This window comes from Cnephaeus nilssonii, assembly GCF_951640355.1.
Source record: "Cnephaeus nilssonii genome assembly, chromosome: 7".
In the NCBI taxonomy this organism is placed as follows: domain Eukaryota; kingdom Metazoa; phylum Chordata; class Mammalia; order Chiroptera; family Vespertilionidae; genus Cnephaeus; species Cnephaeus nilssonii.
In genome coordinates this window covers 102,650,046-102,901,937 of record NC_137078.1, presented here as the reverse complement: position 1 = coordinate 102,901,937, position 251,892 = coordinate 102,650,046, and the positions used below count along the sequence as shown (strand labels likewise).

Genomic DNA, 251,892 nt, shown 5'->3' with positions numbered 1-251,892 from the left:
GGAGTTCGCGAGCCCCGCACTGCAGCCTGAAGGCTTCTTGGGGGTCCGGTTGTTCCCGAAGGGGTTTGCGGGCACCCGGAAGGCACTGGGTGAGGGCCCGGGCCGCGGGCGGTGCGACTCGGCGGGACACCTGCACCAGGGCACGCGCAGGGGTCCGCGGCTGCCTTTCCGCTGTGGGATGCGTCCCCCGAGCCTGGCGGGACCCTCGGAGGCCCCTGGGAGGTGTTTGAGGGTGTCAACATTTAGGTCAGACCGCGTGTGGGAGGGGCTCTCACACCCCCGTCGCCGGGAGGACCCCGCAGGGACAGTTCTGGAGTGAGGACCCAGCCCCACGGTGATGACGGACCCCTGCCCTTAACTTCCTCTTCCGCTCTCGACTGTACTGCACTCATTTTCCTCCGGACGGAAACCTCCACTAGGCTGGCTTTGACTACACATTTCGGATTGCAATCCCCCCCCCCCCCCCCCCCCCCCGCCACCAATAAATCCTTTTTGTTGAATGAACACTTGGCCGACTTTTCACTTACGTCCGACATATTTGAGGCTCATCCGGGATCCAGAGAAGACCCCTTGTCCCCATAGCTCCAGGTCTGGTGAGCAAACAGGTGCGATGCCCACAGAGCCAGCTAAGCTCCGTTTTCCTCCTCGGCTCGGGAGCTAAAGGGTAAGTTCTCCTGGATCTGAGCTTCTGCTTTTGTGTTCTGAAATTTTCTGGGTTTTGTTCTTAGAGGGCTCTCTTTTTCTGTTTGCCTGAATTAATACGTGGCGGCTGGCACTGTCATTACTCTCCAGTTCTCGGTGAATCCAGGGTTTGGGGTACAAATACTACTACCAGATCACCAGAGTTCTTGCCCTCAGAATGAAGCCAAAGACAAAACAGAACAGAATTGACTTCACCAGGAAGAGGGGTAGCTGGAAACATTGAATTCCATGTTTCTCCAAAGCCCATGGCACCCCCAAGGAAAGGCATGGGTTCCTGAAGGCATCGTGGGCAGGGGGCCAGGCTGGGATGTCCCAGGAGCTGTGGTCAAGGCCTTCGACTTCATCCTACCAACAGTGGAAGCTCTTGAGGTGCTGATATCTGTATGAACTGACTACTGACCCGCCACTTCCTGGTCGGTTGTATCAGATGCTCTCTGGGTTAGTGACTGCCAGCCTCTGGTGGTATTTAAGTCACCTGACAGCGTGCTGCTCTCGTAGCTGTACCAGAGGAACAGATGCAGTATCACTGATCTGTTGCTAGTTGTCCCAAACTCTCACCGAACTAATGGTGGGAAAGGAGTAATTTCTTGTATGGAACCTCCAGCCAACAGCTTGTGGCTCTATCCCATCAGAGCCAGGCCCTGGGAAGGGAAATGGGTCCAGTGTTGCTGCCAATCCGCCCCCCCCCCCCCCGCCCCTGCTTCGTTGATGGAGATAAAGGCAGCTCCTCCACAGCAGTGCTTTGTGCTCACACCACACCAAAGGGCTCCTTGTATTCTCCACCCTGTTGCCCAGGAGCCATTTACTGAAGAGCGTGTGCATTGAGCACCTTATGCACATAGTCCAGCCCTGCACAAGGTGCAACAAGAGGGAACGAGACTCATCCCCAAGCCTCGAAATGCTTCCAGTCTAGTGGCCATCACCGCACACGGTGACAAGGGCCAGGAGGCGCTTCTTAGGCCAGTGCAGTGACTGGAGCCAGAAGGGATGTTGGCCTGCAGTGAGGATGGAGAAAAGTGGGCAGGTCACCAGGCAATAGATGGGCATGACCTGATGACTCTGGATGGGGGTTGGAGGTGGGTGTTGGGTCTGAGGAAAGAACCCAGAAGGAACTCCAGGAGGCTGCTGGCAAAGGATGATGGTGTCACCACAGGACCCAGCGTGGGAGCAAGAGTGGAGGGAAGCCCTGGCTGGTTTGGCTCAATGGATAGAGCGTCGGCCTGAGGACTGAAGGGTGCCAAGTTCGATTCCGGTCAAGGGCATGTACCTTGGTTGCAGGCACATCCTCAGTAGGAGGTGTACAGGAGGCAGCTGATCAATGTTTCTCTGTCATCGATGTTTCTAACGCTCTATCCCTCTCCCTTCCTCTCTGTAAAAAAAAAAAAATCAATAAAATATAAAAAAAGAATCTCAAATTATATTTATATTTAAAAAAAATAAATGTAAAAAAAAAGTGGAGGGAAGACAGCCCTGGCCATTTTTGCTCAGTGGTTAGAGCATCGGGCCAAAGGGTCAAGAGTTTGATTCTCAGTTGCAGGTTCAATCCCTGCCTCTGTCGGGGCTAGAGCGAGGAGCCAATCAACCAATCGATGTTTTTTCTCTCTCCCCTCCACGCTCTAAAAATCAATGGAAAGTATGTCTTCACTTCTTGGGTGAGGATTTAAAAAAAAAAAAAAAAGTGGGGTAAGACAGGGAAAAAATACAGGAGTCACCAGCAAGCAGTGAATGCTGCTATGGGCCGGCAGCGCCTGGAGGAGAGTGAGGGGGAAGCATGGTCCTTTGGGGTCCAGGGCTGACAGTATCCATTGGGTTCCAGGGTTCCAGGAGATGGGTTCCAGGAGATGGCTGATGAGAGCCATTGGTCTGTATTGAGACCATTCCAGAAGTGGAATGGTCTCAATACAGAGGCTGAGCGTGGAACCAGCTCCCCAGAAGGCAAAGGCGAAGTCCTGGCCCTGAAGCACAACACCCAACCAGGTCAGCCGCTCCCAGCCGACGCTAACAGGCCAGAGGTGGAGACCAGAGTGGGGCTGAGGAAGAACATACTCCAGAAGTGGAATGGTCTCAATACAGAGGCTGAGCGTGGAACCAGCTCCCCAGAAGGCAAAGGCGAAGTCCTGGCCCTGAGCAGGAGGGAGCACAGCCTACATCTCCCTAGGGCTGGCACAGCTGCTATGAACTATTGGTGGGGCGAGCATGCTGAGAACTTATTCCTGGGCTTGCCTCTGGACTCAAGTGGAGTATTTGGGGGAGGGGTCTTCCCAGGCGATCACCCATCCTTGGGGGCTAAGGTGAGTGGGACCAGAAGAGCCCCCTTGCCTGCTGCCCCTCCTGGCCTGGGGGACAAGGGAGGCAGCAGGGAAACAGGCTGGCACAGGGTCCCTGCTGGAAAGGCAGGAAGGAAGGGCAGAGGGCGAAGTCAAGCATAGGTACAGTCAGAGCGGGGCTGGGGGCCTTGTGTGCTAGATGGGCACCCAGAGCGCCAAGGGGAGCCAGGGTCAGAGTTCAGAGTCCTGGTGCAAACACCTCACTTTCAGGAGAGGATCCAAGGTTCCAAGAGGAAGGCACAAGCTTAATTGACCCCTCACCCTGGCAGCCGCTCCCACCACATGGAGGCAGAGCAGAGGTGTCTGCTTGATGCAGAGGACACAAGTGGAAAGTGGAAACGCTGACCAGCACACAAGCTTTATTGACACAATCGACAAGCGGTCGCTGGTCTGTCCCGAGGATAGACAGGCCTTTTCTCTCACGGTTACTGAAATAAGTAACACAACTACGAACCAAACTTAACCCATTCTTGGCAAAGGATTCTTAGCCCGTTTCAATTACGATCCGGGGGAAACGCCTCTTCCTACGAAACCAGCTGCAGAGGGCCGGTGTGTCAGTGTCCCCTCAGTGGTACTGCACCACTCTGGAAAATATGCCTTCCGGCTCCTTCCCGTCCCCCAAGGCAGCGGCAAATCCTTCCTCTCGCCTCCTTTTGGCCAAAGCAGCCAAGGATTTAAAAGTCTTTGGTTCATAGATGGCCAGGTCAGCCAGCACTTTCCTGTTGAGCTCCACCTGGCACTGTGAAGAGAAGTAGAGCCTGTTTCAGCATCAGAAATGTGTTTCTCTGAAGCGGAAGAGAATGCGCCGAGCTCCTAGTCCCAGCGCATAAGCTGGATCAACTCCTAGGAGCATGTCCTGCACGGCTTCAGGGCAGGCTCTGCCCTCAAAAAGGAGAGGAAGAGGGAGAGGTGAATCCCATCCAAGCAGGACACTGGAGGGTGAATGTGGACAGGAAGGGAGGGCTTCCGTGCAGGAGGTGACGGAGGGGAGGCTGGCATCCAGTCCTGATGCCAGAAAACCAAGGATCCTGCTTAGGGTCAGTGATCATCACCCAGACAGACGACTGTGGGCCTGGGGTCAGTTCCGAAGAGGAAGTGACAACTCCCATTTGCAAACGATGAAGTGAGACCCGAGGAGAGGAAGCAGGGACCCAAACTGGGCTTTCCCAATTCCCACAGACGGCCGAACCAAGTCGTCGGTAAAGTAAATCTGCAGGGGACTTCGGAAAACGGAGGCCTGGCCTGTGCGGCTCAATTGGTGGGGCACTGTCCTGTGCTGTGCACCGAAAGGCTGCCAGTCTGAGTCCTCGGCCCATCACAGCCCTAAGTGGTGGGCTTGATCCCCGGCAGGGGGCAGGCAGAGGCTGCCAATCAATGTTCCACTTTCACGTTTACGTTTCTCTCCCTCTCTTCTCTCTCTTTCTCTCAAATCAATAAGCCGGGAAGAGGGGAAGGGGGGGAGGGAGGAGGCTCAGTTGGTTGAGTGTGGTTGAGTGTGGTCCCATGCACCAAAAGGTTGCCAGTTCGATTCCTGGTCAGGGCATGTGCCTGGGTGGTAGGCTCAATCCTCAGCAGGGGATGTGCAGAAGGCTGCCAATCAATGATTCTCATCATTGATGTTTCTATCTCTCTCTCCCTCTCCCTTCCTCTCTGAAATCAATAAAAATATTTTTTTTAAAAAATGGAAAAAATACCCTCAGGTGAGGATTAACCAAAGTAAAGTAATAAAAAGCTTTAAAAAAAAAATACCAAGGACAGAAACTGGTACAAGATAGAAGCACAACACCCAACCCCTCAGGAAATAGCATAAACACCAAACAGAACAATTACCAAGATTTTGTGACACACCTTTACCCCCTTCAAGACATTTTTCCTCCTTACTGATTGTACTAGAGGCCTGCGGGATCAGGCTGAAACCGGCTCTCCGACATCCCCCGAGGGGTCCTGAATTGCGAGAGGATGCAGGCCAGGCCAAGGTACCCCACCGGTATACGATTGGGGCCAGGGAGGGATACGGGAGGTTAGCCAGCGAGGGTCTGGCTCAGCAGCAAGTTAACCTACCAGTTGGAGCATCTGCCCCCTGGTGGTCAGTGCACGTCATAGCAAGCGGTTGAGCAGCCTTAGCACATCATTAACATATTACGCTTTGATTGGTTAAACGGACTGGACAACTGGACACTTAGCATATTAAGCTTTTATTATATGAGTTTCAACTCTCTCCGCTGCCTCATCAGAACAAAAAACTGTGAAATTAAACTTTAAAGTTAAAGCCAAGTTTTTCTGCCTTTTTCCCTTGATGGGGAAATTCGTATTTGTGTCTTGTCCATTTCCAATTCTACCACCAGCAGGACAAGCGCAAAGCTCATGTGGGGAGTCCCTGAACTGACAGAACTCCACCCGGATAACAAATCAGTGTTCAGGTGCCGTGGGGTCACGCTAGTTGGACCGGTTTCCGCAGACATTCAACATCTCAACAGGACCACATCCTCAACCATACCTTAATTAAACTGCCAAGGAATGCTGGGTAATGCAGGCCGTGTTCCTGGGAAGCAGCTGTAATTCGATTAATCCAGAGCTGAAATTAAGAAAATATTGAGAAACTTAAGAACGAATTGTAGCCTTAGTCGGTGTGGCTCAGTGGATAGAGCGTCAGCCTGTGGACTGAAGGGTCCCGGGTTTGATTCCAGTGAAGGGCACATACCTAGGTCGCAGACGTTTCTGTCTCCCTGCCCCCCCCCCCCTCTAAAAATCAATGGGAAAATATCCGAGGGTGAGGATTAACAACAACAAAATAACTAATTGTACGTTACGCCCACACCTCCCAGCAGAGGTTCTGAAGGAGCTGCTGCTGTAGCAGTGCATAGGAGTCCGTGTCCCTATTCAGGCAAACAGGCTTCCACACCAACAGAAGCAAGCCAAGGCTGGTGCTCGCCCAATGCCAGCTTCTCTCAGTACGCAGGGAAGTGGGTGCAGTGAGGCTGAATTCAAACCCCTTTTAGGCACCGAGAACACAGCTGAACGAGACAAGCAGACTCGGCTCAGAGTATGGGAAGGATCCACGCGTGGAGTCACGGCAGGCAGCCACTGAGGTGCAGGCTACCTCAGGGAGAGCAGGGGGAGGGCACAGCAGGGCTGCAGGGAAGGAGGACCTGGCTGGCAAGGAGCGGCAGGGTGTTCCAGGGCAGGTGCGTGGAGGCTAAGGGGGAGGGGCGAGCCAGTGATGCAAACGCTTCTGAATGGCTCTGTTCTATTAAACAAGGGAAGCTCTCTCAGGCCGCTCTCGACTCGGTGTTAAGGCTCGAGTCCTCTTTCTTCCCCTACGTCAGTGGTTCTCAAGTTTGGCTGCGCATCAGAATTACCCACAGGCTTGTTAAAAGGGATTGCTGGGCCCCACCTCCAGTGCTTCTGCTGCAGGTGCACGGGGAGCCCAAGACTCTACACGTCTACCAAGTTCCCACCAGGCGCTGCTGCTACACAGGGACCTGCCCTGGGAACCCCTGCTGCTCTGTGGCAGCAAACGCAAGGGTGCTACCAGGCACTGCTCTCAACTCTTCACAGCACATTCCAACAGGTGCACAGCTGGGTCTCTCCCGGGGGCGGGGGGCTGCACCCCCTCTATCCCATGCTGACAAGACCCAGAGGGGGAAACAACAGAACTGGGATGCAGAGACCACTCTGCAGACTCACAAGCATGGACAGGTCATTGTGCGGGGACCAAACCTGCGGTTCGTGAAGCGTATCTGACATTAAAAGGACAGGCCCGGCAGGCGTGGCTCAATGGTTGGAACCAGGAGGTCATGGTTGGATTGTCTGAGTTGCAGGAGGCAGCCCATCAATGGTTCTATCTCTCCCTCTCCCTTCCCTGAAATCAATAGAAATATATATACATATGTGTATGTATTTTAAAGGGTCAGAATTACACCCCACCCCTCTATTTATTCAGCCCATATTTACAGAGTGTTACTGATCTGGACCCTGGGTCACAGCGTTCAACAGCAGAAAGATCCCCTATGAAACCTACGTTCTAGTGGGGGCAGGGAGCGAGCAATAAACAACTAACCAAGTAAAACACATGGTGCGTTGGATGCTGAGTTCACGAGGGCGCTGAGCTGCGCTGGCCTGAGAAGGTGGCACTTCTCAGAAACCCAAGTGCAAACTGCTTGGGAGGGAGCAGGCGAGAGGGCGGTGGGGTGGGGGTGGTCGGGGACCAGACCAGTGACCACGTCGGCTGGGCTCGGCCTTTCCTAACGAGTGGGGTGGGACGGGAAGCCCCACGGGGCTTCAGATGGAGGGGAGCTGAGAAGCGGACACAGGGGGCTGGTAGGGCGGAGAAGGGACACTGGCCAGGCGGCTCCTCCGCTGCCGCAGGCGGGAGTTGGCGGTGCGGGCACGAGACCCTGGCCACCGGTCCTGCGGGATTTGGGGTGAGAGGTGTGAGAACGAGAAACAGGCCTGGAGAACGGTGCTGAGGCTTCCGCCTCAGCGGCAGGGGGACCGGGTCTGGCTGCAGCCTCCGCCGGTCCCGCGGGAGGGGAGGGCGGGGGCCAGGCCCCTCTGCCAGGGGTGGACGCCGGGCCCCCGGGGTCCAGGCTCACCGTCCTCAGGATCCTCCTCTTCTGTCTCCGGGCTTTCGTGCATTTCACAAACGCTCGGATCACAGCCCGGACGGCCAGCCGGTAGCAGCGGTTCTTCCTCCCCCGGAAGTGCTGGGTCAGAAAAAACGGGAGAGGAGGGTTGTCGGCGGGGTCCGCGGGCTCCCGGGGCGCGCGGGGGCGAGGGGCGGGCGCGGCCAACTCACCCGCGCGTGCTTCAGCACCTCCTGCACCCGCCAGTAGCGGTCGGTGACGCGGCTGCGCAGCCAGAGCTGCGTCGTGAGGAAGACCATGGTGCCCAGCTGGCGTCCCCCGCTGAAAGACGCCCGCGCCGCGCCGCACCGCCCGAGAGCTTCCGGGTCAGCGGCCCGCCGGGAACTTCCGGGGCACCGCGCATGCTCCCCGGCCCTACCGCCGCCTCGCTTTGGTGCGCATGCTCGGGTGCGGCGGGCCCCGGTGCGCGCGCAGCCTCCTGGGTCTCTCCGCCCCTCCCGCCCCCCCACGCCTGGCTGTGGGCGTGGACTCCAGCGGTAGGGGCGGTGCAGCAGCAAATGCCGCCCATCCGCCACGCGTGGGCCTTCCTTGTGCCCTGCGGAGGTTAAAGGGCCGGTGCAGGCCGCCGCTGCGGGAGCCCGGGACGCCGGCGGGAATCAGCAGGGCACCAAGCCCACGGGGACGGGGCGGGGCGTGGCTGCCCGGGGACAGGGTTTCCTTTCGCGGGATGACACGTTCTGCCACTGGGTAGTGGGGGCGGCTGCATAAGCTGTGAAAGTCCTAAACGCCACAGCATTGGACCCTTTAAAATGCTTAAACTGGTAAATTTTACGTTCTGCGTATTTTACCATGAAAAAATAGTGAGGGGGCAAAAAGTAAGTGCAATTTCTTGATAATGTTTTCTTTGGGTGTAATTCTTAAATTCTAGGAAAGTTGCAACACTAGTTGAAGGAATTCTGTAATATGTTCTCCCCAAATGCACCAACTGCTTACATTTTGCTCCATTTCTTTCTTTTTTTAAAAAATATTCTTTTATTGATTTCAGAGAGGAAGGGAGATGGAGAGAGAGAAAAACATCCATGATGAAAATCATTGATTAGCTGAGCCCACAACCTGGGCATGTGCCCTGATTGGGAATTGAACTGGCGACCTCTTGGTTCCTGGATTGACGCTCAACCGCTGAGCGACACTGGCCAGACAAAAAACTATACTTTTAAATTGAATAAAGGCAATGATTTTTTGAGGGCAGAGGGTGGGCAGTCAGAGACAACTGTCTGTTTCAAGGGTTTGGGGTGGGGGGCAGGGTTTCCCTTATGGAGATGGCTGAGTGGCAACAGGGAGAGATTTTTATTACATTTCCTGAGTGGAGGGGACATGCCAGGGCCCACAGTGCCAGAGAGAGACCAGTACCAGTGAGGAGGCAGGAGTGGGGAAGGGGGGGTTCAGGCAAGAGCCTTTACTGGGTTCCAACAGGAAAGGCAGTGCCGGGCAGGGAAACCTCTTGGGACTGGCTTGTTGGATCATCCCTGTGGGCCTTGCTGCATAGGGGCCACCTCCAGCTGTCTGGTACCTGCCCCGGTGATTTGGGTGGGGAATATTAGCTGGGTGTGTGGGCTCTGGATCGCAGGGGAGCTGTAAACAACGGTGGCCAGGGGTTCAGCCCTGACATGAATGGGTGCAAATCGACAAACGCCAACTCGAAGATAGCACAGTAAGAGCACCCCCAGAGACAGAGAGAGCGGCTGAGGGTGACACCCCCACGGTGGACAGACAAAGGGCTGACCATCAGGCTGTGGTCAAATCTATGGCCACGAGTCAGTCTCTACCAGAGAATGTGGAGAAGGCTGGGACTGCAGAGGCGATGTGCCCCTGGGAGTCAGTGTCGGCTTCTATTCCAGGAACTCTTGTCTGTGCTCCCCTCCACCCAGGCAGGTCTCCGCTCAGAAGCGGGGATCCTGGCACACTCCCAAGGCCGTGGGAGCCAGGAGCCTCCTGTCCTGCGCTGTGCGGCTCAGGGCACGCCCCCCCCCCCCCGCCCCGCCCCGGAGCTGTGTGCCCCTGGCAGTCATTCTTGTTTTTGTTTTTTTAATCTACTTTTATTTATTTCAGAGAGGAAAGGAGAGGGAGACGGATAGAAATATCAGTGATGAGAGAGAATCATTGATTGGCTGCCTCCTGCAGACCCCACACTGGGGATCAAGCCCCCAACCCGGGCATGTGCCCTGACCAGGAAATCGAACCGTGTCCTCCTGGTTCATAGGTCGATGTTGACCCAGTGAGCCACACCAGCCGGACCCTAGCAGTCATTCTGCTCTCTGCCAAGGGGAGGTTTTGCCCAGGACAGGCCCTCGTCGGCCACTTGGTCCTGCGTCACCTCACCCCACGGCGTTCTCAGGGCAGGGCTGGCCCCTCGGCTCAGCAAAAGCTCGGCGGTGGGGCTGTGGCCACGCTCCACCGCGAGGTGCAGGGGTGTGGAGTGGAGCCAGCCCGTCGCGTTGACCTGTGCGCCCCTGTCCAGGAGATGGCTGGCGACGTCCACGTGGCCGCTCCGAGCAGCGTGGTGCAGGGGGGTGAGGCCCAGTGCGTCCCGAGCATCCACCTCCGCTCCCCGGGCTGCCAGCAGCTGGGCGGCAGACAGGTGTCCACCAGCGGCAGCCCTATGGAGGGCAGAGCGTCCGTGCCTGTCCCTGAGGCTGGGGTCTGCCCCGTGGTCAAGCAGAGTCTCCATGTCCTGGAAGAGGAGGGGAGGACAACACAGGGGCCGCCCCGCCATTTGCCTGACCCCCACCTCACCGGGCCTGGGTCACCTAACGGCCTCTTTCTCGTCACTGCTTCCCAGCTGGTAAGGGTGCCAGCCCCTACGGTACCTGGAGGGCTCTGCTTAGAGACTAACACTTGTCCCCCTCGTTGTCCTTAGACACAATTCAACACTTGGCCCAGCGCCACGGGTCAGTGGTTGAACCTTGACCTGTGAACCCGGAGGTCACGGTTCAATGCCTGGGTTGTGGGCTCCGTCCCCAGTGTGGGGCCTGCAGGAGGCAGCCAATCAATGATTCTCTCATCATTGATGTTTCTATCTTCCTCCCTTCCTCTCTGAAATCAATTTATACATTTATTTATTTATTTATTTATTTTTTAAAATCCTCACCTGAGAATATTTTGCACCTGAGGATATTTTGCCATTAATTTTTAGAGAGAGTGGAAGAGAGAGGGAAAGACAGAAACATCGATGCATTGATTGGTTGCCTCCTGCACGAGCCATGACCAGGGACCAGGCCGGGGAGGAGCGTGCAACCCAGGTGCTTGCCCTTGACCGGAATCGAACCCAGGACCCTATGGTCCAAAGGCCTATGCGCTATCCACTGAGCCACACCGGCCAGGGCAATAAAAAAGTATTTAGAATAAATTTGGAGCACCCGGCCAGGGGTCCTGGCCAGGGGTCCTCCCCAAGCGTCCCTGAGATGGTCGCAAACCCGAAGCAAACTCCAGGCTGCACTCAGACCCCAGACCCTCCTGGCCCCTCCCGCCCTGAAGCCTCGGACCACTAGTGAGGTCCCTCCTCCTCCTCCTGCCCCAGGAGTCCACTCTGTCCGCGCCCTCCCCGCACCCGGGGTGGATGCCTGGGGCAAAGGCCGCTTCCCCACACCGCCCTGCCCTGTCCATTGGGGGCGAGGCCCCGACGTACCTGCCCGCGGCCCAAACCCGCAGCGATGCTCAGCGCGGTGGCCCCCGCGCCGTCCCGGGCGTCCACGTGCGCGCCCACCGCCAGGAGGAGGCGCAGCGCCTCCGCCCGCCCGGCCGCGGCCGCCACGAGCAGGGCGCCATCCAGGCCCGCGCCGCGCGAGGCCAGCAGCTCCAGCACCGGCAGCCGCCCGCCCGCCGCCGCCCAGTGCGCCGCCGTCCAGCCGCGCGCGTCCGCCGCCTCGGCGCCCGGGCCCGGCGCGCCCAGCAGGAGCCCGGCCAGCAGCGTGCGGCCCAGCGCGGCCGCCCCGTGCAGCGGCGTCAGGCCGGCCCCGGAGCGCGCCGCCGTCGGGGCCCCGCGCTGCAGCAGCAGCTCCGCCACCCGCGAGCGCCCGCGCCAGGCGGCCTCGTGCAGCGGCGTGCGCCCCGCAAGGTCGGCGGCCCCCACCTGCGCCCCGCGCTGCAGCAGGAGCCGCACCAGGGGCGCGTGGCCGCGCAGCACGGCCAGATGCAGCGGGGTCCTCCCCGCGCTGTCCCTGTGGGCGTGGGGGCTGCGTGAGCGAGGGTGGGGCGGCCGGGGAGTAAGACCCCGTCTTGCCCAGCCCGGTGAGGGGGCCCCCTGCCCTGCCACCCAGCTCAGCGCAGGGACCTGCTGCTTTACCCACGAGGGAACCCCCTACATCCGGTCAGGTGCTCGCACCCCTCCCTGCGCTGCCCTGGGGCTCACCTCTCCTCCACGCTGGCCCCCTGCCGCAGCAGCTGGGTTGCGAGGCCTAAGTGACCCGTCCACGCAGCCTGCAGCAGGCGCCCCTGGGCCTGTGGGACACCGGGCCCCTCTGCCCCTGTCCCCAGGGCCTCCTCCGAGCCCAGCTCTATCCATCTGAGTTCCTGCTCGGCTCCTGCGTCTGGGAGGTCCTGCTGCCCGGGCTCTGAGGGCCCAGGACTCACCTGGGAAGAAAAGGAATCCTGTATGGACGCTGGAGGCCCGAGCCAGGCCCAGCCTCCCCTGTCCCCAGGCCAGCATGAGCCCCCCTTATGTTCTCCCCCGGGAACCAGGCCACCAGCTAGGCTTGGCTCTCAGTTACCCCCGGAGGGAGCCTGCCCAGGGATTCGGGGGTCCTCTCCATGTGGGTCCTGGCCCAGCCACAGCCTGGTGAGTGGGCCCCTCAAGAAACTCCTCCTGAAGGTGTGAAGGTGGGGGTGTGGGCTCAGGAGGGCTGGAGGCTAGAGCTGCAGTTGCCCGTGTGTGTGGTGTGTGGTGTGGGTGTGTGGTGTGTGTGGTGTGTGGTGTGTGTCGGGGAGGGGTGCCTCCTGGGCCAGGTGAAGGGCCGCTCTCCACACTGGTTACCCAGAAACTTAAGGAGAGGCCCTGCCTGGCTGCCACAGCCCCCGCCCCAGCACCCTCCTCCCCTGCCAACTGCCGGTGCCCCCCCCCCAACCCAGACAAAGGCCAGGCAAGCAGGAGCACGCCCATGGACTGAGCTCCTCCAAGGAGCACAGCCTCTGATGTGCCAGGACTTGCCCTCCCTCAGGCCCTGCCCCTCACCCGCCTCCTGTGATGCTGCCTGAGACCACCCACCTCGGGGCTGGAGCTTTGCCTCCCGCCTGATTCCAGGAGGTGGACGGGATGAGGTGGGACCCTTCCCTCCCATGCCAGGCGACCTGGGTAAGGGTATCTGGGGTAGGAATCGCCTTGAGATGTCGGGTCCGTGGAGGCTGTGACGGCAGACTGCTGGGCAGGAGAGGGAGGGAGCCAGGCTACGGGAGCATTTTTAAAATATGTTTTTATTGCTTTCAGAGAGGGAGAAGGCGAGAGAGAAACATCAACGATGAGAGAGAATCATGGATCGTCTGCCTCCTGCACGCCCCACACTGGGGACTGAGCCCTGAACCTGGGCATGTGCCCTGACCAGGAATCGAACCGTGACCTCCTGGTTCAGAGACCGACACTCAACCGCTGAGCCACGCGGGCCGGGCCAGGGAGCATTTCTATGACAGGAGACTAGAAGCATCTGGAACTGGTGCTGCAGGAAGGGGCCTGTGTGAGGCCTGTAGGACAGGTCACTTTGATTCTAGGGTAGATGGGCCAGGTGGGAGCTGGCCCTGCCTAATCCCCGGGAAGGCCACCTGTCCAGGGTCCCGAAGGAGAAGGACGTGAGCCAGCTGCTCTGTGACTGTCCACCAGGAGGCAGCACAGCTTTGGGGCTGTTGCTCCCACCCCAGCCCCCACCCTCAGGCTCCCAAGGATGAGGTGTCATGTGGGCCCTGTCCTGCCCCCCCCCCACACCCCCAAGAGGAGCAACAGAGCCTTGCCCCTCCCCCACCTCCCTCGAGAGCAGCCCTTTGCAGGTACCGGGTCCCAAGGGTGGGTCTCCAGGCAAGAGGCTGAGGGGCCCAGTCTCAAGCCACAGGGACCCCACCCCATGATCCCCAGTCACTCGGCTCAGATATCACCACCCCAGAGGGGCCCTCCAGCCTGACCACCGATCTGACCCTGTTTTATTTTCTTCCTAGCACTTACCCCTCCATGAAAGAATCTGTTTGATTTTTAATATCTGCCTTCCTCTCCCAGGACGAAAGCCCCTTGCGGGCACGTCACCCAGGCTGGCAGGTTCAGGCCGTAACGCAGCCAGCACTCGGGGTGGGTTCAGACACTTCGCTGCGCGAGTCGCCAGAAAAAGCAAGGGCAGCAAAGGCGTCAGCTCTCTGCGTCCCTGTCCCACAGGGTCACACCGAAAAGAACGGGCCAGCCCGGCGTGGCTCAGTGGTTGAATGTCGACCTGTGAACCAGGAGGTCCCGGTTCAGTTCCCGGTCAGGGCACATGCCCGGGTTGCAGGCTCCATCCGCAGTGTGGGGCGTGCAGGAGGCAGCGGATCAATGATTCTCTCTCATCATTGACGTTTCTATCTCTCTCTCCCTCTCCCTTCCTCTCTGAAATCCATAAACAAAATGTATTTAAAAAAAAGAACGGGCCAGACCATGGGCCACACCAGGGGGAGGGGGCGGAGAGAGTGCACCCTGTTGTTGAGGATCCACTACTTGCTGCCTGGGGCCCAGTGGGCGGTCCCGTACCCGGTCAGAGCCAGGGGAGCCTGGGAATGCCTCCTGGCAGGCTTCCCACGTTCTGCCACGGCCTCTGTGGGTTCATGCAAGGGCGTCAGGGCACGCACACACCGCCATTCCCTCTGTCGGCCTCAATCACGGCTGAGTCCAGGGCCTAGAGCAGTGCCTGGCACCCTGTGTTTGTACATGACTAACCTGTGGAGCGGGTGGGGCCAGAAGGAGATGAGACAGGTACCCTCGCCGCCGTCTGTACTCTATCCAAACCATTTGCAGCATTTTTTAAAAAAAATCCTTGCCCGAGGATATTTTCCCATCTATTTGTAGAGAGCGTGGAAGCAAAAGGGAAAGACAGAGGAAAATGTTAATGTAAGAGAAACACGTGGATTGGTTGCCTTCTGCACGTGCCCCAGCGAGGGCCCGGGACCGGGGAGGAACCTGCAACCCAGGTACATGCCCTTGACCGGAATTGAACCTGGGACCCTTCGGTCTGCAGGCTGAGGGTCTGTCCACTGAGCAAAACCGGCCAGGGCCATTTGCAGCATTTTTAACCCCACATCACTGTCTGATGAAATGAATAGTTCCTATAAGATCCTGACTGTGTGAGCTGTGCTTGTGCCTGGGGACAGGGCGTGGCAGGAGCTTCTGGGGAGCTGCTGTTGTCCTGACGGGGCCTGTGGCAGGCAGGCCTGTGTTCCTTAACGGTGCCCCCCCCCCCCCCGCCACGTCACGGTCACCTCCCCACTCTAAGGCGTCTGAAGGGAGATGGTGGCCCGGGAGGCCTGGCACAGGGAAGGAGAAAAGTTGGCGGGGAGAGGTGGCTGCGGAGGCGGCAAAGGGGGATGTCGGTGCCCGATGCCGTGGCCTCCGGTTCAGCTGACAGACAACCTGCTCAGTGGCTCAGGTGGCTGCTCGATAAGCAAGGGAACCCTGGGGTTCCGGGAGGCGGTGGGAGTATGTTAGTGAGGTTTGGGGACATTCGTTGGGGTTTTTGGAAGGGCCGGGAATGCTTTTTCTCCCCTTCAAATGACGGAATCCAGCCCTAGCCAGTTTGGCTCCGTGGATAGGGCATCGGCCTGCGGACCGACGGGGCCCGGGTTCGATTCTGGTCAAGGGCAGGTGCCTCGGTTGCAGGCTCCTCCCCTGCCTGGGGCCCTGGTCGTCGGGGTGTGTGCAGGAGGCAAGCAATCAATGTGTTTCTCTCACATCCATGTTTCTCTCTGTCTTTCCCTCTCTCTTCCCCTCTCTCTAAAAGTCAATGGGAAAATATCCTCGGGTAAGGATTAAACAAATAAAGAAATGACGGAATCCGTGACCCCAGTTTCCTGGAGGGATTGGACTGCGGCACAAGGACACCTGCGTGGTGGCTGCTGTCACTGTGAGCCACTGTGTGCCGGGTCCCACGCGTCCTCTCCGAGGACTAGGGCGTAGGCACCCAGCCTCTCCCATGTTTACTGAGGCTGAGCGGGGCCAGGTTTGGAATGAAGGGACCAGCAGGAACCAGGGCCGGGAAGTGGGGTCCTTGGAGACCCCAGCTCCTGATGGGGCAGTTATCATAGCCAAGACCTATGAAATGACGTCATTGTCGGGGTGGGGGGAGCTGCGGGGGAGGGCGGGACCAGAAGGGAGGAGGGCCCCTGTGCCAGGCCATGTCTTGAGCAAAGCACAGCCCACAGGAGCTGGCCACAGAGGCTGGCCAGGGCCGGAGCTGCAGGCACCTGGCAGACAGAGGCCCTGCCTGGCCGTGGGGAAACTGAGGCAGTGGTGTGGCCCTGGGGACGGCTGGTCAGGGCTGGACCTTCCTGGCCCAGGGTCCTGCCCTCCAGTTGGGTCAGGTCTCTGGTTGCCGAGGTCTGAGAAGGGGTCGGACCCGAGGACCTCGAGTGACCCCAGGGGCCTCGGTCGCTGTCTGACCACTGCCGGGAGCCCACCGGGCCCTGCCTGTGAGAGCATGAGTGAGCAGGAGAGGGAGACGGAGGAGGATGAGGGCGGGGGCCCGTCCGACACGGCACCCATGCTGGCCCGAAGGCGCCGGGACCGCAGGGAGGGACCCTCAGCCCTGCTGCTGCCCGGCCGGGTGCTGGCCGCGCTCCTGCTGCACCTGCTGCTGCCCGGGACCGTGTTCCTGCTGGTGCTGATGCCGGCGGCCGCCATCATCTACCTGGGATTCCTGTGCCACTCCAGGGTGAGCTGGGCCCTCGGGGGTGGGTAGGGGGGCACAGGCTGGGAGTCCCGGGGCCTGGGGTCCCGTGGGAGCTCAGGGCACTGGGCCTGAGGTGAGTCTTCCCCCTTGTCCCCAGACACAGTGTGCCCCTCCCCCGAGAGCCCTTCTTCGGCCAGCCCCTCCCCCGTTGGCCACAGCAGAAGAAGAGCCTTTGTTCCCACTGTGGGGACAGCTCTCTCCCCTCCCCTGAGGCCCCAGCCTTGTACCAGGGGCCACCAGGGCCTGGGCAGCTGAGCAGGGTGGGAGGAGGAGAGGGCTCCAGGAAGAGAAGATGATGTCAGAGCCCCCTCCCCACCCCTGACCCCCACACACACAGCCCCTGGCAGAGCCCTCCTGCCCTGGGCTGGGTGTCCCCATGTGCAATGGGCTGTGGCTTGGTCCCGGGCAGGGAGGGTGTAGGCAGATGAGCCCCTGTGTCCCTTTCTATAGGCATAAGGCAAGGGAGGGCGACCGAACGTGGGGTCGCTAAAGGGAAGGTGGCACCAGCTGACACCCACAGGTTCGGGCTCCTGGTCAGATGCCGGCACAGAGAAGGGTCCTGGGGGAGCAGTGTGTGTGGGCTGGGGAAGCGGGGGTCGGGCAACAGCGGGGAGGGGTGGGAATTCTCTGAGCCTCCCCTCAAGAGATTCCTACTCTGGCCGTTTGCCGCGTGGACTCCGGTAAATGGGTTCCTGAGCTCCCTTCCTTGACGGAGAAATGACAGGCCCCCAGCAAGCCTCAGCACGGACCCCACTAGACCTCAGGCCCCGCCCCGTCCACCTGCTGCCTGGCCCCGCCCACCCACCTCCATCCAGACCCCGCCCCTCCATCCAGACCCCGCCCCTCCCCTGCTGCCTGGCCCCGCCCCGCCCCATCCAGGCCCCGCCCCTACTAACCACTGCTCCTGGTCCCGCCCCTCCATCCAGACCCGCCCCTCCCCTGCTGCATGACCCCGCCCCACCCATCTAAGCCCCGCCCCTCCTGACCTCCCGTCCCGCCCCCAGGTCCACCCGGCGCCCAGCCCCACGTGCCGCGCGCTGCTCACGGACCGCGCCTCCGCGACGCTCATCGTGCTGGGCTTTCTCTCGCTGCCGCTGCTGCTGGTGCTCGCCTCGGCCGCCCGCGCCCGCTTGGCCCGGTGCCTCCGCCCGCTGCTGCCGCCCCCCATTTGGACCCGTGGACCCGGCCGCCATCCAGGGTCCAGCGACGGGGAGCGGGAGGAACGCCACCCCGAAGGGGAGGAGCAGCTCTGCGCCTGGGTGTGACCCCAGAGGCCCTCCAAAGGACCCGAGACCTCCAAATCCCGGGAGGCCCCCGAACCTCCGAATCCTTGGTGACCCCCCATAAGTTGGCCCCAGGCCGGCGAGCTCGTGGTCTGCGCCCAGGTCCGGCGGGGAAATCGCGTGCGTGCCTCGGGCTCCTGCGCGCTGCTCCGAGCGGCCGCGAGATGGCACTCGACTCCCCGGGACGGGTCAGCCCTCCCCGCCCCCCGCCGCTGGCACCCTCTCCGGCACCCCTGCGGCAGGGCTGAGAAGCCCTCAGGGGGCGGGATGGCTCTCAGGGAGGGGCACGGGGCCGGGCTCCCAGAAAGGCGGCCTCCCTGGCTTCGGCCACTGCGGCCCCAGGTCTGGTCAGCCAGGGGCCTCCCGCGAGTTTGAGGTGAGACCTGCAAGCTCCACCAGGAGCTCAGCGATGGCCAAGCACCGCCCGGGCTGCAAGGCTCAGCCTGTGACCGGGTCAGAGTTCAAACTGAGACCAGGGTCAGGGCTCAGCCAGTGCCCAGGGTTAGCATTTATTATTATTATTAATTATTATTATTATTATTTTACACTTTCTCCTTCACTTGGAATGGTTTCTTTCATTTATGACCCTGACCCTTGGCCATGGCCCTTGATACAAACGAGGGTACACATTCTTTTTTTGAAAAACTGAAATATGAAAAGTGAGACAGCGATTATGATTCGTCAGAGCAGACTCACTGAAGTGGGAGTTTTCTGGCAATAAATGCGTCCTTGGAGTCCTTTCCTTTGATCCCTGGAGCCACCTTCATTTCTTCCTTTCCTGAAACTTTTCTGTTCAATTCCTTCTGACACACCTCGCGGCATAGCAGCACTCCGCCAGTACCTCCGGCGAGCGTTTAGACGGCACCGAGTGCGGGCAGTCTGTTCTCTGCATCACTGCAACGTCCTCTGGGTCTGCTGCATTCCGTTCTCTGCTTGGAGCTTGTTCCCAGGTACGGCGATGTTCTTGACGACCCACTCGGTGTACACGGTGTTTCCCATTCCTAGGGATCATATATTTCTTTTTTTTTAATATATTTTTATTGATTTCAGAGAGGGAGAGGGAGAGAGAGAGATAGAAACATCAATGATGAGAGAGAATCACTGATTGGCTGCCTCCTGCATGCTCCCCACTGGGGATCAAGCCCCAAACCTGGGCATGTGCCCTTGAGAGGAATTGAACCCGGGACCTTTCAATTTGCAGGCTGACGCTCTATCCATTGAGCCAAACCGGACAGGGCGGCATCATATGTTTCATAGTTCTGGGGAATTCTCAGCCAGTATCCCGTGAGCTCTGCCTCTCATTCATTGTACATGTTCTTCTTGGGGAAAGCGTCTCCTTTGACCTCTATGTCAATTCATCTCCCTTGTATTTTTTTTTAAATATATTTTATTGATTTTTTACAGAGAGGAAGAGAGAGGGATAGAGAGTTAGAAACATTGATGAGAGAGAAACATCGACCAGCTGCCTCCTGCACACCCCCTACTGGGGATGTGCCCGCAACCAATGTACATGCCCTTGACCGGAATCAAACCTGGGACCCCTCAGTCCGCAGACCGACGCTCCATCCACTGAGCTAAACCGGCCTCGGCTCCCTTGTATTTTTTAAAAAATATATTTTTATTGATTTCAGAGAGGAAGGGAGAGGGGGAGAGAGATAGAAACATCAATGATGAGACAGAATCATGGATTGGCTGCCTCCTGCACGCCCCACACTGGGGATCGAGCCTGCAACCCAGGCATGTGCCCTGACTGGGAATCCAACCGTGACCTCCTGGTCCATGGTTCATAGGTCGTCGCTCAACCACTGAGCCACGCCTCTTGTACTTTCCATCTCAGTGTGTCTCTGTTGCCTTCTGGGCAATTCCTCCCACGCCCTCTTCCAGCTCAGATGCACTGGCTGTGTCTAATCTGCCGATGCACTCATCCATTTCATTTAAATGACTATTCCTAAAAGTTATACTTGCTTCCTTTTCAGATCTGATCATTTTTAAATATATATATTTTATTGATTTTTTTACAGAGAGGAAGGGAGAGCCAGAAACATCGATGAGAAACATCAATCAGCTGCCTCCTGCACACCCCCCACTGGGGATGTGCCCGCAACCAAGGTACATGCCCTTGACCGGAATCGAACCTGGGACCCTGAGTCCGCAGGCCGACGCTCTGTCCACTGAGCCAAACCGGTTAGGGCAAATCTGGTCATTTTTGATGGTCCCTTGGCGGCATGCTTGGGGGAGTTGGCTGTCATTTTACAGCCTGCACCTAACAATGCCGTGTGTTGGTTGGCCTTTGGGGCTCTAACTTTGTTACGTGTTGTTTCTGCAGCTGCTTCCCTCCAGGGAGGACTCCCTCTGGGAGGCAGGCCAGCTGGGCCGGTCAGGGTCCCGGTGGGTGGCCCCTGCGCAGTGCGCACTGGCTCTCGGACTGCAGGGTGGCTCTCCGACCCTGTGTCCAGAGAATCCTCTGCTTCCCCATTTGCTTTCCGGCACTTTCCTGGGCCTCTGCTCCCTCTTCTCCTGTTTATCCTCTTGCAGTGTTTAATTCTGGAGGGACCTCGGGGCTATTTACTTCTTTGTAAGCCCAGCAGTGCATTAAAAATGTGCACTTGTTGTAATCCGTCCAGCGTCTGGTCGTAGCCGAAAGGCCTTTTAAAGGATGGAGCTCGCCACCCTGCCAGCTGGACTCCGCCTGTGACCGGCAGGGTCAGGTCTCAGAGGCTTCCAGAGAGCGGGGCTGGTGGTTCAGGCCCTGACCAGAGTCAGGGCTCATTCCGTGGCCTTGAACGGAGCCCGCGGAGGCTGGCCCGGAGCCAGCAGGAGCCCTCAGGGGAGGGTTCCAATTGTCTGTGCGCAGCTCTGATGCGGTTGCCAGTCAGACAGGAGCCTGGCCGGCCGCCCGGCTGCCAGGAGAACTTCCCGTGGTCCAAGGCCGCCTTCCTTCCCCTCCTGCCTGGGGCTGGGCTGGCTCTGGCCCGGCGTCTGGGAGGAGGACTCTCCTGAGGATAGGCCTGGCCCTGGAGTCATCAAACAACAGCTGGGCCTGGGGGGTGGGGAGCTCAGCTGCCTGAGCCCTCGGGTCCCTAAGGAGGGTCCCCGTGTCCCAGGCCAGCCCTGAGCCCCAGAGAAGTCCCGCCTCAGCCCCCGTTCTGCCCCACCCGCTCACCAAAGACACCTGTGAGGGGCTGTGAGAGGTTCACAGAGGGGTCAGGGGTCTGCTTTTTAAAATACATATACACTGAGTGGCCAGATGATGATGATCTCTGAATGCAGAGATATATATATTAGAGGCCTGGTGCATGAATTCATGCATGGGTGGGGTCCAGCCAGCCTGGCCAAGGGGAGGGGACATGGGCGGTTGGCCAGCCTGCCTGCTGGTCAAACTCCTGGTCGAGGGGACAATTTGCATATTAGCCTTTTATTATATAGGATATACACTGAGTGGCCAGATTATTATGCGTTCAGAGATCATAATAATCTGGCCACTCAGTGTATATTTCATTGCTTTTTTAGAGAGAGAGGAAGGGAGAGATATAGAAACTCGATGAGAGAGAAACATCATTGATCAGCTGCCTCCTGCATGCCCCCCCACAGGGGATCGAGTCCACAACCTGGGCATGTGCCCTGAGTGGGAATCGAACCGGGGCCTCTTGGTTCCTGGCTCGATGCTCAACCACTGAGCCACGCCGGCTGGGCTAGGGGTCTGCTTTTAGAGGGCCAGCTGTCAGGGACATTGGGACACTGGGTGCTGGGGGCCAAGGGCTGGCCCACCAGCCAGAGAGAACCAGAAACAGGCCCCGGGCCCGGGGAGGGCTGAGGAGGACCAAGATGCTCTTCTTTATCTGCCACATTTGGACAGGTTCCTGGTAAGGGGTTGGGGGGTGGGGGAGCTGGGCTAAGGGGAGGCAGGGTCCTGCCCTCTAGCACAAGGCTCCTCCTCCTCAAGGCCCATCATTGAGACAACCTATCCCTACCCTCCTATCCCTCTGCCCAGGCAGGACCAACCCCACTGGATCCCAGAGATCTCTGCCTCTAACCCTTTGCCCAGCACCATGCCCATGACGGACGCCCCTCTTTCAGGGCCTCAGCCCCCCAGGCTGAGCCCCCAGCCTCTGCTTCCCCCCCCGCCACCACCAAGAAAGCTACTTCAGCCCAGCTGGTGTGGCTCAGTGGTTGAGCATTGACCTATGAACCAGGAGGTCAGTTTGATTCCTGGTCAGGGCACATGTCCGGGTTGTGGGCTTGGTCCGGAGGAGGGGGCCTTGCAGAAAGCTGCCGATCAATGATTCTCTCTCATCGTTGATGTTTCTCTCTCCCTCCCCCTTCCTCTTTGAAATAAATAAAAACACATTAAGAAAGAAAGAAAGAAAAAAGCCCCCATCTCAGCCTGGAATGGCCCATTCACCCCCACCCAGTGCCCCTCAACCCACCCAGGGGCCCAAACTCCACGGGAAGCAAGTGCTCTGCTACCGGGTGGGTCAGGGGGAGGCCCCACTGGCAATGCCAGCTCTTCCCCACCCAGGTGCCCAGGCCCTGCCCTGGCTGTGGAGCTCCACACACCTGTGTGTGCGTGTGTACACGCATATGTGCATTGTGTGTGTGTGCGTGTATATGTGCATTGTGTGTGTGTGTGTATGTGCATTGTGTGCGTGTGTGCATGTTCTGGCTTGTGCCTGTGCAAATCTATCCCATCCGCCTCCCCTCACACCCTGGACTGGGGATGGGAGCCGTTGTCTCGACCCCACAGGCGTGGAGACTGTGCAAGGTTCCCTGACCTGCCCGAGGTCATGTATTCATGCACAAAGCATTTCCGGGGAGCTGAGGCGTTGGCAGGCACACCCTCAGACAGCCGAGGTGCGGCCAGGAGGGGTCCGGGGACCGGGCCAGTTCCGTCCCTCCAGCCTGTACCCAGGTATGAGCCCTGCCCTCACCCAGGCATGTGGGCCAGGCAAGGGGTGATGTGCAGGAAGTGAGCTGGGGGGGGGGGGGTGGCGGTGGGCTGGGTAGAGTGGGGAGGGACACACTGGCTTCTACCCCCAGGGTTCCACTGGCTGCTCGAGTAATGAAATAGACATGAGACAGGGGAGCAATAGGAAATACCCAAGTTCGAGACACACATGTGCATGAGAAGCCTGCATACATGCGAGTCAGACCCCACATGCACGAGAGGACCAGAGACAGAAACGAACGTGGGCATATAAGGCATCCTGAGCCCGGCCGGCGTGGCTCAGTGGTTGAGCGTCGACCTATGAACCAGGAGGTCAGGGCACATGCTCAGGTTTCGGGCTTGGTCCCCAGTGGGGGGCGTGCAGGAAGCAGCAGATCCATGATTCTCTCTCATCATTGATGTTTCTATCTCTCTCCCTCTCCCTTCCTCTCTGGAATCAATAAAAACATATTTTTTTAAAAAAACACACACATCCCGACGGGCCAGAGGCTGACCGTGTCTCACTCTGGGCGAGGCCCCTGAGTCAGTCCCCCCAGGCAGTGAGGGGCGGCGCCCAGGTTCCTCTTGAGCCTGAGGCTACCGGTTCCTTCAGCTCCAAACAACCTGCACTCCACGGAGGCACATCGGGGTGTGAGCTGGTCCGGACCCCTCAGTAGTAACAGGCAGAGTCTGGCGCTGGCTCTGCGGTCTAAGGCCCCTGCCCTCTGGGCCCCACTCCCACCTCTGGGGAGTCCCTCCCTGCTCTCTCCTTCCCCAGGCAAGCCTGTCCGGACCCTGCCTGGGGCAGGGGCAGGGGGCAGGGGTCACCTCCCTGTAACAGAAGGTTCCAGCAGAGGGAACCAAAGGGGGGGTTGGGGGGGGCACCTCGGGAGGACCCCACTGTCAGTTCCCTGCACAGGCTGAAAACCCAGGAGCCGTCTGGATGCCTGCCTTCCTCTCTGCCGCCCACCCCTGCCCAGTAAGCCCTACGTCTGGCAGCGGCTACCCAGGTGTCTCCTTGGAGGCCTCGCTTCAGCCCCACCCTCCCCCCGGACCCTGGCTGCCCATGAAGGCCCTGCACCCCTTGTCCTCTGTTTCTGCCCCCCAGCCCTCCTTACTGCTCTCACACACCTGCCTGCCGCAACCCCAGGGCCTTAGCACTTCCCGTAGCTCCTGCCTCCGGGTCTGACATGGCCACCCTCCCTAGTGGGAATTTTTGCTTCTGACCTGGAGGTGCTGGGAGGACAGGGACTGGGCCCAGGACTTGCGTGTCCCTGTTGTAGGCGATGGGAACGGCGCCAGGAGTTAGGCCCGTGGAGTCAGACCGGACCTGGCACTTGAGTTCTGGCTCGGAAACACTTCAGAACCAAGACTCAAACTGTGAGCGAACATTTACTTGGAAAATCAAAGAGGTAAAAGAAGTCATTTTTATAAAAAATGGGCTTAGGAAACAACTGACAGAGGTAAGGGAGACATGAGGGGGAAACGGTAATGCGCCCCCTCATAGGGGCTCCCAGCTGCGCCCCAGGGAAGGGCAGGAGGGGAGAGACAGGGAAAGGCCAGGGGGGTCCTCTGTCCTAGGACTTAGGGTGGGGATGTCAGGGGAGGTCCCGGTGGCCTCTGTGCCTGGCCCCACGTCCTGCTCCGATCCTGTCTGCAACTGCCGGCCTCATCCCCACCTGCCCATGGCCCGGCTCAGCATCGAGGATGGGTGAACGCTGATGGAGGTACCCACCCCATGCTCAGGCTGCCCACCCCACCAGGCAGGGGGACTGAGTAGGGGTCAGTCTAGGGCCACAGGGTGCAGGCCTGGGCTCCTGGGGAGTGAGAGGCTGGGACCTGCAGACCCCAGAGAGGCCCTCAGGCCCTGGCACGTCCCTGACCACGGCCAGGCCGGTTGAGACTAGAAGAATGTGTGGGTGGGGCAGCTGGGTGGGCTCGGGAGGGGCTTCTGGGCCCTGCTGCTCTCTGCTGCTGCTCCCGGGGTCCCATGGTCCCACTCACTGCTGAGGGGTGAGGTCAGGGGGCCTTGGCTTGCCCCACACCCCAGATCCAGGCCCAGGGCAGCCGCCCCCCTCTGCTGTTTCTGTTCCCACCTCCTATGTGTGGGTAGATACAGCAACCACGATAAACAGCTGAAGGCGGCACCCCTACAGGGCGGGGGCACCCCTACAGGGCGGGGGCAGAGCCCAGGCCCATCTGCCCAGCAGAGAGCCCTAGGCTGGGGTCAGGGGTGAGGTCAGAGGCCCCGGCAGCTGCCCTTTTCCTTGGGGTCAACATGACCACAGTGCGCTGGGCACAAAAGGCCCTTCTTCTCCGCAGAGGCCTGGACTGTGCGGAGGAGGGAGGCTCTCCGACCCACTGGGTGGGGGCAGGGCGGGCGGCGCCTGCGGGGCCGCGGCCCTGGGTTCCCGGAACCCTGTCCACCTGCCTGTGGGCAGACAGGGGTGGGCGAGCTCTGGGAAGTGATGCCTGGGGGCTCCCAGCTGGGCCCAGGTCATGACACCAGGACTGAGCAGGGCCGGGCTGGGGCAGGGAGAGGCCTAGGGGCCAGGGCCTGCTGGTCTTGGAGCCTCTGATCTCCCCTGCCCCTCCTGCCCCGGGGCCGCCCGCCTCAGAGAGGAGCCTTCCGGACCATTCTATTTGTGCTTCCTCTGGCGTCTGCCCTAACCCTGACCAGGACACCCCTGGCTGACCCCTCACTCCCTGGAGACTCTGTCTGGCCCTGTCTCCCCAGGGCGGGGGGGGGGGGGGGCTGCTGGACACAGCAGTGAGACGTGGGGCCGGGAGCGGGGCCGAGGAGGAGGCAGGGGAGTCTCCGGGGGTCAGGCGAGAACTCGATGTGAGCAGACGTGACCCCGGCCCAGCTGAGGAGGAGCTCCGGGCCGGGGCTGGGCAGCGGCTCTGGCTGAGGGCACCTGAGGCGGGGACTCCTATCCCTTCTTCCTCTGAGGCAGGGACTGGAGGGCGGAGGGCAGCTGCTTCCTCGAGGGCTTGAGCCGCAGCCAAGGAGACCCGCTCAGTTTTTCCAGGAGGGACGGAAACTTCCCCGTCAGCCCGCCCTGGCTGCGACGGCAGGTCCACCCGCGGGCAGGAGTGGGGGACCAGTGGGGAAGCCGCTGCCTTGCCACAGGGGGCCCCCACTACCGCCCAGCTCCCTGTCCCCAGCAGGTGGGTGGGTGCCCAGGGAAATGGAGGATGAACCAAGAAGTGCCTGTAGGTGTCTGCATGGGGTGCCATCCCCGGGGCCCCAGGCCTCCAGCGGGGGCTGCTGCCTGGCCCTGGCCTCCGCTCCGGTCCCGTCTCCACGGCCACCTGGGGAGCCTCCGGGGCTGGAGAGCTGGGGCCAAGCCAGGGCTCCTCTGGGCAGCGGCACAGCCTGGACTTTGGGGACCCTGGCCCATGGCTCCCCTCACGGGGCCCAGGCGGAAGCACCCGGCAGTCTCTGGTCCCCGCCGAGGCCTGAGGTCCGTGGAGCTGAGCCAGCACGGCCACTGCCAAGATTCCCGGGAGGGGTGGGCGGGGGCGGCGGGGACACAGCTCGCATTCTGCTCCTGCCCTGGCGGCTCCTCGGGCTCCGGCTCGGCTGAAGCGCTTCCTTTTTTAGGCAAAGTGGAGCTCGGCCGTCTGCCGCCTTCTCACCTGCCAGAGGGGAGGAAGGAAGCCACCGGGTCCCATCCGCCTTCCTCCTCTTCCTCGCAGAGCATCCCCGCGGGGGGGGGGGACATCCTGACAGAGTTGCCCTGGGGGACCTGTGCCCCTGCCCCGCGGAGAGGAGCGGCTGGGAGAGGGTACCCTCACAGGAAGGCATCTGAGGAGTGAGGGGTCCCCGCTCTCCCGCCCAGGGGCACTGCCCCACCCCAGCTAAGGAGAGGGGGCCACAGTGGATTGCTGGGGGTCTGTCCTTGGGCGTGGAGTCTGACCTCAGCCCAGGCCCTAGGCCCCCCATGGGGCAGGGGACAGCAATAGGCCACATGGTCACACTGGACAGGCCCTGAACAGCCACCCCCAGCTCCCATACCTCTTCCCCCAAGAAGCCGGGGGTGGGGGGGCTTTTGTGCCCCACAAGAAGCCCCAAGTGCTCTGTCCAACGCCCTGTGTCTTTTCTAAGTCCAGCCCTTCCAGTCCCTGTGGGTCGGTTCTTGGGGAACATGTCTCACCCCCAGACACCCCCCGCCCCCAGCCCTGTAACCCAGTGGGGGCCTTGTTGGGGGCACGTTGTTCTTGGTGTCACCCCCCCACACCCTCACTCCCCGTGGGTCCGCTTGGGCCTGGCTTCAGGGACTCCCAGCACTGCGAAGACATGGGCAGTGGGCCTGGGATGACCCAACTTGGGGGCCCCCCCCCCCGTCTGCGCCTGGCTGGGAGCAGGGGGCAGGGCGGCCCCCACGGTCGGTCTCTCAGCCCTAAAGGAAGGCGCAGTGTCTGTGTGCAAACGTGCCCACGAGTGCGCGGCCGGGTCCCTCCGTGCGCGCGCCGCCCCCGCTGAGTGCGCGCCTCGGGGCGGGGCCTTCGGGGGCGGGTCCCGGGCCGGCCAGTGCGGGGACGCGCGGTGCCGCCCAGGAGCGAGCCAGCGAGGGGCTCGCGGAGTCCGAGCGCCTGGTCGGTTGCGCGGGATGCTGCCCTGGACGGCGCTCGGCCTGGCCCTGAGCCTGGCGCTGGCGTGGGCGCGCAGCGGCGCGGAACGCGGTGAGTGCGGGGCGCGGGGCCGGGCTCGGGCGTCCCCTCCATCCCCCGCGGCCCCCACGCGGCCGGCGCTCTCCTCCCGCGGCTGCGGGGCGGGGGTGGCCGGGCAGGGCACCCCACCCACCTGCGGCGGACGGACCCAGGTGCCCCAGGCGACTCGACCGAGCGCGGGGACGTGGAGGCCGCACCGGATCGCGGGGCCTGGACAAGAGGGGGAGGTGTCTGCCGAGGAGGCTGCCCCTGCCTCAGTTTCCCTCTCCTTAGAATGACCCTTAGCAGAGGGATGACAAGCAGGTTGGAGTCGCCCCACGGGATTAGGAAAAACGGAGGCCCCAGGGCCTAAACCAGGACCAGGACACCCCAGTCCCCGTCTGCCCACGGCCCAGTGTGGAGGGGCCCATCTGCCCCCCACTCCAGGGCTGTGGGCAGGAAGGGGAGGCCCGGGAGGCGGTGGTGGGACCCTCAGGCTGCTGCAGCAGGTAGCTCGCTTCCTGGGTCCAGATGGAGCAGGGGCTGGGGGCCAGGGGAGGGGTGACATCATCTGTAAGTGGGGTTAGGACTCCAGCGCGGCCATCTGGGCTGTGGGCGGGCCTGCGATCAGTGCGTCTCCCCATCTCGCCACCTCCTCCCCAGCCTTCCTCTTCTGAGCTGCTTTGCACGCGCCCCCAACCCCCCCATGTCCCACCTGCCGCCTTACCTGGAGGCTGAGCTGTGTGGCTGAAGACACACCTGAGGGAGCAGCCCCTGACCACCCAGGCCTGTCCACTCGCCCCTCCTGAGCTGGGCCAGGACCATGGCTCCTGCCTGCTTACAGGCCCCGAGGAAAGGGAGGGTGGGGGGGCCTGGAGACGAGATAGGAGCCCAGAGAGTGCCCCAGGGACATGGCCAGGATGCAGAGTGGACCCCTCTGCCCCTGGGGATGCCACCCAGGACCTTTGGGGAGGGACTGAGCAGGCTTTCAGGGCCTCCGTGGGTGAAGGGAAGGCCCGCTGGGGGGAGCCGCCATGGGTGTGGGGCTGTCTGGAGTCCCCACCGGGGCTGAACCCTCCCCCTCTCCCCCAGGGCCCCAGGCAGCAGCCCCCCAGGGGGACCTGCTCTTTCTGTTGGACAGCTCAGCCAGCGTGACTCATTATGAGTTCTCCCGGGTCCGGGAGTTTCTGGGGCAGCTGGCGGCCCCCCTGCCCCTGGGGCCCGGGGCCGTGCGCGCCAGCCTGGTGCACGTCAGCAGCCGGCCCCACGCGGAGTTCCCCTTCGACCAGCACAGCTCAGGGGCCGCCGTCCAGGATGCCATCCTTGCCGCTGCCCAGCTCATGGGCAACACCAACACGGGCCTGGCCTTGGCGTACGCCAAGGAGCAGCTGTTTGCTGAAGCCGCGGGGGCCCGGCCGGGGGTGCCCAAGGTGCTGGTGTGGGTGACCGACGGCGGCTCCAGCGACCCCGTGGGGCCCCCCATGCAGGAGCTGAAGGACCGGGGCGTCACCGTCTTCATCGTCAGCACGGGCCGGGGCAACCGCCTGGAGCTGTCGGCCGCCGCCTCGGCCCCTGCGGAGAAGCACCTGCACTTCGTGGACGTGGACGACCTGCCCATCATCGCCCGGGAGCTGAGGGGCTCCATCCTCGGTAGGTGGGCGGGCAGAGGCGGGGCTGGGGGTGACCTGGCCAGAACCCAGCCAGAGAGCTGGGGCGGGGTTTTAAAATCTAAGTATTTTTATTGATTTCAGAGAGGAAGGGAGAGGGAGAGAGAGAGAGAGGGAGAGAGAAACATCAATGTGGAGAGAGAATCATTGACCCATTGATCAGCTGCCTCCTGCATGCCCCCCACTGGGAACTGAGCCTGCAACCTGGACATGTGTCCTGACCAGGAATCAAACCGTGACCTCCTGGTTCCTAGGTCAGCAGTCAACCACTGAGCCACGCCAGTTGGGCCGGGGGGTGGGGGGGGGGAGAGGAGATTTAAGAGGAATTTGTCTGCCTGGAGCAGGGGCCAGGGCTGCAGGACAGGTGTCCCCAGGGGTTCGTCAGGGAGGTGTCCCCTACCTGGGCCTGTGCGAACATCTCCAGGTGGGGCTCTCTGAGGGGCCCAGCACACTGGAGGAGGCCCCGTAGAGTGGGGGGCCTGGTGTGGACCAGGGGCTGCGTTGGGGGTGTGTGGCTGAGGGGAGAGGAAGGGAAAGGGACTGCCCAGCCTGAGGACTCACAGGGTGGCCGCAGGTACTCCTGTACCTGTGCGGGGGCCCACCATGTCTGGAGCTGGGAGCCGGGTCAGGAGGGGCCGGGACGCCTCCTTGGGGCTGTACTTGGCCCCAGTCCCCCCCACACTGGGGTGAGGACAGCTGGAGGGCTTTCAGCAGGTTCCCTAGCAGCTCCCCACAGACCTTCTCCTGGACCCCTGATCCAGCCAAACCGCAGAGGGGGCGGGGCTGGAAATGAAGGGCCTGGTCTCTGGCTCGGCTGCCCGCAGCCACTGAAAAATGCCACTAACCCCAGGGTTCTTCCCAAGTCTCCGCCTGTGGGTTAATCATCCACCCGAAACCAGAAGAGGTTGGCCTGTGGGCTGTCGGGGGGCCGGGGGGCCTCTGAGACTTTCCTCCGGGGACGCCTGGCCCCTGGTGGCCCCAGGTCCACCACTCCACTGGCTGAGCCTGGAGGGGGCAGCCCGCTGGAGGCTGTAGGGCAGCCAGGAGTGTGGGGTGTGGGGCGTGGGGGCTCCTGGGATGGGAGTGGGTCTCTGTGTGGGGGATGGGCAGGGGAGTGAGTGCCAGGCTGGCAGTCGGGGCCCCAGCATCAGAGGAGGAAGCAACAGGATCAGGACAGTGACAGGCTTCACCCTGCCCAGACACGAACACGCCACATCCGCCAGCTCTGTCCTGGATGGCTCAGGAGTAATGCAGGTCGGGGAGCCCACACTGGGGTGACATTCCTCCGGGGACCCGAGGCAGGCAGCATGCCCAACCCCGTCCAGCTGCTCTTGTTGTCACATCCTCAGCACCCCTCAGGGCGTCCCCTGGTGGCCCCCCACCTCCTGGCTGCACCATGGGCCCCTTTGCCTTGACTGACCCCAGGCCCTGGGTCTCTCTGGCTGGGGGGAGGGGGGGGAGGGGAGTAGCTCTCTATTCTGACACCACCTGGGGCCCTGTCACCTTTCAGGGGCCCTTGTCCAGGCCTAGATAGCTTCCGGACGTCTGGGGCTGGGGCTGGGGCTGGGTGGGGCTGAAGCAGGGAAGCTCCTGATGAGGCCAGAAGTGTGTGTGTGTGTGGGGGGGGCGGTGCATTCCTGTCTTCCCCCAGCCCTGTCCCGGTTTGCATATTCTTAGCGTCTGCTGGGCGTGGTGAGCCTGGCCTGGCTCCCCAGCACTCCTGTTCCCCGCATCTCCCTGGTGGGGGTCCCCACCCCTGCCTCTACCTCCTGGTCTTCCTGGAGTGGGTGGGGCCCGGGCGGGAGCAGGTGGCCTAGCTTCCCTGACCCCGCAACCACCCGCAGACGCCATGCAGCCTCCGCAGCAGCTCCACGCCTCTGAGGTCACGTCCAGCGGCTTCCGCCTGGCCTGGCCGCCCCTGCTGACCGCCGACTCAGGTTATTACGTGTTGGAACTGGCTCCCAGCGCGGAGCCGGCCGCCGCGCGCCGCCAGCAGCTGCCGGGCAACGCCACGGGCTGGGCCTGGGCCGGCCTGGACCCGGACACCGACTACCACGTGGCGCTGGTGCCCGAGTCCAACCTGCACCCCGTGAGGCCGCAGCACCTGCGCGTGCGCACGCTGCCGGGTGAGGCGGGGGCGCGGGGCCCGGGCGGGGGCGCGGGGGCGCGGGGCCGCGGAGTGGGAGGCGGGGGGCGGGGGGCGCGGCCCCCCCACTCACGCGCGCTTCCCCCGCAGAGGAGGCCGGGCCGGAGCGCATCGTCATCTCGCACGTGCGGCCGCACAGCCTGCGCGTGAGCTGGGCCCCGGCCGGCGCGCTCGGCTACCACGTGCAGGTCGGGCCGCTGCGGGGCGGCGCGGCGCAGCGCGTGGAGGTGCCCGCGGGCCGCAACAGCACCGCCCTGCTGGGCCTGGCGCCCGGCACCGCCTACCTGGTGACCGTGACGGCGGCCTTCCGCTCCGGCCGCGAGAGGGCGCTGTCCGCCAAGGCCTGCACCCCGGACAGCGAGCGCAGCCGCGCCCCGCGCCCCCCGCCGCCGCCGGGGCCCGGGGGCCGGGGGCCGTGACCCGGCCGCCCGCGCAGCCCAGGGCCCCTTCTCCCGACCCCGGTGGGGGAGGCGCCCACCGCCGAAACCAGGGTCTTGTCCCGGGGGCTTGGGGGTGCGGGCTCGGCCTTTGCGCGCGGCGACTCCGCGTGACCCCAAGTCCTCGTTCCGCGGCCGGAGCCCTCGGCGGCAGCTCTGGCGGTGGCGCTGGCCACAGCGACCCCTCCCTGCCCGCCCCGCGCTGGACACTCGGCGGTGCCCTTTGGGCTGGAGTCAGCGGGGAGATGGAGGGGGGTCTGGGCGCGGCCAGGACCGGAGGGCGGGGGGCCGGCCGGACCTCCCACTGTGTGAAGGACCAGTGGTCCAGCTGGCCACTCAGGTCCGGGGTGTTGCTAGCAGGTGGATGGGGGGCTGGGTCCGGCCAGGTCCCCACAAGGCTTCCAGGAGGAGACAGGACCCGCAAAGGGCGGGGAAGAGTGTTTGGAGGTGCGGTCAGAGGTCAGCAGCTGGCGGGCTGACAGGTGCCCTAACCAGGAGGTCACCTGGCTGCAGGGGCAGGGGCAGGGCCCAGCACAGGGAGGCCCGAGCTGGCATTCAGGACCCTGGAGGCAGCACTGGCAGGGAGCCCCCTCTCGCTTCTGATGGGGTCTTCCATGCTGGGGGGTCAGCTAGGTCCCTCCCGCCCCGGGGATGCACCCCAGCGCTGCTCTGCCTCTTCGGACAGCCCCCTCCTCAGTCATTACTCACTCTCAGGGGCCCCGGGCCCATCATCCTCTGCCTCTTCCCCACTAACGTCCCACACCTTCAAGTACAGATTAAACCGGATGTAAACCGAGTCCTGCAGTCTCTTTAGACACTTCCCTCTTCGCCCGACACCCAGCCCCTGGGAGGTCCTGTGGCCAGCTGGTGCTGACGAGGGGGCCTTCTGTGACCCCCCCTGCACCCCTGTTCAGAGAGCCTCACCTGATCCTGTGGGCGCAGATTGCGCAGTTGGGATGGGGCACCTGCTTGAATGTCAGGGACTGGCTCTCCGGGTGGCTCCCACCCGCCTCGACCTTCTGCTCTCTCCTGGGGCAGCCATGCCTTTCTGGCTTCTTGCCCCAACCAAGCTCTGCAGGGTTGAGAGGTGGTCTCCCAGTGTTCTCAGGTTGGTGGTGTGCGTGTGCGTGTGCGTGTGCGTGTGCGTGTGCGTGTGCGTGTGCATGTGTGAGCCTTCACTCTCCAAGCATCACATGCCCCTGCCCAGGCATGGAGACCCGCACCGCCCACTGGCTCCCTGCCAGTGCTGGGCATTGGTGATGGCCAGGGTTTCCCTATGTGACGATGGCAGGAGAGACAATGGCCCCCGCCCCCCCTCCAGCCCTGACTGCGAGCAGAGTGAGCAGCTTGGGAAGGGGGGCTGAGGTGGTGGGTCCAGGGCCCTGGGGACAGAGGGCAGTGCCTGGCCAGGCCAGACGGGGTCCAAGGCCCTGTGTCCGGTGGGTGCTGGGTTTCTCCTCCATGTTGCCCAGCCCCCTTAAATCTGGCCCGGGGAGCCCCAGTGGGACCGTGGCTGTGCGCACTGTGGTTTCTGCTTACACTCTGCCTAGTGGTCAGCAGGCAGCCGAGGATCAGGGGCTCCTGTGAGCTCCCCAGCTGCCTGTTCTGAGGCTGGAGGGTGTGAGCAGCAGGGGCCCAGGGCCCCAAGCAGCGAGGGGGACTTACCCACGCCGGGGCCTGCGCCTTAGGCCTGATCTGCCCTGAGGGTCAGAACTTCCCCCCTGCAAGTTCGAGTCCCCACGCGGATCCGCCCAGGCACTCATGGGTCCAAGACCACTGGCCACCGGAGAGTCCCCCTCCACACGGAGCTCCTGCCCGCCGACTGGTTCTTTGGGAAGGGCTTAAGTGACCCCCAGGAGACAAGCTGAGCGGGGAGCTCCTTCCCCCCAAACAAGCCTGCAACCCCGAGTGAGGGCAGAGGCTGAAGACACGGCCACACTCCCTGGAAGAGGCCCGGGTTCCCCTCGTCTCTGCTGGATGCTGAGGCCCAGGGTGGGAGGCCCACTCCCATCTCCCTGCCAAGGAAGGCCTCTCCTGGGCCCTTATCTCCGAAGCACCGCCCTTTCTGTGCATCGTCCCAGACACTTCTTAAAGGTCTCTGAGTCGGGGCCACAGCTGGGAGCAATCTGGAGGCAACAGCTTTGTCCCAGTTCCTCCCTTCCCCTGACACGCAGGCCGGGACCCCTCAGTCCCCTGGGGCCCACGGCTGCCAGGACTGACACCCTCCACACACGTAAGGCAGCTCTGAGCTTCCTCTGTGAAAACCAGAGCGGGCGGGTGGAGGAGGCGGTGGTGCACACAGCAGGCAGGCAGGCATCTGCAGGACAGGCGTGGGCCAGGCTGGGAGGGTCCTGCCACTGGGAGGGGACCCCGAGGGGAGGCTCCTTGGGTGCATGGGGCACCCGCCTGAGTGCTGTTTGCACAGCTGTGCCCGTTCTGCTGACGTCCCCAATTGGATGAGAGATCCGGGCGCTCGCAGAGGCTGCACGTCCGTTCATCCTCCGTGGGGTCTTCCCTGCTGCCCAGGGCTCGCCGTGTGGCCGGGGAATGGCTCTCCAGCTTGTGAGCTCTTTTTAAAAAAAATTTTTTAAATATATTTTATTGATTTTTTACAGAGAGGAAGGGAGAGGGATAGAGAGCTAGAAACATAGATGAGAGAGAAACATTGACCAGCTGCCTCCTGCACACCCCCTACCGGGGATGTGCCCGCAACCAAGGTACATGCCCTTGACCGGAATCGAACCTGGGACCTTTCAGTCCGCAGACCGACGCTCTATCCACTGAGCCAAACCGGTTTCGGCTTAAAAATTTTTAAAAAATAAATTAAAAAAAAAACAGAATAGAGTAGAAACATCAATGATGAGAGAGAATCATTGATCGGCTGCCTCCTGCACGCCCCCTACTGGGGATCAAGCCCACAAACCCGGGCATGTGCCCTTGACCAGAATTGAACCTGGGACCCTTCAGTTCGCAGGAGAGCGCTCTATCCACTGAGCCACACCGGCCAGGGCCAGCCCGTGAGCTCTTGGAAAAAAGCCGCCTGTGAGGACACCAGACAGCATTTGGGGTCTGGAGCCCCCGGCCTCGGCCAGTGAGGTGTCCCCCAGTGGGTGGTGCGGCCGCGCAGGACTCTCTCGAGCAGGAGCCATTTCCCAGGCCACAGCCCAGCCAGTTGCTAGTCCTCAGCCTCCCGCTGGGGAGAGGGGACAGTTTAGGGAAAGCAAAACTCAAGTGCAGCCCTAGCTGGTGTGGCTCAGTGGATAGAGTGTTGGCCTGCGGACTGAAGGGTCCCAGGTTCGATTCCGGCCAGGGGCACGTGCCCGGGCTCGATCCCCAGTAGGGGGTGTGCAGGAGGTAGCCAATCAGTGATTCTCTCTTATCATTGATGTTTCTCTCTCTCTCTCCCTCTCCCTTCCTCTCTGACATCAATAAAGAAATATATTTAAAAATAACAACAACAAAAAAAAAAACCCCAAGTGCACAGCTGTGTGCCCGCTGCTTTCTCTTCTGGGATGAACAAGCATCTCCCAACACCATGAGCACAGACCAAACGCCAGTGGAAGTCGTACCTGCTCCTAGAAGTGAGGATGCTGAGGTGGGGGCTCGGTCGGGGAGACCCTGCCCCGGGCTGGGGGTCTCCTGACCCCACTGCCATTCTCTGGAAGGGCTGAGATCTTCGGGGCAGGGGTAGGATTACGCGGGGCGACCCCATTCGCTGAGTTCTCATTAGAACACCTGCCACTTGCCCTCCCCCGTGTGGCTCGGTGGTTGGCATCGACCTATGAACCTATGAACCAGGAGGTCACAGATGAATTCCAGGTCAGGGCACGAGTGTGTGGGGCTTGCCGGAGGCAGCCGATCAAAGGTTCTCTCTCATCGTTGATGTTTCTATTCTCTCTCTCCCTCTCCCTTCCTCTCTGAAGTCAAGAAAAATATATTTAAAAAAACAAAAAAAACAAAAAAAACACAGGGACTCCTGGGAGTTCCTTCTAATGTTCCTGTAAATAGAAGCATAAATAGAATCAGGCAAGTTTTTGCCTTAATAACTGCTTTATGGCCTTACAGCTTTAACAAACCCAGTGAGGACTCCCTGTTCCAAATCCCATCCTTGATGTCGAGATAAAATCTATTTATTTTCTTTTTTAAAAATATTTTTATTGATTTCAGAGAAGAAGGGAGAGGGAAAGAGAGAGAGAAACATCAAAGATGAGAATCACGGATCAGTTGCCTCCTGCACGCCCCCTACTGGGGATCAAGCCCATAACCCAGGCATATGTCCAGAAAGGGAATCCAACTGTGATCTCCTGGCTCACAGGTCGGCGCCCAACCACTGAGCCACACCAGCCAGGCAAATCTATTCCTTTCCAAGGTAGAGTTTTACATGTCCATCCTCCCAAATCCATGTTTGAGGAATCATCTCTCAACTGATTTGGGGTTGTGGCCCTTCACCCGGAGCATGAAACTAGATTTGATGTTGGCGTTCCTCATCTAGTCAAACCCTGCACACTCTCTTCAGGCCGGTTAGATGTGGTCTCCTCAACATCTCTGTGTCAATGAAATAAGGTGTGGCCCTGGCTGGTGTGGCTCAGTTGGTTGAGCATTGTGTTGTGCACCAAAAGGTCACCAGTTACGTTCCAGGTCAGGGCACATGCCCGGGTTGGGGTTCGTTCCCCAGAACGGGAGGCAGCAGATTGATATCTCTCTCTCCTTCCCTCCCTCTCTTTCTAAAATCAATAAAAACACATTTTTAAAAATGTATATTTTTATTGATTTCAGAGAGAAAGGGAGAGATAGAAACATCCATGATGAGAGAGAATCGTTGACCGGCTGCTTCCTGCACACCCCATACTGGGGGATCGAACCCCACAACCCAGGAATGTGTCCTACGCCGGAATTGAACCCAGGACCTTTCGGTCCGCAGGCTGACACTCTATCCACTGGGCCAAACTGGCCAGGACAAAACATATTTTTTAAAAGGTGTGGAATTAGCAGATCAATGAAGACCTGTTTTCTCCTCATGCCCATTATGTGAGGGACTCCAAGTTTAAGGCAACAGACTTCTGCACAGGTGCTGCCCATGGGGGACACCAGGCAGGTGGGTGTCTGCAGCCCTGGTGCCGGGAAGTCCTGGGCTGGATTGCAGGGGCCTGGAGCTGGAGTGGAAGGCCGCAGATCTGGTGTGCTGTGCAGATCCCCGGAGGTCTGGCCAGGTTTTCAACACGGAAACCATGCCTGGGCTCCCAAGACAGCTGTGTCCCCCTCTCTGGGCCCGAGGCCAAGCTGTCCACCTGCATCTTTTTTAAAAAAATGTGTTTTTTATTATTTCAGAGAGGAAGGGAGGGGAGAGAGAGAGAAACATCAATGATGAGAATCATTGATTGGCTGCCTCCTGCAGGCAGGCCCCACACTAGGGATCCAGCCCACAACCCAAGCATGTGCCCCAACCGACTGGGAATCGAACCGTGACCTCCTAGTTCATAGGTCGACACTCAACTACTGAGCCAAGCCGGCTAGGCTGAAACTGACTTTTTAAATGTAGAGCTATAGTCTCAGTTATTCCTTATTATATAAAGTACACAAGCTTGCCAAATGCAGGCCTGCGAATGGAGCTGGAGAGGGGCCTGGGGCCAAGCCTTTTACCCACTTTCCTCCTGACCCCGCCAAGCCCTGCCAGGCAGCAGGGGAAGTATGTTTTGTGGCTGGTCCATGACAACCTTGATGATGGCCACTAGGGGGCATCTGGCTAGAAAACTCATTTGGGCTTTTTCTTCATTGGAGGGGGCGGATCATAGAATTGTCGTTGAATTACCCCCCACCACACACCTTTTTTTATTCAGGCTTACAGTTGTTTTCAGTCTAGTGGGGAAACTGACTTCACGTAATTCCAGGAACTCCACCAGTTCTATACGGAAAGGACGGAGGGGCAACTTGGACCTTGGCCCCAAGGCGAACTTTGCTAACTTTGGACACTGTGGGTCCTAGAGCAACGCTGGCCTGTGTCCACCCTTCTCTCCCTCTGTCCCAGGAGGGTCCTGCCTGCTCCTTTGTCCATAAAGCGGGCACGTGGCCTTTGGAAGTCCCCGAAGAGAAATCCCCGCCAGTCTGTGCCGGGAAGTCAGGATTCTAAGCTCTCCTCCAGCGAGGGTGACCTCTGTGGGCTGTTCTGCCTTTGCATGCTTATATGATGGGAGATCTCTGTCCCCTCCCTGGTGAGCCCTTCAGAGTGACGCAAAGGGTCGCACAGCCACGGGCCACTGCTTCCCTGAGACAGTGAGAGGATCGGAGGGCCTGTCTCCAGTCCGGCCCTTCATCCAGGGAGATGGGCCTGGGACCGTACATTGAGCATAGCTTCATGCTCCGGGGCCTGCCCGCCATTGCAGGCTCCATCCCCTCTGCCCCAGCTGGCGCTGTGCCAGGGCCAGGAGGCCACAGGCTGTGGGATCAGTGCCTGCTGCAGTGGGAGGGGCTGCTAGGCCCTCGGAGTTGTCAACGTAAGAAACGTTCAAACCTGTGAAGAATTTCTGTGAGTTTATTTGAGCCAAACTGTCGAGGGTCAGGAAGCAGAATCTCAAAGAATTAAGATAATGCTCCAGAGAATGGCGGTTTTTCACCTATTTTAAAACATTACAATACATTACGTAAGTGAGTTACAAGAAATCCATTGGTGATAGATTAGGGAGGCGGGAGAAAGCAAAGCTGGGAGAAAGGAAACCCCTGGGACTGGATAAAAAGTAAAATGATAGACACATGCTCCTTTTATACAGGTGGGTAAGGGATAGTTAACAGTCAACAATGAACGCGATAACAATAACAAGGAGGAAATTTGTCATCTCCACCCTGTTGCCATTTGTTGTGTCTTGAGGGATCGGAAAAGGGAAGTGACAAGTAACTGTGACATTCCATGGGTATGTCATCTTACATGCAAAAAGACAATAGGTTTAGTAAAGATAGAAGTTGATCTTTGTTAAGGAGGATACTGGCCTAGGACATGACTACCCACTATAAACTGCTTTTAGTTTAAAAGTTGTAGTTTCAGCCGAAACCGGTTTGGCTCAGTGGATAGAGCGTCGGCCTGCGGACTGAAGGGTCCCAGGTTCGATTCCGGCCAAGGGCATGTACCTTGGTTGCGGGCACATCCCCAGTGGGGAGTGTGCAGGAGGCAGCTTGATTGATGTTTCTCTCTCATCGATGTTTCTGGCTCTCTATCCCTCTCCCTTCCTCTCTGTAAAAAATCAATAAAATATATTTTTTTAAAAAGCTGTAATTTCAGACCATCAATTACAAAATATATTGTAATTTCAGACCATCCTTTATGGTTACTCTATGAGTTTGTAAGGCCTCTATGCAGGCCTTCCCTGAGCTAGTCAGGTTAGCAGTGGCCCCTTTTCCTCCAGTGTCAGGTTCCCTCTCCCCCACCCCCAACACCCTGGGTGGGGTTTCCCCCCACAGGTCAGCAGTCTCCCACAGGGTCTATATCTCTGCCTCTCTTTTTATTTTATTTTATTATTATTTTTTAAATATATTTTACTGATTTTTTTACAGAGAGGAAGGGAGAGGGATAGAGAATTAGAAACATTGATCAGCTGCTTCCTGCACACCCCCTACTGGGGATGTGCCTGCAACAAAGGTATATGCTCTTGGCCTGAATCAAACCCGGGACCCTTCAGTCCACAGGCCGACGCTCTATCCACTGAGACAAACCAGTTAGGGTTATTTTATTATTTAAAAAGAATTTTTTTTTTTTTTATTTCAGAGAGGAAGGGAGAGAGAGAGAGAGGAAAATCAATGATGAGAAAGAATCATCAATTGGCTGCCTCCTGCAGGGCCCACACTGGGGATTGCGCCCGAAAACCCGGCAAGTGCCCTGACCAGGAACTGAATCGTGACCTCCTGGTTCCTAGGTTGATGCTCAACCACTGAGCCACGTCAGCCGGGCTATCTCTCCCTCTTTTTAAGAATACGTTTTTACTGATTTTAGACAGAGGAAAGGAGAGGGATAGAGACAGAAACATCGACAGGAGAATGAAACACCCATGGGCTGCCTCCTGCTCGCCCCCCACTGTGGACAGAGCCCGCAACTGGGCATGTGCCCTACCTCCAGGCGCGCGTGGGGGATGCTTAACCAGAGAGCCAGCCCGCTGGGCTCCCACAGGCTTCCTCTCGCAGCCTCTCCGGTCCCGGCGCACATCAAGATCCACCGCCGCCCTAGCCGGTGTGGCTCAGTGGATAGAGCATCGGCCTGCGGACAGAAGGGGACGTGGGCTCGATTCCGGCGTGCAGGGGGCAGCCGATCAGTGATCTCTCTCATCATTGATGTTTCTCTCTCTCTCTCACCCTCTCCATTCCGCTCTGAAATAAATAAAAATATATATTTTTAAAAAAAGATCCACCACCGCTCCCTCCCCACCTGCCTCTGCGCCCGCCTCCTGGTCAGGAACTCTCCAGGCGCCCATAGCAACTGGACACGCCGTTGCTAACAGAACTGACGCCTTTTCACTCAGGTGCACACGTTTCCCAGCCCAGGAGTTATGTCCCCGGCCGGACCCCGTAACCAAGCACCGCCTCCCGTCCTCAGTCGGCCCGCCCCCAGAGCCAGCTCAGGCAATCGCGTTGCCAGTCCCGATGACGTCACGGCCGCCACGGCCAATCCGAGGGCCGCGCGGTACAGGTCCTCACGCGCTTCCGTCGCTTGGGGAGGAGTAGGCGTGCGTCGCGCCTGCGCAGTGGCTCTGACCGTCGGCTCCCAGCGCGTGGACGCTACTTCGAGCCGCGCGCGCGCGTCCGCTCGGTCCAGGTCCCGGCGGCTGCGGCGGCACGCGGCGCCCGCGGGCCATGTCCTGGCTCTTCGGCATCAAGGGCCCCAAGGGCGAAGGCGAGGGACCCCCGCTGTCCCTGCCGCCCGTGCAGCCTGGGGCCGAGGGAGGCGGGGACTGCGGCGCGGGAGACCGGCCGGCGCCCAAGGACAAATGGAGCAACTTCGACCCGACGGGCCTGGAGCGCGCGGCCAAGGCGGCGCGCGAGCTGGAGCACTCGCGTGAGTGCGGCGGGGGCGGGGGCGGGCGGGCCGGGCGGGGCTTCTCCACGGAGAGCCGGTCCACCGACTCCCGGGCAGCGGGCACTTGGGGGCCTCTGGCCCCTCCGTCGTCGGAGCAATAGGGATGCACGTGGCTGCCGGCGGCCCTGCTGGTCGGATAGGACGCTGGCCTCCAGGGGCGAATCTGCCCGAGCTCCCTCGCGGGCAGGGCGGTTCGGGCTCCTGTCGCCCTTGGCGCCGTCCCAGCTGCCACGTGCCCTTCAGGTGAGGAGACCAGCGCAGAGCGGACTCTCCGAGGTTACAGGGGCCAGGGGGCAGGGGGCAGGGGGCAGGTTCCGGCTGGGCCTGGAGTCCAGTCCCCGCCCTGGGCCGGCGCTCCTTCCCCATTTGCTGCCTCCACGTGGGACGGCCGAGGCGTGGTCAGATCGGGGGTCCTCCTGTGGTGGTTGCTAGCAGAGAAGCATGGCTGAGAGTCGTTGGTTTTATTTTATTTTATTTTTAAAATATTTTTGTTGATTTCAGAGGAGTGGCGAGAGGGAGAGAGAGATAGAAACATCACTGATGAGAGAGAATCATTGATCGGCTGCCTCCTGCCCGCCCCCTCCTGGGGATGGAGCCCACAACCAGGCATGTGCCCTGACCGGGAATCGAACTGTGACCTCCTGGTTCATAGGTCGATGCTCAATCTCTGAGCCACGCCGCGGGGCTAAGGAGAACATAGCAGGTTATTGGGATCCGTTAGCTTTCAGGGAGGCGAGTTGTAAAGCAGCAGGTCAGACAGCCCTGGCCCAGCCTGGTGACCTTCCTGACCAGGGCCCTCCAGGCACCAGAGGGCCGGGAACTTCACGGAGCCCCCATCTTCCCCCAACTTCCCTTTCTCCTGTGACTCGGACCATTTGTCGCAAGGTGTAGCGAGAGTGTTTAAGAGCCTGGAATGTAGAAGACGCTGAATAAACGTTGATTGAAAGAATGTAATGGCTCTCACACGTTTGTGTAAGCAGAGGTGCCCTTTTTCAGAGGAGAAGCCTGGTGAACAGGTAGAAGCGGGACCTCCCCGGGCACTTTGTGGCTCAGCCCTGCCCTTCCTCAGGGGCTACGCGCACACCCTGGGCGAAGAAGGCCTCTGGGCCTGCCTGGCTCTCCAATCTAGAGGCACATTCCAAACACCTAGGCTTTTGGGCTGCGGCCCAGGACAGCCTGCTATGCCTGGGACACGCCCACGGCAGGCTAGGGGTATTGTGCTTTCTAGGTAACTTCAGTCATCGGGTTGGGTTGAGAAACAATGGCTGGCCTCTGAACATCTGGGATGATTACAGACTTCTGTCAAGTGACCTGACTTCTTGTTAAAGGCTTCGCTGGGGGACACCTTTCTGCCCCACCTCCTGTGGGATTGCACCCACTTACCACGTCTAGAATGTCAACATTTTCCTGCTTTCAGAAGCTGAACCCTGACTGTTGGCTCCCCCACACCACGCAGGTACATGGACCATGTGAGAGGCCAGCTGCAGGGCCTCCCTCCTGCCTGCTCCTGCCTCTGAGTTGCTCTCACGTCTCCTGCCCCAGAACACTCTCCACCTGGGTCCCCAGGGCCCGTCTGCTCTCCCGCCGCCGACCCCCCTCCAGGCGGCATGTTCTGCAGAGTCCTCGGCCACCACCTGGCGCTGCGGTCCCCCATTAGTCTCCACATCCAGCGACTGTCCCAGATGTGGGATCTGCCCCCTTTTTGTTCCTGCCTCCCTTTCTGGCCTCCCCGCAGCCCAGTAGGAGAGGATTCACCCTGGCGGCCCGCCCCTTCCTGTCCCTAAGGTCTTCTTCCCTGTGCCTCACGCCCGTTTCCCAGGTCCCCTCTGCAGCCTGTCCTCCCAGACACCTGGTTCTCACTCAGGCCGCTGTGCCCGGCTTCAGCCTCTCTCAGCCACTGGAGCCGTCCTCAGTGCCCCTCGCAGCCGGGCCGCCCCTCTGTCCTGTCCTCAGTGCCCCTCGCAGCCGGGCCGCCCCTCTGTCCTGTCCTCAGTGCCCCTCGCAGCCGGGCCGCCCCTCTGTCCTGTCCTCAGTGCCCCTCGCAGCCGGGCCGCCCCTGTCCTTCAGGTCCCTGGTGCGCCCTTGTGTCCCCGGTCTCCGCCTCGGCGGCCAGAGCAGCACATTTAGCTTGAGGTGCCTGGGAGGCCAGCCCCCTGCCTGTGCCCTGCAGGAGGGTGGGTGCCTGGAGGAGCACCTGCCTGTGTGGCTGCTTCTCGACGCCCCGGAGTGCACGCCTCCTGGTGCAGAAAGATGTCACGGTGACCAACTGTTGCTGTTGGCACTGAAACCGCAGCCTGTGCTCAGCGGGGCGACTGGGGGCCAGGCCTGTGCGGAGCTGTTAACCGGCTTTCTCATTTCCTCCGAGGGGTGGGTGGGTGGGTGAGGGACTCTATGTGCTCCAGTGTCAGGTGAGGTGCTCAGAGCTTAACCTGGCTTGCCAAAGGTCACATGAGCAAGCCGGGTGGCTGGGGTTGGGTCCCGGCGTGGTGGGCCTGACACCCACGTTCTGTCTTGTGCTCTCGGCTCCCTCTCGGTCAGAGTCACTCGTTAAAGGGGCTCCTGTGGTCAGTTCAGCCTTTGGCTTTGTGGCTTCCCACGCTCACCAGTGCCACGGGCTGGGCCCTAGTGCCCTCATGCTGCCTCAGAGGGGTCCTGGCAGTGGTTCCAGGAGGCCCTTCCCCAGCTTTGACACTCAGTGCCAGACCGCGGGTCCCAGGGCCCATGCAGACGCCCAGGCTTCCGCCACGTCTGTCTAATGCGTGGGCTGTGCTCACAGTGGCAGTTGAACTCCGAAAAAAACCCAAACTGTAAACTGACGATATGCGCAGTCGGAGATCCCTGTACAACCTGAGTCGCCCTCCACGGGTGGTGGCTTCCCAACCGCTCAGATAGAAAGTTATGTCTCTGGCCCACGGTTGGCTGAATCCTCGGAGGAGAAACCCAGGGATACTGAGAACTGACTGTGTTTACCGAGAAAAGCCGCGTGTGTGTGAACCCATGAAGCTCAAACCCACGGAGTTCAGGGGCCGGCCAAGCCCAGAGGAGCAGGAGTTGGTTTCATTTCCAGAACCCTGACATAGACAGGTGTGACCTCCACCTTAGCAAGGAATCAGGTGGACGGAGTCCTGGCACCTGTGTTCCTAGTACCAGCTCTGTGAAGAGCCACCTCCCGGGGCTCATGGCTCATTTTTAATCTAATTCTCATCCACCTTCTTGCCTGCATGTGCTTGATAGCAGGTCCGTCACCTGTCAGAGGCTTAAAAGAAATGGGTGGCCCGTGAGAAACAAAGGACATTGGCTGCAAGCGTGTTGGCCTCAGGGGGCGAGGGTCCGCCTCTCTGATGGAACCCTCCGGAATGTGATGGCCCCTGGGGGACGAGCCCTCGCACGGGCAGTGGGGGTAGAGCAGACATAGGTGACAGTCACTGGCCAGGATGAGGTTGGGCGAGCTGTGGTCTCCCTGACAGCCTCTCGGCAGCATGGACTCTCCCCTGGCACCACGGGTCCTAAGGCCGGCTCCCGCACTCCTCCGCAGGGCACGCCAAGGAGGCGCTGAGCCTGGCCCAGATGCAGGAGCAGACGCTGCAGCTGGAGCAGCAGTCCAAGCTCAAAGTGAGTGGTGGGCTGGTGCTGCCGGCCCGGCCCGTGGCTGAGCGGGGAGGACATGCCCAGGAGAGGGATGCTTCCTTCCGCCACGGTTAGGAGGGACACGGAGAGATGGTCACAGGGTGAGCTCCTGCAGCAGAACCTGTGCCCAGACCTGTCCACTCCGAGCGCGCGGGGGTGCGGGAGGGGTTGTCGGGAGTGGGAGCCCGAGCTGCCAGCCTTGAGGAGGCCTTGGGGTCTGGGCCTCAGCACTGTGTGTCCGCAGGAGTACGAGGCCGCCGTGGAGCAGCTGAAGAGCGAGCAGATCCGCGTGCAGGCCGAGGAGCGCAGGAAGACGCTGAGCGAGGAGACGCGGCAGCACCAGGCCGTAAGGGCTGCAGGGCCCCTCGGGCACCAGAGGCTGGGGACCAGGAGGGGGCTGCGGGCGCCATGGTCCCACCTGCAGTCGGGGTCTCTCGTTGACCCTCGACCTGGGGTGGCCTTGCACACCCCTAAGGCCCGCGGTCCCTCTGTGCTGAGTGTCCGTGCGCGTGTCCTTGCTGACAGCACCTGTGGGGCTCATGGCTGCTTGGAGGCTCCGGTGCCCAGTCGGGTCTGGGGCCACGTGTTGGTTGCGGGTTGCCCACCAGCTCCTCCAGCTGCGCTGTGTTCACGCTGCTCTCTCCCTCCCTAGAGGGCCCAGTACCAGGACAAGCTGGCCCGGCAGCGCTATGACGACCAGCTGAGGCAGCAGGTGAGTCTGCGCACCTGCAGGCGGGAGAGCCTCGTCTGCAGCTGGAGGGCCAAGGCCAGGGCTGTGGACGCGAGGGTTGTGCTGGGTCCTGGGGGAGCTGTAGTTGGACTCCTGCACGTGTACACCCCTGCCCCAGGGCTCCTGCCACACTGCTCCACGGCCTCCACGTGTGCTCCGTGGCCTCCACGGCAGAGGCAGGCTCCAGCTGTTCTTAGGGTTCAACCAGGTGGCAGGTGACTGGGAACCTGGCTGATGTTTGTGCCTCTTGTGAGCATTGTAGCTTCAAATTTTTAAAATACATATATTTTTTATTGATTCCAGAGAGACAGACAGACAGACAGGCAACAATGAGAATCATTGATCGGCTGCCTCCGAGCCTGCAACCCACCGGGCATGTGCCCTGACCGGGAATCAAACCATGACCTCCTGGTTCCTAGGTTGATGCTCAACCACTGAGCCATGCCAGCTGGGCGATAGCTTTTAAATTTAACAAGCAAAAACCAGAGTGTTTTATGGACACCCGTGACCCCGTGGCCAAGCTGTGCCAGGGGTGGGGGCTCTGGACCTGGCCCCTGGGAGCGTGCGTGTCCCAGCCATGTTCAGGCCTGCCTGCCCGGGCTGTGGATTGGTGTGAGCAGGAGGGACCAGGCCTGTGCCCGTGGCCAGAGAGAGGGCAAGGGACCGACAGGCAGTCTCCTCGAGGTCAGCCCCTAGGGGCGTGCGTGTCCTAACATTGAAAGCTTTTCCTTTTCCTTGTGGCTTCTTCTCAGCAACTTCTCAACGAGGAGAATCTGCGGAAGCAGGAGGAGTCGGTGCAGAAGCAGGAGGCCATGAGGCGAGGTAGAGTGGTCAGCTCGCCGGGCGGTGGAGCCGTGTCCCCAGCGGCCTCGGAGGCTGTGGCCCGAGAAAGGCTCGTGGGCAAGCGGGTGGGTCGGCGCTGCTTTAGGCACTTGGAGCCCCAGCTAGGCTTCCTGAGATCGCGGTGGGTCCCTGCCTCTGAGCCGGCTTTAAAGCAGAAACCGGCGGCTGGGCGTCCAGAGTTTGGTCGTCTTCTGCCCCGGGCACCCAGGGTCTCACGGGAGTTACTCTCCCGTGAGAAGTGCCTGGGCCTCGGGTCTGAATTCCGGGCTCCTCTGTCGAGGACCCGCCTGCTGGAGGGGCAGGGACCCCGGGCCTGGGGCTGAGCGCGCTCCCTGCCTCCCGTGCAGCCACCGTGGAGCGGGAGATGGAGCTGCGGCACAAGAACGAGATGCTGCGGGTGGAGGCCGAGGCGCGGGCCCGGGCCAAGGCCGAGCGTGAGAACGCGGACATCATCCGGGAGCAGATCCGCCTGCGGGCCGCCGAGCGCCGCCAGACCATCCTGGAGTCCATCAGGTGAGGCCGCCTGGTCCCGGGGAGGCTGTGCTCACATGCTGACGAGGAGACTGCCTGTCGGGCCCTTGCCCTCTCTGGCCACGGGCACAGGCCTGGTCCCTCCTGCTCACACCAGTGCCTCCCCGACAGGACGGCGGGCACCCTGTTTGGCGAAGGGTTCCGGGGCTTTGTGACCGACTGGGACAAGGTGACAGCCACGGTAAGCACCACTGCCCCCACACAGCTGCTGGCACGGTGGCGAGGGGGTGAGGGCGTGGTGGCAATGGGGCGGGCCTCACTCGCCTCCTTCCTGTCCTGCTGCAGGTGGCCGGGCTGACGCTGCTGGCTGTCGGCATCTACTCCGCCAAGAACGCCACGCTGGTGGCCGGGCGGTACATCGAGGCGCGGCTGGGGAAGCCGTCCCTGGTGCGGGAGACCTCCCGCATCTCACTGCTGGAGGCGCTGCAGCACCCCCTGCAGGTAAGGGCCTGGCTGTCGGGGGACCAGTCCTCCTGGCGCTGTGTCCTGCCCACTCCTGGCGTGACAGCCGAACACCTGTGTCCTCCTCCCTCCGTTTCCCCACGTATCTCCCCCACCTGCACGTTGGATTTGCTCTGGGTTTGTCCTCCATGCGTCCCTGGAGGCCTGTCCGCGCCAGCACGGGGGGGAGGGGGGTCTTTGGGGTGGGGGGAGCCTCATCCAGTCTGCTCTATCGCCTGGAGTCGCCTCTGGGTGTTTACACACAGCTGGGGCTCCCCTGTGCCCTTTTCCTGTAAGAGAAGTTGCTGCAAGTCATGGTGTTGCTGCCTCCCACCCCCACCCCCACCCCTGAAGCGTGCTTCCCGCCCTGCGTGGATCCGAGGCCTGTTCTCCCCTGGGCTGGGATCTCTGTATCAGTCGCGATGTGGGTGACGGAGAAAAAGAGAGGTCAGCAGCGACCTGCCTGTCGCCCAGCAGCACAGACGCTGGTCAGCCGGCCTTCGGAAGCGCTGGCCCGTGTCCTGAGCCCGGGCCGGCAGGGCTGCTCCTGTGGCTCTAGCGTGGTGGCTGCACCCATGACCCTGACCCCGCTCCCCCGCAGGTCAGCAGGCGGCTGCTCAGCAAGCCTCAGGACGCGCTGGAGGGCGTGGTCCTCAGTGTGAGTGGCTGGGCCGGGCGGGCAGGGCCGGGCGGGCAGGGCAGAGGCGGGTGTGGGGCACTGCCTGGCAAGCTCAGCTGGGATACGCTGCCTCTTGTGCTGCCCGGGCGCCCGGGAGGGACAGACTGACTGGGCAGAGAGTGTCCCTCTAACCAGTTGCTTGTCCCCTGGTAGCCCAGCCTGGAGGCCCGAGTGCGGGACATCGCCATAGCGACGCGGAACACCAAGAAGAACCACAGTCTGTACAGGAACGTGCTGATGTACGGGCCGCCTGGGACGGGCAAGACGCTGTTTGCCAAGGTGAGAGGCGCCCATCCCCTAGTGGGCCTGCCTGGGGTGGGCCTTGTCTGCTTTACGTGAGGAAGAGCTGCTTGCCCAGCCCACCCCGTTAGCGCCGCCCGCCCCCTCCTCCCCCGCCCCTGCTTTCCCGCCTCCACACCCCACCCTCTGCCTCTACCGTCTCCCCAGAAATTGGCGCTGCACTCAGGCATGGACTACGCCATCATGACGGGCGGGGACGTGGCCCCCATGGGGCGGGACGGCGTGACAGCGGTGCACAAGGTCTTCGACTGGGCCAGCACCAGCCGGCGAGGGTGAGCGGCACCTCCTGGTGGCCCGTGCGCGCTCCCAGCCTGGTTCCCAGTGGCCCCTGGCTGTCGGGGAAGGAAGGGGTCAGGGACTTCCCACAGCCAGTCCTGGTGCCCCGGCAACACCGTGCAGGGGGACATTCACCACGTGCGACTCCCGGCGGCCGAGGCTCACAGGAGCCGCTTGGTGCCGGTGGGTGTTGAGTTCAGGCCGCTTCCTCCTGGCGGTGGCACTCGGCACACCCTGTCCTGGGTCGAGGTCTGGGTCCCAAAGCTGCTGAGGGCGCGTGGGGTGGGGGCTCCTGAGCACCTGCCGTCCCAGGGGCCGCGCCATGGGAGGCCCCTCCCTCAGGCAGCCCCTCCTCCCACAGCCTCCTCCTGTTCGTGGACGAAGCGGATGCCTTCCTCAGGAAGCGAGCCACCGTGAGTGTTCTGGAAGCTTCTGTCTGGCGGTGGCCTGGGTGGTGTGGTCAGTGGCTTAGGCCAGTCTAGGCCTCCGGCTACAGCTGTGCTTTCTGGGAGGGTCACGCCTGAGGGCGGCCAGGCCTGCTCCGCAGCTGAGCTTCTTTGCCAAATTTTGTTGGAGAATCAGAAGCACCCGGGGCATTTCTTGGAATCTTCTTGACCAAGTTTAGGCTCATAGGCGCCACCGGAGGAGCAGACACGCTGCCTTCCACGGGCGGCTCTGCCCCGCTGCTCGGCCCGCCCGGTGCCTGACCGGCTTCTCTCTGCAGGAGAAGATCAGCGAGGACCTCAGGGCGACCCTGAACGCCTTCCTGCACCGCACGGGCCAGCACAGCAGCAAGTGAGCCGCCCACAGCTCGGGCTCCGTGCAGAGCGCTTGCCGCGCCGCCCACTGGGGAGCCGGGCACTGCCTGTCCATGCTGCTGCGGGGCGGGTGGGGGTAGGGCACTGGGTCCCCTGGGGCACAGATGCCCCAAGAGCGGGCTGGGCCCTTCTCAGTCCCCTAGTCACGCTCTTCTGCATCGGCAAGGCCCTCCAGCTCCCCCACAACTGGTCACGGGCGCCCAGCCCTGCTGGTGGGCATGTCCCCCCAGCTCCCCCCACAACTGGTCACGGGCGCCCAGCCCTGCTGGTGGGCATGTCCCTTAGGCCTCAGCTGTGACCCAGAGAGGTGGCTATTCCTGTGAGCTGGCCTCGGCTCAGCTAAACCCTGGCCCTGAGCCCCAGCTTCCTGGTTGGAGGGCAGAGGTCTGTCTCAGACCTGGGGTCTCTCCCTCCTGCACAGCAAGGCTTATCCAGCCTCCCCATTGGGCCATCGGCCAGAGGTGCATGAGATGGGGCAGGGGCAGATCTGTTAGAGGGAGGGTGGACCACAGGGGCCAGTGCTGGGTCTTAACCCTTTGCACTCGCTTGCTTTTTTCTCGATTCCTTTATTCTACTCGGGATTTAATTTTTTAAATACCCCAGATTTTACAAAGCACGGCAATAGAATAAAAAACTGGAGTTTCTTTTCATACAAACTTATTTATTTGGATTTTTTTATATTTCAAATTATTGATACATTCAAAGAGTAATTTTAATCTCGACATCCGAGTGCAAAAGGTTAAAACGCCCAGCCCAGCCCTGCTAGGCAGGGGCAGGAGATGGACAGGATGGGCAGGTGGTTAGGGAGTAGTGGGTAGATAGAAGTGGAATCTGCTAGAAAACCACCTGGGAGGGTTGGCCTGCGCCCCAGCAGTGAGCACTCGGCTCTGGAGCCCTCAGCTCCTGCTTCTGTCCCTGCAGGTTCATGCTGGTCCTGGCCAGCAACCAGCCCGAGCAGTTCGACTGGGCCATCAACGACCGCATCGACGAGATGGTCAACTTCGAGCTGCCGCAGCGGGAGGAGCGGGAGCGCCTGGTGAGGATGTATTTTGACAAGTATGTTCTTAAACCAGCCACAGAGGGAAAGCAGTAAGTGTCCTGGAGCCGCCAGCGCTCCCTGCCCTCGCTGGGGTCCTCCCCGCAGGGCCTTGGCCCCCAGCTCCTGGTTCACACTGTACCCTGACCCCTAACGTGTGCCTTCATGAGGGGCTCAGGGCGGGTCATGTGTGCCTTCGTCCCTGGAGCCCCTGCCCCCTCCCGTCCACCTGCCCCCTCCCGTCCATCTGTTCCCTCCTGTCCACCTTACCCCTCCTGTCCACCTTCCCCATCCACCTTCCCCGTCCTATCCACCTGCCCCTTCCCATCCACCTGCTCCCTCCCGTCCACCTGCCCCCTCCCGTCTACCTGCTCCATCCCATCCACCTGCCGCCTCCCGTCCACCTGCTCCCTCCCATCCACCTGCTCCCTCCCATCTACCTGCCCCCTCCCGTCCACCTGCTCCCTCCCGTCCACCTGCCCCCTCCCGTCCATCTGTCACTCCTTGTCCACATGCTTGGCCCCTGGGTCCCTGTCCAGCTCTCCGCCGGGTCTTGGAGTTGACAGCCCATCCTTGTCCGTTACACAAAGTGCATTAAGGAGGCAGATCCAGGCCGCAGTCAGGCCTGGGCGGTGAGGGCCGTGGGGGGCTTCGCTCTGAGACCTCCATCCACTGCCACCCCGACTCCTAGGAGCCCGGGGCCCTTTGCCTGCATGCAGCAGGCCCCCCTCTGCAAAGCCCATGTGGGGGTGGCGCCCTCAACACTGTCCAGGCTGTGCTGTCACTCGCCGCGGTGCCTGCCGTGCTCCAGATAAGCAGAGCCCGGCTATTTTAACCGTCTCCAGGGGCCGGGTCTCGGCAGCTCTGACCCGAATCCCTCTGTGCTGGCAGCAGGGAGAGCGGCCTCTGTTCCAGACGGACTGTGCCCGCTGCCACCCTGCGTGCCTGCCCCCCAGCTCCCCTGGGCCTCCTCCCTTTGCCCCGGCCGCATGGTGGTGGGTTTCTGAGGCCTTTGCATGAGTGTCTGAGTGGTTCTCCTGGCCCTTCAGCCAGACCCACCTGGGGAGGCTCGGCGCACGTGAGATCGGCGTGAGCTTCACGCCGGTCGAGGCGTTGCTCCCTCCCTGTGATTTCCTGCTTCTCGCTGGTTCCCAGCTCCTCCCTGGTGCAGCTTCAGATGCTCTGCAGCCTGGGGCTGGGCAGGGCTGGCGGAGAAGGAAGGACATGGCCCCTGGCCCCAGTGCACGGTGGGGCCCCTCCTCTCGTTTCTCAGCACAGCCACTGCCCCTGCAGCAAGCATGCCCCAATGTCCTTACCCCCAGCCCCTGCCTGGACCTTCTCGGGCTCCAGGAGGAGAGGAAGTGCCACCAGGGCAGGAAGGCCAGCTGTGCCGGGCCTGGGGTTCCCTGTACAGCCTCCTGCCCCCGAGTCCCGCCCTCCCTCTGTGGGGGTTGGGGGCCCTCACAGGCCTCTGTTCCTGCTGGGAGGCCGGGGCCCCCGGGGTCATGTGGGAACCCTCCTCACAGGCGCCTGAAGCTGGCCCAGTTTGACTACGGGAAGAAGTGCTCCGAGATCGCACGCCTGACCGAGGGCATGTCGGGCCGGGAGATCTCCCAGCTGGCTGTGGCCTGGCAGGTGAGTGGGCATACGCTACCCTCTCTCCTCTGAGGCGTCCCAGCAGCCGCTCCTGGGTGCCCCATCCTGGAGGCATCTGCTCCTTGGCTGCCCAGCTCTTGCATCTGACAGCCTGACCACCAGCAATTCAGAAAGGCTGGTAAATGACTATTTTATTCACTAAGTACACATCCACTTCAATTTGAAGTGCGGCTCAGAGATGCAGGGGCTGCATTAGAATGAGCTGGGTTATGCTGCTGTAACACACAGCCCCAGATTGCAAACTAGTGTCCTGTGGGCCAGTGAGGGGCTCTGCTCTGGGCTGTGCTCAGCGGGACCCAGGCCTGTGGCAGTGGCTGAGGACAGATGTCTTAGCTCGGGATGCAGTGAGGGTGCTCATCACAGGAGTGGCAGGGCAGCCCAGGCCGGGCTCAGAGCCAGGTGAGCAAAATGCCTGTCCTCTTAGGTGATGGGACTCGCTCTCGATGCCCACACGGGCCAAGGCTGCTCGAGCAGGTGGGGAGATACAGCTGGACTGGCTCAGGCCTCTGCTTGGTGGACACCCATTGCTGTCCACTCAGCAGGCTCAGTCAGAGCAACAGGCCGGTGACAGGAAGCAGGTGGGGTCCTGCGTCATCTGGAGGGGGGGGCCCATGGTCACCTAAAGGTGACCTGCTTGGCAGCCGAAGAGTGGGCCACCCTGGGCCTGATTACCAAAATGTTGGTGACCCCACCCAGGTGCCTGCCCCAGTTTGGGCCTGGGAGCCCTGGGCACTGGGAGCAGAGCTGCCGGGCGGTGGCCTGGTCTCATGGTCCGTGTTTCTGGAAGGACTTTGTAGATGGTGGGGGTCCTGTGAGGGGCAGGCCCCGTGGACCAAGTTGCTCAGTGTTCAGGGGCTGTTGGGCCTGGCGGGGCCACTCACCCCATCAGAATTGCTGGGGCTCCTGCCGCCCCTCCGTGTCGAGTGCAATTGTCCCCCGAATGGCCTGTGGTGGTTCTGTGGTCTGTGCCCTGGCAGAGGGCAGCTCTGCTGTCAGAGCAAGGCCCTCAGTTCTGCAGGGGGCTGGGCTGCTTCCCAAACTCCCTGGGGCTTTCTAATTTTAGAAGGTCACTGAGGAGCTCATGGATGAGACCAGGCCAGGGGCCAGGGGGTGGTGCAGGGATGGCACCAAGTCTGGGCTGCAGATCACCTGTGAGCAGGCGTGAGTGGGCACACGTGTGTGCTGGAGGCAAGGTGTGTGCCATCAGCGGGTGGGAGTGTGTGTTCTGCCCAGGGAGGGTGTTGGCCAGCCACCCCCTGGCAAACTCGGCTCCCACCTGCCCCCACCTTGAAGGAGGACACCTCTGAGAAACAGGCTCATGGTTGGGGAAGCAGCATGGAGGGTGGGCTGGCCAAGCTGTCATTTGGGGCCTGGCCCTGCCTACAGGGTGAGTGGCCTGGTGCCTGCGGCTGGGACACCTTTCCCCACGCAGGCAGCTCTGGGCCCTGCCCTGCCTCAGTGCTCTCTTTCTCTGCCAGGCCATGGCGTATGCCTCCGAGGACGGGGTCCTCACCGAGGCCATGATGGACGCCAGGGTCCAGGACGCCATCCAGCAGCACCGGCAGAAGATGCAGTGGCTGAAGGCCGAGCGCGCCAGGCCCGAGGGCAGCCAGCCCCCGCTCCCGAGGGCACAGACGGAGTGAGCTGGCCTGGACCCTGGGGACCCCGGGGTGCACTGGCTGGGCAGCATCGAGAGGCAGCACGAGGTGCCGTTTCCTGGAGGTCGTGGGTGCTGCACAGCCGCCGCTGCCTCCCAGGGTTTCAGTCTTCCTCTGGTCAGGCCAGGGCAGCGTTCCAGGAGGACAGCTGCGGCTCCCGTGTCTGTGATGGGAGTCTGCCCCTCCACGTGTGGTTGTGGCTGGAGAGCATCAGGCTGGGGCCACGCCGAGGACACCCCTGGGAGAGGTGTCTCCAGCCAGGCCCAGGGCAGGGGGAAGGCACTGGTCTCTGGAGGCTGGCTGCTGCGGCTGTGACCTGCAGTGGGCGGAGCCTGACCTTGCCCGGCCCCACCCAGACCTGAACCCAGCGAGGGCTGAGCGGAACAGACCCCATGGTGCCCCGCCCGCCCGCCTCTGACTTGCACACAGCTTTCTGCCCTTGGGTACCTGGTGGGGCTGCACCTGAGACTGGAGACCCCCGACCCGCTGGGGTGCTGCCCCGGCCCAGATGGCCTGCAGCCCTACCTCTAATGGAGCTGGGTGTTTTTGTCCAGAATCTAATAAAAAAACTGACACCATACCTCAGGATCTCATGGCTGGTGAGGGGCAGGGCCTGAGGGGGTCACGGGGTCATGTGAAAGAAGAGGCAGAGGCTGGAGCTTTCTGGAGAATTTACTGACCAGCAGGGGCGGGGGTCACAGTGAGGCGCCGACCAGGGATGCCCTGGGCAGGGTGGCCGCACTCGCCACAGCGGGGCTCAGGGGCCTTATTGCTGCTGGGCTGGGGCCTCCCTCAGACCCGGCCCCCCACCCCCCACTGGGGCCCGCGGACGCACACGCCCCATGCACATGCTCCCGTGTGCAGACGTGGGTGCGGCCGGGGTCCGGCCCCCTTCCCAGCCCAGACCCTTTCCCGGCCTCCCCTCCGCCAGGACGGAGAGGACACAGCCGGCTCTGAGTAACAGACGTGGTCCCGGCCAGGCGCAGGGCGTGGGGCCCCGCCGCCCCAGGCGCCCGCACCCTGCCTGGCCCTGGAGACCGGGGTCCTGCCCCCAGACCGGCTCCACCCCGACCCCTTTATAAAAAGAGACAGCACCTTCCGCTGGACACACCCGGCGGCCGGGGCGCCCTGGCTCAGGCGGCCGTCCAGTCCGGTGTTCGTGGGCACGGTGGCCAGCGGCCCCCAGAGTCCTGCGCGCGGCCTAAAGGTGCCGCGGGCTCGGGTGGCCGTTGTGGTAGAGTTTCTGCTTCACGTGCACCATGTTCCCGGCCGCCTCCTCGAAGGGCCTGTGCGGCCGCCGGCCCAGCTCCCGCAGGTTGCACAGCTTGGGCAGCCAGGTCCACGAGCCATCTGCTGGGTGTGGTCAGCGTCCGGTCAGGGTGGGGGGCGTAACCAGGGAATTATTGTGGGTGGCGCTTGGCTTGAGCAAGGTCTGGGTGAGCATGGCTCGGGGCGTGGCTATGGTGGGCGTGGTCTGGCTGATTGGTGGGCGGGGCTTAGCCTGGGCTGCGACAGACCAAGCGTGGCTCGAGGGGCGTGGTCCGTGCGAACGGGGCGGAGCCAGGTTTGGGGGCGTGGTCTCCTGGGCGGGGCTCTGGTGTGGGTGGGGATGTGTTGGGGGCGGGGCGGGGCGTGGTCTGGGTGCACGGGAGGAGGCCAGGCGCTTTGGGGCGTGGTCTCCGGGGCGGGGCGTGGTCTCCGGGGCGGGGCGGGGCGGGGCGGGGCCGCGGGGCGGGCGGCACTCACCGTAGCGCCGGCCGGCCCTCCAGGCGCGCACCGCGCAGTGCAGGACGCCGTCCATCCACACCAGGAACCAGCTGATGCAGAAGCCGAGCAGCAGCCCCAGCATGAGGTCGATCTCCTGCTTGGTGACGTTGTCCGTCACGAAGTAGTTCTCGGAGGCGTCCACCACCGACTGGTCCCCGTCGTACGGGATCACGTAGTGGATGTGGTGCCTGGGGGCGGGGCAGCAGGGGGCTGGCACCTCTCCCGCGGGGCGCGCGTGGGGCTCCCTGCTGGGGTCTCTGAAGCAGCCCTTGTGGGGTCTGAGGTCCGGAGGGGCCAGCGGACTCGCCCAGGGCCCCGGTCCCCGGCTGCCCATAGGGTGGGGTGTACAAGACCAGAGGTCCGAGTGGAGTCCGGTCCGGGGCGTCTGCCCACACTTCACCCCCCGCCCCGCCCGGCCTGGGGCTGTCGCTGGCCCTGACGGGGTCACGGGCACTGCAGGAGGGCCAGCGGCTCCAGGCCGGAGACCCGGGGCAGGTGACCCCTCTGATGGCAGGTTCAGCGCCCCCCTGCCGGACAGGTGCCGCCCCTCTGGCCCCTCCCTCTAACGCCACACTCACTAGCCTTTCCTCAGCTTCCACCCAGGCACAGCCAAGAGTGCCATCCTGCTGGCTTCTGGGCTTCCTTCTCCTCTGTCCTTGATTCTCTGTCCAGAACCCATCCCTTCGTCCCCTCTGCCGGGTGCCCCTGGCCTACGCCCCGCGTGGATCTGTAAGTCCTTTGGTTCCTCTGCTGCTCCCAATGGAACTGTCTAGGGTTCTCAGCCCGTGGTCCCTCCTCTGCATCCCAGCACCCTCCAGGGCCTGTGCCATGGCGCTCAGCCTCCCCTGCCTCCCCTGGCCAGACTCAGGCTCCCGAACCCTCCAGGCCCTGGCTTGCCTCTGAGGCCACATTGAACGCTCCTCACAAGGTCTCATCAAGCCTCAGAGCTGCCCGGATACCTCCTCCTCCAGGGAGTCCTCCGGGCCCCGTGGCCCCAGGTAGAGTGGCCCTGCCCAGGACAGTGGACTCTGGGCTTGCCCCCACCCTCACCCCCTCACTGTTAAGAGAGCCTATGAGCCCTAACCAGTGTGGCTCAGTGGATAGAGCGTCGGCCTGTGGTCTTAAGGGTCCCAGGTTCGATTCCGGTCAAGGGCATGTACCTTGGTTGCGGGCACATCCCCAGTAGGGGGTGTGCAGGAGGCAGCTGATCGATGTTTCTCTCTCATCGATGTTTCTAGCACTCTCTCCCTCTCCCTTCCTCTCTGTAAAAAATCAATAAAATACATTTTTTTAAAAAAACAAGAGAGAGCGCCCAGGAGCCAAGACACAGTGGGTCCAGGCCCCCTTAGCCCCCGGTCGTCTTTGTCGCTGGCTACTCCAGACCCTCCTCTTGCCAGGCCCACCCTGGGGTCGTCCTGTCCAGGAGGCCACCCCTCCTGGCCCACCCCTCTCCGAGTCCCTTTTCTGGCTTCGCCAACTCTCCATCCCCACCCCCTACAGTCCCTGCCGCCCCATATGGCTGCTCTGAGCTCCAGCTGCCTGCCTGGCGTCTCCATGTGGGATCTACAGACACCTCAAACTCACACCTAAAAATAGCTCCTCCCTCCCCGAACCTGCTTCTCCCGTCGTCCCTCCAGTTAGATGCTGACACCTCCGCCTGGTCTGCCTATAGGTTCCTCCTTCCCCCACACTTTCCTATGCTCCCCGCCCCCCAAAGAGACCATCCCCCAGATGGAAACTCCACCGTTCTACCTGACCTCAGGCCCTGCTGCACCAGCACTGGCCACATAGGGTGCCTTCCTCTCCAGGGTCAGGGGAGTCCTGGAGCCCCAAACCCAGCCCAGGGGATGGCAGCAGACAGGCCTCTCTTCACACCCTCTCCTGCTCCTCCTGGGGACCCCTGTGCACAGCCCACAGAGCGGGGGCCCCCGCTCTAGGTCAGTCAGCAACAACTGGCTGACACCTGGTAGCCATTGCTCATCTGATCAGTTTGTCAATAGCATTATGAATCATCAATGGGGGATGGAGCCTTCGACAGCTTGGCTCAGTGGATGGAGCATCGGCCCTCGGACTGGAGTCTCAGGTTTGAGTCCGGTCAAGGGCACCTACCTCCGTTGCAGGCTCGATCCCCAGCCTCAGTTGGGGCATGTGCAGGAGGCAACGAATCGATGTGTCTCTTTCACATCGATGTTTCTCTCTGTCTCTCCCCCTCCCTTCCACTCTAAAAATCAATGGAAAAAATATCCTCAGGTGAGGATGAACAACAGCAACAAAAAGTGATGGAAAACGAATGATCATCACCTAGAACAGTGATGGCGAACCTATGACACGCGTGTCAGCACTGACCTAGATAGAATGTGCAACAGCTTCCAGGCCCCAGGAGAGGACGCCCTTCATGAGCCGTTAGCAGGCCCATCACCCAGGGCCCCCCAGGCCTCATGGTGCTGACACTGAACATCACCACCCTCTTCTGCCTCCCCAGACTCCTGGGCCTAGGACCTCTGGTGGGTCCTCTCGGGACAACGGCCTCTGACCCCTGGACACTGCTGGGCAGGGCAGGACACGTCAAAGGCTGGGCCACCACAGGAGCCAGACACGCCCCAGTGCTCCGCAAGGAGGAGGCCAGGCCCAACCACCCGGAGGCTCAGGACCCCCAGAGGCTGGAGGCACAGTCTGCCCCCATCGCTGTCCTGGCACCAGCAACTCTCCCCCTGTCCTTTGCCCACTCCTTTCTCCAATGCAGGCCCCTGGGGACGGGGCTCAGGTCTCCGAACATACATGGGTCCTACCTGGACCATGCATGCTGCATGTGTTTACCTGAGGTCCAATGCATGTTATGTATACACGCCGGCCACATGCACAGGACATGGCGTATATACTATGGACTTGGCCCAGGAGGTCCGCATGTGCGCATGTGTATGCTTGCCCAGGCACAAGCATGGTGCGTGTCACATGGAGATGCACATGCATGTGGCTCTGCACAGAGCCACCCTCTCTGTGGGCACCGGGGCACATGCATGGATGTGTGTGCACAGATACCACCTGCTGGCACGCACACTGTGGAGCATTAATGTACATACATGTCCTCTGCATAAAACTTTCCACATAGGCATGTAGAAGGCATACACGTATGTGCACACTTATTCTTGTATAGGGTGTGTACACACATGGGAAGAGTCCATTGTGGCAAATGCGTGTACATAGCGTATACACGAATACTCCATGTGCAAAACTATGCAGGCAGTCACTGGACCCACGTGGAGCACACTGGTTGCTGTATATTGTATCATATACATGTACTGGGCACACACATGTACATTGTCAATAAACAAGAATAGTTTGTACACCATATCATGTATGTAGTGATGTGTACAAAGCACAGACATGTGGACACAAACATGCAGAAACATTATGTTCATAGGTGGCTTTCCACAGACACGCTAACCTGTGCACACAAGCCCAGCTGTGCATACCCCAAGGACATCTGTTTACGTGAGCCCACGTGTACTCTGGACACGGCATATGACTCACACACGCACCCTGTGCAAACAGACTCTGAAAGCACATCCTGTCCGCCTCAGTGTGAGGTCACAATGCAGCAGCCCACACACATGTAAAATGTGTGTTACCAATGATTCCAGAACTCGGAGTCAGGGCCCGTGTTGTGCACACCACCAGTCCCGGGGGGGCTCCAGGTCACCCCAGTTCACACCACTCACAGCCCTGGCCGCCCCAGGCCGGAACTCAGGGGTCACTGGGAGAGCGTGGCCACCGGGAAACCGCGGGGAGGTTCCTGGCCAGCACAGGTGAGGGCTGCTTGCACTGCTGTCTCCACGAGCTCCAGTGCCCAGTTCTGCTCCCACACGGGGCGGCACCCACAGGCAGGGAGGCCTGAAGCCCGCTTGCCTCTCATCCCCACGCCCACCACGTGTGCACACGTCTGGAGCAGGCGTCCAGGTCAGGAGTGAAGAACAGGGGCTCTGGGGTCCCAGCCCCTATCTCTCGCTAGCTGTGTGGCCTTGGGCGAGTCTCTAGCCGCTCAAGCCTCTGTCCCGCTCTCTTACTGATTCCAGCCCGAGGGTGTCCTGTGGGGTGGGGGTGTGCATGCGGACATGCGCGTGTGCTGTGTACCCACATGTAGATGCACAGACGGTACACACACTCGCGTCTCATGAGATGTTTATTTCGTACATGGACGTACAAACATGCATGGCCCGGAGGACGCTGTCATTACATGTGCACAGGATGCGGGTCACAGTGGGTGGTGTGGCCTGGGCTCTCCAAGCTGAGTGACCTTGAGCAAGCTCCACCCCTTGCCTCAGTTCCTCCTCTGCACAGTGAGGGGGTGGGCCCGGCCCACCTTGAGCGGCAGCACCTCCCTGCACCCGGCTCCCAGGAAAGTTCTCGGACACCGTGCAGGGTCCCGGGCAGAGGCTGGTGTGCTCCGTGGGCACAGCCCTGGGCCGGATCCCTCCCGGACACCAGGCTGGGCTGCTGCTTCCTTGGCCTCCGGGCCCTGGACCAGGAGGCCTGGGCCTGTTCTGCCCATCGCCCTCTCTGTGAAGGCGTTTTGGGAGAGGGTTCTACCCGACCCGGCACGCACCCCCCTCCAGAACTCCACTGGCCAACCTCCAGGTGCCCGCAGGAGGCTGGACAGCCCTTCCCCCGCCGGACCCGGTGCCGGAGGATTCAGGGCCCCTTCGGCCTAGCGCGGCCCTTCGCAGGCCTGCTCGGGCTCCCGCACCCCAGTGGGCCCTGAGCCCCATGCATGTGAGATCACGCGTGAGCCCCGCCGGGCACAGACTCACCGGCCACAGTTGCAGTGGCAGACGCGGTCCTCGCCCCGCAGGTGCGGGAGGATGTAGTTGTGGAATCGGTCCAGCAGCGCGTTCATGTCCATCAAGCACGCGATGGCCTGGAAGAGCCCATGACCGGTCAGACCCAGGAGCGGCCGGCCGGTGTCCGGGTGGGGGTGGGGCGCTGGGGACGGGGGAGCGCAGGCGGAGGAGTGGGGAGCGCAGGCCGGGGATGGGGGAGCGCAGGCCGGGGATGGGGGTGCTCAGGGCAGCCCAGGATGGGGAGCAGGCTGGGCAGGGGGAGCGCAGGCCGGGGATGGGGGTGCTCAGGGCAGCCCAGGATGGGGAGCAAGCTGGGCAGGGGGAGCGCAGGCCGTGCGGCCGGTAAACAAGGCGCGGGAGGGGGAGGCGGCCGGCGGCGCGCGGGCGCGGGAGGCGGGCGCGGGTGGGGGAGCGAGCGCGCGGGAAGCCCCTCCGCTCACCATCACGATCGACGCCCCCAGAATCATGAAGATCATGGTGTTCGCGCTCATGGACATCGGGCGGGGCCGGGCCGGGCCGGAGCGCCGCCCCCCGGCCCCGGCGCCCCCCCGGCCCCGGCCCGATGCTGAGCCCCCGGCGCCTCCGCAGAGGTCAGCGCGCCGCGCACCCACCGCCGTGGGCCGGGTAAGAGGCGCGGGCCGGGAGCGCGGGGCAGGGGACTCGGTCGCTTCGGGGTCGTCCAGCCGCCGGGCCACCGCGCTCGCTGCGCTCCGCTCCGCCCTCGGCCCTGCCTCCCTCCCGTCCTCGCTCCGCGCGCTCCGGCCCCCTCTCCCTGCGCGCCCGCCTCCGGGAGGGACCACGCGGCCGCCCCGCCCCGCCCCCGCCCCCTCCCTGGGGCATCTGGTCAGTAGGGGGCCCTGGTCGCCTGCCCAGCAGCTCTGGAGCCCAACGTCCCGACCCCAGTGGTGATCCAGGGCCCCGGGCGCAGCTCCCTCCTCTCCCCATTTGTCAGTGAAGTTTCTGAGCAGCCCTGGGCCCCCAGTCCTTAACGGGGAGGCCGGCAGGGTCGCTGGGGAGCTGCCAGGAATGTCACTCCAAAGCCATGGCCACAGGGCCTAGGACAGCCCCCCACCCCCGCCGGCTGGGGCAGCACCAGCTTTGGCCTGGCGACCGGAGGGTCAGCCCGGGGCACCTGGTCTGGGCAGCCTGGGGGCCCCATGATGCTGGGGCCTGGGGAGCCTCCGAGTCCACCCTCCTCCACAGCCCGGGACGCGTGGCTGCACTGCCTGCACCCTCCCGCAGGGACCCAGCTTTTCCTCAGCTGCTTGAACCAGGAGGGTCACTGGGTACTTGGGGGGGGGGGGGCAGTCGATGGTGGGGGGCAGGTGCCCTAGGGAGGGCCCCATTCTGCCAGCAGCCCCAGTGGCCACAGAAACTCCTGGGTGCCGGGAAGCCGGGCCCCGTCTGTAGCCACAGCGCCCATCAGACAACCCTAAGTGGCCGCGGGAAGGCACCGGGCACCCAGCTCTGCCTCCTCCAGAGGGACCTGTGCGGGGCCAGAGGGACGGCCAAGCTCGGGCCAAAGCAGAGGCGGCAGCTCCTGTTCACTGGACACCTGAGGCTCTTTCTCAGGTGTTTGTACCCTCCAGCCAGGTCGGGGGAGGGAACACAGAATGGCGACAGACATTGCGGGGAGTAAACTACACCGTGTGTTTGCTTTGCTTAAAGAAAAACTTTAATTTCACACTAGTAACTGGGGTCGGACACCGAACTTGACAGTTGTGGGGCCAAACTATGTACAGCGCAGGGCGGCCGTCCTCGGGCAGCAGCCCTCGGGGCCAAACGGGCGGGAAGGAACAAGTATTCACAACAGGCAGCCAGAGGCCGGCGGCGGGGCTGCTGGCTCAGTAGAAGCAGACGGTGTGCAGGAAGGTGCGGCCGCTCTTCTCCTCGAACTCCTGCAGCAGCTCCTCGATCTCGTTCTCCATGTCCTCCGTGTGCTGGATCTGCGGGCAGACACGCGTCTGAGCGGGAGGAGGGGGGAGTGGGGTGCAGGTCCCAGGCCCGAGCAGCCCAGCTGGTGCTGACCAGAGCTTCCCACTCCTCATGCCGGGTGGCCCAGGCCCTCCCCTGGGGGAGCGCAAAGGGAAGGGGGTTGGGCTCTGAAACCAGGGCCTGCTATCCAATGTATCCAATGTTCCCTGGAGCCCGGCGGCTGGTTCAGCGGTTGAGCGTCGACCTATGAACCAGGAGGTTAAGGTTCAATTCCCAGTCAGGGCACATGTCCGGGTTGGGGGCTTGATCCCCAGTGTGGGGTGTGCAGGAGGCAGCCAATCAATGGTTCTCTCATCATTGATGTTTCTCTCTTTCCCTCTTCCTTCTTCTCTGAAACCAATAAAAAATGTATTAAAAAAATGGGAAAAAAATCACATGGATTGCAGCTACGGACCCTCACTCAATGACACCGGGCACAGAAGGGCAGTCCCTCTCCTCCCTGAGGGAGGGGGGCACACCGTCCTGTGCAGGCTGTACAGCAGCATCTGTGGCCTCTCCCCACCGGCTGCCACCAACGTCCCTCCCAGTTGTGAGACCTGCAAGTGTGCACACAGGGCCAGGCGCCCCTGGTGGACAACCACGGCCCTAAAAGGAGCAGGTGCTGCCAGGGGTCAGCCCTGGGTGGCCAGCTGACTGCAGCCAAGGCCACTGATGGCTCCAGTCCTGGCCTCTGAAGAGCGCCACCCCCCACCCCAATAACTCCGCTTTAGCCAGGGTGACCAGAGTCATACGTGTGACCTCTGGGACATGTCTTCCCCTGCAGCCTTTTCTCTTGCACGACGGCCGGCTCATGGGCACAAATGCTGGAGCTCCAGCAGCCACACGGGACCATGAGGCCCACTGGGATAGAAGCTGTGCTGGGCCCCTCAGAGCAAACCAGCAGGGCCCACCTCTCTCTAAACTTCTTGGTTAAGCTTTTTTAAAAAATTAAAACCCAAGGATGTTTTTTCCATTGATTTTTGTTTTTTTAAAAAAATATATTTTTATTTCATAGAAGGGAGAGGGGGAGAGAGATACATCAATGATAAGAGAGAACCATTGATCAGCTGCCTCCTGCACATCCCCCTACTGGGGATCGAGCCTGCAACCTGGGCACATGCCCTTGACCAGAATTGAACCTGGGACCCTTCAGTCTGCAGGCTGACGCTCTATCCACTGAGCCATGCTGGCCGGGCTCCAATGACTTATAGATACAGTGGAAGGGAGGGGAGGAGGGGGCGAGAGAGAGAGAGAGAGAGAGAGAGAGAGAGAGAGAGAGAACCACTGACGCGAGTGACCCTGGTGGGCCGCCTCCTGCAGCCGGAGATCAAACCTGTGACCCTGAGGCGGAGGCCAATGCTCCAACCATTTGTTTCTTCCTGTTTCTGTCACTCACGCCAGCTCACCGAGACCCAGGGACCAGGGGCAGAGCCAGGGCTGTGGGCGCCTCGGTGCTCGGTGCTTTTGTCACACGTAAGACACTTTGCTCTGAGCACAGCTGCGCTGGCTGCACAAGCCCTGGCTTTCCCACACCAGGGAGGTGCCCAGGGCCAAGGGGCCAGCCGCCGGGAATGGCGAGTGAAGGGACGCAGAGCCCCTCAGGCCCTCTGACCCGACACACGAAGCTTCACGGCAGCGAGACCCCAGCACCACTCCTGCCAGCTTCACACACCAGGCGAACTTGCCGGAGCCAGCTGCCGACTCTCACGCCGTGGGCACCCTCGGGCTGGGCACAGGCCGAGCAGGCGGGCGGGCGGGCGGGTACTCACGCACTGGCACAGCTCGCAGATGAGGAAGGCCCCCAGCGTGGCCTCCTCGTGGTTGTCCTGGATGTCCACGTTGATCACGTGCACGGGCTGGCAGGTCTCCTGCTCCCTGGAATTCAGATCTAAGGGGCCAGAAATGACAGGTCACCTGCCGTGGCCGAGCACCAAGCCTCCTCCTCAAGATGGCTGTGATCCAGTCAACGCCAGGCCCCACCTCACCCCCCGTCCTGGCGAAGCACTCAGTAGGCTCTGCCCTGAACACGATCGGCCCAAGCCCCTTGTCAGGCCCCCCCTGTGGCTGTGGGCCCCCTGGGCCGGGGGAGGGGGGTGAGGGACGAATGGCACACGCAGGGGCACAGGGCCGTGGGCTCACCTTCCACCACCTGGTCGTACACTCTCTCCTCGCAGGTGAGGATCAGGTCGAACAGGTCTTTGCAGTTCTGGAACCTCTCTGGCCGGGGCTTGATCCGCTTATTCCTGTCCAACATGTGCAAGATGCCGTTCTGTGTGTAGCTGGGCGCGGGTTAAGGAACTTTATTTATTGACTTTACTTTTTGGTTAATCCTCACCAGATGGTATTTTTCCATCGGTTTTTAGAGAGTGGAAAGGCAGGGGAGAGGCAGAGAGAGAAACGTCCATGTGAGAGACTGGGTCCTGGGATCGAGCCTGCAACAAACCTACGTGCCCTTGACCAGCATCAAACCCGGACCCCAATATTCTACCCACTGAGCCCCACAGCCAGGACTTTAGGGGAGCCGTCATGAAGTCAGCTGAGCCAGTGTCTGCACAGGCAGAGCCGCCACGCGCCACGGGCAGGAGCACCCAGGCCTTGCAGACGACAAGGCAAGCGGCGGCCCTGCCCTGATCGGCGTCAGGACCTGCCACCTTGGCCGGCCAGGCCACAGCTTCCGGAAGCAGAGACCTGAGGCCTGCCACCTCAGCCACCCGTGTCCCACCCGCCAGCTGCCTGACTGGCTCCGCAGCACCGTCAGCAAGGACGCGCTCCCCTTAACGCCACCCAGCCTGGCTCAGCAACAGCAACGCAATTCCAGAAACCCAGCAGCAAAAGGGAAGGTGTCGGGGTCACTAAGACCGTGGAAGGGGCCCCGGAGCTCAGAGCGGACACACAGGTCCCGCAGTGAGGTCCCCGCCAAGCAGGTGACCCCTGAGCTGGAGGCACCTCCTTGGGGCCCCAGGGAGAGGGTGTGGCCTGTCAGGGTCATTCTGGACCTTTAATTCCATTGGAGACACAGACTGGCTGATGCAGGAATTGAGAGTGCTACGTTCAGTGTCTCCCAATTTACTTAACTCAGATCACTCACAATGTATTTCCGAGCTTCCTTTCACAATGTATTCAAGTGGTTTATCTAACAGTTTTAACTTAAAACAATGCTAGACCGTTAGCTGAGGTGGTTTGGTTCTGGACACTTCCCAGCCAAGTTCGTAAAGCCGGTGCCCAGCCACGGCCGGCGCCCCGCGCTCTGCCACCCAGCAAAGCCCAGGAGAGGGCATGAGGCTGAGGCTCAGCCTGCGGTCAGCCCCTCACCTGCCACCCAACCAGCCCGGCTCTCGGGAGAGGACCACCGGGCGCTCGGGTCAGGGCTGACAGTCACACAACTCCCTCCTCCTGCACGTCGCCCTCCATCACTCAGGTGACGTCACGAGGAGGGTGAGGCTCACTGGCGGACCTTAAGCAAAAAGGCCTCGTTGGGGGACCAGACCCCAACCCTCAATCGCGTGACAGGGAAGTACAACAGTGGCCTTTCGGGTCTATTTTCTGGCAAATTCCAGGGATGTATGGCCTGCGCCAAGCCAAGCAGGACCAAGGGCCGGAGGTGCCGCGCGAGCCCTTGAGCAGGAAAACCACAACCCACCGCCATTTCCATTCCCAGAGACCCAGAGCCTCTTGAACCCGCACTTCAAACCACAAGGGACAGGAGGGGGATGCGGATGAGCCCGAGCCAGGACAGAGCCCCAATTGGAGCAAAGCCGGAGCCAGAGGGAGGGGCCGTGAGGGCGTACTGCTGGGAGGAGCAGACCCCAGGCCCTGGGTCAGTGACCTGCTTCCGCAGCCCGAGGAGGCCTCCTGGCTGCGCAGGGCCTGCAGCGCGTACCTCACGCAGCCCTGAGCCTGAGGACACACGCCTGGAGCAGCAGACACAGGGAGCCCGAAGCCCAGAGCTGCACTGGGACCGGGAGGACAGGGCTGCCCGCCCCTCCCCCAGCGAGCACTTAGGTGTCTAATCACACCCCCACCCCCTCAGCACAGGCGCTCCTGTGGCCGGGGCCTGGCTGAGCCTCCCCTGCAGACTCGTTAGTGAAACAGGAGCTGCTGGGCCCAGAGGAGCACAGCCTGGGTGACACGGGAGGTTCCTGCTACACCTCGGCCTCCCAGACCCCACGATGCTTCCCAAGCTACGGAGAGGATGGAGCAGTTAGACCACTGGCTCTGATGGACTCGACGGCCCCTCCTGGACACCTGCTTGGGGCACAGAGGGAGCAGCTGCTCCATGACCTGGGGGCTCGCACTTGCACCCATAGCCCTGAGGGGCCCCTCTCCTGCCTCCATGGCCGTCCCTGGAAGCTTGCTGGCGCCCACGGTGCAGGGACTCCTAGCTGTGGGTGGGAGCAGGAGGGTGTGGGCAGTGGGAGTTGGGGGCCAGGCCAGAGACCCCTGTGGGCACTCAGCTCAAAGCAGAGAGGTCCCACGGGGATAGGCGGGGGCTGAGGTTGGAGATAAGTGAGCATTTCCAGAGCAAGGGAAAGTGCCACAGGAACCCGAGAAAGGTCCAGGCCCTAGCAGCAGGGCTCCCCGCCCCCGCCCCCCCTTCACTGAGCCCCATGATGATGGGCAGGGGCCTGCCACTGCCCCCCTCCCCCGCTCCCCAAAGCCCCAGTCCTGGGTGGACAGAGCGCTTCCCAAGGGCAGGAAGGGAGTGCAGCGGGGAGCAAGACAAACCGGGCAGAAGACTCCCTCCACCCTCAGGAAGCGGGGAGGCCAGTGGCGGGAACAGCCCTGACCCCAAGCCAGGTGGCACCTGGTCACAAAGGGGCTTCGGGGCCAGCAGCCAGGCAGCACCCCGGACAGGGCAGTAGTGCAGCCCCCCATGCTCCCTCCTAACCACCAGGGGCCAGAACCTCCACCCCCCCATCCCCGCCCATGCACCTGTGGAGTCACCTGCTCAGGTCCTGGCTGGACAGGTCGTGTTCGGGCTCCGCCAACAGGAAGGCTGAGCCGCTTCGCAGATGCTCAACGAGCCCAGGACACCCCGGTCGACACCGACTTCTTTTGGTCCCCAGATGCTGCCAATGTCCCCACTTTGTGCCTCAGCCTCGGAGGTGACCCCAAATCCTCTGTGGTCGACACTCCCTAAGGGTGGGCCACGCCAGGGAGCCAGCTCTGCACTGGGATCCTGTCACCCAATTTAACTTCTAATCTTAAACTTGATCAGACAAATGTCAGGCACAGGCACAAACTCTCAAGTGGGGCCAAGTCCTCTGGGGAGGCAGGGGGTTCTCATTTCTGTGGTTCAGAAATGCCCACGGGAACACCTCCCCAGGGCTCAGGCAGGGCCCTGGGACCACCAGGGCGGTCACAGCAGGTCCCGCTGCACTGGGCGGGGCGGATACTGAAGGCAAGGCTGCGCCTGCCCAGCTCAGACACACACTCCCTGGGATGGGCCCAGACCCAGGCGCACCCCCTCCCCCCCGTTTTGAGGGCAGCAGGGCCCTGTGCCATGGGGAAGCCCAATTCCACAGCCACCAGAGCAGCAGCCCCAGCCAGGTGACTCCTGGCCAGTGACACCCCCCCCCCCTTCTCTGGTGTCTTCGCAGCCCCTCTGACTCCAGCCCACTGTGCCGGTCCAGGGACTCCTCCCCTGCAGGGAAGCTGCCCAGCCCATCTCAGGAACAGCTCGTTTAGTCATATTTTATGATGACGTAGCGGCAACCTCTCTGCCTTTACCTGTGAGCAGCCCCAACTGAACGGGGCGTGGCCCGACGAGCTCTAGGTTGAGGACCAGGTAGGCTGGCACCCCTGGTTGCTCAGCCTGGCATCTCTCAGGCCCCCTTTCTTTGAACTCAACCCCAGAAAGTTTTCCCTGCCATGGGAGGAGGGCCGCACCCCTGAAACCCCACACCCAGCCCTCCAACGCCGGTTAGACATCACAGGCCACGGCCACGACCACGGCCACCGCGACCTGGAGCTCAGATTCAGGAGAACAGGCCGAAGGGAACCACACGTGTGAATCATTGCAAAGCACACCCAGTGGGACCAGGGGAGCCCACCCAGACCCATGGTGAGGAGTGGCTGCCACCCTCTCCTTCCCAATTCTCCCATGACCGAGAGAAGCAGCCCACCCCTCTCCCGTCACGGTTACAGGTGACACCCCAGAGGGCCTGTCCCACCCTACACTGTCCTGGCAAAGCATGGAACTAGCACGGATACAAGATGTTTCCCACGGCTGCCAGCCAGGTAGGTGTATCCTGGAGCCCATCACCCACTGGAGGGCTGGCACCAGGGCAGGAGCCTGTGGGGAGCCCTTGGCACATGGGGAGAGCAAGAATGGCCAAGAGCAGCTTTAAGCTGGGGAACCTCCCAAAGGGCTGTGGGGCCAGCTGGGAGCTCAAACCACACTCAGAACTGCTCAACAAAAGCTTTTGAGCCAGCACTATTTATATTAGGAAATAAATTCAAGCTCGTTTCAGAAATCAAAGCAATTTTTGCAAAGCACGTAGGTTGCACAAGCGAGAATGTGGGAACCCCTGAGTCCGCTCACAGAGGTGCTGTCCCGCTGCCCTGAGACGAGGGGCAGCCAGCTCTGCTGGGTCTGCAATGGCCCCACACCACCCTGGCGTTAGGTCAAGCGACCCACTTTCCACACACCTGGTGTCGGGGCGCAGGTCCACCCCGTAGGCCTGGGCGAGTGTGCACAGCAGTGAGCATGGCCAGGGCACTGTGTATGTCTCCTCCTTCACCTCCTTCACCCCAGCCCTCGGCCCTGCTCAGCTTGTTAAAAAACAAACACCATTTTAAAAACCACTTAAACACCAGCTGCCGACCAGGGTGAAATGCGACGGGGTCCAACGCAGCGGAAGCAAGGAGAGCCCAATGCCCACGTGCAGGCCAGGCGGGCGACAGGGACGCCAGCACAGTGAGCCCGGCCTGGGGGGCGGACCAGGCAGCTGTTTGCACCCCCCCCAGCACAGCACCAGAAAGCGGGCCAGCTGGGAACACGGCTGATGAGACCCAAAGAAGTTTCTGGACATGGCCCCTCTCGAGCTGCTGTGTCCACTAACCGCACACCCAGCACAGAGGTCAGGAGGCTGTGGGGCATACAGTGTGAGAAGTCATTTTTATTTTTAGCCTTTTCCCCAAGACAAGAAAACGTACACAGTGAAGAAGTGGGTACACACACAAATTGAGCCAAGGCCTAAAAGACAACGAAACGGGAGATGGAGAATAGCGACTCATTATAGGAGACCCGGGAGACAGAAGCATGCTGGACACGGGCTCCTGTGCTCAGTCCATACACATGCAGACAGTCAGAATTCAGGCAAGGGTTACATTCGAATTTCAAATCCATGTTTAGGGACAACTGGTCACATGCTAAAACCCACTACCCACTAACATGCTTAGAGGCAGGCTTTTACTTGCTTTTTAAGGCAAATGGGTTTGTAATTTACAAAGCTGTTATCCACCAAAGGTTTCAAACAGCCCAGAGCCTCCTGACAGCCCAGCCCCTCCTTCCGGGCCCGCGAGTCCACGCAGCTACAGGCTGGTCCTCTTACACCGGAAGACAGTAACCATCTTTCACCAACGGCTCTCCAAGGACGCTCCAGGCTCAGCCGGACGCCTCGGCGGGAGCTGCGACTCCCTGGGAGGAAGCTCATGTGGAAAATGGAAACCCCCTTGGAGCTACACGAGTGCCCACAGGAAACACTAGGGGTAAGCCACTCTGTATTCACAGCCAATTCGTGGCAAAGGGAAGAAAATTTGTCAAGGGAAAAAATGTGCACTTAAAAACGAAGTTTGAAGCCAAAGATGTCATCAAGCAATATTTCAAATGCAAGAAACGGAACAAACTTGGCTTCTCAAAAAGAAAAAAAAAGACTGTTCGATGCACACACCATGGAAACCTCAGACCCTGCTGGTGTGAGCGGCCAGGAGACACACATCACGTCTCCAGCTACAGACCGCCCAGAGTGCACCCACTGAGAAGGTGGGCAGTGCCGGGGCTGGGAGAACCGGGACGGGAACAACGTTCTGGAAGCTGCTGAGACACATGGAAGCCACGGGCTGCCTCTGGATGGACTGATTGCACACAACAGAGTTCCCCTCGTGAATGGAACTCAGAAGAGATTTCGTCTGGAGGGTCAGGTGAACACAGGCTTCCTGGACTATCAGCAGACAATCCCCAATAGGAAGTGGTAATGAACTGTGACTAACCTCATTCCTGCTCCTGCTGGTGGAGAAAGCCACACCCGCTGTTTAATCAAGTCCTTGGCTCCTAATGGGACAAATGGCCAAACCTTACTGAGGCCAGTCCTTGGGAATACCATGAGGTCAGTGCACGCAGGGACCTGAGGCCCTGGCTGCTCGGGCAGATGCAGGCTGCCTCCAGAACCCTGTCTCTCCATGAAGTCATTTGCTGGCCCTGGCCAGTGTGTCTCAGTGGTTAAGAGCATCGGCCTGCACACTGAAGGGTCTTGGGTTCAATTCCCGGTCAAGGGCATGTACCTGGGCTACAGGTTCCATCCCCAGCTCCGGTCAGGGTGGGTGTGGGAGGCAACCAATCAATGTGTCTCTTTCTCTCCGCCCCCCTCTCTCTAAAAATCAATGGATGGAGCGTCAGCCTGTGGACTGAAGGGTCCCAGGTTTGATTCTGGTCAAGGGCATGTACCCTGGTTGCGGGCACATCCCCAGTGGGGAGTGTGCAGGAGGCAGCTGATCGATGTTTCTCTCTCATTAATGTTTCTAACTCTCTATCCCACTCCCTTCCTCTCTGTAAAAAATCAACAAAATATATTTTTATTTTTTTAATATATTTTATTGATTTTTTAGAGAGAGGAAGAGAGAGTTAGAAACATCGATCAGCTGCCTCTTGCACACCCCCTACTGGGGATGTGCCCGCAACCAGGGTACATGCCCTTGACCGGAATCAAACCTGGGACCCTTGAGTCCGCAGGCCGACGCTCCATCCACTGAGCCAAACCGGTTCGGCAATAAAATATATTTTTTAAAAAATCAATGGAAAAAATATCCTTAGGTGAGGATCAACAACAAAGAAAATTCATTTGCCCCATGTTACATCTTAAAATATGTTTCTAGCTTCCTACTGGTTATAACCGCCACTTCTGCAAACACCAGCCAGGCCCTGTCCCAGGCACGGACAGGGCTTTGCTCTCAGCTGCATGAATCAGGAGCAAATGAGGAAGCAAGCAAATCGCTAGGCCCCCCTGCAGCTAGATGCGTGTCCCATCGATAATCCAGTATCTCCTCTTGTATTGCCACGGCGACGCCCCTGATGCCACTCCCCTCCCTCACCCTGGGCATTTGCAGTGTTCAGTGACCTCTGGAGCAGATACCCTCCATGACTGGTCGAGCACCAAGCACAAGGTTGTTCTGCTTCCTCCCCCACACCCCAGGAGACGGAAATTCCACCCAAGTGAGGTCGATAAGGCAACAAAGGTGGCCTCCCCCACGCCCAGAGCTTTGTGGGGGCAATCAAGAGGAAAGGGGGCTTTCCTACACAGGGTCGCCTGGAGACAAGTACTGTTGGTGACAATGGGCACAGCCCCCTCCTCGCGCCCCCCCCCCCCCGGCTTCCTGACACAGCAGAGGCATGCACGGATGCACGGACGGACGGACACACACACACACACACACACACATGTGCAGTTTTCTTTGGAACAGATGCTTGGGGGGTCACTGAGTTCCGAGGAATGGGATCTGCCCCTGTTGAGCCGTCAGGGACACGCACATCACCCTCCTGCTCAGAGTCCCTCTGGATTTTGTCTTTTAAAGATGTGTCAGCTGCTTGCTGCTGTGAAAGGGCCTCTGTGAGCACTGGGAGTGTGCAAGCACACAACCCCGTCCTCGCTTCTCCCGTGGGTGTGAGCTTAAACTGAACGGAAAAGGGACCCTGGGTAACGCTGCTGCGAGGCGAAGGGCGCCTCCGCCCCAAGGACCCGGAGATCCCGAGGCTGCTTCTCGGCGAGCCTGCGCCCAGCCTCCCTTCTCGGCCACGAATGTGAGCAGAGCAGCTGCTCCAACGTGGAGACAGGACACAGGTGAGGACTCACCACCGGAAACACTCGGGAGCTTCCCCCAACGCAGGCCCTGCCAGGGGTTCTGAGAGAGGGCCCGAGAACATGCACCGCCCCCCCGCAAGGGCTCCCGCCCGCCCGGCACGCCACCCGGGGGACTGGCTCCAGGTGCCATCCAGATCAGTCACAGCCACCATGGCCACCCAGACCCCCAACTGCCCACTGCGGCACCCACAGGAGGTGCCTGTTTCTGCCCCAGTGCCCCACCCACATCTGCCTGGAGCCTGGCAGGAGAGCAGGGGTTTACACCGGCTACAAGACCTCCGGGCCACTCCGGCTAACGAATCTAGATGCACAGAGAACACCTGTGGCCTATTAACACCTGTGCCAACATGGAGGCCAAGCGTTCCATTTGGTGCTACATCCCTTTCACCCGAGTTCAGCTGGGCTCCACCCTGAGAACCACACGTCACGCAGTGACAGCAGAGGCCCAGGAGTCCACAGCAGCACAGGGTGGTAGGTGCCTGGTCAAAACCCCGGCAGCGATCACCTTAACCACACACAGCCGTGCCACATTCACAAAGACTGTTTAAAAAGTACCTTCTCCTCAAAAACCACGAGGACAGAGCGAGAAGATGGCCATCTGCAAGCTGAGGAGAGAGGCCTCAGGAGAGACCAACTCTGCCAGCACCTCGGTCCTGGATTTCTCCACTCAACTGTGAGAAAGTAAATGTGCTATTTAAGCTAAAAACAAGCAAAACACAAAACCTTTTCTTTCCCGAGTCTGAAGGAGCAGATCCAGCCTGTTGTCTGTGCCTGATGTGAATGATGTGAAGCCAAGTTCCCTCAAATCATCATTCCCTCTTTGCTCACAAACGAGGCCTTTTATGGACCTGACCTTCCAGAGCATCACCAGGGGTGGGGGTGGGTGCAGCGGCTGGTGTGCTGTCAGTGCACACCCACTGGCACACACCTGCCTGCAAGGAAAGCGGGCGGCCCTGCAGTTCCCCTCCCCCATCCAATGTGTAACATCGTGACCTTGTCACCATGGACTTCACGTGTCCGTCTGCCTGCCCTCCATGTCCACGGCCCCCAGGGTGCCACCCCTTGCACTGTCCAAGCAGCACCAGGAACGCAAACTTAGTTCTCTGAGATGAGAGGACTCAGCACAGCACGCGGCGGCGGCCACGATCCACCCGCCTCCCAGATCCCAACATGGGGTCAGCGCGATGCCTGTGCCACAGACCACCACCCTGGGGTCTTGAAAAGGGTGACCCGCTGGGATACAGCTCCTTGTCTTTCCTAAGGAGATCGTTGTACATCTGATCATAGGTCGTTTTGAAATCGTAAACATTGGGCTTGTCGGGCGCTGGCCCCGGAAGCTTCACGTGGGTCCCTGTTCCAAAGGACCGGACACTGAATCCCCGTTTGCTGAAAGACACAAAGGAGACAAAGATCACAGCTGGGTTAGGCCAGACACTGACCCTACAAGCAAGGGGCAAGATGGGAATAAACAAAATGAGTATCTTGTTGGTATTCGAGAACACGTTTTTAAATACTTAACTTTAAGCACTTTATTCAAATTTTAAAGAGTCATGTAACATGTTACATAAAAAATAGACAATGGGGGGTAAAGGGGGAAATAAGGACACATATGTAATACCTTAATCAATAAAGAAATTTAAACAAAACAAAGTAAAATAAAAAATAAACTGAGTATTGAAAAAGGAAAGAAAAAAAAAAAGACAAAACCGAAAATAACGGAGACGCAGGGCTGCCTGCACGCTGGTTCTCTCCCACTGCCTGCCCCGCACCCCCAGCAGCGCCCAGTGCGCAGCGGGCCATGAGAGATGGCTGCTGGGTGGCGAACGGGACACAAGCCGCTGGATAAGGTGCTGGCATCCGGGTGTCCAGATGTGAAAGCCGGTGTCATCTCCACCCAACCCCTCACTTCTGGGAGCCCCCCGCCCCCTGCATGCACCTGCAACCAGCCCCAGAACGGTCGGCAGTAGCACCCAACCACCCAAGACAGAACCTGCAGGTCCACCCCCACAGCAGGGCACTTTCTGCCACCGAGAAAGGGTGAGGGGCAGCACGCGCACTGAACCCCAGAACTGGTCGGAGAACACGGGCAAACAGATGAATGACCCACAAACCAAGGGCCAGGCACCTCAGCTGGGACGTCCCCGCTGGTTGCCACTGCCAGGCGTAAGGATGTCTGCAAGCGTGTGCTGTGACCAGAGGCAACAGGCCCGCCACCGAGCGGACGGGCCATCACCTCCTCAGTCCCGACCCTGCCCCTCGCCAACCCAGGTGACATACAAGAAAAGGAGTCTTTTGTCAAAGCACCAACAAGCCTGACCAAGGTCACCCCAACCATGGTGGTGGGAACCAGGCAGCAACACGAGCCCTCTACCTGCTCGACTCCACACAGGGGTCATGGTCACGCAAGGCTGGCCGGCACCTGCTTCTCTGGAGGTCACGTTCCCCTGAGCTGCCCTCACAGCTGACCACTGCCCCCAGGAACTGCCCCCACCAGCCACTTCCCCTGGAGTTCCCTAACGGCGCTGCCCACGCTCCAGCAACCTACTGGCTATTTAACGGGAAAAGGTCCATCTCAAGGAAAGAGTGAATTATTCCTCAGACCTACCCTCTCCGCAGCCCGTGAGACCATCAACCCTCACGGCTCCTCCCGAGGGCAGAGGGACTTATGGGAGAGCAGGGCGCCCAGAAGCCCATAGCCAACTCGCCCAACTCGTCACCGTTCGCCCCTCGGGCACCGGGTCAGGGCCAACAGGACCAGGAGCTGCCTCTCTAGCCATGGGGGAGACTCACAGCTCCCCAAGGACAGGCGTGGAGCTGAGGCCTGTGCCCAGCAGAAGGCAAGGTCGTCCCTGTGGAGGGAGCAGCCAGGCCCGGGCGTCCTACAGAGAGCCGAGAAGCACGTGGGCCGAAGGGATGCATTAACCAGGAGAGAACACTTGTGGCCAGGAAGCTGGTGGCCAGGAGTGACCCCAAGTGTGAAAGGAGCTGCTCAACACGTACCTGGACCACTCTGGGTCTGTCTCCAGAGCCCGCACGTCTTTCACGAGCCCTGCCTTCTGGCGGTAGCACTAAACAAGTCACGTGACACCAAATACAGAAACACCGCCCCACTCAGCATGCAGACACTGAAACTGAAGGCCTGTGGCAACCCTGTGTCGAGCAAGTCTACGGTGCCCTTTTCTTTTTAAATATATTTTTATTGCTTTCAGAGAGGAAGCGTCAGGGAGAGAGAGAAACATCAATGATAAGAGAATCACTGATCTGCTGCCTCCTGCACGCCCCCTACTGGGACCAAGCCCGCAACCCTGGCATGTGCCCCTGACCAGAATCGAACCTGGGACCTTTCAGTCCGCAGGCCGACGACGCTCTATCCACTGAGCCAAACCAGCCAGGGCTACGGTGCCATTTCCAGCAGGCTAAGATGATGATGAGCACTTTTTAGCAATAAAGTGTTTTTACTAAGGTATGGACATTGTTGGTTTAAACAATGCTATGCACACTTTAACAGACTACAGTGCAGCGTACATATACATGACTTACGTGCACGGGAAAACAAAACACGCAGTACCTGAGGGCGTCTGGAATGCACCCTGCAGTGTCTCAGCTGTGTCTGCAATGAGGAAACTGGAGGTTCGGGGGAGAGAATCTTTTGGGGTCGGAGTAAGAAATACAGTCGAGCCCAGCGGGCGTGGCTCTGTGTCACTGAGCGTCAACCTATGAACCAGGAGATCACGGTTTGATTCCTGATCGGGGCACATGCCTGGGTCGGGGTCTGGATCCCCAGTAGGGGTGTGCAGGAGGCAGCCAATCAATGACTCTCATCATTGATGTTTCTCTCTCTCTCCCTCCCCCCCCCCCTTCTTCTCTGAAATCAATTAAAAAACAATTTCTTAGGCCCTGGCCGGTTAGCTCATTTGGTTAGAACATTGTCCTGATTCACCAAAGTTCAGGTTCAATCCCCAGTCAGAGCAGGAACCAACCAATGAATGCATAAATAAGTGGAACAACAAATCAATGTTTCTTTCTCTAAAAGCGACAACAAAAAACAATTAAAGAATGTATTAAAATGAGCCTAAGCACAGCCACTCCTGAAATCGAAATCACTGATGAACTATCTATCCAGTGAGTGCATCCGAGCCACAGCAAAGGAGTCAGGAAGCCCCAATGGTGACATTTCAAACACGAGAAACCACCACTTCTGGCAGCAGGTTCACCTTCCATTTGATTCCACAGTATTTCCTGAAGCTCACCATTGCTGGGGACACGCAGCGGTCAAAACAGACCCAAATCTCTCTCCTCAGATCCTGGGGGGATGAGAAAATAAATAAAACATCCAGGACACAGGACAGTGAGTAGCACGCCCAGAGGCTTCTGGGAGACCCCCCACCCCCACCCATAGGGCCTTCCCCTCCACCTGCTGCAGCTGTCTGGGTCTGACCTGGGGGGGACCACCTGGCAGGCCTGTCTCCCGCACTCAGCACGTCGGGCTGGGTCTGAGGTTTCACTGGGTGTCCAGATGGAACACTCTCCTTATCCCTCAAAGTAACTCATCCCCCAGGTAACGGGGGCCCTACCTCCCCCCGCCGCCCAGACGAGGCTCCTGGCTGGCTTCTCTAGAGGAACTGCCTGCTGCCGTCCTCACCACCCTGCAGACTCTGATCTTCACCAAACACGTTTAAAAATAAGACGGATGCAGTTTGTTCCTCTCCCAGCAAAATGCTCACAAGTGGCAAAGGCTAATTAGCAGCGAAGCACTGTTTCTTCTAAGCTGGTGCAACGACCTAACAGCCCATCTTGCGTGTGACAGCCGAGCAGCGTGACAATTTGTTTCTTACATAAGGGAACTGCGGGCTAGAATAAAATTCCTGACAACAGGCTTTGTTTCAACGGCCAACTATTTTCTATGTTAATCTAACCTTCCAGACAAGTACCGTATTTATCCAACGCCTTCACGAGTATAAAAATCTTTCATAAGGAACCTATCTGCCCCGGCCGGTGTGGCGCAGATGGTTGGGGCACGTCCTGTACACCAGAAGGTGGCGGGTTTGATTCCCAGTCAGGACAAAAGGGGAAGGCAACTGATCGATGTTTCTCTCTCTCTCCCTCTCCCTCTGAGATAAACAAACCCTATCAGAGACCATGTTAAATGTGGGGATGTGAACGGTCTCCCTTGCTCCCCAATGACTAAGGGAATGCTAACGTTAAAGAGAACCCCAGAAGCATCGTGAGGTTAGTACTGCAGTGTGAGCCCTGACCTACTGGGAAGCACTGCTCTGGCTAAGACCGAGCCCAGCCCTCCAGCCTCCTGAGCGCACAGCCTGTGAGGACAGGGTCCCTCCGTGTCCCTCCACACAGGAAGGCACTGCTCCTCAGCCCCATCGCCAGCTACGTGGCCTCATGCCCACAGAACACAGCCAGCTGCTCCCAAGCTGTCTCACCGACATGCCTGCCTGCAATTTCACTGTGAGCCCGCCAGGACTGGGAAGACACACTTCTGAAATGTAAACATTCCAATAAAATGTATGTTCTCACTAGCAAACCGTGGGCCCTAAACACATTCCAATAAACATTTTCTATGATCTCATTTATTCTTATGATCCCACAAGGCCAAGAATGAAACCGAGCGGCTTCTAAGCAGATCTGTGCCTTGAACTGGTGACAAACGTGCCACTTAGACTGCCCGGTTGGTGCCCTGCTTGGACACCCCACCTGCCTCGTTCCTGGACCGCGTCTTCTCCCAGGCCACCTTGCTCTGCTGGCCACTGGGGGCTCCCCCTCCACACAGCACCAGTACCACAATCATCAATGTGCTCCCTTCCAGCACCAACAGAAGGCAGTCCCTGGCAGGGACGCACACCACCTGATGCACCTGCTCGGGCGCCTGTCCGCGTCGGGAAAGGCCGGAGAGGACCCGAATGCAGGGAAGAATGGTTCGGCCGTCGGGGCTGTTCCTGTGCCTAGTCTGCCGGGTTCTGTCTCAAGGTTCACCTTCAAATGGAACTCTCCACCCTGTCCTGCTTCTGAAGACAAAAACCATGCAGCCCCTCAGAGCCCATGAAGGTGGACGTGGTCCTCTGCCATTCCAGGACCCGACTTCAGACCCGGTCACCGACCCACATCATTTCCAGTCAGCTTCCTTTTTCCTTTAAGTTCTCAGAACCGAGACATCGAAGATGCAGCCACAGAGGCCGCAGGACCCAGCCGACCCACCCTATAAGAAGTTTCTGTAAATGTGCTCAGACCAGAGGTTTTTGGCACCTTGAGTGGGAGCACCCTATGTCTGAGATGTGCCAGGGCTGTGACCACACACCCTCCGGCAGCCTGAGACATGTCCCCTCTGGGAGGAGGTCCGAGCGCCTTCTCTCCCCGTGTGGCTTGGGGCCCACATGCTCTGGTCATGGTGTGAAGATGTGAGAGCACCACCCAGATCGCAGAACTGCAGGACCTCGGTTGACTGTGGCACCCCCCACCCCACCCCCCGGATCCCTCCTTCAACCCAGGTTTTCCCATCTTGAGTCTTGGTTGTCACATCTACAGTGACCGGAGCCCCTAGGGTCTCTCACAAGCTGGGGCTTCCTGCTCTGGGTGGCGTCTCTTCCCCTGTCAGTGTGGGCATCTAAGGGTGCCCAGATGCAGTCAGATGAGGCCGGGACAGCACCTGCTAGAGGAGCTCCAGAGATGGGCTCACCTGTTTCTCCCATGTTTGCAGCCCCTGCTCATCTTCCCAAAACCACACAGCCAGGGAGTTGTGACTGAGAACACGGAGAACTCAGTCCAGCAACTCACAGAAGTCTGTCTTTAAAATGTGTTTTGAATTGCTACATGTACAATTAGAAACGTAGCTTCCAAAAATCAACATGCCTCTTAACACGTAGGAGGTAGCTTGGAACAAAAAATTAATTGGCTCCAAAGGGAAATCTTAATCCACAAAGAACAGGAGTCTCTCTGGAAGCATACAAGTCCTCCAACACCTGAAAAACCTAATGCCCCCCGCCCGACTCGTATTTGAAAAATTTTAATCTGAAAAGATAAAAATGATCACCCCAGGGAACATTCTGACTAGCTCTAGAAAGTGCCAACACTCATTATTACTTGTATTCGACGTCAAAAATAAATGCAGTCCAAGCTGATTTTCAACAGGGCAAAAATAAAATAAAACAGGGTTTCACTGATAAACTACCTACAGAGTGTGTTCAGGTAACCATATTCTTTTTGATATTTCATTTGTTTTCCTATGCATACTCTTTTGTATTTGTAACCAGACTGCACACAATTTTCTTGCTTTTTTCCACCTACCACATTTTTCTTTGCTTTCCACAAACATCACCTTTAAGGCCTAAGTCTCTAAATCTGACTTTCATAAGCTCTAATTGTAACAGAAACCTTCAAATAAGTTTCTGAAGATGCTTTTAAACCCTGTAAAAAATCCAAATACATAAAGACGTAAGTAGTTTTTCAACAGTGAGAAATACATGAAAAACTGTTCAATATCAAAGCAATTTAAACATAAAGGAAGGTGAGATCCATACTTTTGCCCTGGTAGCATGAAAAGATGGTGAGGAAATGAGAATTTTAAAAATAGGTATTTTCTGGAAGGCAGTCTGGCAAAAACGTATGAAAATGTAAAACATGTCTACCTTTGACTCAGCAACTCCACCTCCAGGAATTTATGCCAAAGACATAACCAGAAAATGTGCAGATACTTATATGGCACAAGGATGTTGACATTGTATAACTGCAAAATAGAACAAGGACACCCAAATGTCTATTAATGGGAGACTGGCTACAAGTCACCCTGCCCAGGGTCCCTCTGGACTCCTGGACCGCAGGTTCCCAAACGCTGGCTGTCAAACTCAATGCACCCAAATGAAAGTGACCCTGGTCAAGTTGCTCAGTTGGTTAGAGTGTCGTCCAGATACACCAAGGACTTGATCCCTGGTGGGGGGTGGTCAGGGCACGCACAAGAAGCAACCAATGAATGCATAAATAAGCAGAACAACAAATCGGTGTTTCTCTCAAATAAAGAAATAATAAAAACACACAGAAATGAGTACTGCAATCAGACCATGTTCACAACATGATGTGGAGAGGTTACAGAGCTTCATTTTGATCTCCCTTTAAGTGTAGGTATTAGACACAGAAAAATGGTATTTTGAGTGATCTTCATCTTCCATATTTTCTTCAGTGAGAATTTTGCAAACAAAGATTATTTTTTTTAACAAAGGAAAACACCCCCCAAAATAGGCATTTTAGAAATTAAAGAGCCATGCCTAAAATAACCTACATTCACCATAGGAATAACATGTTACCCTAAACTTACCTCCTTTGTCCTCATTCTGCCCTCTTGATGAGTAAACTTGAAAGATAGTAAACTGGGTAAAAGCACAAAAAAGAATTCCTACTCTGGCTTTTTTTTGCCCCCCTTTCCACAGGAGACCCAATGCTGTACTGGCTCCCACCACTATGAGCTATTAAGAACTTGCTATCTTTTTTACTTTTTATTTATTGATATTAGAGAGAGGGTAAGGGGGGGGGTGTGTGTATCAATTTGTAGTTCCACTTATTTATGCACTCGTCGGTCACTTCTTGTATGGGCCCTGACCTGGGATCAAACCCACAACCTTGGTGTTATCTGGCTGATGCTCTAACCAACTGAGCTCCCAGGACCAGCCCAGGGCATCAGACAGGCATGACTTTGAAACTGATTTCACTAACAAAGTTGCTGCAGAGAATTTTTAAGACTTTTTCTTTTCTAAGATTTCATCCCAACTTTATTACACAAATACTTAATAGCAGAAGGACTTAAACAAAGGATCACCAGCCAGAACCAGCAGGATGAGGTGGTCTCCACAGCACCTGTTGTTATAATTAAAAACATTAAATATCAGTTTCCTTGAGTAATTTTCCAGGAGTGTGAATGCTGCATTCTGCTGCTTAAATTTACCCAACTTTTAATGATAAAAAACATAATGCAGTTTGGCGGTGTGACCCAGCACAATGTAATTCTAGCGTATTTCTGGTTTTAAAATATCTTTACAGTTTAAATATAACCTGCACATAGACTTCTTAGGTTCAAAGCATATCACACGCTACCCACAAATGACATTAAGTGAGTACTGTGGACAGTGTGGCCGATGTTGGTTGGGAAGAATCAAACTAATTAGCAGATCATGGCCACTGGACACTTCCAGCTTCAATAGGGAAACCAGAGAGTGTGTGTGTGGGGACTCTACTTTTCCCACGTTACTCAGGAGTCAAGCAGGACTGATAAAAGCAGCCAGGCACTGCTGTCCTTTAATATCCACATACAGGAACGTTGGGAGAAAAGGCAGATTCGACTTTTACTGTCAATACTGACGTATATACCAAACTTGAACAATAATGAGAGTGATCAAGGAAAAAAAACTCTGTCAAGCAGAAATAAACTTTTACTAAAGACATACAACACCAGGTCCCCGAAGAGGAGTTAGTACTGAAATATAAACGTGACGCTCCAACTCGACTGCCGTCCAGAAACCACCGCCTGGAGCCTTTCACGGGGGGTGGGGAGGGTTTTTTAAATGAGACTTGAACGTGTGGCTAGAAGCAAACACGCAAATTCCTGACGTTGACAAAACAGGCCATTTCCCTTTTTTTAAAAAAAGCCTCTTCCTGTCTTGAGATTATGTCCTGCAGGTTTCCCAACAGATTTGATAAATGACGATTCGCCCTGGGGACAGTCGCCAGACACTGCGGTCTCTAGACCCTAACCGGGCGTCTGAGCCCAGACAGGCGCACTATTTTCAGACGCACAGACGTGCGTGCAAAATGGGCGCACGGAGCACCAGCCTTCCGGGTTTCCTAGGAGCTCTGAGGTTCCGGAGACGCGGGAACGTTTTAACTTAGAACCTGAATTTTCCCGCGAAGTTAAGCACACGTGGGGGCACCGCGCGGCCGACCGAGCCCTGTCCACTCCTCGCAGCGCTCGGCCCCGGAGCCAGAGAGCCCGGGCCGGGCAGCCCCCCGGGCTTCCTTCAGGGACCGCCCGGCCCCGGACGGGCCGGGGAGAGCAGAGGCAGCCTTCGCCCAGCTCGGGCCGGAGGGACGGCGGATCGGCCGGGGGACGGGGCGCGCTGGGCCAGGGCGGAGGCCCGCCTACCTAAGGATGTTGTGCGCCTCCATGCTCCGGTTCTGGTTGCTCGAGCAGACCACCGCCACCCGCAGCGGCGACGACGGCATGGCGGTGGCCTCACCGTCCGCTCCCTCCCGCTCGGGACTCCCACCCAGGCGCGGCTCTTCCGCGCGAGCAAGATGGCGGCCGCGGCTCCCGGAAGTCATGACGCCAAGCGGCGGCGCCGACGACGTACCGCGTCGGGACGCGCGGCGCGGGAGGATACACGGCGCCCCGCAGGCCTCCCCGCGCGGTCTGAAACCGGGCAGCGGGCGGAGGGAGGCCCACCAACGGGCGCCGGGCTGGCGAGCTCGCCTCTGCTCCGAGGGGGCGCAGCCGAGGCCCGCGTTCCTCACAGGAACTGCCCACCGGCCGCGTCGGCGTGCTGACGTCACAAGGCCGCGCCGCCGTCGCCGAGAGTGACGTGAGGCGTCGCGAACGTCCCGCCGTTGTCGCCGGCAGTGACGCCACGCCGGCCCCCACAGGCGTGGGAGGTGGCTGGTCGCGACCTGGCGCAGGTCAGGGCGGCTCTACGCGCCCCAGAACCCCTTTGGGCCCCGGGTTCTCGCTCTTGCCGCCGGGGCGCTCGTGTTCGGCCAACCCCAGAGCCTCCCTGCCCTCCCTCCGCTGCCCGCGCCTCTCCGGGACCGGCGCCACTGCCTTCCATCGCCCTCCCGCGGAAACCCTGCAAAGTGTAACATTAAATAAAGGCATGAGCGTGTCTGGAGAGAGGAAGCCCAGATGATGTCCGGTGTCAGCACTTAGGACAGAGCCCCTAACCGAGGCAGAGCTGCGGGAAGGGCTCTCGCACCCCCGCTGTCGGGAGAACCCCGCAGGGACGGCTCTGGGGTCAGGACCCAGCTCCACGTGGTGGCTGGCCCTGTCCTTAACTTCCTCTTCCGCTCTCGAATGTACTTCCTCCATTTTCCTCCGGGCGGAAACCTGTACCGGGCTGGCCGTGGCTGCTCCTACAGCTTGTTTTGTTTGTTTGTTTTTGTTTTTACCCCTAAATAAATCCTTTTTGCTGAATGAACACCTGGCCGACTTTTTACTTACGTCCGGCATATTTGGGGCTCATCCGGGATCCAGAGAAGACCCCTGGTCCCCATAGCTCCCGGTCTGGTGAGCAAACAGGTGCGGCGCCCACAGAGCCAGCTCAGCTCCGTTTTCCTCCTCGGCTCGGGAGCTCAAGGGTAAGTTCTCCTGGATCCGACCATCTGCTTTTGTGTTCTGAAGCTCTCCAGGCATGATTCGGGAATCTGTTTAGAGTTTTCGGGGGTTTTGTCTCTTTTTTTTTTTCTGTTAGAAGGCCATGTTTGTTTGGGCTCTCATTTGGCACGTTGGCTTGATCCCCAGCGGGCCAGGCTGTGTCTCGGGACGGGTTCTCTGTGCCGGTCGTTGTCCGTCAGCTTCTATCTGGAACCAGACTGTCCCATGGAGACTGTCGTTCAGCCATTGGCCAGGTGGGGAGGAGAACGATAATTTTGTTCTGAAACAAGCCGGTACCATTCCCTGCCTCCCGCTGTGTGCGGGGTTCTGGGCTGTTACCTGCACCGGGAAGAGTCACGAACTAGCCCCGGGACTACTCCCGGTGCCCGGGATAGTTGTCCAGTGCCTGCTAAGTGGTGCCGGGATCCACGCAGCTCGCTGCCACCCAAGGCACGCAGTCCGCTATGTGGTTTCCCTTAATTAAACGTACCTGTGGCAGCCTCTGACCTCTGACCTCCGCCTTCCCCTTCCCCTGACCTCTGCCTACGGAGGTGGGTGCTCAGTCGCAGGCCCTTCCCCTGGGTCTGCGTGCACTGACAGCACTGACAGCAGGCTCTCTCCGGGGCAGGCCCTCGGCTTTCCTTCGGTGACCAGGCTGTTCTAAAGGGAGACTGTTCTCAGGGGGACTGGCCAGTCCTGAGCCTGCAGGTTGCTTGAGCTGATTTAGACTGGGCCCTTGTTCTAGAGAAAAGTCTATGGTCTCAGTTATCTGAATATTTTCAAGGTCTCCTGCCTACACAGACCCTGGCTGAATTTATGTTTAAAAACCACCGTCCCGCCCTGACCGGTTTGGCCCAGTGGATAGAGCGTCAGCCTGCGGACTGAAGGGTCCCAGGTTCGATTCCAGTCAAGAGCATGTAACTTGGTTGTGGGCACATCCCCAGTAGGAGGTGTGCAGGAGGCAGCTGATTGATGTTTCTAACTCTCTATCCTTCTCCCTCCTCTCTGTAAAAAATCAATAAAATATATTTTAAAAAATAATAATAAAAACCACCGCCCCTCCTCATGTGCATTTTTAACTAAATGGACAATGTGACCAAAAGTAATTTAGGTTCTCAGTAGTTACGGGAAACATTTGAGATTCCAAAACTTAACTTTTAAAAAATATATATTTTTATTGATTTCAGAGAGGAAGGGAGAGGGAGAGAGAGATAGAAACATCAGTGATGGCCCTAGCCAGTTTGGCTCTGTGGATAGAGTGTCGGCCTGCGGACTAAAGGGTCCCGGGTTCGATTCTGGTCAAGGACACACGCCTGGGTGGCAGGCTCAGTCTCCAGTGGGGGGCGTGCAGGAAGCAGCCAATCAGTGATTCTTATCATTGATGTTTCTATCTCTCCTTTTACCTTCCTCTCTGAAATCAATAAAAATATTAAAAAAGAGAGAAAGAAAGAAACATCAATGATGAGAGAAAATCATTGATTTGGCTGCATTCTGCACACCCCACACTGGGGATTGAGCCCCAAACCTGGGCATGTGCCCTGACTGGGAATCGAACTGTGACCTCCTGGTTCATAGGTCAACGCTCAACCATTGAGCCATGCTGGCCGAGCATCCAAACTTTTTAAAAAACTTAATTGGACAACCGCAGCTCTGAAATTGCCAAATGGGACACCTGTTTTGAGTGGCATTTTGAGGCTTCCAAACATTACCAGGAATCTGAAGTTGCCTCTTCACAAAATAGTTTTAGAATTCACTGAAGCCAACCAGCTTTTTTTTTTTTTTTTAAATATATTTTATTGATTTTTTACAGAAAGGAAGGGAGAGGGATAGAGAGTTAGAAACATCGATGAGAGAGAAACATCGATCAGCTGCCTCCTGCACACCTCCTACTGAGGATGTGCCTGCAACCAAGGTACATGCCCTTGACCAGAATCGAGCCTGGGACCCTTGAGTCCGCAGGCCGACGCTCTATCCACTGAGCCACACCGGCCAGGGCCGAACCAGCTTTTGAAGAAAGAAGACGGCTTCGGAAGCCTCCCGTTCCTTGCCGCTGGTGCCGGCCTGCCTTCCCCCCGGACCCCCATTTCTCAGGCTCCGCCGCTGGAGCCATCTGGCTTCCACTCCAGCCTCCTTGCCACGGGCTCCAGCTCCGCCCGAACCTCCTCTCACTCCCTCCTCTGAACCTATCAGTACGGGACCCTTTAAAGTTGAGCCCTCTGAGGGTCCTAATAAACCCCAAGCTTCCTATGCCCCCTGGACTCTAGTTGGGGACTTCCCTAAGGTGACTGAGGATCCTCACAGAGTTGCTGAAGGATTTGACCTGGTTACTCAAACCTACCAGCCCGGATTCTCTGCGTGATGTCGGCTGTGTTTGCTAGTCCATGAAGGCGGCACCCGCTCTGGAGGAGACCTGCTGGATCACACCGCCCTGAAAGGGATTTTTAGCAAAATGAAAACGCGGTGGGGCTCTCCACTGAGCAGTTACCGCAGCCTTCCCACAGCCTGTCCCTCAGAGCAGAATCCAGATGTGCTCCCCCAAGTCAGGTGAGTCTGTGCGTGTAATTAACTTGATTTTAAGGGAAAGTCTGGTCTTCCCTCAGACGTTGAATTCACTCAAGTAGCCTTTACCTCTGTGCTTATTAAAGGCTGAACTAGCCCAGCTGGCATGCTCAGTGGTTGAGCGTCGACCTATGAACCAGGAGGTCACGGTTTGATTCCTGGTCAGGGCACATGCCTGGGTTGGGGGCTTGGGTTGGGGGCTTGATGCCTGGGTTGCCTGCTGGGTCCCCAGAAGGGGGCCTGCAGGAGGCAGCCAATCAGTGATTCTTTCTCATCATTGATGTTTCTAACTCTCCCTCTACCTTCCTCTCTGAAATCCATCTATACTAATAAAAGAGAAAGATGCAAATTGACCATACCTTCACAATGCCCATCAGCCAATCAAGAGTGAGTATGCAAATTAACCCAACAAAGATGTTGAGTTAATTTGCATATGCAGGTGCCCAACGGCTGGAGGCGGGAAGCTTGTGTCATCACCATGGCGACGACACAGGCCTTCCGCACCACCCCAGCCACTCACGGCCTCTGGGCAGTGTGGGAAGGCAGAGGGGCGGCTCTGGCCAGAGCGAAGGCGGTGTCGGCAGCCAGGGGAAGGAAGGCCCATTCTTGCATGAATCTTTGTGCATCGGGCCTCTAGTAAGAACATATTAAAAAGAAAAAGAAAAAAAGCACACGGGTCAGAGGTTATCAAAAGTAAGGATTTCTTTTCAACAAAGGACACGGCCGTGTTAGCAGCACATGTACGCCATTTAAAGCAGTCAGAGGTGCGTGTCTAGGACTGTGTTTGGCACGGCCCCCACTGAGCACATGCAGCTACCTAAGTTAGTTAACATTCACGATGCGCCCTGGCTGGTTTAGCTCAGTGGGTAGAGTGTCAGCCTGTGGACTGAAGGGTCCCGGGTTCGGTTCCAGCCAAGGGCACATGCCCGGGTTGTGGGCTGGATCCCCAGTAGGGCGCATGCAGGAGGCAGCCGATCAATGATTCTCTCTCATTATTGATGTTTCTCTCTCTCCCTCTCCTTTCCTCTCTGAAATCAATAAAGAAATATATTTAAAAATAAAATAAAATTGCCCTAACCGGTTTGGCTCAGTGGATAGAGCGTCGGCCTGTAGACTCAATGGTCCCAGGTTCAATTCTGGTCAAGGGCATTTATCCTTGGTTTCGGGCACATACCCAGTAGGGAGTGTGCAGGAGGCAGCTGATTGATGTTTCTCTATCATGGATGTTTTTAACTCTCTATCCCTCTCCCTTCCTCCCTGTAAAAAAATCAATAAAATGTATTTAAAAATATAAAAATAAAAATCAATACAAAAATATTTAAAAAAATAAAAAGATGTGGTATCAAGGAAAAAATAGCAAGATCAGCAATACCATGTTCGAGGTAAGTGATAAAACATGAAGGTAAGGACGCATCAGTGGTTGCTGATGGGGAAGAAGGGAGCAGCAGGGGAGAATCTGTCAGACTAGAATCCAAGTGAGCAGGACAGACTCTGGGCCAAGGAAGGAGGAGACAGGTGGGGTGGGGAGGGGGTGGCGCATCCCATCCCAGACACGGAGGCCTTGTAGTAAGCTGGGAAGTTAGCTATTGCCGCCCACCCACCACACCCCACCTAGGAGCTCAGGCAAATGCTCTGTGTTGTATGAGACAGGACAGAGTAGCAATTGATCCCTCAGACTTAGTATCAGAAAAAAAGAGGATAAGAAGCATAGTAACATCTCTCTTTTTATTTTTTTTTAATATATTTTATTGATTTTTTACAGAGAGGAAGGGAGAGGGATAGAGAGCTAGAAACATCGATGAGAGAGAAACATCGACCAGCTGCCTCCTGCACACCCCCTACTGGGGATGTGCCCGCAACCAATGTACATGCCCTTGACCGGAATCGAACCTGGGACCTTTCAGTCCGCAGACCGACGCTCTATCCACTGAGCCAAACCAGTTTCAGCAACATCTCTCTTTTTAAAAAATATATATTTTTATTGATTTCAGAGAGGAAGGAATAGAGAGAAAAAAAAACACCTCAATGATAAGAGAATCATTGATCGGCTGCCTCCTGCACGCCACCCACTGGGAATCATGCCCACAACCAATTATGTGCCCCGACCAGGAATCAAACCGTGATCTCCTGGTTCATAGGTTGATGCTCAACCACTGAGCCACACTGGCTGGTTAACATCTCTACAGATAAGGTACACCAGAAAGACACTCAGAAAATCCAAGAATTTCAACCAGATATTTCATCGTAAGCTAAACGGAGTTAGAGAAATGTTAAAAATTATGAAAGAGCATCCTGCATTAGAAATGGGGAAGATTTTTTTTTTACTGAGATCATTGGAAAAGATGAAGATTTGAAAAGACAACTGGTAGCCTGGCTGGCGTGGCTCAATGATTGCGCGTTGACCTATGAACCAAGAGGTCATGGTTCGATTCCCGATGAGGGCACATGCCCAGGTTGTGGGCTTGACCCCCAGCATGGGGCGTATAGGAGGCAGCCGATGGGTGATTCTCTGATCGTTGATGTTTCTCTCTTCCTCTCCCTTCCCCTCTGAAATCAATAAAAATATGTTTTTCTTAAAAAGACCACTGGTACAACTTAGAAATGAAAGGACAGATTTCTAAAGGAGGATGAGACGCAGGAGTAACAGGAGGCGTCTGTCATGTGCTCACAGAATGATTGTGGGCCACCCTGTGGGTAAGTGAGGAGCCTGCCGTGGATCAGGTGTGGGGTGAGCAGGAGTCGGGCCACTGGAGTGGGGACTTCAAGGGCCCCACACGTCTGGATGTGGCTCTTACATCCTGTCCTCAGCAGGTGCAGCCTAGTGCCCTCTCTGGAGTGGGGCCACCACTCCCCCTCTTGGCCATCATCACTGAGGACACCCGCCCAGTCCCAGGAGATGTGGTGAGGGTGCGGGAGGCTCTCTAGACTCAGGCTGAAGTGGCCAAACCACTTGTCCGCCAGGCCAGGGTTTCCAGCAGCTCCCCAGCCATCCCTGACGACCAAATCCAACAGTACCGACCCCCTTCCTGAGGCCATCGGGAATCGCCAGCCCTGCCCGCCCTTGAGAAACTGTTCCTGTTTGTCCCTAATCCTGCCTGCGGTGCTGCGTGTCCCCCCAGCCCCTCCAGTTTAGCCCCTGGGACTGTGAGGTCCTCACACGTCCGGCGCTGATGAAACCGGCTTCTCCTTTGAGGCCTGAGAAGCCCCCCCCTCCCCCCATGTGCCCAGAGCCAGACCATCAGGGTGAACGAGGGGATCCAGCAGCTGCCGCGGGCTGTGGGGAGGAGCCGGCAGGTCTACATCCTGCCTCCTGGTGTATGAGGCAGCAGAATTGCAATCATCCCTCAGACTTAGTGTCAGAAAAAAGAGGATAAGAAGCACAGTAGCATCCCTACAGAGGAGGAAGGCACGCCAGAGAGACGCCCAGAAGACAGGCAATGACCACCGGTGGCCCAGCCGGCGTGGCTCCGTGGTTGAGCATTGACCTATGAACTAGGAGGTCATGGTTCGATTCCCAGTCAGGGCCCATGCCTGGGTTGTGGGCTTGTGTGCCCGGTCAGGGCCCATGCCCAGGTCAGGGCCAGCTGGGGTCCCAGAGCTGGCCACGTGGCCGTCACGTGTTCACAGAATCAGGTTGGGAGTGAGCAGGGAGTCATGGCCATGGTAGTGGGGATTTCAAGAAGGGCCCCACGCCTGGAGCTCCAGCCGGTGAGGCTGGGACACAGCCCTGGGCATTGGCCTGGAGGGCACTTCAGGTGGCCGCATGGACAGCAGTGATGATGGCCCCGGTGGCGGTCTCCCGTGGCGGTCTCCCGTAGGCCCGTGACCCGGGCCCCATTCCTGTCTCCACCTGACAGATGAGGAAACAGGGCTGAAAGGCGGCATGGCCCTTCAGGGTTCCGTGTCCGAGAATGAGCTTCAGTATCTTCAGGCACCAGCCAGGCAGGTGAAGCCTCCACAGCTGAGGCACCTGGACCCGCCTCCAGGGTACAGGAAGCCCGGGGGTTCACAGGGAGCAGCAGGTCCCCTCCAGCGCAGTCCCAAGTGGGAGTGGCCACAGAAGAGCAGAGGTAGTGATCAGAGGGAGGAGGGGGGCTGGAGGGGTCTGGACCAGGTGGACCAGAGGGGGTGGGGGTGAAGCCTGGGAGGGTGATGGACGTCTAGGGGAGGGGGCTGTGGTGAGTTTGGGAGCATGAGTGTTTGGCTGGCCACCGGGTGCAGGCCATCTCCCAGGCCCGGCTCGCCTGCTGACCGCACTGGGCAGGTGGTGCCTCCAGCCCTGCACTCCCACCTCTGGAAAAGGCTGCGGGTCAGGGTGACCAGCCTCTCCACGGGCGAGTGGACAGGTCTGTGGCTCTAGCCGGGTGGGCTCGAGCCCATAACCAGGGCCCAAATCAGGTGGAGGGCCAGGAGGGAAGGGGGGCAGACCGCAGGGAACCCTGTGGCCCCAGCACCTGGAACTAGAGGATGGATGCCAGGGAGCCTGACAGGGACTGAGGGGGCTCCCCCTGCCCCTAAGGAAGACACGAGTGCCCTTCACAGGTGGCCTGAGACAGGCTCGCCATGGCTGCTGGAAGTGGAACCCTGCCCCCCCACCCCAGACACACGGCTGCACCCCTCCTCCTCCCCCAGAGGATGAGTCACTCCACAGCCTGCCCCCCACCCCCCTCCGCTTTCTGGCTGGATTTTGCTCCTCAGGGTCACAGCAGCTCCAGGATCTCAAGGACGGCCGAGGTGGGGGAGGGCCCAGAGGGAGGGTGGGTGGTGAGCTAGTGCATGTCACACAGGAGCCCCAGGGTTGCCTTCTGTCCTCCCCGTCCCCCCTCCCCCCAGCTCTAGCACTGCATGGGGGGCAGGCAGGGAGGGGGCCCTTCCTAGAGCCGCCCGGAAGCTGCCTGTCCCAGCTCCAGTGTTCACCGAGCCTGGCTCCTCACTGCAGCAGGTGCTGCCCCCCTGACACCCACACCCCACGCTGCACGGCCAGGTGTTTTCCCGTTTGAGGGTGCACAGCGTGCCTGTCCCTGCTTCGAGGGCAGGGGCTGGACACCCAGCCTGGGGCTGGCCGGACCTGACCAGGCAAAGGCTCCAGGGCCAGCCATGGGCTGCAGGTGCCGTGCCAGGAGCTTGAAGGAGCTGGGAGGAAAGGGGCCCAGCTCCCCTCCCCCTCCCCCACCTCCCAATAAGCACACAAGGCAGCGGTTTGAGTCTAAGGATGATGGACGTTTAGACACTGGCACGAGGCTCACACCCGACCAGCAGCACACCAGGGGCGGGCAGAGCGAAGACCGCGGTAGGGAGCGGGCACTGCGGGGGCACCAGCCAGCGCCTGGGGTTGCTGGTAGCCGCTGGGGTGAGGGCAAGGGTGAGAAGGGTTAGCCACAGTGACTCCAGAAGTGCCAGATCCAGGCGGTCACAGTCGGGGGCTCCCACGGAGGGCAGGCACGCCGCACCCCTCCTGGCACCGGGCACTGCCAGGTGGTCAGCACAGGAAGAAGCCTCAGCGAGGGCGCTCGGGTCTGCCGGGAGAGGGGCACGGCCGGCCTTCCGGCCACAGTGGGTGTGTGGGCAGCCGCATCCCTGGCCAATCCTGGGCTCCCGGCCCCAGCGCCAAGAGGTGGGGCGTCCTGTCCGTCACGCTGTGGCTGAGGCTTGGGATCCAGACCACAGTGCAAGGTCCAGCTGGGCAGGGCTGGCATCTAGTCTGCCCTCCGGACCCAACGCTGCCCCTCCAGACCAGGCCCCCTCTTCCCAGCCATCTGCCCCCACTTACCACAGGAAGTCCTCCTCAGAGGCAGCACTGCAAAACGAAAAGGGGGGCTCCCAGCCTGGAGAACTGCCAGCTTCCCCCGCCCCCCCGCCCCCAAGGTCAGAGGAACTCGCCCCTGAGCAGCTGGAGTCCAGGCCCCACCTGCTGAACCGCATCCGGGCTCCCAGCTGGTCAGACACCCCAGCAGGGACACACCATGGAGCACTGTTTACCGAGGCTCCTGCACAGCTTGAAGGGGGACTCTGGCCCAAAGCGCACACAGCCCAAGCCGGCCAATCTGGGGACCACAGATCCCTCCGGACTGCACGGGAGGGGGTGGCTGGCTCCCGCCTTGGGCCGGGGAGACTAAGGCACAAAGCTAACCTAAGCCACGGGGTGGGGTGGAGAGCGGACAAGGTCCAGGGGGCCTGGAGCAGCAAAGCGCACAGGAACCAAGCAATGAAGACGGCCTGGGTTTTCCAACTTGGCACAGGCTGGAGGTGCAGGCGACGACCCGGGGTGCCTATGGCTCTTGCTAGAAGGCGCTCCATGTCCTCACCGTCCCTACAAAGGCCCCCGGAGAAGGGGAAGGGCCCTGGTGGCGGCCCGGACCCCTCCACACGCCCAAGGGCCAGTCTCGAACTGGATTCCGGGAAGCGGAGAGCTGGCTGGTGAAGTGGTGGGATGACTCCAAGGTGCTGGCGCAGGCCTGCGCCCTCTCCATCTCCAGCGGGCCCTGCGCGGACAGCCTAGGGAGGGGAGAGGAACGGAGGGCAGGGCGGGCTGAGGCCTCCCACGCACTGGTCGGGAGACAAGAGCCCCCGCGGCCGCCTCCGGCTCAGGGCTGCCTGCGCAGGCCCGGGCGCCCGAAGGCCGGGTGCATGAGGTTCTCCGTGATGTACGCCACGAGCAGGCAGATGACCACGAGCATGACGCAGATGGAGCCGCCCACCGCCGTCATGGCCACCACGATGTCCCGCATGCCGGCCGGCTCCGCGACGAACTCCACGCACTCGGCGGGCCCGATGGCCTCGGGGGCGCGCTCGCTGTGCAGCGGCAGCGGCTGCAGGCACAGGTGGTAGCGCACGCCCTCGTGCACGTCGGGCAGCAGGTAGTCCCGGCAGGAGGCGCCGAGCAGCACGCGCTCGCAGGGGAAGCGCGTGTAGGCGCCGCGCCACGAACAGTCCAGCACGAAGGAGCGCAAGCGGCGCGCCCGGGCCGGCGGCAGGCGCCACTGCACCAACACGCTGCGGTTGCGCAGGACGCTGGCGCGCAGCGAGTGGCCGGCCGAGGTGTGCACCGCGCAGCCGGGCTCCTGGCAGCGGAAGCCGCGCACGGGGCTGCGGAAGCACAGGCGCCCGCCGCCCGCCTCGGCGTCCTCGGGCAGCACCTTGTAGGGGCACCAGGGCGCGTCGGCCGCCGGCTCCCAGCTTGGGGGCGTCGGGGCGGCCGCGGCGCAGGGCGGCGGCCTGCAGGCGGCCAGCAGCAGCAGCAGCAGCAGCAGCAGCGGCGGCGGGGCGCGCATCCTGCGGCGGGGCCTGGCGCAGCGGGACTCGGGCTCGCGGGCGCACGGGCGCGGGCGGAGGGTCACGCGGGCCGCGCCGCCGCCGCTCGCCCCGCGCGCCGCGCCCTCCGCCGCCGCCCGCTCCGACCCGCTCCCTGCGCCCCGTGCGCGCTCGGACCCGGCGCGGCGGCGGAGGCGGGGCCGCCCCACGCCCCGCCCCCCTTAACCCTCGCTGGGCCGTGGCCTGCCGGCCCCTGAAGGGTGGATCTCCAGGGAGAGCGCGCGAGGGAGGTGGGCGTGCGCCCTGGGGGCGGCCGCTGCGGTCTCAAGACTCCCAGCCCCGGCCGCGCGGGTGTGGCAGGCTCCGCGCAAGTCCTCCGGTCCCTCCGCTTCTGGCCGTGAGAGCGCACCTCGGCCCCCGCCCCCGCCCGGCTCCCTGAGGCTTTCCCGCGGGCTGTGCTTTAGTGACTCGGAGGGGAGGCCGCAGCCCGGAGCGCGCAGGACCCCGGGTCACGCCGCCCCATCTCAGACTCGCGTGGGGACCCAAGGTAAGGGTCCCGGCCTGTCGTGAGGGAGGAGGCGCGGACGGAAGCGTTCCTTCGCCCCCAGGGCTGTTGCCCCTTTAGAGTTGGATGGCGCCGAGCGGGAAGGGCGCGAACGTTGAGGCTGCCTTTGGTGAAAACTTTTGTTCAGTCCACGCAGGAGAGCGACAGGCGGAGCACCGTCTATTCTGATTGACCCCTGGGGTGGCCCTCTCGGTGATCCCGGAAGGGGGTCAGGGCTGGACACAGGGGATCACCCCCACCCGCCAGCCCACCTTCTCCCACACTTGTCTTCAGGGTGGGCCCCGAGGCCCTTGCCGCCCCATCCCATCCCTGCCTCGACCTCCTGGTGCTCCAGACCGCCCTCCAGGGCCGCGTGCACAGGGCCTGGCCGGAGTGGACAAAGCGGCAGCACTCGGTTCAGGGAGCGGCTGGCGGCTGCTCTGTGTCCCGGGCAGGGAGGTGAGGACTGTGGACCCTGGGCCCCTGGGTGCTGCTCTCGCCTGGGAGAGGAGAGGGGGCACTCGGTGGCCGCAGCGCTGAGTTACTGGTTCCCAGCTCTGGACAGCCATGGAGCACCCACTCACCCATGGAGCACCCCACCCCACCCCCAGCCTCACTGGTTCCTGGTCATTTTCAAAAAGTCCAGGCCAGCACCAGATCTCAAGGCCTCAGAGCCTGAAGCCAAGGGTCAGACCCACCGCCCCTCCCCGCTCTGCCCAGCACACCTCCTTACCTAGCCTGGAGGGCCCTGACCCCCAAAACCAGGCCTCTGCAGCTTGTTGGGACCCTGAACAGGGCCTCCAGGCCTCAGCACCTAGCTTGGGGGTGAAGGCTTGGAGAGCGGTCCTCCCCGGCCCTGCCCCTGGCTCCTCCTTTCTCAAGCAGAGAGGGCCCTGGGCTTGGACCCCTGCCCCAGGGAAGCAGAAAGTGATGGTGATCTAGGGACCCCCATAACTCCACCCGGAACCCCGCGGAGCGTGGGTCAGCTTGCTCACATCGGCTGCAGTGGGAGCGCGAGACAACCGCAGGTGCTCTGCCTGCGGGGAGGGGCACCGTGGGCAGAGCAGGGCAGGCGACAGTGCGGGGGGGGGGGTGCGGGGGGCGACGGGGAGGGGAGCCCCATGCTCTCCGTGCCTTAGAGAGCACGTGGAAGTCATGCGGCAGCACCCTGTGGGCGGACGAACTTTCTTCCCGCGTTTTGAGATCGCGAACTTGGCGGCAAGCCCTGCCCAGAACGGAGGCTTTCCGCAGGCGCACAAAGGCGCCGGTCGGGGTCGCTGCGATCAGCATCCCGGGCGTTCAGGGCGCCTCCGGGCCGGGGACCCGGCGCGCAGCTGCGGGCGGGCGGCGACCGCCACCTGCCGGCCGCGTGGAGTACAGTTCCCCTCGGGTCCTCTTCCCTTTCAGCAAAGCCCTGGGGGTTCTTGCCTTTGACAAGAACTTTCCATTTTAAATCGTTTTCTGTCCTTTTCCTGCCCTTGGATCGTCTTCTCTCTCTCTCTTTTATATATATATATATATATATATATATATTTTATTGATTCTCCACAGAGAGGAAGGGAGAAGGAGAGAGAGAAACATCGATGAGAGAGAAACATCCATCAGCTGCCTCCTGCACACCCCCTACTGGGGATGTGCCTGCAACCAGGGTACATGCCCTTGACCGGAATCGAACCTGGGACCCTTCAGTCCGCAGGCCGACGCTCTATCCACCGAGCCAAACCGGTTAGGGCTCTTCTCTCTTTTTTATCCATCCGTGTTGCCTCAGCCTTTCGTAAGTTGCAGAGTTCGTTTCTGGCCTCTGGCTTTTGCCTGTAACCGGTTCAGCCGGACAAACATGCTTGACCTGGGGCTTTGTCCTTCCTGGATTTGAGGTTCAGGTATTTAGGATGTCTTCTCGGTCCTGAGGCCAAAGAGCAAATGTCCTTCGGGCCCCCAGTTCTTAAGTGGTTTGTTTTATTTATCTATTTATTCTGCACCTAAATTTTGGTCAACTCAGGTCCCAGAGACATACATGTTTCCGGGAAAGGCAGGTGAGACTTCAGCCTGCACAGAGGTCTGGCTGGCAGTCTGAACTCACCCCTCCCTTTGGCAATGCGGCCAGGGTCCAGGGCCTGGCCTTGGACCTTGGGGAGTGTGTTTGGGGGGGGTCCTTTCCCACACCGCTGCCCAGCCGCATGGCCCTGGGTGGGCACATGTCTCAGCCCGCCTTCTCGGGGTCCTTATCTGTGAGTCGCGATTGACAATACCGCCTGGCTGGCTGGGCTGAGTAAGGATTACCTGTGAAAACACACGTGCCCAGTACTTAGTGAGCACTGCAAAGTGATGCTGTTTATTTGAGAGAATTACAGGCGGAATAGACTGAAAAGAGGGGGTTCACTGGCAATCTGTGCTCCGTGGTTGGGGCAAGCAGGCTCCCTCCCAACTCTGCTTTCAGAAGGAAGCCTGGTGGACTGGCACCCTGGGAGGGGAAACGGAGGCCCAGAAGAAACATTCGCCAGTGGAGGAACCATCCCTGGACCATCTCTGCCTAAGAGGAGACCCATCCTCCGTCTTGGTTAAGACACTTTTATTGGAAGGTTTTCTGACACTGTCATGGGGCTTGGTCCTCCCCAACACAGTGTCTCGCTCTCAGATTTCAGCAGAGGAAGAAGGCTCGCCAGACGTTTGAGGAAAGCTGTCACTGGAAGTGGACAGACCAGAGCAAACGGAGAGAAGGATCCAGGTTGGAAGAGTCAACGCCGAGAGCGGGAGAAAGGCTTTGAAGAGTCTATAATTAAACTAAAATGAGAAAAATGCGCGCATGAAGAACATTGTGTGTGTGAGATAAGGAATCAGGGAAAGTGACCGTGAACTCAGGGAAGAAATGAGAGCCCGAGGTGTTTTCATACCATCCAGCAACTCTCCAACTCTCAGCGGACACTGGCCAGTGTCCTACAATTTAAAACACATTTGTAGGCCCTGGCGGGGTAGCTCAGTGGGTTAGAGCGTCATCCCAATACTCCAAGGTTGTGGGGTTCACCTCTGGTCAGGACACATGCTAGAATCAACCAATGAATGCATAACTAAATGTAACAACAAATTGATGTTTTTCTCTCACAAATCAATTAACATTTTTTTAGAAACAAAAATGAACTAAAGAGCCCAGTTGGCATGGCTCAGTGGTTGAGCGTCGACCTATGAACTAGGAGGTCATGGTTCAATTCCCGGTCAGGGCACATGTCTGGGTTGCGGGCTTGATCCTCAGTGGGGGACATGCAGGAGGCAGCCGATCAATGATTCTTTCTCACTATTGATGTTTCTATCCCTCTCCCTTCCTCTTTGAAATCAATAAAAATATATATTTTTAAAAAAGCTCCTAAGTAGATGGACATGAGCCTCTGGGATGAAAAAGACAACTGTGTGTATAGATCCATGGGTAGAAAGGTCCACATCGAGGTGTATCATTGTGACACTTGACAACACAGGATAAGGATAAGGTCCTAAACGCTTTCTCAGAGAACAGACATATCCCATAGAAATCGCCAGGAATCAGAATGGCTTTGGAGTTTTCAACTGCCGCCCTGGGAGCTGAAAGAAAAAACAAACAAAAAACCTATTCCTTCAAAATATCTTGAAGGAAAAGTATTTCCAACCTAGAATTCTATACCCGGCCAAACTATCAATCAGAGTGAGAGTAGAGTAAACACACTTCAAATATGGACTCTTCCCAGGAAGCTACTAGAGGGCTAACCAAGTAGGGGGTCAGCACAGGTTCCAGGTACCGGACTCCAGCACAGGGGAAAGGATGTGTCTGAGCCTTTGGAAAATGTTGTCAATAGGCATGTGGCAAAGATGTTAGAGCCTTGGGGGAAAATTAGGTATGAGTTAGTAAAATTCTAGGCATAAGAAAAATACTAAGGAAAAAAAGGAAGAAAAATACTACGTATCAACTCAAAAGAAAAAACTGTGAAAGAACGGAGGCAGTTTTATGCAATAACAGAGCATAGCAGCAAGCACCGGACAGGTGATGTAAGCCTAATGGGTAGGGAGGTCACGTGGCCATGGTGGGGGGGAGGTGGCGGGGTTGTTTGGAGATAAAGTGCTCACTGACCCTATCTGGAAGCCCACAGAAATGTCTAAACACATAAAAGACTAGCAGCCTCTGGTTTAGAAACATGGAGGTTCCTGTCACAGGAAAAGCTACCAGAGTTGAAAGTATTTGCCTCTGCGGAGCACACAAGAGACAGTGACTTTCACTATGTCCTCCATTCTGCGTGAATTAAAGCCCTGTGCTGGCGTTACTTTGGTTTTAAAACAAGAGTTGCCGTGACCACGCCTCATCTCAGCGTCCCCAAGGGCCCGGTTGTCAAAAATGCTGCAGACAGACGCCCAGGCATCCGCAGCCTCCGTCTCCCCGGCAACGGAACGCGTCTCCGAACCGTGGAGCGCCACGTAGGGTCGGGCGAGGGAGACCCGCCCATCCGTGACGCACTTCCGGTTCAGCCCCCGCCCCCGGGGCGGAAGAGCTTGACCCCTGGTTCGCGCGCTGCCCGGATTGGATACTCGGGTTTTGGCTCCCTGGTGCCCAGTTCGTCCCCGCGCGTGCTCGGCCCTCTGTGACCCCGACCCCTTCCCGTTCGGGCGCACGCCGCTCGGCCCCTGTCCCCGGCGAGGCGACAGTCTCCTGAGGCCACCGCAGTCCTCTGACGTGCGTCCCACGCTGTCCAACGCGAACGCGCCCAGCGTCCGCGGCGGTGCAGAGCCAAGCTCGAGCCCCAGCTCTTCCCGGGGAAGCAGGCCTCTTCCCATCGTTGCGGGACCTGGGGTCCCTCTATCACCCCCGCCCGCCGGCTCGCCTGCTCGACCGCAGATTCCCCTGCAGCCGCTGGCGTCAGCGCCGCCGCGGGGCCTCCTGGGAGTTGTGGTTCAGGCCCGCCCCCCTCCCGGCGCCCGCGGGCTGTGGACTACAACTCCCGACAGGCCCTGCGGCGGCCCCAGGAGCCCGAGCGCTGGGGGCTTCGGCAGCCTCGGCCGGTGGGCGCGGGCGCGGCGACGGGGTGGCCCGGCTGGCCGGTGCTGAGGGGCCGCGGGCCGGCCGGCGGCTGACAGACTCTGGCTCCTCAGGTCCCCGAGCTCCCGCCGCGGGACGCAAACTTCCGGCAAGTGGAGGGGTCGGCAGTGGTGGCACTGCGGCCGGGGCCGGGGTCAGTCAGCCGCCCGGGGCCTGGGCGACTTCCCGTGGAAGGAGATGGAATGACAGGGGGCGGGGCGGCCCCGGGAGGGCGAGGCGGGTCAGCTTCGGGGTGGGCGCCGGCCCTGTCCTGTCCAGCCGCCCGGCTCGGCGCCCCCGCTGCCCCCCGTGGGCGGACGCTGGCGGCCAGGGCGCAGCGCGGGGCCCTGACGTCTGCAGGGCCGGGGCGGCCAGCCCTCTGGCTCCGCTCCAGGCGGCCCCAGGCCCCAGGGAGCCCAGCAGGACAGGAGGCAGGCTCCTGGGGCAGCCCTGGGTGTCGTGGGCGCCGACCCGGGCAGGGCATGTAGACAGCGGGCCGCCCAGGAGCAGACAGGCCAGCCCCGCCCGTCCGGGTGCTCACCGTGCCCTCCCGCCGCCGCGGGTTGGGGCTGGCGCTGAGCTCAGTGCGGGCGCCCAGGTCTCCACGCGTCAGGGCTGCAGCCCGGCAGGCTCGCGGCGGGCAGCGGGGGCCTGGACGGCCGGCCGGGTGAGCTCCTGCCGGGCTTGCGGCGCGGCCCTTCAGGCTTGGCGCGCTCCTGTGGAGTCGTTCTGTCTGGGGCCATGACAGAAGGGTGATGCTTGCTTTTGAGTGTGTGTGTTGGGGAGGGGCCAGGGGAGGCGGTGCTGATCAATAATCCTGCCTCCCCCCTGAGTCCAGAGCCAATTGAAGAAACAAGCCAAGGTGCCAGACAGACCCCTGGCGGGCACCAGCGGGGCCGGGGATCAGGCCGCCTAAGCGTGTGGAAGCCCTGGCAAACCCGGGCCTTCCTGGCGGGCCCCCTCCGGCCATTCCTCTGTGGCCTGAGTACCAGCACCCCAACCGCCACCAGCCTGGGGCAGTGGCCGGGGCGTGACCCTCCCGTCTGCAGGCTTCCACCTGGGTGGTGACCACCCTGCCCTTCCTTTGGGCCAACCCTCGCGGGCCTCATGCCGGGTCAGGTCTGGGTTCCTCAGTTCTGTCTCAGGGCTCCCCCCTCGCCCCACCCCCCGCAGCATGTCCACAGCTCAGCCAGGGCTGCCACATGACAGGTGCCTGTTGATCCTCCACCCCGGGTGGGTGTTGATTCCAGATCAGCAGCAGCAGGCGCTAGGGGTGCAGGGAGGGGAGTGGCTGCCTCTGTCCGCCCAGCTCCTGGGCAGATGTGACAACCTCTTTAAAAAGCTGTGATTTAGTCTCGACAGCTTTTAAGTTTTTCCCAATAAAAGGTTCACAAATAGAGGAACACCTCCCTTGTACGCGGTCCCTGCGCCCCGTTTGTAAAGAGCTCTGCCCCCTACAGGCTGGCAGCTGACAGAGCAGACCCAGGCCACTTGTTTGGTTGCGATAAATGCTGCAAACGTGAAACCACCTTTTAAATATGTATATATATATATATTTAATCTATTTCAGAGAGGAAGGGAGAGGGAGACAGAGATAGAAACATCAATGATGAGAGAGAATCATGGATCAGCTGCCTCCTGCACGCCCCCCGCCAGGGATGGAGCCCACAACCCGGGCATGTGCCCTGACTGGGAATCGAACCATGATCTCCTGGTTCGTAGGTCAACGCTCAGCCACTGAGGCACGCCGGTGGGGCTGAAACCACCTTTTAATCCATTTTTCTCCAGACTTGCTGGCTGGCTGCCTGTTGGTCGGCTGAGGTCTGTGTTGGCGATCGCTCCCGGTTTCCAGTAGGACCTCTTGGTGGCTGAGCAAGTTTGTGACCCAGGAAATAGGAGCGAAATGTCCGGGATGCAGCTGCGAGGCTGGTGTGTGTTCTGAGGTGAGTTCCGATGTTGCTAAAGCACGTCCATCACCAAAATCCTGACGCCCTGGCAGCCTCCGAGTCCTCGCAGACATCCGCAGCCACAGCCTCGGGGTGGGTTCGGGTGCCAGCCGGGGCCCGGGGCAGCTGGCAGAGTACAGTGTTTCTGGTGAAGGAAGAAAAAGAAGTGGCTCTCTGGGTGAATTCCCCACTGGAATGGGGTTCCCTTTCTGGCCCCTACCTGCTCCTGACCCTGGTCCATTCCCCACTTGCCACCCCCTCCGCACACACCCTGGTGGGACCTCCCGAGGTGGGGGTGAACTTTGACCCCAGGACCTGGTGTCATGTGCTGGGCTCCAGGGAGGACGGTGATGGAGACGAGGCAGAGAAGTGGGTGGAGAGGCCTGGAAAGCCACTGGCTCGCCTCACAAGGGTCCTAGGATGCTGTGCTGAGGTGCTCCGGAGGCCGGGGGCCTGGGCGCCCCATCACGGTGGCAAATGTGGAGGAGGGGGCAGTGGGCAGGCGTTGCTGGAGGCCCTGCTCAGGCTCCAGGTGATGCCACGCTGAAGCAGATGGCAGACCCCAAGATCCCCGGGATGGGGCGTGGAGGGCGGTGGCAGGAAGGCTCTCAGACCGTGGGTGCCCCAGAACAGGACGGTCCTCTGTTCTCCACCATCCTCCCCAAGGGGGGTTGGTCTGGGCAAGAAATGTGAGGGGTGGGGGCTCGTGCTCCGACCTGGGGGTGTCTCATGTGGGCTGGTGGGCTCCCAAGAGGGTCAGCCCTGGGAGGTGGTGGTTTCCTGGCCGGGGCTGGAGAACGGACTGTCTGGCTGAGCTAAAAATACCAGGTGTGAAGACATCAGGTCCTGGCCGGAGGCGCCTGGTAACCCTACCCTGCGGCCCCCATGCAGCCATTCAGCAGCCGAGGGAGGCTTGGCCCTGACTTCACAGATCCTGCCAGGCACCCCACCCCACTCTCCATTCTGTGCCCATCCTGGAGGGCAGGGCCCTGCTCAGGGTGCCCCTGCCCCAGCCCCATGGCTTGTTGGAGATGGTCCTGCAGCACATGCCAGGGGCCCGGAGGCAGCAGACAGGCAGGTGTGGCGGCTGGCCCGCAGGCTCGGGCCGGGCCCACAGGGCATGCCACCCTGTCTGGCCACAGCACTGGCGGTTGGCTCTTGGGTCCTTTTCTGCCTGAGTTCTTTTTATTATTATTATTTTTTAAAATAAAATTTTATTGATTTTAGAGAGGAAGGGAGAGGGAGAGAGAGATAGAAACATCAATGATGAGAGAGAATCATGGGTCAGCTGCCTCCTACACGCCCCCTACTGGGGATCGAGCCCGCAACCTGGGCCTGTGCCCTGACCAGAATCAAACCTGGGACCCTTCAGTCCTCAGGCAGACGCTCCATCCACTGAGCCACACCGGCCAGGGCAATTGCCTGAGTGCTTTATCTCGGTGTGGGGCCAGTTTCTGGGCTCTGCAGTTGGGGGGCCCCTGCAAGCAGGGGTCATCAGTTGGGCCCACGTGTCCACACTTGTCTGTAGTGGTGGAAAGAGGCCGCTCTGGCCAACTGCAGCTCAGCAGATGCGTCTGGGCGGGGAGGGGTGTGTGAGGGCTGCAGCCTGGTGCGGGGGGACGGGGCCTGTGCCCTCAGGGACAGCGACATCGCTGCCCACAGGCCACCCCCAGGCTGGTGCTGCTCAGCCTGATTCAGACGCTCGTGGCAGCTGCTGACGGAGGCCCCTGAGGCCACACGTGGGTGGCCTGCCATGCCCGACTGCCAAGGTGGCAGCCCCAGGACCCTCCCCCTCGCCTGGGCTTGCTGGCACCAGTCGGAGCGTTCTCATGGGTCATTCTTGATGTGGGCCCTTTCGCACGGCAGGTCTGGGGGCCGAGCTCGTGGCTGGAGCCCACAGTGGCCTCGGGCCTGGGGGCTGAGCTCGTGGCTGGAGCCTGTGGTGGCCTCGGGCCTGGGGCTGAGCTCGTGGCTGGAGCCCGCAGTGGCCTTGGGCCTGGGGCTGAGCTCGTGGCTGGAGCCCGCGGCAGCCTCGGGCCTGGGGCTGAGCTCGTGGCTGGAGCCCGCGGTGGCCTCGGGCCTGGGGGCTCATCTTTGTGGAGACCGCAGAGGGGAGGGCAGGACAGGCAGCAGCAGGGGTTGTGGCCGGGCGAATCAGCAGTGAGTGGGGTTTCTGAGGAAAGGCTTCTGATCGTCGGTCCGAGAGGGTCGTCGTTTTCAAAACGTCCACCCGTCTGGGGAAGCCCCGGAGGTCCCGGCAGGGGAGGAAGGAGCCTCACAGGGACCCTGCCCATGAGGAAGGGGGATTGCAGACCACGCCGGCTGAGCGGCTCGTACCCCTGAGACTACGAGGGTCCTGCGCTTGGACCCTCAGGCTGGGCACGGACCAAGGGCCTGCCCACCCTGTGCTGGATGCCGCTCTCAGAGCGGGCGGGGTAGAGGATGAGCCTCAGGTGCCCTTGGGGTATGGGCCCCGGCTGCTGGCTGGAGCAGGAGTCGGGCAGGAAGCCTGGCCACTGCCTCTCCTCGCTGCCCGTCTTCGGTCTCAGCCGGGCACGTGTTCCCTGCGCTGGCCAGGCCTGGGGTGCCGAGTGTCGGGCTGGGGGTGACGCAGGGCCAGGACCGGGAGCGGGGCCTGGGTGGAGGGGGGATGTGGCCTTCCTCCCTGGACTGGCCTCAGTGCCCAGTGGCTGTGCAGTTGCCCGACTGCACCTCGGCTGCACCCAGCCCTGCCCCGGGGGTGCCCCACCACGCCTTCCCCCTGCAGAGTCCTGACCCTCCGTGAGGTCCTGCCCCCCCCCCAGGCACATCCCTGGAAACGGAGTGGTGACTGCCTTACCTCCCAGCAGTCCCTCAGCCTCTCCTTCAAGTCCCGGTGCTTCAAGTCTCTCTGACTGTCTTCCAGGCCTTCATGTTGCGCAGGAGACGTCATGCAGAGCATTTAGTGGGGCACCGGTCACAGTGAGCCCAGCTTTCCAGGTGAGCAGGCATGTATTTCCTCCCTGGTCCCGGGGCCCCAGGGCCACTTCTGCCTCTGCCCCCCCCACCCCCACTCCCCCCACACACACTCACACTCCAGCGCCTGGATTTGCTTTCCTGTTGGCGGCCTTTCTGTAAATGGGGCCATGGCGGGTACCACACTGGCGAGCAGTGGCCTGGTGACCGACCCGTGGGGTTTGGCGGGTGGTGGCCTGTTTTCTGTGGGGTGTCTGCTCTGTTCGCTGAGGTGGGTGCCCTTTCCATGGGGCAGGAACAAGCCCTTTGTGGGACGTGCTGATGGCACACAGGCCGGGTGGGGTCCGCGCCCTTTCGGTCTCTGGTGTCTCAGGAGCAGCCGTTCTGAGCGGTAGCTGTCCACCCGTCAGTCACTGCACCCTGTTTCCTGCCGTCAGCGTTGCTGTCTGACCGTTCACTGCTGCCTGGAGCCAAGTCCACTCATCCGTGAGCACCCAGCACTGGACCTCCTCGTGGGCACTTGCTGAGGGGACCTCTCCTGCCAGGTCTGTCCCCTGGTCCCAGGGACCCTCGTCCTCTCCTGGGGACATCCCCCACCCCTGGGTCACCACAGCTGGAGGGACCCTTCAAAGAGGTGCCCATGCCCCCCAGGATGTGCCACCCCCACCCTAAGGCTGCTCTCCCCGGCTGCCCCCACCCCTCCGTGGGCTACGGGCCTCCTGCGGTCCCCAGCCCGCATGTCCACCACGCTTCTCCCCCCGCACCCCTCCCTCTCGGTTGGGTGCCTATCCCGCCTTCCCTGGCAGCCTCACTGTGGCCTGAGGGTGCCCTCTGCCTGCAGGTCCCAGAGCAGTACCGCCCACCATGGACCCAGACCCCCAGGCGGGCGTGCAGGTGGGCATGCGCGTGGTGCGGGGCGTGGACTGGAAGTGGGGCCAGCAGGACGGCGGCGAGGGCGGCGTGGGCACGGTGGTGGAGCTCGGCCGCCACGGCAGCCCCTCGACCCCGGACCGCACTGTGGTCGTGCAGTGGGACCACGGCACCCGCACCAACTACCGCGCGGGCTACCAGGGCGCCCACGACCTGCTGCTCTACGACAACGCCCAGATCGGTGCGTGCGCGGGGCGGGCGGGGGGCGGGGCGCGCGCACCCCCCCTGACCCTGCCCCGCCCCCAGGCGTGCGGCACCCCAACATCATCTGTGACTGCTGCAAGAAGCACGGGCTGCGGGGCATGCGCTGGAAGTGCCGCGTCTGCGCGGACTACGACCTGTGCACGCAGTGCTACCTCAACAACAAGCACGACCTGGCCCACGCCTTCGAGCGCTATGAGACGGCCCACTCCCGCCCGTGAGTCTGCGCCCCTGCCGCCAGCGCCTCCGACACCGCAGCCCTCGGCCCTCTGCCTGCTTCCCCAGGGGCAGGGCTTCCCGGGCCATTTCCATGGTCGCTCCCTCCGTCTGCTGGGGAAGGCGACCATGTCCACTGAGCCGGTGGTGCCATGGTCCTGGTGGCTCCCCAGTGTAGCCATGGCGGGCACTGAGGTGGCCTGTGTGGCCCTGCAGCCAGCATCCTCCGTGGAGGTCCTGGGCTTGGCAGTGGGCAGCCCGCGCTGGGCCAGCCCCTGGGCACGTGGGGCGGGGGCTGTGGTTTGGCTGGGAGCCTCCTTGGCTGTGGTTGGGCGGGAGGTGGGGGGCGTGGCGAGATTAGGCTGGGACAAGGCTGCTGGGGTGGGGGGCACCCAGAGAAACCCTCCCTGTTCCCTGTGTCCTTGACAGTCACGCCCCACATGTGGCCAGAGGCAGAGCAGGGTCAGCTGTCGGGGTCCCTGTGGCCAAGCCTGTATTCTCTTCTTCCATTGTCCGTGCTGGCCCTCCCTGGACCAGGCCCTGCGCCAAGCTTAGGGGGCAGGCCATACTGTGAGGGGGGCCTGGGGTGCATCGGGGAGGCCCCTGGAGGAACATGGTCAGTAGGCTCCAGGCCGAGTGTGGAGGGCCCAGAACTGCTGGGCCAGCCGTCCTGGGCCCTGGGCGCCGGGAGAGGGCTGGGCTGGGCAGAGGCCGGTGCCTTCACACCGCCATCCCGCATGGCCCCGGACACACTCTCTTGCAGGGTCACACTGAGTCCCCGCCAGGGCCTCCCAAGGATCCCATTGAGGGGCATCTTCCAGGGGGCAAAGGTGGTGCGGGGCCCCGACTGGGAGTGGGGCTCACAGGACGGTGAGTGGGGGTCCAGGGTGGGAGGTGGGGCTGGGCTGGCCCTGGCTATGGCTGTGCCTCGTGGCACGGGCTTAGCTGCTGGTGGGGCACTGTCTCTCCAGGAGGGGAAGGGAAGCCAGGCCGCGTGGTGGACATCCGTGGCTGGGACGTGGAGACAGGCCGGAGCGTGGCCAGCGTAACGTGGGCCGATGGCACCACCAATGTGTACCGTGTGGGGCACAAGGGCAAGGTGGACCTCAAGTGTGTGGGCGAGGCGGCCGGCGGCTTCTACTACAAGGAGCACCTCCCGAGGCTGGGTAAGGGCTGCCCGGCCGCGTCCTGCCTGGCTGAACCTGCGTGGGGCTGGGCTGGGCTGGGCCGGGGTCTCTGTGGTGGGGAGGGCCCAGGGGTGTGGGGGGTGCTGCCTGAGCTGGGCCTGCGCCTGCCTCCAGGCAAGCCCGCAGAGCTGCAGCGCCGGGTGAGTGCTGACGGCCAGCCCTTCCAGCCCGGGGACAAGGTCACGTGTCTGCTGGACACAGACGTCCTGAGGGAGATGCAGGAAGGCCATGGCGGCTGGAACCCCAGGATGGCAGAGGTGAGCTGCCCCGCCCATCAGCCCTGTGCCCTCCCCTCCCCCCGTCCCTGGACCCCTAGCCACAGCCTCCACGACCCGCCACAGTTTATCGGACAGACGGGCACCGTGCACCGCATCACGGACCGTGGGGACGTGCGTGTGCAGTTCAGCCACGAGACCCGCTGGACCTTCCACCCGGGGGCTCTCACCAAGGTGCATGGGGGGCGGGGCGAGCCCTGTCCATTCCCTGTACACCCCTCCGTGGACCTGCTCATCCCTGAGGAGGAGGAGAGGGCCTGGGGGGTCCAGGTGTGAAGGGACCTTCCCGCTCCCATCACCATCCCACATGCTCCCCACAGCACCCAAGGGAGCACCTGAGAAAGGAAAGCAACCACATGGCCTCCTGCCCATAGCCCTGTGGTGGCTTCCTGGGCTCTGCCCAGCTGCCAACGCCGTTCCTTGCCCTCCTCCCTGGCCCTGCCCCTGGTCATGCGGGGCCACACCCCACGCCTTCTACTCTGGCCATGGCCGTGCTGCCTGCTCCCCACCTGTGCAGGCAGGCCTGTCCTGGGCATCCCACTGCCGAGAGCTGGTTTCTGTCTGGTCTCTTCAGCTGTCAGCCCCGGGCACAGGGGCTGAGCTACCCAGGGCTACCCTGGTGACCAGGGGCCTTGTCCAGCCAGACCCTTTGGTTGTGTTTCTGGTCGGGTTAGGGTCAAGTTCAGGCCGGCCTGTCCTGTGGAGCTTGATGGGGGTGCCTCCTGCTCCACGACCCTGGGAAGCCACAGGGTCGGGGCCCCTCATAGGCCTCTCTCTCACTCAGCACAACTCCTTCTGGGTGGGCGACGTGGTGCGGGTCATGGACGACCTGGACACGGTGAAGCGGCTGCAGGCCGGGCACGGCGAGTGGACCGATGACATGGCGCCTGTGAGACCCCCACCCCTCCCCTCCTTTGCCGCTCCTCCCTCACACCCGGGGAGACCGGCCTGTGATCCACCCTCTTCTCAGGCCCTGGGCCAAGTCGGGAAGGTGGTGAAGGTTTTCGGAGACGGGAACCTGCGTGTGGCCGTCGGTGGTCAGCTGTGGACCTTCAGCCCCTCTTGCCTGCTGGCCTATCGGCCTGAGGAGGACGCCAACCTGGACGTGGCTGAGCGCGCCCGGGAGAACAAAAGTGCGGGACCCAGCAGTGGCCGCCCGTGGGGGGGGGCTGCCCTGGCCCCTGCCTGACCTCCCCTGCCCCCCAGGCTCCCTGAGTGTGGTCCTGGATAAGCTTCGAGCCCAGAAGAGCGACCTGGAGCACCCAGGGCGGCTGGTGGTGGAGGCGGCCCTGGGCAACGTGGCCCGGGCTCTGGACCTGCTGCGGAGGCACCCCGAGCAGGCACGCTCCCGAGGCGCCCCCTCGTCCCAGGCTTGGCCCGCCCCGGGGGGAGGGGCCGGGACTGACCAGCAGTGCTCCCAGCAGGTGGACACCAAGAACCAGGGCAGGACGGCCCTGCAGGTGGCTGCCTACCTGGGCCAGGCGGAGCTGCTGCGTCTGCTGCTGCAGGCCCGGGCGGGCGCAGACCTGCCCGATGAGGAGGGCAACACGGCTCTGCACTACGCAGCCCTGGGGTGAGGCCTGGGGCTCGGTGGGGGCTGGGCCTGCAGTTCTGCCAGTGGGCACTGCACCCTGCCGCCTCCTCTCCCATCAGGAACCAGCCCGAGGCTGCCCGCTTGCTCCTGGCTGCGGGGTGCCAGGCCAATGCTCTGAACGGCACCCGGAGCACAGCGCTGCACGTGGCCGTGCAGAGGGGCTTCCTGGAGGTGGTGAGGGCCCTGTGTGAGCTGGGCTGTGACGTCAACCTGCCAGTGAGTGCGGGGCCCCTGTCCTACCCCTGGGGTCAGGGAGTCCTGCCGCCAGCTGACCACTGGCCCACCCCTGACAGGACGCCCAGGCCAACACGCCCCTGCACTACGCCATCTCCGCGGGCGCCGGCGCCAGTGGCATTGTGGAGGTCCTCACAGAGGTGCCGGGCATCGACGTCACCGCCACCAACAGCCAGGGCTTCACCTTGTTGCACCACGCGTCCCTTAAGGGCCACACGCTGTGAGTTCGGGGTGGGCACACAGCCTGAGCAGGCTCCCGCCGCGCTGCTGGGCCACCTGGGAGCCCCCTCCACCAGACACCTCCCTGCTCCACAGAGCGGTCAGGAGGATCCTGGCCTGGGCACGGCAGCTGGTGGACGCCAAGAAGGAGGATGGCTTCACGGCGGTGCACCTGGCCGCCCTCAACAACCACCGGGAGGTGGCCCAGATTCTCATCCAAGAGGTGAGGACAGAGCCCCCACTGCCTGGGGTGGGAGTCAGGGCCCACGGGCCCCAGGCTGAGCCTGTGCCCCGCCCCCCAGGGCCGCTGTGATGTGAATGTTCGAAACCGTAAGCTCCAGTCCCCGCTGCACCTGGCCGTGCAGCAGGCCCACGTGGGGCTGGTGCCGCTGCTGGTGGACGCTGGCTGCAGTGTCAACGCTGAGGACGAGGAGGGGGACACGGCTCTGCACGTGGCCCTGCGGCGGCACCAGCTGCAGCCCCTGGCGGCTGACGGGCCCCGGGGGGACCCGGGGACTCTGCAGCTGCTGTCCAGGGTGAGCAGGTGTGGGGCTGGGGCTGGAGAGGTGGGCCGTGCACCTGGCTGCAGGCCCTGAGTGACTGCCCACTCCCTCAGAGGGTGCTTCCTGGGAGCCAGGCCCTTGGGGGTGTGTAGCCCCCAGGTCAGCCGTTTGCAGGAGGTGTCTTCTGTCCCCGTCACCTAGTGTGGCCAGCATCCCTGCATTCTGTGCCCCTGAGCAGCCTGGGGAAGGGGGTGGGGTGTCTCAGCATTCACCCCTTCCCTCAGGGGCTTTTCCTGCCACCTCCCCTCTGCCCCGCATGGGGCAGCTGGTGCTCCCCTTGAGGTCTGCCAGCCTTTATGGCCTCTGCCCCCAGCTGCAGGCCTCGGGCCTCCCGGCCAGCGCAGAACTGACGGTGGGCGCCGCAATTGCCTGCTTCCTGGCGCTGGAGGGCGCGGACGTGAGCTACGCCAACCACCGCGGCCGCTCCCCGCTGGACTTGGCTGTGGAGGGCCGAGTTCTCAAGGCCTTACAGGGCTGTGCCCAGCGCTTCCGGTGAGCCGGTGCGGGACGTGGTGGGCGTGGTAGGGGCGGCACCCCAGCGGCCCTGTCAAGCCCCCCCCTCCTCCACCTGCAGGGAGCGGCAGGCGGGCGGGGGCGCGGCCCCAGACCCCAGGCTGGTGCTCAGCACCCCCAGCACCACGTCCAACCTGCACGTGGCCGTGCCTGCGGGGCCGGAGGCGGCCGAATGCCTGGTGTGCTCTGAGCTGGCGCTGCTGGTGCTGTTCTCGCCGTGCCAGCACCGCACGGTGTGCGAGGGTGAGTGCGGGGCGCGGGGGTGGGGTGGGGGCGAGGAGGAGGAGGGGGGCGGCGTGGCCCCGCCCAACGGCGCCCCCCCCCTCGCAGAATGCGCGCGCAGGATGAAGAAGTGCATCAGGTGCCAGGTGCTCATCAGCAAGAAGCTGCGGCCAGGTGGGTCGGCTCGGGCGGGAGGAGCTGCCTGGGGTTGCCCTCCTCCCCCGCCCACCCGGCTCTAACCCCCACGGCCCGCGCTAATCCCGCCGCAGACGGCACGGAGGTGGCCAGCACGGCCCTCGCGCCCGGCCCGCCGCGGCAGCTGGTGGAGGAGCTGCAGAGCCGCTACCGGCAGATGGAGGAGCGCATCACCTGCCCCATCTGCATCGACAGCCACATCCGCCTCGTGTTCCAGTGCGGCCACGGCGCCTGCGCGCCCTGCGGCGCCGCCCTCAGCGCCTGTCCCATCTGCCGCCAGCCCATCCGCGACCGCATCCAGATCTTCGTATAGCCGCGCCCCTCCCCCCTGCTCCGGCCCGTCCACCATCGCCCTCGAGAGCCCCCCGCCCCGTGTTTTATAAAAAGATTCACGAACTTTGCCGCCTGGTGCCTGTCTTTGGGGAGAGGGGCGCGGGCGGGTCTCGGTTCTTCCCGGACAGAAACACAAACGGTCCCGCCCCACGCCGCTTGGCCCCTCCGCCCCGAGCCCAGCTGTGGCCGGCGCTTCTGCCAGACGTCCCGCCCCGTGTCCGCCCGTCCCAAGGCCCCTGGGCCCAGAAGCCAGCCCCGGGCAGAGACATCTTCCGGGCCCAGGCCGCCTCCCGCGACCCCCGGCCCCTCCCTCCCTATCTCCTGGGCGGGTCCTGGAGACGGGCGTGGGCCTCGGCAGGACCCGCTTCTTGCTGAGTTCGGGCCCAGGATAAGCAGGGCGGGGGAGGGGCGCATGGTCTGTTTCAGGCCCGGGGCCGCAGGGTCCAGGAAGAGGAGGGCCGGGCAGGGCCGGCAGGACGGGAGGGCAGCTTTGTCGGGCAAATGTTTAGCCACGCGGAGGGGGCGCTGCTCCAGCTGGGCCCGGCGGCAGCGCTTTCCAAGAACCACCCGAGACGCTCCCCCGGAGCCTGGCGGCTGCTCCCAGGCCCTTGGCGCTGACCCCGCTGGCCCGGCGCACCCTGTCACTGGGCTCGAGGCCTGGATGGAGAACGGGGAGGGCCCGGACCCTCGGCCTCGTCTGGCCCGATCCTCCCACCCTTCTGCCAGCCGACAGCCCCGTCCAGCTCCCAGCCCTCTCCTCCCCCTCAGTCTACGCGCCCCCGCCCCCCCGTCCCCCCAGCGCAGGGGGGCCCTTGCCAACACCCTGCCTGGCTGGCCTCACCCCGGCTCACCCTGAAGGCCGCCCCGTCGAGTCTTCCGGTCTCGACAGTGTCTCCCACCTCCCACCCAGGACCACTCCGACCTGGGCCCTGCGCCTGGCTCTGTTGGGGGGATTCCTGGCTCCCCGCAGCCCCTGCCCTTGGGCGCCGCCCCCCGCGGCCCCCATGGGGTCCCCCCGCGGGCCTCTTCCAGCTCTCGGTGGGACCCCTGCACACCCCCCGCTCCTGGCGCCACCTCCAAGCCGCTACCCCGCCTCTCTCCCCCCTCAGCCGCCCGGACTCACTTGCCACGTCCCTCCCGCCGTATCCCCGCCCCTCTCGCGGGGACCCTGCCCGGCCAGCGCCGGCGGACGTGTCCTGGTCGGAGGTTCCACTCCGGGGTCTCATTCAGTGTCCAGGGGGGTGGGGGGTTCCATTGAGGAAAAAGCCTCCGGTCACTCAGCCCCAGCCCGTTTGGGGCCCCAACTGGCCGTCCCTGCCTTATGCTGAGCCCCTGGCGTCTGTCCCTTCCCGACAGCCGGGTACCTTCTCGCGTCTCCCCCACCCACACCCCCCGCCCAGCGTCCCCGCCCAGCGGGCCCTGCCCCGACCCCGGCCACCCACCCGCAGGCCGGGGTCCCGGCGCCAGCAGTGGGATGGCCAGCTGGTTTCCTTCAGGGGTGGCCGCCCCCGCCTCCCCACCCCCACCCCGGGGCTGTAATCCGAGCCGCCTCGGCGCCTCCCCCAGCTCCTCGCGCGCCTGCGGGCCCCGCAGCCCACGCGCCCGGAGCCCCCACAGCAAGTCCGCAGGCGCCATGGCCCGCGGGGCCTGTGTCCCCTGGGCGTCGTCGGGGGCCCGCGCTCAGGCCGGCTGGTGGGGGGCCGTGCTGGGCGCCCTGTGCCTGCTGCCCGCGCTCCTGCTGCTGGTCCGGCTGGGGGCCCCGCCGGCTGCCTGGCCCGCCGCAAGCGCAGCGCAGGTGAGTCCCTCCCGGCGCCAGGGACAGCGCACGCGTCCGAGTGTCCGCGCGTCCACGGTGCCCAGCGGGTGGGGGTGGGGGCAGCATCCCTCCAGCCCCGCCCACGCTGAGCCGCGGGTCTTCATACCCTTTTCCTTTCGGGCTGTAAAGGCGCTTGGGCTGCAAACAGGCAGCGCTCCCCCACCTCCTGCACCCCGTCTCTTCCTCCCGTTTTGGAGTCGGGCAGCCCTGGCTGCCTCCTCAGAGCACTCGCTTCCCTTGAAGGAAGACGCCGCGACCCACCCCGCCGGTGTCCTCAGCACCCCGGGGCCCGGCCCGCTGCCCGCCCAGGCGCCCCGCAGACGCCGCTACACGCTGACCCCCGCCAGGCTGCGCTGGGACCACTTCAACCTCACATACAGGTGCGACCCTGGCCTGGGGGGGGGGGGGGGCGCGGCAGCAGCCTCGCCGCCACCCCTGACCGTGACCCCCACCCCAGGATCCTCTCCTTCCCGCGGAATCTGCTGAGCCCCAGCGAGACCCGGCGGGGCCTGGCCGCCGCCTTCCGCATGTGGAGTGACGTGTCCCCCTTCAGCTTCCGCGAGGTGGCCCCCGAGCAGCCCAGCGACCTCCGAATAGGTGAGCGCCGCGCCCCCGCCCCCCGCCCCGCGCCCGCCCCGCCTCAGCCCTGTGCTCCGCAGGCTTCTACCCGGCCAACCACACGGACTGCCTGGTGTCCGCGCTGCACCACTGCTTCGACGGCCCCACGGGCGAGCTGGCCCACGCCTTCTTCCCCCCGCACGGCGGCATCCACTTCGACGACAGCGAGTACTGGGTCCTGGGCCCCACGCGCTACAGCTGGAAGAAAGGTGACGGCGGGCGGCCCCCTGGGGACCCTCGGGCCCTGGGGTCCCGGTGGAGGGCTAGGGGCAGGGCTGCGATTTGGGGTGAGGCAGGCCGGGAGGGGGCGGCTGAGGCCACAGGCCTGAGTTCCAGGAGCTCTGCGCCCCTCATCCCCACGCCGAGCGGAGCTGCATTCCTGGGGTGAGCTCACCGCCGCGCCGGCTGGGAACCTTCTTATCTGCCCAAGGCTGCGGCCCTGCAGGCGGGCGGCGCACGGGGGGGCCGGGACCCAGGCGCTGACCGGCGGGGCCTGCAGGCGTGTGGCTGACCGACCTGGTGCACGTGGCGGCCCACGAGATCGGCCACGCGCTGGGCCTGATGCACTCGCAGCATGGCCGCGCGCTCATGCACCTCAACGCCACGCTGCGCGGCTGGAAGGCGCTGTCGCAGGATGAGCTGTGGGGGCTGCACCGGCTCTACGGTGGGTGCCTGAGGCGGCGGTGGGGCGGGGGCGCGGGGCAGGCCCTGAGGCCAGGCCGCCCTCCGCTAGGCTGCCTGGACCGGCTGTTCGTGTGCGCGTCCTGGGCGCGGAGGGGTTTCTGCGACGCCCGCCGGAGGCTCATGAAGAGGCTGTGCCCCAGCAGCTGCGACTTCTGTTACGGTGCGGCCGGTCCCAGCCCGGGGCGGGGCGGGGGCGGGGGCGGGGCGCTGACCGGCCCCTCCCTCCCGCACAGAGTTCCCCTTCCCCACGGTGGCCGCCACCGTGCCGCCCCCCAGGACCAAAACCCGCCTGGTGTCGGAGGGCAGGAACGTGACCTTCCGCTGCGGCCAGAAGATCCTGCACAAGAAAGGCAAAGTGCAGTGAGTGACCCGCCCGGGGCGAGGGGGCGGCGGGCTGGGGTCTCCCCACTCAGCAGCCCCGCCCCCCGCAGCTGGTACAAGGACCAGGAGCCGCTGGAGTCCTCCTACCCCGGGTACCTGGCGCTGGGCGAGGCGCACCTGAGCATCATCGCCAACGCCATCAACGAGGGCACCTACACCTGCGTGGTGCGCCGGCGGCAGCGCGTGCTCAGCACCTACTCCTGGCGCGTGCGCGTGCGCCCCTGAGCCGCGCTGATAAAGGCTTTCTCTCTGACTTCTCCGCGCCTTTCTTGGGGGGCGGGGCCGTCTAGACCGAGCCCCGCTGGATGTGGGGAGCCTGGGGCCAGGACTCCCCGGCCCAGTCCAGTTAGAGCAGGAGCTGGAGGCAGGGAGGGGCCGGCCCACGTGGGGCCAGAGACCAACCACTTGGTCCCTGACTGTGGGGCGGGCTCAGGGCCAGCGCAGCGAGGCACGCCAGCCCTTCTCCATTTCACCCACTTTTTAAAATATATATATTTTTATTGATTTTTTACAGAGAGAAAGGGAGAGGGATAGAGAGTTAGAAACATCAATGAGAAACATGGATCAGCTGCCTCCTGCACACCTCCCACTGGGCATGTGGCCGCAACCAAGGTACATGCCCTTGATCGGAATTGAACCTGGGACCCTTGAGTCTGCAGGCCGACGCTCTATCCACTGAGCCACACCGGTCAGGGCCCATTTCACAGAATCTTAAAAGGTGTGACCACCTCCTACGAAACCCACTGAGGCTGCGTGCCCAGCTGTGGGCGCTGCCCACGCAGGAGCCTCAAGATTCAAGGCTGAAATCACAGCCAGGATCTGACAGCACATGTGCGCGCACACCCGTGTGTGTGTGTGTGTGTGTGTGTGTGTGTGTGTGTGTGCCCTCTGCACTGGCTCCCCCTCCTCGTGTGGCAAGTGTGAGAAATCTGAACAGAGAGTCTTTTCTTCCACAAGGAAATAAGATTTAATTCTACAAATTTACAAGCCAAGACGAAATGTGGAAAACGAGGCCAGCAGTTCGACTTGAGGCCACTTCACCGCGGCCAGTCATCTGGGCAGGACCCGGGTCTGACCCACAGGCTGCCTCCGCTCCTGCCCCTGGTCCCACTGTTGGTCTGGGGTCCACTCTGAACCTCAGAACTTGAGGCTGAAGCCAGGGCCTGCGGCCGAGGCCCCCTGGTTGGTGGTGGTGAGATGGAAGCCGGTCTCCTTCAGGTCATCGTCACCCTGGGGAGCAAGCGGCACCGTGGGGCCCTGGCCAGGCCAGCTAACCTCAGGGACACCCCCCACACCGTCCCTCCTGCCTACACGCCCCTCACCAGCTGGCTGTAGCCGAGGCCTCCCTCGGGGGGTCTCGGGCTGGTGCCACGCTTCACCCTTTGCTGTTCGCTCTTGGCGGGCCACGTGGGGAACATCGAGGGGTCAATGGGGAGGGGGGTCTCACGGAAATACTCATGCTTGAGGCCGTCCTCTGCGCTGACCCTCCGCCCAGGAAAGTAGGTCAGGAACCTGGGAGAACAAGGCACTTGGAGCCCAGGGAGGAGGCTGGGGAAGGCCCCGCCCCTGCCCCGCCCCCGCAGTGGCTCACTTGTTCATGAGGTCGAAGCCCTGGTCGGAGAGCAGCGCCCCGAAGCGCTTGCGCAGGTTGTTGTAGGGGTACTCGGTGAAGGTCATCTTCTTCACGGCCGGCAGCTCGTTGTAGCCGGGCCAGATCTTCTCACTAGGCGTCCCCAGGTCCTGAGAGAGGGATGTCTCAGAACAGCCATGCCCAGCAGCGCCCCCCGCCCCCTGCGCAGCGCCCTGACCCACCTTAAACACTTTGTTGATCTGATCAATCTCCGACTTCCCAGGGAACAGGGGCTTCTGCGTCAGCAGCTCCCCGAAGATGCAGCCCACGGACCACATGTCCACGGCCGTGGAGTACTCCTGGGGACAGGGACACGCTCAGGGGCCAGCGGGACCCAGCGCAGGGGGGCAGGCCCACCCAGCCCAGCACGTACCTTGGCCCCCAGCAGCAGCTCTGGGGCGCGGTACCACAAGGTGACGACGACAGGGGTGTAGGCCTTCAGAGGAGACCCATACTCGCGTGCCAGCCCGAAGTCCCCCACCTGCAAGGACAGTGGGGCTGGGAGCGGGCGCCAGGGGCTGCGCTCACCCGGGGCTGCAGCTCGCCGGGGGCTGCGCTCACCTTGAGGATGCCGGCGTGGCTCAGCAGCAGGTTGGAGGTCTTGAGGTCACGGTGCAGGATCCAGTTGTCATGCAGGTGCTTCACGCCGCACAGCAGCTGGATCATCAGCGTCTTCACCTCCCCTGGGCGAGGGGCACGGTGCTCTCACCCGTGGACACCCCAGCCCAGTGTGGCCTCACATGCACTCACACACGCACTCACACACATGCACTCATGCATGCAGGGGTCCTAGGGGACAGGCCGAGGCCACCTCCGTGGCCGGCACAGCTGTAGCCCCGCCCACTCACCTGGCAGGAACGGCTGCTTCATGGTCTCCATCAGGCTCTTGAGGTCGTGCTCCACGTAGTTCATCACGATGTAGATCTTGTCCATGTTGCTGCCCACGACGATCTCCTAGGACAGGTCGGCAAACTCATCAGTCAGCAGAGCCAAATATCAACAGCACAACGATCGAGATTTCTTTTGAGAGCCGAAAACAGACTTCTGCGCATGGGCCACGAAGTTTCCATCGCACTGTACGTGCCCGCCCGCACGTGGTATTTTGTGGAAGAGCCACACTCAAGGGGCCAAAGAGCCGCATGTGGCTCGCGAGCCGCAGTTTGCCGACCACTGTCCTAGGAAACGAGACCAGGCCGGTGGCCCCCGCGCCCCTGACCGCCAGCTGCCCCGAAAGCTGAACCCAGGGCAGGCACTAGGTGAGGGCTGGGAAGCGCCCGACACGACTGGAGCCACAGGCACGGGCGGGCCGCCTACCCTGACGGTGACGATGTTGGGGTGCTGCGCCTTGAGAATGGTGTTGATCTCCCTCAGCGACGTGATCGGAAAGCCCTCCTTCTCCTTCTCCATTTTCAGCCGCTTCAGAGCCACAATCTCATCTGAAGACAGTGCAAAGACGGTGCTGACGCCTTCCCGCGGGCGGGTGGAGCAGGACTCAGGTGGTGCTTTAACGGGGAGCTCGCACGTGTGGGCGCCAGGAAGCCCCAGCTGTGTCCACGCGGAACACGAGCACATTCCAGACCAGTCTCCTCGGCACCTGCTGTGACCCTGGCACAGAGCCAACCTCGACTCCCCACCTCAAGCATTCACCAGGGACTCAGCTCAGACACCACTCTGCCCGCCCGAGACCCGGCCAAGACTGGGAACGGCGACGCCCACACCTGTTCAGGGCCGTCACTCAAGGCTGGTGCACCCTCCCCTGTGGAGCCGTCACCTGCTGTCACAACCAAACAGGAGAGTCTCCCGGCCAGGCCGCCCTTGGCCTCTGGAGGCACCAAGGGTTCAGCTGCTCCGAGTGTCGCCTGGGAGTCAAGCCCGGTGCAGGCCGGGCAAGGCGAGGCCACCGCCAACACCAGGGGGCACTCCCGGGATCGCAGGGACTGTGTGTCCATGACCTTGAAGCTGAAGGGCCAGGGGCCAGGGCGCACATCCCAGCTCCCTCAGAGCAGCATGGAGGCCGCCCAGGGCACGCCCAAGGACATTCCTTCAGGCAACCCCATCCCTGCCCGTCTCCCCTTCCCCTTGGGGCCACGCGAGAGCCTCCCCACCTGTCTTCTTGTCCTTGGCTCTGTACACCACCCCGTAGGTGCCCTCCTCGATCCTGTTCAGGCACTGGAACTCCTCCACGCTGCGACAGCCCTGCAGGAGGCGCCGGCGTGAGTGGCAGCCGTGGCGCAGACACCGACATCGGGGGGGGGGGGGGTCGGGGGGGCAGGAGTTTTGGTGTCCGGCACCCACCAGCCCCACCGCCCCTGCACAGGCTCTGCTGGGTCCAAGAAGCCACCCTTGGGTGCGGAGCCACACGCAGGGCTGGAGCCGTCCTGTCACGTGTGGCCAGGGCCCACGGCTCAGAAGCCCCTCAGCAGAGCCGCTAAGGAAGCTGGGATGGCCGAGGGCCCGGAGAGAACCCTGCCGCCCCCGGCCCCAAGCGGGTGGAGGCCTCAGTGGTGTTGCTACTCACCCCCCTGGGGACCCGCTCCTCCCCGAGCCCCCCGCGGTGCCCCCATTACTGGTATTTCCCCAAACAGAAGTGCACGCCGCCTCCTGCCATCCCCCACACACTGGGCAAGGCCCTGGCAGGGGTGACCATCGAGCCAGCCTCTCACCGCTGCCTGCCTTCCACACGGCACCTGGCTCTGTGCAGGGGCCTGGGGAGCGGTGCTGCAGGCAAGAGGCCAGACCACGACCAGGGGCACAAAGGAGGCCGGTGGCCGAGCCCGGCCGTGACTGTCACTGCACTCAGGACCAACCCCCACCCGGCCCCCGGCTCTGCTCCCTGCCCCCCGGCCCCTCATGACCAGCGGAGGAGCCGGCGTGGGGGCGCCTGACCTGCAGGGCGGGCAGGTACTTGGGCAGCTCCTGCTTGATCTCGATGGGCGACAGGGCTGGGGAGTCGGGCACGAACTCGCCTTCGGTCAGCGCGGTGCTGTGGGGGGTGCCCTCGCCCACCTCTTCTTCCCCTTCTTCACTGTCCCCGGAATCTCGGTCAAATCGTGACTCTGGAACTTCCAAGTAGAAACCGATCATGGAACCAGGAATGAGCCACTGTCACAGCCCCTTCCTGGTCTGGTCTGGGGGGTGGGGGGTGGAACGGGACACACACACCAAGAAGCCACGCGGCAGCGGCAGCGGCAGCGGCCCCGGGTGCCTGCTACACGAGAGCTGCTTCCCTGGACTGAGGGCACCTTGGCCTTGGGGCCCGCTGGCCGGGCCACGGCCACTGTGAGCCACTGACTAGATGCTGAGCTCCGAGGAGGCACCCCTGGAACTTACCAGGCCCAAGGGCTCAGCTTAGCTGCCTGCAGGCCACGCCGCCCGTGTGGCCTTGCCGTCAGCCCTGAGCTGTTCCCCTTGCCCCCCGCGCTGAGGCCGGGCAGGGCTGGCAGTGCCCTGCCTCCTGCAGTCCAGCCCCAGCGGCACTCAGCACTGTCCCTACAGGCAGTGTGGGGCTGCGTGTGGGCCCAGGTCTCAGCAGGCAGCCCAGCCCTGGGACAAGGCCAGGACAGGAATGGCCTGTGGCTTCTGGGGCCCGGCATCCTTGGAGGAGGGTTATTTGGACAGAGTGCCACACGCAGGCTCACAGCTTTGAGACGTCCTCCCCGCGCGTAGGGATGGATGAGGGAGGAACGACAGGGTAAGGCCTCTTACCAACGAGGATGTGGTTCTCGGCCTCTCGCTCTTCGTCGTCGCTCATCTCTTCCTCACTCACCTCCTCTGCAAGAGAGCAGCGTCCACCGTGTCCCCCGCCTGGCAGTGCCACCCAGCAGGCTCTGGTCTGCTCCTCCCAGGGGCCCCGTGTAAGTCCCAGACAACAAGATGTTTTCAATTTGCAAGTTTTAAAAAAAAAAAATCAGACTTCGCCCTGGCTGGTGGGTAGAGCGTCGGCCTGCGGACCGAAGAGTCCTGGGTTCGATTCCAGTCAAGGACACGTAAGTTGGTTTCAGGCTGCTGCCTGGCCCAGGGCGTCATGCAGGAGGCAACCAATTGATGTGCTTCTCTCATATCAATGTTTCTCTCTTCCACTCTCCCTAAAAATCAATGGAAAAATATCCTTGGGGGAGGATTAACAAAGAAATAAATGAAATGGAAGTTTAAAAAACAAATTAGACTTCTAATTATTTTTCTTCATTCCCAGAACTCTATCCAAATACACGATTGTGTGCCCTAGCTGGGTGGTCAGTGGTTAGAGCACTATCCCCATACACCAAGGTTGCAGGATCAAACCCCAGTCATGGCACATGCAAGAATAAGCATAAATAAGAGGAACAACAAGTTGTTTCTCTCTCTCAAATGAATAATAAATCCTATGTAATAAAAGCCTAATATGCAAATTGACCGAACAGTGGAACAACTGATGGAACAGGTCGCTATGACCCACACTAACCACCAGGGGGCAAACGCTCAACACAGTAGCTGCCCCCAGCCTGCAGGCCCAGGCCAGCCAAGGCAGGTGCCAGAGCCCGCCCCCTCTCCACCCCGATCGCCCCGCAGATCAGCCCTGGCCTAGGGACCCTACCCGTGCAAGAATTTCGTGCACCGGGCCTCTAGCAATGGGTTACAAAAACCACACACACAGTTGTGCCCTGCGTTCTCACCTGCCGACTGTCCAGACACGTCCTCAGAGTTGCTCCCGGTCTCCTCCTCCTCCTCCTCCTCCTCTTCTTCTTCCTCCTCCTCCTCCTCCGATTCTTCACTGCTGCTCCCCTCCTCCTCCTCTTCCTCCTCTTCCTCCTCCTCAGAACCCGACCCTGATTCCGCTGTAGGCAGCAAACAGCAGGAGTGAGCCTGTGGCCCTCCTGTGCAGCAGGGCATCTGGGCTCGGCCAGGAGCGCGGCTACCTGAGGAGGACTCAGCCGAGCTGGTCTTCCGCTCGTTGTCGCTGATGTCTTGTAGGTCAGACAGCAGGTCTCTCTCTTCCATCTTCTCTTCTTTCACTTACGAAGCAAACCACCAAAGGTAAGTTCAGGAAAATATTTTTTAAAACCCCAGCAAAGACCTACACCAGAGGCACCAGCAGGCACTGCCCGGCCTCACCTGGCTTCCGGCCTTCTCCCAGCTCAAACCTCTCCCGCGGAGGCCGGGGCGGGCTGCGGCTCCAGTGGCTGGCCTTCACTTTATCGCCGTAGTCCTCTCGCATTGCTCGGTGATGCGCAGACACTGGCACCAGCACAGAACAGGAGACCGCGTTGGCAGCAGCTTCTTCCCACCAGGGCCCTCCTTGCCCCCCCCCATCACCCCGCACCCTTGCTGAGGGGACGGCCCACGTGTGTGCAGGGCAGACACCACCACGGCACACACACTTGCTAATGGCACCCGGGGCAGAGGCTAGGAAGCCGAGGAAAGCAAGCTCCGACCTGGAGGCCAGGAGCCGACCCCGAGGATCCAGGTGGCCCCCCACCCCAGACCCATCAGAAAGGGCCAGGAATCACCTCCTCAGGCCTGTGCTCCACCACCAGGGGCCCAGGACACGGACACGCTGTCAAGCGCCAGGCGTGTGGCGGATCCTGGGGTGCAGCTCCACCGCACGTGGGACCGGCCCACCGCTGACAGGCCCACCTCTGCCCACCGCCCGGGCTCCGAGCACCCGCCGCAGGCGCACCTTCCCTGCGGGCCTCCCGCTCCTTGCGCCGCTCCTCCGCACGCCGCTCCCGCTCCTTCTGCTCCCGCTGCTCCTTCTGCTGCTCCCGCAGCTTGCGCTCCCGCTCCCGCTTCCTCTCCAGCTGCTCCAGGCGGTCCCTGCAACAAGCACGTGCCAGCTTCTTCCCCGAAAAGGTGGTTTTTCACTCCCCACCCCGTGCTTTTGCTCGGATTTGTAAGCTGCCTCTTTAAGCTGTTCAATCCATGGCGAGCGTCTTAAAAGCAGAACGTGTGAGCAAGCACATCCTGAGGAGGCGCTCCCCGAGCACAGCCGAGTGAAGAGCTGGGACAGGAGGCAGGGCCCGCTAGGAATAAACCCACTGGTTCTGGAAGGTTCCATGTTCCCAGTCACCAGGTCTAAGACGCCCCAAGACTCTCCCAAGCATGTATTACAGCCCTGGCTACATCCACCCACACACGAGGTGTGCCTCCGAGGCTACAGGGTGACGGTGGGAGCCGGGGAAGCCGCTTCCAGGGGAGGAGCCACTCGAGTACGGAAACACTAGTGACCAAAATGCGTGTGGGGCTGCACCGTAAGGCGGCCAAATAGTGTGCCGTGATCACACGGGACCCCCACAGCTCTAGGAAGTCCCATCACAACCGGAAAGCTAACTCATCTTTATAAACGTGAACCATCAGACGCCCGCAAACACGAGCACAAGCAAAACACGGCGAGGACAGTCACGGCCCGTGGCCGTCAGCCCTGGACCATGCTGCCCCAGCAGCTTCACCACCCGGCGGCTGGACCAAGGGTCCCGGGCTGCAGGTGCCGTTCTCTCGCTGCCTGGACCCGCCCAGTTCGAGGTAAAGCTGAGGTAGAATTTACATGTAAAACGCAACCACTGAACCCACTTTTTCATAAATTTATGAAATTGTGCAGCAATCACGTCAGTCCTAAAGCCCCCGTCACCACCTGGCCCGGCCCCACCGCACCGTCTGCTCGTCTTTCCTGGGCCTCTCCCTGCTGCTGCTCTGGGCTGTTTGCCGTTCTGCCCTCGTTTCTGAGGTGGACGCTCAGGGGGCCGACGGGACACCTTCCTGTTCTGACATCAGTGCTTCACGCCAGAGCCTCCCCTCGAGGCAGCTCCAGCTGCGCCCTCAGTTCTGACAGGGCTTTGTTTTCGCTTAGAATAGTTTCTACTTTTTTAATAATTTCTTTGGGCCACAGGTTATTCAGAAATGGCTGTCGGATTTCCAAACATTTGGGGACTTCCCTTTGTTGCTGACTTCCACCTTAATTACTGCGTGGGGAGTGGGCACACTTTGTATAACTTCACTTCTCTTAAGTCCCAAGTCTGTTGTATAGCCTCGCATATAACCTGTTAGAAAATGTCCCATGAGCTCTTGAAATGAGTGTCTTCTGCAGCTGTGGGTGGGATGCTGAGCACGTGTTAGATTGGGTTGGTTGGCAGTATTTTCCAAAATTTCTATGTTGTTGATTTTCTCTCCTTGTCCTATGACGAGCAGACATTTCTAACAGTGACCAGCTGTTCTCGGCTTTATGCCTCTTGGGCTCTCACAGGTGCGTGAGATTCACCGCTGTCCCACCTCTGCCCTGATGGACGTGTGCAGCCTGCTGTTCTGAAGCCCTCTGGGCAGCCCTGGTCTTGGCCTCTGTTCTCTCATCAGGAAGCCACTCCAGCTCTCCGTGGTGCTGTCTGCACAGTGTGCCTTTCGCCAGCCTTTTACGTTCAACCAATTTTTGCCTCTGACTCTAAGGTGTTCCTCTTACAGACAGCATGTAGTTGGGCCTTACTTTTCTGACAATCTCACCGTTGTCTGGGGTAAGAGACCACCTCCCCGTGAACAGAACTATGGATCTGGCTGGACTTGTTTTTCGCTCTTCGTTTCCTCTACGTCTTCTTTTGGTTCCTCTGCTCCTCTGACTTGGACTTAAGGGCCTTCAGCACCGCTGTGATTCTGCTCTTACTCCTCGCGCCTGTTAGGGCTCTTGGGTGCATCTCACGAGATTAACACTAAGTCCATTCCCGGGAAACAGAGCGACAGTCCCAGGCCCCTTCCCTGCTCCTCTGGGCAGCCTATGCGTGTTACATATTGCACGACAAGTGTCTGTGTAATTACTGTGTTCTACAATCCCATGTCTTTTGCTGAAGAGAGGAGGTGAGAAGAAACATACTCACCGGTTCCTTTACATTAACCCACTTTCATCGTTCCCATTGCTTGTCTTTTCGCCCCGTGGATTCGATGCCGAACGGAGTCATTTCCATTCGGCTGAAAGTCTTAGAGTATCTCTTGTACGGCAGGTCCTGCTCACAGTGGGGTCCACCGGTCCATGTGCACCTGCTGAAGAACCGTTTTGCGGGACACACAGTCCTTGCTGAGTTTCTCAGTGTGAGCATGCAAACCGTGCCTCTGGCCTCCAGGGCCAGCAGCTCTTCTGTGGAGACAGTGTCTCTCCTGCTGCCTCTCAAGACCTCCCACCGGCTCTCACCAGACGGACTCCGTCTTTCTGTACTTGGGGGTTCGCTCTTTGGAAATCTAGATGATTCTCATCAAATTGGGGAAGGTTTCAGTGGTCGTGTGTAAACCATCCTTGCCCTCCGCTCCCCGGGCGGCCGTCACCTGGAACGTCCTGCGGTTCCTGAGGCTCTGCCCTCGGAGCACACTGATCTGCCATTCCGCCTTCTCCTCCCGCTTCCTCTCTTCTGAAGCCAAGACGGCTACATCTGGACAGTTTCTACTGGCGCTTTTCTTCCGTAACAGGAGTCGTGCTTTCTGACTTCCGTGTTCATCTCAAAACATTCTGTTGAAAGTGGACATTTTAGATGATGTTGTAGCAACTCTGGATTCTAACTTGTCCTCACAGGTGTCGCTGTTTGTTTAAATCTGTGAACTCGGTCTCCCTTGCAATGTAGCCGCTGCTGCCGTTTTCCATGTTCCTTTTATTTTCAAGCCTGGCTCCCGTGGGGTCTGCACAGCTGTATGATCAGCCCACATTGGACAGTCAGCACGGGCGTGGCAAACACGGATGTTTCACATGCTACCCGCGCACCGACACGGTGAGAGTTGCGCCCGCCTCGCAGTGGTCTCAGACCTTTACCTCCTGGCCTCAGCTTCTCCCTCAGCCAAGCTCTTCTCACACACCTTCCTCAGATGCTGCTCTGCTCAACCGGGCTGCCGGGCTGTGAGCCCACCCACCTGCTTCCTTTCCTCACAGCAGGCCACCTCCCAGGCGTTCTCTGGAAATGACCTCGATGCAGAGTGGCCCCAGTCTACACCCCCATCTATTGGGCCGTGGCCCTGTCACGCCCCAAGCGGCACAAGCCTGTTCCAGATGCCGTTCTCACTGCTTGGATGGGATGCTGACCGTCACCAGCACCGAGAGCCCCCCCACAAGCAAGCCCGTTACCTCTCTCTCCGGGAATGTTCTCTCGCCATCTCCCGCCGCTTCTGCCTCTCCCACTCGCGGCGAGCTTTGTCCTGCTCCTCGCGGTGCCGCTTCCGGCGCTCGTGCTCTCTCTCCTTCTCCTTCACTCTGGCGTGCTTGCCTAACGAGAGAGAGAGAGAGGGAGGAAGAGAGAGAGAGAGAGAGAGAGAGAGAGAGAGAGAGAGGGAGGGAGAGAGAGAGGGAGGGAGGGAGGGAGGGGGAGGGAGAGAGAGAGAGAGAGAGAGGGAGGGAGGGAGGGAGGGAGGGGGAGAGAGAGAGAGAGAGAGAGAGAGAGAGAGAGAGAGAGAGAGGTGTCACATGAAGAAACCTAACTTGCTAACACTTATGTGGAAATATAAAGCAAAGAAAAAATAACTAATGACTGGGATTAATTAATACAATGGAACCTGGTTTCTTGAACTTATTAATTCATTCGTTCTGGAAGGCTGCTTGAAGACCCAATCATTTTTTCCCATTAGAAATCATGTTAATTTAATTAATTCGTTTCAGATGCCCAAATGATTCCGTTTTAACCTTTCTTATATACAGTACATGTCTATTGTACTGTTTATCTATAAAAAAAACTAAAAACAAGCATGTAAAATGTAAATGAAAATTTAACAAAAAGGAAAGGAAATGTACAGTAAAAAAATTTAACAATTATAAGCAGCAACATAAGCAAAAGCACAATATCCTGAGATGATAACAGTGGTAAACTGACGCATATTCACAGATTCTCTCCTCTGTCACCTGAGAGACCATACAGGTTCAGCATGAAAGGGCTGTTAGGTTGAGAAGCGAATTATTCTAGATGAGAGATGTTGGAGAAACAAGGTTCCGCTGTATTCTTAAAATTTTCTGTATTGAATAAACTATGATTAGACTGTATATTATTTCCATAATTTAAGAAGTCACCATTCATAAAGCACAGCGTTACAAAACTATGCTCATCAACTGCATGTGAAACAGTGAGCCTAAATCACGCCCAGGCCGCCGTCCCACGTCCCTCGGCAGCTCTTGGTGTTGGTGTGATAGCAAAGCCATTGTTTGGGCTTTTTTATGCACCCAACTTTCAGCTACAGCAATTCAGCATTGAACAGTGTGTTTTTCCCCTACATTTGAGAATTAAGACAATTTTATACGTAAACTACCACAAAACTATGTCCTGTCAGGAAAAGGAACGGCCAAAGGAAAATGAAATAGCTATTCAGAAGGATTTACAATAAACTCATGATTTAGCTAAAACTTCACTTTCTCTCCTCTCCCCGCTGTGTTCTGGGGCAGGAGGCTGTGACCGAGGAGACAGGCCACACGTGAACACGACGCAAAGAAAACAGACGCCCTGTACCTCCTTCTGCCGAATGACTGCGGTGCCGACGCTTCTCTTTCCTCTTCTCATCTTTCCTGTGATGAGCTTTTTCTTTCCGTGACATCTGCTGGGGCGGTTTGATGGCCAGAGAGTCATCTTCCTCTCCTCTGAAACGAGACAAAGCAGCGCCCATCACGCTCGGGAAGTCGCGGAGAGCCGGGGTGCGATGGAGCGTCTCCCACACAGAAGACAGGACTCAGATGATCAATAAAATGGAATCGGAACCATCATTTAAAAATTATGTTAACGATGACACGTAAGCCAAGACTTAAATGGACTCCTGTGAGAAATCACTGTGGCACACGGAACAAAAACACCTGAGGAAACGCTAGGGGGTGACGGACAAGTTCCTTATCTTGACTGTGGAAGCAGATTCCATGCGTGTAGAACTGCCACATTGCGTGTTTTAAATATGTGCAGTTCATTTTGTCATTTATACCCCAACAAAGCTGTTTTTTAAAAAGGCCCGTTTTGATCAAACCAAAAGTCATTGAACAGTATTTTCAATCGTCTCTGTGACCACAATCTTGGGAGAATTCACAGCCTCTGCCTTTCTACCTTCTTTTCTGGTCGTGTGCCTTTAATTACTAGAGGGATCAGAGAAGGAAACGAGTGAGGAGACGTGGGCAGGGAGCAGCGAGGACACACCGCCCTCGGAGGACGCGCTGCTCCAGACCCCGCCGCCGCTTCGCTGCCTGTGCAAACCTCAGGCAGCGACTGCCGCGCAGCACGAGCACTCACCTGCCCGTGTGAACGCACCGCAGAGAGGAAACAGTCTCCCGCAAGGAGGGGGTGCGGAAGCGGACACCACACCAGAGTCCGTTTCCATGGTGAACTCAAGGTCCTGGCGGCAAGCTCCTCCCAAGGTCCCTGAGAAAGGCCCCCCGGACCGGCGGCTGTGCACCGGGCCTGCGCTCACCTGTCCTCCATGGAGTCCTCCCTCCTGTAGGGCGAGTTCCTGATGGTGATCTCCATGCGGTGGTCCCTCAGCTCCCCCTCCTCAAGGGAATCCCGCTTGGAATCCCGGTCATCAGACTACGGAGCAAGGAGAGAGCCGTTTCCCTCACAGGCAAGTGCCTCCGGTTCGTGACAGTCCACCTGCCGCCAACCCAAACCCAACTCCCACATACACTCGGGAACTTTACCTACAAATATCACTAAGAAGGTTTTATACTCAAAACACAGGGAGACTCCCATTCAAATCCCAAGACATGAAAACCACGACTCTGTAACCCGGAGCCCGCGGTGAATGTTTAAAACGGGCGCATGTAACCGGGCATCAGCCTCTATGCCAAGGACCCGACTGCTCGGGCGCCAATCGGGCCCTAAGGCGCAGGAAGCACTGCGTCCCGCGGGGCAGAGACCCATCTCATCAGCAGAGCCCCGATGCCCCTTCCGATGCCCCCTCCGCATCCCCGGGGGTTTGAGGATGTTATTGTGCAAACCAGGGAAGCCGCCAAGCACGGGTAGCGAGGGCCAGGCAACCCCCTGCACTGAGGCCCGGGGAGGGGTCAGAGGTGCTGATTAAGGAGGCGAGAAAAGCTAGTCCCATCGCACAGGTGGCTTCGGGGCGAACGCTCTCTCCTCCGCACACAGCTTTAGTGGGTTATCGCTCTGCCCTCCACCTACAGCCAGTGTCTGAGCGTTTGTTAATTTTCAGGGTAGATGTTGGGCTCACCTGCGACATTTGGAAGTACAAAAGAACGTCACCGAAGTAGCGTTGTTCTAATGGAAAAACGAGGGCAAAGAAATTAAATCTCCTTTAAGAAAACCCCGGACTTAAAAAACATGGCTTACATTTTTTAAGCGCTTTATCTCTGCCTTCTCCTCTTGCTCCTTCCGTCGCTTCTTCTCCTGGAGAATCTCATCTAAGGTCTTCACTTTCCAAGAGTCCTTTTCATCACCCATTGGAGTGAAGCCACTGCCGACAGAAGCGGCGGCAGCGTCAGGACCCGGCGCCGGCGCGTCGCGCTCGGGGCCCGCGGAACCGCCCTCGGGCTGCGCCCTTCCCGCCAACCCGGGTCGGGCCGCCGCTGCGCCGATTCACGGGTCCGGGTTCGGCAGGCACGGCCCGCGGGCCTCGCGGTGCAGGACGCGGCTCTAGGCGAGCGCGGCTTCCGCCCCCGGACAGCGGCCTTCGGCTCCGCGGACCCGTCGTGTTCCCCGGGGGGAGGGTCCGGCGGGGTCGGATCCGGGAGCGTGATGCCCTCGCTGCCTCAATCGCAAGGCCCACGCGGGCGGGCGGGACGAGCGAGCGGGAGCGTCGCCCGCCCGGCTCGAGAGCTCGGGGAGCGGCCGCTACTCACCCCTGCGCCGCCGCCGCTGCTGGTCCGGAGCCTGAGGAGAAACTGCGCCCGGCGCGCGCCCCGAGCGTCGTTACTTCCTGCGTCGACGCGGGATGATGACGTCAGGGGCCAGAGCAGCCGGTTCCGGCCGGAGACTAGGGCTCTGTGCGTCACTTCCGGCTTCGGCGCGGTCTGATGACACGGGCGGAGGAGCTCGTCTGGCCCCCCCCCCCCCGTCGTCCCTCGCGGCCCGGTCGCTGGCGCCCCCTGGTGGGCTCTTGCCCTGCGGCGCCGACCGGAGCCCGCTGCCCAGGGCTGGGCCGGGCGTGGAGCGGCGCTCACGCGGCTTCCACAGAGCAAGGCCGCCCCGCTGGGCCGTCGGTGGGTAGAGCGAAGTGCTCTGCACGGGGTTGGATTCGGGGTCAGGGCACCTGCCCCGATTGGGGGCGTGGTTCGCTCCCACATCAGTGTTTCTCTCCCTCCCTCTCTTCAAAAATCAATTAAAAAAGGGGGGGCAGCCCTAGCGGGTTTGACTCAGTGGACAGAGCATCGGCCTGTGGACCAAAGGGTCCCAGGTTCAATTCCGGTCAAGGGCACATATGGGGTTGCTGGCTCAATCTCCAGTGTGGGGTGTGCAGGAGGAAGCCCATCATTGATGTCTCTCTCTCTCCTCCCTTCCTCTATGAAATAAAATAAATATATGTATATCTATATATATAAAAGCCTAAGAGACCATTAAGACTATGATGCACACTGACCACCAGGGAGCAGGTGCTCAATGCAGGAGTGCCCCCTGGTGGTCAGTGTGCTCCCACAGCCAACCTCCCATGGCCGGCCAACCTCTTGTGGTCCCTCCCCCCCCACGAGCCAGCACTTATCAGCCCAATCGGGACTGGGTAAGACGGCCCCTATGGGCCCCAATTGCTGACCAGGCCAAAGGTCCCCACCCGTGCACTAATTCATGCACCGGGCCTCTAGTACACGTATATATAAAGGGGGCAGACGGCCTGTGTTGAGCATCGAGCTATGAAGGTCACGGTTCCGCTCCCCATCAGGGGGCATGCAGGAGGCAGCTCATCATTGATGTTTCTCTCTCCTCCCTTCCTCTCTGAAAATAATAAAAAAATATTTTTAAGGGGGGGGCAGGAAATGGGGGACATCTATAACACTCTCAACAATTAAAAAAGAAAGCAAGGCCAGCAGAGCTGCTGTGCCCGGGCCATGGCCCCAAGCCCCACCGCTGCTTCCGAGTCGCCTGCGGGGCTTCGGAAGTCCCGAATTGGGGTTATTTTCTCTCAGAAGGAAATGTTTACCTTCTGTACCTGGCAGTTATTTCGCTTCCTGAGTTCTTGGTGACAGGAAACCATTTTTTCACTCTGCTCACATTGCAAACTGGCGCCTGCAGCAAGATGCCACCCTGGACCGTCGGTAGCATAGACTCCCAGTAACCACGCAGACAGCAAGCACAGAGCGTTTATTTGACTCTGCAGAACGAGAGTCAGATTGTGGCTGCGGGGGCTGCATGTAGACAAAGGACAAGGGGCACCACAGGATGAACACGTTACCACAGGTGGGATGAACAGCGACTCGACTACAATCATTTCCTGTTTGGTCCCATGAATACTGAAACAGGCGAAGTACAGAGCACTGTGGGCATCCTGGGCTGGACTTCACAGCTCATTTGGCAGAAAACAGAGGACCTGGCTCTGATGTAGATGGTTATTTTAGTTAATGCCCGTTTCCCAGGGTGGGAAAACCCTGACCAGCCTTCCCAGCGTGGAGCCCACAACACCCCGGGCAGGTTCAGACTCAACTCAGACAGCAGTGAACAGTCTCCAAACAGCAGAGCAGCGAAGGGCAGCTTTCCTCAAATGAAGACGGTGGTGGTGGTGGGTGGGGGTGGGAGGTGGGGGACAAAGCCCAGACAAACATAAGACTTTGCCAGTTAGAACAGTCTGTAACCCAATTTGGACATCTGGGCATGGGTCCTGTGGCCATCACTCAGAATCGGAGCCAGCCGGTTGAAGGTTTTATGTCCTGGCAGCCCGGGGAGCAGCTGACCCGTCTGCTCTTGGCTCCTCAGCCAGAACAGAAACAGATGCCTCGGACGCTGGGGCGTCTAGGAAAACAGAGGGGCCCCCGTCAGGGCACGTACATGTTCTGGGAGAGAATAACGTCCTCAGGACGACGTTGGTCAAAGGCAAAAGCAGAGCAGAGGCTTTCTATCTGTAGTGACATCCTTCATTTTTTCCAGCCCAGGGAAACGGTGAGAACACTTCCCGGCCCGAGGAAGCACATCAGCTGGACAGACGTAAAAAGCCAGGCTACGTGTCCACCACCCGTGGGCCGGGCTGAGTGACCGTCCACAGGAGACCGTCAGCAGGAAGCAAACACCACTGGTTTGGGGAGAAGCGTTGCGTGCGCGGCCGCGGCACAGCTCCGCGGGGGAGCGTTCTTGGAGCAGCACATTTTTCCCTGTTTCCTGTTCATCGTGTTTATTTTTTCTCAAATTAAAGACACATTTTGGGTTGTGCAAGGATGTTCTCAGCTTCCTAAGGCAGACGACTCTCACACTGCTATGCAGAAATGATGACTAGTGGACTTTAAAAACAAGAGGCTTTCTATGCCATTCAGTAGTGGACGCTTTGAAAGCCAGAGATGTGAACGCGTCTCGGTATGGCTGGCGTGAGCAGGCGACGGCCCCAGGCCTGGTTCCAGTGTTTGTTTACAAAGGCACAGACAACCGGACACAGGCGTGGCCGACTCCCAGGTCATCGCTGGTGCACACACACCCGAGACCGTTCAGCGAGGAGGACACACTGTAAAAACGAGACCGAGTTCATGAAAAACGCATCACGTCTGCACAGTCATTCCACAGAAGGCCGGGCAAGGCGGTGGCTGTGACTCCTGGCAGCGCCCGGGCATGGAGACTCAGTGGTGGCGACGAGACGAATGGAAGGAATGTCAGCCCCGAGCACGGGCACGCCAGCCACAGCCCCGACCAGAAAAGGCTCCAAAGCAGCTTTGCAGGAAGTTGCCTCATTTGCTAATAATTTAAGAAAATCTTCATTTTGTTTGTGGTCCAAAATCCAGAAAATCAAAACCGGGGGAAAGCCACGGGAGAGAGTGGAGGGTGGGGCACGTCAGTCCCTGACAATCCTCGGAGCCGGCGGCCGTCTCCGACGACGGATGACAGAGCCTGCGGGAAGGCCCTTCTCTGTGCATGTCCCACCGTGGGGCTGGGCTCTCGAGGGCGGGGCAGGAGCCGGGGAAGCAGTGCTTTCACGCTGGTCCCCACAGATCAACGCGACATCTCCTCCCCCGGCCGCCGGCGGGGCGTCCCCTTAGCTGGTTTTCGGGGAAGCAGAAGAGGAGGGAAGGGGACAGAATCCTGGGGCGGTCGCAGAAGCGTCCAGGGAGGGAGAGCTTGCCAAGCAGGCGACCGCCCCGCCTGTCCTGCGGCCGCGGGTCAGCTCCGCAGAAAGGCTGAGTGTGGTTTAAAGGCCTCGTTGACTTCACCCACGGCAAGCGTTTTCAAGTCGGCAGGACTTCACGAGACGTGATTATTGCTCTTTGTTTCCGAGAGGCCTGGCCTCCCGGGAGGCTCTGTTCCTATTTTCCGATTAGAAACCCGCGGGAACCAGGGGCCGGCTGTGGGAGCCACGGGCCTGAACAGCAGGAGGGAGACGAGACGGGGAGCGAGGGCCGTACGTTCCTTTTCTAGGGAATCCAGTCCCTGCAGGCAGGCTCCTGGCGGGCTGCTTCTGACAAGCCCCAGGGCTCAGCACGCTGGTCAAAGGCGCGAAGGAGGAGCCTGAGGCTGGCTGGCGGTGGAGCGTCCCCATCAGAAATCCACCAGGTTCGGAGTCACAGCCCAACTCAGGCACAAACACCCGTGGTCCTCGGTCAGCTCTGGGCGCACAGCCGCGCCGAGTTCGGGGACCTGACACGCGGTGCGCTCCCAGAGCATCGGTGCCTGTGTTTCCTTTTCACAAAACTACCGTCTTCTCAACACCGGACAGGCACTGCCAACACGGCAACCTTTCCCGCCTCCGCTGCCCGCCCACCGGGGGGACGCCCCGCAGGCCCAGCTCCTGGCCGAGCAGCAGGGACCCCCTATCTGTGCCCTGTGTCCCCTCCTCACGCCCTGCCAGGCCCCATGGCATGGACTTCCCTGGCCTCTGTGCCCAGGCCCGGGGCATGGTGGCCTCTGCCCTGGCACAGGGTCTCCCGGATGATGGCGGGGCAGCACGCGCCCTCGGTGGCCTCTGCTGGCTGGCGTGGGCTGTGAGATCTCTCCATCAGCACCAGCAGGGGGCGCTCACGATGGCACTGGACCCGGCTCTGGCTCACAGTCGTCCCCTCTGTGGGGGTGTCGCCCACAGAGGAACCGGCCGGGCCTGCCTGCAGGGAGACCTGCGTGCCCAGCGAGGGCCGAGCAGAGGCCGGCGGGTCCCGGCCCTCGGCGTCTGGCTCGGGGGCCGCGCGAGGCAGTTTTCACATTCCATGGCGATGGCTCAGCGGCAGCTGGCTCTGGTCAGCCCCCAGGGAGCCAACGTCGGGGGTCCCCAAATTCCTGCTGGTTTGGACTGCAACCCCCGAAAGGGGCAGGAATGGCTGCACATGCACTTCCCTACCCAGCTGACCGGGGGTCGGGCAGCGGAGGGCGGGGGCCGCATCCGGCAGGAGGACAGCAGCGCGCACCCCGAGGCCCCGGCGCTCAGTGGTGCGGCCTGGGGTCCTTGGGGACCAGCGGCTCCGTGCCGTCCTCCGGCGTCCAGCTGGCGGAGGCCAGGCTCTGCATGGCCTCCCGCTGGTGCTGCCTGGCCTTGTTGTAGAGCAGGACGCCCGCCATCACCAGGATGGTGCCCACGGCCGACAGGCTGGTGATTTTGTTGCCGAAAACGATAATACTGAGCCAGACGGACAGGGCGTGCTTCACGGTGCTGGCGACGCTGCAAGACAGAGGGGAGCACCGCCTGTCCTCACTGAGCCAGGTTACAGCCAGCAGAGAGCACGCCCGGGGACACTGAGCACCGCCTGTCCTCACTGAGCCAGGTTACAGCCGGCAGAGAGCACGCCCGGGGACACTGAGGCTGCGGCAGGGGCAGCGCCATCAAGCCCTCTGCTGTCCTCACACTGGGACAGTCCCCCTGTGGTGACAGCTCAGCCGCTACAGGAGAGAGGCTGACGCACACCACGTGACGTGGCCAAGCTGCCGACCACGGCTGGAGTTTCTGGCTCATTCTTTTCCAGTTGTTACTGAGATTGTGCTTTCATGAAATTCATCCTATATAGTAAAAGGCTAATATGCAAATCATCCCCTTGGGAGTTCGACCTGGAGACCAGGAGTTCAATCGCTCGCTATGATGTGCGCTGACCACCAGGGGGCGGGACAGAATATGGCGGGGACCAGCAGCGGTGGGAACGAGGAGGCGGGGAACCTGATCGGCCCTGATTGACGGCCAGGCCTAGGGACCCTACCCGTGCACGAGTTTTGTGCATCAGGCCTCTAGTCCAGTTATAAAAGTGAAAACCAGCTAACCGGACCTTTAACCCCTCCAGGTTCCCAGAGCCCATGGTCACGTGTGGTATTCGCATGTAAGTGGGTGGAAGTAGGTCAAAGCAGGAATCCAGGCTTTCACTGAGCTCACTCATTTCAGGTGCTTGCAGCCACCAGGGCCCACGGCACCCGACCTGGGACAGGGTCCTGCAGGCAGGTGAGCCCGCTGACCGTGCTGCTCCAGGCACAACAGACTCACCCAGTGGCAACGCCCCCAAAAACCTTTCAGCCCAGCCGGGCGGGGCCCAGTGGTTGAGCATTGACCCAGGAACCAAGAGGTCACGGTTTGATTCCCGGTCAGGGCACATGCCCAGGTTGCAGGCTTGATCCCCAGTAGGGGGCGTGTGGAAGGCAGCCGATCAATGATTCTCTCTCATCATTGATGTTTCTCTCTTTCTCCCTCTCCTTTCCTCTCCAAAATCAATAAAAATATATATACGTATTTTTTAAAAAAGCTCGTTCACACACTTCATGCAAGTGTTTCAAATGGCACCAAAGGCACGGCACAGCCCCCGTGCCCCGGGACCTCGGCCGGCACCACAGCACCTGGCACTCGCAGACCTTCGATAAAAATGAAGCCCTCGAGGCTGCTGCACAAACCACGCCGACAACTGTCCTACCTGAAGGTCACGGGGGAGATCCTGCCCATGAGGGCGTAGGCCGTGACGCTCTGCAGGTGGAACAGGACGCCGTCCATCAGCAGCAGCAGCACCACGTCCTGCGTGTAGCTGAAGCTCCTGCCGCTCCTCCCGAGCACCGGCAGGTCCTGCGTGTGGAGCAGAGCGGCGCCGCACGCCCGTCGGCCCGGTGCCCGTCACCGGAAGGACCTCGTCCCACGTGCCCGGCCACCGGGGCGGGCGAGCTGAGGCTGAGGGCGCTGTGACACCTGCCCTCTGGGTGGCGGCCGGACGGCATTGACCAAGGCACATGGCCAGAGCCCTCGGTCACAGGGAATCGCAGCCCCAGCCACAGGGAGGCCCCCTCCCCCACCAGGACGGCGACTATAAAAACAGCAAGAACCAGGGAACACGAGCTGGCGAGGCCGTGCAGAAGGGGGCCGCTGGGCACTGCTGGTGGCAACGTAAGCAAAAGGGTGCAGCTGCTGAGCCTCGTTGCTCCTCAAACGTGTAAACGCAGAGCGCCCTGGCCGGGGAGGCTCGGCTGCCGGGGCACCGGCCTGCGCTCCGAGGGGTCGCCGGTTCAGTTCCCCATCAGGGCACACGCCCAGGTTTCGGGCCCCATCCCCAGCGTGGAGCGGGCAGGAGGCCGCCGATCCATGTTCCTTTCACACCACTGCTTCTCTCTCTCCCCCCTCTCCCTTCCTCTCTCTCTAACACCAATTTTAAAAATATTTTTTAAAAAGAAATGAAACTAAATCAGCCTAAAAACTGTCACAGGAGAACCTCGGGAAACTCCCACAGCTCCGGCTCGGCCTCGGAGACCGGCGCCAGGCCTGGCCTCCACCTCTGTCCGTCCTCCTCGGGCACGCAGCGGGCACTGCGCCACTCAGCAAAGCGGGACCCCCACCCCCACTCTGCTCCCAACGCGCTGAAGACAAAGGCCGCCAGGGCCAGTGCCCAGGGCTGCCCACACTCACCATGAAGAAGACCCAGGCGGGAACCAGCATGGCGACGGCCGCGGCGCTGGTGTAGAACTGCAGCTCGGCCGCCCTGTGGGCACAGCACGCCTGAGCCCGCCCGGACCCACGCGAGAGCCGCGGAAGCACCGAGCAGAGTGGGCAACAGGCTCCCGGGGCGACCAGGAGGGCCTGTGCCGCTGAGCCCCCCCGCACGGCCATGGGGGGGAAGGCGGCCCGGACGGAGCCTCCGTGGGGTAGCGGGGCTTTCCTCCCGAGTCCCCACCTGCGCCACCGGGAGCGGCGAGGTCCGGGCAGCGGGGCCCCGGCCTGGGAAGCTGTGACACTTACGAGAACCGGTACTTGTCCCCGCTGAGGAGCTTCTTTGAAAAAACGTTTTGTAGACTGGAACAAAGGAGAGAAGAGGTTACCGTGGACGCAGGAAGTCAGTGGGGAACCTGAAATGGACGAGGCGTCTGCAGCCTTCCTCCTGGCGAGGTTGAGCAATGGGCCTGCGGCCACCCAGCTCCGAGGTGTCGGAGGACCCCACAGCCCCTCTCTGAACCAGGAGCCCCCCCTAAATCAGCACCTGCCGTGGGCCGGCACCCAGGCAACGGAACAGGAGCTCAGGCTCATGAACTCTGGAAGGGGACAGACACATGGGAAACCACACACACGCACACACACACGCACGCACGCACACACGCGCGCGCACACACTTACACACACATGCACACGCAAGCACGCAAGCGCACACACACGCGCACACGTACACACACACACACGCACACACGCACACACGCACTCGGCCAAAGAGAAAGCCAGGCCGTGTCCGTCTGGGAAGCAAGCGGCTGGCCCTGGCGAGTGGCGCTGCCCGCGGGGCTCCAGGAGCAGTGCGTTTTGTTTCCGGCAAAAACCTGGCGAGGACGGTGCGGATGGGAGCTCTCACGGTCGGGCCTGGAACCAGAACAATGCTCTGGAGACACTGACAACCCAGACCGGAGCTGGGCACAGCCGTGGGCTCCGCTCCCTTCAGGAACTGCCGCTGCGGGACCGTCGGACACGGGGCGGGGGGGGAGGGGAGGGCGGCCGGCAGGGCTCAGTGGCTGAGCATCGACCTATGAACCAGGAGGTCAGGGTTCCATTCCGGTCGGGGCACGTGCCCGGGTTGTGGGCTCCATCCCCAGTGCGGGGCGTGCAGGAGGCAGCCGATCCATGATTCTCTCTCCTCAGTGATGTTTCCATCTCTCCCTCTCCCTTCCTCTCTGAAATCAATAAAAACATATTATTAAAGAAAAAAAAAAAGAAACTGGAGGGAGGTTCATGGAAAGACACCTCCTGTGACTTAAACAGAAGGCGGGGGGGGGGGGGGGCGGGGGGGGCGTGGAGGCCGCAGAACGGAGGCTGCGGGGCGTGCGGTGCAGGAGGCTGTCGGTCAGTCGTGCTTCTAGGAGCCAGAGGCAGGGCTACGCCTCCGAGAGTTGGAGGTGGAATTAAAGTTGTTTACTTTCTCTTAGCAGGATTACTCAAAACCTCAAGCCGCACTTTGGTGGTGACAGCGACCCTGACCCCCGTGGTGGTGTTTCCTCCTCTCTCAGCAAAAGGACAAACTGGACGTGATGGCTGGTGCGGAACTGCCGGGGCTGCCTGCGCGGGGCGGACCTCACCAACACCACACAGCGCGACTCCCAGACGCGCCCACACAGCAGCCAGGGCTAGCGTCCCGCTCCCTGCAGCCCAGCCGTGGTAGCCCGCCACCGCCCTGAGGGCGTTCTTAAGGACCAGGCCACGAACCACCACGTTCCAGCTTGTTCTCGGAGGAGAAGCGACCTCGTTGAGGAAAAGGCGGCATCAGACGCACTGGCCAGGCTTTGGGTGGCGGGAAGGAACTGAGCTGCTCTGGGTGAAGCTCCCGTCACCCAGCTGAGGCAGGTGCGCAGTGCCCCCGGGCACACGGTGTCCCCACGCTCCGTCCCCACAACCCCCAGACTCACCAGTCCATGATGTTGGTGGACAGCGCGGCTGAGAAGCCCAGGATGTTGAAGCTCATCTCGGTGGCTGTGCACAGGGCCAGGCCTCCCATGACAGGGACGAGGGAGAGGTTGACCAGCAGCCCTGCAGAGGAGGGAAGGGGGGTCCGGCTGTGACCTGGGGGCCCGGCTGTGACCCGGGAGCCCAGCTTTGACTCTGGAGCCCAGCTGTGACCCGGGAGCCCGGCTGTGACCTGGGGGCCCGGCTGTGACCCGGGGCCCCGGCTGTGACCTGGGGGCCCGGCTGTGACCTGGGCGCCCGACTGTGACCTGGGAGCCCGACTGTGACCTGGGGGCCCGGCTGTGACCTGGGGGCCCGGCTGTGACCTGGGGGCCCGGCTATGACCTGGCTGTGACCTGTGGGCCCGGCTATGACCCGGCTGTGATCTGGGCGCCCGACTGTGACCCGGCTGTGACCTGGGGGCCCGGCTGTGACCTGGGGGCCCAGCTGTGACTCTGGAGCCCAGCTGTGACCCGGCTGTGACCTCGGGGCCCGGCTGTGACCCGGGCTGTGACCCGGGAGCCCGGCTGTGACCCTGGCTGTGACCCGGGAGCCCGGCTGTGACCCGGGAGCCCGGCTGTGACCCTGGCTGTGACCCGGGAGCCCAGCTGTGACCCTGGCTGTGACCTTGGGGCCCGGCTGTGACCTGGGGGCCCGGCTGTGACCATGTGTGGCCCCAACGCTCCTCTGGGAGCCATGCTGCTTCCTGCCTTCCCAGGAGAGCCGGGCCCGCCTTCATCCAGAGCCAGCGCCCTGGTCTCTGTGCTGGAGGGAGGCAGAGGCCCCCCTCAATGCCAGGGCCCGACGGCCTCTGCCGGGCCTGGGTGACCCCCAGGCTCCACAATTCTCACCGGCAAACAGGAGAGGAAGGGAGACGGGCTCCAGGGATTCTATTAAAAGGAGAAACTGGTGGGGAGGACTCAATGCCCGACGCCCCGAGGTTTATTCCTTTTTCATTCTGGCCTAAACCCCCGGACGTGAGAGGGAGACAGTCCTCTTGTACAGGGAGGACCATGCCCACGAGCAGGGACCCTCACGGCTCCGCTGCTGCTTTCAGGGCGGCGTGGACGAGGGCGCGAGCCCTTCCCGTTCAGCAAAGAGGAAGACACGCAGCCTCAGCCCATGGCCACACCCCCGTCCCCGGGCCCTGCTGCCCGGAGCGCAGCTCGTTCCTCAGGCAGCGCCGGCCGGCCAGCAAACCCATGGCCCGCGTGGGGGCCCTGCCCCGCGCCCGGTGCCCGGCACTCGCCTGGGGCTCTCTGCCCGGGGACTCTGCTGAGGACAGTGCGGTGAAACCCGAGGGCCGGGACCCCCGGGACCCTGTGCGCCGGCCCTCCCGCAGGAAGGACCCGGTCCGTGTGCTTTTTGCTAAATTCCATCAAGACTTTCTCCGTTCTCAGAGCCCGCTGGCTGCAGCGGGCGGGCGAGCGCTCACCCGTGTACTCCCCTAGGATCATCCGGGACATAATCACAGTGAAAATGGGGGCGGAGCTCTTCACCGTCTCAGCGAACGAAACCGCCACGTTCTTCAGGCTGACCAGACCCAACACCACCGTGGCGAACCTGGAGAGAAGCCGGAAGGGTGGTCGGGACGGGCGAGTCCGCTGGTGGCTCTCAGCCGACTCTGCCGGGCGCCAGCCAGGGGCCACACCTGACCCCGCACGCGCTCTGCTGGGTCCGGCCCTCACACACCTGCGGGGACCGATGTGGCCAGAGCGTGGGCCCCGCAGGAGGCCCGTCACCCTGACCCACGACTACCTCAGTGCCGGGGCCGCTCCAGAAAGGACCCATCGGGCACCGAGGTCCACAAAGCCAGGGGCACGTGCTGCCCTGAAACGCAGGCTTGAGAGTCTGCACTGAACTCACCTCCGACCACAACGGTGACGTCACTCGCCGGCTGCTCACTCTTGGTGACGGGCAAGGCATTTTATTTTATTTTGTTTATTTTGTTAAATCTGTCGTTATTGATTTTTTTGCGAGAGAGAGGAAGGGAGAGAGATAGAAAGATAGAAACATCGATGAGAGATTAATGTCCTTGATCAGCTGCCTCCTGCACACTCCCCAAAGGGGATGGAGCCCGCAACCCGGGCATGTGCCCTGACCGGGAATCGGATAGGAGGCCTCTTGGTTCCTGGGTTGATCTCAACCGCTGAGCTACACCGGCCAGATGGTAAAGGCATTTTATTTTATTTTAATTATTTTTAAAAACATCTTTATTTTTTTTAATCCTCACCTGAGGCTATTTTTTTCATTGATTTTTAGAGACTGGAAGAAAGAGGGAAAAACAGAGAAAAACACTGATGTGTGAGAAACACATCAATTGGTTGCCTCCTGCACGCGCCCTGACCAGGGCCTGGGCCGGAGAGGAGCCTGCAACAGAGGGCCGTGCCCTTGACCGGAATCCAACCCGGGACCCTTTGGTCCACAGGCCGAAGCTCTATCCACGGAGCGAAACCCGCCAGGGAGGGAAAGGCATTTTAAATGACGTGCAAAAGAGCCCAGCCCCGCACCCAGTGCCAGGCCCTCACCTCATGAGGCCCACGAACAGCATGGTCATGACGAAGTTGGGCGGGTAGGCGAGCCGGACTTTGTGCTGGTACAGGCAGCAGGGGACGAAAATCTTCAGGCAGCCGATGCACGTGGTGGACAGCATCTGCACGGCGCCTGCGGGCGGGGTTGCGGGGGATGAGCTGCAGCCGTGGCCCCGCCCACCGCCATGCCCCGCCCACCTGCCGTGGCCCCGCCCTCACCCAGCTCTGTGCCCGCCCACCTGCCGTGGCCCCGCCCTCACCCAGCTCTGGGCCCGCCCACCTGCCGTGGCCCCGCCCTCACCCAGCTCTGTGCCCGCCCACCTGCCGTGGCCCCGCCCTCACCCAGCTCTGGGCCCGCCCACCGCCATGGCCCCGCCCTCACCCAGCTCTGGGCCCCGCCCACCTGCCGTGGCCCCGCCCTCACCCAGCTCTGTGCCCGCCCACCTGCCGTGGCCCCGCCCTCACCCAGCTCTGTGCCCCGCCCACCTGCCGTGGCCCCGCCCTCACCCAGCTCTGTGCCCGCCCACCTGCCGTGGCCCCGCCCTCACCCAGCATGCTGGGCTCGCCCTCCAGCAGCGAGAGGATGTACTTGTTGAGGAAGAGGGTGCAGAAGCTGAGGAAGAACCAGAGCGTGAGGTAGAGCAGCGCCCGCGAGCTCCACACGCCCAGGTCCGCCTCGATGACCGTGGTCTCGGTGATGGTGACGGTGAGCACGCTCTCCTCGGCGGCGCCGTCGCTCTTGGCGAAGACGATCTTCTCACTTCGGGGCCCGAACAGGGAGCCCCAGCCGAGGAGCGGCTTCCCCCGGGGCGTCTCCTCGGGGCCCGGGGCCAGCTCCGCGGGTTTTGCCGGCGCCGACATGGTGTCCCCGCGGGCGCGTCCTCAGGTGGAAGGACCAATGCGGTGCCCTGGGGTCCGCAGCCGCCACGTCTGGACAGCGGACACGGGACTCCTGCGGCAGTTTCCGTCCCCAAAAGCTTTCATCTCAGTCGAACCTGCAAGTAGGGGTCCGCCTCATTTCCGGATCCACGTGTCCCCCAAACCCAAACCTCCAACAGCCCCGCCCCCGCCTCAAGGCCCAGGCCCAGGCCCAGGCCCGGTTCCGGGGCCCAGCTGCTCAGGCAGGATCCGGAGTCTCCCTGCCTGTGGCTCCGGGACCCCTGGCCCTGGAGACCCGCCCACTGCTGCTCTGCGGCTGCCCAGCCGGGCCCAGGCCTGGCCGGCACAGGGGCGGGCGAGAGGGGGTGCCCGGGGGCGTCCTCCCCTCACAGAACAAGCTGCAGTCACACTCGGCGTCCGGAACTCGGGGTCAGAAACGGCCTCCGGGACCCGGGCCCGGCTTCCACACTGCGTTTAAGCCGAGCTGCTGGTGGGCCCACCTCCCTCATTGCAGCGCAGGGGCGAGGCGGGCAGAGGGCGGGTGGCCGCACTTCTCGGTAGATCTGACCAGCCCGCACCCCAAAGCTGTGGGCGGCTCCCCCCAACCCGGTGGCCTCCCTGACCGGGGCCCACAGCCACGGCTGCGTGTCCCTCCTCCGCGCCCCGGCAGCCATCGGTTCCCGCGGGGCCCAGTCACACCGGACCGGGACCGGGACCGGGACCGGGACCGGGACCGGGACCGGGACCGGGACCGACATTCCCGTCCCCTGCGACCAGAGCAGGGCCCGGCGAGCCCAGGGCGGCCCTCACCCCGTCACACTCTTTCCCTGACACTGGAACCCCCACAAACAGCCCACCTGCGGACGAGGGGCTGGGACGGAGCAGGGACGCAGACCCCACCTGCCTCTGCCTGTGGCCCCGCCCGGGACTGCTCTTCCCGGGCGGCGAGGGGACAGCACCCCAAGTCCGCACGGTTCCCGTTTTCGTCCAAGTGCCTTGGGAGGCACAGCGCGGGCTCAGAACATCTTAAAATGGACGTGGACGTTGGTCCTCACTCCTTCCGGACAAGACAGCCTCCCGCCGCCGCTGCGTTTTCTTCGGAAAAAACCGCCAGGCTGGGACGAGGCGAGAAGCCTGCGGAGCGGGGACCCTCAGGGGCCCAAACCAGGAGGAAACGCAGCGCAGAGCCTGCCCGGCTGAGACCAGGGAGGTGGCCCCGTGACCCGCCCCCGGCAAGAGACCAGAAGAACCGCCTGTGGGTGGTTAACAGCCTCGGGGCTCCTGGCCAACCTCCAGCCCCACGCAGAGCGAAGGAACCAGACGAGGGTGCGGGGAGGCGTCTTCGGGTGCAGCCCCTGGGAGACGTCAGAGTGAAAACAGCCAGAAAGGCCCCGGCACTCACCCACAGGCAGCGCAGACCGGCTTCCCGGGGGGCCTGGGGTGGGGTGGGGGGCGGCTTCGGGCCACACCCCACAGAGGCTGCCAAGCCCCAGCAGAGGCCCTGCCAGCCACCCACCCGCCCCCCCACCCGCCCCCCCACCCGCCAAGGGCTGCACAGGTCAGGCCTGAGGGCCTCTGCAGATGAAGATCAAAGATCCCAGATCACCCCACTGAGGGCCCAGCGGGGAGGAGCCGCCAGAGCTCCAGGGAGGGACAGAGCCAAGGACGCAGGCCCTCAGCTCTGAGGGGCACAGGACAGGCCACGGGGGGAGGGGGAGCAGAGGCCACAGAAACGCCCGGGACGGAGGCGGGGCGTCTGGAGGTGAAACAGCCGCTGAAACAAACCTGGGTGCTCTGGGCAGACCGTCTCCCACGGGACGTCCCCCAGTTACGGGGGGGGGGGGGGGGGGCTCGCTCTGCCCTCAGAAAGTGGCCGACAGCCACCAGCGGTCACAGAGAGACCGCCAGCAGGAGACAGGCCTCCCGCTGCCCTGATCTGACGCCGCCGCCAGACAAACCTGCATCTGCTGTGGCCTGAGCCCAGAGCTGGAGGAGACCGGGGACGCGGCCTCTCAGCCCCTGTGGGGTCCCCGGCAGGGCCAGAGGCCGGAAAGGGACTCGAGTGGGCGCCACGGCAACACTGCGAGCACCACGGGGAAAAGAGCTTTGGAATCACTTGTCCTGAGTGAATAAATGACAGACCCCCCGCGGGGACGACGTCGGAGGGGAGGTCCCCATGCCCCGTGAGAACCCACAGGTCTGCAGCATCAGGGTCCGGGGTCGATTCTGGTCAAGGGCACGTACCTCAGCTGCAGGCTCCTCCCTGGCCTGGGCCCTGGTCGGGGCACGTGCAGGAGGCAACCAGTCGATGTGTCTCTCTCACATTGATGTTTCTCTCTGTCTGTCCCTCTCTCTTCCACTCTCCCTAAAAATCAATGGGAAAATATCCTCGGGTGAGGATTAAAAAAAGAATCACCACAGATGCTGAAACTACCAGAGAGAAATCCTATATAATACAAGGCTAATATGCACACTGTCTGAACGAACTCCTGAGTTCGACTGGGAGTTCAACCGGGGGGCGGGGCTGGCCAGCCAACTGCCCTCGACCCTCCCCCCACCAGCCCCGCACCCGATCAGCCCCCCACCCTGATCGGGCCAGCCGGCCGGCCCACACCCATACACGAAATCGTGCACCGGGCCTCTTGTTGAGAAATAACAGGAATGTTTAGTCTCAAAGTACAACCGTACCAGGTGGACACAGAGTACAAAGGGAAGAGAGATAAGGGACACTTCCCTCCAGGGGGGAGGTGGCAGGAGGGCCTGCCCACGGAGAACTGGGACTGGGACTTCCCGGTCCCGGGACATACGGTTCAGAGACAGACAGAAACGCACAGGGGCCCTGGCCGGGTGGCTCAGCCGGCTGGGGTTCGTCCTGTACCCCCGAAGGTGGCCGGTTCATTCTCAGTCCGGGCGCATACCCAGCCGGCGGGTTCCACAATCTCTGATGCTCGGAGAGTTGTCACCCAGCCCAGAAAAAAAAAAAAAAAAAGGATCCTTACACCCACGGGGGACACAGGAGGTGGAGTGCTCCTGTGAAACGCACCGTGTGAACCTGCAGGACCAGGGAGAATGGTCCAGGGGCCGGCGAGGGACACTCCGTGCCAACCCGAGGCATCGCCCATGCAGGGAAGCGTGAGGGAACGGCCACCGGCGACACTGACCTCTGTTTCTCAGAACATAGTGCAGTCCCAACGGGACGGGATTCACACACACACTGCACAAACAGTTCTGACAACTCCACAGGAACTACGGCAAAAACGGGGTCACAGAAGAGGATTTCTAAGTGGCCAATAAGCACAAGAAAGGGTGTGTAGCCGGGCCGGGTGGCTCAGTGGTTAGAGCACCGAACCTTTAAGCCATGGCTGCAGGTTCAATCCCTGGTCAGGGCACATACAAGAAGCAACCAATGACTGTTTAAATAAATGGAACAACAAATCAATGCTTCTCACTCTCTCTCTCTCCCCCCACTTCTCTAACCAATAAACTTTTTACAATCATACATTCGAGGTTGACATGAGGTAAACATTTGCAGCCCTTACAAACCAGCAGTTCCAGCGAGAGACACAGGCTCCCCCGCCCCCCGGGAACCCAGCTGTCTGCTGGGGAGAGCGAGCAGGTACATGGTGGGGGCTTCACACAACCCAACACTGGACAGCAGGAAGGAGGAGTAACTCAGTAACACACAGGAACACACACACACACACGCATATGCACACACGGAGCTGAGTGGATGATGGGTGATAAGTGACATCAGGGTTATCGTCGGTAATTAGCCTGGAGTGTTTAAATCTCGAACAGAATGAAACGGGGCCCCCTGGGATGCAGCGAAGACGCTCAATGCTGTGCTGGGCATCACGCGGGAAGGCCGAAGGAGCGGGTCAGGGGCCCTACTCACCCGGTGCTGCCGCCCTCACAGCTGCCTCCCGGCTCCTGCTCGCGTCCCCGCCGCCAGTTCTTCCTCAGCCCACGTGACTCGCGTGTCTTTCAGGGAGAAACGGTTCCCGCCCTGCAAGACGGAAGCAACCTGATCTGACAAGGAAAAGGGACTTTAAGATGCAACAGCCACCCTGGCCGGTTTGGCTCAGTGGACAGAGCGGCGGCCTGCGGACTGAAGGGTCCCGGGTTCGATTCCCGGTCAGGGGCACTTGCTGGGGTTGTGGGCTCGATCCCCAGTAGGGGGTGTGCAGGAGGCAGCCGATCCACGATTCCCTCTCATCACTGATGTTTCTAGCTCTCTCCCTTCCTCTCTGAAATCAATAAAAATATATTTTAAAAAAACCACAAAGAACAAAAAACAGCCGGACTCACCGGAGCCTGCCTGGAAGCAGGGTGGAGTGCGCTGGACCTGGGGCGCCCGGAGCACTGGCCACCCCACCCAGGTCCCGGGTGACAAAGGTCAGAATTCCCTCCCTCTCGGGTGACAGCACAAACAAGGGCTGAACGTAGCCCCGCGAGGAGCCGGTGGCTGAGGAGAGGCCGTTGCTAGGCCAGGGCGGGCTCTTCACCTTTCTCCTCCGGGACCCACCCTCCGAGGTGCCCACGTAGGACTGGGAGGAAACAGGGCCACTGCCACGGGACATCGCAGGAAACCCGTCTGTGACATTTCATGACATTTAGGTGCTGCTCCGAACGGTGGCCTCGGGGCCCAGCCTCCGCTGAGCCTGCAGGGAGGGGCTCGAACCCGGAGACAACGCCCTCCCGTCCTGGCGCACTCACTGCCCAAGGGAAGTTCAGCTGGAGCCGGCCAATTTCCCAAATAATTTCGCAAACCCCTCCAGGCGAGGGCCAGTGGCCCCAGCGAAGGATCCCTGTTCTAGAACAAACGACTCAAGTCCTCAACACACACCAACACACACGTTACAGAATTGTACCCGAGACCTACATCCCTTTCTTCACCAACGTCACCCCAATAAATCCAATTACAAAAGGAACCCACCAGATGTCCCACATCGCCGGGGGAGGGCCCAGACCGGGTCCACCTGTCACAGGGCATTTTAAAGTGCAACTCTGGGAACTTATCCTAAACACACTGCCCAACACAGGCGGTGCCGGCCCATCTGAGCCTCTTCAGACAGCTTCGCTTTCCAGGCCGGAACCCTGGACCCGACCCGAGTGGCCGGTAAGGCGCTTGCAACAAACCCCGGCAGGCGCTGGCACCGGGCGGCCCACGGTTCTGGCTAAGGACACCGGCCACAGGCGCGGGCAGGGCCACAGTGCCCGTCCCAGCCGCTCCGATTTGAAAGGTACAGCCGGTTCCCAACAGGCACCCGTCACCAACTCTGTGCGGCCCAGGAGGTGGGATGGAAATGTTGATTTTTTTTTTTTCACTTCCCTCCCTTTTCCAAGGTCTAGATTGAAAATGGGTTTCTTTCAAGTGAAAACCTTTCCATTCCCTCCGAACGGCCCGCTTGGTGCCGGCGGACACCGTTTCGTCCTGCTCTCCGCTGTCCCTGCAGGTTTAAGTCTTTTCAGTAAAGTAACGGGCATCCGTTTAAACAGCCGCAAACCTCAGCAAACCCGGAGCAGACTCCGCCCCGAACAGAAGGGTTTCCATTCCCGGGGCAGCGGCCAGGCGGCCAGAGCCTCCGGCGGAGGACATGGGACGGGGTCACCTGTGAACCCCCAAAGCCCAATCCCAGGGGAAGTCACTGACGGCCCGGGCCTGCCCGGCGGGTACCCGACCCGACAGCACCCGGCAGGACGTCAACCATTATTTTTCATTTTCTAAAATTCTGGGCCAAAAAAAACCCCCCGAGCGCCCTGGATTCGTGGGCGATCGTGCCCTTCGGGCCCCGGAGCGGAGGAAGCGGCTGCCCCGCCCCAGGGCCATGCCCACCTCGGGGGCCTCGGACCCGGTTTAAAGCGCAATCACCCCCGAGACCGTGCCCGCCGCCCCGCGGGCCGCGCCCCCGTCCGGCCCCCCGGTGTCCGCCGCCGGCCTCGGCAGCGGGGCCCGAGCCTGGCACCGCCCGACCCCGCGGGGCGCCCCCCGCATCTGGGGCCCCGCAGCCCCGGGGCCGGGCCGTGGGCTCGGGAGGGGCCGGTGAGGCGGGGGCCAAAGGTGGGCCGGCTCCTCCGCGAGGTGAAGGTACGCGGAGCGGGGCGTGATGGAGGCAGGGCCGGCCTCCGGGAGGGGCTCAGCCCCGGGCGAGGGGGGCGCGGGGGCAGGACGGGTCCCGGGGCCGCCGGGGCCGTTCGTGTTACTCGGCGTCTCCGCGTCCGTCACACCCACCCGGAGACACGCCCCGCGCAGGACGCGGTTCGGGACCTGCTCCCAACGCGGGCCGGGCGCTCCTCGGCCGCGGCGCCGTCCAGGGCCCGGGCGGCGCCATCACCGGAAAGCACGCCGAGGCCCGCCCTCAGCGGGCAGGCAGCCCCGCCCCCGGCGCGGGAGGAGGCGGCTCCGCTGAGGGGTCCGGGGGCCCCGCCACCCACCGGCCGGAGGGGCGCGGTGACCGGGGCGCGGGGCCTCGGCCCGCGGGGACCGCTGTCGCGCACCGGGAGCCCGCCGGGCCCGCGGACCCTCGCAGCCCGCAGCGGGGCCGGGAGGCGGGTCGCCGGGCTCCGTGGGGGCGGGGCCCGCGAGGACGCGTCACTCGGCTGCGCGGCGCCTCCCCGTCGGGGCCGCCCGGGCCTCAGCGGCACTTAAGGTGCGGCCGCCGGGCGGGGCGAGCGGGGGGGCGCCTCTCGCGGGCGCCGAGAGGGCCCGGAGCCGACCCGGGAAGGAGGGCGGCGGGGCGGGCCTGGGGGGCGGGCCCGCTGCCGCGGAGTACTCTTCCGGGCCGGAAGTGACGCGCCGGAAGCTGACGACAGGGGAGGGTCACTGCCCGGACCGGACGGTACCACCGGCCCACCGGCCCACCGGCCCGGGCGGGGTCCACCCCTGAGGCCGCGGGGCTGTGGTTGAGTCTTGGCTTCAGCGACACCAAGTCCCGCCCGTGAGGCGCGGCGGCCCGGCCCGGGGTCTCCCGCAGGTTCCGGTGCCCCGGTCCCCGCGGCCAGAAAAGCTCAAAACGGAAAATCGCGGGAATAAAGAACGTTTTCGACGGCCGGGTGCGCCCCTGGTGGGTCGTCGGCCCCAGACCGGCTGCCCGGCATCGCAGCGAGTGTGTTCACCCTCATTTCACGTAAAAACGGCCCCGAAGTGCGAGGAGCGATGCTGGCCCCTGGGACCCGCCGGGGAGAAGCCAGGCGGGCAGGCGGGTGCGCACAGCGGGTCCGAGGGCTGAGCCTGGACGGGAACGCGACGCAGGAAGCAGAAGAGAAACGTGTTTGCCTACCCTGCCCCCGCGGGAGCCCCTGTGGCCCCACCCCCTTGGTGGGCTCCCCGGCCCTTTGCGGAGAAGGGGACCCTGTGGGCAAGGCCCATGGAGACGCAGCGGGGCCTGGCCTGCTCTCAGTGGGTGCGCCTCTGGGTCCCCAGAGCGTGGATGCGGTCAGCAGGCCGCAGGTGGCGCTTGTGCAAACTGACCAGGTACATCCGCCCACACAGATGGGCTGGGGCTGGGCCAAGCAGGCCGCCAGAGGGGGCAGCAGACACCTCCCAGCTGCCCAGACTGTGCACAGTGGGTGACTCGCCCCCCAACCGGCCTGGATGTACAAGGGTCTCCCACCGAAGTGCAAACTCGCTTGTGATTTAACAGGCAGAGCGGTGGACACTGGGCTGGGAGGCGGACACCGGAGGGACATGTGGTTGGTTCTGGCTCTGACCCAGTGCTGTCCCATGTCTGTAGGGCCCACTTTGATCCTGGCAAAGCCTGGCCACACACCCACCAAGGGCTCAGGGGGAGGAGCAGGGGAGCAAGGCAGGTGCTCCAAGTTCCAGCCGCGGCCGCATCCCCACAGGCCAGATGGAGCTGGTGAGGATCGCGGCCCTAGGGACTACGCAGGCCCCTCGACTCACCTCCGAGCAGGTCCTGTGTGTAGGCTCTGCACCCCTACTGCTCCTCCCTGTGGACAGGCGGCCACACCCACAGCCCTGCCCTGAGGGCACCTGAGCGGCCGTCTCCCATCTCTCACGGAGGACCAGCCCACCTCCCTCAGTGTCTTCGAACCAAATAAAGCTGTCACTCAACCCAACTCTTCAAAGAAGTCTGTTTATTGAAAGGATCTGAAAATAGTAAGGCTTTCAACAACATTTAATAAATTTTCAGGATATTAACAATATGAAACATTTAGAATTTACTTCAAAAACCCATAGCTTTCTAGACCATCCCAACATCATGCTGCTTCAGGGCGGGGGTAGCGCTGGCGTTCTGTCTACACAAGTGACCCGGGGTCCGGGTTCGGCTCCCTCTCAGCCCGCAGACCAGCCCCCAGGTGGGTGGTGGGTGGCAGGGAGAGCCCGCCTCTGTGTCCAACACCAGGCCGAGTGCCCAGCACCACTGAGGTCCAGATGCTGAGGGGCCTCAGCAGGGACAAGCGCGGGCACAGCACTCGGTCAGCACGTCCACACAGGCACGGAGGGCAGAGACGGTGCCCACGCGTGTGGCTCTGGACACCTCATCAGCACAAGATTGGGGCGTGCGTCCCTGCAGTGGGAGACGCTGCCCACCGTCGCCCGGCGTGAGGCCCAGGGGGTGCTAAGCCCTCCCTTCTCCCGAGGGGAGCAGATGGAAACCCACTTGGAGAAGCCCGTTCCTCACACGGGCTCCACTGAGGGCGTCTGCTGGGCGAGGGGCCAAGGCCACACGCAAACCGAGCCTGGGCTCCAACCATGAACTCCACACAGGTCTGGGTCCCGCCTGGCAAACGTGCACATGCTTGCACACGCCCCAGCCAGCAGGCCGAGGGAGGGCGATGCTGGAGTGATGGGGTGTCCTTGTACCCCAGGACCCGCATGAAGCATCAGCACTCCCCTCCACTCTCCCACGCTTGTCCCAATCTTCTAAACGAGTCACCTGCATGGCGGCCATGACAGAGGTCCCACATACATCACAGAGAACACACAGGACAAGGCTCCATGTTAGGGCAGGGCGAGCCCTCCCGCCGCGTCCTCCTCGCGCACAGCGGAACCCGCGTACCAGCATCAGAGTCCGAGACTGCCCGCGGGGTGGGGCCAACTCACTCGTGAGGAATGTGTGGGTCGACCTCCCCTGGCCCCCACCAGGCTCCTGGGTGACGCTCACTGTGGCCCCATCACACCAAAGCCGGGGAGGAGGCGGGACCCACCGCCCCCCAGCCTGTGCCCACCTCCCAAGTGCTCTTCACACGGGTCCCCGGGAGGTCGGGGGAGGTGCAGGGTTAGGGGAGCATGTGCTGAAGGAAGACTGGCTGTGAGACGTTTATTTCCACACCAAAGGGTAGAAATAAACGTTCTGACCCCTCACTGTGACAGGCTGATCCCCAAGTTCCCTGGCAGAACACGAGAGCCCGTGCAGCTCGTGGGACGGCCTGGCTGTCGCTCGCTTGGCTTCTATAGAAATGCAAAAAGGTCAGACTTGCAGTGTGAGAAACGGCTGATCTGGCTGACAAAGGCAGACTCTGGGGCTCCTGCTCTGGCCACAGACAGAATGACGTGGCGCCTGACGCCTGCAGGGACCACCGTGTGGACCACACGCAGCGGCGAGCCTAGCCCTCCTCCTCGCCCTCCTCGTCTGTGAAGTGGGCCTGCCGCTTGCGCACGTTCCAGTGCAGACACTGGGCCAGGCTCTCGAACCAGTCGCTCACAGGGTCCCGCACGCAGATGGAGGGCAGCGGGTAGCACGAGGTAGTGATGCTGATGCTGGGAGACAAGGCCGCGCGTGAGCCCAGGCCTGCCCGTCGGCAGCACCTGCCGCCCCGCCCAGCAGGACCCGCCTCAGGCGGGCCCGTCCTCATCGGCGAGGAGCCATTTCAGACCTGGCTCTCCAGCCTGGCAGGGGTCCCCGGGTACTGTTGTATGTCCTGGGACAGAGCCCCAGACCCACTCAGCCCCCCCGTCCCTGGAGGGGACCCCCAGGGGGGAGGATGAAGAGACAGAGCAGACGGGTGCAGCCATGAGCAGCTCCATCTCTCCCAGCAGGGACAGCAGAACACAGGGCCACACAGCAACCGCGTGTGACAGGCTGCCGACAGGCATGGGTCCCCATGTGCGACCAGGACCCCCAGGGGCCCACACACGTCATCCTGGCAGGAGGAGGGCAGCAGGCGGGCACGCCCCTCACTCCTCACCCACCTGTCTCCATGGCGGATCTCCTGCCTCTTCCGTCCGTCGAAGGACACCCACACGGTGTTCCTTGCTTCCGGTGACAACATGATCTGCAGGGGTCAAGCAGACAGGTGTGCGTTCGTGTGCGCCCAGCTGACACCTCAGGCCCCTGCCTTGAAGGGCGGCACCGACCGGGGGCCTCGGAGGCCCACAGCACCGTTAGGGGCCACTGTGACAGGCTGAAGAAGGTGCTGTCTCGCCGGCACCAGCCCTGGGACAGGACAGACGTCCATCCAGGCCCAGGTCACCGTCCTCCACCCTCGGCGGGAACCCAGGGCCAGGCCCCTGCTCCAGCTCACTGACCCCACGCAGAGCAGCCCCCGCCGGCCGCCCGCACCTGGGCCACTCACCCTGTTCCCAGCCAAGGTGGACAGGCCCACTCCATGGGGACAGAGCACTCTCAGCGCGGCCCTGGCCCCTCCGCCTCCCCCCTGCCCCGCCGGCAGTGTGAGCCCAACGGGCAGAGATGAGGACGAGGAGGCCCTTTCCGCACAGAACAAGGGGGGGCCCTGCGGGGACCGGGTCGCAGTGGGGTGCCGGGGCACGAGGCCGCTGGCAGAAACCCTGGCGACCACTCGGCCTGGAAAGCGTGGTGAGGGCTCTAACCTTGAGCTCGACTCCCGCAGGGACCACGATGGGCCGGAATGACAGTGAGTGGGGACAGATGGGCGTGATCATGATGGCCGGCACGTTGGGGTGGATCATGGAGGCCCCGGCCGCCACTGCGTACGCCGTGCTGCCCGTCGGGGTGGAGACGATCACGCCTGGGGAACAGCCGCAGGGTCACGCTCCATGCGCCTGCCGCCCGCGTGGAAGCCCGATGCCCACGACAGACGGAGCCACGTACCGTCACCCTGCACCGTAGTGATGAGGTGCCCGTCCAGGTAGACGTCCACGTTGGACAGGTAGGAGGAGGGGCCTCTGTCAATCACCACTTCGTTTAAGACCTGGGGGCGCGAGGCCACGCACACTGAGGGCGGAGCAGCGCCTGGGGGGTCTGTCCCGCAGGCACCTGTGCTGCTCCTGGGCTGTCTGGAAGGCCCTGAGGGGGGACTCCCCTTGGGGTCCAACCAAAGCCCCCCTACCCCTCCCCGAGGCCAGAAGACAGCTGAGGACCAGCTGAGGGACGTGTCCACAGACCTGGTACTGCATGACCTGCTTCCCGGCCTCCGTGTCCCAGTCCGAGGCCAGCACCCCATTCTCAGTGACCCCGTTAGGGAGGGCCATCTTCTTCCCTCTGAGCTCCTTCACGACCTTGACCTTCAGCCGGCTCCGGAGAATAATAGCTGCGTTCCCTAGGGACCCGGGCGGGTCACACCCATAGGAAGCAGAGACCCCCCTCGACCAGGGACCCCCCCTTTCTCCTCCCAAAGCGAGAGCAACACGTCTGTCTTTTGTGAAAATCCACCCACTGCCACTCGGCACGCCGTGTCCTCAACCTGGGACCTGCTCCCACTTCTCGATGTTAGGAAAAGCGTCTGAGCCAATCAAATGTAGAAATCGCTGAACCTTGGAGGGGGGAGGGGGAGGGGAGGGGAGGGGAGAGGAGGAAGGGGTGGGGATACCTGGTGATGGGAGGAGACCTGAGTGGGTGGTGAGCACCCAGCACAGGGCACAGGTGAGTGCTGAGGAGCTGCACCGGAGCCAGTCTAGCTTTGTGGACAGTATCACCCCATAAACTCAGTGAGGGGGGAGGGGGTCTCTGAAACCTGAAATACGTTTCCCTGAACATCTTTAAAAATCCCAAAACCAAGGGAGAAGGTGAGGCCGGGCTCAGACTGCTTGTGGGTTCTAGAACATTCCGACTCACCCTGTATCACCTGAGTCACTTGGGTCTGAAAGTTCTCGAAGTTGAAGGGGGTCAGGAAGCCCAGCGAGCCCAGGTGGAACGCCATGACAGGGGGCACGCTGCCCTGAAGGCGATGAAGTGGTCACCCAGCTGACCATCCACCCAAGTCCCCCGTGTCGGCTGGCCACACGCACCCCAGGGCCAGGGAGGGCCTGCAGGGGTGGGCCGGCCTGTGTGAAGTGACCACTGAGGTCAGCAAGGCCAGGAGGAGGGCCCTCTCCACGGCTCCAGGCCTGACCTCTGACCCCTGGCTGGGCCATGCAGGAGTGAGGTGGGCTCAGGGCTCGGGACAGCCCACTGGGCTCCCGTGCAGACCCTTCCCTCCGGGGCCACCCAGGGATCCGAACCCCGGCCCTGGAGGTCACCCCACTACGGACCCTCCCCCAGTTCAAGGCACCACAGAGCGGGCGCTGGCCTGTCTGCACCCGCGTCCCTCAGACCGAGAGCCCTGCACGCTCCCTGCGCAGCCCCGCGGCGGGAGGGCGGGAGCTGCGCGAGCCGCCGCGTGGACTCACCTGGAAGAGCGAGGAGGCGTAGAGCAGGGTCCCGTCCCCGCCCAGGCAGATGATGAAATCGATCTGGTTGGAAATGTCGTCGTAGTCTAGAAGGCAGGCGAGAGGCGGTCAGCCGCGAGGGCGGGAGTGCCGGGGCTCCCGCGGGCACCGCGCAGGCGCTCACCTTCTCGGAAGGTGCAGAACTTCCTCTTCACGGGCCCGAAGCTGTCATCTCCCACGATGGCAGGGTCTTCCAGAACCTTCTTCTCCACGTACACGATCATGTTGTTCTCCTGGGGGCAGAGGGTGCGTCACCCCAGAGGCCCAGCCGGCCGTCGGAGACCAATTCCTGCTGCGGCTGCGAATCACCCTCACTGCCCAACGGCCTTCCCCGCCCTGGACGCAGGCCCCGGGGCTGCCCCCGAGGCCCTGAGGGGACCGGCGGGCGGCGAGGGCTGTGGCTGCGCGCTCACCTCCATCAGGTACGCGCAGAGCTCCTTGAAGGGCTGCAGCAGGCTGGCGTCTCGGACCTTCTTGATGACGAGGACGCTCTTTGGGGACTTGTTCCACGTCAACCGCTGCCGGGCAGGGTCCTGGATGTGCCTGCGGGGAGGAGCTCTCGCTGGGGCCGCACCACAGGCGTCCGCAGCCCCGCGGGCCGTGCCAGCCGAGTGCAGAGGGGCCGGCCTCCCTCGTCCCGCCCGCCCAGAAGGCAGGCGCTGGCTGGGAAGCTGTGTCTCCCGGGCACTTGCTGCCTGAAGCGCCCACTGTGCACCTGGCTGGTCCTGACCTCCCCGTGCGGATCTGACCTTTCAGTCCCGCCGGCACCTGGCAGCTCCTGGGGCCACAGCCCTGGCAGAGCTGCTCCAGGACAGACCAGCGGTGCCCTCTGCGGGGTGCCCTCACCCGACCCCTCACCCTCACCCTACCTCCATGGCCAGGCAGGACGCCAGGCCTCCCACAGACACCCAACCCGCCCGCTGTGGACTCTGCCCAGAGGCCATGCAGAGCCGCAGGACCCAGGCTTCCTGCTGACTGGTTCACGGGGTGCAGCCCCCGGCACACCTCTGCGTGAGCAACTCAGATGACCTTCAACTTTTACAGCTAAAACCCCCGTTTGAAAGTCAGTCGCAGGATCTGGGGTCAGCGACACTCCTGTGATAATCGCGGTGCACACATCACTACACGCCCGTGCGACAGGACGCACAGCACCCAGTAACCCCGCCGTCACCGGACCTGGTGGTGATGAGTGTCGGGCCGGCTCTCCGCTGACCCCTGCACCCCTGCGGGGGGTCGGTGGTGAGGAGGATGTGCATGGGGGGGGGGCAGGTGGGAAATCTATGTACCTCTCCCTCCATTTTGCTGTGAACCTAAAGCTGCTCTAATAATTTTTTAAATGTTTTTATTGATTTTTGAGAAACAGCTGGCTGCTTCCTGCACGCCCTGCTGGGGGCTGAGTCTGGCCCCGGCACGTGCCCTGATGGAATCCTCAGGCCACCTCCGAGCACAGGATGGCGCTCAACTGGCCCAACTGCTGAGCTTTTAACACGTCTCCTCAGCCACGCGGCCACTGCAGGCGCCAGGCCCTCAGGCTGCCCCGGAGCAGATGGTGAGGGGCAGCACCTGCGAGGCGTGATCTCCTCAAGTCAACTCAGATTTTCAAAAAAGCCAACGTCTTGCATTTTAGGAACAAGTAAAGGAGAAACACATTTGCCCCACCAAATGTGTCTGAAATACGGGCTTTTCTTCCTAGACTTTTTACTGAAAGATAAAATAAAACCAAATGAAAAACTGGGCATACGTGCCCACTCGTCCATGTTCTCAAAGGCACCAGAGACACACACTGGAGCCTCCACACAGCGACCCCACTGGACGCCGGGCAGGGGTCCCGCACTCACATGATGGTCTGGGGGTTCTGCAGCACACAGGCCTTTGGTCCAAAAGTGGTCACGGGGCACGGCCCGTGCAGAGAGCGGGTCCTCCTGTGGAGAGAGCAGAGCAGGTGCAGGGCGGTGGCTCAGGGCAGCCTGTACCAGCTTCTCGGGAACATTTCACCCAAATGACGGCACGGGTCCCGTGTGGCCCCGGAGGACGCCGCCCTGGGCTGCCGAGCTCACTGGAGAGGCACACGCTGTCCAGGCAGCACAGCCACTGGAGACACCTGGGCACACCCGGCACCAGCCTCAGAACAAGGACACTCCCCAGAGCAGGGCCCTGTCCTTGGGGACGGCCTGGAACCTGAGCCTGTGCAGGGCCTGTGGGACCATCCCGTCTACACCTGGGCCCGAGGCTGCAGGAAACCATCCCTGGGAACCGAGAGCCAAGCGCTAACAGGGACCCCCCTCGAGCCGTCCTGTCAACAAGGACGACGCTCCTGAGCGCCCCACTTCCCAGGAACGAGAGGTGACTGAATCACAAGCCCCTGGACAAGCACTGCGGCCAGCACGTCCTGGGGGCCTCGGTGCCCTCCCTTCTCTCGGCCTTGGGGGGCCAGTGCCCGCCCCACCAGGAGGACGCCTCGCGTGGCAGGGCAGGGGGATGCGTCCCCCCCAGCCTCCAAGGACCTCGCAGGCCCTGCCACAGGAAGCCACAGGGAGCCGGCAACGTGCTTTCGTCGCTGACTCCGAGCTCAGGGCTCCACACCTCCTCCCCAGCCCCCGGAACAGGCTCCCTCCTGTGCAGCAGCCGCCTGCGGGGCGGGTCTGGCTCAGGGCTGGAGCCACACCAGGGCCTCGGGGACAGAGCTTGGAAATGGGTCTGCAGTGGATTTGCTGAGTCGGTGTTTAGCTGGGACAGGGGCGTTCTCCCCTCCCCTGCTGACACCCACTGGCCGACGCGCCCCTGGCCGCTGCCAGGCTCCGTCCTCTGCACCAGGAAGGGTGCCTGTCGCACCCCCAGAGCCAAGCCCAGAGCCGGCTGCGGGAGCCACGCGGCACCTCGTGGCCTGGGTGCGGAGGGTCAACCAAACCCGGAGGAAGACACCTGGGAGAAGCTGCCTGGCCCAGAGGTCCGGCTGTCCCGTCCCCAACGCGGGTGAGAACTTTCTACCCAGAAAACCCTGCCAGCACCTGTCGCCGCGCCGCAGCCAGTGAAGGCGCTGCGGGCTCCTCCACCTCACCTGGCACCGCCAGGCGCTATCCCAGGATGCCCCTGGCCTGCCAGATGCCCCGGCTCCAGAGGCAAAGTCCCTGGCAGCTTCCCCTGGAGCCCTGGGTGTTGCTGTCCCAGGAACCAGAGCGTGTCCACAGGTGGCGTCACCTTGCCCTGCCGCAGGCCGCACGCCCGCTCTGCACGCTGTCACTCAAGGTCTTGTGCAAGAGCCGCGCAGCCGGCCTGGGGGAGGGAGGGACACTTGTCCAACTGCCCTGTGGCTGCTGTGGCCCCGCCAGCCCAGCCGGGAGCAGGGCCTGGGCCACACACCTCCGTGGGCACCACAGGCGTGGGCATCACAGGCGTGGGCACCACTGAGGACAGAGCTGGGCAGCGCCAAGCGCTGTGTGCGCGTGCGGCCGGGAAGATGTGCTGGGCCGAGGGCCGGCGTACCTGAACTCCTTGGTGCTCGCCAGGGCGGGCGCGGCAGACAGGCTGCGGGACTTGGCGCGACCCCGGATGGGGTGGCCCAGCACAGCGTCCTCATCCCCGTGGCAGGCGGCGCAGCGGTAGGAGGACGTGTCTGCGCTCAGCCCCCTCCGCGCGCTGACTTTCTCCGGCTCCATCTCCATGGTCGACGCACGAGGGCTTCGGTCAGAACGCTGACCCCTAATTTAACAAAATAAAGCGAGTGAGCGACTACGCCGCGCCGCTCCCCGGGAGTGCTGGCGGGCTCCAGCGAAGGCCTGCCCGTCCCCAGCGCTGAGCCTCGAGTGCCCGCGTTCAGTGAACCCAGAGGGTTCAAAGGCGGGAAGAGAACCCACTCGCGGGCACAGCGGGCACAGCGGCTGAGAGAGAAGCCGGCGCGTGGTAGACGCCTCTCAGCCCAGAAAAGCTGAACAAACGTAACTCAGGGCGGCAGCAGGCACGCTGGACGCTGGGCGCTTCCGTCCAAGGACAGCCCAAGCGGACCACGCATCCGCAGAGAGCGCCTCGGCCCCCAGCCGCGAGGCCAGGAAACGGCGGGCGGAGCAGCGGCCAAAGCTCTGCGCCGGGACACCGGCTCTTCTAACCCACTCGGCGCTCAGCTCAGCGTGGACACAGCGCCCGTCAGCGAAGAAAGGCTCCGTGTCAACAGGAAACCGCAGCCCGTGCCGCCCGCCCGGGGCAGGGCCGGCCGCCGGGATTCCGGAGCGAGCGGGAGGCGGGAGCTCACACCCGCTCACCAGGGCCGGGGCCAAGGAAGCCTAATAAGGCCGGAGAGGTGAGGACTGGGTCATAGTGATTTTCTAAGAAAATGCCCGACTGATGAGAGAGCGAGAGAGAGCGAGAGAGAGGAACAAACACTGACCTCCCCCAGGGCCAGGGCGGTGACCCCGAAGGTGTCCTTCCCAGGAAGTCGGCGGGAGCAGAGGTCAGGCCCTGGAGGAGGACGACCCCAGGCCCGGGTGGACCAGCCTCCACAGGAGCAGGCGGCCCGGCCAGGACACAACGTTCCTCTCCCAGGGCCACAGCCTCCTCCTCCAGGAGGCAGGGCTGGCACGGGGGTGGGGGTGGGGTTAGTGGAGGGTTCCGGGCAAGCCTGGGCCTCCAGGGGAGGTCAAAGGTGACGGGGTCCCTGTGGGATGCTCTGGGACACGGACCGGCCGTCTCAGGTGCGGCAGCCGTCACGGCCGTACTGCTCCCTGTCACTCACCCCAACAGGAAGGCTGCAGTCTACGCAGAAAAGACAAAGGGCTGCTGACAGGTCAGAGGAAACAAGGAGGGAAGGACAGCCACGCTCAGGCCTGGAGGGACACTTACCTCCGTCCCCCCACACTCACAGGCCCCCCAGATCCACAGCAAACCAGCCGCCTTCCGTGAGGAAGGACGCTGAGCCTGAGGGAGAACAGCCTGGGGCTGGCACGCCTGAGCCGTCGCTCCCGTGAGCTGCGTGTGAGCCGCGTGTGGTGCCGACACAAGACGGACAGACAGGCTGGGGACAGGAGGACACCTCCCGAGGCAGCCAGTGGGTTCAGCAGAGGCAGGCGGCCACCGGGAGGGAGGGCCGTCCTCTCTGCACGGCCGGCCGGCAGCCCCCGCAGGCGAACGCGAGCTCCCGCACTCACCCCGCGCTGAGGAAGGCTGAGGAAGTCCTAGCGGCCGTGGCTTTGGCAAAGGTCTTTAACCAGAACACGCAAAGCACCAGCTCTAAAAGAACCCGACCTCCTCACAATGGAAGCCCCCACCTTCACAAGACCCGTTAATGAAGTGAACATGCACGCGGTGGTGACAGAACACATCTGCTAAGATCACACGTGACCAAGGACTGTACCCAGAACATGTACAGACTTTCCAACTCTGTCAACAAGCCAGTGAGAAAGCTGGCCAAGGCTCCTGGAGGCAAAGCCGCACGGATGCCAACACCGCAGCCACAGGGAAACGCAACCCAACCAGCCAGACACCACCGGACGGACGGACAGACGGACAGACGCCGGGCAGAAAGGCAGGTCTGAGCGCTGACCGCAGCCAGGCGGGCGAGGTCTCGGGCCAGGGACCCGCAGGCACGGCCGGGGAGAGAGGACACGCAGCCTGGCTGAAGTTTCTTAAAACGTTACACACACACCTGCCAGGCTACAGCCACCCCACCCGGTGTGTGCCCCAGAGAGCGACACAGGCGCCCGCACAGACTGCACGCACCCCCTGGGCACCCCACACCCACAGCCCTGCTCCGGGCTTCGCTCCTCGCACCTCCACGGTCCCTGCTCCTCACAGCACTCGGCGGCCTGGCCGTAGGCTGCCTTCCCACTGGGTCCGCCTCCCTCCTGACCTACAACTGAAGCTACTGACATGGTTCTGTTCAGGCTCTCGGGGCCTAAAAGGTCCCCCTGAGCCCCCAAGTGCTGCTGCCTCAGGGGATGGCGCTCAGGGGACGGGCTGGCTCAGCATGTGGTGAGCACTCAACCAGGAGCTGGGTGCCGCCCCAGGGTGCGGTGGGGAGACACAGGACTGAACCCGTGCAGCCCCACTGAGGAGCCAAAAGAAGGGGGTCTGGAAAGCAGCCGGAGGAAGCTGGGGTGTGAGGTGGAAATGCAGGATTGGCAGGGGGACCACAGCCAGGGACAGGGCTGGACGGTGAAAACCCAGGCGGCTCCCTTACTTCCTTATTCAAAACAGCCCCTTACTGAGCATCGGCCTGGCACTGCCCTGGATTAACCTAGCCAGCCCTCCCATCACCCCGGGAGACCCCAGGAGTCCTCCCACGACCCGGCACCACAGATGAGGGGAGCGACCCCACGTGGGCCCACAACGGAAAGGGTTGAGTCATGGGCTGGCACCCAGGGGCCTGGAGGCCGCCCCCGACGAACGCAGAGGCACCAGTCTCCTCTGACCCGCTCAGGGAGGCCAGTGGACAGCCCGCAGGCACGGAGGGCCCGGCCACGCTCCAACAAGGAAATGACCAGAACCTGGGACCAGTGATGTCGGAGCCCACAAGGAAGGTGACAGAGCACAGGAAAAGCACCCGGGGCAGGAACGGGGGACACGACAGGCGTGCAAACGCCACGGCAGCCCGCTCACCCTGCTGCCCTCTCCCCGTCCCCCAGCGAAGCCAGAACCAGGAGCAGGGACGGGAACCCCGCCCCGGGCCAGGTCGCACCGCTGGCATCTGGGCCAACACCCAGGCCCCTGCTCAACCACAGCAGACACAGCAGGGAGGCCCAACAGAGGCCCAAGGCCTGAGCCCGGGAGGCGGGAGGCGAGGACCCTGCAGACTCAGCTCCTCGGCCCATGGAAACAATGCCTGCCTATCCCCTCCCAACACTCTGGCAGCCAGACCCTGCGGGGCACAGGCAGGCCTCAGGGAGCCGCCTCCAGAGCCCAGAGGTGAGAGAAGCTGATAAGTGACAATGGAAACGGCTGGGCTGGGCTGCACAACCTCGGCCAGGACGCCTACGGTCACTGAGCCGCTGGCGGGGAGGCCGTAACCCGAGAGCATGGGGAACGCTCATGCCAAGAAGGTACGGAAACACCTCCTGGTGAGGGGGAGACCTTGAGAAGGAAAGGCGAATGAATGAACCCATGACGCTGAGATCTTCGCAATGATGGTAACAACCTATAATCACTGGGTTTCTGTGTTATGGGAAACATAGTCACAAGAATAAGTCATTCGATGTAATTACCATTTAAATGGACGAGGGAGCTAAAGTCTGTAACCAGTGCTCAGAGTTTAATTTCTAAATTTGTTTGTTAGTCAAGAAGTCACGCACGCTTAGCACCGTACAGAGAGCGGAGGGCGGCTCCCTTGCAGGCAAAGGACCACTACCCACCCCCGCCTGCACCCAACATGCAATGCGGGTCTCCCAGCTGCCCTTTCCCAGCCCAGCCCAGCCCGCAGCTGCGGCCCTGGTCCTGGGAGAGCCTGCACACAGCCCCTAGAGCTCAGCACGCAGGTGGCGCTGCCTCCGCTTCTGCTCGCGGTTCAAGAACTACAGGCCTCACGCCAACCCTCAGGGTCGTTTTATGCCGCCCAGAGTAGCCTTACGGTGAACACAATATATGTTTAACAAGAATAACCCCATCGCCCACAGGTTTGTTCTGGGAATGCAAGGTTGGCTCAATCAATGGAATGCAACACACCAGCAAGGCAAGCAGGAAAACTCACGTGATGACATCAATTGATGCACAAACTCAGTGCCCGTTTCTGACAGAAACCCTTTGTTAGGAATGGGCGGCGTGTCCTGAGCCCGATAAACAACATCTACAGGAACCACAGCTGCCATCTAACTCAGCGGGAATAAGGGGGTGTCTCCCCGTAGTGCGGGCAAGGCTGGAGTCTGGTGCAGTGCCGAAGTCCTGGCCGGCACAATAGGCAAACAGATGGAGGATGAAGTAGAAGGCGTCACTGACCATCACTTTAAAAATAACGAGATGTGCCCGCCTGGCGGCTCAGTGGTTGAGCATCGACCTGAACAGGAAGTCATGGTTCAATTCCCAGTCAGGGCACAGGCCTGGGTTCAGACGCAAGCACCAGTGTGGGCGTGCAGGAGGCAGCCGATCGATGATTCTCTCATCACTGATGTTTCTCCCTCTCTTCCTCTCTGAAATGAATAATAAAAATATGTTTAAAAAATAACGAGACGTAAACATAACAAAACCCGTAGAGAGCCCTGGCCGGTCGCTCGGTGGGTTACAGTGCCATCCCCATCCACCAAGGCTGCGGGTCAATCTCTGGTCAGGGCACATACAAGAAGCAACAAATGAAAGCACAAGTAAGTGCAACAACAAATCTCTCTCTCTCCCCTCCTTCCTGCCTCGCTCTAAAGTAAAGAATTAAAAAATTACATTAAAACACCATGTGGAGGGCTTGTGTGCTGAGAATAATGAAACACGAATGAGAGAAATCGAAGATGTGAATCAGCAGACACCCCTGCTCCTGGGCTGGGAGGTAAGGCATCAGTCCTCCAGAATGATCGAGTCCATTTCTGTAAAGTCCAGACGAGCCTGTTTTGCGGAGACAGGAGCTTCTTCTAGAAGTGAGGGAGTGAAGGCGCCAGAGCGCTAGCGCCGCCGTAAAAAGGACAGGAGGCTCGCTCTCTGGTTAGACTCACCTCCAGCCCGTGTCCGCACACGCAGAGGTGCTGGTTTGGGTCCCAGTCAGGGCACGTGCTGGGCTCCGTGCTGGGTCCCCGGCTCGATCCCAGCTCCCGGCGTGGAGGAGGAGCTGATAGATGTTCCGCTCTCACACAGATGTTTCTCTCTCCCCACTTCTCCCTCCCTCTTTCTCTCTCTAAAAACCCATTTAAAAACACACACACACTTACTCTCTAACTGGAACAGTCGAGGCCCAGGCGTTTGGGGGAAGGCAGGCTGGGTCCGTAGAGAGCAGAGCCTAGAGACAGGCCCACGCAACGAGCTCAGCTGACTTCGGCCAAAGGTCCCAGCACCTCAGGGAGGAGCCTCTTCCACAAAAGGTCCTGGAGATGAAAGCGCCTCCGCCCAGACCTCCCAGAACAACCGCCGCTCCGAGTGGGTCCGATCAACCCTACTGCGTGCCCGGCATCAACTGGAAACTTGTAAGAAAACGGGAGGAACGTTTCTGACTCAGGGCGAGAGAACTGTTTATGCGTGATATAAAAAGCACAGCCCATAAAAGGCAAGAAAATAGATAAACTGGATTTCACTCAAACCAGAAACGTGCTCTGTGGAAGACCCGTTCAAGGACTAAAAACAAGCTCCAGACTGGGAGAAATAGCCAACCAGACAGCCACCGAGGTCTGGTCTCCAGGACATAAATAACTCGCAAAACACAACAACGAACTCCACACCAATTAGGAGGCGGGCAGGGGAGGTGAGCAGACCGAGCGGCTGTCCGCGCGGCGAGTGAGCCCGAGGCCTCCCTGGCCATGAGGAGTCCAGACCACCGCCGGAGGTGTGGCCACGCACCCACCAGAACCGCCAAAGTAGGGAAAAGCCAGAGAGGGCGTGGGCCGTCCTGTGCAGGGGAGGAGCCGGCGGGCAGGAACGAGCAGGCCTCTGGAAGACGGTCTGGCAGTTTCTCATAAAAACTAACCGACAGCCCAGCACGCAGCCCCTGGGCACCCACCGCAGAGGAAACCGTCCACATACAAGCCCGCACGGCACAGCCTGGCACGGCCGACCGGGTGACTGGTGGGTGGAGAAGGTTTGGGTTTGACTCCCAGCAGGGCGGGCACACACCGAGGTCTGCTGAGACGGACCTAAGAGGAAGGCAGCACGCCGAGGGCCAAAGCCAGTCTCAAAGGCCACCGTCTGAAGGACCCACTGCCCCGCGATCACCGAGGGGCCGACGAGCCAGCGAGGGGCCGGGGTGGGCTGGGAAGGGCGGACAGGGTGCGGTGAGCAGTCACACCCATGTACACACAGCCAACACGCAGCCACATGAGGTAAAACTGGAGGCCACGGCCAGGGTGGGGTCGTGCAGGCAGCCGTCCCATGTCCACTTCCTGGTGCTCACATGACTGTGCCTCCGTGTGGGAGGCAACCCTGGGCGCCGGGCGAGGAACACTTACTTCTCTGTGTCATCTCCACGGCTTCCTGGGAGTTTTAAGTATCTCGAAACAGCTGATAAAAAATGGTAAGCCAATCCCACCACAACACGCAAATGTACTTACAAACTGTCTATTTTATCACACGCTAGAGGCCCGAGGCAAGAAATTGGTGCAAGGCTAGGCCCTCGCAGCCCCGGCTTTGTCCGGAAGGTCGTTCCGCTGTTCAGCGGTTCGGTCAATTTGCACATTACCCTTTTATTATTATAGATTATCTAGAAGCTGTTCACAGTTACTTGCAAAGACTAATTTGATGACCAGGCAGTAAACTATTTTATAAAATGATCATACTGAATATTTTAAAATTTAAGGTATCTCAGGATGCACATTTAACTCAAGTCTGTTTGGTGTGTTAACTGTTCTGAAAAGATGAAATTCTAACTCTATCCAAGTTCATTCAAGCTCCTGACAGCAGGAACCTAATTTTAACAAACAACTCCTGTGTGGGGGAACGTTTAATTAGAAAGCTGTGTTGGAACACAGTAAAAAAGGATTCAGAGGTAAAGTGGTGAGGAGACACACTGAGGTGCCAGTGAGTAAATGTGTTCAACACACACACACACACACACACACACACACACACGAACCTAAATCATGATTCCAGTGTGAGTTTTCCACATGTATTTGTTGCCTGGCTCAGTGGTTGAGCTTCGACCTATGAACCAGGAGGTCACAGTTCGAGTCCTAGTCAGGGCACATGCCCAGGTTGCGGGCTCGATCCCCAGTGTGGGACGTGATGATTCTCTCTCATCACTGATGTTTCTCTCTCTCTCTCTCTCTCTCTCTCTCTCTCTCTCTCTCTCTCTCTCTCTCTCTCTCATCTCTCTCTATCTCTCTCCCTTCCTCTCCGAAATCAATTAAAACAACAAAAAACATATTTGTTGAAACTGAATAAAAAAGGAAACTTTATCTGGTCACAGAAATGGGAAACTGTTCAACCTCACTAGTTAGTACTGAGTTGGGGGGTCCCTATTACCTCGTCTTTTCTTCTCCCCCCAATAAATAACAATGAGTAATGCCCAATGCCAGCAAGGATGTGGTGAGGCTGGCACGCACCAAGACCTTTTAGAAAGTTCTGAGGCAAGAGCCCGACCTTCAGCCACACCTTCCCGCATCCGGGACCTGAAGGGGGCTTTGTGGGCGGCAGCACCCCTCCGGGCAGGTGAGGACACCCGGGCCTGCCCAGCCAGCCCCCGCCCACCTGGTCCCTCTGCAGGGAGCGGGCACCCCGGCAACCTTCCCCGTTGTCTCCGATACTGCCATCACCCCTCCTGATGCATGGAACCCAGAGAATGGCGAGGGGAGTCGGTGCCCATGGGCGGCCACCACCAGCAGGTACCAGCTGCCTGCACGGGTCCAGCACCCAGGACCGAGGCCCGGGGCCCTCAGGGCGCCAGCAGGGCAGGTGGCCGGCCTCCAGGTCCCTCTGGGGGCGGGAACAGTCAGGCCTGCAGAGAAGCGGTGATTTCAGGTAATAAGGACACAGGCCGCCCGGGGGTGTGGCCCAGTGGTTGAGCAGCGACCTATGAACCGGAAGGTCAGGCCCAGGTTGGATCCTCAGGGGGGCGTGCAGGAGGCAGCCAATCAATGATTCCCTCTCATCATTGATGTTTCTTTTTTTTTTTTAAATTGATTTTTTACAGAGAGGAAGGGAGAGAGGGATAGAGAGTTAGAAACATCAATGAGAGAGAAACATCGATCAGCTGCCTCCCGCACACCTCCTACTGGGGATGTGTCCGCAACCAAGGTACATGCCCTTGACGGGAATCGAACCCGGGACCCTTCAGTCCGCAGGCCGACGCTCTATCCACTGAGCCATACCGGTCAGGGTTCATCACTGATGTTTCTATGTCTCTCTCCCTCCCCCGTCCTCTCTGAAATCAGTAAAAATCTGTTTAAGAAAACAACAACATAGGCCATCAACTCCCATAACCACCGCCTGCCTCCATTCTGCAGGTTACACCCCCTTATCCCAAACGCAGGGCTCCATAGAGCCGCACCGGGCGGCCCCCGCTACGCGTCCACCACCCAGGCCCCCCAAGAATGCTGCGTGGCCGGCTGGGGGACCCCTGTGCCGTCGCCGGCGAACTGCACGCGGTTTCGTGCTGGTAACAAACCCACGAGAAGTTCCAGGAGCCAGAGCCGCCTCGAGGGCCCGCCTCCCGGTGCAACCACTGTGGGCGCCGGCTCCGTCCCTCGCGGCGGGGGCAAAGGTGACAGCGAGGGAAGAGCGGGGGTGGGGGTGCGGGGACAGAGGTCAGCCAGGCCCGGCGGGAGCGGGGTCCCGGGGAAGGGGCCTGAAGGGCGCGGGGCGCTCTCCCCTCCCCCCTCCCCCCACCCCCGAGGGCGCGGCGAGAAGGCGCGGCCGGCCCGGTGACGGGAACCGGTTATTCCGGAGGAGCTCAGCGGCAGGGCCTGGGGCGGCGCCGGGGCAAACGCCTCGGAGACTGACCGCTGCCCGGGGCCGGCCCCTCGGCGTCCCGCCCGGCAGTGTCCGTGGATCGCGGTCCGGGGCTCGGTGGGGGTCGCCGCCGCGGGCCCGGCCCAGGTCCGGAGACCCCGCGTTCCCGGGCCGGCAGCGGCCGGCGCCTCCCGGCGTCCACACCCCCGGCCCTGCGACCCCGGCGGCGCGGGCTGGGCCGAGGGGCGGCGCGCACTCACCGTTCGCTGCCGCGGGCGCCTGCGGGGCCGTCCCCTCGCCCGGCTCCGTCCGCGGACTCCGCCACCCCGCGGCCGCTCGTCGTCGCTACCCGGCCCCCGGCGCCGCGGCCGCATCCCACCCCATGGCTACGGGGACCGCGGCGCCGGCCCACCCCGCAGCAATGCCGCCGCGCAGCCAGTGCGCACGCGTGCCCGGCCCCGCGCATGCGCCCCGCTTTACCCAGCTCGCCCGGCCGCGCCCACTGGCCCCGCCCCCGCGCGCCCCGGCCCCGCCCGCGCGCCCCGGCCCCCCCTCGCAGGTGAGGACGGCCCAGAAAAGCAGCAACACCAGGCGGGCAAAGGACCCGCTGCAATGACTGATGGCCCTGCCCTGGCACCAGCCAGTTAGCCAAGACGTGACCCTGAACGGTGCCCCTGGAAACTGATGAATATCCTGCTGAGCCCCTTCCCCGAGACCTTCCCAAGACTCCCACCTGCAAGAGAAATAAAAACCCTCAGGCACGCCTTCCCCTCTTCTTCCCCCGCAGGCACGCACCTTCTAAACGCTAAGGGTCCCCAGGAATCATGCCCCCCGGGGAGCAATGGGCAGTGGCAGCAGCTCTTCCTGGACTAACCCCCCAGAATGTCCCCGAGGCCCTCTGTTCTCTGACTTCCCAGTGAGCTGAGCAGCCCAGCCTACGCCTCCTGTTGCTGCTTCTATCTAAGTCCTTCCTTGTTTCACGGTCCCCAGCTTTAATAAACACACTCACAATCCCCTTGGCTCGTGCGGTGAAATCTTTCCCGCACAAAGTCAAGAACCCACACGCTACCAGCCAGCTCTCGGCAGACCCACTCAGAGCCAGGTCCCCGGTCTGGTAACAGGAGGATGATCCCCGGTCCCCACTCACACTTAGGGGTGCCCGCCCACCCCTTGCCCCCTGCTCCTGACTCCCATCCCACCTCACTTCCCTCCACCGAAACCCAGGCATGTTGACTACAGGCCCCCGTGTGTGGGGACACCACCGACGAGGATTCCATGATGACCAGGTGTGACTACGCTTAGAAAGAACCTGTTTGGGGAACCAACGCTCAGTGTGAGGACCTGTGACCGAACTGGGTTCCGCGGCTGCCAGCACAGGAGGGAGCCAGGCCACAGGGCCCATCTCGTAGCCTCTGGTGGAGCGGCTGCCCCCCCCCGGGCTCTCCCATGGCTTCCTGAATTGAAAGTTAGCACCTAGTGCATTCAGGAATCCTGTCCCCACAGTGTGCCAGGGACCCGTCAGGAATACGCTGCTGCAGGGTCCCTGCGGGAGGCGAACGGGCAGCGCGCGCGGGGTACTTTGTGACCTGCCTGGCTCCCCAAGTGCCAGCCATCATTCCTCTACGCGGAGGACTCCCCAACAGGGAGCACCCTGACCCCCTGCAGCCACCTGGACCCAGGTCCCCCCAGCCCCCCTACCAGCTGCTGTCGGTCTTCTCTGGCTGGGACTCCTGGCCCTGTGTCCATCGACCTGGAACACCGCCGGTCACAGAAAAGGCCATGTTTCACTGCTGTCCTGGGGCCACTGGGCAGTGGGGTCACCAGGGTGAGTGGAAAGGGGGACAAGAATGGGGGAAATGTGAGGGTATTTCTCAAGTTGTGTAACTTCCCCATCAGGTTGTTTTGAGAACCAACCACTTTGCTTCCCCAAAGTCGCCACCCACCACACCCACAGGAGATCCCCTTGGTGTTGCATTTTGGGATATACACTCATGGACAGAATAAGACCAGTGCTTGACCGAGCACTGGCTGTGCCCGGCTCTGGGCCTGGCCGCCCAAGAACCTCCTAGAGCAGGACAGTCTGCAGAGAAGGCGCCACGGCATGAGTCCAGGCGGCGTCACTCACCAAGGTGACGAGGCAGGCACCCTTCCTGTGTCCCCTTCTCTAAAAGGAACTTGTGTAGGTGCATGTCTGTAACCACGGCAACCCACCCCCCACCCCAACCCCCCCCAAGGAACAGAAATGCTTCCTCATTTCAGAGACGAGAAAACAGCTGCATCTCCCTTGGGTGCCTGACTGGCAATCACGCAATCTCGGGGCCACGCTGGGAGGGGTGCTGGGAGGGGAGCCTCGGGGCGTCCGGAAGAGTCTTAGAGGGCATGTCACCTGGGCTGAATCCAGAGGCTCTGCCAGGCTGTGGTGGGAGGGCAGGGCCAGCAGCAGCACGCAGGTGGGCGGGGGTGGGGTGGCGATGGAGCCCAGTTTGGCTGAGCGTTGGATGCGGGGTCTGCCTCTGAGGGGCTCAGGGGTCCAGAAAAGCAGAGTCTTTCTACTTTCCCTGTTGCCAGAGCTGCGGACGACCTTAACAAAGGTCGGTATTTGTTTCTTGGTATTCTTTTTCTTAAACATGGCTCCATATTGTTTAAGCTTCACATCCCCAAAACCTGGACCCACACTTTTTAAAAATATATATATTTTTATTGATTTCAGAGGGAGAGAGATAGCAACATCAATGATGAGAATCACTGATCGGCTGCCTCCTGCACGCCCCCTACTGGGGGTCGAGCCCGCAACCCGGGCATGTGCCCTGCCCAGGAATGGAACCGTGGCCTCCTGGTTCATAGGTCGAGGCTCAACCACTGAGCCCCGCTGGCGGGCCTGGACCCACACTTTCCTGAGTGTGTTGAATGACAAGGGACAGCAGGGGAGGTGGCCTGGGGGGGGGGGGGGCGGAGAGGCGGGAGCTTGCACCGTGGAGGTGTGGAGCAGGATGGAGCTGCTGCCCAAAGCTGGACTCAGTGAGGGGCACCCTGGATTCTGGGTGCAGTCACTCCCTGGCTCCAGAGGGCAGGAAGGGGGTGCACCAGGCTCACAGATGCAGGGAGTGGAAGGGGTGCTCCTCCCAGCTCTGGGACGTTGGCCTCGGCCGTACCTGGCTGGGGTGAATGCCAGGGTGAGCAGAGGCTGCCCGGCACCCAAAGGGGAAGTGGCAGGAGCCTGGGAGGCGGGAGGGTGGGAGGCTCCCTGTGGAGGGGGTCCCTGGCTCCCGGGAGGTCCTCATTGATCCCTCTGGCCTCCAGCCAGCAGACCTAGGACGGGTCGGCCCTCCTGCCTGGCCGTGCCTCACCCTCCGAGGCCTGGCTCAGATCGTCCACTAGGCTCCTGTGAGGGCTGGTTCCAGGCGCGGGTGAGAGGGCAGCACACCCCCCCCCCCCCCCCCCCCCGCAGACCCGCCAAGTGCCAGGCTCACCATTCAGGCAGGAGCAAGACTTCCCCGGGGCAGCCCCCTCCCCAGGTGCTGGGGGAGGGATGCCCCTGCCCGGAGTGAGGAAGAGCAGCACGGGCAGAGAGCACAGCAGGCACGGCACCCCTTTGCCCCCCAACTCCGGGTGGCAGCCTGGGGTGGGAGTGGGACCCCGAAGGCCAAGCGCCTAGCCCGCCTGCTCTCTCCTCGCCCCCCGGACTCTGAACTCTTCCAAGGCCACTAGGAAGCAGGCGCTTTGGTCGCTGGCAGTTTCCCGGGGAATCTGAGAAGGCGAGTGCCCTGTCCGGGGTCACACAGCGATGACCCGAAGGGGCAGGGTTTGGCCTGGGCTCTGGGAAGGACTGAGCAGGACACAGGGAGAGGGAGGGGTGGTCAGGGGGACTGGAGACTTTAAGGGGGGGAGCTGAGCAGTGGGCGGGGCTTGGAGGAGAAGGAGCTGTCTGTCCCCAGAGCACAGGACTGGTGGAGGGCGGCGGAGTGGGCCCGGGAAGGGCAGTGCGGAGCAGCGGATCCAGGACGCCATTGGCTCCGTGGTGAGCGCCAGGCCCTGCTCGGCGCTGGGGATGAAGGAAAACCCGCGCCCGGGCCCGGTGGAGTGAATGCCGGGAGCAGACAGGCGCCAAGCGGGGGGCGGGGTGGGGTAGATGCGGGGCCCAGCACCGATGCGCTGGTTACTGCGATGGCTGGGGTCCAGCCTCGAGGCTGGGTTCCCTCCGGCCCCCGGTGGTCAGGGAGCGCCTGGCGCAGCTGAAGGCAGTGCGGGTGTTAAATTTGCACAAACAGACCCACTCTGGGAGTGGCTGGGAGTGCGCCACAGCGGGGACAGAGGAGGGTGCGCAGGTGCCACCCGCACCCCAAGCAAGTCCAGGGCCTCCTGATGGTGCCTCCTCAGGGCAGTCTCCACTCAGGAGAACGTGCCACCCTTTGAGCTTGAGAATGGCCAGTGACCTCTAACCTGCGCCCGGGCAGGAGGGACTGGAAGACCATCCCACCCACAGGCTCAGGGCGGCTTTCTGGTGTTTGGCGGCAGATGCTAGTCTCCACCCAGAGGCGGCGGCTCTGGAGCAGGTCCCCGAGCGCTTAGGGTGGAGAGCGCACCGCCCAGCTGCAGTGCAGGGGTGGACGTCTGGGTGGGGACAGGCCGCCGGGGCTGCAGGCACGTGTGGTCAGAGGGCCCACGTGGGGACCCCCCACTGCTTTCCTGGACTCTGCGATGGGGAAAGCACGGGGCAGAGGACAGCGTAGACCCACCCGCAGGGAGAAGCAGCAGCCACACGGAGGTCCCTCACGTCAAACTGCTTTATTACAGCTTAAATAACAGTACAGTTGAATACAGGGCCTACCTCGCGTCCAGCTTCCTTGCAGTACACGGACTGAAAATTAAATACAAAAGGGAGGGCAGGTGCAGGCGGTATACAGAGGTGTCGCTAGGAGGGATCCGCTCCCCGCTCACCCCCCAGAGCCAGGCCCCTGTGTCCACGTCGCCATCTGTGCAGGAGCCGAGACACCCTGCCGGAGCAGCCTCCGGGAGCGCCCGGGCGGGGCCCGGCACACCTGCCGGCGCTGCTGCGGGCACTCGGGCTCGGGGACACCTGCTGGGGACCGGCTGGGGGACACCAGGAAGTCTGTGTGTTAGAAAATGACCTGCCTCAGGTGCAGAGGCTGGTTCCGTGGGAAACGGGCCAAGAGGAGTTTACAGAGACGGCCAGGGTCTCCGTTCCCTGCCCCCACCCCACCCCCCAAATCCAACAGCAATCATTTGGAACAGGACTTGGTGGTTTTTTAAAGAAATAAAGAAAATAGTGCCTTATCCTGCTACTCAAGCGTGTCGAGCTGCTTACTGTACTGCTTCCGGTGCGTGCAGAGTAGCAACGATAGTGGCGAGAGCCATCAATGGTTACAACTTGAAAGAGGTTATTTTGTAAAGAAAGAGAACACCTACGGACTGAGCGGAACGCACACTCGAGCATTCCTACAGCATGCGCGTCTAAGAGTTATCCCCGATGCGGCAAACGATCCAATTGTTTAACATTTAACTTAGAAAGTCTGAGATCATTATTTTCAAAACATTGATTTTTACATTGTTTCATACACAAATAATTGACTGACTATCCAAGCACAGGACGGGCACCTCTCTTGAACACAGAGGTTATGACAGCGGGGGCGGGGCACGGGGTAGTGTTAGGCTATTATTATAAACTTCCCCCAACTTCACAAGGAAACCCAAGGTGAGGTTAGAACGGAAGGGAGAGGCAGAGGACGGCGGGGAGAAAGGTGCCTGACTGGACTCTGCTGGTCACCACGCTCGGTCTGCTCTCTTTCTGTGCCATGTCTGCGCAACAACCATGTGACACTAGACAAAAAAAATTTTAAAACAGGGACTAAATTTACATCATTAACAACTTCAGAGAGACCGCGCTAGACCCTCTCTCTCTGTTTAACTACTAAACACAAAGGTATTTTAAAAAGGAAACATGAATGGTTTTCAAATCCTGTTACAAACACGACCTGGAATTTGGAGCCGATGACAAGATCCAGTCCTTGACCTGCTCTGCACGAGCGTCACAGACGGACGGGGTCACGGACCTGAGTCCAAACCCACGAGTGGCCAGGTGTGTCTGCCTCACGATACACTGAGCTACGTTGTGGTGAACATTCTGACTAGTTTCCTTCTAACTTCATTCAAGACAAAAAGCAAACAGAGACAATGGTCCCGGGAGGAGGCACGACTCGTCGAGTTCACAGCAGGTTCTTCTCTCGTGGGATTGTGCTCTTGGTTCAGCAGGAAGTGAAGGAAAAGATCTTGCCCTTTTGGAGTTCGGAGGGGAGGGCGCCCACGTTAGTAGGGAGGATTGGAAATGCTATCACTGCAACGCTTCGGGGTGGAATGGTCTTCCAGTCACCGCGCCCGCCGGCTGCTGGAAGCAGAGGTTAGAGACGTGAGGAAGAGCCCGAGAGCGTTCTGCTGAGTGAGTGAGTCAGAGGGAGGCAAGCACCAATGGTCTCACTTGTATGTGGAATCCAGTGAACAAAGCAAACTGACCGACAAAATAAAAAGTGTTTTCTGCCATCTTGGACCCTGCGGAGGCTGCTGGGAACAGGGCTTCTCTAAGGACAAGTATGTCCACAAAGCTGTGTCCATGGCCATTTTTGACGGCTAGAAGCGGGGTCTCCAGAATCACAGAGAGCACACAGCTCTCCTTTTTATTAAAAAATATATTTTTATTGATTTCAGAGAGGAAGGGAGAGGGAGAGAGAGAGAGAAGCATCAACGATGAGAGAGAATCATCCATCGGTTGCCTCTTCCATGCCCCACACTGGGGATTGAGCTCGCAACCTGGGCCCTGATCAGGAATCGAACTGTGACCTCTTGGTTCATAGGTCGATGCTCAACCACTGAGCCACATTGGCCAGGCTCTTCTTCAAGGTGAGGGTGTTTATGCTCGAGATGAACGGGATTCTCTCTGGCTTATGCGTACAAAGCAGAGAACAACAGTGACTCCTGGGGGGCAAACAGCAAAACCAGAGTCGCCTAGGGAACAGTGACTCGTGCCCATGGAGGGGGCGCAGTTCTCGCTGAGCGCCCGGGCAGCCTTTCCGCTAAGGCCGCTGCACACAGAACCTGGGCAATGCTGTGCCCGTCGAGGACTTAAACTTATTGGAAAGTAAACAAACAAAATGGAAAAAGGAAAAAAAGAAACAGACTCACAGAGACAGAGAACAGAACAGACAGCTGTCAGAGGGGAGAGGCTGGGGGGCTGGTGAAAAAGGTGAAGGGAAAAGTAAAGGAAAATGACCTCACAGATACAGACAGCAGTGTGGGGATCACCAGAGGGAGGGGCTGGGGGAGGAGGAGGGTGGAGAGGGGATGAGTGGTGATGGAAGGGGACTTGACCAGAGGGAAGGGGGCTGGGGGAGGAGGAGGGTGGAGAGGGGATGAGTGGTGATGGAAGGGGACTTGACCTTGGGTGGTGAACACACAATGCAGTACACAGGTGATGGATGCACCACAGAGCTGGGCACCTGGAACCTACACAATTTTAGTAACTGCTGTCGCCATAATAAATACATTTAAAAAAATGTAAACAGAGCCCTGGCCAGTTTGGCTCAGTAGATAAGAGTGTCAACTAGCGGACCAAAGAGTCCCGGGTTCAATTCTGGTTAGGGGCATGTACCCCAGTTGCAGGCTCGATCCCCAGTCCTGGTCGGGGCCCCATATGGGAGGCAATCCATCGATGTGTCTCTCACACTGATGCTTTCTCTCTCTCTCTCTCTCTCTCTCTCTCTCTCTCTCTCTCTTTCTCTCTCCCCCCGCCCTCCCTTCCACTCTCTCTAAAAAAAAAAAAGAAAAAAAATTAATGGGAAAGTATCCTCAGGGGAGGATTAACAACATAAAAGATATTAAAAAAAAAAAAAAAAAGGAAAGAGAAACAGGGCCTCTCAGTCCAGACCCATCATCACTCAGCCTGAGGTCCAGGCTGACCTCACCGCACCGTCCATCTCCCCACAGTGAGCCCAGAAACCACGAACCACCACCTCCCGTGTTACCTGCCGGTGTTAGTTCCAGATCTTGAGGAAGCTGTCCCAGGACCCTGTGGCCACAGCCATCCCGTCGTCAGTCACCCCCAGGCAGCTGACGCGGTTGTCATGCCCGGCCAAGACACCTGGGAGCAAGTGAGGGCACAGTCACCCCAGGGCCGGTGTCCCACCGGGCAGCCACGCAATGCCGCTGCGCAGGGGAGCTGGAGGGGCTCAACTGGGGCAGGAAGTAGGCCCTCCAGAAGCGAAGCCAAGGCGAGGCCCCATACCACCAGGGGCCACGAGCCCTTCTCCCACCCTCCCAAGCCCGGGACTAACACAGCCGGCAACTCTAAAATGCAGTCCGCTGCCCGAGGCCACACGTGGTCGGGGAGTTCTCATCGTCCGCACACCTGTGCGTGTGGATGCACCTGGCACCACACACCAGCCTCTGACGTGTGAACTCCAGACTCTTCACGGGCACCCCCTTTCCTGCCCACTGGGGATGCCCGGGCACCGCACAAGTGGGTGGGAAAAGCGTCTGGTGTGTGCAGGGGCGCCAGGCCTGCCCAGCCAGCTCCTGGCTGCCTGCGGCCTGTCTCTTGTCCCTCTGCCAGCCATGCCATGCGGCCTGGCAGGTGTACTCGGGCAGGCCCAGCACACCTGGCTTATCTGAGGAGTCATGTCCATCTTGAAAGATAGTCCCAGTGTCCAGGACCTACAGACCGGCCCCAGCATCACCCACCTGCCCGGTCGGCTTTGAGTGCGTCCCAGACGTTGCAGTTGAAGTCGTCGTACCCGGCGAGGAGGAGGCGCCCGCTCTTGGAGAAGGAGACGGAGGTGATCCCGCAGATGATGTTGTCATGGGAGTAAGTCATGAGCTCCTGATCCGCACGGAGGTCAAACAGCCTGCAGGTGGCGTCATCCGAGCCAGTGGCAAACGCATTGCCGTTTGGAAAGAACTGGAAAGAGAAAGCAATCAGGAGTGTGCAAAGGCACAAACCATAAATATTGGAAATGCCACTGCCCAAGAGCAGGACGACACAGTACCAAAGTCAGCGCGCTGACAGAACCTGGGGCCCAGGGAGCCCACGGGGCTGGGACGTGAGTGCTGTGCCTGCGTGAGCCACAGGAGTGCCCAGGAAGCCGCAGGGTGGGCATCACCGAGGCCGTGCTTCTCTGCAGTCACCAGCAGTCGGGCGAGCCCCGTGGCGGAAGGCAGGGAAGGGACCCCACGACCAACCGACACATCTGCACAGCTCCCCTCAAGGGCAGGCCCCTCAGGTCCGGGGGATGTGGAGAAGGGAAGCCCCGCGCCACAGAGGCTGCACGCTGGGTGAGTTACTACACCCTGTGCTCCCCCCTCACCCCTCGGAAGCCCAGGGCTGGGGGCCAGCCGAGCACAGAATTAGCTGGCCCCCGAGGCAGACCACACCACTTGTAGATTTTCCACAGGGAGTTTTGGTAAATGAGGTTGTAGTTGCAGAGGAAAGAGAGGACGTCTAGTCCTGGAACATTTACAATCGAACGAGAATGCTGTGTGCACAGAACTAATCGACTGTGGCGCTGGCGAAGGACCCTGCCGCGGTCAGCCACTCACACAGATGGCGTTGATGTCGGACTCGTGGCCGGTGAACGTTTGCCGGCACATCCCTTCTCGCACGTCCCAGAGTTTGGCTGAAGCATCACACGCACCGGACACAAACAGTCTGGTGTCGGGAGCGAGAGAAAGGCTCATGACGTCCCCGGTGTGTCCAGTGAAGGTGGTCGTCTGCTGGCCCGTCTCGATGTCCCACAGAGCACTGCAGCAGGAGACACCCACGTTCTCAGACGGCCAGTGACCAGTGTCCTTCCCACCCCAGGACCAAGGACACCCGTGTGCTTTGACATAAGACAGATCAGATGGGGTCGCACATGCCTCTTGTCAAATAACCACCTGAGCCGAAACCGGTTTGGCTCAGTGGATAGAGCGTCAGCCTGCGGACTGGAAGGTCCCAGGTTCGATTCCGGTCAAAGGCATGTACCTTGGTTGCGGGCACATACCCGGTGGGGGGTGTGCAGGAGGCAGCTGGTTGATGTTTCTCTCTCATCGACATTTCTAGCTCTCTATCCCTCTCCCTTCCTCCCTGTAAAAATCAATAAAATATATTAAAAAAAATAAATAAAATAAAATAAAATAACCACCTGAGCATGTACATGACGTGGTTTAGAGCCACGAGTGAAAACACTCCAGCGTTTATTTAGGGGCTTCTGTCTGTAAGGAAGATGAGAACTCGGAACATTCAGAAACACGGTGTGCACCACGGAAGCTGTGACCCTGCCGTTTGGGGAGGGGACAATGCACCCGCCGCTCCCAGGGCTGGTCGGGGAAAGGAAGCAGGCACTTCGCACACTCCCGGAGGTGCAGTGTCTACAGAGGGGCTGCAAAATCCGCAAAGCACAGTGAACGCAGTCCGCTCTCACTGCCTCTGGGGCTGAAGTCTCATGGCCGTTTCACATGACAGACACCCTCATTCATGGCAAGAACCTATTTTCGCACTGGCCAGTGTGGATCAGCAGTTAGAGCATTGGCCCGCACACAGAAGGGTCATGGGTTCAATTCCCAGCCAAGGGCACATACCTGAGTTGGAGGTTCAATCCCTAGCCCCCATCAGGCACTTGCAGAGGCAACCAATTAATGTGAGACACATCGATGTCTCTCTCTCTCTCAGCCCCCTCCCTCCCTCCATTCCACTCCCCCTAGAAATCAATGAAAAAAATATCCTCAAGTGAGTACTAACAAAACGAAAAAGAACCTTCTGTCCTACCCAGAGCCGGGTGGCCGAGCCCTGTGAGAAGGGCAGGCGGGGGCTCAGGCACTCACCAGGTGGTGTCTCCAGAGCTGGTCACGATCTGATTGTCATCCAGGAAGCGGCAGCAGGACAGGTAACCTGGAAAACAGACCCAGACAATGACCCAAATCTGCCGGAGCCGCCCTCTATGGTCTTGTAAACAGAAGCCCCGTGGGCAGCATGGGGACGACCCTGCCTACGGGCCCCACTGCCCGGTGCAGCACTGGGCGGCCAGGAACCCCAGGACCAAGGAGGCTGAGGCACTGCGCCCACAGGGCACTGGAGCGACCACACATGGGGCACATGCTCTCCGCTGGTGCCCATGCCTCCCTCCCCTCTTCTCATGCAGGAGTGAGGACGGATCCCCGCCTACTCCTCACTGGCTCGCTCATCCACTCAATGCACAGGAGACCTGGTCCCTGGAGTGTGCCCCCCGCCCCGGGACACATCCATGAACAGAAAGAAGGTCACTTCTTGCCCCCTGGAGCCCTCCCATCGTGGGGAAAGAGGAGGGACAGAGCATGGGGGAGGCGCACAGGTGTCAGGGCAGAGAGGAAGCGGGTCTGTTTGCTACGGACGCAGCTGCAGCAGACAAGTCGGTGTGGAAATGGTTGTGTGGCCTGAGTTGCAAGCTGGCCCACGGCACAGAGGTTGGGACACGTGACACCTGCTGAGACACCCCACATTTTTTAAAACAGGTTTTAGCCCGGCCGGCAGGGCTCAGTAGTTGAATGTCGACTTATGAACCAGGAGGTCACGATTCGATTCCCAGTCAGGGCACAGGCCCGGGGTACGGGCTCGATCCTTGGTGGGGGGCATGCAGGAGGCAGCTGATTGATGATGTTTCTCTCCCATCATTGGTGTTTCCATCTCTCTCCCTTTCTGAAATCAATTAAAATCTACATATATATTTTAAAATACGTTTTTATTGATTTCAAAGAGGAAGGAAGAGAGAGAGAGAAACATCACTGAAGAAGCGGGAGGCGGGAGAGGAAGACAGAGCCCCGGCCCCGGAGGGCTCCCTGCGGCAACCCTGCTCCTCGGCTGAGGGGCGGAGAGCACGCCCACCTTTAGGGAGGAGCAACGAGCACCAAAGGGTCAACATCGGAGAACACGTGAAAGAGCATGTACACTTCGTGTGGGGAGACAATGTGACAGTGTGTCGTGGGCCTATTACACATGCAGGTGCAACGCCGACGGAAACGTCACAAAGAGCAGGAAACGGGCCTGTACGGCTGCCAGGGGCTTGCATGTCACGTGAGTTGACACAATAGTAACCCCTGGCAGACCATGAGAAATTACAAACGTACTTTGAAATCCCTGGACAAGCCACTCAAAAGTCATGGGAGGAGGTAACCAAAACCGCCAACAGAGCAGGGCAGGCCAGGTGGCAGGTAAGCGATGGAGCCGCATCCCCTGCACGAATGTCACGGGAAAGAGGACTCAACAGCATGCAAACGGCTGAGACCGTGAGAACGACACGACACGCTGCCTTCAGGGGGCGCTATTGACAACAACATGGTCAAGTGGAAAGGAAATGGGTGGGGGAGCCTCCGTGCAAAGGTCAGCTTAGGAAGGCTGGGCGGCCACAGGGAAGCAGACGCCAGGACAAGGAGGAGCGCCGCATCCGGACAAGAGGGTCAATTCAGCAGGAAGAGACGAGACTCGTGACTGTGCACACTCTGCTAACAGCTCAAAATGGGTGAAGCAAGAACTGCCCGAACTAAAGGGAGAAACAGGTACATCCCTCGTCAGAGGTTCTCACGCCCTCTCGGACCTGGGCAGTGCCGTCTGCTCTAACACACGGAGCGGCCCGACTCCGAGGCGTGCGCGTGGCCTCGTAGTGAGTCTCGGCGCACTTTACCCCGAGAGGACAGCTGTGTTCTCTGAACATCGTGCATTTGAAGGACACAGGACAAGCTCTCTACTGGCTGGAAGGAATGTAACAGGCCACCTGGCTGACGTCAGAGCAGGACTAGCTGCTCCGTGAGTTACCGTCATCTCCTGGGTTGCGCCTGAGGCAGGTGAGCCTCGTGGGAAGTCGTTTTCAGGACTGAGAAGCAGCCGCCAAAGTAAAACCCTAGGACGAGGCCTTCTCCAGAAACACTCCCCTGTCACAGCCACTTCACAAGTAAACGAACACGGAGAGCTGCTCGGCTCCAACACCTCCCCAGACTGTGGCCTCCGCACCGAGGGTGCTGGTGTGGAGCATGCGAGGAGCCCACTGATGCCGCGGATCAGTGCATGCACACACGCATGTGCACACTACACACAGGTACGTTCAGACTGCAAACCCTGGTGGAAGGTGCTCAGGATGGAAGACAGTGGCCTAAGTAGGTACCAGAGAACCCTGAAAAGCAGACGCCACAGGGACTGAGACCCAAGTTTTCTTCCTGGTAAAGGCATAGCAAGACCTGTCTTTACTTTCATTTCCATAGTATTTCTACCATTAATGCAACCAATCCCAGGAGATCATTACTGAGCAGAGGCGAGAACGCTGACCCAGCTGTGAGGTCACTGAAGAGAACGCGTACCTGTGTGTCCGGCCAGCTCACGACTCACACGGACATTCCCTTCGCGAGTTTTCAGATTGTAAATGGAGCAAATGTTGTCCAGGCCTCCGCAGGCCACGTAGTTGCCAGAAGGGGCATACGCACAGGTCATGACCCACGAGGAACGCAGAGGGATGGCGTGGACCTAGACGACAGAACACCGACGCAAACATGCTCAAGTTCAAAAACTAGCTACTGAAATTATTTTGAAAATAATTTGCAGGTGTGACCAGTCAGATAAAGCAATAACTTAATTAGAAGCCCCTGTGCTACATAACAATTCAACCTATCACTTTATTAAAGTCACAACTGATGACTAAATAGGCACTTAGTAACAATACAGCCTCCTAATTGAAATTAGGTATCGAAAGGAGAGAATGTTCCTTTACTATTGCATTTTAAGGCTTACTGGCTAGCAATAATTCACTTAAGTCTTAAAAAAAAAAAAAAAAAAAGCCACTGGCTGGTCAAAATGGCTATCAATTCATGTATAAAACAAAGGTTTTCCCTGAAGTGCCGGAACCGTTGTGGTCGCGCCAGCCCTGTGCGCAGCTGCGTCAGGCTGTGTGCTCACGTGCAGCCAGCGTCCCCTGACACACAGCTAAGTGGGCCCTGTCCGCACGTGGGACCAGTGACAGCACTGCTTCATTCCATGTGACACCCCCTGGATCACTCTTTAAAACCCCAAACTCCCGTGCACCCCCCTCCCCGCCCTGTAGCTTAGCTAAGTGAATCCGAGGGCCTGGGGGAGGGCGTGCAGTTCCTACCTTGTTGGTGGTGTAGCTGTCCCAGATGATGAGCTTGCCGTCCTGGGAGGCACTGACGAGAAGCCTGCAGGGAAGACAAACGCAAGCACGTCAGGGCCACAGCCACAGCCACAGCCACAGCCACAGCCACATGCAGCTGTGGTGACGGCTCTCGTGTGCATCAAAGCGGCCTGTGCTGGAGATGAGCCCAAAGGAATAGTCCCAATTATCAGACCAACGCTGAAGCATGACGAGAATGTTCCACAGACAGCAGCTGGGGACAAGGGCCTGGCTTCTCGGGGGACCAGACCCCCAGCCACCTGCTGGGTCAACTAAGACAGTGGCCACTTAGCACTGCCTCTGTCTGGTTTCTGTTCATGACAAGTCAAATGTGAGACATACAGTCTTTCAAGAACCAGGTGGTAGGAACATGTAGTGTGCAACTTTCTGTTCTATTCTAGTGCACGGGAAGCCGAGACATAGGAAACAAGCTTTTAGAGATGCCAAATTTCTGAGGCATTCCCAGACGGAGCCGACACTGGGTCCAGGCCCGGGAGGCACTGAGGCTTGCTCACATCCCACCCGCTTTGCAAAGTGAAGACAGACTCCCGCGGCCCTGAGCCTGGTCCCACAGCAGAAACTACCACGCGTCACGCACCTTTTCCTTTTGTCTTGCTCTGGGCAAGTGTGTCAGCCTGGGTCTGTGTGCTGCAAGGTGCTCTGCCTGTCTCTACAGAACGAGGACAGGACAGCGCAGGGCAGCGTGACCAAGGGGCAAGGGTTAGCGGAGAGGAAGCAGGGCCCACGGCTACTCAGGAGCCAGCTCAGGACCTGCCCTTTCCCAGGGATGGCGACGGCTCCACCCACAGCCCTACACAGACGGGTCAGTGTGATAAGTCATGACAGAAAGAGTTCTACTAGGTGCACGGGTTAATAACGCGGATTTTTTTCAATAGATGGAGTTACACATGTTGATATATATGCGATTTGATATGTATGCGATTTTGTTGTATTGACAGCAAGCTTCAAAACTTCATGTTAAATTTGCTGAAGGTATTAACATCATAGATATTTTTATGCTTAAAAATGTCGAATTTCGTGCCAAAAAAAAAAAAAGAGCATTTGCGGGAAGTTTTAATTCATTACTTTATTTTGAAGAAAAAGTTTTATCGGATACTTCAGGAAGCTTACGGTAAACATGCACCATCTCAAGATATTTGTGAACACTGGTTTAAATGCTTTAAAAGTGATGATTTTGATGTTTAAGACAAAGAATGTCCAGGTCAACCGAAAATGCAGACCAACAATGACAATTATTGGATGAAGATGCCTGTCAAACTCAAAAACAACTTGCAGAAAGATTAAATGTTGCTCAGCAAACAATTTCCGATCGTTTACAAGCAATGGGAAAGATTTTAAAGGAAGGAAAATGGGTGCCATATCAACTGAATAAAAGACAAATGGAAAACTGAAAAGTCATCAGTAAAATGTTGCTTCAACAGCACGAAAGAAAGTCTTTTTTTGCATCGAATTGTGACTGACAATGAAAAATAGATTTTGAGAATCCCAAACGAATAAAATCATGGGTTGATCCAGGTCAACCATCAACATCGACTGCAAGGCCATATCGCTTGGGAAAGAAGACAATGCTCTGCATTTGGTGGGATCAGGAAGGTGTGGTGTATTATGAAGTGAAACCGTTAATACTGATCACTACCGACAACAAATAATCAATTTGAAACATGCTTTGATCGTAAAACGACCAGAATGTTCCAGAAGACACGGCAAAGTAATTTTGCTTCGTGATGACGCACCATCACACACTTCAAAACCAGTTAAAGACACGTTGAAAGTTCTTGCCTGGGAAGTATGAACCCACCCGCCGTGTTCACCAGACCTTGCTCCTTCAGATCACCACTTGTTCCGATCGATGGCACACGCACTGTCTGAGCAGCACTTCAAAACGTACGAAGAAGTGGAAAATTGGGTCTCTGAATGGTTTGCCTCAAAACAAGAAAAGTTCTATTGGGACAGTACCCACAAATTACCTGAAAGATGGGGGAAATGTGTAGCTAGCGATGGACATCACTTTAAATAAAGCACGTTTGACGTTTCTCTTGAAATTATCGTGTTTTCTTTGATTATAAAATCCGCCATTATTAACCGGTACACCTAGTAATTTTAAAGGTTTTATCCAAACACATAGGCTTTAAGCATTACAGTCAGGAGCATGTTTGGCTTCCTGAACCGATCATAACCTGGAGGTGAAACTCTGGTCACTCTGGAAATCTGGACACTTTTCACCAAAACACACGTTCTGAGGCAACAGGTACAAGAAGTCACCAAGGAGTCGCAAGGAACAATGCCGGTCTCGGCTCCGTGCTGCAAACTCGTCTTAGAACGGAACCAAGTGCCCTCCTCTTCCAGAAGCACTTTCTTCAGTCAAATCCTTGCATCTCGGTGGCCACACACACCTCGGGCACGAAGACTTCTGGGTTAACAGCGGGCCTCTCTGCGCCTGGCTGCCTGCCCTGCAGGCTCAGCCGTGGACGAGCCTTGAGGGGCCAGCGTAGAGCCCTCCCCCTCCCAGAGGGTCACCTTCAGGAAGGTCTCCGCTCAGAGAGCTTAGTATCTGCTGACTCGCCCAATTAGAGGAACATTAGCTAATGCCCACTGATCCTCCAGAAGGTGAGAGGAGACACCCCGTAATCCCAGTGGGGTAACCGCTGCAGACCGGGGTGATCACTCGCCTCCCGGTGCAGCCTGGCGCCGAGCAGCGGCCAGTCACCGGGAGGCACCGCCCACGCCAACGCAGAGGAAGGAGGAGCGGGAAGAAGGCCCCGCCTCACGGCCCAGGCCTCAGGCCCTTCACACGCAGAGGACGGAGGCTCCTGGGCCTCGCCGGGTTCGTGGGGCTTCCCACTCAATTCTAACAAGACTTCAGCAGCTTTTAGACAGCGGAGAAAAGTGTAGCATTCAGGTGACTGAGAGACTCTGAAATGTTATAAAAAATAGAACTTAGGTATAAACATATTTTACTAATAATGTTGACAAGCACGGTACTAATGATGATGTAACGCCCATCGACTCACGCATGCCTGCACAGCCCTCGCTGTGAGTCTCCCAGCGCCACAGCGAGTGTCTGAGCATCACAAACATGACAGGCTAACTCGTGTTCATAACCTGCAGCCGAGTCAGGAAAACACCCTGCGCAATGACCTGCTTATAAAGACAGAAAGTACGAAGGGGACGTAAGCAAATGCACGTCCACGTTAAAAACACTATGCTGGATTTTCTCTGAAACGCTCTGCACAGCAGAGCTCCTTCTAGCATCACTTTTGTTCTTTGGTTTATGAATGTAAACTAGGGCCCCACATACGTAAGGTATTAAGAGCTGTAACTGTCCAGTTTAAAAAGCAGCTACAGCCCAGCTGGCGTGGCTCAAAGGCTGAGCATCAACCTATGAACCAGGAAGTCAGGGTTCCATTCCTGGTCAGGGCACGTGTGGGGCGTGCAGGAGGCAGCCGGTCAATGATTCTCTCTCATCATTGATGTTTCTGTCTCTCTCTCTCTCTCCCTTCCTCTCTGAAATCAATAAAAATATATTAAAAAAAAAATAAAACAAAGAGCAGCTAGGCCCTGCCAAGAAAGAGAACAAGAGTAATCCAACACCCCTACCCTCTTGGATCCCCATTCTTTTTTTTTTCTTCTTTTTTAAAAATGTATTTTATTGGTTTTTTTACAGAGAGGAAGGGAGAGGGATAGAGAGCTAGAAACATCAATGAGTGAGAAACATCAATCAGTTGCCTCCTGCACATCCCCCACCGGGGATGTGCCTGCAACCAAGATACATGCCCTTGACCGGAACCGAACCTGGGACCTTTCAGTCCTCAGGCCGACGCTCCATCCACTGAGCCAAACCAGTTTAGGCGGATCCCCATTCTTTAGGGGTGACCACAACCCTGAACTCGATGTGCTTTGTCCCAGCCCTGCTGCTCTTCCTCAGACCCAACCCCCAGCTTTCACAGCACAACCCCAGTTGGAACCCCCAGGCCGAGCGTAAGGCCTCCCACGTGGTGATCGGAGCCTCGATGATCTGGCCCTACCTGCCTCCCTGCTTCACCTGAGCCCCTGCCTCCTGTCCACTGCTCTGGCCACACAGCACCCTTCCTTCCAGGAAGGAACAGCTGCCTACAGCCTGGTGTAGCTCCCAGCCACCCTCAGGCACAGGTGATGTGCCACCTGAGAGCATCCCGGATGGCCCAGGTGGGGCCCCAAGCAGGGGGGGGGGAGGGGTGGCTGCAGGAGCACACTGTGGAGGGCCTGAGGCTGGCGCAGGGGGTGAGTGGCCTGGCTACACATGCCCCATCTGAGCAGGACAGGACAGAGGCTCCCACGGATGAGGGAGAGCCCCAGAGACCATGTACTGTTTGGTCACCGGCTACTTTTAGTACAATTCTAAGGTGGGTTGACTAGTAAGGGCACATTCCTTTCTTCTTCCTTTTTTATTCTTTCTGATTAGCAGTATCACTGAAATGGCCTAAATTACCGTTCATCTGCATTTGAAACTGTATGGGACACTGCACAGAACAAAGTAAAGATAGAATATGTTGTTTTGAAGCTGTTTACACTCTAAAGCAGACAATTTCACGAACAAAGAGAAAATCAAGCTGAAAATTCCTAACAAACATTAAAAAACAAAACAAAACAAAAACTACTCAAAGCCAGGCACTGGAAGATCCATGCTGGGTGTCTGAAAGCATGTGTCAGTCACAGAGTCACCCAGCATCTCATTTCGGTGTTCGGGTGGGAAAGGCAGCCTCTAATAGAGGAGGCTGAACAGACCACGTCGGCGATGCTGCAGGTTCCCAGGGGCGATGGAGAAGAGCAGCCAGAGGACAAGGGGTCTGAATTAAGGGCAGAATTTAAAGGAGAAACAATGAGTGACAATGGGAGTTCCCCGGTTGGTGGGCAGATGGGCCAGGGGAGAGAATGGGGCAGCAGCTGAGACTGCATTCTTACTGTGGGATGTGGGCTCAGGGAGAAACCAGCAGCAAACCTGGACACAGCACTGGGGACCCACTGTTCTAAGGCTCAACACACTTTATCCTGTGCCAGGGCACTGACACCCTGGGTGCCAGCCGAGAAACCATGAGGAAGAGGCTGGAAAGATGAGCCACGGCACAGAGGTTAGGCGACTTCCCCAAGGTCACACAGACACTGGGCCTGGATCTGGCAGAAACAAAGATGAGGGAAAGGAAGACCACAGCTGACAGGAACGGACTAGGGCGGGCAGAAATGGGCCTGGGCAGGTGGAAGTGTGGCCTGGGAGTGTGCACCTGTGACCCTACACCTGGCCTGCCCAGTCATCTGATGCAACTTCCTCACTTTTTCTTTACTAATCATGGCCAATACAAACCAGACAGTTCCTGTGCCTCAGGCCCGACCCCCAGCTCACGCCCACTCACCTGGAGTCTGTGCCCCAGTGCATGGCGTAGATTTTGGCCAGGTGCCCCCGCAGCGTCCTCCTGTGCCTCAGGCCTGACCCCGCTCACGCCCCCTCACCTGGAGTCCGTGCCCCAGTGCATGGCGTAGATTTTGGCCAGGTGCCCTCGCAGTGACCCCCGCTCACCTGGAGTCCGTGCCCCAGTGCATGGCGTAGATTTTGGCCAGGTGCCCCCGCAGCGTTCTCCTGGTGCGCATCTGGATCCTTCCCACGGGGTCAATGTTGTTTGTGATCTGAAAGCAAACGTCCTGCAGGTTACTGTTCTGTGAGGCCCCCTCTCCGCCACCCACCGCTGGGCCCCCAGCCCCCCTCACCCAGCACCTCCTGCTGAGATTTCTCCTGTTTGCAGGGAGCCTACTTCCCTTTCACGATGCTGAGGCCCATGCTCCAACTGAGGTGGAGAACACGTTTCTCCACCTCAAACCCCACAGCGGGCACCATGCACAGGGCTGGCCACACGGACGCCTCCCTCTTCTCTCTCCTCATCTCACCAACTGTGCACCCAGGCCAGGTCCTTCCACCTCCCACAGCCTAATGGGCCCACCTCCCAAGTTCCCACGGCCCAGAGCTCAGGCTGTGCACTGACCCAGACCAGAGCTCGCACCCACTCGGGATTACTGCTGCTGTGGCACAGAACTGTACACGCAAACCTGCCGGTTCCCTCCCGCAGGAAAGCCTGGCGTTCATGATTTGGGTGGACAAATGGAGGAAGTGTATCACATTAATGGGTCTAAAAACTGTACAGTCTAAACTGCATCTCAGAATTCAGAAGCAGATAATTCGATGTAGTACAATTTTTCCTTAACTTATTGTTTAACCCCAATTAAAGTGCATCCCCTAAAGCATTAAAACACTGTAAAATATTAATCACTAGAGGCCCATTGCACGATATTCGTGCAAGAATAGGCCCCTGGCTTCACTCCCAGCCGCCCAGGAGCCGGCAAGTCACCACTCCCCGGCCGCCCAGGAGCCCCAGGCAGCCCAGAGCCGGCAAGTCCTCACTTCTGTCTGAAGTACCACTAGAGTAGCTCCTTCCGCTGCCCTCCTTCCCCTCATAGCAGGCTTCACTCCGCTCTGCGCCTGCGTATGCAAATTAACTGCCATCTTTTTTTTTGTTAATTTGCATACTCACTCTGATTGGCTGTGAGCATAGCAAAGGTACGGTCAATTAGCACTTCCTCTTTTATTAGGTAAGATTCTTAGGAGAAATATGATTTTTCTCCCACATTTTATTCTTTGGGCAAAAATATTAATTTTTCTAATGAGGTGAAATTCACCACTTTATTTCATCCAGTGGTCCTTAGCACGCTGACAATGCTGTGTGATGCACCTCTCCCTAGTTCCAGAACATTCCCACCTCCTACGTCCACTCAGCACTCACTCGTGGGCCCCCTCCAGCCCCTGGCAACCACGAATCTCCTTCAGTCCCATGGACCGCCTAGTCGCAATGTTCCCTGTGGGTGGAGCCCGGCAGCGGCCTGGCCTGTCAGCCCCCCGCCCCCGGTCCTAGGCTCCTCCGGCTGCACAAGCGTCCACGCTGCGCCCTTCCTGCGGCTGGGTCCTGTTCCGCTGCGTGCCCACCCTCCGGGCACGGACACGGGTGGTTTCCACCTCCGGCACTGGGAGCAGTGCTGGAGAGCTGGGCTCAGCACCAGCCTTCAGCGCCTGTGTCTGGAGAGGAGCTGCCGCGTCACAGTTGAGGTTAAACATTGAGGACCGGCCAAATTGAACTTGAAGATGGGTATTTCACAACTCTGACCTCTACAATAGTAAGGACCTATTTGAGGCTTAAGAAGGATTTATTTTTCATCCTAAAAGCACCACTTCCGACGCTGAGCACGAACACTTGTGGGTGAGACGCTCCCAGCACTGGGTCCCACCCTCGCCGCGCAGGACTCGGAGCAGAGCTTGGCCCTGAGGCCCTGGAGGGAGGCCTGGTTCTCACCTGGGAGAGAGTTGCATCTGCACAAGCTTTCCTGGCATCCTAGAGAGAACAGTAAGGAGGAAGTTAGTCCAGGTCCAGACTGCTCCCTCCCAGGCCCTCCGCCACAGGTCAGAGCTCAGTGCAGGGCCAGCAGGAGCAGAACGGGAAGGTGGAGGCGCCTCCTGCCTGTGCTGCAGCCCCCCCCCCCCCACACCCCCGTGCAGGGCCAGGTGGTCTGTCAGGCAAAGTGGGCCTCTAGTGCCCAGACCACACTCAACATGGGGTAAGGGAATACAATGCCTTCCAGGCCCCAGATCACCGCACACCTGTGACCCGTGATGCAGGCCACCCTGGGAGGACCAAGGGAGGGCTGGTGGCACTGGAGAACCCCGAACCGGAGCCACCCTGTCCTCCTGCCGAGGCCTGGCACCTCCACGGCCCCGCACCTCCACGGCCCCGCACACACTCCTACCTCTGCCTTTTAACAAACCGCCCAGGAGCTGTGGGGCCCGAGGACTGTGGAAAGCACTGCGCGTCCAGCCCAAGCCCTCGCTTCTGGGCGGTGCTAACGGGACTGTCGCCGGTGCGGAGGCTATGGGGACGCGCTGAGGGCCTGGCCCGGCTTCTGGCTGTGCTACCTGTGCTCCTAGGAAATGACCTTGAAGCAAGGAAGCCCTCCACAGGGACACACTAAAGCCCATAGAAATGCGTCCTTGTCCCTGAGTGGTCCAAGTTACTAGAAGATAAAATCTTGAAATCTCAAATGAGTGTATAAATTTTACAAATAAAAAAACCATACATTAAGAAGGAAAACAAGACGATAGCTTTAAAAGGGTCAAAACGTGAATGTAGGAATAATTTCCAAGAAATTATGACAACACGTCAGGGCGGTCTCTGCAGCTGCGGGCAGTCAGAGACCCTTGCGTCTTCGTGTCGCGCCCGACTGCCTGGTCTGGCGGAGACGTGCACGGGGGGGGGGGGGGGTGCTCTCAGTGCAAAGGCCTCGCTCTGTTTGCGATGAGACATGTCACTGAAGATGACAGTCACCGCTCTTGGCCCTTAAATCAGAGGAGTACGTCCAAGCTGTTGACCGGTCAGTCCTCATCTCCTTGGCCTCTGCCCAGCACCACGGGCCTGTCCCACAGCGAGGGCTGCTGCCTGCCCAGTGGGCACGCCGCTCCTAAGTCTGCCCCTCACACAGCATCCCCTGGGCCGTGTGGTGAGACGCGCATCCCTTTGAGACCGCACGCCTCCTCACAAGGACAGTCAGAAAAGGACGAGCGGTCCGCTGGGGTCTCTCACCTGAAGACAAGCCTAAGGAAGCACACAGCCCTCACCCTCAGCTGCCATTTCCTGCTCACTCTGCCCTGAGTTCTTTGAAAACCTGTATTTCTTGGGCCATCAGGGAGGAAAGGGTGCTTTTTCCATTTTAAAAGGAAGCCGTCCCTCCCACCCGCGGAGTAAGAGGTGCCCCCACCTTTGTCGTCCCTGTGCCGAGCCCAGAAACGTGCACAGCACCAGCTTGGGAGACGGAGCCACGGGGACAGCTGGGAGCCGGGAGCCCAGGAGCCGTGGCACGTGCACACGGAGGTGTGCCCATCAGGGGGAGACACACTGAGTGCTCAAGACGTGGTGCGAAAGAGGGTATAGAGTAATGGAATACGAAGTGCATGTTGAAGTTATATTTCAGGTATGTTGGTTTAGTTTCTTAAACATGAATGCCACCTGTTCCTTTTTATATGTGTAAATTCCATGTGTGGCCCGCACGAAAGCCCTGCCCTGAGGACGCCTGCGCCCCACAATGCCACGGGGACTGACCCACGGGAAGAGATGAGTGCTGACTTCCAGCCTTTGTTCTTCCAAAGACGCTGTCTTCCCCCCACGCTGTGCTGCGTCTGAACAGGTGAGAGCCCACTATTGGTGAGCCATTCCCAGGTGCGGGGAAAACAGACTCTGGTTTCTCCTGGTCCCACGAGTCCACCCGGAGCAGAGAGGTGCGTCCCTGCTCCTGGGAGCTGCAGCAGGGCTCCGGGCGGAAGGCCTGACCTGCACAGGACGCCCGTTTCCCCTGCGGCTGCAGATCTCAGGGAATCCCACTGCCTGCTCGCAAGGTCACGAGGAGACGCTAAAGTAACGCCGTGCCTTTTCCTGTCACCGCTAGGTTTTCTGGGCGTGACTGGCCATTTGGAAGGACATGGTGAGGCGCCCCTGTTCCGGTGGCCTCGGGAAACTGCTCCGACACCTGCTGAGAAGTGACGCTCTGGTGGTGGCTAGTCTGCAGGTGACCCCGAAACGTCTGAGATGCCCCTTCGTCAGTGGACAAGCATCTAGCCGCGGACGCTGAGGACAAGTTTCTTCTGTTAAGTCCACGTCCTTTCTCTCACTCTTCCAATCGCCAGTCTGAGAACAGGAGTCTGAGAACAGGAACACTGACTGGCAGTCAATGCTTCTTTAGAAAGAACTTCAGAAGCACTGCCTCAGACCTGGAGGGGAGCGGCCGAACCCGAGCCTCGCCCTGTTACCTCGCCGGGGCTGCCGAGCGACCTGCACACGGGCGACCCGTGTGCTCAGAAGCCTGGGCTGCACACGCTGCTCTGCCTCCAGGGAGGCATCTGCTCCAGCAGAAAGAGCGGCCACGCCAATGACCTTCCCAAGGGAACACCGCTTTTCAAAACTAAAACCAAGCCAGGCACACCTAACATGCCACATGCCTCTTATTGTTGTTAATACCCTTATTTTTAAAGAAGTTTCCTGCCCTCAACTTAACAGTCACAAGGGAGGGAGGCCAACATCACACTCTATACAGTGACCAAAAGAATATTGCAAAAAAAAAAAAAAAAAAAAGAATGGCACAAAGCTAATTCCAAGGTTAAGAAAAAAATGTGCAGAAAGATGTTTATAAATCCTGTGGAGACATTTTTACATATGAAATGATGATGCACTAGGAAACAAAACCCCAAAAGTAACGGACGAGGCCAAATAATGGGTGTCATTAGTGCATCCTGTGCTAATTAAGACTCAACCTCAGTCCTGAACCCTGGGGTCACCCTGTAACTCATCCCTCCGACACCAGGTAACATCTGGCCAGACATGCACTCGATGAGGTGATGAGTAAACTGAACACGCGTGCGACTACGTACTCTGATTTGGTTTTTCAGCTGCTCGGCCTCCTGCCGTAGCTGGTCGAGCTCGCTCATCTTCTCACCGTAGTGCTCTGCGATGCCACCTCACGGAATCAGATCTGAAATGGAAACACAAGCACAGAACGTTCATCCACAGCCGGCCAGGTGGCTCGGTTGGCTGGAGCTCACCTGGGACACCCAAAGGTTTCGGATCCATCCCCGGTCAGGGTGCATGCGTGAGGCAGCTGATCTTTGTGTTTCGCTCACACTGATGTTTCTCTCTCTCAAAATCAATGAAAACATTATCTTCAGGTGAGGATTAAAAAAATTTGATTTAAAGAAAAGTTAATAAACAATGACTAAGTAGCCCTAACTGGTTTGGCTCAGTGGAAAGAGTGTCGGCCTGTGGACTCAAGGGTCCCAGGTTCGATTCCGGTCAAGGGCATGTACCTTGGTTTCGGGCACATCCCCAGTGGGGAGTGTGCAAAAGGCAGCTGATCAATGTTTCTCTCTCATCGATGTTTCTAACTCTCTATCCCTCTCCCTTCCTCTCTGTAAAAAATCAATAAAATATACCGTATTTTCCGGCGTATAAGACGACGTTTTAACCCAGGAAAATCTCAAAAGTCGGGGGTCTTATACGCCGGAAAATACGGTATTTGGGTTTTAAGTAATCTGATATACATTGTCAGAGATTTTTCTAACCTAGTATATTTAAAAAAAAAAAATGACTTAAGTAATGAAGCAGGCAAGAAAAGGAAATTGAAATTTTGAGAGCAATTATAAATCAGAGACTAACATTCATCAGAACTTATAAAATGCCCCCAAGGGCTGGGTTAGTAAAATACAGTCTCTTTCTCTCACTGGCTTTGCACAATGACGATGTCTAACAAATCACTACTCAACAGATGGTGGTGGTGAACAAAGAAAAAACCTGTTCCCCACGCAGCCTTTTCCAGAAGGATCTGGGTCTCAGTAGAGTCCAAGAAGCTGAAACAGACATGAGGATGGCTCTCCCGTGAAACCAGGGCAGGACGCAGGGCACAGTGGCACATGACCACCCGTCGCTGGGAGCCGCATCAGTGATCTTGACCCCATGACTGCCCAGATGTCAGCACGCCCACACGGCCATTCTGAAGGACCTGTGTGGGTGTGGGGCCCAGCAGGCCTCTGGTTCGGGAACGTGCTCTCCCAACATGGGCCCTGGATCCCAGCAGACCAAGGACTAACCCCGCAGCCTTACAGCTCAGGCCAACCGGGCACGGCGCCCACAGCCCTGCGGCAAAGGCCTGGCAGGCGGGTCTCAAGCAGGCACAGCAAAGGGCAGGACCCATGGCAGCTCTCCGTGAAGGCAACACATGCCAACAGGGTCTTAGGAATATTTCTGATCAAAACAGCTGCTTCAAAGGCGACAGTGAAGAGGGTGTCGCAGGAGGCCTGGCCAACGCAGAGCACGTCTGTCCCCGAGGCCACGCTGCAGACACGTGTCCACTGACACTGGTGAGCTCCCTCTCCCCTTTGCACGGCTACACTCTAAGGACAGCCATTTGTGAATGTTGACGTATGAAACAGTAACAGTGCCAAGAGAATAGGAAACAGTTTTAAAACAAAAGGCCGTGATGTCCTCGCAGGGACGCCTGTGCTCCCGGCAGCCCGGGCGCCTCCCAGCACTCCCATGCGGGGACGGGCCAAGTCTGTGCAGACAGCTCTGCAGAGCGAGCTCTTTCAATCCCACCGCCCCCTCCCCCGACCTCCCTCCCCGTCCGCCATGCTCAGTCTGTAAAGAAGCCCTTCCTCAGTCCTTCCAAGGTCAACCTGGAGGGTAACTGCCATTGGCGCCGTGAGGCACACAGACCAAATGGTTAGCTTCAGTCAACAAACAACTTCGGACCCGAATTCAAACACTAAAACACGAAGGTAATTTTTAAACTGAGGACTAAAAACAAGCTCCTTAGGATCTAGGTAGAAGGAAGTACCTTCTTAGATGCTGAGGTCTTCAAGTAAAGACCCAACTTCTTTAAAAAAAAAAAAAAGTTTTTACTGATTTCAGAGAGGAAGGGAGAGGGAGAGAGCAATAGAAACATCAATGATGAGAGAGAATCATGGACCAGCGGCCTCCTGCACGCCCCACACTGGGGACCAAGCCTGCAACCTGGGCAGCTGCAGGAAATCAAACCATGACCTCCTGGTTCACAGGTCGACGTTCAACCACTGAGTCACGCCAGCCAGGCAAGACCTAACTCCTTTTTTTTTAAGGACCCAACTTCTAACAGGTGGGATAACTCCTGAGATCTTAAACTTAAATGTCTCCTTTAATTAGATGTTCTCTTGTACATGTCACAGAAGACGATGTACATGATAATCACCACTGCGCAATGTGAAGGTAGAGAAATGACAGCCCAAGGATCTTATACTGAGAAGCTCCGTTTAGCTCCGTCACCTCGGCAAACCTCAGGAGCAAAACTGCCGATACTGCCGACTTAACCCTTCAGCCACAGCACGGAGGACAAGCAGACTGCCTCTCACCGTGAGCAGCATCGGTCCGGCGACTGCCTCTGGACTACAGCCCGTTAGAATCAGCCCTCCCATCGGAGTCTCAGTGAAGATAGACATTAAACAATTTAAAATCACTCTCTCTTCTCCCTGTCACAGCTGTATTTCCTAAAATCAAATCTGGAAAATAAGTTTTCTGCAGATGGACTTTCACAAATGAAGCGCCCTGGCACGGTCACCCGGGGGCACTGCCCAGGCCACCTTGCTGGGCGCACTGACAGCCCCGGCCCTGAGCTAACGGACACTGAACCGGCCCCAGAGGGTGAGCGTGGAGAGGTGGACACCACGCCCATCACAGGGCCCCGGGCAGTCGCTGCTGCCCAGGCATCGCACCCCGCAGAGGCTTCCCCATTCCCACCACCACGCACCGCCATGAAAGAAACAAGCACAGAACAGCGTGTGAAGGGGGAGGCCTCTCTCTTCCCTCTGTCCATGAACAGGACACATCTATGCTAATGTCAGCAACCTCGTTCTACAGACACAAGGAAATGTTACTAGTGGTCATTTTTGAAGAAAGACACGGGAATGGGGCAGCCTTTATTTTCACGTTATCTCTTACGTATCTATTTCCTCTTCAAAAAAGTTACGCTTATTGGGGCCCAGGAACCAAGAAGACTCACATGGTCTCCTCCTAGTTTCAGTGAAAAGGGCCAGTTAAGCTCCCTTCACCAGGCGAGCTCCTGCAGGCCACGGAGAACAGCCCTGCAGACGGCAGGACCTGGGGCAATGCTAAATGACTGTAGCTAGTTTAAAAGAACAAAATAGGCGTCGTTTTAAAAACCGTAAAGGATGACTGCCACGTTCATTAGCGTTAGTGGCTGTAGCTTCGCTCGTTTCCAATATTGGCTGTGCAGCTTATACAAAACCACTGAGGTACGCTCACAAGTCTTACTTACATTTGCTGGTTTTGCTTTTCTCTTCACTTCCCTGAGTCCCCCAAAGCCTCTGGTCCCCGAGGCCTGGGTGTCTTCTCCCCTCTTGGGTCACAGTCCCTGTTAAGCCCCGGCCGAGCTGACTCAGCGCGATGCCCTCTAATCCACTAAGACAGACCGCGAGAGGCCCCCTCTGCCCCTCACCACCCACACCTGCCACTGGCCTTGATTTAGAACTTCTGTTTTGGAAGAAATTTAAGTGACTGAAGCAAGCAGGTTGAAGTCTGCCCCTCCGTTAGGTTATATGCAACATCTCTGTAAGTCAGTGTTAGCATGATTTTTTATTCAAATATTTCCCATGTGGAATAATGTGATGGGTGTGGCTCAGTGGTTACAGCATCAGCCCGCTCACCAAAAGGTCTCAGGTTCGATTCCTGGTCAAGAGCATGACCTGGGTTGCAGGTTCAATCCCCAACCCCAGTGGGGGCACGTCCAGGAGGCACCCAATCACTGAGTCTCTCTCACATCCATGTTTCTCTCGCATTCTCTCCTCCTCCCTCCTTTCCTTCCACTCTCTTAAAAAAAAAAATCAATGAAAATTCCTATATTTGAACATTCCAATACATTTTAAAAATCAATAATCAGGTGAGGATGAATGTAAAAATGCAACCCTGTACTCCGGGTGGCTCCCCACCCCTGGTGCCCTCACCAGGCTCCTCTCACCACGACCTGCAGGTCTCGGTAGGACATGTCAGTGGCACGCCCAGGAACCACAGGCATGTCACTCACTGCCAGGGACACTCCAGCTGCAAGTCTGTTAACGTCAAAAATCAGTGCCCAGCTCTGGGGCTTCCGCACACAGGGAAAGTGACCGTCACCACATCCCGTGTTTCACTCGGTGTTTCCTGGGAAACCGGAAAGGCGCACTCTGCACCACAGGCAGAGGGGAAATTAAATGAGACCACGGGCAAGAGTGAGTCAGCCGGCCGGGATCAGACGATGAAGCGCCCTCTCAACAGGGCAGCGCACACATGGGGTTAACAGGAGGACCCCGGCGCCCTGGCCTCGCTGCTGCGCCAAGTCCACAGCGGTCGCCTCTGAAACGCTGAGCAGAGCCAGGGTCACATGGGCAGGGGTTCGCGGACTTGCTCCACCACACCTCACCTCCAAGGCAAAGCTACATTTTGATACAGGCGTTTGCAGGAGGAATTTCAACCAACTTCATTAACTTTTCTGTTTTTCTTTCATTTCCAAATCCAAGTTAATCTCCAAAATGCAGAATGCAAATCCCAAAGGGCACCAGGCAGCCCAGCCCCTTCCGCTCCATGGTCCTAGCGATGCTGTGAGCGACGGGGCAGCGGACAGAGAGAGATGCCCGTCTGTCCGGCTGCGCCTGCCGGAGAGAGTGGGGTGGCGTGCAGTGTGGACCCTCCGTCCAACATGACGGAACCACAGCCTCTCCTGGCCTTCAAAGGTTAAGATGACACGTTTAATAAAATGATGGGTCTGAAATTCTCTTGAAAACTACCAAAAAGAGGAAACGGTTAAGGGCACATGCGAAACCAGACTGGCAGCCTGCCAGGTGGCTCAGTTGCTTAGAGCGTCTCCCGATGCGCCAAGGTTGTGGGCTCGATCCCTGGTCCAGGCACATATACGATCACCCAATGAACGCCTAAGCAAGTGGAACAACGAATCAATGTCTCTCCTCTCTCAAATCAATAAAAATAAATAGATTAAGAGGAAACAAAGACTGGTGCTGAGGGTAATGGCTTTGTTTGGTGAGGGAGCGCCTGGCACGACTGGTTAACTTTTGTGTATGTTTCAACTTCCCATCACAACCGTCCTAGAGTGTTATGAGACTTCAGCGCTTGACTCCGATGCAGCTTGCAGGCTTTTAGAGAGCAGCATGTGGCCGGGATCTGAGGACCCGGAGGAGGTGCTGCCGGCGCTTGGTGTCCCCGCGGGACCAAGTCCTCACTGTGGGATGTGCTGTCAGAAGCTCCAAGACTGAGAGGAAGGAGACTGAACAAACACTGGCCAACTTCTGTAAATGCTGGAGCTGGGTGGTTACCTAATATTGTTTTTACCTATATTTGAACATTCCAATACATTTTAAAAATCAATTAATTCTTGTCATTGCTCGGCTACATTATAAGCAAATATTCAATTTGCTATAAATCTACTGGTTTTAAAAGTGTGGGGCACAGGTACCCCCAAGCAGGCTGTGTCGTGTGTGACACTGTTCTGTGATGTCATCACCCAGTCGCTGTAGCCAGCTTTTGGAGGATGCCATCCCAGTAATTCCCAAGTTTGTCTGAACAAACGAATGGCTGACCTTGGAGGCTTAATGTCCATGTGTCAAAAGCGATAAAAACTGGTGTTAAGTGTTGATGACACCGGACCACTAAGTCGGCTTCAGATCAGAAGCACGCGATCAGAACAGTCGCTCTTCCTGGTAACTGGGCAGTGATGAGGACTAAGGGGGAACCCAGGCTCACCGTAAGTCTCACGGGCCCTGACTGAACGCACCAGCAAGCCTGCCCGTGTGGCGTGCACACTGCCAACTGCGCTTACTAGCACCTGTGTGTACATGGTCCGCCCTCGATATCCGAGGTTCTCACGAGATTTTCCTGTTTCTCAACTTCCTGATTGCAAATTGTAAAGAGAACTCAGCGCTGCCTGTGTGGTCTGCTGTGAGAGAACGCACCACGGACACTTCCCTCCACCTCTCACACCAACTGTCAGCCAGGCACAGCGCCTCCCCGAACGTGCTGAGGCCGTGGGAAGGAGACCCCAACCGCCCCGTCAGCTCTCCATCTGGACATAAAGTGGACACCTCTCAGCCCACAACGGTCTGACCTCTGTGGGGCCCAGCTGACCTTCCGCAGGAGGGAGGAGCCTCACTTACTTCAGTTTACTACCTTTTAAACAAAGCTTCTTGTACTTTTTAAATCAGAACGAGAGAAGTTGGAGAAATGGCCCCTTTATCTAGAACGTGAGCTTCCATCTCTGGAACCCGCCCCCCGCCAGCTGAGCACTGGACAAAGCCTTTGAAGAAAACACCCTCCTCAGGATCAACTTGCCTGAAAACCAACTTTGGGCTCAAAAAGAGAGATGGGCAAAACCAGGTTATTTAAAAAAAACAACAAAAAAAAACTAAAGAAATTTAATGTTGCACTTTAAAAACTTAGTGAATTAATTACATCAAACTTACCTTAATTCAGAAGTGCTTCTGGCCTGGTCTCTGGTTCATGTACAGCCGTCTGCAAAAGACAGAGAAGGCTGTGTTGGATGAGCACTGCCCTTGGGGGTGGGGAGCGAGCTTCCCACGTAAGGCGCATGGAAACCGCCCTCCCTGCCCGCACTGCTCACCCAGATCCCTTTCCTCAGTCCTTTCTACTAAGCTAACATTTAGTTCTTCAGCGCAGGGGAGGGGGAGAAATCCCATCTCTGTTTCTCTGTCTTTGTTGTTCTTAATCCTCACCCAAGCATATTTTTCCGTTGATTTTTAGAGTGGAAGAGATGGGGAAAGACAGCGAGAGAAACACTGATGTCACATCGACTGGTTGCCTCCCAACCAAGGTACGTGCCGCCCTCGACTAGAACTGAACCCAGGACCCTTCAGTCCAAGGGCCAATGCTCTACCCACTGAGCCAAACCAGCTTGAGTGCCAATTTCTCTGTTTTAAACCCTTAGAAATGTCTCAGGGAAAATACCCTGAGTAAACAAAAAACTGCTGGAGGGAAAGGGTGTTTCGAGTCTCAGTAACAACAGAAAAACCCACTGCTGTTCCAGAAGCTTCTCAGAGAAACCTCACCCGTACCTCCCCTGCCTCCGATCCGTCTGATCTCAAAGAAGCCACAGGCCAAGTGCTGCCTCAGTGCGGCAAGGCCGCCTGGGAGCCGGGGAACATCCCGGGCCCCTGCTGCGTGGAGCCCCGACCTGGCCGGGGTCGAGGACGAGGTCTGGGGGACCAGCAGGCACAAGGCAGCCAGGACGAAAGTATGTTAATTCTAGATTTCTGCTGAAATAGCTGCTTGTTCTTTCCCATAAACTTGAGTTTCAAAACTTTAAATATGTTTCTGTGATCTCTCCAAGTTTAAACTGTGTGGAACGACCACTGTGGATGTTCACAGGTGACCCCCACCTGTGGGTTAATCCGCGGTCGACACCTGGTGGTCCGCGAGGTCTGAAAAGCTGAGGCCACGGGATTAACTCACTGCTCTGTGAGCCCACAGCCCGCGTGCACACTGCTGGTTTGGAGTCAGGAGCATCAGGACACTGAAATAGCCCCCATTTGAACTGTGAATTCTAAGGCATTTATTTATTTAGCAAAATAATTTTATTTTGGAATTAAGCTGCTTGTATTATACTTATTTACTTCTGGCAGAGAAAGTGGGTGTGGAAATAAAATAGGTTGGTGGTTCCTCAAGACTTCAACGCAGACTTTCCATGGCCCAGCCATCCCGCTCCTGGCCATCCACCCAATAGGACTGAACACAGGCACTAGATGCGGGGACACCTGTGCTCACAGCAGCCCCAACGTCCACAGTGCAGAACAGGTAAACACGCGGCACCCCCACGAGGGAAGGTTCCACAGCCACGAGGAAGAGCTGAGCACAGACCGCGTGGACGGTCCTTGAAAACACGACGCTCCGTGGAGAAGCCGGCACAGGCATGACTGCATCTGCGTGAACTAGCCCGACAGGCGCTCCACCGACGCGCAGTGGCTGCCAGAGACGCTGCGCGCAGGTGAGATCAAGAGCAGCTCGATGGGTACAGAGCCCTTTGGGTGACGGACATGTTCTGGAACCAGGCAGAGGTGGTGGCTGCACAGCCCTGTGGCTGTCACTGAACTCACTTTAGAATGGTTAGTGCTATGTTGCATGAATTTTGTGTCAAAAGAGGGGAGGAACAGGGAAAAGGGCCATTAAAGGTAGTTAACAAACAAACAAAAAACACCACGGTGTGGAAGCCGAAGTTGGAGGCCACAGAAATTAACGAGGCTCAGTTCCTGAACCCTCTCCCTCTGAGGGAGCTCTGCCAAAAATGGCTCCAGGCGCCAATGGATGTCCCTGGAGGCCCAGGTGAGAGCTGCTCACTCTAGGGGATTGTTGCAATGATCCTAACCTCCAAACACAAACCCCTCAGGTGTGCCCACATGGAGAGGCGCAGGAATAAGAAAATGCATCCTAGTTTGCTAATTCAAAGGCTGGAGTGCCTTGTGGCTCCAGATAGGAAACAGTGCGTGGCCTGGTCTTTGGAAGAAGGACCAGGGAGCCAACCCCCAGCCCGGAGCAGGTCCTGTCCTCCAGCTTTGGGGCTGGTCAGGTGGGAGTAGGCTGCTTCAAACCCCCTCAGCCTCTCAGCCAGGACTTACAGGAACCTGGCTCAATCCCGATCTGAAATAGGGGTGTGAAGACATTTTGGGGAAAACTGAATGGCTATAACTGTGAACTTGGACCAGGCACGGCTGGGTCAGTGTTAAAGTTCTGGGTAGAGGCACGCCTCAGGCGATGGGAAAGAACGGCCTTGTTCTGGGGACACTGGCTGGAGCTGTGAAGAATCAGGAGAGACATCTGCATCGATGAAATGCTTCACCGGACAGCACAGAGAGAAGCGGGCAGCGTGACAGACCACCAACTCCTGGGGACGGCACTGAAAGCTCTCTGACCTGCTGCTTCAACTTTCTACAGCTTCACATTATTCAAAAGTAAGAGCTGGGGGAAGGGAACAGCCATGTCAATAAAGGGCAAATATTAACTTTTTAAAACGTGCCTTTGAAGTTACCAAGCAAAGAAGGGTGAGCTACAGTTACGGGCAGAGGACAAGCCCGCAGTGCCGATGAGGCCTTGCCTTTCCCACTGCTTGTCCAGAGTGGAAGGGTTCCTCGGCGGCGGGGACAGCTGGCAGGAGATGCTCAAGATCCAGTGACACCCTCAATGCAGTCTCACTCCTAAGGGTCCTCTCACAAACGAACGAACACTATTTCGTCTCATTGCCACGTTTGCTTCACTTCCGTCGCTGTACGTGCTCCCGGGTCCTTCTCGGGCTGCCGCTGTGGGCGTGCCCTTCCCAGAGGGCTTCCTCTCCTGGTCGCTCTCTCCCAGGGGTCCCTGCTCATGGCTCTCGGCCCGGCCTGCCTGCGGGAATGCAGGGTGCTCTCTTCCAGTTTCTAAAGGCAGAAGCTCAGGTTGGTGAGACCTTTTGTTTTCTGTAGTGAGCGCTTCATTCTATAAATTTCCCTCTCAGTACTGCTAGGCCCAACAAATGTTATATTTTGTTTGTTTTCACTTTCATTCAATTGAAAATATTTTCAAATTTCCCTTCTGCAGTCATCTTTGACTTGTTTAATTTCCAAATACGTGGGGATTTCCTATGATTGAGAGCGAAGGCCCATGGCAGCCCCGGGCGCTGTACAGCATTGAGCAGCTCGTGCCTGGCCACCCCCAGGCTGCTCCGTCCAGCTCTGCGCCTCCTGACAGCTGAGCACTTTCTGTGCCTCTCATCACTTCCTGTGGATACCAGCAAGGAGCTACCGAACCGGGAGCAGCATCTGCGCCCAGGCACGCGCCCTCTCCATGGGCAGTCGCTGGCATGGAAGGTTCAGTCCATCTGGCCTTTAGCTGAATGGTGCCTGGGTGTTTCATCCTCAGCGCACTCCAGGCTCCAAACGCTCCAAAAGGAAGCTGCCTTAACCTTCACGATGCAGAACACTTTTCTCACACGGCTGGCCCAAGAAGAATGGACTCCTCACACCTGTCGCAAGCTGGAAGCCAGGCCAGAAAGGAAACCATCGCTCTTCCGCTCAAAATTCATTCACATGAAGATGGAAACCACTCCACTTTATTTGGGCAGAAGGTGAGGCTCTGTCCAAGGGGCGCGGACAGAGGTGAAGGATCCCACAGAAGTGGGTGTCTGGGCCATGCTGTGCACGCAGGTCTGTGCCCTCTCCAGGCCGAGGACCGAGGCCCCGTAGCTTCAGAAAGTTCCTGGGAAGCCCGTCTCCCAGTGTGCTCCCACCGACCGTCTTCGGGGGGGCTCTGGGGGTCACAGGGGACCCACTGATAGGACACTCGGGAAGAGGATTACATCTTCCCGAGACACCGAGAGCTGGTGTCTGCTCCTCTCCCAGCAGGACAAGCCCAGCTCCACGAGCAGGTGCACCGGCCCATGAGGGACACAGGGCACCACCAAGCAGTGCTGGCTAACCTCACTGCTGAGGGGTAATTTCTAAACGTGCTCCGTTGTTTGTATAATATCCTGTACGTTTCTGTGTTTGTTAAAAAAAATTTTAAGGCACTTCACTGTGGTTTACATATAGGACACCGTGAATCTTTTCCGTAACCTTTTAGGGAAAGGTTACGTTAGGAATTTTTTCAATTTTGCAGAAAACTACCACTAGGCAATATGCCCTGAAAAGACCCCCCTAACTTTCTCCCCACATAGGTTTGCCCAAGTGGAGAGCCCCAATTCTGCAACAAAAAGTACCTTCGCCATCAAGCACCCGAGTAACGACTGAGAGGAAATACCGCCAGGGAACCCTTCCCATGGGAGAGCGCAGAGAACAGCAAGGCGCTCAGAGCACTCAACCCACAGAAACGCGGCCACGCAGCTCAGACTGGGACCATGCACCGAGGGCCGCAGGACCCACAGAGAGAGGCCGGCGGGGTGCTGTAGGTCGCCGGGACAAAGTCAGACCCAAAGTTCCCACACAGAAGAAACTGGAGATACAAAAGGGTCAAGAATGGCAGGAGACTTCCCAACAGAGCATCACGTGGAACTAATTCCAAAAAGGAATTCTATCCTCAAAGCTATCGAGTCTAATGCCAGCATGAAGACACAGAAGTCTGGAAGCTGCTAGAGCAGCGGTCGCCAACCGGTGGTCCACGGGCCACTGGCGGTCCGTGAGGTTGATAGGTTGGCGACCGCTGTGCTAGAGGCTATCTCCCCCGAAAGGGGAACAATGAGGAGGACACCACACCCGGGACTCGGGAGACACGGTTTCTCTCGGACCCTTTCCGGTCCTTCCTGGGCTGCTCGCTCCAGCTCCAAGGTGGTGCCGGTGCTCTCGTGCAGCACCGATGTCCCGGCAGAAGTCACACCCGGAAGGTCTGGTCTCAGCCCTAAGCCAGGGACGTGCTCTAGGCCAGCGATTTTCAACTGACATGTCACAATAATTTAAAAAACAAGGAATACTTGTTAAGTCAGGGCCACTGGCCTCTTTCCCTTTAGGTTGTCTAATAAAAAAAAAAAATGACAACAGCTAACACAACAGCAGCCCTGGGCGGTTGACTCAGTGGTTAGAGTGTCGCCCGGGGACTGAAGGGTTGCAGGTTCAATTCCCGGTCAAGGGCACGTACCTTGGTTATGAGTTCAATTCCCAGCCCTCCCCTCCCGACGCCCACCTGGAGGATGGCAATACCTCAGCCCACTGGGCCATGTCAGCCACACCTCCTCCCCTCCCCTCCTCACTCAGCTCCCACTGGTTTGGGGACCCTCTTCCCTTGTTCTCCCATCTCTGTTAGTCCCGTTCCCTGACTGCACTCCAATCCCTAGTCCTAACATGGCAGTGCTCCAAGGGCACCATTCCCATGGCATTTACAGGCCCTTCCTCCCCAAACCCACTAACGGCTGCATACACCCTCCTCCAGAGCAGACTCAAGAAGCCCCTTCTCAGCACACGCCCTCAATCCTATCCCCACCCTTCATCCTGCACCCCTCAGCCCCCACTTCCTTCCAGGTCTCCCCCACCCCCCGCCTAGCCTACCACTTACCTTCTTCCCCAGCCATCTCTCCCCCTCTCGCCCCAGCTTATACATCACTACCTGACTTATCTTTCTGAACGACAGCTCTGACATCTGACGCCCCCGCGCAAGTCTGGAAATACCCTTGCAGCACAGCCCCAACCTGGCCTCATTTAAAGCCCCTCTAGCTTTCCCACCTCATTCCCAGGACTGATCCATTAAGTCGGGGAGGGAGGGACACACACACACACACTAACACATTCACAAACACACTCACACACACATACCTCACACAAACACACACACTCATTCTCTCTCTCCCTCCCTCCCCCCCCCCCCGCCTCTGCCCCCCTCCCCCCCCCCCTCTCTCTCTCCAGGTAACTTGGGTGCTCTCTGCCAGATCTGGTCCAAGATCCTGACCACTGGTCTCAGAGAAATCCTAGAAACACGAATGTATTTTTGCCTTGAAGAACTGAAGACAATTTTAAAAAGGAAATATCTCCCACAGTCAAGAAAAAGGACATACTTCCCAAACTTATAAACCGAAGGCATGAGTTTCACATTTCCCATAAAAACTCAAACAGAAGGCACTCGGCACTGAGTGTTTCTACAACGCCTATTTCACACGCGCTGTGATTTGCACCGGGAACCGGGAAGCAGCAAGTGTAAAAGCCGGTGCCGAGTCTACCAGAACTGCAGGCTCTTCACGGCAAAGGTCAGCTGAGGTCTGCGGACGCGTCGCTGCTGGGAAAGCCCGTAGGGCCCGTTCTGGTGCCAGGCACCAGCGTAAGCAGACGGAACCCAGCAGGAGTAGTTACTTCCAGCGGGAGGACAGGCAGAGCCACCCAGAGCACAGCACGGCAACAGGACAAGTTTTAAATTGTTGACAAAACACTTAACAATAACATGGCCTTGGCGCCTGGGTTCGTATTTGTGAGCCTTCATCCCTTCCCTCCACAAGTACACACGGCCTCTAGGACGTGCCAGGCTCCGGCATGGGGACTCCGCAGTCAACAAGATGTGATTCCTGCCGTCAGAGAACTTAACTAACTCTCCAGTGGAGGAAGGCAAAAGCACTTAATTCTGACACACCAGGTGCCATCAGTGTTAAAGGAAAACAGAACTGGGTGAGGTTAGGCAGGGGGTGCGGGTCTTTTATAAAAGGGGTCAGAGATGCCGAAACCGGTTTGGCTCAGTGGATAGAGCGTCGGTCTGCGGACTGGAAGGTCCCAGGTTCGATTCCGGTCAAGGGCATATACATTGGTTGCGGGCATATCCCCCGTTGGGGGGTGTGCAGGAGGCAGCTGGTCAATGTCTCTCTCTCATCCATGTTTCTAGCTCTCTATACCTCTCCCTTCCTCTCTGTGAAAAATCAATAAAATATATTTATAAATAAATAAATAAATAAATAAATAAATAAATAAATAAAAGGGGCCAGAGGCGGCGTGGTGACACCTCAGCAGAGTCCTGAGGAGAGGGACAAGCAGGTGCAAAGTCCGTGAGACACGACACTGAAGTGCTTACCTACTTACCCTGAACACTGATAAATCCTGCCACTCCTTACCCCTGGACGTGACAGGAAGTTGACAAATTAACTTTATTTTCTCCCTTCCAGGATGTTCAATCCAACTGCTATCTACACTGCTCTCTCTCTCTCTCTCTCTCTCTCTCTCTTAAAACAGATTTTTATTAATTTCACAGAGAGAGTGAGAGAAACATCAATGATGAGAGAGAATCAGGGATCGGCTGCCTCCTGCACGCCCCCTACTGGGGATCAAGCCCACAACCCGGGCATGCACCCTGACCGGGAATCGAGAACCATGACCTCCTGGTTCATAGGCCGACACTCAACCCCTGAGCAACACCGGCCAGGCTATACCTCTCTTAAACGAAACTGTGTTGGTACAAAAAAGCTCAATAGTAAAAAAAAAAAAAGGGGGGGTGCACAGTAAAGAAGGCAAAGCAGGAAAAACACCACAAATCTGTTTTAAGGAGGATCTATACATTTCCTTTTGGTCTCAGACTTTCCTTCCTAATTAATCTTTAAGTAAGAAATACTCAAGTAAGATAAAATTCCTTGATCATAGAATCATTAGTCATGGGAAGTCACTCAGCTTATTGAATATTAGAAAACCAGCTAAATAACCAAAATTTCATTTAAGTTATTGATTAGGAATGATTAAAAAGCAAATGAAACAAACACCCACTCCATAGTAGGAATAATAAACACGAGGTCACTGTGTTAAGTACACCGCGTCCTAGAAAACAGTGACACAGTAAAGACATTCAAGAAGATCAGTTTACATAGACAGCATATTCTAATTTTTAATTGTTTCATATATTTTCACTGAACAAATTGTCTAATTATCTGTTTCAAAGTCCTTTTTGCCAATGAAAAACCTTAAAGGAAAAAAGAAATTTGGTATTAACAACTACATCTTTGGGGAAATGGTTAATTCTAGAAATAAAAAGTTAAAGTTCCCCGCAACACCTCCTCTCCCCAAAAACTGATCTAGTTAAGTCTCTTCTGTTTGCCAAGAAGACAAAGCCCCCCCCGCTGGGAAGTAGAGATCTGACAGGTCCAAGGGCAGGAAGTAGAGCTGATAAATCCAAGGACAGGAAGTAGAGAGGGATCTGACAGGTCCAAGGACAGAAAGTGGAGAGATCTGACAGGTCCAAGGACAGGAAGTAGAGAGAGATCTGACAGGTCCAAGGACAGGAAGTAGAGAGAGATCTGACAGGTCCAAGGACAGGAAGTAGATCTGACAGGTCCAAGGACAGGAAGTAGAAAGAGCTGATAGATCCAAGGACAGGAAGTAGAGAGAGATCTGACAGGTCCAAGGACAGGAAGTGGAGAGATCTGACAGGTCCAAGGACAGGAAGTAGAGAGAGATCTGACAGGTCCAAGGACAGGAAGTGGAGAGATCTGACAGGTCCAAGGACAGGAAGTGGAGAGATCTGATAGATCCAAGGACAGGAAGTAGAGAGAGATCTGACAGGTCCAAGGACAGGAAGTGGAGAGATCTGACAGGTCCAAGGACAGGAAGTAGAGAGAGATCTGACAGGTCCAAGGACAGGAAGTAGAAAGAGCTGATAGATCCAAGGACAGGAAGTAGAGAGAGATCTGACAGGTCCAAGGACAGGAAGTAGAGAGATCTGACAGGTCCAAGGACAGGAAGTAGAAAGAGCTGATAGATCCAAGGACAGGAAGTAGAGAGAGATCTGACAGGTCCAAGGACAGGATGTACATAGGTCCTAGGAGATATGCAACTGGAACTGAGAAAAATGGAAACGGCCATCAGAAACCAGCCAGGACTGGCTCTGTTTTTCTGAGTGCGCTTTCTCTATCCTTCTACCACCCTCTCTCTTAACCAACCATCGTGTACACGGTCCAAAACCTCCTATAATTCCACATCCTAACGACCATCCAATGTCAGCTGTGACTGTTTGTTTCTAAAAAGAGTCCTCTGCACCAGCTCACTGGCTTGCTGTCCTGTCAGGTGGCCCATCAGCTGTGGCGCAGGAGAGGAGAGACCATGGGGAGGTCCTACCACAGGGACTACAGGTAGACTACCTAGAAGGGAAGGGTAGGCCAAGTAATGACTAGAATCTTTAATATAGTAACAAACTTCTCCTTTTAAGTGACATAAGCATTTATCTCTTCACTGTGGTACCATTTAATTACGAAAAGGATAAACCATAAAGTATCATACATGAACCTAAACATATACACTCAATCCTTGAACACCACAGATTTGAACTATGTGGGTCCACTTATACGCAGATTTTCCCTAACTGACCCGTGCAGTTCAAACCTGTGGTGTTCAAGGGTCAATTCAGTGATTAGAAATCTGCATATGTGGAGAACTAATTATATATGTGAATTTTCTTTTTTTTTTAAATAATACGTATTTTTGTTGATTTCAGAGAGTAAGGGACAGGGAGAGGGAGAGGGAGAGAAACATCAATGATGAGAGAGAATCATTGATCAGCTGTCTCCTACACACCCACACTGGGGATGGAGCCTGCAACCCAGGCATGTGCCCTGACCAGGAATGGAGAACCATGACCTCCTGGTTCATAGGTTGACGCTCAACCACTGAGCCACACCAGCCGGGCTATATGAATGTTCAACTGTGCAGGAGGCTGGCACCCCTAAGCTACACGTTGTTCAAGGTTTAACTGTAAATCAAGTAAAACTTATGCCCAACAGATACATGTGGCCCTAAAAAACAAAAAAGAGAACTACAGAATCTCTTTTAATGTTTTTCCCCCATTGAAAGTATTCAGGGTTATCTGCACTGTCTTATCCACTTACTGTGTCAAAAACAGGAAAAAAGGCCATGGCCAGAATCAGAGACCCAATGATGGGAGCCACTTGTTATGTGACAGATCATTTAGGTTTTCAGGTCATCTGTCACAGCTGTCAGCAAACACTCAGAGGCTGCCTTCCAGCAGTCGGCTTTGAGGAGAGGTGCTCAGATGATACATTTCATTCCCCACAGAAGCCACATTATAAATGCTGGGGAGCCCCTGTAGTCTACGTCCACTGGTTTTTCCTGCACAGCCTCCAATTTGCCCTCTAATGGCAGACAGCACCGAAATGACTTACTTCCATTCCTGGAAAGGGATCGATCCCTCCTTCCGCCCTCGCCCAGATGCTTCCAAGGGGTGAGCCCCTTCTCGTGGGAGCACGCAGCCACCAGGCTGCAGTGACTAGTTCAGGACTGTGAGCAACTAAAACCCCAGCTCCCACACTGCACAGCGACACTGCAGCAACTCACAAGACACAAGATGTTTTAAAATTGACACAAGCACAGCAAAGCTCGACAAACGACAGACTCCAAGGGAGCAACTAGCTCTAGGTGGATCTCAGTTCTAACAGCAGATGGCGCTACGCCCTTTCCCATGACATCACATCCTTACAAAGCTGGGTTTTCAGTGGTTGCTTTCATGATGAAAATCTACAGGGACAGAAAATGAAGGTCTTTTTTTTCTGGGGGACAGTCTGATTCTGTAGTCTGAGAAGCTGTACAGCCCATTAGTTAACAACAGTGGCTTACTTAAGAATAAAATTAAAAGTGTCCTTCAATTTATGGGTATTACTTTTTCAAATGGCTACTAAGCTCTTAGGAAATAAATACTCAAGTTGTTTGGACTTCACGACCGAGGAAAGAAACTCTAGGTATTTATTTTGGCCTGGAGCATCATGAAAATGCTAGGGACACCAGAGAGGCCAGAACTGAGAATCGTAGCATTGAGCCTGAACTCTGGAAGGGGACAGAGGGAGCCCAAGCACAGAGGAGTAGGGAGGCAACACCTCGCCACCCTACTGCACCCACAGAGCTGCACCTCTCCTTGCCCCCTGCTTTAGGTGTGGGGTAGAAATTTGGACAAGAAACTACAAATTCTCCAAGAACAGGAACTGACTTCCTCACCTTCATGTTCTTGGAACAAAACCAAACCCAAGAGGAACTCAGGCGCTTTCCCAGGAAAGGCAGCTCTGCATGCAGCCTGGAGGACAAGACCTGAGGTCCTTGGGGCCGTGGGGAAGGCAGCAAGGACAGGCTCTCCGTGCAGCGAGGCTGAAGCGCACAGGAAAAAGGTGCAGAGCCTGAGGGATTTGGACTGGACCCTCGAAGGAGTGCCGAGGACACACTTCTGTGGTGTTCCGCCCAAATGCAAAGCCGACTCTAACCTGAGGAAGCGCACAGGCCCACGTGAGGGTGGTCTCCGCGATCAGGGCCTGCACCTGCACACTGTGCAGCTCAAGAGCGGCCGATCCGATTAAAGAACCAACATGACCTCTAAGTGGAACACGTGGGTCTGGCCAGAAGGAACCACTGCAAAGGACACTGTGGGGACAGCAAGAGCATGTGGAATAGAAAACAGCCCGGCATCCGTGTTAAATGTACAGATTTGATAACTGCACTGCGGTTACATGAAACATGCCTGAGCTCTCAGAAAGTACAAACCGAGGTGTCCAGAGGTAAAGGGGAAACCCATGTGAATTTTGCCATCTACCTCCTAAGACATTCACGCTTGTTTTAAAACAAAGGTGGCCTTGCATCATCATGGCAGCTGGCAATAATGAAGGTGACCGGGGAACGAGGAGCACCTTCTTGCCTCAGTGATGCTGGGCCCCCCATGCCCTCGTTCCTGGACGCACCTCTGGAGCTGCCCCTTCAGGCAGGAGCATGACCTCAGCGAGCGGGGCTGGCTCTTTGGTGAGGAGTGGCCTGTCCCCTGCGTGAGCCTCCACAGGTCTAGGGGGACGGGGGCATTAGGCTATGACAACAGTCTGAGTTGAGGTGGCCCATGGGCAGTGCCACCCACTAGCTTCTCACTATGTGAGCCACATGCCCAGTCTCCTGAGCTCCTCCTCTCTGGGGTCAAGCACTTCGTTTTTATGGAAGTTGAACTAATCGGCCAGCAGAAAGCTAAAGACAATGAGGAGAGCTCAGCAGAGTGTGCGGGAATCACCCCACGGAGAGCGTGGAAATACCACGGTGGGAGGGAGGGGGAGGAGAAATCCTGCTGCCAGGGACCAAGTCCATACAGACCTCCTCAGCACCAAGGGGGAGCCTGCCCGAACACGGCCCTCGACCCCAGGAGCCTCGACCCCAGACCCCAGACCCCAGGAGCGGGGCCAGGCCCACACAGCATGGGTCTCCCTGAGGCACTGCTCACTGGCGCGGTCCTGTGCATCGCAGGTGCTGGGCAGCACCCCTGGCCTCTACCCACAAGATGCCAGTAGCACCCCAAGTTGTGACAACCCCAAATGTCTTCAGACACTGCCCAATGTCCCTCTGAGAACGCAGTCACTGTCCCTGCAGCCCATCAGCAGAGTCAGGAATGGGCTGTGGGTGTTTTCCACCAATCCAAAGAGCGCGCTGTTCACACAGGCAGGCGAGGAGCGGTGCCTTGGACAGGGAGGAAGTAGCGCCAGGGACACAAAGACAAAGAGTGACAAATGCCCAGCCATGTATATTGTGCAACAACTTACGGGCAACTTAAGTAATATTCCAGGTAATTTCGCTGATGTTAGAGCCTTACCCCCCGCGGAAGCACCCTGGCGAGTGCATGGGAGCGGTGCCACCCAGCAGCTGCTGCACTAGCGCCGGGGACACTGGCCACCGGGAGCAAACACCCCAGACACTGCCGAGATGCACCGAATCTGTACGAAGTGCCTCGAAAGAGCCCTAAATGCCTTTCTTATGGCTAAACCCCTAGTGATTAAGTCCCGACACCTTTCACGCATCACTTCCCTGTTAACAAAAGAGAATTTAAAAATGAACCCGAAGTTTGTCCTCCTTGTCCTCAAGCAGCTCATTTAGCTTGGTATATGTGAGCACAGAATTGAGGACACAAACACTTTCTAGGAAAACAAGACACAGAGCATGTTTTCTGCGAAGCCGTGTTGCACAGCGATGAAAACGGCAGGGTGTGGGTCCCAGCCCGTGACCTCGGGCCTGCCTGTCTGCTGGGGAGGGGTCAGAGCTCACAGCATGGGGGGGGGAGCACTTTTTCCTAGAGGCCCAGACAGCAAAGGTTTCAGGGTTGCAGGCAACTACAGATTCTACTGCTGACTCTGCTGACCCCAGCAGCCACAGATGAGCCATGAAGGAATGAGAGGCTGTGCTCTGACAAAACATCTGTGGACAAAAAACTCAAAACCACATAACTTTCCCATGTCACAAAAAGGGATTCTTCTTTTGGTTTGTTTTTCAATAATTTTTAAACGTAAAAACTACTCCTCTTCGCTGTAGTCTGCCAACCCTGGCATCAGTGCAGGGCCTGGCACGTAGCAGGTGGGTGATCCACAGCCGGTCACCATCTCAAAAGCCACAGGACTATAGCAACCCCGTCCTGTATACCTGGGCAGCTGCTACGGGGCCAGCAGTGACCTCCCCAACACTGTCACCAGCTGTCTCCTCCTGCCGCCAATTCTGCCCCTAACCACTCGGTTTGCAGTGGCTTCTGTGGGCATGACCAGTATACTTCACCAGACCCTCAGCACACCTAACTGCAGGAAACGAAGTCTTTGTGCTTTAAATCCGACGATGTAATCTTGGCAATCAATTCTGAAGACTCCATTATACAAGGTTCCCCATCCATTTACATTTTAGGTACAATTCTACCCCTTACGACGTGTGTTCACCAAGAGGACACATTTCAGCACAAGTTTCCCTTCTGCACTCTGCATCCACGGGCCCGCATGTGGGGCTGGAGCGTCTCCTGCGCGGGACCCTAGGTCTTCACCAGCTACGACTGGCGCCACCGGTTCTGCCAGGTGGTCCAGAGTGCTGCTATCTAACATTTCTGAGAAGTACTGTTATTTTAAAAGCCAGGTTGTAGTTGTTATGTCGACAATAATAGCATCCGTGGCATCCATTCTTTTAAAATCTCTTTTTCTTGGCATCCCTTCTTATACAAAAAACTAGTGAAATGGCACAAGTGAAAAAAACATGAATATAAGATGCTATGAAACACCATCAATAAAAATTTTTTACCTCAAAGGCAAATTTAGTCAATTATACCTCAATTAAAAAAATAAAGGCAAATGAACTAAAACTATGAAATTTCTAGAACATGCTCATCTCAGTCATGCTAACTTTGAGCGTCTAATACTTTTAAATATAAATAATTTGCTTTTATATTTCTTACAAAATGAAAATGTTCTTCCTAATTATCATGATCTTGGCCAATTTCCCACCAAAAAGTATAGAGAAAAATTATATCTTACTACATGTTCCTTCTCCCACCTATCCCCAGAATATCCGTGTCACAGTGAGCAGGGGTATGTATTTCTTATAGACTTTATTTGACACCTAGATGCATATCTTTTTACAAATTAAATTATACCTTCTTCCCCAAACTTACACATATCCCCTCCCCCCCGCATTACTGCACTGTGGTCATCCCCTCAAGACAACAAAGAGCCCCTTATAAATGGGCACCAGCTGCACAGCATTCCGTGAGCACCTTACTTTAACCAATCCCTCCTGATGACTCCTCCCTCGTATTTGGATGGGTCACTCAATCATTCCACAAATATTTACTGAGACGTACTATGTCCCGGGCACTGTTCAGAGGAAATAAGAAAGGCAAAGGTCTGTGCCTCATGGAGCTTAAATTCTGGTGACTACAGACAAGCTTTTGCTTTCATAACAAAATTTCTAATGAACACTGTTTTGGGTTTTTTTTTAAAAGATTCTAGTTGCTCCAAATCCTTGACAACCTTTTATTTTTTATTTTTATTTTTAAATATATTTTATTACACGGGAGGTTGGCCAGCCAGGGAGGGACTGCAGGAGGGCCCCAGAGCATGTCCAGCCATCTTGCTCAGTCCCAATCAGCCACACCCTAGCAGCAAGGGTCAGAGCGTCTGCCCCCTGGTGGTCAGTGCATGTCATAGTGAGCAATTGAGCAGCCTTAGCATATCATTAGCATATTATGCTTTGATTGGTTGAACGGCCGACCGGACACTTAGCATGTTAGGCTTTTATTTTATAGGATTTCCCCCAATAATTTTCTAATATTTCCATGTCCTAATTTCTCCATTTAAATCTTTAGTCCACCCAGAGCCTGTATGTGCTGTGGAATTCAGTTTTCATCTGTATTTTTTCCCAGCAGACTACCAGTTGATCCGACATCTTTTCCGTTACACATCATCCATTCCCAACTGATCTAAAATGCTAACCGAGAACTGACGCCCCACAAACATATCATTACCTAGAGCACTTTGTCCCCCCCAACCTTCTTCACATCCAATAGAACATTCCCCTCACAGCTTTCCTGTACAGAACTGACTCCTCTTAATTATCAATTCCTTCAAATTCAGCGAAGTCTTTAAACTATCCCAGCATCCGCCAGCAGGAAAAGTGCCTTCAAGCTCTGTGCTCAGGCCCACTCACATTCTCGTTCCCTCTTCAATACCCAAAGAAGGTCTTGTCACAGGTCTTACAATCGACTGAAATATGTTCTTCTCTTTACTGAAAAAATTAAAATTGTAGGCCTAGCAAAGTGCTATTGGTCTATTTGCCTAAGAACTAAAATATATATATATATATATATGTATTTCTAAAGCAGCAGTCACCAAACTTTCGGACCTCACGGACCACCGGTTGGCGACTGCTACTGCAAAGATTTCCTTAAACCAGTGGTTGCCAACCTTTTGGACCTCACGGACCACCAGTGGTCTGCAGACCACCGTTTGGTGACCACTGTTCTAAAGTTCATGTCTACAGAGCAGCGATTTTCAACATTTTTCATCTCATGACACATAAACTAGTTACTAAAATTCTGCAGCACACTGAAAAATATATACATGTTTGCTGATATGACAAAAAATGGGTATAATCTTTTTTAATGTTTTTATTGATTTTTTTTGAGAGAGGAAAGGAGAGGGATAGAGTGATAGAAACGGTGATGAGAGAGAATCATCATAGATCGGCTGCACCCTGCACACCCCCCACTAAGGATGGAGCCCAAAACCCAGGCATGTGCCCTGACCAGGAATTGAACCAGTGACCTCTTGGTTCATGGGTCGATGCTCAACCACTGAGCCACACTGGCCAGGCAAAATAAGGTAATTTTGATTCATTCATTTCAGATGGCTATTGTTGTATTGGCTATTGTCACCTTTTTATTTGACAATCTAAGGGAAAAGGTGTCAGTGCCCTCTACTGAATATAAATAGCCAGGTATTACATGTTTTAAAAATTCTTGCAGGCCCTGCCAATGTGGTTCAGGTGATTGGGCATCATCCCATGCCGTGAAAGGTTGCCGATGGATTCCCATCAGGGTACAAGGCCGGCTGGGTCTTGATCTCCGGTAGGGGGCATGCAGGAGGTAGGTAGATAATTGGTGTCTTGCTCTCACATCGATGTTGTTTTTTTCTCTGTCTCTCTCTGCCCCTCTCCCTTCTCTCAAAAAAAAAAAAAAGCTTAAAAAAAAGATAAAAATTCTCATGGCACACTGGTGGAAAACCGATGCTATACAGGAGTGAGTTATTTACAAAAAAGCAAACTTATAAAGATCGTGGCTCTCGCCAGGAACCTCTGCTCCCTTGTCTGCTCTGACCACTTGTCACCCAAGGCGCATGCCTCACTCACATCAGTGACTCCGTAAGGACGTAAGGACATGAAACAGGTTGTCACCATAAAGCAGCCCTCAAGTGCTCAGGACAAGAGCTTCATTACAGACCAGGACAGTGCTCGCCCCCCCACCCCAGGCGTCTTTCTCTTCCTGGTGTCTCTAAGGTGGGATGGGTTGTGGACGGAGCAGCGGCACAGGGGCAGCGAGAGCCTTCTTGTTGCGCCCCCTCCTCCGCCATCCGCACCAGGAAGAGTAAGCAGCGAGAGGAACCTGTTTGCCTGAGCACCGTGATTCGTCATGTAGCCAGCTCCTCCTTTCCACCTTCACCTACAGATGACCCAATTTCCCTCCAACTCTCTCCCCAAGAACGCCCCAACCTTACAATAGGTCAACATGTATAAAACTTCAGTTACGTATGTTTACTTTATCAGGGATTACCTATGCTAACTGGCACCTACTTATAATGTTACTTTGTTGTAAGTCTTAAGATTATTCAAAAACAAAGAGTCTTTTATGTTTGAAATCAAACCCCGCCCCTCCCAATCAAAGCCTCTTTCTGATCTCACCTTCCAAACCTTAAACCTTAAATGTCTGCATTTAGTGGGCGCTTTATGGACCCTGTTATGCACAGGACAGGTGCTGAAATGACAATAAGGGACTGTTTGCTGGAAGTCAACTGGTTCAGCCATTTCCCAGATACAAAACAGATTCAGATACAAACAAGTGCATGAAGAGGGGTCTATCCTGTGACCGCGTCACAGCGCTGGCTCAGCCGCAGAGAGCAGCACAGCATGCTGCAGAGGATCAATGTCGAGGCCGCGAGGCCAGGGAACGGCAAGGCCTGGCTGCACAGCAGGCACAGTGATGAGGCAGGCCTGTGGGTAAGCGGCAGACGAGGGCCCAGCTTTCTAAGGCTCAGCCTTCCATTACCCCGTGTCTCAGTGTGTGGTCCAGGCACCAGCAACTGCAGGGACACCTGGGGCTCCTTAGGAAAGCTGAATCAGGATGGCACCTACAAGACCCCGGGGTTCAGTCACACAGTCAAGTTCTGAGACCACCCAAATCACTGCACTGTTCCCACCCACCCTCCAACTCACGAGCCCCCCCCCGGAGTAAAGCTTCTTGAAGCCACATCTACACAGCTGGCCTCCTTCTCCCCGACTCCCAGGTTTCAGCTCCGACCTGGCCTCCCCCGCACCAGGCCGCTGGCACCTGCAGCCTTCACTCTGAGAGAAGCCTTCCATCCCTTCACCTAAGCCCTTCACGACACTCTGGGCAGTCGACACACTACCCCCCCTTACCTTTACCGGCCGGGTGTTGCCCCCACTGCCCCCACCCATGCGCAGCTCACAACGCCCACCACAAGGATTTACGTGCTGCCTGTGACTTCCAGGCCAATACACTGAGGAGCCAGCGTTTGGGCACCCGGCTGTCTGGTGTCCTGACCTTCCAGTGTTCCAAGCACAGCTCTCGATTCCCACTGGACAGCCCACACATCTGCCCACCCACCTGACCTCATTGCAGTGCCGACATGGCCTCCCTAAGTCCTGTCCGTCAGCCCTGGGGGGGAGGAGGGGGGACCCTCCATCTCCAGAGCCCGGATGGAAGTGTCTGTCTCTGTTTATTCCCTCAGCCCCACCCTTAGCCAGGTCACACATTTCTCTTGTCATCTCTAAATAATCTTGTCTCAATTTCCTCCCCAACAATCCATTCTTTAGATTCGGCAATCTAAACAATCTTTGAAAATTCACATCTTGTCATTTCCTGCTTAAAATCACACAATGGCTTCCAGAAGAAAGAAATCCAGTTTTTTGCATAGTGCGGTAACTTTAAGTGCACTGTCCACACCAGGGCAGGTCTGAAGTCAAAGAAGGCACTGACCAGACAGAACCCTGCTAGCGCGACACTGTCCTGGGCAAGCAGGCAGGTGACCAAGGCCTTCCCCCGGCACTAAGGGCAGCCACACCGCCTCCCCGCTCGGGGCCTCTGTGACCCACCTGAAGTGCCAGGCTCCTCCCTACCTTGTCCTTCTCGTCCCTCAGGTGTCATCTGCTGAGCAAGGCCTCCCCACCAGCATCCCGGCGCTCAGTACGTCTGAATCTGCTTCCTCACTTGGTTGCTGTCTCCCAGGACAGGAGATCAGGAGCCAGTTCCCAGCACTCACTCCATCGAGCACAGGGCCTGCTCAGAGGGCAGAGCTGGTGTCTGGAACCCGCTCCACAGCCCTCTTGATATGAACTGGGCCTCCTAAGGCAGACACTTGTGAATGGCAGGCTACAGGCAGGTCTGCGAGGCAGAGAAAAGGTACTGATGCTCTGGTCCTCCTCCATCAAGAGCCAGAGCCTGTATTTCCTCGCCCGTCAGCCCGCTGGGCCCTGTGACTTGCTTTGACCAACAGAACTCAGCAAGGGAGTTGTGTCAGTCCGCAGCTCCGCCTCAGGAAGCCTCGCAACTTCGGCTCCGCCCTCTGAAACTCAGCCCAGGAGCAGCCTGGGCAAGCCTGCAGGAGGCTCCCTGGAGGGGAACAGAGGACCCTGAATAAAGGGCCATGCAGGGCAGGCCATCCAGGAAGGGCAGCCAACACCACACAGACCGGAGAGGTCCCTCCGGGCTGAGCCCTGCCCAGCTGACCACGGTGAACACGTGGTTACTGTTTTCAGTCGCTCAGTTTGAGGTTTGTTACGCAGCAATAGATAGCTGACACAGGCCTGGACGGCAGTTTTTAAACTGCAGAACATGTGTGAGTTTCCGAGCTCTCCACCTTGGCACGGCTAGGCTCACGCCTGGGGCTGGCTAAGCTGCTATCTGCCCGCATCCCTGGGTCACACCCCGAGTGGTGACAACTACAATGTCTCCAGACCAGCAACCGTGGGGACAAAATGCAAGAGCGGAATGCTGTGGCCTCCGGGCCAGGAAGGAGCCCCGCTGTGGGGCATGCTGAGCCTCTCCTCCTCATTCACTTCTGACCTCGGGGCTCTGTATGTCCTTTGCCTCCTCACTGGTCCCCAAAGGACAGTCAGTGGGGTGGGCATTGGCAGCAGCCTGCACCTGTTCCTACGAAAACTACCCACAAGGACGGCACTCTTCTTTCCCACAATGAAACAGACAGACATCAAGAGCAGACAGTGCCTGCCCGCCTCCCAGACACACTAACCCTGGCCACTGAGGGGCTCCAAAGACAACAGCAAGACCGAGCAAAACTAGCCAAAACCAAGATGCTTCCGTCCAGCAAGCTTAGACACCATGCACGTTAAAAAAGAAGAACGTGTAGCCCTGGCCCGGTTGGCTCAGTGGATAGAGCGTCAGCCTGCAGATTAAAGGGTCCCAGGTTTGATTCCGGTCAAGGGCATGTGCCCAGTTCGCGGGCTTGATCCCCAGTAAGGGGCATGCAGGAGACAGCCAGTCAATGATTCTCGCTCATCATTGATGTTTCTACCTCTCTCTCCTTCTCCCTTCCTCTCTGAAATCAATAAAAATATACATATATTTTTAAAAGTTAAAATAGTTCAAAGTAAATTTGACTAGCAAAACTCCAATTCTATATACAAACCATCCTTTTAAAATGTTTTCTCTTCTTTTATTTAACGTTTTTATTTATTTTTAGTTTTTAACCTTTTGCACTCGGATGTCGAGATTAAAATTACTCTTTGAATGTATCAATAATTTGAAATATAAAAAAATCCAAACAAATAAGTTTGTATGAAAAGAAACTCCAGTTTTTTATTCTACTGCCGCGCTTTGTAAAATCTGGGGTATTTAAAAAATTAAATCCCGAGTAGAATAAAGGAATCGAGAAAAAAGCATGCGAGTGCAAAGGTTAAATATATTTTTACTAGAGGCCCAGTGCACGAATTTGTGCTTGGGTGGGGTCCCTCAGCGTGGCCTCCGGAGATCGGGCCCCAGCTCATGCCCCCAGCCTCGCGGCCCTGTCTGGCACCCCGCCTTGGCCTGGCGCTGCCCGCTCAACTGCTTCACCATCCCGCTGTGGTCCTGCTCTCGTCAGGGCCCATCAGGGCCGGCAGCACCTCCACTGCCACCCACTGACAGTGCCGTGTCACTGACACCCGCCATGTTCTGCACCGCCTCCTGGTGGTCAGCGCACATCATAGCTAGCAGTGGAACCACCACCCAAGGGGACAATTTCCATATTAGGCTTTTACTATATAGTATTGCCATGGCTGGTTTGGCTCAGTGGATAGAGCGTTGGCCTGTGGACTGAAGGGTCCCAGGTTCAATTCCGGTCAAGGGCACATGCCTGGGTTGCGGGCTCGATCCCCAGTTGGGGGCATGTAGGAGGCAGCCGATCAATGATTCTCTCTCATCATTGATGTTTCTCTCTCTCCCCCTCTCCCTTCCTCTCTGAAAATCAATAAAAATATTTTTTAAAAAAATAGTGCTTTTCCCTACTAGGAACTGAGCCCGCAACCCGGGCATGTGCCCCTGACCAGAAGCAAACCAGTGACCTCTTGGTTCATGGGTCGACTCTCAATCACTGAGCCACACTGGCCAGGACCCCTTCTTTTTTTTTAATCTTCATCCGAGGATATGTTTTTATTCCTTTCAGAAAGAGAAGGGGAAGAGAGAGAGAGGGGAAAAACATCGATCAGTCACTTCCTGCATGTGACCCAACTGGGGTGACTGGGGATTATGCCCTGACCAGGAATTGAACCCCAACCTTTTGGTGTACCTACCGGATGACACTCCAACCAACTGAGCCACCTGGCCAGTGCCCTTTCTTTTGAAGCATACATTTATCATGTTTGATAACCCCCAGGATTTACAATGTAATAGAGGCTCCTGGCCTTGGTTATGCAGCAGCTGCTAAGCCGGAGTTCTGAGTAGATGTTAATTTCCCAAAGTCTCATCCCTCTTGTGTGGAGACTTTCCCTCAGACCCCCCAAGTCTCTACTGATGACACCCCAGATACTCAGGCTAGAACTGTGCTACCAGTATAATAGTTATTAGCCGCATGTGTTCTTAAAAACTAATTGTATTAAAACTTAATAAAACTAAAAAGTCAGTTCCTTAGTCACACAAGCCCCATTTCAAGTGCTCAATAGCACATGCAGCCTAGTGGCCACCATATTGGACAATGCAGGTTATAAAACATAAGGACGCATCTTTTGTTGTTCGTATAGTGACTAAAACTATCACTAAAAAAGCCTCCTATACAGGCTGATCTAAAACGAAGGAATGACAGCTCTGGCTGGTGTGGAGTTAGTTGAAGCGTCGTCCCATGCACTGGGGAAGGGGGGGGGGGGGTGTCATGGGTTCAATTCCTGGTCAGAACATGTACCTAGGTTTCGTGTTCAATCCCCAGCTGGGGTGTGTATGGGAGATAGCCAATGGATGTACCTCTCACACCCATGTTTCTCTCTCTCCTTTCCTTCCTCCCTCCCTAAAATCAATTTTAAAAATAAAAAGAAAAAAGCTTTTTAATTGGGATAAGAGAATTTGCCATTTCCAAGAGTGGGTTTTTCGCTCTTCTGCACTCCAATGCATACAATATCATTTAAGAAATTAACATAGAGTGAAAAGGTCTATTTGTTATGTAACTGCACATGCTAAATTTTTAGTCACTATATGAACAACAGAAGATGCGTCCTTAAAAGGCTGCTCTGCTGTTAAAAAGAACCGTTCACCCACGGACGTGAGCCTCCAAGCCGCAGTCCTGTTTGGGAGTCAGCTCTGTCGAGGCCATGGACAAACGCTGGCACTGAGGCTGCGGTCCAGCCCCTCAGAGCTGAAGGGTTAGGACAGCTACTGGGCAGCTCAGCGCCCTCCCTGAGTGTCAGGTGGTAATGATGGCAGACCTGTGTGGTCACTTCCTGTCTTTTAAGAACATGTAAAGCAGGCATGATGGGCGCTTACTGATTCACAAGCACATTTTAAATGCCTGCCATTCAGTGTTAGACACCACGATTCTATCAATTCCCAGAAAAAGTTCCCCCTTTCCCTTCTCATCTCTGGGTCTAGAGCAGCCACCCCCAAACCCACATGCCATCAGTTGAGTGAACAGCTCAACCAATCACCCTCCTGTCCATTCTCAGGAAGACTACCTAGAAGCTCGTTCGGTTCCTCGTCCTGTGGCACTTCTCCAACCCCCTCCCCCACCCATCCTGAGCTTCCTGATGGACACTCTCAGGTCAGAGAACCAACCCCGCCCACATGAACAGCCCACCTGGTGTGCCCTCTGCTTCCAACCTGGGCTGGGTTAGGGAGAGCCAGAAACGAGGCCTCACAACTGGTCTCAGCTTGAGGTGAATTCCATCAAGTCAGTAATTGTGGCCAAGCAACTCGGTCAAAGCAGGGGGGTGACCAGATAAAGCCTCTTGGAGGAGGTGACATTCAAGCTGAGACCTAAAGGATTGAGGACTCAATGGTGTAAACAGCAACAGGAATGGAGATGTCAGGTGGACAGATGGACAGACAGGAGTCCGGAGGTCAGAAAGGCTGGGGTGGAAACATAAATTTGAGTCACCAAAACCACCTGTAAATAGCATTAACACAGACAAGGACAGACGGTGACAGACATGAGCACCTAAGGAGAGCCCAAGGCCCATGCCCCAATCGCCAGGCAGAGATGTAGGGAGGCAGAGACAACCCCTGCAGGGACACCAAGGACAAGCGCGTAGCGGGAGGACCAGGAACTAAGGGAAGAGTGTTTCCGGGAGGGGGTGGTCATCCATGGAGTCCAAGGCCATAGGCAGGCTGTGCTGAAACAGAAAGAAAAGAAAGAAGAAAACATCTGCGAGAGCTCTCTTCCCTCGAAATCCGCAGCAGAGGCCCTACAGCCGAGGAGAAGGAAGGAGATGGACAGAGACTCTCAGATGGATTTCCGGCTCCGCAATGACCTGGAAAGCCCAGCCCGACTCCTCAACTTGGGTTCTGAGAAACTGGACCCTTACAAGGCAATTCCCTGTTCTACGTTTACTCAGTGGTTCCTTCAACCTGCGGCTGAGACGTTCTTTTTACAAGCTTGGGTGTGAAGGGGAGGGGCAGACGTGAGAGACAGTTAGGGTCACAAGAACAGGGCCAAGGATAAATGAAGCTCTGGGCACTGCAGTGGGTTGAATAGTGTCCCCTGAAAATTCTTATCCACCTTGAACATGGAAATGTGAGTTTCTTTGGAAAAAGGGTCTTTGCAGGTATAATCGGTTAACTTAGAAGGAGGTCATGCTGGGTTAGGATGGGTCCCAATCCAGTGACTGGTGTCCCTACAGAATGGAGAGGGGAAGGCCACGTGATGAGAGGCAGAGAGGCATCAGAGGGAGCGCCCGCCAGCATCTCGACCTCGAGGTCCAGCCTCCGGAACTGAGAAGAGGTCCTGCTGTTGTAGCCACTCGGTTTCTGGTCACGTGTTCTAGCCCCCACAGGAAACAACAGGGTAACACTTCAGAGCCAAGCAGAAGCAGCCCTGCGAACCTAACACAGGCCCACAAAGACCGGAACCACAGGCTGGGTGGCTGGGAAGCGCGAGGAGAGGAGGAAGCCAGGCTGTAGGGGACGCACAGTGGCACCAGAGCTAACCTCTCAGTTCTTGCACACGCTTAGCCTGAGGTTAAGCATTTTATGGGCACCCTCTCTCGTAACCCTCACCACTACCGAGATGAGAAAACCAGGCCAGAGGCATTAAATCCCGTGCTCAAGGCCTCAAAGCCAGCGCTGGCAGAACAGGAAGTCCAGCCTGTAGGCATGGCCGACGACAGGCAAAAGGCAGCACTCGCTTGCACAGTAGTCACTGATGATGGGTGACATCCAGAAATAGACACAACACGGAACAAAGCAGGAAAATTAGAACTGAGAACCCTGTAAATACAGTGTGCTCCCCAACGTGCGGGATATTTTCTGCACACACGTACTCAAACAATACAAAAGACAAAAGGAAAACACAGAATCCTACTGCGTGGTTACTTCCTGAAAAGGAAATTATACATTTTCCCCTTACTTTTATATTCCTAATTTTCTAAAACATTTTTATTATTAAAGTGCAAAAGCTGAAGATAAAAACAGAGGCAATATAAGTTTTACTGAAGAGGACATCTTTCTAGAACCACATCGGTGTCTCAGGAGGTACAGAACAAGGGCCTCAAGGAATGAGAACAAGACAGGTGGAGGAACTGAGGCAGTGGCAGCAGATCACCTGTCCAGGGAGTTCAATTTTGGGGGGCGGGGGAGTAAGTTATATAAGCCTGGGGCCTGTGTGCAGGCGGAAGAGGAGCCCCTGAGGAAGGAGGACAGGTGGAATGGTTGGTAAGTATGTTCTCGCGCTGAAGAAGACTCCTTTAACAAGAGAGGAAGGAGGCAGGTGCAGCCAGAAGTGAGATGGAAGGGGAGGGAGAGGCCAGCTGGTGCTAGAAGGTCCGCTGTGTGATAATTAAGAGCACAAGCCCTGGAGGCAAACAACTCACGTTCAAACATAGGTTCCGGGCTCCTGACTGACCTTGCTAATTACCTAATCTTCCTGCCAGGTTAGCCTCTGTGAAAGGGGGCTAGCCAAGGTTCCTGCCTCCGAGTTGACGTGTGGACCACACAGGAATCACACAACATCCCCCCATGGTGCCTGGCACAGCAAGCACCTCACAAACACGAGCTAACAGCACTGGGATCAACAGGCCGAAGTGCAAGTTCATCTAATGCCACGGGAATGCCAGCTAGAGGGCCCAGTTTGAACGAACTCACTCCAACAGGCAAACCTTGAAGTGCTCTCCCAACAACTCTACGTATAAAGCCTACGCCAAGGGGAGTAGCATCAACTCCAAGCACAGCCTGCGGGCCTTCTGCCTCTGCCCAGAGAACCACTCCCTGGCTCACTCTCTTCCCGCCTCCTGCCCTCTGCGCAAACGCTTCCACCACCTTTTAAATGGCCACTGGGCCTTCCTTTCAGCTCCGCCTGTCCCCCAGCTGAGAGCGGACACTCCTCCCACCAGGCAGGCGGGGTCTCGTGGCCGTCACCAGCTGCTCCCTGGCACAGCCGAGCCTGGCAGCAGCGTGGTATTGAAGGTACCCCTGCCCCTTCATAGGGTCCTTTCTCTGAGCAGCTGACAAAGCTCAAGCTGTCCCACGTGAGAGCAGGCAGAACAGAGCCTCTTTCGAAGGCACATGCCCTGCCCTGCACCCCTTTCCTTCCCAGCCTCCCTGCACCCACTGTGGATCGGCGGCCCTGGGGAACCTTGTCCACCACACTCCTCAGTCTACCTCTGACTCTCAGCCACACTTGCTACCCTGACCATTCTCTCCCAACACCCCAGAAGCCTCTCTGCCTGTAGGCTCTGGCCAAGCTCGGGTGTCCGTCCAACCTCTGATCCCGTCTTCATGAGCTTCTCTTCCTCTGCCCATCCTCTGCTGCCGTCCTGGGGCTGTGGCAAGGCCTCTTCTCAAGCTACACCGATAGGTCTCCAACCTTTAGAGACTCTCGGGTTCCTCTCCCCGGGAAAGGGCACCGTCCTGCAACTCTAAAGCTGCACAGGGGGAGGGGGAGCCAGGCTGCACAGAGGGAAGGGGGAACCACACTGCACAGGGCGCAGCCTCCAGCTGCGGGCCCCTCGGTCCCTGCGGGCACCCTGGGCCGAGGCCTTGACGTGCCCTGGCCAGGTCAACCACCACATGGTCTCCAATCAGTGCCACTCAGATGGCTTGGTCTCGGGCCTTTACCTTAACTACTGAGGATCCTGGGCTTTTGTTTGTAGGCTTTAATCTATGGATATCCACTACATCAGAAATGGAAAGAGACATTCTAAAACTGTCTAATAAGCCTGTTACATGTTACCACACAGAACACTTTCACAAAATAACGAGAAAAAGAACTGGGTGAGAAGAGCGGCAATACTACGTTACACGCTCTGCCAGCCTCCAGAGAGCAGAACCTCACTTCTGCTTCGCGCGTGACCTGTCACGCATGTTTTGGTTGAAGTACACGAGGAAAATGCAGCCTCACGGACGGGGCGTCGGAAAAGGCAGGCGCAGTTTATCGGTGGACAGTCTTCCTGGATACCACGTCAAAACTCCGCAGTGGTACGTTCCTGAAGGCAGTCCTGCCCTGAAACCTGAACTATGTCCCTTTTTCGTACGGCTACATGGCACGCTAGGTTCCCCCCATGCTGGCGCTCTCATCCATCTTCCACCTGTTTGTGAGGGAGCGGCATCACACACAGGCAATTGGAAAGTATCGGTTCACTTGGTTAAGCAGATCTTCCAAACGCAGACACGTTTCGTTAGGTGACGTGAAAAGCCTTTCGTTAGCATCCCCGCCGGCCGCCTAGGAAAGCTCTTAGGCTCCCAGCCGCAGAATGCTTTCCCAAATCCTCCTTTCCACTGGGAAGCTCAATGTCAGCACTGCTGACAACCCTGTGTCATTCTCCTTGAGGACCTGGTGGGCTTTGTTCTTTTTCAAGAAAATACCTGCCAATACCCTGTGTAAACAGCCATCATTTTGTCAGCTGTCCCCTCAACTCTGAACCCCAGGGCATGCGGGGCTCCAGACTCAGTTGCATCAGTGCTTCAGGCCCACTTCCCATTCCATCTCCCAGACAAGCAGGAGGACGGGACTCGCTGCCGTTAATTCCAAGAATTCTGATTACTTCATCAGGACCTTGAACTAAACTGGATTTTTTTTGCCACGAGTTCCTGGTGGTGAAGAATACACGACTACGGTAACTGCTGTGCCTGGTTTGACCACCGCCTAAAGACAGCCCTTTCACCCACCGCTGCGTTCCTCCCATCGAAGCAAACACCATCCTAATGTGACTCTGAAAGGAGCTGGGACCTACTGGACCCCTCGGCCCCCAGGAGTGCACCGATCACATTTTGAGACATCTTGCTCTAAGCAGTGGTTCCTCCCAAGACGTCAATCACCACCTGAATGGACAACTCTGAAAGGCCCGCCTCCACCAGATGGCTCCTCCCGAGCACCACACTCCAGCGTACAGTCAGTGATTCCACAACTATCTGCTGTGCGTCCTGCCTCAGGGGCTGGTACCACAGCAGTGAAGCAGTGCCTGTCCTCATGGAGCTCAGAAGTAGCAGGGAGATCAAGCTAAGGGCTGGGAAGCAAGGTAGATGGTGGAGATTAACGAGATGAGGATGCCCTAGGGAGGGCTGTCTGTCCACAAGATCCTCTGAAGAACTCGGCAGGGGAGGAGGAGCAAGTGTAAGGACTGATGCACCCTGGATGCATGGGTGGGACCGCCTCCTCAAATCCTCCAACTCAATACGCATCAATCATCTCCCCACCAAATGCAAAACAGCCACCCGGATGCCCAGGACAGAACCCTGGGGTCATTACTCCTTCCTCACCTTCCATTCAGCCACCAGCTGTACCACCCTGCCCAGACCCCTTCCTCTCCACACCGGCATGGGCATGGGCCAAGCTCAGGTCCACGCGGTGGTCCTGATCAGGTCAATCTCCTCCTTCACACCCTCGTCAGGCCTCACAGAGCGAGCGAGCCCTCAGGAAAAAGTGCCAAGTCTGTACCAAGGCTCTGACCTGTCAACGCCACTCCCTCTCCACCCTGAGAACTCCCAGCCCTGGACTCGCCACTGAGCTCTCCTCGGCTCGATAAACTGCGCTAGTGCCGATCACCCACTACACACTGCTCTGGGTGCCAGGGAGAAGGGGGGAAGGGAACCAACCGGCTGCTGCGTGAAAACACTCAGACCATCTCCTCAGCCTGAAACACTCCTGCCTGCCAGACAGGCTCCAACTGAGCGACCCATCAGGCCTCAGCTCTTCTCCTAAGTCAGCGCTGAGCTAGGCCAGGTTGGCTGCCCTGTGACCCATTGGCCTTTCACTTCTTCCTGCCTGCTTGTCCGGCTCCCCATTAAACAAACTCAGTAAGGCCCTGGGCGGCGCCCCTTCTAGGACAGTTTATAGCCTCAGCAGCGAGCAGAGAAAGTGCTGAGTAAGCATATTTTTAAAGCTTCATTGTTGGAAGTTTTGCATATGTCCCCCTTTTCCCCTCCTTTACCCCTTCCAGCCCACCCTGCTGAATAAGCATTTCTTAAACAAACTTCAGTCACAGTATTGAGAATACATGAAAAATACTTCGTTATCTTGTCACTAGTTGTCAAATGAAGAAATGCTAAGAAAATTACGATAGCCAGGATTTGGAAGCAGCCCAAGTGCATTAGATGAGTGGATTAAAAAGCTGTGGTACATTTACACAGTGGACTACTACTCGGTCATAAAAACGAAGGAAATCTTACCCATTGCGACAGCTTGGATGGACCTGGAGAGTATTATGCTAAGTAAGCCAGTCAGAGAAAGACAAGTACCATATGATTTCATGTATGTGTGGAATCTAATGAACAAAATAAACTAACAAAATGAAACAGACTCAGAGACAGAGAACAGACTGAGCGCTGTCAGAGGAGGTTTGGCCGCAAGGTGACAGAGGCAGTGGAGGAAGAGGGTAAGGGGGAATAAGTGGTGATGGAAGAAGGCTCAGGGCAGCAAAAAGAAAGACGCATAAAGAAGTTTTGTGAGATCAAAAACATTCAGCATCACACAGGGGGAGGTGAAATCACTAAAAAATAAATAATTTTACTAATTTTCAAAATTAATTAGAGGATCAAAATTATCATAAGAAGGTAAAGAAAGCCTTTCAAGCCCTAGTTGCTTTGGCTCAGTGGACTTTAAGGGTCCCAGGTTCAGTTCCCGTCAGGGCACATGCCTGGGTTGTGGGCTCCATCCCCAGTAGGGGGTGTGCAGGAGGCAGCTGATCCCTAGAATTCAGAAATTATTTTTACGTTCCTCCAACAATGTTTTAGAAACCTAATGGAGAGGCTTTACACTCTCTTGTCTAATTAGAAAGTGTCCAGAATTTTTAAGCTGTAGTTTATTAACTACAGTGTCTATAATCCTCACTGGGAATACATTTTATAATTGCCACAGGACTGAGACAGGAGACACATAGATACACATAAACAAACAATTACCCAGAAGTAAACAAGAATATGTTCAACCAATGCTCTTAGTATTCCAGTCCTGACAGGTTAAAGAAAATATGCATAGTATATTCCCCCTTGATAAAAGGCACCATTTGGCTTGGAGCAGCTAATTATTAAACCATATAACCTTTTATCAAAGGCAATATAGGTTTAACTGGATAATATCTCTCTTTTTGTTAATCCTCACCTGAGGATATGCTTTATTTTTTTATTGATTTTAGAGAGCGAGGGAGAGAAACATCGATGTAAGAGAAACACAGATCAGTTGCCTCCCGACTAGGAATCGAACCCGCAACCTTTCTGGCACAGGAACAATGCTCCAACCAACTGAAGCACCCCGCCAGGGCTGGATAATATCTTAAGAATTACCTTAGCCTGGCGGCGTGTCTTAGTGGTTGAGTGTCAACCTATGAACCAGAGGTCACTGTTCGATTCCTGGGCAGGGCATATACCCAGGTTGCGGGCTCAATCCCCAGTATGGGGCACACAGGAGGCAACCAATCAATAATTCTTTCTCATCATTGATGCTTCTATCTCCCTCTCCTTTCCTCTCTTAAATCAATTTAAAAAAACACACAAAAACCACTAAAAAATAAAAGAGAATTACCTTAGCCCTGTCTGGGGAGTTCGGTTGTTTGGAGCATCTCCCCAATACACCAAACTTTCAGTTTCAACCCCCAGGTCAGGGCACATTCAGGAACCAACCAATGAATGCATAAATGGGTGGAACAACAAATCGAGGTTTCTCTTTCTCTCTCAAATAAAGAAGTTAAATTAAATAATAAGAATTACTTTAGATAATCTTGACTTGGTCTTTTAAACCATTAAGTTTTTAGAAATGGCTTCTCCCCAGAACTGTAATTTAAGAACTCAATTAAGGAAATACTCACTTAAGCCTTTAAGAAACACAGAACACTGCTCTGTAAGATGGGCAGCCTTCGGAAGGCACAGTAATTCCCATCGGTCCCATGATTCTGACAGCGGGCACTGCCAGAGAACAGGGCTGAAAGTTGTAAAAAGCTCTCAGCACCCCATTAACCCACTGACCAACTCCAACGGCTACAATTGCCGGGAGTTCTTCAATCAGAGTTCTGGAACCAAACTCACAGCTTTAAAAACAAGTGGTACTCTGGGATGGTGAACACAGAGTACAATGTACAGAAGACGTATAACAGAATTTATTGTACACCTGACCCCTATATAATGAGTAACCAATGACACCCCAATAAAACCAATAAAAAAGAAAAAAACTGGCACTCCATTCCTTTTGCAGAACAATAAGATGTTCCAGTACTCAATATATACACCTTCTGCCCTGACTGGTGTGGCTCAGTGGATAGAGCGTCAGCCTGGGGACTGAAGGTCCCAGGTGTGATTCCGGTCAAAGGCATGTACCTTGGTTGCGGGCACATCCCCAGTGGGGAGTGTGCAGGAGGCAGCTGATCGATGTTTCTCTCTCATCAATGTTTCTAACTCTCTATCCCTCTCCCTTCCTCTCTGTAAAAAATCAATAAAATATATATTTTTAAAATATATATATATATATATATATATATATATATATACACCTTCTCCACAAATATTTAGACAAGTTTTTCTTTCAATACTGTTACACATTCAGTTTTGTAAATTACTTATCTGATCTCAGTTTGAATTTTAGTTTTTTATCCCCTCATTCTATGTTCACAAAACCAAAAATTTAATTGAACTATCTACTTCTTAATTTCGCTAACCACTCTGGTCACAAAAGCAAACCTGAACTCGGAATTTACACCAGGGCTAAAAAATCCTAAAACCTTGGGCTCAATGCCTTACCAGACTTACACTAAATAGGGGTTTCAGAATAATAGGGCATGCCATATGGGCAAGCCCAGATAATAAAATTGAGACTATCTATTACCAATCCACTAATGCTAAAAGCCAGAGAGTGTACACAGTAAGAATTTAATCCAATTCAGGGACCCACATGAGCCAAATCTGTTGGCCAGAGAAAAAACAATCCAATGAAGAAACTATAGTAAATGCCGATGCTGCACACTAAAATAAAATCAATGTTATTCACTAAAGTATTAGCTACAAAGCCAACTGATGGTGGATAAGTCTACAGATACTCTGAAGACCTTTCCCAAAGATATTTGAGGAAATACAACTTTTCCAATCAAATCAGTGAATAAAAGATAATCAAAGTGACTAGGCATGAAAAAGATTTTCTTGAAGAGGTTTTATTTTTTTTTAAATTTCGATCCATATTCTACAGCCTTTGGCAATCATTTGAATCTCTTCTGAGATTAATTAAATCTGAGGAAACTTACTTCCAACTCCCCTCAAAATCAGAAGTAATTCAAGATATAAAACAAAAAGAAATCTTTATTAAGGAATCGTTAAAGTTCATTCCATTTAGTACTTGTCTGCTGTAAATTCAGATATCATACAGGAGGGATGGATTTGGTCTAGTGGCTGTGTTCATTTAAGAAAGTGTCAATTCTGAGGCAAAACTGCAGGCTTAACAATTTCCTCTATAGGCGCACTTTTTTTTTTTTTTGGTTAATCCTCACCCGAGGTTATTTTTTTTTAATGTTTCCTTTTTATATATATATTTTTATTGATTTCAAAGAGGAAGGGAAAGGGAGAGAGAGAAACATCACTGATGAGAATCATGGATCGGCTGCCTCCTGCACGCCCCCCTACTGGGGATCCAGCCCACAACCTGGGCATGTGCCTGACCTGGAACCAAACCGTGACCTTCTGGTTCATAGGTCAACGTTCAACTACTGAGCCACAGCCCGAGGATATTTTTTCCACTGATTTTAAAAGAAAGTGGAAAGGAGGGGAAGAGAGACATGTGAGAGGTACATAGATTGGTTGCCTCCCACAGGCGCCCGTCAGGGCCAGGGACCAAACCTGCAATCCAGGCCCATGCCCCTGACCAGGAATCGAACCTGAGACCCTTCCGTGGGTGGGCCAATGCTCTAACCACTGAGCCCCGAAGCCAGGGCTATAGGCACCCGTGTCTGCTGTAAACTCAGGCATCACTCAAGGGGGATGGTTTTGCCCAGTGGCTCTGGGAACCATCCCAGCAGATGACATGGAGCGTGAGCACAGGGAGGACTGCGAGTGAGCCAGGGCAGGCCCCACCTTGCTTTCCTAAACTCTCACCTTCTAAGAAAAAGGTGGCAGCAAAAGGCCCGGGAAACCAGCAGCACGAAAGGTGCGGGACTCAGGAAGGACAGGGCCTGGCTGCCCAGCGGGGCGGCCTCACCCTCCCAGAGACACCCACTCGGGCAGCCCTGACTGTTCCAGTGAAATCAGCCAGAAGCTGCCACCAGTTCCCGGGTGGAGGTCTCACTCTCTCCACGGCGGTGGCACCGGCTCTGTCCCCAGCCACAAGCCCAGTCTTAGTAAGGAAGCAAAAAAGGAACTGCCTGTCCGCGTTGGCATTATGTACCTTCCGGAAGGACCCGGAATAGAGCCTATCGATCTTACTGATACTCAAACAAAAACCTTCCTTTCAGATAAAGGACCCTCCACCCCACCTCCACCCCCAAAAAAGGCGACAGCTTCAAATTAGAAAACAAAGTCGTATAGAAATCGGATCGAGGATAATGCTCTAAAGACCTTATCCAGGATCTGGAATTTCCCACAAAGCAATTAATCCTAAAAAATAACGGACATATCTTCTTAGTTAATAATCATCTCATAAGAGACTCTGATGGATCAAATCTTTGGGATCAGGCTACCGGACAAATAGCAAAATGAAAAATACAAAAAACCCCAAACCACATTCCCCAAACCACAGCTACAAACGCGCCCTCCCCGCCCCGCACACCGCGGTCCTCCTGGGGCGCGCGAACCCCCATCCTCACGACGGCGCTGCCCAGGGAGGAGCTGGGGGCAAAGCCGCCGCTCCCGTGCGCTCGCCACGCCGTGCGAGGGGCGCACCCCGTGGAATCAGCCACCGCTCCGCCAGGAAAGCCCCGGAGGCTGCGTCCCGGGCCAGGGCTCGGCCGCCGCGGGTGGGACGGACGGTCAGCAAACCCCTCCCCCACCCTCGCCCGCGGCCGCGGCCCCCGAGACGCCCGCCCGGGCGAAGCAGGGCGCCGGCCCCCGAGGGCTCCCCCGCTCCCCGCCCCGGTGCCCCCGACCCCGCACGGCGGGCCCCACACCGTCGGGGCGGAGGGTCCGGGAGCGCGCGGCGCTGACAAAGGCGGCGGCGGCGGCCGCGCCATCTTGTCGCGGGGCCTGGACGCCCGGCCATTCATCAGGGCGCGGGGGCCGCGGGGACCCCGGCCCAGCCCTGCCCTCGGCCCCCCCCCCGCCCCGCCGCGCGTCCACCTCCCGCCCCCCGCCCCGTCCACCTGCCCCGCACGCAGGCTCCGCACCGCGCGAGGCAGAAAACAGCGAGAAAGGGCTCGCCGCGGGGCTGCCTCCCACTTTCCGGTGAAAACGGGGCCGCCCGACAGCCGCGCTGGTGTGGCCGCTCCCCGCACAGCCCCTCTGGGCTCCGGCCTCACACCCCCCAAGGCCGGCGGCCCCGCTTCCTCATTTCATCGTCCCCCTTCACCGCGTCGTTACCGAACCCCAACTCCCGAGCCGCCCGGAAAGAGGCGTCCAAGGCTCGACGTCCCCCGAGAGGCCGGGCGCCCCCACCCACGGCAGACCCGCCGCCTTTGTTCTCGCGGCCCGGCCGCCGGCCCCGCGCGGGAGGGGCCCGGCTGCAGACCCGGCCCGGCCCAGGGCTCAGACCCAGGACCCCGCCCAGAATCCCGGCGGGACCCCGCACCCCATCCCGGACCCTGACTGCGGGCCCAGGCCTGGAAGCCAGGACCCCGGAACCCAGGGCTCGGACCGCAAGCCTGGACCCAGTTCCCCGGACCAGAACCGCGACCTGGACCCCAGACCCCGGCCCCGGAGGCGAACCTCGGACCTGGGACCCCGGACCCCGGACCTCCGCCCCGACCCCGGCCGCCGCCCGCAGGGGCCCCCGCCCCACAGACCCCACCCGGGCGGGGCAGGAAGACGCGGCCCGCGGCGGGTGGGGGCGGGGGGCTCTGCGGGAAGCGGCCGGGGGCCGCCGGGAGGGCCCAGGTCCGGCCGCCGGGCAGGGGCAGCAGGGCCGGGGCCGCGGGGCCAGGCCGAGCGGGGGCCGCCGCGCTCACCTCGGCGCTCGTCCCGCCGGCTGCGCCCGCACCCCGCGCCTCAGCCTCGGCCGCCGCTCCGGGAGGGGTCGCGCTCGAGCCGCTCCGCGGGCGCTGCGGCAGGTGCGCGGCGAGGTTCGGTCCGGTCCCGCGGCGGCTGCTCCTCTCCGCGCCCGCGCCCGCCGCCGCCGCCGCCTCCGTCCGCCCTCAGACGCCTCCAGCCATCGATGGGCGCGGCGGCCCCTGTCCGCAGCCTCGGGAAACCCCACGGCCGCGTCACCGCGCACGCCGCGCGCACGCACGGCCCGGCCTCTCCCCTGGCGCGCGCACGCACGCGAGCTTCCTCCCGCCCCGGCCCGGCGCGCGGGGCAATTAAAGGGGCCGCGCCCGCCCCGACCGCCTCGGTTGCGAGCCAGGCAGGCGCGGTTGGGGGCCGCAGGGCGGGGGCCTGGTCCCGCCTCGCCCCGCCCCGCCCCAGCACCCCGAACTCCCATCCCGCACAGGCGCCCGCGGCACCCTGCCCCGCATGCGCCCAGCCCCGGCCGCCCTCAGCCCAGGGGTCCCAGGAGCTGGCCGAGGTCGGCCTCCAGGGCCCCGCGGGGACAGGGCCGGGCCGGTGCGGGCCGTGCGGCCTCCTGGGCGGGGCGGGGCGGTCAGCCTGGACTTGCGCTGAGAGTGAGCGGGCGGCCGAGGGCGGGCATGGACCCGTGGGGCCGGTCCGCGTCTGCAGCCTGTGGTTTCCTGGTCCCGCGTCCCGGGAGCGACCGCCCGCCACCTCCCGTCCTCCCGGCTGCTTCCTGGCTCCCGGTTCCAGCGATGCCCCGCCACCTGCCCCTGCACCGCGAGGCCTGCAGCCCGACCCCGGGCACCACCTCTAGGCCTCAGCCCCGGCCACCCCTCCCTGCTGGGCTTAAGGCCCCTGAGAGCGGACCAGCGCCCAGCGGTGCCCTCACCCAGGCCACAACCTCAGCGCCCGTCACCCCTCTCCCCACCTGTCTCTGTGTCTGGGCGGCCCTGCAATCCAGCCTGGAGCCCGGACCTTCCCACCCAATGGGGGCTGCTCTCCAGGTCACGGGCGCCCACTGGGCCTTCCCTTCTGCACGCCAACCGACCCCCTCGTCCTTGCAGCCCTTCCTCGGTTCCTGGCACAGGACGCTCCAGGCTCATCCCAGGCCTTCCCTGCTCCAGCCCTAAATTCAGCCATTTTCCCAAGGAATCCTGGTTCCTCCTAGTGCTTAGGGGCCGGGGTCAGGGCTGCGGGAGTGCCTGGTGCTCCGGGGTGTCATTGCTGTGGTCCCTGCCAGTGGACAGAACTAGGGAGCACATTATGTACACACACTCACCACCCCCCAGGTAGCCAACTACCCATGGCCTCAGACACCCCGCCCCCTCCCCCCACAGGGACTCTGGCCTCCACGGAGCCACCAGGGTCCCCACCCCTGCAGAGGGGTTCACCTTCATCAGCAGAGCAAGAACCGAACCAACTGATTGCTCCTCTGGATAAAGCTGGCAGTTCCTATCGCCCCCCCGCCCCGAAACCTGCAGGTCCCTGTGCCCTCCCATCGCCACCCCCAAACCTGCAGGTCCCTCTGCCCTCCCATCGCCACCCCCAAACCTGCAGGTCCCTCTGCCCTCCCATCGCCACCCCCAAACCTGCAGGTCCCTCTGCCCTCCCATCGCCACCCCCAAACCTGCAGGTCCCTCTGCCCTCCCATCGCCACCCCCAAACCTGCAGGTCCCTCTGCCCTCCCATCGCCACCCCCCAACCTGCAGGTCCCTCTGCCCTCCAAGCTGTGGGTCCTCTCTGCTCCCTGCACACAGAGGCCACCACGCTTAGCAGAAGGGATGGCAGAGGAGGGGGAGGAGAAGGGAGCAAGTGGGAATGTGGGTGGAGGCCGACCAGGCAGGGGAGCCGGAGGGGTGAGTGGTCTGTGGGGATGGCAGGAGGCCTCGGGACCCTCAGAACCCTCACCCAAGGGCCACGGCAGCCACCAGGCTGCAGGCCTGCCCGCATCAGGGGCCCTTACAGGCCTGGCCCAGGCTCTCGGCCCCCACCGTTATCCCGGTCAGCTCTTCCCAGTTGCACCAGGGCTGCAGGGCAGGGACCCTGGACCACTGCCACCCCGGTGGTTCCAGGGTTTCGGGGGCAGCCCTGGCACCCCAGCTAATCTGTAGGTCAGCAGGGTGTGGCAGCACCTTCCCTGAACTTGCCCCGTGGCCTCGACCTGGAGTCCTCCTTTATGCGTTTATGGATGGGGGTGAGGGGCAAAGGTGAGGGGAGGAGCGGGGGGCCTAGGTCCCTATTCCCAGATCCCCTGGGCAGCCAAGGCTCTCAGCCTTCTCTGCTGTGCGCTGAGGGGCCCAGGCACCCCTCCCCCCCCAGTTCCCAGGCCACAAGGCCTCTCGCCTTGGGGCACATGACTGGGGTGTGGTCAGCTCTCAGGAACCCACAGGACCTCCAGGGTCTGAAGGCCACTGTGGGGGCCCGTGCTCTCCCTGCCCTTACCCCCCCTCCCGCCCAGGCCTCCTACAGCTTTGGCCCCAGCTGCTGCCTGGCCCCCTCCTCCACGGGGCATAAATCCAGGCCTGTGGTGGATGGGGGTGAGCTCCTGCCCGGGCGGCAGGAACCCAGGCTCCTGATTTCCCAGCTTCACGCCCTTCCTCTGGAGACGTGGCTGAGACCAGCCTGTGGCCCCGAGTCCACAGCTGCACAGGCCAGCAAGGTCCAGCCCAGGGCCAGGCCGACCGGCAGCTGCAGGGCGGAGCAGGGCCCCGGGGGGAAGGAGGCTGCCTGGGTGCCGGGCTGAGAGCCAGGCCTTCACTGATAACCTGGGGGACGCAAATGCATAATTTAGACGCCCCCCACCCCATCTGCTCCTCAGCAGGACTCGGCCTGACAGGGAACTAGGTCTTTTTAAACGTCAATTATTCAAGCAATCTGTGCACGTAAGCAGGACACGCGCCCACCTGGGGCGCTCCAGGCCCAGCTTTGAAGGGTCTGGGAGCCCAGGGGGCTCCTGCAGGGTCTGTCGTCCGGGTCCTGCAGAGCGAGGTCTGGCTCAGTCACGTGGGGCCTGGCGCTGCTGCCAGTAAGTGAGGCAGGAGCCTGACCTGCCTGGAGCCCCAGAGGACGAGGGAGGAGGGAGAGGAAGGAGGGAGAGAGAGCGGAATGTAGGTAATCCAGACGCGATAATTAGTCCCCTGGCTTCCAGGCTCAGGGTTTGGTGACAAACGGGGTCAGGATAGCGTAGCTGAGCCCCTGGTGCAGCAGGCAGCGAGGGAGCGAGAGGAGCCATGTGGGTGCTGAGGGGGGCGGGCGGGGGCTGGTGGTCTCAGAGCCCAGGGAGGGATCAAGGCCCCAAGATGGGTGTGGCCAGCAAGGTTGGGCATCGAGGCCCAGGAGGCTGGTGTGCTGGGCAGACGGCCTGGCCAGCCCTGGGGAGGGTGCTGGCATTGCCTCTGCTGCCAGTGCCCCGAAGGACCCCTGCACCCTCCCCCCCTGCTCCCCCCCACCCCATGCAGTAGAAGCAGCCCCTCTCCCCGCTTCCTGTCCCCAAGTCCCAGCCATGCCTCTTGTGACCTGACCGCTGAGCCTGGCACCCCTCTGGTCACCCCCTTTGCTCAGGAACTGGACATCCCTCATGGGAGGCGTGGGGAGAGGCGAGGCCTGCTCCATCGATGGTTTGGGAGCTGCAGCAGACACATGTGAACGAGGGGCTGCTCAGGGGGCGAGGCGCCTTCGGTTGAGAGCACAAACCTCTCTAACAGAGAAGGACGCCACCAGAGCGGGGAGGCGCGGTCAGATCCTAGGGTGGCGAGTGGCAGGAGCTTAAAGCAGCTGACGTGAAAAGAGGCAGCTGCCGGGCTCAGGGAATGAGTCCATGTGCAGATGTTGGGTATCAGGCGTGGCTGGATCCAGGCGTTCCCCGAGGCCGTGAGGCTCCCCACTTGGCTCTGCTCCCACCCCCTCCCGTGGTGCTTCCTCTTCTCTCTCTCTCTGCCTGGCGGGGAGTGGCTGCCTCCTGTCACCCCCAGCCTGGAAGCCACGGGGCCCCAAAGGCTCCGGAGTGACCCGTGTTGACCCAGGAAGCCTCTGAAAGGCATCACTCGGACTCCGTGTGGTCCTGGCGGCAGGGGATGGAGGAGCCGGAGGAGGGCCCTCCTGGGGCACCCCAGCTCCCACAGCTAAGTGCTGTCTCCAGGCTGCTGGGCGGGAAACGAGGGCGTCCTCTCTGCCTGTTGGCTAAACGCAGGACCAGGCAGCGCAGGCCCAAGCTCCTGGTCCGCCCTGCCTCTGGCCTCTGGGCCCTGAAACCGGATGCTGGGTCAGAGCCTGGAGGGACAGGGCTGGGCAGGCTCCAGCCTGCCCCCTGCACTCTGCCCCAACCCTTACAGCAGCCTGGGGGGCATCCAGAGCGCCCCAGGGGCAGTCAGTGCTCCCACCCACCCAGCCCCGTTTCCTGTCGGCTGGGCGGCTCCTTGGCAGGGAGGCCACAATTGTTCCCACAGCTGCCTGCAGGCGGGGCAGCCGCCAGCCCAGCCTAGAGCTGCTCGGGCCCGAGGCACATCCTGGGCCTGGGCCTGGGCCTGGGCGGCTGGAGGCACTGGAAGTGAGATGCAGACACTTAGAAGCCTGGGGAAGGGGGGGCAGGGTCAGGAAAGGGCACACACAGACACCCACACCAATGCACCCGAGAAATGAGGGGCCGGGGAGGCTGGAGGAGAGAGGCAGCCACTGCGCAGGCCAGGCCTTGGGCTCTGAGCCCTGGAGACCCCTCTGGCGCCCCCGCCCTGCTGCTCCCAAGCCTCCTGTCCGCAGGTTCCCTCGTCTCCCACTTCCAGCACCTGCCAGGGAAACAGCGTGCACCTGTGGCACCAGCAGGCGGGGGGGGGGGGGGGGGGGGGTGTGTGTGATGGGGGAGGGGTACAGTCCAGCCCTGGGGATGCCCAGCGAAGCCCTCCTGAGACCTGTCAGGCCCCCCAGGACAGTGACAGCTCAAAGACAGACTCGGAGCTGCCCTGGAACGGTCCTCTCACCCCAGGAAGCTGCCCAAGGTCTCCTGATGCAAAGACGCCACAAGGGGCCGTGTCCAGCGCTGCAGCCACGGGCAGAGCAGCCTTCCCTGAGGGCAGGGGGACAGGGTCCACCAGGACAGGGGCACGGGGGCGGGGCCATCTTGTACCCCCAGGTCACATCTGTCTGGCCACACCCACCACCTGGGTGTTGGCACATGGCGCCCGGCCCTGGGGTGCCCGGAAGGAACGGTTCTTTCCTCTGAGCCTTCACCCTGGCTGCTGCCCTGACTGCCCCAAGGTCTCTTCACAGGTCCCAGACCCGCAGGGACCGTCACCTCCGACAGAAAGACCCATCAGCCCGGCCGGCGGGGCTCAGTGGTTGAGCGTCGACCTATGGACCAGGGGGTCACAGTTTGATTCCCGGTCAGGGCACACACCTGGGTTGTGAGCTCGGTCCCCAGGGTGGGGTGTGCAGGAGGCAGCCAATCAATGATTCTCTCTCATCATTGATGGTCCTCTCTCCCTCTCCCTTCCTCTCTGGGATCAATAAATATCTCTATAGATAAAAGCCTAAGCGACCAAACGACCGAACAACCAAACGACCGGTCGCTATGATGCGCACTGACCACCAGGGGCAGACACTCAACACGGGAGCTGCCCCCTGGTGGTCAGTGAGCTCCCACAGCCAACCTCCCACAGCTGCCAACCTCCTGCGGCCCCGCCCCCTGGCCAACCTCAAACAGCCCGATCGCTGGCCCAGGCCGAGGAACCCACCCATGCATGAATTCATGCACCGGGCCTCTAGTGTGTGTGTGTGTGTGTGTATGAAAGACCCCACCATACTGCTCCTCCCTTGAGGGGGCAGGTCAGCCCTGTGCCCGAGTGGCCATGTCCCCACCCTCCCCTCTGCTCAGCCCGGCAGGAGGTCTCCACAGGGAACTTTCTCCCCACAAGGCGTCCTGCTTCCCCTGGCGGGGGAGGGGGCCTCTCAAGCCCTCCCAGGACTCCCAGCTCCCTACGTAGGTTCTGTCTCACCAGCTACGTGGTCATTTTACGTTGTGGTAAAATTTACCACTTAAACCCTTTGAAGTGTCCCGTTTAGTGACATTTGCATATCACATGATGGTGCGGCCGGCACCTCCGTCTAGTGTCAGACCATCTTCGCCGCCTCCGAGAAAACCCACTCGCTGAGCAGCACTCCCCTCTGCCCCCAGCCCCGAAGCCACTGACCTGCTCTCTGTCCCTGCATCTGGGTGACCTTTCCTGTCTGCGTCCCTCGCTCAGCATCACGCTTCCGAGGTCTCTCCACGTTGTGGTGGGTGTTAGGCCTTCGCTCCTTGTTAAGACTGGACGGACCACACGTGTTTATCTGTCACCCGCTGATGGACATGCGAGCTGTTTCTACCTTTCGGCCACTGTGATTAGAACTGCTATGAACGGTGCCGCGCCAGCACGGCCAGGGGTGAACCTGAGGGGCAGGGGTGTGTGTGTGTGTGTGTGTGTGTGTGTGTGTGTGTGTGTGTGAAGGATTAGAAAAGACAGACAAGAGAATAAAGCTGGGGCTAGGTGGGACGCTGCTCTCAGATGGAGAGACAGTGCCAGTGCCTGCGAGCCGAGTGTTTATTTTATAGCCGGATTCCAGGAGGCAAAGGAAGGGCGCGGTCAAGATGTTTACAACGTTCTCAAGGGTTTTCAATCCACTCAATTACATGCACCTGAACTCTATCGAGCCCACATCACTCAGCCTCCTGGGACCACAGGTTCGGACCCTAAGGTCAAGCTTACAACCACAGCCTTTGGCTGTAACTGTGCTGGGACTTGCACGTGGCTTTGCCACGAGAGGATCATGACCTGTCATTAGTCCAAGGCTTGAACCTGTCCAAACGCTGTAGCTGCTCTCCACAGTGAACACCTGTTTTCAGTTCTTGTGAGCATTTGCTTAGGGGTGGGATTGTGGGGTCTTTGAGAACTCTAACCCGAGGAACTGCCACACCGTCTTCCACGGCAGTCCCACTGGTTTACCCCCAGCAGCCACACACGGGGTCTGAGGGCTCCAGGTTCTTGCCAACACTTATTACTGTCTGCCTTTTAAAAATATTTTTAAATTTATTTCAGAGAGGAAGGGAGAGGGAGAGAGAGATAGAAACATTAATGATGGGAGAGAATCATTGATCGGCTGCTTCTGCTTCCTGCACGCCCCACCCCCCGCTCCCCACCCCCACCCCACTGGGGATCGAGCTCACAACCCGGGCACGTGCCCTGACTGGGAATCGAACCATGACCTCCTGGCTCAGCCACTGAGCCACACCGGTGAGGCTGGATTTGTTTTTGTGGTGGTTGTGGGGCTGAGAGAGCTCTTGCATATTCGGGACACTAGACCGGTGTCAGATATGTGATTTGCAAACACTTTTCTCCTGTTCTGTCAGTTGTTTTTTTTTTTTGTGTTTTTTTTCACTCTGTTGATAGTGTCCTTGAGGCACAGACTTTTAATTCTGATCAAGTCCCATTTACCTCTTTTTCTTTTCTGTGTTGCTGTGGTTTTGGTGTTATAGCTAAAGAGCCGTTGCCAAATCTAATTCTATGGAGACTTGCTCCTTCATTTTCTTCTAAGGTTTTACAGTCTTAGGTCTTACATCTGGGTCTCTGGTCCATTCTGAGTCACGTCTGTGTTTGGTGCGCGGCGGGCCCCACCTCCTCCTGTGGCGTGGCCGCCCGTCCTCCCAGCGCCATCCGTGGAGGACACTGTCCTCTCCCGCCGCTGCCGCGGCCGTGGCCCCCGGTTGGGAACCCTGGACCACAGGTGTGAGGCCGATTTCTGGGCTCCGTCTGTCCCACCGGCCCCTGTCCGTCCGTCCGTCTGTCCGTCCGTCCGTCCGTCCGCCCGCAGCACCACGCCGGTGCAACGCCGTGGCTTTGCCGCCGGTTTAATCAGGAAGCGTGGGGCCTCCAACTACGTCCTTTCTCGAGGCTGTTTTGGCTGTTCAGGGTCCCTCGAGAGTCCACGTGATGTAGAAAATAAGCTGGGGCACTCTCTCTCTCTCCAGAGCTCTTTCTCGGTCCTTTGAGAATTTGCTTCCCCAGCAATTGTTGTCAGTTGGGTTCAAATAAACTCATAAAAACTCTCACCTGGCTGGTGTGGCTCCGTGAGGTTGTGGGTTTGAGGTACGCACAGGAGGTAACCAATCGATGTTTCTCTCTCTCTCTCTCTCTCCGCCACTCTCTCTAAAATCAATAAACGTATCTTTGGGTGAGGACTAAAAATAAAAATAAATAAAAATTATCTAGAGACTTGAACATTTTTTTTGGTGGGGGGGAGATTTTTTATTGATTGATGGATTGATTTTTAGAGAGAAAGGAATGCGGGGGGGGGGGGGAGAGACAGAGAAACAGACAGACATGGATGTTTGTTCCACTCACTGGGCAGTCGCTGGCTGATTCTCGCAGGTGCCCTGCCTGGGGAGCCAGAGCTGCCTTGGCCTGCGGGATGGTGCTCTAACCAGCTGGCTACCCAGCCAGGGCCGAGGCGTGGACGTTCTTTATGTCCACATCACTGAGGCACATCTTGGGGTGGCTGGTTCTGAACCCCCACAGGGTCATGCGGCCAGGGCAGCAGGGACCAGCACGAGGTCCAGGGCTGGACGGAGGGGCACGTGCAATGTGGCCAGGAGGCAGGACAGGGCTAGGCCTGGAGTGCCGGGCCTGGGGGCGCCTCAGCAGGAAGGAGGGGGCCCTTTCTGTCCCTCACCTCCGCCCCAGCGCTCCTCCCCGAGGCGCCCCTAGCAAAGCACCTGCTCACCCCACATGGCTGCCACCTCCCACTTCCCAGAGCCTTCCTAGTTACCGGTGCCTGGTTTGGGCTGCAGAGCAGAGACCGCCCTCGCCCTGGCGCAGCCTGGAGAGGCTCTGGATACGGTGGCTGTGCCAGCTGCTGGTGGCACAGGTGTTGCAAGGGGTCTCGCTCCTGGAGGCCCCCGTGTCCCATCCCGCTGAGCGCCCTTACTTCCGTTGAACACCCGGGGACACTGTTCAGCCCGGGGTCCCCTCCTTCCCCTCCCCGCCTGGGGCGAGGCAGGTGACCTGGACCCTCTTGCCTTCTGAGCCTGCCTTCCTTCTGCCCTTTGCCCTGTTCGCGACTCCAGCCAGTCAGGACCTAGGGCAGCCGAGCGCCTCCATCCACCTTCCACCTTCGGAAGTGGAGGTGGGTGCCAGGGGGCTGAGGGGATGTCTGGGTTCTGGTGTGTGGGGGGGGGGGGGGGGCGGGGAGACAGCTGTGGGCGGGTCCCTGGGTCCCTCCTGTGCTCCCCTGCCCCTCTGCCCCAGGCCACCAGGCGAGTCAGGTGGGGACCACAGCAAGTGCCTGGGGTGGGGGGTGGGGGGAGACAGCAATTACCCGGGCCCCAGTGCACCCTGCAGCGTCCCCGTCCCCAGTCCCGGGGTTCGGCCCTGCAGGGCCTCCACGGGGGCCCTCCACCTGGACTTTAGCTCCCTGTGCTCCAGGGCCCGAGGGCTGTTTGTCTGTCAGGGATCCTGCCCCTGAGGCCCAGCCCGCCGGCCACCTGGGAGATGATGCAAGGTGTGCCTGGAAGGCGCAACCCTGAGCAGGCGGGATGGGGCCAGCCCACCCTGAGAGGGTGGGGCTGGAGGGCGTGGTCTTGGAGCTCAGAGGCTCTGTGGGCAGGAGGCCTGAAGGGGAAGGAGGAGGTGGGCTGGGACCCCAGGCAGCGGGGTGCTGGGTGGAGCTCGAAGCACCCCTGGTCCCTCCGGGGTGGCCGGGCCTGCAGGCGGGGTGTTTTGGAAACCAGCGGTTGGGGCCCAGGGGTGCTGCCCGGAGCCAGGCCCGGCAGCTCTCACCCACCCTGACGTCAGCCTGGGACTGTCTGCTGTTCTCTGGGCTCACCCCCAGGGCTCACCTGCCCTGAGTGCCCCTGGGGGCGGCTGAGCCTGCCAGGTCAGACTTCTGATTGGCCCCATTGCCTCCAACAGCCCCTGGGGGCTGTGGCGGGGTTGGGGTGGTGTCAGATCTTGGGTGGGCACTGAGGTGGGAAGACCTCTGAGGGAGACCACGGGGAGAAAGACCCGGAGAGGGTGAGGGGCTGGGGGTCACCGCTGAGGCCGGGGCCATGGTGCCCGCCCCTGCTGCCTGGCTCTGCCCACCATGGGCCCAGGGGTGCTGCCCCCGAGGCCAGGCTCTGCGCAGAGGCAGGACAGGCAGCACCCCCCTTGGCAAGGGCTTCACCTTTTCGAGCCTCAGTTTCCCCTTGGTGCAGGACAGACCTCCAGGCTCCTGCCCCTGGAACGCGGCTGCGGTCAGGCCTGAGGCTCTGGATGCGTTTGGAATCTCTGAGCTTTCGGACACAAGGACCTCGCTGTGGCCACATTCACACCAGACCCAGGAAGACAAGGAAGAGCCACCGGAACATGGAAGCCCCGAGCCCGCGGAGGAGCAAGGGGCCCAGGGCCCGGGCTGCTGGGGGTCCGCTGTGAGGGGCTGGGGCCTGGACGGGGCGGGGCAGCGCGGGTCCCCAGGCCCCGGGGCAGGCGGCGGGGGTCTCAGCGCGCCCGGCCGGGGCCCCTGCAGCACAGCCGCCTCGGAGGCAGCCTGCCCCGGTCCTACTCGCACGGGGTCCGCACGGGGTCCCCGGGGCGCACAGCGGGGTCGCCCGGGGGCTTCTCTGCGGGCCGGACGGTCGGGGTCCGCGGAGGCTCCGCACCTGCGCCGTCGGCCGCCCCGCGTTCTGCGGACCCGGAGAGGGCAGTTGTTCCGGTTTTGGGTCCTCGCGATGGTGGGAGCCCGAAGCGCGGCCCGGAGGGCAGGGCTTGGAGCCGAGGCACCGAACGCGGCCGGGGGGAGAGGGGGGTGCACTCCGGACGGAAGCCCCGCCCAGCTCCGTCCCAGGGCGGCCGACCTCCCACCGCAGACCCGGAACTGCTGCGGCCCCGCCCCGCTCCTGCCGGCTTCTCGCGGCCCACGAGCGCCGCCTGGTGCACACGCGCGGAGTGGCCGCCGGCGCGCCGCTTCCGGGTTAGGGTTGAGTGACGGGGCGGGGCCAACGGACGGAAAGGGGCGGGGCCGAGAGGGAATAGGGGCGGAGTCTAGCGAGCCTGGGGCGGGGCCTGGCGACGGGGCGGGGCCGAGTGCCGGGCAAAACCTGAGACCGAATGACCAGGAATGACAGGGAGCGGGGGCGGGACCCAGCGGTGGGCCGGGGCGGCCGGGGCACGGGCAGGTGTCGGCAGAAGGTGGCCCAGTGAGGAGGAGGCGGGTGTGGGTGAGGCGCCTGGGGAAGACACCCGCCTTTGCCTCTGCAGACGGAGGGCGGACCTCGGCCGGCTCTGGAGGCCCGAACGGGACACAAAGGCCCGGGAAGCCCAACGTGCTCCGCCCGAGCTGAGCGGGAGCCCCGCTCCTGCCTTCGACCTGCGCGCTCTTGGCTCTCGGGCCTTCCTTCTCCGCCTGCGCTCCTGGGCCTCCTGCTCGCAGCCCGCAGGTCCTGGAATCCCTTGGACGCCACAGTCCCGTGAGCCAAGTCCCTATAATGATAAAACCTGGCCCTGACCGGTGTGGCTCAGTGGATAGAGCGTCGGCCTGCGGACTGAGGGGTCCCGGGTTCGATTCCGGTCAAGGGCATGTACCTGGGTTGCGGGCACAGCCCCAGTGGGGAGTGTGCAGGAGGCAGCTGATGGATGCTTCTCTCTCATCGATGTTACTGGCTCTCTCTCCCTCTCCCTTCCTCTCTGTAAAAAATCAATAAATACATTTAAAAATAATAAAATCTGTATGTAATTGGCTGCCTTTCCGTGGAGAATCCTGACTAACCACATGCAGTGATATTATTCTCCAGCCTTAAAAAAAGGAGGCAGTTCGGACCCTGCGACGTGCCTGGACCTCGGGGACGTCGCGCTCCATGACGTTAGCCAGACTCAGAAGGACAGAGGCTGTGTGACTCCGCTCCCAGGAGGAGTCAGGCCCAGGGACTGAGAGTGTACGGTGGTGCAGGGCCGGGGGAGGTGGGGTGGGTGCTGCAGGAGGACAGTGTCAGTCTGGGAAGATGGAAAGTTCTGGAGATGGCGGAGGTGCCGGCCGCACAGCATGTGAATGTGCCTCAAGTCCCTGGGCTGTGCACGCGGAAGTGGTTAGGGGGGGTACATTTTAGAGGGTGTGTTCTTTGGTTGTTGTTAATCCGCACCCCGGGATATTTTTTTATTGATTTTTAGAGAGTGGGAGGGCCCTGACTGGTGTGGCTCAGTGGGTAGAGCATCGGCCTGCGAGCTCAGGGGTCCCAGGTTTGATTCCGGTCAGGGGCATGTACCTTGGTTGCGGGCACATCCCCAGTGGGGGGTGTGCAAGAGGCAGCTGATCGATGTTTCTCTGTCATCGATGTTTCTAACTCTCCCTCTCCCTTCCTCTCTGTAAAAAATCAATAAAATAGCCGAAACCGGTTTGGCTCGGTGGATAGAGCATTGGCCTGCGGACTCGGGGGTCCCGGGTTCGGTTCCGGTTGGGGGCATGTGCCTTGGTTGCGGGCGCATCCCCGGTGGGGAGTGTGCGGGGGTCAGCTGATCGATGTTTCTCTCTCATCAATGTTTCTTTTTTTTTTAAAATATATTTTATTGATTTTTTTACAGAGAGGAAGGGAGAGAGATAGAGAGTTAGAAACATCGATGAGAGAGAAACATCGATCAGCTGCCTCCTGCACAGCCCCCACTGGGGATGCGCCCGCAACCAAGGTACATGCCCTTGACCGGAATCGAACCTGGGACCTTTCAGTCCACAGGCCGATGCTCTATCCACTGAGCCAAACCGGTTTCGGCTCATCAATGTTTCTGACTCTCTGTCCCTCTCTCTTCCTCTCTGTGAAAAGTCAATAAAATATATTTAAAATAAAAAAATAAAAATAAATAAAAAATATGTTAAAAATGTTTTTAAAAAATCAATAAAATATATTTTTAAAAAAGAGTGAGTGGGAGGGAAGGAGGAGAGGGTGAGAGAGAGAGAAACATCCATGTGAGACACAGCGTTTGGTTGCCTTCCAAATGGGCCCCTACCAGGGCCCGGGATCGCACCTGCATCCCAGGTACACGCCCTTGACTGGAAATTGAACCTGAGACCCTTTGGTCCTCAGGCCGACACTCTAACCACTGAGCACACTGGCCAGGGCTATGTGGTGTGTTTTTATCACTAATAATAATAATAATAATAATAATAAAGATTGTTGTCCTGGCTGGTGTGGCTCAGTTGGTTGGGCCTTGTCCTGTGTACCAAAGGTCACTGGTTCCATTCCTGGTCAGGGCACATGCCCAGGTTGCAGGCGTGACCCCCAGTAGGGGGCGTGCAGGAGGCAGCCAATCAATGTTATGCTCTTGCATGGACGTTTCTCTTTCTCCCTCTCCTTTCCTTCCTCTCTAAAAAGAAAATAAAAATATTGTGGTATGTAACTAACGTTCAATGTCCCTTCCCTTCTTGGGGTAATGTTTTATGTAAACGTCACCACGGAATCAATAAATAGGTGGGAAAACCCTGCACAGCGCGATCTAGACGCGTGCTGGAGCCAACGTCTGGGCCCCAGAGCCTCGCCAGAGTGAGGTGACGTGACCCCCACGTGTTTTCTCCTCGCCCGCACCCCCCTCCCGCCGGGCTGCCGTCCCGTCCCTGCCCCGTCTTCTCCACACGCTGCCTTTGGACGTTTGGATGCGGAGTTTCCCTGAAATGGCCTTTCGCTTCTGATTCCTGTAGTTTGGGGTGTTCAGGGAGTGAGGTGGGAACGTCCTCTCAGCATTGGGACGAGGGGACTCAGAGCAGGACTCTCTTCCAGCCCTGGCCGCCCGTGACCTGGCACCCGCCGGGCCCGTCCTGTCCCGTCAGCACAAATCTTGTGGCCTCAGCAGTTGGCCTGGGCCTCGATGGGAAACTGGAGGCTGGAGCCAGCCTGGGGAGGGTGGGGGAGGGGAGGACAGGGCATGGCTCACCGGCTCACATTCATCAGGCGGCCCCAGGCTGGGGCAGGTGTGTGTGTGTGTGTGTGTGTGTGTGTGTGTGTGTGTGTGTGCACGTGAGACTCTGGGGACCACACACCAGGTGGGATGGGGGACAGTGATGGGAACTAAGGGGGGCTGTCTGGGGCTAACCCTGGGGGCAGGGACTGGAGGGGGTGGGAGGAGCCCCCTTCACAGGTCTTGTGCTCAGTTGAGGGGGGACGGGAGGCAGGGCTGAGGTGTTGGGCGGGGGGTGGGGCGGGTGCCTGTGTCTCAGGCTGAGCCCATGTATGCAGGTGTGTGTGCAGCTGTGACATCTTGTCACTGAACAGCCTGGCTCCCAGCTCCCTCGGGAGCCAGCTCTGCTGTTCTGTGTGGAAAGGAGGTCAGGTTTCCCCGAGAAGCCCCAGAATAGCCCCTGAGTGCCCGGAGGAGACCCGGCCTGGCCTCCTGGTGGCCGGTCTGGCCCCGGTCCTGTCGTCCTGGCCCCTGACCCCCAGCCGCGGGAAGCTGCCTCCTGGACGGTGGGCCTCAGCCCCTGCTGCGCGCGCGGGGGGCGGGGGGAGAGGCCGTCCTGCCCCCCCGTGTTCAGAGCACCTGCCAGGCGCTGGCACCGCCCGGGTGTGGGCCCTTACGGGCACGAGGGGGAAGCTGACCGGGGTGGACACCCAACAGGAACCCTCACAAATAGGTGACAAGAGCCGCCGTGAGAGTCCTGCCAGGGAGGGGGAGCCGGGGGACACGGTGAAGAGAGAACTACCTCTCTTGTGCCCGTGGCCCTACGTGTCCATTCTCGCTGGGGCCCAGGGAGGGTGGGGGCCTTGGCTGGGACCCAGGGTCCGAGGGGGGCTCCGGGGTAGGGGATGCCCAGGCCGAGGAGAGCCAGGAAGGGGCCACGCGGGGAAGGGCCACGCCTGTCCCGAAATAGGGCAGCAGGCTCTCCGGGCCATAAAAGGATCCTGGAACCTGGGCCCCAGGGACCCCAGGCAGCCAGGCCCAGATAAACGCGGCCACCACCTCTGCCCCAGCAGCTCTGTGACCCTGCGCAGCGTCCTCTCCGCCGGCCACAGACATGGTAAGGCTGCTCCGGGCAGAGCCCCGGCTGCTGGGTGGGGAGCGGGGCTGGGAGCAGTGCCTGGGGCAACGATGGACAGAGCCTCCAGGCGCAGGGATGGTGGGACCTGGAGCTGCGAGGGTCTCGCCGGGCCCCGAGGAAGAAGCCCGGCGCGGCTGGGAGGGAGGGCAGAGTGGGGGGCCGAGGCCGCGCCACCCTTTCAGAAAGCCGCCGTGGAGGTGGCAGGCAGGTGGGCCAGGACCGGCTGGGCCATAAACCATGTCTGTGTGCGGCCGGAACCGCCCCCCTGAACCCCCACAGCATCCACCCCGGCGGCCTCCACCCTGGTCAGGCTCCTCCCCATGCTGGTCCAGGCGCCCTCCACCTGGTCTCACCTGTGGCCCTGCCGCAGCCCCGCGGTCCCCTCAGGTGCTGACCTGTGCGCTGGCCCCACCCCAGGGCCTCCCCTAAGCTGCCTGGCAGCCACGCCCATCTCTCGAGACCCACCACTTGCCCCCCCTTGTCCGGGAGCTGGCTCTGGGCTAGGGCCTCCTTTTTATTCTTAATGTTTTATTATTTTTATTTTTTAATCCTCACCTGAGGATATTTTCCATTGATTTTTAGGGAGAGAGGGAAAGACAGAGAGAAACATCGATGTGAGAGAAACACATCAATTGGTTGCCTCCTGCACGCGCCCCGACCAGGGCCGGGGAGGACCCTGCCACCCAGGTACGTACCCTTGACCGGACTTGAACCCGGACCCTTTGGTCCGCAGGCTGATGCTCTATCCACTGAGCCACACCGGCCAGGGCCGGGGCCACCTCTCTAAACCACACACTCTGAAGGGTGTCTGTGCCACGTGTCCTGGGGCCTCACACCTCCCTGGACCGAGGGGCAGAGGCCGCTGTGAAGCTGGTGGCGTGTCCCCCTATCCCCACAGACCGAGCGCCTGACAGCCGAGCAGATCAAGGAGTACAAGGGGGTCTTTGAGATGTTCGACGAGGAGGGCAACGGGCAGGTGAAGACGGCCGAGCTGGAGCGGCTCATGAGCCTGCTGGGCATCAACCCCACCAAGAGCGAGCTGGCGTCCATGGCCAAGGACGTGGACCGAGACAGTGAGGCGGGCCGGCCTGGGGCGGCTTTGAGGGGGGAGCGGCTGCGCCCGGGGCCTCACGGGAACGTCCTGCGCCCCGCTCCCTGCAGACAAAGGCTTCTTCAACTGCGACGGCTTCCTGGCCCTGATGGGGATCTACTGGGAGAAGTCCCAGAACCAGGAGGGCGAGCTGAGGGCCGCCTTCCAGGTCTTCGACAAGGAGGGCAAGGGCTACATCGACTGGGACACGCTCAAGTAGGGCCGGGCTGGGGGCGGGCGAGGGCGCTGCCCTGCGGACTGCCACTCAGTGCGCGGGCTTGGGGGGCCCTGCAGGTACGTGCTCATGAATGCGGGCGAGCCCCTCAATGAGGTGGAGGCGGAGCAGATGATGAAGGAGGCCGACAAGGACGGGGACGGGACCATCGACTACGAGGGTGAGGGGGGGGTCAGAGGGGGGCCTGGGAGCCCACAGCTGGGCAGGCTGGGCGCTGACCTGTCCCTCTGCTGCCAGAGTTCGTGGCCATGATGACCGGAGAGTCCTTCAAGCTGGTCCAGTAGGAGCCGCTGCTAGGCCTGGGGAGGCCTGCCCGACCAGGAGCTGCTGACCCAGCCCCACCCCCACTGCCACGCCTTGCCCCACCCACCCACCTGCCATGCCCTGCCCCACCCCCACCCCACCCACCCCACCTGCCCACCCACCCCACCTGCCCAGCCCCCAGCAAAGTAGCCAATAAACGCGCCCACAGGACTCCCTGTGGCTCCATCACCTGGAAAGGGGAGGGTTCTCCAGAGGCACCCAGGCTGTGACACCCGACCCCACCCACAACCGCAGCCCGAGGTGAGGCTGGGTGCAGGGTGGGCCCAAGCACTCCCCCTGTCCCCCTGCCGGGGTTGTGGGGGGGGGTGGCGGCCCGAGAGCCCCTCCCTGAGCAAGCCCTTTCCTGCAGGCAGAGGCCACTTCGATACAAACTTTATTCTCCAAAAAGCTGTGGAGGCTCAGACCCGTGGGACTCCCTTAGGGCAGAGGGCCTGCTGGGCCTGGGCCAGGGGCTGGATGTAGCTGTGTGTGTGTGTGTGTGTGTGTGTGTGTGTGTGTGTGTCTGCCTGGAGTTGCATAGCAACGAGGCCAGGGCTGCAGCAATGTGCTGGATGTCTGGCCTTCCCGGGGGAAGGATGGGGAGGGTGGTTGGGGGTCTCCTGGGAACACAGGGTGGCTGGTGGCATTGGGAGACCTTGCCCACCCCCTCTGAGAGACACCAGGGTGACAGCTGGGGGTGCTGGGCTTGGAGGCCCCGCTCCCGCGCCCTTCGGGGGTCCCGGGGCCCGAGGCCAAGGGGAGGAGGCGAGGCTACGGCGGAGGCGGCTCTTCCTGTCCGGGTTTGGCCATCCTGACAGCCTCGTCGTAGGAGGGAGGCAGCTCCAGGGTGTAGACCGGGCTGTAGGCGGGAGGGGTCATGGCGTCCAGGTCCAGCTCCGGGAAGGGCAGGGGCAGCCGCATGCCCAGCGGGTGCTGCACGGAGCTGTAGGCTGCGGGGACAGAGCCGTCTGTGGGCTGGGCTGGCCCTCCCTGCCCCACCCCCAGAGGCGGGGGCGCCGGGGGCGGCACTCACAGGTCACGGTGCTGTGCGCCGGGCTGTCGTCCCCGGGGAGGAGCGCCAGGTCGCAGGCCGGAGGTGCGGGGGGCAGGCGCTGGGCCCGCTTGCGGAGGCAGCAGAAGCGCACGCAGCTGGCCGTGACCCCGCACAGCAGCAGCAGCAGCACGGCGAGCAGGACGAGCCTGGCCGGGGAGCGAGACCCCACCGCTGCAGGCACCCCGCCACGGGAACCTGCTCCCCGAAGGCCCAACAGGGAGGCGGGAAAGTGGGCGGGGGAAAAGGGAACCAGCGCCCGGCCGGGTGGCTCAGTGGTTGGGCATCAACCTATGAACCAGGAGGTCCGGGTTCCGCTGTCCGGGTTGCAGGCTCGATCCCCAGTGCGGGGCGTGCAGGAGGCAGCCGGTCCGTGATTCTCATCATTAACGTTTCTCTCGCTCTCCCTCTCCCTTCCTCTCATCAATAAAAAATATTTTTAAAAGCATTAAAAAATCTATATCATTAAACACACACACACAAGCAGACAGAGAGAATGCCCCTCCAGGCCAGACACCGCCTTCCTGGCGAGGGCAGGGCCGCGGAGCTGGGCCTGCGTCCGGGCCGGCCTGGCCGCCTCCAGGCTCCACAAGTGGCCTTGGGCTCGCTCCCAGGACACGCTGTCCTGGCGGCTGCACGACCCAGTGCCCAGGCCGGCGACCATGTTCCCGGGGCTCCCCGGAGGGGAAGGGGGAGTGGGACGCGGGCCAGCTGGCCGGGAGGGGGCAGTCCGCGCAGCGCTGAGGGTCCCGGGCGCTGGGCGGGGCCGGGCAGGACCCCAGGGAGCGCGCCCCCCGGTGCGGGGGCAGGAGGCTGGTCAGCCTTCAGGGCGGCGGAGGCCCCGCGCCTGCCCGCCAGCGCCGGGCGGGGACAGCGCGCTGGGCCCCGGGAGCCCGGCCTCCACTTACCCCACGTGCCACAGGCTGCTCCAGCGGGCGGGGGGCGGGCACCTGCGGGCACGGGCACCGCGGTCAGCGCGCCGCCCAGCCTCCCCCACGGGGGCCGCCGCCGCCCCTCGCCGCCCCCGCACTTACTGGTCCGAGGGGTCGCAGCTGCCGGCCGAGGAGCCCGGCGTCACCTGCGGGGACAGGGGGAGCTGGGCTCGGCGCGGCGCGCGCGGACCCGCCCGCGGAGCCCCGCCCGGCGCCGGCGACCCACCTGAGGCAGCGGCAGGAGCGGCAGCAGCAGCCGCAGGAGCCCGCGGGCGGCCGGCGCCCCCGCGAACATACCGGGCGCGGACGCGGAGCGCAGGCCCGGCCGCCCGCCGCTATATGAGGCCCCGCCCCGCGCAGGCCCCGCCCCGCGCAGGCCCCGCCCCGCGCAGGCCCCGCCCCGCGCAGGCCCCGCCCCGCGCAGGCCCCGCCCCGCGCAGGCCCCGCCCCGCGCAGGCCCCGCCCCGCGCAGGCCCCGCCCCGCGCAGGCCCCGCCCCGCGCAGGCCCCGCCCCGCGCAGGCCCCGCCCCGCGCAGGCCCCGCCCCGCGCAGGCCCCGCCCCCAGCTTCCACCCAGGGTCCCGTGACCACGCCCCGGCTCCAGCCCTAAGGGACCGCCCTCGGCGCGTTCTTGCCCTCTCCTGTGGCCTCAGGGCTTGGGGGTGGCCTCAGGGTTTGGGGGTGGCCTCAGGGCTTGGGGTGGCCTCAGGGCTTGGGGGTGGCCTCACAGTTTGGGGGTGGCCTCAGGGCTTGGGGTGGCCTCAGGGTTTGGGGGTGGTCTCGCTCTCGGCTCAGGTGCGGAGCCCTCAGTTGAGGCCCGCGGGGATGGCACCCAGGACAAAAGAGGCCAGGCCTGGCACCCCGCCCAGCGCACCGCAGAGCATGAGGCCAGCCTGGGGTAGGCCCGCGGGAGTCCGGCCGGGCTCTGGGCCCTGCTGTCTCCTGCGGGCGACCACCTTCCAGGGGCGTTTTGCCTGCAAGCCAGGCTCAGTCTGGGCCTGGAGGGACCGCTGTCCAGTGCGCTGGGGAAGGCTGGGTCATTCCTACCAGGAGGTACCCCTAGTTCTCACCCCCCACCAGGCGAGGCCCGCACTGTCCCAAAGCTGTCCTGCACCCCAGGGCCCCTCCAGCCAGGCTGCCCCTCACCCTCACCCCTCCTGCCTCACTGCCTTCCAGGCCCTTGGGGTTCAGGCAGGACCTTGGCACTGAGTCCCAGGGCCCCAGCAGGAGGGCCACACCAGGCTTCAGGAGGGGGGCCTGCCCCTCTCGCGGGCGCCCTAGGAGGAGGCGGGAACTCACCTGCAGGGAGAACCTCCT

The 251,892-nt window shown here is 59.4% G+C and overlaps 16 protein-coding genes across 35 annotated transcripts; 6 read left to right on the top strand and 10 right to left on the bottom strand.

Moving 5' to 3' along the window:
• Window positions 1-3,366: 3,366 nt before the first annotated feature.
• Window positions 3,367-7,964, bottom strand: MRPL20 (mitochondrial ribosomal protein L20). The gene is made up of 4 exons (XM_079776394.1): window positions 7,828-7,964; window positions 7,625-7,735; window positions 5,527-5,604; window positions 3,367-3,768 (listed from the first exon to the last, which is right to left on the bottom strand). Exons 1-4 carry the CDS (start codon window positions 7,912-7,914, stop codon window positions 3,595-3,597), a joined length of 450 nt encoding a protein of 149 aa, XP_079632520.1. The 5' UTR covers window positions 7,915-7,964; the 3' UTR covers window positions 3,367-3,594.
• A 1,947-nt stretch (window positions 7,965-9,911) lies between these two features.
• Window positions 9,912-12,423, bottom strand: ANKRD65 (ankyrin repeat domain 65; the record flags this gene model as incomplete). Its single annotated transcript, XM_079778041.1, has 4 exons — window positions 9,912-10,346; window positions 11,301-11,832; window positions 12,024-12,244; window positions 12,382-12,423. The coding sequence occupies 4 exons, from the start codon at window positions 12,421-12,423 to the stop codon at window positions 9,912-9,914; spliced, it is 1,230 nt and encodes a 409-aa protein (XP_079634167.1).
• A 3,803-nt stretch (window positions 12,424-16,226) lies between these two features.
• On the top strand, window positions 16,227-17,966 carry TMEM278 (transmembrane protein 278). Its single transcript, XM_079778042.1, has 2 exons — window positions 16,227-16,542; window positions 17,565-17,966. The coding sequence occupies exons 1-2, from the start codon at window positions 16,309-16,311 to the stop codon at window positions 17,823-17,825; spliced, it is 495 nt and encodes a 164-aa protein (XP_079634168.1). The 5' UTR covers window positions 16,227-16,308; the 3' UTR covers window positions 17,826-17,966.
• A 9,300-nt stretch (window positions 17,967-27,266) lies between these two features.
• VWA1 (von Willebrand factor A domain containing 1) lies at window positions 27,267-32,469 on the top strand. 2 transcript variants are annotated; one of them, XM_079776574.1, is made up of 4 exons: window positions 27,276-27,456; window positions 28,516-29,073; window positions 30,935-31,216; window positions 31,327-32,469. In XM_079776574.1, exons 1-4 carry the CDS (start codon window positions 27,384-27,386, stop codon window positions 31,653-31,655), a joined length of 1,242 nt encoding a protein of 413 aa, XP_079632700.1. In that variant the 5' UTR covers window positions 27,276-27,383; the 3' UTR covers window positions 31,656-32,469. The 2 variants fall into 2 exon arrangements, with proteins under 2 accessions (XP_079632701.1, XP_079632700.1); XM_079776575.1 differs by lacking the exon at window positions 31,327-32,469 and having other exon boundaries at window positions 27,267-27,456; window positions 28,911-29,073; window positions 30,935-31,113.
• Window positions 32,470-40,406: 7,937 nt separating this feature from the next.
• Window positions 40,407-53,896, top strand: LOC307102608 (ATPase family AAA domain-containing protein 3). 2 transcript variants are annotated; one of them, XR_013813745.1, is made up of 16 exons: window positions 40,407-40,707; window positions 44,264-44,340; window positions 44,600-44,701; window positions 45,008-45,067; window positions 45,838-45,907; window positions 46,276-46,441; window positions 46,571-46,640; window positions 46,745-46,900; window positions 47,502-47,558; window positions 47,733-47,858; window positions 48,027-48,151; window positions 48,517-48,568; window positions 48,880-48,950; window positions 49,895-50,009; window positions 51,536-51,644; window positions 53,144-53,279. XR_013813745.1 is itself a non-coding variant. In XM_079776252.1 (16 exons), exons 1-16 carry the CDS (start codon window positions 40,506-40,508, stop codon window positions 53,306-53,308), a joined length of 1,776 nt encoding a protein of 591 aa, XP_079632378.1. In that variant the 5' UTR covers window positions 40,407-40,505; the 3' UTR covers window positions 53,309-53,896. The 2 variants fall into 2 exon arrangements, 1 of the variants encoding a protein (XP_079632378.1); XM_079776252.1 differs by having other exon boundaries at window positions 49,895-50,062; window positions 53,144-53,896.
• Window positions 53,897-54,021: 125 nt separating this feature from the next.
• On the bottom strand, window positions 54,022-60,674 carry TMEM240 (transmembrane protein 240). Its single transcript, XM_079776253.1, has 4 exons — window positions 60,369-60,674; window positions 59,899-60,005; window positions 55,070-55,278; window positions 54,022-54,673 (listed from the first exon to the last, which is right to left on the bottom strand). Exons 1-4 carry the CDS (start codon window positions 60,423-60,425, stop codon window positions 54,525-54,527), a joined length of 522 nt encoding a protein of 173 aa, XP_079632379.1. The 5' UTR covers window positions 60,426-60,674; the 3' UTR covers window positions 54,022-54,524.
• A 906-nt stretch (window positions 60,675-61,580) lies between these two features.
• On the bottom strand, window positions 61,581-82,507 carry SSU72 (SSU72 homolog, RNA polymerase II CTD phosphatase). Its single transcript, XM_079778198.1, has 5 exons — window positions 82,120-82,507; window positions 73,224-73,367; window positions 64,042-64,181; window positions 63,672-63,790; window positions 61,581-61,874 (listed from the first exon to the last, which is right to left on the bottom strand). Exons 1-5 carry the CDS (start codon window positions 82,296-82,298, stop codon window positions 61,773-61,775), a joined length of 684 nt encoding a protein of 227 aa, XP_079634324.1. The 5' UTR covers window positions 82,299-82,507; the 3' UTR covers window positions 61,581-61,772.
• Window positions 82,508-91,109: 8,602 nt separating this feature from the next.
• FNDC10 (fibronectin type III domain containing 10) lies at window positions 91,110-93,265 on the bottom strand. Its single transcript, XM_079777458.1, has 2 exons — window positions 92,030-93,265; window positions 91,110-91,696 (listed from the first exon to the last, which is right to left on the bottom strand). Exon 1 carries the CDS (start codon window positions 93,168-93,170, stop codon window positions 92,484-92,486), a length of 687 nt encoding a protein of 228 aa, XP_079633584.1. The 5' UTR covers window positions 93,171-93,265; the 3' UTR covers window positions 91,110-91,696; window positions 92,030-92,483.
• A 4,816-nt stretch (window positions 93,266-98,081) lies between these two features.
• On the top strand, window positions 98,082-110,374 carry MIB2 (MIB E3 ubiquitin protein ligase 2). 6 transcript variants are annotated; one of them, XM_079776902.1, is made up of 22 exons: window positions 98,082-98,835; window positions 100,515-100,669; window positions 103,578-103,651; window positions 104,065-104,172; window positions 104,469-104,738; window positions 104,804-104,975; window positions 105,738-105,844; window positions 105,946-106,140; window positions 106,276-106,418; window positions 106,503-106,610; window positions 107,221-107,325; window positions 107,407-107,569; window positions 107,643-107,776; window positions 107,858-108,009; window positions 108,090-108,246; window positions 108,324-108,484; window positions 108,580-108,706; window positions 108,786-109,019; window positions 109,360-109,538; window positions 109,621-109,802; window positions 109,890-109,955; window positions 110,051-110,374. In XM_079776902.1, the coding sequence occupies exons 5-22, from the start codon at window positions 104,492-104,494 to the stop codon at window positions 110,287-110,289; spliced, it is 2,871 nt and encodes a 956-aa protein (XP_079633028.1). In that variant the 5' UTR covers window positions 98,082-98,835; window positions 100,515-100,669; window positions 103,578-103,651; window positions 104,065-104,172; window positions 104,469-104,491; the 3' UTR covers window positions 110,290-110,374. The 6 variants fall into 6 exon arrangements, with proteins under 6 accessions (XP_079633028.1, XP_079633029.1, XP_079633030.1 ...); XM_079776903.1 differs by having other exon boundaries at window positions 104,038-104,172; XM_079776904.1 differs by having other exon boundaries at window positions 104,001-104,172.
• Window positions 110,375-111,480: 1,106 nt separating this feature from the next.
• Window positions 111,481-114,183, top strand: MMP23B (matrix metallopeptidase 23B). Of its 2 annotated transcripts, none has more exons than XM_079776788.1 (7): window positions 111,481-112,104; window positions 112,369-112,505; window positions 112,583-112,722; window positions 112,785-112,952; window positions 113,243-113,587; window positions 113,661-113,787; window positions 113,859-114,183. In XM_079776788.1, the coding sequence occupies exons 1-7, from the start codon at window positions 111,631-111,633 to the stop codon at window positions 114,031-114,033; spliced, it is 1,566 nt and encodes a 521-aa protein (XP_079632914.1). In that variant the 5' UTR covers window positions 111,481-111,630; the 3' UTR covers window positions 114,034-114,183. The 2 variants fall into 2 exon arrangements, with proteins under 2 accessions (XP_079632914.1, XP_079632915.1); XM_079776789.1 differs by having other exon boundaries at window positions 111,484-112,104; window positions 113,477-113,587.
• A 614-nt stretch (window positions 114,184-114,797) lies between these two features.
• Window positions 114,798-128,305, bottom strand: CDK11B (cyclin dependent kinase 11B). 4 transcript variants are annotated; one of them, XM_079776784.1, is made up of 20 exons: window positions 128,196-128,305; window positions 127,687-127,810; window positions 126,809-126,924; window positions 125,869-125,996; window positions 124,503-124,641; window positions 121,095-121,231; window positions 120,530-120,652; window positions 120,334-120,429; window positions 120,091-120,252; window positions 119,144-119,209; window positions 118,325-118,500; window positions 117,544-117,634; window positions 116,753-116,874; window positions 116,287-116,392; window positions 116,000-116,121; window positions 115,812-115,919; window positions 115,621-115,737; window positions 115,400-115,548; window positions 115,131-115,320; window positions 114,798-115,038 (listed from the first exon to the last, which is right to left on the bottom strand). In XM_079776784.1, exons 2-20 carry the CDS (start codon window positions 127,795-127,797, stop codon window positions 114,946-114,948), a joined length of 2,352 nt encoding a protein of 783 aa, XP_079632910.1. In that variant the 5' UTR covers window positions 127,798-127,810; window positions 128,196-128,305; the 3' UTR covers window positions 114,798-114,945. The 4 variants fall into 4 exon arrangements, with proteins under 4 accessions (XP_079632910.1, XP_079632911.1, XP_079632912.1 ...); XM_079776785.1 differs by having other exon boundaries at window positions 118,325-118,494; XM_079776786.1 differs by having other exon boundaries at window positions 127,568-127,810; window positions 128,196-128,218.
• Window positions 128,306-129,631: 1,326 nt separating this feature from the next.
• Window positions 129,632-145,649, bottom strand: SLC35E2B (solute carrier family 35 member E2B). Of its 5 annotated transcripts, XM_079776548.1 has the most exons (11): window positions 145,063-145,649; window positions 144,650-144,760; window positions 141,659-141,849; window positions 140,424-140,870; window positions 139,873-140,008; window positions 138,780-138,907; window positions 137,308-137,428; window positions 135,665-135,718; window positions 135,335-135,407; window positions 134,358-134,503; window positions 129,632-133,129 (listed from the first exon to the last, which is right to left on the bottom strand). In XM_079776548.1, exons 4-11 carry the CDS (start codon window positions 140,734-140,736, stop codon window positions 132,895-132,897), a joined length of 1,206 nt encoding a protein of 401 aa, XP_079632674.1. In that variant the 5' UTR covers window positions 140,737-140,870; window positions 141,659-141,849; window positions 144,650-144,760; window positions 145,063-145,649; the 3' UTR covers window positions 129,632-132,894. The 5 variants fall into 5 exon arrangements, with proteins under 5 accessions (XP_079632674.1, XP_079632672.1, XP_079632671.1 ...); XM_079776546.1 differs by lacking the exon at window positions 141,659-141,849; XM_079776545.1 differs by lacking the exons at window positions 141,659-141,849; window positions 145,063-145,649 and having other exon boundaries at window positions 144,650-145,019.
• A 3,187-nt stretch (window positions 145,650-148,836) lies between these two features.
• On the bottom strand, window positions 148,837-166,236 carry NADK (NAD kinase). 3 transcript variants are annotated; one of them, XM_079776542.1, is made up of 12 exons: window positions 166,102-166,236; window positions 156,830-157,045; window positions 155,185-155,268; window positions 153,760-153,889; window positions 153,471-153,579; window positions 153,308-153,393; window positions 152,754-152,856; window positions 152,084-152,238; window positions 151,791-151,890; window positions 151,550-151,707; window positions 150,911-150,993; window positions 148,837-150,478 (listed from the first exon to the last, which is right to left on the bottom strand). In XM_079776542.1, the coding sequence occupies exons 2-12, from the start codon at window positions 157,006-157,008 to the stop codon at window positions 150,325-150,327; spliced, it is 1,341 nt and encodes a 446-aa protein (XP_079632668.1). In that variant the 5' UTR covers window positions 157,009-157,045; window positions 166,102-166,236; the 3' UTR covers window positions 148,837-150,324. The 3 variants fall into 3 exon arrangements, with proteins under 3 accessions (XP_079632668.1, XP_079632669.1, XP_079632670.1); XM_079776543.1 differs by lacking the exon at window positions 166,102-166,236 and adding an exon at window positions 162,178-165,422; XM_079776544.1 differs by lacking the exon at window positions 166,102-166,236 and adding an exon at window positions 161,965-162,150.
• Window positions 166,237-170,611: 4,375 nt separating this feature from the next.
• On the bottom strand, window positions 170,612-232,149 carry GNB1 (G protein subunit beta 1). 3 transcript variants are annotated; one of them, XM_079776096.1, is made up of 12 exons: window positions 231,902-232,149; window positions 197,165-197,213; window positions 190,544-190,644; window positions 187,425-187,463; window positions 185,606-185,712; window positions 179,995-180,058; window positions 179,210-179,372; window positions 176,708-176,774; window positions 175,445-175,646; window positions 174,590-174,806; window positions 173,875-173,990; window positions 170,612-172,241 (listed from the first exon to the last, which is right to left on the bottom strand). In XM_079776096.1, the coding sequence occupies exons 3-11, from the start codon at window positions 190,598-190,600 to the stop codon at window positions 173,884-173,886; spliced, it is 1,023 nt and encodes a 340-aa protein (XP_079632222.1). In that variant the 5' UTR covers window positions 190,601-190,644; window positions 197,165-197,213; window positions 231,902-232,149; the 3' UTR covers window positions 170,612-172,241; window positions 173,875-173,883. The 3 variants fall into 3 exon arrangements, with proteins under 3 accessions (XP_079632222.1, XP_079632221.1, XP_079632223.1); XM_079776095.1 differs by having other exon boundaries at window positions 170,612-172,244; window positions 231,902-232,148; XM_079776097.1 differs by lacking the exons at window positions 185,606-185,712; window positions 187,425-187,463; window positions 190,544-190,644; window positions 197,165-197,213; window positions 231,902-232,149 and adding an exon at window positions 185,539-185,585 and having other exon boundaries at window positions 170,612-172,244.
• An 11,812-nt stretch (window positions 232,150-243,961) lies between these two features.
• Window positions 243,962-248,574, top strand: CALML6 (calmodulin like 6; the record flags this gene model as incomplete). Its single annotated transcript, XM_079777894.1, has 5 exons — window positions 243,962-243,970; window positions 247,864-248,038; window positions 248,127-248,271; window positions 248,350-248,450; window positions 248,528-248,574. The coding sequence occupies 5 exons, from the start codon at window positions 243,962-243,964 to the stop codon at window positions 248,572-248,574; spliced, it is 477 nt and encodes a 158-aa protein (XP_079634020.1).
• A 401-nt stretch (window positions 248,575-248,975) lies between these two features.
• On the bottom strand, window positions 248,976-250,920 carry TMEM52 (transmembrane protein 52). The gene is made up of 5 exons (XM_079778249.1): window positions 250,803-250,920; window positions 250,679-250,722; window positions 250,553-250,594; window positions 249,627-249,793; window positions 248,976-249,543 (listed from the first exon to the last, which is right to left on the bottom strand). Exons 1-5 carry the CDS (start codon window positions 250,869-250,871, stop codon window positions 249,365-249,367), a joined length of 501 nt encoding a protein of 166 aa, XP_079634375.1. The 5' UTR covers window positions 250,872-250,920; the 3' UTR covers window positions 248,976-249,364.
• Window positions 250,921-251,892: the final 972 nt, after the last annotated feature.

What these genes read in the sequence shown, in the direction of transcription:
- VWA1 (XM_079776574.1), top strand. Translation starts at nt 27,384, where the DNA reads ATGCTGCCCTGGACGGCGCTCGGCCTGGCCCTGAGCCTGGCGCTGGCG. An exon ending in GCTGAGGGGCTCCATCCTCG is followed by an intron (nt 29,074 to 30,934) that starts GTAGGTGGGCGG and finishes AACCACCCGCAG; the next exon opens with ACGCCATGCAGCCTCCGCAG. An exon ending in GCGCGTGCGCACGCTGCCGG is followed by an intron (nt 31,217 to 31,326) that starts GTGAGGCGGGGG and finishes CTTCCCCCGCAG; the next exon opens with AGGAGGCCGGGCCGGAGCGC.
- MIB2 (XM_079776902.1), top strand. Translation starts at nt 104,492, where the DNA reads ATGGACCCAGACCCCCAGGCGGGCGTGCAGGTGGGCATGCGCGTGGTG. An exon ending in GAGACGGCCCACTCCCGCCC is followed by an intron (nt 104,976 to 105,737) that starts GTGAGTCTGCGC and finishes ACTCTCTTGCAG; the next exon opens with GGTCACACTGAGTCCCCGCC. An exon ending in ACCCGGGGGCTCTCACCAAG is followed by an intron (nt 106,611 to 107,220) that starts GTGCATGGGGGG and finishes TCTCTCACTCAG; the next exon opens with CACAACTCCTTCTGGGTGGG.
- TMEM240 (XM_079776253.1), bottom strand. Translation starts at nt 60,425, where the DNA reads ATGTCCATGAGCGCGAACACCATGATCTTCATGATTCTGGGGGCGTCG. An exon ending in TGCCACTGCAACTGTGGCCG is followed by an intron (nt 55,279 to 59,898) that starts GTGAGTCTGTGC and finishes CCCCGCCCCCAG; the next exon opens with GCACCACATCCACTACGTGA. An exon ending in GAGGGCCGGCCGGCGCTACG is followed by an intron (nt 54,674 to 55,069) that starts GTGAGTGCCGCC and finishes CACACCCAGCAG; the next exon opens with ATGGCTCGTGGACCTGGCTG.
- GNB1 (XM_079776096.1), bottom strand. Translation starts at nt 190,600, where the DNA reads ATGAGCGAGCTCGACCAGCTACGGCAGGAGGCCGAGCAGCTGAAAAAC. An exon ending in CAGATGCAACTCTCTCCCAG is followed by an intron (nt 185,713 to 187,424) that starts GTGAGAACCAGG and finishes GTTTGCTTTCAG; the next exon opens with ATCACAAACAACATTGACCC. An exon ending in ACAGCTACACCACCAACAAG is followed by an intron (nt 179,373 to 179,994) that starts GTAGGAACTGCA and finishes TCTGTCGTCTAG; the next exon opens with GTCCACGCCATCCCTCTGCG.
- TMEM278 (XM_079778042.1), top strand. Translation starts at nt 16,309, where the DNA reads ATGAGTGAGCAGGAGAGGGAGACGGAGGAGGATGAGGGCGGGGGCCCG. An exon ending in GATTCCTGTGCCACTCCAGG is followed by an intron (nt 16,543 to 17,564) that starts GTGAGCTGGGCC and finishes TCCCGCCCCCAG; the next exon opens with GTCCACCCGGCGCCCAGCCC.
- SLC35E2B (XM_079776548.1), bottom strand. Translation starts at nt 140,736, where the DNA reads ATGTCGGCGCCGGCAAAACCCGCGGAGCTGGCCCCGGGCCCCGAGGAG. An exon ending in GATCCTAGGGGAGTACACGG is followed by an intron (nt 137,429 to 138,779) that starts GTGAGCGCTCGC and finishes CCTCCTCTGCAG; the next exon opens with GGCTGCTGGTCAACCTCTCC. An exon ending in TCCACCAACATCATGGACTG is followed by an intron (nt 135,719 to 137,307) that starts GTGAGTCTGGGG and finishes CCTTTGTTCCAG; the next exon opens with TCTACAAAACGTTTTTTCAA.
- MRPL20 (XM_079776394.1), bottom strand. Translation starts at nt 7,914, where the DNA reads ATGGTCTTCCTCACGACGCAGCTCTGGCTGCGCAGCCGCGTCACCGAC. An exon ending in AGGTGCTGAAGCACGCGCGG is followed by an intron (nt 7,736 to 7,827) that starts GTGAGTTGGCCG and finishes TTTCTGACCCAG; the next exon opens with CACTTCCGGGGGAGGAAGAA. An exon ending in TCCTTGGCAGTTTAATTAAG is followed by an intron (nt 3,769 to 5,526) that starts GTATGGTTGAGG and finishes TTCTCTTCACAG; the next exon opens with TGCCAGGTGGAGCTCAACAG.
- SSU72 (XM_079778198.1), bottom strand. Translation starts at nt 82,298, where the DNA reads ATGACTTCCGGGAGCCGCGGCCGCCATCTTGCTCGCGCGGAAGAGCCG. An exon ending in GAGGCGCACAACATCCTTAG is followed by an intron (nt 73,368 to 82,119) that starts GTAGGCGGGCCT and finishes TGTGTCTTTCAG; the next exon opens with CAAACGGGGATTCAGTGTCC. An exon ending in CTTAGGAAAGACAAGGAGCT is followed by an intron (nt 64,182 to 73,223) that starts GTATCCCAGCGG and finishes ACCCGCGCCCAG; the next exon opens with CTACACACAGAACGGCATCT.
- FNDC10 (XM_079777458.1), bottom strand. Translation starts at nt 93,170, where the DNA reads ATGCGCGCCCCGCCGCCGCTGCTGCTGCTGCTGCTGCTGCTGCTGGCC.
- TMEM52 (XM_079778249.1), bottom strand. Translation starts at nt 250,871, where the DNA reads ATGTTCGCGGGGGCGCCGGCCGCCCGCGGGCTCCTGCGGCTGCTGCTG. An exon ending in CGCTCCTGCCGCTGCCTCAG is followed by an intron (nt 250,723 to 250,802) that starts GTGGGTCGCCGG and finishes CTGTCCCCGCAG; the next exon opens with GTGACGCCGGGCTCCTCGGC. An exon ending in AGCAGCCTGTGGCACGTGGG is followed by an intron (nt 249,794 to 250,552) that starts GTAAGTGGAGGC and finishes CTCCCCGGCCAG; the next exon opens with GCTCGTCCTGCTCGCCGTGC.
- MMP23B (XM_079776788.1), top strand. Translation starts at nt 111,631, where the DNA reads ATGCTGAGCCCCTGGCGTCTGTCCCTTCCCGACAGCCGGGTACCTTCT. An exon ending in GCGCTACAGCTGGAAGAAAG is followed by an intron (nt 112,953 to 113,242) that starts GTGACGGCGGGC and finishes CGGGGCCTGCAG; the next exon opens with GCGTGTGGCTGACCGACCTG. An exon ending in CAGCTGCGACTTCTGTTACG is followed by an intron (nt 113,588 to 113,660) that starts GTGCGGCCGGTC and finishes CCTCCCGCACAG; the next exon opens with AGTTCCCCTTCCCCACGGTG.
- NADK (XM_079776542.1), bottom strand. Translation starts at nt 157,008, where the DNA reads ATGGAGATGGAGCCGGAGAAAGTCAGCGCGCGGAGGGGGCTGAGCGCA. An exon ending in GTTCTGCACCTTCCGAGAAG is followed by an intron (nt 153,394 to 153,470) that starts GTGAGCGCCTGC and finishes CCTGCCTTCTAG; the next exon opens with ACTACGACGACATTTCCAAC. An exon ending in CACTACGGTGCAGGGTGACG is followed by an intron (nt 151,708 to 151,790) that starts GTACGTGGCTCC and finishes GCTGTTCCCCAG; the next exon opens with GCGTGATCGTCTCCACCCCG.
- CDK11B (XM_079776784.1), bottom strand. Translation starts at nt 127,797, where the DNA reads ATGGGTGATGAAAAGGACTCTTGGAAAGTGAAGACCTTAGATGAGATT. An exon ending in AGCTGCTGCTGGGGGCCAAG is followed by an intron (nt 115,738 to 115,811) that starts GTACGTGCTGGG and finishes CCCTGTCCCCAG; the next exon opens with GAGTACTCCACGGCCGTGGA. An exon ending in GCCTCGGCTACAGCCAGCTG is followed by an intron (nt 115,039 to 115,130) that starts GTGAGGGGCGTG and finishes CTTGCTCCCCAG; the next exon opens with GGTGACGATGACCTGAAGGA.
- LOC307102608 (XM_079776252.1), top strand. Translation starts at nt 40,506, where the DNA reads ATGTCCTGGCTCTTCGGCATCAAGGGCCCCAAGGGCGAAGGCGAGGGA. An exon ending in ACGACCAGCTGAGGCAGCAG is followed by an intron (nt 45,068 to 45,837) that starts GTGAGTCTGCGC and finishes GCTTCTTCTCAG; the next exon opens with CAACTTCTCAACGAGGAGAA. An exon ending in CGCTGCAGCACCCCCTGCAG is followed by an intron (nt 46,901 to 47,501) that starts GTAAGGGCCTGG and finishes GCTCCCCCGCAG; the next exon opens with GTCAGCAGGCGGCTGCTCAG.